The sequence below is a fragment of the Varanus komodoensis genome, unplaced genomic scaffold (assembly GCF_004798865.1).
Source record: "Varanus komodoensis strain SLA01 unplaced genomic scaffold, ASM479886v1 scaffold24, whole genome shotgun sequence".
Taxonomy (NCBI): Eukaryota; Metazoa; Chordata; class Lepidosauria; order Squamata; family Varanidae; genus Varanus; species Varanus komodoensis.
The window spans coordinates 12,327,288-12,615,645 of record NW_025335641.1 but is presented as its reverse complement, the minus strand read 5'-3'; the positions used below and the strand labels follow the sequence as shown (position 1 = coordinate 12,615,645).

Below are 288,358 nucleotides of genomic sequence, written 5' to 3'. Positions count from 1 at the left end.
GGAAGGGGCGAGATGAGATTAGACCCAGCCAAAAGCAGGGCAGTCAGCTTGGCAGAAAGACAGGACTGGAATAGCAATTCAGAGCAAGCAACGTAGTTAACAGAAACAAACATAATGGCACTGAATAAACTGATACAGATACTTTACGATGCACATGACACCTCATTCCAAACAACAATAAAGTAATAATTGCACATACACTTTACAAGTCTATAGACTTTTTAAGAAAAAATACCCAGATATATTTTTGTATTTCCCCAAGTCTGCCGATAACTCTCTTTTGAATATCCATTTTGGCTGCACACAAACCAGCACTTGAAGAATTGTGATCAGTATTAAAAGAACAAATAAAGAGACAGACAGGCATCCAGACAATACATTTTAATTTCTAACTGGAATACTAGATAAACTCTTTGCAGTGAAAAGGAGGTTTGAGAAGACAATGAACTGACTCTTTGCCATACTTAGAGTAAACCCATTGAAAACAATGGGACATAAGTTACTTATTAATTTAAATTTCAGTAATTTCAATTAGTCTTCTCTAACTAGTGGATCTAACTCTATATTCTTTGAATAACTGCAGTAAAAACACCTGAACATTGCAATACAGAATTCGTTTCCATTCTGTTTTTCAAAAGAATGTCTCTCATGTATGCACAGCCAACTTTCTTTTTTAAGGCAACCAGAGGACTATCCCTCAGTTAGAATCAACCCCAAAGAAAATACACTTTTCAGTAAAAAGAACAAGACTGAAACTTTCTTACCCATCATTAAATTCTGTAGAGGTGATGAGGAGGGGGAATCACTTTCTTGGTGAGATTCAGGAAAACTGAAACCAGGAAGGGAAGACAAGTGAAACTATTATACAGAAAAACCCTGAAACTTCCATGCACTTAATGAACTTTGTCCCTGCAGAGATCAATAAGATGGATATGGTGCAGAAGAGAAGGGATCAATAGCCTAGTGCCTGGTAAATCAGAAGAAACTTTCAAGCATGTGTAAAGAGAACATTTCCAGAGGCAGCAAAAAAAAGCAATACTGGATATATTCTCTTGAAGGAATGTGAAGTGGGAACTTGAACTGATGTTGCTTATGAACTTTAGCTTAGCCACATGGACCAACAATTCCTCACTTGCCTGAAAAGAGCTCGTGACATTTCATGCAATCACACACACAGAGATACGTACATCCATCACTGTTTGCTCAACAGCAAAGCAGTACAATGCAACAGGAGTGAGAAGCACCCTTACAAAAGGAGGAGAAATTACCAAGAATCTTGTAGCACCTTAAAGAATGGCAAATGGGATCAGAAAGACCAAAACTTATTGTAAGGTCCTCTCTGAAATGATGCCTCTTGAACACAGCAATTTTTTAGTGAATTGCATTACCACTTTGGTTGAAGTAAGACGATGCTAATTAAATTATTTCCACAAATACAATATTGTTCTTTTTTTTAGGAACAAGTTTATTTATTTATTTATTTATTTATTTATTTATTTATTTATTTATTAAAACATTTCTATGCCGCCCCTTGCCGAAGCCTCGGGGCGTCTCACAAAGTTCCCCAAACTAACACAATAGCCTTATGGAAACACCATACAGGGGTTCAGCAAAGGTTGAAAACACCTGAGTGGGGTGGGAAAAGAGTGGATGCAATTAAGAGTCTAAAGACACACATAATGGCAAAGTGGAGGTCAAAGTGTAACTGAGAAACTATGCAGTAAGCAAAGAGAGAGATTGCTGCTAGGCAGTGCAAATGATATCCCTCCAAAGGGAATGTTTTTTTTAAAACAAGTGCCACAGGGAAATATTTGTGGTAATGGTTGCCAGTTTCACCCTCAAAGCCACTTCCGAAGTTAGAAGCATCGAGAGATTATATAGCTATAATATATATATATATATATATAGACAGAAAGCAGGCTCCGATGAGTTCCTAAAGCCTAATTAGGACACTCATCTGCCGGTGCATTTCAGTACTCATATTTTCCCACCTTGGACGACTGGCCATTTCACTTACTAGATATTGCCTTAGCATGATCTCTTCCTTTCCATGCTCAACCAAGGCCTTGCACTGACATTAGCCAAAAATTGTTTGGCTCACCATTTTTATGAAGGTTTCTCATATCCAGAAGAGTAATTTCATCACTGCCAAGTAACATGGTTAGAGCGTTGGACTGGGGACCTGGGAGTTCTGGTTCTAGTCCCTACTGAGCCATAAAGCTCACTGGGTGACTTTGAGCCAGTCACTCACTCTCAGCCTAACCAACCTCACAAGATTGTTGTTGTGAAGATAAAATGGCGTGGACAAGGACTTGGTAAGCAGCCTTGAGTTTCCAGCAGGAGTAAAGAAGATCAGGTGTGAATGCAGCAGCAGCAGCAGCCACAGTGGAAGAGGAAGAGAAGACGACGACGCAAATAGACAAAGCGAGGAAGTAGGGCTTTAGATCTTCCTGCTAGGCTTAAGCCTGAACATGCCAATTTCCTGTAGCCTCTTCAGAAAAAAGATTATAAATTATCTCCATTTGCTTAAAGAACACTAGAATACACCCGAAACATGGCAGTGGGGCTGCACTGCAGATGTGTCAAGGGAGAAAAATGCTACGAGATCAATTGTATCTCCAAGCTCATAGATCATACTTTACAAGTAATTTATAAGAGGGGCATAAAGATAAACAAATCAGGCAAAGAGAAATCAAAAGTTTTTAAATGCACTTTTGCATTTTTAATAGTTATTGACAGGAGATTGCAAAGCAAGTCCAGCAAGCTTAAATGAAATTGGCTGAAAGTCTGTTCAGCTCCCCACTTCAGCTTGCCTTGCCTTCATCTCCACCCCCCCCCCCCCCGCCTTAAGAAGTGAAGGGATTGCTCATTGGAATCATATGTACAGTACAGCAGCTGCCCCCCATCTGATGTTTTCGATCCAACACATCTGGAAGGAACCAGTTTGCAGAAGGCTGGTCTATTTGCAGTCCTGGCCTGTTCATTCCAGATTCCAAAGAGTATTTTTTTCATGATGATGACTCAACCAAATAGTCATTGGTCTGATATTATGCACTGATAGAGCATTTAATAACATCTGTACATTTTTGTGCCCTAATATAAATAAACAATAATATAAATAAAAAAACAGAGAAAGGACCTTTTTCTTGACAGGAATCTTGAGACTGTTAGCTCCAGTCCCATCTCCAGGAGGAATTATCACAACTGTCACAGTGCCCATCATAAAAATACAGTATAGGGAGCTGCCGTATCATGAGTCAGAACCTTGGTCCATCTGCCAACGCTGACCAGCAGAAGCTCCCCAAGATTTCAGTAGGAATTTTCCGGGCCTTACTTGGAGAATCAGGAGGCTGAATCTAGGACCTTCCATCTGCAAAGCAGTACTCTAAAACAAGCACTGCTTTTTCTGGCCTTCCCCCTAAAGATGGAGTTCCAGGGTGCTTAGGAAGAAGGGAAGCGGATTTTTACTGACTCCGTCTATGCTTCCATCTAGTCCAATACTGTCACACTGATGCATAGCAGCTCCCCAGGATGTCAGGCAAGATGCTTTCCCAGCCCTGTCTGGGATGGTGGAAATGGACCCTTAGTTCTCAGCATGCTCTGAGCTGGGGCCCCTCTGTTCCCTTTCCCTCCCCATTTCCAAAACTTCAAAGAGGAAGGGAAGACAGTGATGTAGTGTCTTTCCAAGCGTCTTCATGCCCCTCTCTCAAATGTTCAAATGGAGCACTCTCAGAGCCTTGATTCCTTTCAGACTGAGCAATGGGATATTTGTGTGTCTTTTGATGCGCCATCATGCCCCCTTTGTCCAGAGGTTCTATTCATACATTGCAAACTTAAGGCAGTCCCATGAAAGCCCGGATAGTGTGGTTATTATCCTTTAGACAAACCATTTTGGAAGCCAGGGCTTCACATGAGATAACCATCTCATAATTATTTTGCAAAGGCAGCCTCTTTGCAGGAAACATTAACTGCAGCTGATTTTGGATTCCCATATGCCAGTTGTTTTCCCAGTGAATGACCATGGATGTTAATACAAGGTCTTTTGTCCTGCCTTAACATGGTATTTAACCCAAAAGCAATACTAAGTTGAAATGATGCTGTTAGTTATGTTGTTTTTGGTGAAGAAGGGTGTGATTGCTGTACATCATTTAACAGAGAAAGAAGAGGCTGTAAAATCAAGGCAAGGCAAAGGTTAAGTGAGCTATGGAGATCAGAGGCAAAGTGACCATCAGGCTTAAACAAGGCTCAGCAGGTTCCCCAGGACCAGTCTGCCTGCACCAGCCTTCCCCAAACTAGTACTCTGTAGACATTTGGACTTCATCTCCCAGCAGCAAGTTCCAGTATGGCTAACAGCCAGGAATGCTGGGAGCTGTTGCACAAAATACCCAGAAGGCACTAGGATGGGGAAGGTGTCCTGTAGCGTCAGGGAAGTCTTTCCCGCAATTAACTCTGGGAAATCTAGGTCTCATGTTTGGGACCAGCCACTCCCATTGCTAAATTTGCTTACTACAGCTTGGAAGAGGCATCATCTCATGACACTTATCCCATGCTTGAGGGCAGACTGCTGTGGTTGATAGCCCTGTGGGTACACTGGGATACACCCCCTGGGTTGTATCCAATGGTAACTTGACTCAAGTTCTTATTTTAGTGAGTCCACCCTAAGTAAGACTAACATTGGATACAACCCATTGTCACTGTTGCAGCAGTGTGAAGTAAACTTGACCCATCTTCCTTTCCTTTTGATGGCCTGGATTTCTGTTCCCACATACACAAGCTACTTAACTCTGACACTGACCTAACACTGTACAAATCATGGCCATCCATGCCTGGCACCCACACAGAAGGTCTTGTTCATCAACTCTTTCCTCTCCGTAAGCCCAACAACAGTTCTGTGAATGTGGAGCACAAGCTGAATTTAGGAACTGAACTATCACCAAAAGCCAGAATGGTGTAGTGGTTCGAGTACCAGTCTAGATCCAGTAAGAGCTGAACAAGGTTTTGCTCAAATCCCTGTTTAGCCAAGAATTCATTGGTGTACCTTCGGCCATTTTTTCTTAAACTACTCTATCTTACAGAGATGTTATAAAGGGGGAAAATATAGCTAACCCTGATGTCTGATTTTAAAAATGATAAAACGTTTAATTAATGGAAATGAAAACCCAACATAGAAATGGCAGACACAAAGTCTCCTCTTGCCTGCTTGGGGGTTTTTTGGGGGAAGGTTAAATACACACCCACTTCCTATTTATTCATTTCTTTTATACACAAGTTCCCAATATCTCCTCCTAACGTGGCTATTAAGTACAACAATCCCCTAAAAACTCAGCAACTTGAAAATGGCTAACTAGAGATGGAGGAGTTTCACACAGTCCTGTCTGGTGCTTGAAATGACATGGTGGGGTCACTGTTTTTATGCAAACCAGGGGTGGGCTCTGCCAGATGTTCCGCCCTCTAATACCAATAATCCCTGGCCATTCTGCAGCTGATGGGAACTGGAACATAACAACTTCTGGAGGTCCACAAGTTGCCCACCCCCATTATAAAAGCATGCAGGCAATATTATTTTTAGTGTTAACGTCAAGCCAGCATTTACAGCAGCCTGTCAAATGTGGTGGTACAACCTGCTCATTTGTTGTCTAAGACTACATAGACAGCGGACTTAATAACAAGCAACATTTCCATGAAGGTCATCTCAGAAAAGGCAGGAGAGATCAGAGCAAGAATGGCGTGCCTGCAAATCATATTATCAGTCCCAAGCAGATGAAAGACTTTTTCAAGATATTAATGACGGTTCTGTAGAGAAGAGAGATCTCACTGTGAATATTTAAAACTGCAAATCCAGGCACAGTGTTGGGGGACTTTAAAGCTATTGTCACTTAAAATACTTCCAAGACTGCTTCTAACTCATTTTTTCAAGTTGTTCCAAATGAGAGTACTACAGCCAAGCAACACTTTGTTCGTGTTATCATGACAGGTGAGTACTATCTTTCCCTCCCAATTGTGCAACAGTGAGAAAGCTTGTTAGACTCTGGGGGTGGAACTGCATATTCCGCCCATGTCGCATGCTAGGGGAAGGGGCCCTACTCCTTGGCTGTAATTCACTAAGGAGAGGAGACAAGTTGCAAGGAAGTAACAGAGGGTGTTTAATCCTTCCCACCATCGCTTTCCCCTTTGTTTCCATGCAACACTGTTTTTCCTTCAGCTGGAGTTCCAGACCTGCTTCTGTCATTAGAAATGCATGCCGATGCCTATCACTAGGAGAACAGAACTGTGAATGGCCACCCTGAGTCCTATGGACCTTGAAGAGCCACTTATGACCTCTCATAAGCGTCCCTTGGTTCCCTAAAGGTGGAGGGGAGATCTGCTTCAAGGACTGCTTGGCGAGGTACAGGTGAGGGGCTCCATATCTGAACACCAGTCAGAGCAAGTACGGGTACAGCCTGGTTGGAGGACAGGACAACAGGGAAGAGGCAGAACAGATGCTTTGCATGCAGAAGGTGCAGCTTCTCGGGATGTCCAGATAAGTCTGGGAAAGAGCCCACCTGAAATCCTAGGCACTGGCTGCACCAATCGGTGTAGACAAGGCTTCCAAGCCTTCCAAGGCTGTACTGTCTGTGGAGCACTGGAGATGGCTGGTATATCCACTCTGGATTTTCATCTGACCACTAAAGGGGAATTCCATGTTTCTGAATCCTCTCCCCAGAGTAGGAGTAGCATTATGGGTAGCTCCTTACAAGTTGATACTGCAGCTTGGAGTGGATTTACTGCCCCACGGACATTGGAGTCACCAGGCTCCACTGCTGGGGAGTGATGGAATTTGTAGCTCAACACAGCTGGAAGGCATCGGGTAAGGAAGACTGATGTGGTTAAATGAATTAATAGATTCATAGAATAGAATCATAGAATACTAGAGTTAGAAGGGACCATCAAGGCCATCAAGGCCAACCCCTTGCAATTGCAGGACACCATGTTACACCAACCCACTCAGATGGCTGTCTAGTTTCTTCTTGAATGTCTCCAGTGTGGGAGAGCCCACCACCTCTCTGGGCAGCTGGTTCCACTGTTGTATTGCTCTGTGAGGAAGCTCTTCCTGATGTCCAGCCTGAATCTGGGTTGTCACAACTTGAACTGATTATTCCATGCCCTGCACTCTGGCATCAGCAAGAAGAGAACTTGACCTTCCTCTTTGTGGCAGCCTTTGAGGTACTTATAGAGGGATACCATGGCCCCCCTCAGTCTTCTCTTCTCAAGGCTGAACAGGCCCAGTTCTCTCAGTCTCTCCTCACAGGGCAGTGTTTCCAAACCCTGGATCATTTTTGTTGCCCTCATTGAATCAATATAAATCAGCTTCATGTGTCCATTGAGAAACATCCCTGAATAGTTTTAATCATCAAATTAAGACTTCTATGTGAAAACAGAAGAAAACAAATCTCCTCAGTTTTAATTATTATTAATGGTGAGGTCAGCCTTACTTAATCCTCCAGATGTTTTGGACCAGCATTCTTGACTACTGGCCATGCTATCTGGGACCTAGAAGAGTTGAAGTCCGCATGTGGAGGGTGCCAGATCAGAAAGGGCTGAGTCAAGTTATGATTTTCAATAGATTTGCTGTCTATGCTGGTTTCATGATGTGTTTTGAGGCCAATGTGTTGGCCCTTATGTTGAGGAGATGGAGTTCCAACCTCAGTGACTTGCTCTGAGCTTTCTCATTTGTTCTGGAAAAGTGGTCCGTGAATTTTAGCTGAATCAAATAAAACTGAGAGCAGTTAAGAAAACTGCTACATTGGAGTATATGAGATGGGAATGTATTGTGATTATATCTGGAATTTAGAGTTGTTATTCTCTGCAGGTTGTTATGATATACCTTAGAGGTATTGTAGTATAGTCCTAATCAAGTCTCCATAGCAGGATATGCATTATTAAGAATGACAATCAAAGAGTACAATGGTAGATTATAGACTCTCTGTATTAAATTGGTTAGATTTTCTCCTGCGTGTTTGCATGTATCGAAGTGAGCATGACTTGGGTGGACCTGAGTTATAATTATATCTGAAAGAATGGTTTCAATCAAAATGGTATTGAAGAGTAAGCCTTTTTTAAAAAAAATCCTAGTAATATACATTTTAAAGCAACCTAATGATCAGATAGAATTACATCTGTACTTTTGCAAACAAGATGCCTTCGCATATCACTGGTAAGTAATTAGGTGATTTGCGGAAATGTGCAAGGATTACCATTTTCTCAATTATTTAATGTTGGCAGCCATAAATTACACTACAGAAAGCTTGAGGTAACCAGGAGAGGACTTTTGCATGAAAAAGTACCACATGCTGGGTGTGAGAACTGAGCAACTTTTGGTTCTAGTTCTCAGAGCTAATCCCTGGCCTCAGAATTCTTTCTTTCTAAATATATGTCTTTTGCACCAGACTCCAGTCAGTAATTCCTGCACTTCCACTAAAAAAAGCAGAAGTTGTAAGCCTAGTGTTTACCCATGACTATTTAAAAATAAGACCCATGTTCTGGTGCAAAGACATGTAGGACTGTGCATCCAAACAGATCCCTACCCTATTTAAAGCCCTTTCCTGTCCAATACAATTTTAAAGATAAAGGACTAACAGTAGAGGTCCATCCATAACTGAAACTTGGGAAGAGACTGAAAAGGCAGGCACATAATCACAGTGACTGCACCATCATGAGTTTTACTGTATTTCTTTTTAAATTATCATTATTGCTCAATTTATATATAAATTAGCATATGAAATGTTGGCTAACGTATGCGTTCTTCTTTTGGAGTAGGGGTGATACATTTTGGGACAAGGGATAAGTGGCCGCCCTACTTCTCCTTGAGAATTGTCACGCCACCGACCACGGTGCTCTTGATTTTAAGAGACAGGGCAGCTGCAGCTCCTGGACTGTAGACGTCAGCTAAGGCATCAGCAAGGGTGCCTCAGGGTGCTTTCTGCCCCTTATCTAAGCTGGCGCACCTGAAAATAATTGGATTTGGGTGTGCACTCAAGCTATGAGAGGAGATAGCCGATACAGATTTGGAACATGAGGGGTACAGGGGAGCCCCAAGCTGCGGCACATGCAAAAACTGCAGGGTCAAAGTTATGGAGAGCTCAGGGGGCATCACTAATGAGGGTGAGCTGATGGGAAGAGAAGCTGAGAGGCCTGATTCCCCCCCACCTCCCCGCCATGTACCTCTTCGGAGATCAGGCAAAATTCATCCATCATCTTCCACACCATGGTAGTCAGGTGAACTTTCCATTTTAAGAAATCCTTTTTTATCGTTGATAGGCAACACATTTCACTTAATCCACAAAGAACCTAAGCAAAGCCTTCGTTAACAACCAGAAACTTCCAAATTATCCACAGATGCTATTCAGCAGTCACCACCAGCTGCGAGAAACCTCAAAGCAAGTTTCTTTGTTTGCAAGGCACTTGGTAAACAAAGGGAAGGAAACAGCCTCAATTCATAATTTAAATATTATTTATAACAAAACCATGCAAACACTTCTGTTTTCAAGAAGCCATAAGCCACACTATGCAAATTCTGTCTATTTCTAGCACCATCCAAAAGAGCATATAGGTGTTAGTTTGGACATTAGTGAGCACTTTACTTGGTTTCTGTCATCATTTAGGCCACTCTGTTCAGTGACATAGCTGCATCACACAGGTTGATTGTAACAAATTTATGTCACTCTCTCTCAAAACCTGGTGGTCCAGCCCTGGGTTCCCTTTCTCATTTAAAGATCCTCATGTTTGCTAAGAAAAGCTAGAGCATCCAATCCAGGAATGTTACCAAATGGGTAAGGGTTTGAAAAAAAAAAATATATCCGGTAGAAATAACCCTGCATCACACAGCAGGTTTAAACCAGTGACGGCCCTGACAAACTTCCTTCCATTTTGCAATGATTCACACAGAGAAATATGCATGTCAGGCTGCAATTGGATTTTTCAGCATACAGCATCCCAGAAGGAAACTAACTCCGTGGGTGGTGGTTAGTGAGGAATTGTAACCTGGAGATCTATTGCTCAGCGTTACCTCGCACACCCGGCTGTTGGCCAAACAAGAACTTTTCCTCTTGTACTTTTAAAATGTTTGTTATAAACAGTCTTGTAATTCCAGCTTTGTTTTTAAATAATACTACACTGAAAGACTAAATTTTCTCCATGGGCTTTAGCAATAAGACTGTCACAGGATTTCTACGAAAACTTTCCTGTGGTTGCCAGAAGCAGTTGGATTTCCATTACCAGCATGTTCAAGCTTCTCACATTATTCTCCTATCTCCTTTCTGTGAATTAAGAACATCATTTCTCTCCTCTCCTTCCCTGTGGATCACCTTGCCTTCCCTCACTTGGACTGCATTTCCCCAGTTTTGCTGTTATTTTCAAGCTGAAGATGTTTGTTCAGTACCTAATTATGCAGCGCTGCTTGCTGAATATTAACCTATTCATTCATTTCATTTCATTTCCATAATACTCAGTAGCTGAGCTCTTCGGATGGTTTGTAAAAAAAATAATCAAATTAAAAAGTTACAATAAAAATAGTATAAAATTCCAATGTGTGGATTTAAAACAGCTAAAAAATCCAATATATAAAAATAGAAAACATTTTAACAGTCTAAAACATTTCCATTAAAAATAGAGCTAATTACAACAGCGGACATAACCCATCATATGCCATTAAATGCCTGGGGAAAAGGGCAGTTTTAACCTGACACTGACAAAATGACCACGTTGGCACCAGATGGGCTTCAGCAAGAAGACGATTACACAAATGGGGGGCCACTACTGAAAAGGCCCTCCTCCTTGTTGCCTCTTTCTGAAGCTGGCAGCTGGAGGAAGACTCCAGATGAAGATCATAGGGTCTGGGTAGAATGAGGTCAAGAGAGGTGTTCCACCAAGAATTGATGCCCCAAGCCATGTACAAATGCCACCTTATTCACGAAAAAGCTGTTGAGGTGGTGTACAACAATTTAAAGCAATACAGCATAAAACAAGAAAAAACTAAGAACATTAGAAAGAACTTACTACATAATTAAAAAGCTAAATTACAAAGATGTGCCTTCATGTCCCCTTTAAAAGCTATCCGAGTTTGGGCTAATTGCAGTTCTGCATGAAGCGCATTTCATAGCTTGGGACCACACTGAAGAAAGCTTTTTCCTACAAGACTCTGTGGGTACCAGCACTCTCCAAAGAGCCTCTCCTGCAGATCTCAATACTGGGACAGCTCTATGGTGAGTTCATGGCAGTGTATTCAGAAGCAATCTCCTTCCTCCAGCAGAACCACGGAATTCCTCTTGTCCCAGCATGGGCGCCCACAAAATCTGCTCCATCAGACAATACAGCATCCAGGGGACTGGAGGGGAAGGGAAATTCCTGTTGTGTGAGGATATATCTGATCCTGAGACATTGTACTTAGTATGCAGCTATTTTTGGCTCAGCTGATGCTGAACAAACTGACCATTTTGAATGTTGCCAGTCAATGACACAAAACATGGAATTGTTGAAGCTGGCCATCAGGGAGGAATTGAGCAGGGAGAGGTTGCTGCTCCTTTAAAGTGGAGCATCACTAGGTGTGTGCCCATCACAGTGCTTGTCTGTAAAGCTACAATTACATTTCAGCAGTGGAAGCAGCAAGGATGTGACCAGGAGCAGCTTTGCCCAGCTGGTCTGCACCTATGCGCCTTCCTGGAATAAACAGAACCGTCCTTGATCTATGCCATAGCATGCAGTTGTTCTGGAAAAGGGTTCTGAAACTCCAGCCAGTGCGAAATGTGGCATCCAGGTTGTTACATCGTTTACATATCATATAATGTCATTTTGAAATACCTCCATTAGTTTCCAGTTTGTTTCTGTTGCCAATTCATACTGTTGGTTCTCATCTATAAAGTCTTAAAAAGCTACAGAACTGGCATCATCATTGCATGTCCCATCTTCTAAGGGTTTATGGACACAGGGCCTTTTGGGTGGAGGCACCCTGTTTGTGGAACCTCTTTTCTAGAAATGTTAGGCCAATACAGGGGAAGGCAATATGATATCTGTGGGCACTACTGCATCCTCAGGCAGCTTTTATAATGTACTGCAATGGTTGGATCAGGTTCAGCATTAGGGCAAATTAAGCAGCAAGTCAGTAAACAGACTCACGGTCAAGCACAGGAGCCTCAGCCCAACAAAAGAAATGTTTTAGCCAACCTGGCATATGATCTGGCACTCCAGCAAAGAGGGAAAACCTGCATGCACTGCTTCAAGCAGCAGAAATCATGAGGAGTGGAAGCTTTACCTATCTCTGGGTCAGAGACTGAGTCTTCTTGGGGTGGATGCCCTTCACTTACCCTTGACAGCCCAGCCTCATCAGCAATCTTCCCTTCAGGGTGTAGTGAGTGGACCCATATCTCACTCATCACAGACTGTTCCAAAAGATTTGTCAACGCATTCTGAGAAGGTAGAGGAGGTTTAGAAGTTTCAAGGTTGCCCAGTGAAGGTTTTCAGGCAGAGTGTGAGAAGCAGCCTGCTTTGGAAGGGAGGGAAGGGTTTTCAAGATTGGAAGGGGAGCAGATGTGAAAGGTTGGGAGAAACATGCCCCGAAAACCAAAAAGCGTGCCTCCCTTTCCACTGGCTCTTTCCCTGGTGTGCCTTAGTTGGCTGATTAAGACAATAACGTTCAGCCAAGCTTCTAATAGTTAATGGCATTCTGTCCCCTGATTACATTGCACTCGCTGCTTTTTTAACTTGGTTGTTTTGTGTTCCTTAAGGCTTTTTTCTCCTAACTGAACATCCCCTTGAGCCTGGAGTCGAGCCCCTCGCTCTGCAGGCACGTGCCCTTGCGTGCATAAACAGCGGCTGTTCCTCACACTGAAGAAGGCCGGTTGCAAGGAGCTCAGTTGCAAAGGGCCCGTGAGGACAGCAGCCCTGCCAGCCCTGTGCAAGCGGCGTATCTCTTCCAGTCCCAGCTGCGGCTGACATGGAAAAAGGTTGCCAGTCGCACGATCAGAGTTCGCAACTTTCTCCCGGCTCAGCACCCTTTGGAAGACCAGGAGAAGCACGAGAAGCCCATGAATGCTTGAAGGGATGGTTTCTGCCAAGGTTCATTCCATCCTTAGACATTCTCTAGGTTTCAGTGACCCTTGATTATATTGCATCCACCGCTTTTTTGACTTTTATAGCTTTGTTTTGTTTTTTAAACAAAAGCTTTTTTTTCTAATTGTGCATCACCTTGATACCACATAGAGAGAATCTAAAAGCACCCTTCAATACTTCTAAAAGAGATTGGAAACCCCACTTTTCAGGATACAGGTTTACAATTCTTGCTGCTCAAGGAAAAGCACAGCTTGACTGTAACTCTAAATGGAAGGCTTTCGGTGGTAGAAAGGCCCAGTGTCACAGAGGTCCTTGCAAGTCACAAATAAACTTCCATACAAATGTCAAGGAGAATAAGGACATGATTTTCTATGCAATGAAACTGTCACTGTTTTGACATTGATTTATCCCATTTATTGCCTTTCCATTAAAAAAATAGTCCCAAAAGCATTGTGCATTCCTAAACAACCAGCAATAAAATGAGCCCAATAAAGAGACAAATTAAAGCCTATTATCCATATAAACACACTGATTTATCAATATTCTGGACATTTCCTAAAAACGTTTGTGCAGTTTCCCATAGATTTTACCCACACATACTCATGAGGACTAGAAAAGTTGTTCTTGTTAAAGATGTTTCCATGAATTCTGCAGCACATTCCTAAATCTTGGTCAAATATTTGTACTTATTGACGCCATCACACCAATGTGGAGAGCTAGGCCAGTCTTACATTCCCATAGTTATTGCCTTGTTTGGGTAAATAATGATGAGTTTCTATCTTTTTGTTTGTTTGTTTTCCTTTTACCATGGAAAGACTAATATGCTATTTTATTTCAGAGCACAGTCCAGGAGGCCTGCCTGGAACCCTGTGAACTCAGAGCATTATGCACATCCGATGCATGACACAAGAGGTGAAGGTGCCTCTTGCTCCTCCTGCCAAGATGGCAGATTCCAGCTGTTTCAGCAACCAGCCGCAGAGCACGAGGGGCCCGCAGGATATTCTGCATGACGGTGGACCCTGCCGTCTTCCTTCCCTGCCCTTCCACAGCCCACCACTGAGGTCATTCCTGTGGCCTTGCAGCCACCGCTTGTGCCGTCCTTCTCGTGCCAGATGCAAAGACAGAGAGAGGGCACTGAGTCAGAGTCCCAGCTCTGACCTTGGAGAAAATTTCAAGGCTGGAGCCGGAAAACCCCTATGGCCATCTAGCCTCTGTCTGAAAGCTGTAGGATTCTGCAGCCTGTTATGCCCTTTGGGAAAGAGTCGCTACTACAGAACCCCTGATGCTTTGCACCACGTGGAAACCAGTGTTTTGCACACAAGAACTGGAAACATTTCAGAGTTAGAAACTTGCTTCTCATACAAATACAGCTGAAACACCCTAGAGAACAACATACCTAACAGATTGGCATAATCTTTAAATAATCTGGACTTGAGCAACCTTTGCGGTGATGGAACATTTACTGATTTATCACTCTTGACAAGCTAAAACATTTTCCCTAATGCTGATTGACACATTGTAACTGCATCTTTGCCTTCCCAGGTTTCCTACTGAATCACCTGTTTGTCCACTTAAATCAAGGGGAAGTGGAGGATTATTCTCAACTGTTTCCTTGCTGCTCGGTGAATAACTAACAGCAATAAGGCACCGGGCGTCCCGAAGGCACTTTTGCTAGGCACTCGTTCTGGCCTCTGGATCCAGAAGCCATCAAAGCACTCATGGGTGAAGATGCTGGATGGATGTCAGTCCACACCTTGCCTTGTTCTCTTGGCAATCCAAAGAGTATTCACCTTTACCTCTTCCATCAGCATCTTCTTCTACTTCTTTGTGGCGGTAGCAAACTCTGGGAAATCAATGCACAAGCTGTTCTCTTTTCGTTCTTCATTCTCCTTTCTCTCCCCCTTGCACCAGTTTCAGGGCAGACAGAAAACCAAAATAGAAGGTTTTTAAGAACCTGCCATATTATGGCAAGAGGGCCAGGAGGAAAAAGACCCATGTCCACAAGCAACTGATGGTAGGTGATTTGAGGCTAGGCAAGACAGGGCAGGAGCTGGGACAGCTCATATGCCTGCACCTCAGGGGGTCTGCTGCTAAAGAGTTTGAGGGATAAATTAGACAGTAGTTGGGTCTGTGTGACATACTGAGCCACCCCATGCTGTTCATGGGGCTCATACACCACCCCAACAAGCCATGGCTTGTACTGGGGTTAATCAACCCCCCGTGAGGGTTGATTAACCCAGATTTCACACTAAGCCTAGGATCAAGCCAAAGGGCTACAGAGGCCCTTGGCCATGCAGTGCAGGGAATGGAGGGCAAATTCCCAGGGAGACGCAACCAGACACACCTCATCTGCATCTGTGATGGTGGGGCAACTTCTCAGCAAATGGAGATGATCCAGACACACATACTCCCTTTGTCACTCTCTGCCTTCTCAGAGTGGGGAAATGGAAGACAATAGCCAAAAGTACCAATTGGGCACTTTCGGGAGCTGTCACCCCTGCTCCCTTCAGTGCTCCAGTGGTGTCCCCTGGAATACTGGTGTGAGGGGGAAGGATTAAGGGGAAGAGGAGGGATCCACTCTGACCTTAAAGTGTCTTCTGAGCCTGCCCATTACGTCATGAAAAAACAACTTGTTGCCCTCCAAAGATCTGGCTTACAACTCCCACCAGCCCTAGGCAGCAGAGCCAACGGTCAGCCAAGACTTCGGGAGGATCACAGGTCTCCTAGCCGTGTGTTGCCTCACCCTTGAAATTAGCAGTCACCTGAATGGAGTTTTCAAAGACCACAGTGCAGTTGGGGGGAGGATGGAAGGGGTGATCTGGATTGGGACCCTGTCGTGGTCAGGCAGGTAACTTTCCACACATTGAAGATTCAGCCCAGAGCAGGGACTCCACTATATGCAGCAGAATGAAAGCTTCCATTGGGACTTTCAAAAACAGCAGAGGCAGAAAGCAAAATAAGAGCCGTTCTGCTCCTAGAGGCCAAAGGATAAAAGCCCAGCCACTTCCTTGCTCAGTCACTAATCCATATCAGGACCCCATCCCTGCAGTCAACTCTCGTGTTCATGTGTGAGAGAGCTGGAGTTCCACTGGCCATGTACAAAATGCACAGATACATGGAGTACCCAAGCCCCCTCCCATAGCTCAGACTGCGAATTTCATGACCCTGCAACGTGCTGTGTGTGCCCTCTAGGTGTCCCCTCTGGTTTTTTCTGCCAAGTTCTCACATCAGGCGCAAAGGGCTTTCAGCAATGAGAGGCCTATCAGAACCGGGTTCTCTTGCAGAGGCTGATCCCCAGTTTTCATGGGCACAGTCTGAGCTTAGTTTCTCTCCTCTTGGGGACTGCAGAGTGGTCTTCCTTAGAGCAGATTTTCAGCCACATTTGAGCATGTGGGACCCCTGAGGCTAACTAAGGGTATCTTTGGGGCCATCTTCATCCTCAGAGTGACTGTCCAAAGGATCAGGAACACAAAATATTCCTTCTCGTACAAGCCTCCCATGCTTAGTCACATCTTCCTGTCTAAACTGCTAGGCAAAAGTGGCTGGGTAGCTGAGAGAATTCATTTCAGAAGAAATGTTTCAGCAACCTTTTGCTTCTGTTCGGGCAAAGTGGTGCTAAGCAGCTTGGATAGTCCTTGGAATAATGAACACTGACTGGCTCTTATTGATTTTTGTTCTTTCAGATTGCAATGATCTGCCTTTTATTTGAGCTGTAAGCTACCTCGAATATTTATAGAAAGGCAGGGGGAGATAGATAGATAGATAGATAGATAGATAGATAGATAGATAGATAGATAGATATTAATAACAATGATTCCACCAACCCCGTGGCACCGAAGTAGTCCTTCAAGCTTATTCTTGGCTGTTGTCCTCAGGCCAGGTGTGCCCCCGCCCGCCCCACCTTTACTGAGGAAGCTTCTGCCTGATGACAAAGGAGTACTTCCATCCCATTCCAACACCACCAGTCAGCTAGACCCTGGAGGTTCAGAATGCTCTACCCATGACATGGTGTTTCCTTCTTGGTCTCTGCTAGCACACCCGCAATCTGTAAAAGTTGATCTCATTGCAACAGCAAACAAAAACAACTACAAGTTCATCCAAACTTTGCATTGCTTTTTCTTCAGCCGAGGAACACCAGCTTTAATCTTTCATGTAACAAGGTTTGATTGGCATCTAACATGATTTGGCCTTTCCAGTACACTTTTTTCAGGAATTTGCTTCCTGTTTTCTATTATTTTGTCATCACCTGCAGCACTTTAGACAGCCTAACAAGAAGCTGGGGGCATTCAAGCTCCATAAAGGTACTAGCACCACCTGAAGACTTACATCTGTTTGGCATCGATGTCATTAACAAAACCCAGTGCTTTCCTGTGCAGAATTACATGGCATAAGATGTGGGGGCATTTCTCCACGAGGAAATGGAAATGTGAAAAACAAGAAACTATGTGATTAAACCACTCATTAAAATTTACTGGTGTTTTATTGCATGGCCTGCTTCATGAACTGCTGTAAATCATCCAGGGAGCCCTGGTTATGAGGAAGCATGGAAACGATACCAAGGATAATCGTAATACCTTTTGTCGTGGTTCAAGAAGGAAAAACTAACAGTGTCCATAGACTGACAAAAATACACCCCTTATTTTTAGCGGGGGAATGAGGGCACTGTTGTTAAAGGAGAAGAAATGATCAACAAAAATGCAGGCAGGTGCCTAGATTTGCCCTTTTTGAGATAGCTGGGGTTCCTGTTTCTATACCTTACAAAACATTATGGGGGTACGAGCCAGAGCAGAGACGCTTTCTTCAGCCCAAAGGCTGAATCCCACTCCAGGAAAGATCTGAGGAGTCACATTCCAGATGTTTGAAAGACCGTAGGCACACGGGTATGGACAAAGTCATAGTGGGCAAGACCAAAATATGATTGTTCCTGCTTTTCACTGTGCTCAAAAGTGCACAGGACAAGGGTTATGTGTCTACTGAATCACATAGCAGCTCCCTCCTCCGGATCTTCTCCCTCTTCCTAGCAAGAATAGTTCTTACCTCTGATCAGCAGCTCTTTCCTGCAGAACACTGAGAAAGCAAGCTGTGCTTTTTCAGTGCTGATCAGGAAAAAGCTCTGCTGTCTAAGCAGCTACTGATCAGGGAGTAGAGCATTCCACTCTCAGGAGATGGGGCAAGCGCCTGGGAAGGCACTGGGGGTTCAGATTAAAAACTCCCACGGGCCATATCCAGCCACTGACTGGGAGCTGAATGTGCTTGGTATAAATCCTTGTGCACTACAATCTCTTCATCAAATTCATGAACTAAGTGGGCAGGTATACACAGCTGTTGGAGGTGGGGACAGGACTGTAAGTGATGACCCTTGAGGGAAATAACATGCAAAAGGGGCCGGCAATGCCATTATAGTTTAAATGTAAGAAAAAGCATTGTGGTAGCTATTGACAAAACAGTGTTGCGCATAATACAAACCTCCCGGCACTTGGTTTAGCAATCCTGTTGTGTAAGTCATCACTTCAATTCCATTCACACTGGAGTTTTAATATAATTGCCTTGGTCTCTACTTTATACATTCCATTTCCCTTCAGCTTCACTGCTTACAGCTTCTTCACTCCTAAAACCATGGAATATATACCTGTCAATTTATTATAGCCTGTATTTGATCAAGTAGACTTTTGTTCACAAAAGTTTTAGTCACAATGAATTTGTTTCGTATTTAAGGTGCCACAAAAATCTTTGTCGTTTTTGCCTCGACAGAGTAGCGCAACTCACCACAGGGTTCCAACACATATTTTTGGGAAAGGTTACTGTCAAGGATGACACAGTAAGTTCCATTTGCTCTCTCCCACATCGCACACCATTGCTGAGCCCTGTTTCCCCCAGGATGAAAGACACTTTGGCCTGACAGATGTGCTGATTTGTTGATCTGCAGTAGCCGTTTTGGGTACCCATTTGTATATTAAGTACATAGCAATTGCTCGGATACTATGCCTGGAGAAGATGCTGCTCCAGAAAGGGAAAATCTTATGAAAGTTGAAAGAAAACTGAAAAGCTATGAAAACTCAGAAGAAATGAGACCTTTGTGATTGCTTGGCAACCTGTTCACTGCTTCCTGTTCCTTGAATATCAGTCCAAAATATATAAATTGCCTAGTGACCCTCTTTCCCCACCCACTTGCGCCTTTCTTCACGGCAACCACTTTTCTGTGTGTCAGGTTGATGCTGATGTCCTTGAAGTAGTATCGGTTTTGGTTTGTGTTCATTTGGGACAGCAGAGTTGTGAAAGAGTTACTGGGAGAGATCAGTGGGGAAGTGAAAGACCAACTTTATTCACACATCCGGCCAACCCAACCTGATAATAAGTCATGGTGGGTTGGTTGTTTCAGGATCAACCACAGTGTATCTGATAGCTGGTGAGACACACTGCAGCTTGCTGTCTTCCTCCTTGCCCCTCCGCCTGCTAGCTGGCGCCCCAGGGGATTCCAAACCTAAGGTGCCCAGGCATTGGCGGGGGAGCAGGAGGGGACAGACACTGTCCGTGGTTCACCATCATTATCATTGTTATTATTACTATTATTCTATAACCCAAATGTGTGTAAATAGTTTCATTGACTCATATATTTCATTTTTATTTAGCAAGTATTATGCAATCCCAGAGGCGCTGGGGTGAGCACTCCTTCCACAGTGACCTCTGGGATTACTGGATTCCGGTAATGCACTCTATGTAGGGCTGCCTTTGAAGAGACTTCAGCTCGTCCAAAACAGGGCTCTGTGTCTGGTGTCATGTATCAGTTTGGGTGCCCACATTGCCAGTTGGAGCCTGGGCCCAATTTAAAGTGCTTCTTTTAACAGACAAAGCCCTAAATGGCTTCAGACCTGGTTATTGAAGGACCACCTTTTCCCATATATTCCTACCCACGCATTGGGATCTAGGAATGAGGTCCTTCTGAAAGAGCCCTTCCTATAGGAAGTAAAAGGGATAGCAGTTAGAAGGGCCTTCTCAGTGGATGCCCCCCACCTTCCTAAAGAGGTCCATCACTACTTTCATTTTAGCACCAGGCAAAAAATGACCTCTTTTGAAGGTATTTTGAAACCTGACCTGAACTAAAATCTCACTCTGCTACCAACAGGTCCTCCTATTCCCCCTGTACTTAGAATTGTACTATTGGCCTGTTTTTAATGGTTTTAGCCACTTCAAAAGCCCTTACTATACATTTGAAATAAATAAATAAAGAGGGAAAATGGAGAGAGAACCAAGGGAAGGAGATGGGAGGGAGGGGGCTAGAAACCTACAATGACTTCAGGCATCTGTCAGGCACATTGTGGGTTCCTTACACAACAACCAACCAACTGTGACTTATTGCCACACACAAAAGCACTCTTATCTCCCTCCAACAACAACAAGGTTTAGGAAATTCCTGATTCCACCCCCTATATCCACCTGCAGAGCAATCTAATGGTTTGTCTATTTATTGACATTTATTTACTGCTTTATCAAAAATTATCAAGGTGGTGTACACTCATTTAGACTCAATTAATACATTAAAGAGACAAAAAGAAGGAAACAGTAAATGTAAAGTAGAATATTTAAAATAAGAAACAAAAACCAGTGGCTGGTCACCCAAGGAAAGGCTCCTGAAATAACCAGGTAATCCAGTCTACCCAAATCTGGTTGGGATGATACAGTCGACAAGAAGAAGGAGATGAGCGGTTAGAACGGCAGCTTCCAACAATCACTCAGGCATAATGGGGCAGAGACAAAACTTGAGAAGAAAAAGAGGGGGTAGGCAGCATCCACAGTGTGGGGACAGCTTTCATAAAGTTTTCTATATGGCACTCTAAATGCTGTGGATTTCACATTCTATTTTCACTCAGGCCTGCTGCGATTGCACCAGTAATATTTTGGAAGATACATTTTGCATTTTAAGCAGGCAAAGGCACCTATTCAGAAGTGTGTTTCATAAGATCGGGCAAAGCTGCTTTATAATCTACTTTAACATTTTCCCTGATTTATTACCATGAAAACAAAGTGTCAGCAAGAGAAAGTAATGGAAGCTCTTTTCCCACCCCCAGCCCAGCTCAGCTCACTCATGCTCCAGTTCCAACTTGGATAGAGGACAGAAATCACAAAGAGGTTTTGATTTCATGTATTTTGAATCATGGTAAACACACAGTAATTGCTAGGGCTTCAGCACGCTCATTATTTCCGCTGTTCCCTACTCTATCATTTGCTTTTAAAAATTAAAATTGGGTAATTGCTAGATAATTTGTCTTCTGCTCTGAATCCAAGCAAGTCAGACATGTTCCAAAGGAGTGGTAGAAAATGATCTTGTCCAAAGTGCAGCTCTCAAGGGCATAGAGTGGAATAGGAGGCAGAGATGAGAATCCTAAATGCCAGCAACACTGCGATGGGAGAAATCATTCCTATGCGATATCAGTCATTGTCAGATTTGTCCATCATAATACCAAAAGAAAAAGAAAAAAACCAGAAAGAGACATGTTCAAAGTGTGGGTGCAGCTTAAGCTGCCACCATGAGAGAACTGGTGCCAATTGTAATGTTCCCAAACTTAGCAGCCATTAAAGTTACCTGGCTGCTAACCTGGCTGCTAAAGTTACCCGGCTGCTAACCATCTGAACAATAAGCAAGCAAAAAGAAAGCCAGCGAGGTGTAGAGTTTGCACTGCTGGACTGAGACCTGGGAAATCTGGGTTCTGATCCCCACTTGGCTGTGAAGCTCCCCGAGTGACTTTGGGCCGGCCATTTCTTCCAGACAACCTAACCTGAAGGGGTTGTCATGAAGGTGAAATGGAGAAGAGCAGGAAGATTAAATCAGCAGCCTTGGGCTCCATGAAAAAGGAAAACATCAGGCTATAAACATAAACATGAAGAGCATGGATACATTACAGCATCTGGGAAGCAACAATAAAAAAGGGACCCACAATGTGCTTTTTTATAGAAATCACAGCAGAACAAGAAGAAAACATCTCAGGGAACAGACCTTCCAATATTGCAGAAGGTAAAACAGTGAGCCTTGCCTGGAAAAAAATCTCTTCCCTATTTCGGGATGACCAATGCCCATGAATAAGAAGCAAATTAATTCAGGAAATGGAGGGGCACTCTATCTTCAAGGGACAAAGAGGAGGAAAATGAGGACACCATTTCCCTTGATGTGCCATGCCTTGAAGGGGTCCCAGTGGACAAGAGAGTCCATTGGCCTGGGACTCTCCCATCCTGCCTCACTCCATCACAGTAAGAGAACTTAGAAACAGCGGTACACTTCCATGCTGAAGTATAAATGGGAAACGACAGAAAATACAAAGGAGAAGGCCAGCGTGGGGGCCAAAGGGGGGCTAACAAAGGGTGCAGCTAGGGCTGGGGCTCAGGACTGAGGTCCAGGGGCCTGCAGCCCCCAAGGGGAAAAGGCAGGTGATGAAGCATTCGGAAGACAAACACCATCTTGGTCCTGGAGTCATGATACTGCTCTGAGCTGAGAGAGTTTGACATGCGAAGCTGCACATCTATTTATTTACCACATGGAGATCCCACCTTTCTTCTGGTGTGGAACTCAGTGTGGCTACATGGGATTCCCAGGCCCAGATCTGCTAAGTTTCAGCAGCACAGCTGCCTCGTGTGCCTTCAGACAATGCCCTGGGAACTTGTGCTCTGAGGATTACAGGGTTAGCACCCCATTTTGTTGTTCTAACACAAGAGTGAGCAACTTGTGGCCTTCCTTGCCCTGCAGTTTTCATGCTCCTTCACAATTGACTATGCTGGCCAAAGCCGATGGGACCTGTAGGCCAGAGTCTTTGGAGAACAAGGGCAAGACAGGAGCAGAGAGATCTCGTTGGCCAAAGAGGAGACCATCAGAGGTTCTAACCTATTTTCCTCCTTGACATGCACTGTGCAGAGAACCTAACACAAAGGAAGCCGCCCTTGGCCTGTCCAGGCCAGAACTGTTGACACTGACCGGCAGCACAATCTCAGGCTCATCACCCTTTCACTGCAGACGCCAGGGCTGAACTGGTGATCTTTGGCTAGCCAAGCATGTGCTCTGTCATGGAACCACAGCCATTTCCCCCAAGCCATGACTTGGCTTCCATGAGGCACATGCACAAAGTCAGTTCTTACAGGCACTGCCTGAAGCCACAGACAGTAAGAAATATGTCCAGCTAGACCGTGGCTTCTGCATTTTGTCTTTTTGTGCATGCACACACACAAAAGCTCTTCCTGGATGGCTTTGAGAAGAAACAAGCTAAATATTATGTATTATCATGAGAAGGACTTGATGTCCTCAACACATGAGGTGCCTAAAGACAGGGCCTTTTCTTCTAGATTTAGATTGACATCTCCAAAGACACTCACCTGGTGCCTACATTGTAGTCTTTCCAGTGCCACGTGAAGATTTTTTTTTTTTAATTTCCCAAGGCTTTGTAACTTTTTCATTTTAAAAATTGTGTGATTGTGTTTTTAGAACTTTGCACTGCCATTGGCTTTCATTTCAGTTACTACTTTGGTTTTACTCTGTTTTAAATATATGGTTTTACTTTATGTTTAATTATGTTATTGTACTTTATAGTTTTAAGCACTGTCTTTTAAAATAGTCAGAAAAGTTTGGCTAATGGATTATCCAGAAAGGGAATGGATAAATGGGTATTTTAAAATGACTATTTTTGCTATTAATAGTGCTACTGCCATTGCATAATTTTTATTTTCTAAATTGCTGGGAAGCACTTCCCAAGCCCCCTCAGCTGTATCTCAGTAAAACCAGGATCTTGGATTCCAGGTTTGTCCGTGACAAATAACTACTTTTGTTTTGATGGGAGAAAAACCTTTTCGTGCTTAGCATTTTTTTCCCTTCTAGATCAGCACTGGAGAGGGGGGGAAACTAATGCGGTAAAAAGGGAAAGGAGAGAGGCTTTAGACACATCTCTCTGCTCTTGTTCTTTCTATTTCAGTGAAAGGAGCTCTCTGCAGCGCCCTAACCAGAACAGATAAGAATTCTGAAAAGGATATGATTCTATGGCGGATTCACTTTAAGCCCAATTACAGCTTTAGTTCAGCTTGGGTCTCCAAATTCCTCCAAGTTTAATAACTTTTCCTTGATGTCCTAGAGATGTCTCATTCAATATCCTTCATCCTTTGTTTTCCTCTCCTCCACCCCTCCCTTTTTTGAGGCCCGAAGTTGTCCAAATCGTGATGGACACAGAAGTCTGAAAGTCCATTTATTTGCAATTGGTCCCTTTCAAAATCACATCTCACAATTAGTGCAAATTTGCAGCCTATGCGCTGGACAGTTTGTGGGTTCCCTATTAATTAAATTGAGATATTCCAGATTTGTTCTTAATGGGATAAGGATCTGGTTCATTTTGCCATTGGACAAAGGGGACATTGGGCCAAGATTTCCTCTGGGCCAAAAGTTCCACAGCCAGATATACTGTAACAGGTGGAGATAACCTGCACAATGTGGGAATCGACAGGAGCTGAGATGCCCACACAGAGGAGTCCCTGGGGCTTATTTGCAATGGGTGTGCATCACATTTGCTAAGGCTACAGTCCTATGCAAGTACATGTGGTGGTAAATCCAACTGAATTCAAGGGGGCTTACTTCTGAATAAACGTCTACAGGATTAGTCAGTTAGTGGACATGTATAAGTTTGCACAGCTGACATTTGGGAATCGAGGAGGAGCTTGGAGGTACCAAAACTGGGTTCTGAAGATACTGACTCTTCTAGTCCCAAAGCAAATCTGAGCTGGATTGAAGCAGCCCAAATGGAGCCACCGACAGTGGCAGTGGCAGATAAGAAAAATAACTCGGAGACACACCAGAGAACAACTACCAGGAAAAAGTGACATCACACTTAACAAGGCAGTCAGAGAGTGGGGAGTTGGAGACACGCTTGTTAAATAAGCCATTTTATTTTGCATAACTCTCGCCTGGCTCATCAGTGGAGGCAAACACCGCTTGAAACTGGGAGAGTGGGACTCCCATGCTGCAACTGTCGCAACCCCTTCCAATTTGTCTCCAGGTACTAACTAAAGTGCTGGAAATTCCTTTTCAAGCCAAAGGGGTTAGAAGCAACATATTTGGAGGACTGCCTTCACCTCTGTGAACCTGCCCTTCTTGAGATCGCTTTTGGGGGCCCTTTTGAATGTTCAGCTGCAACACCCCCTGAGATATCCCTGCCTGACTCCACAGAGCCAACCAGCTTCCCTCAGGTGAGTCTGGTGTGGCCACTGTGAGGAGACGGCGTAAGCAGTGCCCGCCTGTTGGTCCATCTGGCTCATGATGGTCAACACTGATTGCCAGAGGCTCCCCAAGAATGGAGATGGGTTTCTTCCAGCCATACCTGGAGATGCTAGGGACTGGTCCAGGGATGCTTTGTATCTATCGTTACTCCCCATGCCTACAATGAAATTCCAGGCGATTGGGCGTGGGTGACGTATTGGCATCCCCAGTATGTCCCTCAAGATGTGTTGGAGGGGGCTTACTATGTGTGCTACAGCTCCCATCACCCTCAGCCAGCATAGCCAGTGGATGATGGGGGTGGGAGGGCCAGCACACCTAGTAAGAGATTTCAGATGTTCCATTCAACATGTCAGTATTTCAGCAGACTTCACAGGGAGACTAAAATTTAAAGCAGCTCTAAGCAGGGAAGGGGAAATTAATAGTTCTAGATTGTTAGAGGTGTTGAAAGGGAAAATGACATAAAACCAAGCACTGTGAAAGCGAACAGTTCTGAGCAAACAGCTCAGAACCTGAAGTCTTTAGCTGGGAGAAGAAAAAAATCCAGAAGAATAACAAACTTTTTCCAGCCTGAAATAGGGTAACGAACAGTGCTGTGAGATGATAAGGGCTTGGCTTGATGCATACAGGGCTAGACTGGGAAAATAAATAACCCGATGGACCCTTACACTGTGGGAAGAGTCAGAGGGTTCTCTGAAGACCCACCTCTGAGGCCCTGCAGTCTTGAAGCCCCTGCTCTGCCCTGGCAGTCTGCGCAGAAAGAATTGTGCCTCCCCAGATCACAACTGGGATGCAGAGAGGTTAAAATATGGATATGCCCGGGAATGGAAAAGGCAGGAGACTAGGGCTGGCAGCTCACCCCTATTCCTATCAGCATCCCAGCCTCCTTCCCTGGTGCTTAATCCAGACAGCTGAGAGTGGCCTTGTGGAAAAAAAATATGTTAGACAAGCACAGCACTGGCAGATAACCCCCTCACCTCATTCTGTGGACGGGATGCAGATAAGCCTCTGCATTCAGCATTTCTACATGCATCTAGGCAGAGAGACTGGGTGACCCCCTAAGTTCATTTCAGAGTTATCAAGGATCCTTTCTGAAGACCACATAATCGAAGAAACCAAAGGAAACGGGTAATGAAAAACTGTATCAACTCCTAAGCAAGAGAGCACTAGAGCAGCAAAAATGCTGAAAGCTTCAATGAAACTTTTAGACAGTGATTTCTTTAAGATAAAATGTCTGTGGAAAAACTCACTCAGGAATAGAAGCACTGCACCTCAGTGGATGGACCACTTGGGCAAACTCTATTGGTGTGGAAAAGAAAAACATCCACCTTACTTTTCTTGTGAAGTTTATTTTCTGTGGTCCCTTGTCCAGGTGGAGAGTTCAGAAGAATCTCTTGTCCTGGACCATGACCTGTCCAGAAACAGCTTAACTCCAGCTCCAAGAAGATATTAAGGAGATTCTGCTGCCCAGGCACTCACACCGGCCAAGCGGCAGCCTTTGGTCTTCAACCAGGTCTTCTGCCTCAACTAGGTCTAAATCGTGGTGCCTTGGAGTACTGTGTCCAATTCTGGGCACCAAGATTTAAGAAAAAGGGTTCAAAGGAGGGCAACACAAATGATCCAGGGTTTGGAAACACTGCCCTATGAGGAGAGACTGAGAGAACTGGGCCTGTTCAGCCTTGAGAAGAGAAGAGAAGAGAAGACTGAGGTACTTGTAGATATCCTTCTACAAGTACCTCAAATGCTGTCACAAATAGGAAGGTCAAGATCTCTTCTTGCTGACACCAGAATGTAGGACACAGAATAATCAATTCAATTCAAACTGTGACAACCCCAACTCAGGCTAGATGTCAGGAAGAGCAATGCAACAGTGGAGAAGCTGCCTAGAGAGGCGGTGGGCTCTCCCACACTAGGGACATTCAAATAGAAACTGGACAGTCATCTGAGTGGGATGGTTTAACTTGGAGTCAGACCTGATGGCCTTCTTGGCCCCTTTGAACTCTACTATTCTATGATTCTGCATCAGGTGACCTGGCCTTTCACCTAAGGAGAGACCTGCAGCTGATTGCAAAGGGCAAGTTTCTGTCTCTTGGACCAGGGTGAAATGGAGTCAGTAAGCTCTGGCTGAGTGGGTCATGACAGGCCAACCATAACAAAAGTATGATACACAAGATTTGTGGTTTTCTCAGTATGCTGTTAGAAAGCTGACTGCGTAGTGCCTGAAAATAAAATGAAAATGCCATCTGTTGCCGTAGGAGCAACAGAAATGTCCATGAGGCAGTGAGCAATTACTGTTTGTTTGTTTAAAACTTTTCTATATCATCCACTATCAAATAGTCTTGGGACATTCTCACAATAAGGTGTAGTTCCTTTGTTCTGGTGAGGGTCCCATATTGTTTCAACAAAGAAATACATTAAAAGCCAATGAATCCCCACTAAATAACCAGATTAAGTGCTTCCATAAGGATTTTCAAACAGCTACCAAGTATAAAATATCAGTTCTGAAGATTATTGGGTACAGGAAAGCTGGGGGGGAGGGAATTGTGTTCCCTCCCTAACCCAAAATTGAATATACTATTCATATGTTTTAAGTCCTTGTTTTCATCCCTTATTATGCATTGATTTATGTGTTTAATCAAGTTATAAATCACACTCTCCACCTCTTGCATATTATACTCCAGGAAAATATCCAATAAAAGTGTAATTCTAAAAAATAAGTAACAACTACTGCATTGTAAATGAACAATCAAGCATGCAATCATGCAATACAGTGACATTAGAAAGTGTCAGTGAAAAGTAATATCAATTATTAACAACCTGATAGAAGAGAAGCATTTTCACTGCTTGTCTAAACCATAGTAGAAGAAGCCAGTATAGTCTCTCTAAGGAGTGAGTTCTGAAATTGAGGAGCTGCTACAAAAAAGACCCTGTCTCAGCAACCCACTGGCCTAGTTCTCTAGAAGGGGGGACATTTAATAGGACTTCCAGGGAAGGCCATGCACAAGAGCAGGCAATCCTCCAGATATCCTGGCCCCGGAATTTCTAGGGCTTTTTTCTTCAAAGCCAGTTCCCTAATTTGGGTGCAGAAATAAAACTGAAACCCAATACAGTTGGTCAGGGACTAGTTTTTACACCACACATCTTACAAAAGGCTGCAAACCACATTTTGCACTAGCAGTAGTCTCCAGGCACGTTTCAAAGGCAAGCCCATCTAGGTCATGTTACCCCAATCCAAATGAGAGTTGATTTAGTCGTGCACCTTCCCTGCTACGCACTGTGCAGTATTTGCGGAAGGGACTGGACTTTATCCTGCTCTGGAAATCATATTGTGTACTGATGATTGGAAGGGGGTGCATGTGTGTGGAATGGGTGAACGAGCAGTGTTCGGGAGATCCCCGGAATTCTCCAAACACTGTCGTGCTCTTCTCAAATCCAATTCCCATTCCCAGTTACAAAAACTGCTTGCTTTGCATGAAGTGGAAAATGCTGCAAATTGAGCAGCAATTGAACATGACATTTGTACAAGTTTTGCAAAACATTCCTCCATCAGCAGGGAGGGTTCCATGGAAGCCCTGTTCAGTCTGGAAACCTGCAGATATTGAACTGGGAAAGTTGTGTACATGAAACACTCATATATATTTGGCAGTTACTCATATTTTCAGTAGGCACCTAACTCTTATCCACAATCACATCTGGGGCTTCAAACAGGACAATTCTCATCCATCCTTAGATGGATACACACAGGCATGGAAACACTGTAAGAAAACGTGGGAGTACAACACAGTCTGTTCTGTGCCTAAAGGAATGGTTGAGAACTGAGCACAATCTTTGCTGTCTCACATGTGCGTGTGTGCATGTGTGTGGGGGGGGGGGAGAGAGAGAGAGGTGGTGGTTTCTGTTTACTTATTGCAAGGCTTATACTTAATTCTGTGGTTAGGGCCAGCACTGGGAACAGACGTCTCCACAGGAAGAAACAGCTGCCAAGTCTTACTGTGTCTGAATTAGGAGGAAGTCAAGGTGTTTAAGACTTACCCCATGATTTACGGCTGCTTTATGACTTCCATAAAATGGATTTCCATATAAATCATTATGATAACTTGAAATAGTGACCCAGATCGTATAATGATCAGATTTAATAGCTGCCATTTGCCATCAATGACTTGGTAATTCTCAAGGTTTATGTCTGGCTTGCATTTACTGCACAATATGTCCAAGTTCCACATGAGGTTGCTGATTAGATTCAAAGGAGATCACTGAAGTCCAAGAGTACACACACTGGCCCACCCACTTCTTCGCCTTCTCTGTCCAGTGCTAGATCTCTGCAACATTTTTAAGAACAGAAGAGGAGCCCTGGGAGATCAGGCCAAAGGTGTATCTAGTCCAGCATTTTGTTCACACAGTGGCCAATCAAGTGCAACAGCATCCTTCTGCCCAAGTTCCCCAGCCACTGGTGTACCTTGTCTCTGGTCCTGGAGGCTGGATGCAGCCATCTGTTGACAGCCTTCCCCTTCAGGCATTCTCCATCTAAATCAGAGGCCATCACCACATCTCATGGCAGTGAATTCCATAGTTCAGCTTTAGCTTTACATTATATGACAGGTAAAACAAAGGACTTTGTTTTATCTGTCCTGACTCTTCTACCACTCAAGCTTCACGGGACAACCCCAGGCTCTGATATTATGAGAAATAACTCCCCATCTGCTTCTCCACACCATGCATAATTTTGCACCGCCTATCATTTTTCCTCTTGTTCACCTTTTCTCTACGCTAAACAATCCCAAGTGTTGTAAACTTTTCTTACAGGAGAGCTGATAATTGCAGTTTTCTGTACTTTTTCCAAATCTACAGTACCTTTTGTATGTATGTGGGGACAGAACTGCATATTCCAAGTAAGGTTGCACAATGGCTTTGTATAAGGGAAGTGTGTTATTGGCAGTTTTGTTTTCAGTTCCATTCCTAATTATGCCTGACATGGGATTTGCCTTTTTCACAGCAGCTGCACTGAGGGTCAACCTTTCACAATAGCATGCAAGTTTTCCTTCACATTCTTAAATTAGGTAGATAATTAGGCAGATTTCTAATAATCTGGCTGTATGGAAGCAGTTGAAAGCACGTGTTCCATTCATTAAAGTTACTCCAATGCAATCTACTTATGTAGTTGTCAACACAGCTATATTAACTTTTGGATGGAGGTGGGGGTCCAACAGCTAGACCAGATTTCCAGCTTTCAAGTTAAACAGGTTTCCTCAGGCATGCACAGCGGGAGCAAAGAGAGAATCGGCTGAGCAGCGCTGCCCCTTTCCATAGCAGGACCTAGCTGATTCCTCCCCCTTGCGCCTGAGCATGGATCAGGCAAACCATTCCCATTCCAGTGGTCCCCAGAGTGGCAAGGGTGCCTATTTTATATTGTTATTTCTTGTATTTTAATGTTATGTTGTGAGCCGCCCCAAGGTGAATGGGGCGGCACAGAAATGGTCTAATAAATAAATAAATAAATAATCCACTCGGTCGTCCCCTCTGCTGCATTTCTGGGCATGAGCCCTGTCTGAGCAGCAGAGACTGCTTGCCAGCCTCGGTGAGCCGAACTTGGCTCACAAGTGTGGCTGTTAAAGAGAGGAGCCTCATTCCTCCCTGTGGTGACTGCTGGGAGACCACCTGGAGGGCTGAGAGGGAAGAAGATGCCAGGAGAGAGTCGCCACCAAAAGCCTGATCATCTGCCAAGCACACCAAGGTAAAATCTGTGAACCGCGGTGCACCATGCAGCATCGCTTGTCACGATGTGTGAACCCAGCCATTGAGTTAAATGGGCCGTAGGGTCCTGAGCCTCATTTAGCTGAGAATGCAAGTTCTTTGAGTAGAGGCAAGATCGGCCTCCTTTCTACTGTGGTTTTGTTCTCTCGGAACTGCTTGCAGCTCATCTTTGTCATTCCTTCCCAGTAAGGTGGATTGGTGAATACGTTGGTGTCTGTGCATGCACAGAAGTTAGAAAGGCCGGTGCTTTTTGCTGGTTTGGCTACTGATTGTGGCAAAGGTGTTCCCTGCCTCATGTGCCCATCAGCTACACTTCCAAAGACATACCGGCTCCCCACTGAGCACGTGCACTTAGCTTTTCAGCCCAGGTTTCAGTGACCCAAAGGAAGATAAGGGAGAAGAGAAAGAAAAGATATTTATTATTCAGTTTTCCTATTCACCATTTGATTGAATCTGGATGGTAGGAAAGGAGATGGGGGTTAACTTTAAAGTTTCCTTAGCAACAGCTCCTCTCTCCATTCTTAGAAGACTATTAATGTGCATTTTATGGGTTTTGTTATATGTTCTGCATCCTAAGCTACACTGAGCCTCTGTGAGAAAAGTGGAATATAAATGTCCTAAAATTAGCTGGGTTTTATATCTACATTCTAGGCTTGTATTCTTATTTATGGTGATTCCTCTCTGCAGGTAGAAATGGCCCCTCTTTTTATTGGACCTGAAAAATATTTTCAATACGTATACAAGAACATAGAAATGAATATGATAAAGCACCAGATTCCAGAGAGTCAAATGCACTTATTACGCCAATAAAGGCTAGCCAGGTGTGTACACATTTTTCCCTCTCATATTGCAAAGAAAATGTTCGCCCTTTGAAGGTAATCTGAAGGAACTATCCAGATGCCTATTTTGGTCATTTGCCTAGTTAAATTTGGTCATTTAACTAAGTTAAAGTCTGGGCTGTCAGATTAGAAATCTTGATGCCAGAAATCCCAGTGGTGTTGGATTTCTGACTGCTGAAGGAGAGGCATCATCCTTCCATTGGATGCATATGCAGAAATACTCAGAAGGAAACCCCACCGAGTGGGCCATACTCCATGGATATGTGCACAGGATCCCATCCTTAGCCATAGAAAGAGCTGCTTCACGGATGTTTAAATCTCATTTCTGCAGCTTAGAAAGGAAAACAGACAGCTGTCGTTTTGCCCTAAAACAGAGATAGGCTGTGGTTTTGTTGTTCCATGTAAAAACAGAATTGGCAGGAACCTAGGTAAGGCAACCGGGTACGACAAAGAACAGTGGTTCGTGCCTCTTGAAAGGCTGCTTCACAGGCAAAAGGTGAGCAGGCGAGGCTTCAGGGCTGCCGCACCATGCAGCGAAGTGATGCATGCACGCCTCAGGCGGCAGAAAGGAACGCTGTCACGCTATGCCCGGTGTCCTGTTAAATGTTGGCATGCAAGTGCTTGCCATGACAGCCGCCACAGCCCAGGAGAGTCCAAGACTCAGGTGGCTCTCTCACTCTGCATGTAATCAATTAGACACTGGGGTCAGGACAGAATTCTCGGTATTATGCTGCTGTTTAGAAAATCCATTCCACCATCCGTGTGCCTCCCACTCCTGTGGGGACTGCAGCTGAGCTCAGAGGAAACGGGTAGCCTGATGATCCCAGCCTCGCTGCTTCAACCCTGTGAACCCGCACTCTGCCACTCCACTAGGGGATGGGGGAAGGCAGGAACGGGACAGTACTGTCTGCTGTCGTGAGCCCTTGCTTGCTTGCCCAAGGCTCCAACTACACAAGGCAGTCCTTCACCATGCAGATCCTTACTGGCACTTCACAGCTAACAAGACAGTGCAACTCTAGCGGCCCTCTAGCCAGCTGGATGATAGCCTCTGCTCAGGGAAAGAGTGAGCAAGGCAACTTCTCCCCAGTCTTGTTCTTTCATTCACGCTGAAGGCTCCACTCTCACATGGCTCCCCCTGGTGGAGAGGCAGCTGGTGGACCTACACAAGCTCTCCAGCTGAGGAGCTCACCTCTCCCAACACCTCATCACAGGGTCAGGGACCGGGCTGGGCAACGGCTCTTCCTCTGCTCCAAGGTCCCCTCCAGAACATGTCTGCACTCATGGCCATACTGGGAAACTGCAGGCAACAAACTTGACAGAGCATCAAAGCCTCCTACGTCCCTTTGATACTCCTGTATCCCCATCATCGCCTCCTCAGTGTTCGCCCCTTCAGAATCCAACAACACCGGCCCTCCAGAAGCTAGCAAAGAGTGAGTTCATGGCGCACTCTCTCCAGGTACAGTGCAACTGGAAAGCTGGAGGTTTTGGCATGTGTGTACAGGCATGTGTGTGATGCCTTGTCTGATCTGGGCCATCAAGTTGATCTCAGGCCAACCTCACTTTTCTGACCCCTGCAATGTGACCCACTGCACTTTTCCGAATTCTCATCACCACATGGCATCTCAGGGCAGACTATGAAAAGCAGCTACAGCCGCACCTGAATTGGGGAAGATTAAAGCAAAGAAATGAAGATGGGTCCTTGCACGCACTCCCCTCCCACTTCTTTTGGGAGGAAGAAGTTGAGCCTAAAGGAATCCCTGACACCTGCATGCTTACGCTTCCTTGTCTAAGACTGAAAATACCAGAGAACCAACAAAGAGCAACAGGCGGCAAGAGAACAAGAGCTGCTGCCATGGTTCAATATATCAAAAGCGTAATGCATCATACACTAGCATGATGCTAAGCGAATGGCCAACGCCAGGAGTTTCGGGCTCCTCTTCAAGTGCTGTTTTTGTATGAGGAGGCTTTGCCATTTCTCTCTCCTTTAAAACAAGAAGCACTACTACTGGTAATTTATTGCTGCAATATATAATGTTTGCTGCTAGGGATTTCTTTATTTTAAACTTTGGAGTTTAGCTTTGCAGTCACCATCCAGCTCTTGGGGAAGATGTAAGAGCGCCCTCTGCTGCAGTTTGGAAATGTCATTCTGTAGATTTTCTTTTGCCATACATAGGCAATGGTCTGGGGAAAGAATTAAAATAATCTTAAGATCCTAAGTAACTTTGGATCACAAGCTTTCAGTCATAATATATCATTGAAGTCATACCCAAGAAAGAGATTTTAAGTTATAATTGTGAACTGAACGAGAGTTCGGGTGACCCCATTCAGGAAGGGTTATAATTGGAGCCAAAAGGAGAGAGATAATGGATGCACATCAAATTTTTCTTCAGAGATGCCTTGCTATATTGATTTTTTGATTAAGTAAGAATTCAGAAGCATAATTGTCACCTAGCAATTGCAGCCATCTCCTGGAGGTAAGGGACAAGAGAACTTTGGATCTAAATCTTTGCAGATGGCAACTACCTACAACTAGGCCAGAATGGTATCTGTCACCCTTTTATAGATTAAGAGAAATGCACCAGGGCAAAATACGTCAATCTGGTTACAATTCATTTGAGCTGGCAGAAAAAGCAATCCTCCTTTAGAAAGGGAATATGATGTGACATTTTAATTCTGTGACTCATTCACCAGTTATATTTGCCTTTCATGATGCTTGGAAGAGATTTAAACTAATCGGAAAGAAATCTGCATGTAAATCCAGTTAGGAAGAAAACCACAGGTGAGGGGAGGCTGGCACAAGCAGGGCTCTGCAGTTCTCAGAGACAGTTCATCGCCACGAAGAACATGCCTGCATTATTTAGCACCTCAAGCGGTCCTTAACGGGCAGGACATTTTCAGCTCCTCTTTTTCATTTGCTGATCTCCCACTACAAAGTTTCCCCAGGCAGAGTGGATTCCAGAGAGCTGGATGCTTTCCCAGGTGGTCCCATTCCTTTAAATTTTGCTGTATTATGTTATTCTATATTATGTTGTTCATGGAGTCACGATGGGTCGGACACGACTTCGCGACTAACAGCAACATATTATGTTAATCCCATGCTTCAATCCACTGGTTAGACATAATGGTATTTTTAGGGTGGTGTGAGAGCTCACATCATTGATTTCATCAGGCACAGGTTATTCTAATTTCCATGGTCTCAATTCATCATTTCTGACCCCAGCTGCAACCATTCCCATCCTTGGCACCATTCCTTGTTAGGTCGATCACTTTATCTCCTGGGAAAGGGGGGAAAAAACAGCCTTCCAGGAAAAAGAATGCAGAGAAGGTCTTTTTATCATCATACTTTCCCACAGCTCATGCCCTTTTTCTTCCTCCATGTTTCTCTTCCTGCTTTTTATCCCAAACGATCCCTTACTGAAGGTCTGTGCCTTGAAAGGAGACAATGCACTTTGCACGCAAGAAGGCTTCCAAATCAAGCACTGCTCTTTTCAGGGAGAGCAGGGAAAGATGCAGAGGAACATGCACCAAGTTTTCCTCCCTTCGCACTTTCAGGACAACAGGCCGCTTTTTTGCAAAAGGACGGCCAGTGAATGCACCCCTCACAGAATGTATCCCCATGCGTGCACAAAGCGGCTTGTACTTCCAGAAACCCTCCTTTTGAGTGCATGGGTGCCCAATCCTTTCCGAAGGGCCCAAAGGAAGTGAGCCCACCTCATTTCTGTGCCTGTCCTCTAGTTGGTGCTCCTTCCTTTCCAGACCTGGCATCATGGGGCCAGGAGTTATACCAGGTTTGCTCGACTCAGAGCTCCTCTCCCATGACCCTGCCAGAACCCTCTGCTTCTTGGCTACTCTGCGAGCCTGTCTGAGCACTTGGGGAGAGCGGCCTTGAAATAAGGGGCACTTCTCTCGTCTCGGAGTCGGAGCCCCGCATTCCCAAGACAAGGGTCTTGCTAGGGAGGAAGAGGAGGAGGAGCAGCAGCAGCAGAGGCAGAGGCAGCTTCACTCTCTTGCCCATCACACAGACAAGCGGTAGCCATGTTGTGGACAGGCATGTAGGGTTGGAAGGTAGGTCGAGGGGGAGATCCTGGGACTAGCACCAACTACATCTCCCACCATCCCTGACTGTGGGCCATGCTGACCCATGGGAATTGTTGTCCAAAAGATCTGGAGAGCATAAGATTGAGGAAGGCTGGTGCAGATGATATCACAGTAGTCTAGTCCTGGATGCAGAAAGCCTGAAAAGGGAAACCTCTGAAACAGAAGCAAGGGGACTTGTCAGCGTGGTCTAGCAGTTAGAAATGCAGGACTGGGGCTCAAGAGACCCGGGTTCTACTTCCTGCTCAGCCATGGGGATCATGGGGTGACTTTGGGCCAGTCACAGACTGCCAACCTCACCAACCTCACAGGGCTGTTGTTGTGAGGATGAGACTGAGAGGAGGAGCTTGAGTTCCTTGAAAGGAGAAAAGGTAACGTATCAATTTAATTAATAAATAAAGGGAGCACACCGCAGTTATTCAAGTTTTGAGCTTATCTATTGTGTTTGAGACATCTGTTGTGTGCACCCTATTCCTCACCCACATTTGCTGCACACAACATCTTCTTCCTCCATGGCCTCTCCCAGTCTTTTATCAGGGATTTTAATCCCCAGTCAGCCAGGTTCGTTTGTCTAACCATGAGAGACGAACAAAGCTCCTTCCAGCAAGGTCTACCAGAAAAGCTCTTTGTTGAAGCATGCACAAAGCAATACAGAACAGCCCATCCTCCCAAAAGAGATCAGCCAACCCCCTTTAACAACCCACGTCCCTCCCCACCTACAGTGATATCAGAGAAGGAAGGAGAGGTCTCCCCTCTCCCCCACCCTAAAGCCCAAGACAGTACCAGCTGCAATTTTTTGAGGACCATCAGGCAAGAGACCCCCACGGGCCACTGCGCCAGAGAATCTATCTTTTTGTGACTATTGTCACCCACTGCGATTGTTAATCTTTCCTTGCTCAACAGGTGGACTATAAGCGGACAGTGGCATCAGCTGCTCTTCCTTCTCCACACTCCAGCACGGTGTGGTCCAGAGGAACAGACAGGTGAAGAAAGAGGTCAAGAGGAGTGGCAGGTCCATGGGGATTTTTTTCAGGGAGCTCCTACTGGCGTGTTGGCCCTCGACAGGTGCCCAAGCATGCACACCCTTGGTGCCTGCCCTGGCCTTGAGATACCTTCCCAGAGACCTTGGGCTTGCAGTGTTAGTTACTCTCCTGCTGCTGCCATGATGATGGTACACTGGAGACCAAGCCCAAGATCATCCGCAGTATTGTATTCCCAGGCACTGTATGTGGGTGGGAAAGCAAGACAGTGAAGGAAGCTGACAAGGTGAAATATGGTGTTGGCGTAGAGCTTGTGAATAGCCTGGACTAACAGAAAGACAAAAAAAGTGGTCTTTTGATCAAATCAAGCCAGAACTTTCTCTAAAAGTAAAAATGACAAAACAGAGGCTGGCATACTTTGATCACATCCTGAGAAGGCAGGACTCACTTGAGAAGATAAGCATGCTGGGGAAAGTTGAAAGTAGAAGAAGAAAACTAAAACCAGATATGAGGTGGATTTAGTCCATTAAGGAAGTCACAGCCCTGAATTTAGAAGAGCTGAGGAGGACTCCCATGGATGGGACGTTTTGAAGGGCTTTCCCTCATAGGATCACCATAAGTTGGAGACGACTTGATGGCACATTATATTATATATATTATAATATATAATATTATATATAAAAGGTAACGGTTTCCCCTTGACGTTACGGCCAGTCATGCCTGACTCTAGGGGGCGGTGCTCATCTCCGTTTCCTAGCCAAGGGAGCCAGCATTTGTCCACAGACAGTCTCCATGGTCATGTGGCCAGCATGACAACACTGTTACCTGCCCACTGAAGTGGTACCTTTTTATCTACTTGCATTTGCATGCTTTCGAACGGCAAGGTTGGCAGGAGCTGGGACGGAGCTACGGGAACTCACTCCGTTGTACAGATTTGAACCAGCAACCTTTCGACCGACCAGCCCAGCAGCACAGCGGTTTAAACCACTGCACCACCTGCAGTCCCAATATTATATATATAATGACATTATAATGATGCTATATTATTTTCAGTGCCAGGCAAAAACCTTTTTATTTGCCCAATATTTTAATATTTTAACTTGGTTTTAACATCATATGCTCAGCTAAGCTTTGTTATGCTTAGTGTTGTATTTTGTTATAACTATTTATTGTTTGAATATTTATGGTTTGTAAGCCATCCTGAGACATTTTGTAAAGGACGGGGTATAAATTTTGTAATTAAAATTAATTAAATTTAATTTAAATTAATGGCACATAACAAAAAATTACGCTAGATTGGTTTTCTGTATGTTGTTTTTATTATGTGAGCTGCTTGAAGTACAATTTGTGAAGAAAAGCAAGAGCTAAGTTGTAAAATAAAATCATGCCAAGTGCTACATTGCAAGAGTCAGTATGTTCTGAAACAATGTCTGAAACAATACGAGCCACTAGATGGCCGCCTCACCTCGCCGTCTAGAGAGAAGAGCCTTGCTCTAAAAGTTCAATTAGACATCCGCCTGATCCCTTTTCCAACGAGTTCTAATTATGTTTTAATTATGCTGCAGGGCAGTTCGCACAGCTACACTAAAAGAGCTTTCTCTGGTCACGTAATTGCTAGCATACCAAGAATCTGCCTGGGACATTTTGTCTAATCTGGCGGTTCATTTCTATGTGGGATCTCCTGCAGATTTTCCAGAAAATTATGGGTTAGTTTTCCTGCCTCTGTTTCATCACAACGGCCTTCACCTAATCATTCGGTGACATGGAACAACTGACACAGATGTGCAATATTACGCAGAACCGGATTTCTTCTTACAGAGCTGAGTTATAGCTTGGTGGTAAAGCACACGGTTTAAATACAAGGAATGACATGCGTGATTGCTGATGTGCCTCCAGTTATTCTTCTTTGCATAGTTTGCTTTCCAAGTGGCATCAGTTCTCAAAGCTGAAAACAATGTCCAAAAGGCAGCTGAAAGCAGCTTAGCATGCACTTGCTGGGGGATGCTGGGAGTTGTTGCAGCTGACTCAGGTTCCTCTGGAGCCCAGAGTAGGGGTGTCTGATCAGCTCCCCGTCCTCTCCACTGAACTTCAGTGCATGAGCCCTGTTTGTCCAGCAGAGACTGTCCAGCGAGAGCAGGCCAAACTCAGCTCATGAACAGGGCTGCCAAAGCACTTCCTCCCTGCAGTGTTCCCAGGCTAGCACCAGGAGGGATGAAAGGAAAAGAGGCAGAGGGAGGGAGGATGCAAAAAGATTCCATCTAGCCTGAAGCGGCTGGTCCTGCCTCACCTTGGAAGCTAAGCAGGGTTGGGCTGGGTTGAAATCTGGATGGGTGACAAGTTCTGCACGGAGCAAGCAGCTGGACATGGTGCTCTGTATGATTCCATGATTGTCTGTTGAGGTCATCAAGATTGTCTGGCCATTAGGTGGGAACCTACGCAGTGGAAAGCACCTTCCTACATTCACAAATACAACAGCAGTCAAGGGAATAAAATGTATCTCTAATCATTTCTCATTTGCCACTGCAGCCAATGTTCAAATTAACCCTATTTCTACTGACCCTAGCAAACTTCACCCTATCATGTGATCAAAACAAAACAAAGTCTTGGAAGAATCATAGGATTTAAACATATACATGGCATCCTCAGAGCAAGCATTTCAATGTCATTTCAAGGATGCAGAAGGACCATCCTATCAGGCAGATTTCCATGTCTTGGACCACACGATCCAGTTCTAGGTGGATTCAGTTAAAAATGCATGCAACTCAGGCTGAAAAACGAAATACACTTATCAGGAAGCCAAACCGAATGCAGACTTGTTTCCAAATAAATGTGCATAGGCTGGAACTGGTAGGCCCTGTGACCAAACAGAGTAAAGCTACCTATGCCATGTGATTATGTTTGCTGATTACGTATGAGGTTTTTGGGCTTTGGCACTTCTTCCTATAGCATGACCAAATTCACACACTGATTTTGGAGATAGACATCTACACACAGTGGTCTTGCCACCTCATTTTCACATGTGTGCCTGTTCCCATGAACGCTGCTGTCGAGTCAGGTGGAAAGTTGTGTGTTAGTGTTCCTTCTCATGTGGTAATGCTGAGTTTTCACATAAAAATGCTGCCATTTCTCACACATTTTGATTTTTCCCGTGTGAAAATGAAGCCAAGAAATCTAAGCGTGTTTCCGCTTCAGAAATAAAACTGTGATCAGCTCGGATAAATAAGAGCAGAGAATTCTTCGACTGGGCCTGCAGTATCTCTGTCTACTTGATTCTTCCGATTTAAACCTGGTTACATGTGTGATTGCTGACCTCTCTGAGTTGAGAAGAGTTGGTACAATTCTACACATGTTTGGCAGAAAAAACACTCTACAATTCTCAAGAAATGCTGGGGAGTTTAGGATTTTTTTTCCCGAAACATGCATAAAATTGTGCCTTTAATATTTGTGAAATGCCCATCAATTTTCAGGGAACTAGATCTAACAACAGCCCTTGGTGCATGATGCATTAGCTATGGAGAAGCATTGTGGCCAGGTGTCCTGCTTTACTGAAGACAATCCTCTATTGTAGATTGCTAGCAAAGGACAGTCCCAAAATGTCTCCCAGCAGATGGTCTGTCACATTCAAGTCTAGTTTAAACCTCAACAAATCATAAGAAGCAAGAGCAGAACAACATTTTCAATGTTGCCCACAAAGAGGAACACATCAGGTTCAGTCTTTCCCAGTATGCCAAGCTGTGTTGCAAATTGATTGAAACTGTTGCTATTATTTCTAGATGATGCTCCTGCCATATGCTTTTGCACGTGCAACATGTGTGCTAATGAGTGTCTTCGCTGGTCCTCTTACTTGGTGATAGAATTCCTCTTCTCTGGCAATGTGTAACTAGAGGAGGCTTGATGTGCCTGGAAAAGGACAACATTTCACAATTCACCATCATAACTCAGTCTGTTTTTTTCTTGTTGTTGTTGCTAAAACATTTGTTGGAACTGAAACTACTACTGCTGTCCAATCACGCTTATCCACAACTTTGGGTGTTCTGCTATATGCAATACCAGTGCAGGATCTGGAATGCAATGATGGGTTTTATTTCTGGAAAGGAAACTCTGCTTGCTTGCTTGCTTGCTTGCTTGCTTGCTTGCTTGCTTGCTTGCTTGCTTGCTTTTTAGCTTACTATCCCTTTTAAGTTACTATCCCTTGTGATTGCCAAGAAGATATTAGAAATGAGCTGGCAGAAATCTGTGAGAACTGAACAACTAGTAGGCAGGAGTCCCATTTCTGTTCCCACTGACTCCTTTTCTATGTTCTTCTATTGGCTGGCACTCTCTGTTTGTCCGTCTCTGTGGCCTTCTCTTCCTCCACACCCACCCTGCTCATCCCAGAACTTGACCCCTAACAATTATTTAGAAGCAGACATTTGGGACCAACAGAAATTCTGCATTAATTGACACAAGCATTCTATTTTATTTCCATGGCACAATTGCCACAGGCTACAATATTTGAGCTCAGGGGAGGAGGTCGGTACATTTCAAATCACGGAGGCCTTGTGCCAGAGGTTTTCATCTTAATAGCTGCAAAAGCAGAGAAGCTATACAAGGGTTGGCACTGCACTTCACACATCCTACACCCACTGGTTTTATATTGGACAGGAGCCAGCACCTGCCTTCTACCTGAGGGACATTTACAAGAAGAACAGGTCATGAAGGGAAACCACCACAGACTCTGAATTAATATTAACATGGTCATCATCACATTACACGCACACTGCCCCATTCTTCCTTTTGCAAAGAGCCCGGAGTGACTTACAAGAGTCTCCTCCTCTCCATTTCATCCTCACAACAGCAGCCCTGTGAGGTAAGTTGGCTAGGAGGCGGTGCCTGGCCCATAGTTTCTCACTGAGTCTCATGTCTAGAACCCGGATCTCCGGAGCTCCAGCTCTTCGGCCATCTCGCCAAACTGGTTTTACTGCAGTCTGTGTCCCAGTTACAGAATCTTTCGCCACAGTCACCCCATTCCCTTATTGAACACCCTCGGTTTAGATATTGTTCAGCTGATTGGTAGCAAAACACTTCTAAACGGAAACCTGTCAGATTGTGTCCTTTGTCAGGATTTCTTTCCTAAACTCCTGTCATAAAAACTCCTAAATCACTTTCTGAAACAAGGGAGGCATTACAAAGGCAAAAAGTAATGACGTTATGATTTTGTTAGGTGGGTTCTAGACAGAAAACTCAGAGGAAGAGTGGTTAATAAGCAAACAGCATCCATCTTGCATCTGCAAGGCTCCCACGTGCTTTGTTGCTTACTCAGTTCAGAGCTGGCTCAATTGACATTTATATGGCTCCGTTCTCCCCTTGTTGTGGCATGAACGCTCAACCGTAACTGTGAGTTTCATAATGAGACTGTACCTCAACCCCACCCTGTGCTCTGGTGAAAATTGTGGTTAAACTACACCCCAGACCAGACACACCAGCCAGAACCAGCTTTGCCTGACAGCAAATGCAGATAAATAAAATACATCACTCCAATGTCATGTGCAACTCAAACAATATAGATCCATATACATTTTCAGGTGGTCCAGGGAGGGCCACCTAGATTGGAGGCCATCTCTGTCCCATTGCAATCAAGACAGAGCTTTTGATTGTATCTTCAGTTTTTCAAGGGTAGGGAAGGAAGAGGATTTTGTTGCTGGTTGGTTCCAATAACATTTTACCAACATTCATAGATTTCTTCATATTCAAGGAGTAAAGATGGAGATTTTTAAAAACAGAACGTGGGAGAAATAGACCCAGGGCTTCCTCCTCCAGACCCAGGGCTTTGAATGCTGGCTCATGAAAATTTAGGTTTGAATCCCTGTGTGTTCAGCCATGTTTTTGTCCCCTGCTCATCTTTGACAGTCATATGGATAACAAATTCAGCATGGTCCTCTCTGTAATGGGAATCACTGTGCCTATTGAACTGGGCTGGCACAGGTGCACAGAAACACTTTCGTTTCAAGTTTTGGTAAGAATGTGCCAACATTTAATGTCACCATATTTAGGACTGAAAGCATTTGAGATCGAATGTGATTAAAAGTAAAACCAAGAGATTTGGCTATTCCTACTCAAGTGCAATGGTGAGGAGCTGTAAAGAGGTATTTGCAGTAACTGATTCACCCTCCCCTGAAATTTCTGGAATTGCTTCTTTCTGGATTCAATTCCTTATAGCACAAGCTTGAGGGCCTCTTTGTGGCATGAGCCTTTTTCATTCTGGAAGCCATTTGAGCAAGAAACATGGTGAAGTTTTCTTTTAAAGATAAATATTGCCAGGTCTGCTCAAGGCGGTTTATTTATCTCACAAAGCTGGAAACAGGACTGAGCTTCTTTGGCATCTGTACATCTCCATAAGTCAATGATATGCACTGTTCCTTTAGACTACCTAAAAGCAAGTTAATGTGTTCCACCCAGAACCTACAGAGAACAACATGAGACTCAGAACTCGCTAAAGATCATAGTCTCTTCACCTTGGCCCTGGGAATGATAAAAGTAATGCTCTTCCATTGCACTGAATTACAAATCGCCATGTTCTCCAGTAATGGGAAGAGAGGCAATATGAGTGATGGGAGCCTCTCTTTTCCTTCCATATTCACTCCCGCCGGTGTGAAGACGGGCATTCCGCACATGCAGGAGATGTCCCCAACAGTTCCTTCAGCTGAGACCCTGAAGTGCGGAAGAGAGCCTCACTCACTCATGCTTCCTCTCCAGACTTCTAGATAGTATCGGAAGGGGTCCTTCTCGAAGACCGAGCTCATTCAACATGATAACTGCACCCAAGGTTGAGTATGGTTGAGTGTGGATTGTCACACATGGTTCATCTGGTGCCAGCCTTGGCCATTCCACCTTGGGTGACCTGCTAGGCAACCAGCCCAGTCTGGCCTCCTGGCACCATCGCTGGTGCTGCTCTGGCGCTCTCAAACGCTCTCACCACATTGAGAAGTGCATCCAAGAGGGGCTTCCCCAAGCGGAGATCTGTGACTCAGAGTTTTGCAATCCTAATGTGGCAATATGTAGCCAGAAGGGGATAGACCAGGACTCCCTTTCTGAGCAACACACACAGACAGAAGGACTTCTTTGTACACACCCTGAAAAAAACAAACCGGGGGAGAATTGCATGGGATATTTGCAGTTCAGGGAACCTTTCTGCTCCCTTTCCAAGCATCCTTTGGAGCTTGGATTAGACCTTGGTGGTCTTTGAGTGCTGGCATTTTTTGTTTCTCTCTTTATTTTGTTGTCCTGTTTTTGTTTTTCAGATTATTACAAAAGGGGAACTAAAACAAGCAAGAGTGCTTTAAATAGTGTGTGTGGGTGGGTGGATGGATAGCGCAAGAGTGCAGAACTAGTTTTGATGTGAGGTGGCTGTAGCCATCGCTTGCCCCTTCATCCGAGCACCAGGTGTGTCTTCCACCCAAACTTATGCTTGGACCAGGCTTTTCTGGGCACAGGGAAGCCCACGCACAGCAAAGCTAAGCTGATCTGGCCCCATTGCTCCTCCAGTAGCAAGTAACAGGGGTCTCATCCTGCCCACAGCCAGCCTCCTCCCCACAACAGAGGGGAGTGAGTTCTTTAATGGACCGCATGCTTGAACCACCCAATGGCCAGTGCTGTCTGGCAGTTCACAAAAATAAAAAGCCTAAAATGCAACATGGCAAAATTCAATCCTAAGACATCATACATTATAAAACAGAATATAAAAGCAGAGGCACGTCCCTTAGAAAGCAGCGCAGCCTGGCCCTTTGGTGCAAGGGATCATTCACTAAGCCTTTTCCCGTCTGTTCCATGTAAAAGTTGGAAAGCATTAACTAACGGGCAGTCTTTTGTAGCATTCTTTGAACTTCTCAAACAAGCCTCAGTCCCCACAAGTTTCTGAGCTTTTGTTACGGAGAGGGGGAGAAAGAAATCTGCTTTGGTAAATGCTTCTGCTCGCATGAAAAACTTCGCCATGCAAGAGACACACCAGCCGAGTCGGCCCTCCCACCTCCCAGTGGTACAAGGGCACAATTGTAATCAGTGAATTCCACTGGGTTGCCGCGAAGACGGCAAAACAAATACTTCAAAGGGACCTGCTCTCCCGATTCAGAGATCAGAATTCCAAAAGGTTCTTCTGCCAGGGCGAGAGAATAGACCTGAATGGCCCTTGGTGAGGAGGGGTCAGGGCTGGAGAGAAGGGAAGAGCGACGACGCACATGAAGCAAAGGGGCAAGTAAAATGCTTCACTGTTGGACACATTCACGAGAGAGAGAGTTATGGATGGTCTGTGGCTTTACTCCAACTTCTAGATTGCTGCATTCAGTTACTCCACCACCGTGTATTTGCCACTGAACAAAAAGCTGGGGAGAGGTTTGTTCTTGTGGCCTAAAGTATACTAGAGAAGGAATAATACTCCTAACGATTAGAGATGGCAGTTCAAAATATATCTCAGCAGCTACTCTTATGTGAATGGCAAGTTGTGTTCGCATGCGTACACTTACACACATCTGTGGACTACATCCCACAAGGGCAGGCCAACTGGAAAGATGCTGCAAAGAGAAACGGGACTCAGAGAGGGACAGCTCTGGCAAGGGGCAGTAAGCACTCTAGCTAGGCTCCTCCAGGACAGTAAAAATAAGCAGTTGCCTCCAAAAGGAGTTCTAGTTAGGTAGACCCATTGAAATGAATGTAACATGTTAGCCTAATGCTAGATGCAAAGCATAGACAAAACGGTAAATTAGAGTCAGTTATGGTATATGTAATACTAGGACACACATGTTAAATGATAAATATATAACAATAAATCAATAAATCTCCAGGCGAACACTTTTAGACCCAGCCTGATGGCAAAACCTATAATACAAATAAATAAAATGTATTTTGAAGATAGGTAAAGAATGCAGATAATCTTGCTTCTGGTCGTGTCTGTTTCACAGAGGCAAAAATTCTGACATGCAATCATGTTTTCCATCACTCTTGCCATTACACACTGCACATCTCTCTCTCTCTCTCTCTCTCTCTCTCTCTCTCTCTCTCTCTCTCTCTCTCTCTCTCTCACACACACACACACACACACACACACACCCCTACCTTGGCACCTTGTTAGCAATTCAAACAGATTGCCTGAAATTTCTTGAACCTAGTGGAAAAAGCCTCCACCCTTATAAGTTTAGTAACAAGCTAAATCTAGTTGTCTTTTGTGAATTATTTCATTTTCCACGAGACATGAGAGTTCATATCATCCCACACTGATGGAAGTTATTTATCTTCTCTGGACTTGGGCAACACCAAATCTTTTGCATAATTATTTTCCCCAGTGCGGGAGTGTTGGCACAAGAAAAAGGTATGAATACCTGATTAGATGATATGGCTACAGAATACAAAATAGCAAGACTTTCCATCAAAAACCTGCATGCATGACATACTGTAAAAAAGAACAACTATGTGCAGTCGATCAGAGTTTAAAGAGATAGAAGATGAGGCATTTGGTCAATTTATCAGAAGTGGGAATGGATTTATTATTCAAGAATTACCCTCAATCAAGATAATTCATGTCAGGTTATACAATTTAAATATATGATAATGGGAATCATTTCCATGTATGTAAATTAAGTATTAACATTATAACAGGTGGGAAAAATCCCCAGAGATATAACAGAAGGCACTAGAATCTCATTTCAAGTGTTTCGTACAAAATGTCGGTAATGGGTTTTATGAAACTGAGAACAATTGAAGATTTAACCATACTGGACAATCGCTACTGAACTTTGAAGAAATTGAGAAAGAATTGTCCAAAAGCTTAAACAATGTTGGTATTCTACAAAATCAAGAAATGTTGAATAACCAGCTGAATAAGTAAAATAGTTATAATACAATGAGTCGCCGCTCATATGGGATGTGAAAAGCAATATTGAGAACTTACATCAGTATCAGAGTTTCAAGGGGAAGTGCATGATGTAATAATTGAATTAGGGTCCAATCCTAATTTTTTGGAGTCTCAAGCCTGAGACCTTGGAGCTGGGATTCTGCAGGTCAAGGCCTAGCATGGAAAAACCTTGCTGGCTGCCCCTGCTATGGGGTCACAACCAGGTCTTGCTGGGGGAAAGAGGTCATGCCAGGAGTGGAGGGAAGAAAGCTGGGGCTGCAGACTTATGCCAATTCTCATTGGTGTTCTGGCCTCTTTTCCTCCCTGGTGCTTTATCGAGAAAGCTGAAAACTGCCCACCAGATTAAATACCCAGCATGCTGCGGCTGAGATCACCACCACACCTCACTCCAGGTATGACATGCCCATGAGCCTCTGAGTTTGGAGGTTTACATGCATCGAGGTTTTGGGAGCCATGGGATTCTTCCTATGTGAACAAGAAATATTGAATAATTGAATGAAGAAGTAAAATCTCCTATAAAGTGATGAGGGGTCACTAATATAGGAAATTAAATCAGATTCTTGTAAATGAGACTGAGAACTTGTTGACTTAAGTAGGTGAAATCATGTCAGCATCAGAGAGTCAAAAGTACAGTGAAATCATTTAATTATTTTGAGGAATCCTCTACACTGAGCCTAGGTTCATATGTAGATATGTTGTTTGTTGAAACTTGCTTGATACATTCTGTTTCCTTCTAAGTACTTGTGCTTATTCACAAGGTTCCACACGGCATTCTTGTTGGTCTCTTAATGCATCAAATTTTGTACTAGTAAAAAAAGGAGGAAATGTTACTCAGAAATGGGAGTATTTACTTAGTCGCTTGTCACCGAGCTTAGACGGTGATGGTATTTCTTTTTTGTAGGAGCTGCAGTACAACACAATCACCAACAAAATCAGTCAGCTAGGGGTTTGTTTTGATGGTTATTTGAAGTGGCTAGAAGTAAGGATATAAGTTACAGAGCTGACCATCTTATTTAAAAGGAACAGGACAACTAAGGTTTTCATGAAAGAGAGCCAGATATTTCATTGAACCAGAAAATACATCAGAAAAATTAGAAGAACTCTCTTTTAAAAACAAATTGGTTTCTTGCATCAGTATGTTGCCATCAAAAGAAGGGCAGTTGCACAATTATTTTCTTTAAAAAGAAAAAAAAAACTCTTCTTTGTTACAGAAGCAGACCCCAAAGGGGGCATATTTGCATGAAGAGGACTTTTGTGGATTTTCCTCTGGCAATTCTGCTCAACCAGCACTCCCAAATTCCGGCCAGGTTGTATTTTTAGAAATCATCATGGAGATGCTTGATAACATTGAGTTGGGCTCTTGGATTATTTCAGGGGACTTAATTTGTGTGGCAAATGCACAGACCAATGGAGTCAAGCCTTCATATTTTTGCCAAGCCTTGAATCAAGACCCTCAATTATAGAATTTCTTTTCATGCTGAAACATGATTCACATGCAGAGGAAAACAGTGCCCACAATGGAGAGCTCGTGCGTTTCTTCCCAGACATTATCAGCCTTCCCCATGTTCATCCTGGTTGGCAGTGGTTGGAGTTGCAGTCCAACACTTTTGGAGGAAAAAACTAGAACAGAACTGACTGTAACTTCTTTATTCATGGCAGATTTTTTGCCTGATTCATATCTACCTTTTCTTAAAAGTGAAACTGTCTTTTCAGTGCCATATTACATTGAAAAAATTATTTTATTTTATTTAAAACTTTTGTATGCCGTCCCTTATGCCTTGGCATCTCAGGATGGCTAACAATCCATAAAATTGAAACACAATAAAATCACAAGTATAAATAACATAATTCAGTAAAAATGTACATAAAGGACAAAATGAAAGCAACTGTTCAACACAATTAAAATATTAATTTTTTAGCAGGTGGAACTTTCCAACTGTGGGTAAAGGGAAGTTTTATCTGTTCCATTTTGTTCAGAAGAAAAGAACCCTCAGTTTACTTTTATTTGAGATGCAGAACAGAAGTAAATATAAACTGGGAAACACCATTTCTTCTTTTCCTTCAACCATTGACCTGTTCTGAACAAATAGCTGGTTTTTGGCTTCAAATGACTATTCTCACAGTCTTGCCCTGACATTACCTTGCTCCATGCAGAGAAAGTGCCACTTTAGCAACACATGAATGCTTCTCAGATAATGAAACTGACTGCCAAAGGCAGGAGTAAGTAGTCAAAACACAAAAGCCACCTAATCGGAGTCGGCCTAACTCTGGCAACTAGGAGTAAGTCTGGCAATTAACTCTGAAGTAGAATAGACATCTTAAGAACCTGCTCTTTTGGGCATGTCCTCACAAGAAGAATGTAGCTTTAGAACATACCTGAATGAATTAAAAAAGAACAACCATTCCTTTTAAGTAACTTGAGCACATCCACTGTTGCCTTTAGAAGAAAGCCAGTTAAATGAAAGGCAGTAGATCACTTATTTGATCATCATCAGCTGTTTCCTTTGCAATGCTTCCCCGATGAGTCATCCCTGAGTGTGAGTGAATAGAACCTGGGAGATGGGGAGTTAACACTTTCCATTTCACTACTTTCCCAGTCCTGCAGCAGGCAGAGATTGCTACTTTAGTTCTGCCCTCACCTGCAGCTATTTTAAAGGGGAATGGGGATCACCAGAGAAACCAGTCATGGATCTCATCTGGTTGGACCCTAAGGAAAGCCCTTTTCTTAGAGTCAATCTGTGCAAGGAGCGAGATCGGCACGGTAGGATCTGTCCCCAGCTACACATGTTCTGTCTGTGCAATCTGGAACTGCGAGATCTTTGCAGGGAACACGAAAGATGGCTGATCCGCAAGAGTAGATTAGGCACAAATCAGTCCCAGGTGGGACCTGCCTCCATGAACACTCCCTCCACAAGCTTTCAGTCTACACCAGGTCAGTGCAAGCTGTGGCCTTCCAGAAGCTGTTGAACAAACACTCCCATCATCCATGGCCCTTAGCCAGGTTGAGTGAGGGCAAAAAGGGATGGAGTCCTACCACTTCTGGAGGGCCAGCAACAGATGTATGGTTAAGCATATATCCATGACACCTTCAGATCCTGGAGATCTTACCCAGTTTCCCTTTTTGATCTTGAACAGGTATAACCTACATCTCCTCAATACGAGCTAGAAACTTGGAAAAATGCAAAAAGTCAAGATTCTGAGCAAGTGAGATTTCCTGATAAAAATTAGCATCAAACCTGTGACAGGTCTTGCTCCATCAATGCTTTCCCTGCACTGCAACTTTGCTATTCCTTTCTCTGGAACTCACATAGGGCCATTGGTAGCCAGGGTCCAAGGGATACGGTTCCCACATCTATTTCCCAGGACCCTGATCCATGAGAATATGTGACCCTCAATGCTAACAAATTGATGGTGTTTTTGGTTGGGAGGTTAAGGCAGGGAACCACGCATTGTTGCTGGAAAAATCCATTTCTTCTGCAGCTATTGTGAGGTTTGCAACTAAGCTCTGAGAAAGACGTGAACGGGTGGCAAATGTTATCAGTGTCTTGCTAATTAGAAAGTGCTGGTGCTGCATCTGCAGGGACCTTGATTCCACTACAACCCTGATTATTAAAGGATGAAATGGAGTGGGAAGAGATAGAAATGCCAGCTACATGCTTCTCCACTGAAACCTAAAGCCACACACATTGCTAAGCCCAGGTTCTAAAATGAACTGCCTCCATCTCTGGGATCATGGACTGGAGATGACAGGAAAGAGGACACTGATCAGAAACTGGGATAGCCTGTTTACCGCAGGTAACCAGGCAACCAAACCCATGCTTAAAAACAATTAACTGCTGAAGTTGGGGTGGGGAAAGTATTCCAAGGAAGCAGGTGGCAGCAAAAGCCACGTGTGCCAAAAAAGTTCACGGGGATTCCTGTACAAGTCACAGTAACCAGGAGAGATTTGGGTGTCCCTTACCCAGTACAAAGAGAAAGAACAGAGACCAGACTTTTGCAGAATTTTCTTATTCACAGTCAAGCGGCATTTTAACTGTTAACATTATTGGATTTATCTGGCCAGGGCGGCTTATTTTATACTGTATTGTTGTATTTTAATTTAATATTTATATTTTTAATTTATATTATAATTATTTTAACTTAATGATGTGAGCCGCCCCGAGGCTTCGGCGAATGGGGCGGCATAAAAATGTTTTAATAAATAAATAAATAAATAAATAAAAACTTCTCTTTTCTCCTGCTAGTTGTCCCAAATCATAGGTCATCCACGCAGAAGGTACAGGGCATCTCAGAAGCCTGCAGGAAAGGAGGGGTTTGTGGCTGTTTGCAGCCTGTGGCTGAGTCCATTGCCAGCATTCATTGCTGGCTCTCTTTATCACGGTTTTCAGCTGTTCCAGCAACCTCCCACAAAAGACCATGCTGTAAAGGGAAGTGGGCTCAGATACAGATGTGGTTTCCAGGCATGCACAGGGATGTCCAATGATTCATGTTTGGTGGGATATTTCAGTTCCCATGTCATGCACATCCCACCCTTTCTCCTGGTCTGAAGAGCAGAAACCTCAAAGCTACATGCTAAGCCTTGGACAAACCGGAGCTACTGTGGTGTTGGAAGGGTTGCAGGCAGCTTAGATGTTCAGAAAAAGAAAACAGAGGATAGGGGCTTAGCGGCCTCTGCTGGATCAGATCAAGAATGCATGTAGCCTAGCATCCCTGTCTCCGACAGTGGACAGCTAATTGCCTGAGCGTACACAAGCAGAGTATGGTGTAATAGCCATGTCCTGTTTGCCCTGGGCATTGGAAGGCTCACAGTTTCTAAAAGGAGACGGATAGTTTGGCTCAAAATGAAACAGATATGAGACAGGAAGATTCACATGCTATGCAAGCGGAGGTGTGAGGAAAACCCATTCGCCGCTGAAAACAAACCCAGAGGGAGATAAACTGGGGCAAAACTGTGTAGGAAATATTCCATACTGAAACAGGAGAAGACAATATTGTGAGAAGTTCCTCATTACTGACGTACATGTGGAACTAATGGCCTTTGCAAAAGGCATGACACAGGGAAACCCCATCAGAGAAAAATTCAAGAGGGACTTTTCAGAGACTGCTCCTCTTTTATTTTCCACAGTGTCACGAGAGAGATATGGAGGGTTCTTTGGCAGCCAGCAAGAACAGACACACTTATTATGAAAGAAACCTGTTTGTTTTAGGATAAAAACACAATGGAAACCCAGCGCCTCTAGTTGCACTCAACCATCTTAACAACAACTGGTGTTCTTCCCATACAGTTCCTGGGAAGCAGATGTGTCCCCCACACAGCTCACCACACTAATGTTTACACAGACTTTACCACACAGAGAAATTAAGTTATAGAAAATGAAACAGGAAAGAAAATGGCTACGGAATCGCAGACAAAAGCAGCTCTGTTGTTCCATGCTTCATAAAATTATCCCAAATTTCTCTTATTGTCAAGTCTAATGCAGGAGTAAAGGAGATCCCCAGGTGTTCTGGTCTTCAGCTTCCAGCATTTCTCAGCACTGGCCATGCTGGTAGGGACTTCTGGAAGTTCAAGTTTCAAACATGCAAAGATGTACCTTCCTCCCAGCCCTGCTCTAAAGAACTTACCTTGTCTTGGTTTTCCACCTTGGTTGTACAAAGAGTCCTTCACTCAGCCAGTAAGTGATTTGGCAGCATAGCTCAAACTGGAACATTGAAAATGGCTTTGCACAGCACTGATAAATTAGCAATATTGGCACCAGGTGAGCCTGACAGGGAAGTAAAGTTCACAAAAGTGTTCCCACCACTGAGGTCTTTTCTCTGCTTACCACCTACCTTGCCTCAGAGAGCAGCAGCACGAAGAACATTTCTGAATATTTTGTTTCTTTTAAAAATGATTAAGTGTCCCTCATTCACAAGGGATCCCAGAAAAAAGTATGAAAATTATAGAAAGTCAAATAAAATGTAATTGCTAAAATTGCAAGGAAAGCTAAGAAGACCCACCTGTTTTTGCTGGCCTTCGCATGAATCTGGGCTGTTGGTTTTTCTTGATAAGCTTTTAAATTTTAATAGGCAATCTCTTTTACAGTTTTGATTGCATGGGCTTTTTATTGCATGGATTTAAACCGTGCTGTATGGGTTTTATCTTGTACACCACCTTGAGAGTGTTCCATCCTTAATGGGGGTCTAGAAATAATTTTTGATGGATGATAGAGCAAACATCTACATTGTAGGCTGGGTAATTGTGCCATTTCCCTGCCTCTGTGACCAAGCATGTCTATTCTTGACAGTGGCCCTGCTTTTCTATTTCACTCGGCCTTTGTATGAAATATTAAATCCGCTCTTCTAAAAAGAGAAGATTCTCTCTGTCCTTGATCTGTCTGTCACTGTTCTAAAGCCCTTTTCACTGTGGGTCCACCTTGGGGGCCTTTTGCCAGGGAAAGGTGACTCTAATAATTTAAAAATGAATAGCATTTATTTATAATGTAGTGACCAGGTTACAAAATGGAAGTTGTCATTGCCGGTATCCTAAACTGGATTCTAGCTGCTTATATGTTTTGAGGTGTAGATCACATATGTTTTGTGAATCATTTTTTCTTCACACCAGTGAAAAACAGGAAAGTATTTCGCCCCATAGACATATACACACTCCAAAAAACACCACAGAAGCAGGACAGAAATCTAAGAAATGAAATAATAATTCATGACAAACACGAATATTCTGCAGATACTGACCTGATGCTCCCCACTTTTGGGCTTAGCTAAGGTCATCAGCCAAAAGAAAAGGAAGTGATCCCACATGAAGTCATTCCTTCCATGCAGGCAGGCAGATGGAAAGAAACCCCAGTCTGTTTCCAGTTTTTGTCTTCAGGGCATTTTTGGAATTTCCTTCAGGAAGTGAAAGGCTGTGACCTATGAAACCTCTTTCAGTCATGCATCCCTGTTTCCCACCATAAACCAGACAGAGAAATGACACAGAACTTAAGAAGGTGAGGGTTATCTTTGTAATCCAACTGCATCCTGTATGTTTCAGTAACATTTCAAGGCATCGCACCTAGAAAGAATGAGGGGAGAATAGGGAAAGGAAGAGCCAATGTATTGGGAAGCATGGCCTGGAATTATGGAAATTGACGTTCTGAGTCTCTGACTCGTACATCGGCAGCAGATGCATTTTTGATGGTTTAGTATCTGCTGAAAATTTGTGTTGGATTGCAACCATCTTGGTACTGATACTGTGGGAGCTTCAAAAAAGCATGTAGTGAAAGAACAGGAAGTGTGGTAAAATTTTCAATTGGCTTTAAGAAATTGTTAAATTGCCCAATTAATCAGAACTACAGAATACATTGGCATGAGTGTTAAATTTGCAAACAAAACAACCATCTGAATAAAATAGGGCAGGGTAGAATGAATGACACATCTTCAAATTGTGTAATGTCTGATGCTGTATGTACCTACACAGAAGTAAACCCTACTGAGTTTAATAGGTTTACTCTCAAGAAAATTGGCATGGGATCACAGTCAATTTTTATAGTAAGCAGAAAAAGGAAGCTGAACGAGGCATCCTTTGCATGAAAACACTGTGTGAAAAAATCATCATTAAGCCTTCTGAATTTATGGATAGGACATTTCCTGGAAAATCAGCATGGCACCACAAGTTATCGCCTTATGTGCCAGTACTGTTCTGCTGGCAATCTTCATTTTAGGCCAAGCTTCCCCATCTCCCTCCCCAAAAAAATTTGGGCTGGGAAAATTCAGTTGAGGTTGACAGAATCCCACAATACTTTCCCCAGACTGAATCATTAAGACTTCAAGTTGCCCACAAATATATAACCTACCTACACACAGAAGTCTACCCTATTATGGAAACGGCTCCGAACTCCTCAAAGGCAAGTCCTTTATGCACTGAGGATGTTTCCCACATGCTACAGCCCTGTGTAAAATAATCCCAGAAATGCACTGTCACATCATTCTGCTACGTGAAGAGAGCAGCTTTTAGTAAGGCCAAATATGTACTTTGAAAAGGATAGGTGTCATTTTTAACGACTCCAAATCAACTAATGCAGACTGCCCCAGCTGGCACACTCCAGTTGGACAACAACTCTCATCTCCAGCCAGCATACCCATCCTGGCTGGGCATGATGGGGGTTGCAATCCAACACACCTGAATGGCACTGGGCCTGGGGAATACTAAACTAATGAGAAATAGTTTGGTATAGGACTTTTGAAAAACGAGAACATTGTTGGCTGATGTTGTAGCTACATGTGCTTTTTATAGGGGTGTATGTGTCTCACCTCTTCCAATTTGAATGCTGCCTGGGTAAACAGGTGTTCAACATCTGATGCTCTTAATAATTTGTTCTACCCATTGTGTATGGCTGTTTATGTTGACCACATGAATGCATCTGCTTCTTTCATCATGGCAAATGTTGACCTGTCCTCTAGGCATAGAGATAATGTAACCATTTCCTAACTTCAGCCATAATAAAAATGTGGAGGAAGGAATAGTCATAATAGAACATGTACAAAAACCCCAGTTTATTAATGTTTAGAGGTCAATGAAGCTATGTGCAAATTGTAGAACCAAAGTCAGAAACATTTTAAATACTATTTAAAACAAAACATTGCACTGCAAATACTAGAAGGCCGAAAGTCTTTAGAAAAAGAGACACACGCAATTATAAATTCCATCAATATCCGCATATTAATCATTGATTTCTGCTACCCTGTACATTATTCCCACAGTAAACTTCTAAGCACTAGGGTCAGGGCCCACACATGGCTCATATCAGGGAGGGCACCACTGCTGTTCTGTGTCCATCATTTAGGGTTTGGGACCGTTCTAATACGAAGCATATCCTCATCCACTTTGTGAGGGTCCCTCCCCAAGGGAGAAGAGCGGTTCCTGCGCTTGTAATGGTTGTGTGGCAGAGGGTACACAGTCCCCCTCTTTCATGCCAAGCTGGGCCTACTAGAATAGCTACCCCTACACAGGTGCTCCAAGTACAAAGCCTTGTTGTCCCTTTTTGCATCTGGTCACCCCTGGAAGCAAGAGGGGGAAATGGGCAAATAATTTAAACTGTGGTCCATGTTGCAGTTTGGGATTAAAGGTAAGGTCCTAGATCCAAACAGACCGCAGATTACTGTTCTAGATATGGGACAGCAGCTATGCCTGTTAGCCCCTCTACACTTTGTACATGTTTAACCTGATTAATTCAGGTTAGTTATGCATACATACATATACACACAATAGAGATTGACACAGTAACAAATTACATTCAATAAACACAAAGAACACTTTCTGGGAACACTGACTGGCAGCCTATAAACACCTTTAAAATTATGAACTTTCTGGGATATGAAGGGTCTGGAGTATGGTGGAGTGGAATATAGATCCCTGGCTTCGTTGTACTCCCCACTCACATCTCTTTGTTCAATCTTCAAGGCTTGCAAATGTCCAAGTCTCATCTTTCGTCCTAAAACTATTTCTTAGGATCATGGTAAGGTTAAGCGAAACAATGGCTGTTGGATGGTATTTTGTATACTGAGGCGCTATAGAAATTCATAATAAACACACCATGTTATTGAGTAGCACATTTATCAAATCGATTCAGCTTCCAAGTTCAAACCACACTTCTGCTACTGCTCCAAACATGCCAAACCTAACTCAAGCACAGTCCCACTAAGTTCACGCAACTCTGATGACAGCAAGCAGCCTAGTCTTTGCTCCTCAGACTAACCCACTGCCCCCTTCCACGTCTAATTCCCATGGACTCTCAACCGAACATGCCCAAGTGCATTAGCACCTCAGCCAATCCTGAGCCAAAATCCTCAAGTCCTCTTTATCTCCACCCAGAATATAGTGGCACATCTGCTTCCCTGGCCTAGTTGTAGAAGGTCATCATTCAAAAACAGCAAGAACTTTGTTTCAGGGAGTTCACATTTGTTTTAGGAAGAAGAGAACATAGGAAGATGCCTTCTTTCCACCCCCAATGACACTCTCATTCAGAAATATGCTGGTTTACCAAGGTTCCAGTCTTTCAGAGTTAACGTCAGTCAGGAATGTTCCTAACAACCTGAAGCTGTCTCAGCACAAAGCCCACACACAAGCAGCTACCAGTGGGAAATATTTTCCAGTCGCACCATCCATCTGATGCTGTCAACGGCACGCTAGTAAGTGCCCACTTCCCACCTCAGAGTGATCTCTTTCCCCATAGCTCTCCTCTTTCAGGTAGGAGACAAGTGAGCAGCCTTTAAGGTTCTCATGCCTCCTCTTTGCAAGAACTCCTAAGAAGAGGAAGTGACATTACCCGAAGATACAATAGTCTCTGGAGAATCACCCTCATCTTTCTGCGGATGGGAGGAATTGTCTGACCGGCTTCGGCTAAACTCTATTCCTCCAATGATCGGCCTCTTGAATTTGGTCCCAGAATCTGTGGTGGGACACTTACAGCACCGCACAATTTTGAAAAAGGCCCTCCGCATCTCCTTGTTGGTTAGCGTATAAATGATTGGATTAGTAGCTGAGTTGAGAACTGCCAATACTAAGAAATACTCCGTTTTGAAGAGAATAGGGCAAGACTTGACTTTGCATTTCACATCTAGCAAGAAAAGGATGAACAAAGGAGACCAGCAGACAATGAAGACACTTAAAACGATGATCACCGTCTTAAGCAGAGCCAGAGATTTCTCTGAGCTCCGGGTGGCTTTGGCCGCGTTCTTCCGAAAGGTCAGCCGGCGGCTTCTTGTCCTTACCAAGATATAGATTCTGCAGTACAGAACCACAATGGACAGCAGGAGGCCAGTGAACACAGTGATGCAGAAGAGGATGTAATGCTTGTGGTAGAGGGGCAACACGGTCGAACAACTTGTTAGGAGACCAATGCAGTTCCACCCCATGATCGGGAGACCTCCTAATATCACAGAGATGACCCAGCAGGCACTGATGAGCAGGAATGAGCGGAAGCTATTGCTGCCATTGTGGAGTTTCATCTTCAGCATTGTAATGTATCTCTCGATAGCAATGGCCAGGAGGCTGAAGACTGAAGCAGACAATGCCACAAACATACTCCCTTCTCTAAGAAACCACTGGGCAGGGGTGAGCGTATAGGTCGTGGGCCCAGACAGCAAGAGGTTGGCAATGTAAGCCACCCCAGCCAGCAAATCAGAGAGTGCCAAGTTCCCAATGAAGTAATACATGGGTCTGTGGAACTTCTTGGTTTTCCAGATAGTCAGTAAGACAAATATGTTCTCCAGGATAATGAAGCAACATATGATGATAAAGACCACTGAAGTGGCTTTGATTTTAGTGTCCATGTTCTCATTCAGCTTCCCTGTGAAGTTGTAATGCCGCTTAATGATGGCGTGGTTGACATAGTCGCTGACTTCATTGAGGTTCTTCCCATGGGGGCTGCTGATAACATCCATGGTTGCAGCCTGGATTGCAGTTCTCCAGACAGCTGCCAAGCGGTGACTTAGGGCAGGAATGTCACCAGCTGTCCTTGGTGGCCGCAACGTCCCAATGTCTACAGCTCTAATGTCTATCACCTTCTGAGTGATCTCAAAAACCACAATCCTTAAAAGCAAGAGAGAGAGAGAGGCAGAACAGTTAGTTTTCAAGAATAATCACTTGAGTTTACTACAAGTCATCAACCAGCATTCTGAAACCCAAATACGAGATCCTGCAGATCAGCTGTGGTCAGAATTATGCAATTAAACACCAACAATGAAATCACTTATTTTTGCCTATTATTCAGATTTGACTGGGATCTAGCATAAGGAATAGTGGCTTATCAGAAATAACGACACTGATATTAGAGCCCAACATCATGATAGCAAAGAAGGAATAAAGGATCTTTCAAGTCACACCACTATCCGATCTAATCGCAGAAACTTTGGGCTTCTCTGCACATTGATGCATTTGAGACATGATGCTGAAGGAGAGCATTGCGATTACCCTGCACCAAGAGAAAGATGAACAAGTAGGTCCTAGATCAAATCAAGCCAGAGCTTTTCTTAGAAGCAAAAATGACAAAATTAAAACTCTCCTACTTTGGGCACATCATGGAAAGGTAAAACTTTCTGAAGAAAACAGCCATCGGAAAGTCAAAGAAAAAGAAGACCAGATATGACTCAATTAGGGAAGCCACAGACCTGAATTTGGAAGAGCTGCGCAGGGCTGTCAGAAATAGGGCATTTTGGGGGACTTTCATCCATAGGGTTGCCATAAGTTGAAGACAACATGAGAACACAGAATGTCATCAAAAGGGCACTCTAGACCTGTTTTTCTCCTTCTCCTGCATATCACCACAAAGCACTAAAAAGGCTATTGATGACAATCTGATTTACTTCAGACGAGACCCGTGGCTCACGAAGACACAGGGGGCAATCAGGAAGGTTTTTTCAGAGGGGTCACTGGTAAGTCTGAGACACCGCACGCAGGTGAACGCCTGTGCATCCTTCCTCTCACCCATCTCCTTCCCTGCTCTTTTCACCCCAAACGCCCAGCAGACCAAGGATTACCCCCCAAGAATTCCCCACCCTGTTGCTGCAGTGCAGTTGGCCATCCAGAAACAAGTGGGAGGGAAGGAAAAGCAGAGAGCCATCACAGCCTATTGCCATGGGGCAGCAGTGACAAAGGGGCACAGGGGAAAAAGTGCAAGATGAGGTACTGCCAAACCCCGGTCCCACCACTGACATCACAACCATGCCCCCAGCATCCTCCCTCCAAGAGACCAGAACTTACTGCTATGAGGGAAGTACCTGGAGGTCATAGCCGTCGTAAAAATAACACTGCATTTCCCTGTTCACAGAAAAAGCAGGAGAAGCAACTTAATGGTGTGGGACCACCACTGGATCGGGACAATGTCGTGAAAGGGCTCCACAAACCTCCTTCAGCAAAGAAGGGTCATCAGAGCACAACAACTGCCTTGTGTAGAGAAGCACCTTCACACTTTAATGCTCAGACCCCTGAGGTCCAGACACTCTCTCAGTTTTACCCAGGATGCACCGATTTCTACTCTATCAGCCTAATTGCTCAGTTTGCAATCAGATCACAGCAGAACAATTACAGCTTCTGTCTTGATTAAAATGGCTCACTTATGACAATGTGATGAATGCAATCATTAAAAAACCTGCATAAACCCATCTGCTAAAACAGAATACCCAAAGAGTGTCAGACGTATTTCAAACACACAAAATGAAAATGACTCTTTAAACAAGTAAATGAGAGGAAATTGGAATTGTGGAGAATGCTGAGATTTCATCTGCTCTGAGGATTTCCCACCTACTTCCACATAACAGTAGAAGACCTCCGTAGATGACAACCTTAAGCACAGAAGTCCCAATGAATTCAATGATTCCCCCTCTCCAAGTAAGAATGTATAGGATTGCAGCCTAAACTATATCTTAATGCTTCAAGCTGCCTTTTATAGATGGTTCAGGCTGGAGAAGAAAAACTGTTTCTTGATTCCATATCTACTAAACACTCAGGTTAGATCTGAACCACTTCGTAGGGGAAAGGAAGGTGTGCGATTAGTAAATGGGGGAAAGTTCTTCCTTAGCATCAATACAGACATGAACCAAAGTTGGGTTGGTTTAAAAAAAAACCAGAGATGTCCCTTACCATTCCCGTGTCTTTTTCCAAGCTTTCACATCTCTGGAATTGAAATCAGTACAACCAGAGAAAAAGTAAGAGTTGAAAGAAGTCCTTCCTGAGCATTTATAATTGGGCAGGAAAAAAGAGAACAAATTGGTTTTTGGCTTACAGTCCTGTGTGCAGTTTGGAGGTTGGTCTCTCATTGACAAGCAGCCTAACTTGTCTGCCTGCTGAATTCCCCATGAAAAGGTGAAGTATAAAAGCAGGTATGGAACCAAGACTGAGCACAAAGGTATTCAAGATATGGCAATGTTTGGTGTAGTCAATTACCTTGACAAGGCAAGCCAGGTTAAAAACTTCAACTTAATTATTCAGAGAAAGGAGGTGAGATAAATAATGTACCCTTCATTCAAGACTCTTAAAGCTTATTTTAGCTTCACTTATTAGGTAGGGTAGGGTCGAAAATACTGACTTTCACCCAACAATACACAATGAGCTTGATCACAGACAGCCAATTCATGCATACATATTTGCACTTAGACACAACATATTTAGCTCTTATGTGTAGTCAACCTATCCCTGACTTATGGAAACCCTATGAATGAGCACCCTCCAAAATGTCCTCTCCTTGATGACCCTGCCCAGGCTGACTTCAAGGCTGGGAGTAAGTCCATCTCAAAATCACTCCTCCTTTTCTTCTTCTGCCTTCCACTTTCCCTAGCATGACTGTCTTCTCCAGTGAGTCTTGCCTCCCCATGATATGCCCAAAGTTTAACAGCTTCAGTTTACAAGCATTTAAATGCCAAACAGTAAGTAGAAAGTAAACATTCAAATGACAGGGTTGCACTACATTAAGCATGGAATCAATTACTGCAACATATATATGTGTGTGTGTGAGCGCAAACACACACATGTGCATGCATCAGGCCTTCTCTTGTTCTATGTTTAGCAGCGCTAAACAAGCATAGGCTCATTTCAACTTGAGCACTTTTTTCCCAAACTATGGATCAGATCTGAGATGGGCTATTGAATCTGAATGGTTTCCTACCTCCACAGCCAGCACTTTAACCACTAGGCCACAAGGAATGTTCCTTTTGATTGTGAATATATCAGGAGACTGGGCTCTTGTATAGCCTGGAGCAAGAACCTCCGTAGATGTGAAAAAGCAGAGGAATGAGACTTGGATTGGGAATTGCGATTGTGTCTGTCTCCAGGTCAGCCTTCCACACATTGTGAGAAAGTTCTCAACACATGGTGTATGCACATGAGGCTATTTTGCCTTTTGCACAAAGCATCTCTGCGTGAACATGTGGGAGAACTGCAGATTTCCCCCTCCCGGCGCATACACAGAAAGTTGGCTCAGGGCTATAGATGAGAGTTTAAGCATAGATCACAGTAGGATATAACTGAAAAAGCTCCAAAGAAGTTTCGGTCTTGCTGCTCCAAATGCACTCTTCCAAAGTCAAACCCTTATGACAATTTAGTCCATATGATTAATGATGAGAGAGGAACACACACACACACACACACACACACACACACAACACTCTAATTGATTTTGTCGGGGATGTGATAGCTAGAGGATAGAGGTTGCTCCAAAATATTCCAGGAGGCAGAGAAAACCAAAGACATCAACCAAACTGCACGGATTGAAAGTTGCTTTTGTCCCATTACGTGGCAACACTTTCAACTGAGCCTGAAATCAAAACCCCCATCTCTTGGATCCTCCAATATGCCCAGCTGTAACCCTGTCCCTTCAACATCCCATCTCAAGTTTTCTTCCAAATTCCTCAGAAGAGGGAAATACGGGTTTTTAAAAAGAAACAAGACCCTCCTGTTCTGTGCAGCGCACAAGTACCACTGAAGCACCCAATCACTGCTTCCAGTCATCTCCTGCCAAGTAAATCAGGGGAGCTCTCTAGAGCTTGGAAGGGAAAAGCTTCCCACGCAAAAAAACCTCACATGTTTTTTCACCAAAGGAAACCTTTCTGCCTTGAAAAAGAAGTGTTCTGCCTCTCTCCGCATGCAGCTTAAGTATTTTGTTTAGGTCACTTCAGAAGATCCCCAACTAATAAATTACCTATTCTCCAGCAAGCTCTCCTTGGTAGATTAAGCAGAGTATTTGCATAACCAGCAAATCCCCCAGCCTGCGCTATGGGGATAAAGTTAAGGCATTGCCCTGGTCTTCAGCTCTCTTCTCACCTTATTAATTATGTTAATCCTCCGCTGTCCCGCAGCCTATGCACACATATTCAGAGATCACCCTCTCGGTCAATTCTGTGCCATCAGCCATGAGAACTGATTTCACTGGAGCCTTCGAAGTTAGCCTCCGGGGGTTGTGTTTTTATATGCAAGCTCATTTTATCAGTCGCCTGCAACATCAGAGAACGATTGGCACGGGTGAAACAGTCGTCGGAAATCAAATACCAGAGACAGTCTTTCCTATCGGCTCAGCCAGAACCCTCCCAAGCAGAGGCCGTTCACACGTTCGGTTACGAGGCGCGAAGTCCAGAGACAAGTTAGCGAACTCGCCTCCCACGCTCTGTCACAGCAGTCTTGGGGACTTTACTGCACCGGATGAATGCAGCTTACTCTCGAGCAACTGCTTCTCCGTTCCCGTCAGTTTCTGTCGGGCGGCTTAAGTTTTCCTGACTAGTAGCAACAACTGCGAAGAGGGCTGAAGGCTGCAATTTTTACGCGCACTTTGACTGAACACGGTGGGACTCATTCTCAGTCAGCATGAGCAAACTTGCACGCACATGCACGTCTAAGTCATAGCCCGTTCCAAAGACCCTCCGATTCCGTGCGGTCGGCCAGTCGGATTCCCACGTTACTAAGAAAGAAAGAAAGTCGGGCTTGCCACTAGGCGTGAACTCAAAGCGGGGAGTCGCTACAAGCGATCACACCTTTAACAAAACGGAGCTGCAGGACACCCGATCCTGCCAGGCACGCTCGCACTCCAAATGCCTCCTTCCAAAAAGAAGCCGTGTGAGACGGGGGCTTCAACCCACGCCGCAGCCGCCCCCCCCCCCAATCCTCCAGCCCGCGCCCGATCTTCCAATGGCCACCCCAACCCCGCTTCCCTTACCTCGCTCAGGCAGGACGCTGCTCCCTCTCCGGAGGCATCGCCCGGCCCGCAAGCCGGCCCAAGTCGCGTAACAAAAGCCGGGCTGCCTCCGCGGCTCATTTAAAACGCCCCCCTTGGCAAAGGCCAGCCTGGGAGTTTCCGGCGATTCTGCTCCTCCAGAGGGCCACTTCTTAACTCTTGAGCAGCCGCGGGCCGGCCGCGGAGAGCGAGGCGGGGGGCGCAGCGGGACGGGGCGCGCGGGGCCGGTGGGCTCGCCGCCCTCTCTCTGCAGCCCGCGTGGCGCTTGCCGCTTCGCAGGCGGGCGGCGGCTTCTGCCGGGCGTGGCCTCGACACCTGTCCCTTTCCCCGCCGGGCGGCAGCGGAGCGGCTCTGGCGGAAAAGTTGTGTCTGGGCTGCTCCGGCGCTGGAGGGGCTTTTATGCGCAGCGTGCCCACACCGGCGCGAGAAGGGGGACCGGATGCGTGGTGCGGCGCCAAGCCGCTGCCCGAGGGCCCTCCTTGCAGCAGTGTCTCGGCCTAGCCAAGGGAGGCTCTTCCAGGCCCCCGGGCGGCTTGCCAACTCTTTTTGTCTGGCTGTTGCTCCCGTGCGCTCCCTCCAAGCGGAGCCGCAACTGGGCCTGCCAATCGCTATGCCCTGGGCCTTTCCGTAGGTCACCTGCTGCTGCTAACAGCGTGCACCCGACCATGGAGTAACTTGCAAGCCCCATTCATTTCAGCGGGTTTTCTCAAAGTAGGACTAACACGGACACAGCTCCTAGGAGCGAGCCAAGTGTGTGCCGTTCTAATGGCTGCAAGATCAAACTGGTGTAAAAAGCTCCAGAGGGTGCAGGGGAGCTGGCAAACCCACATGAAAGGAGAGGAAAGAGAGAGGGTGCGGGTATCATTTGATTACTTAGTCCTTGTTGACTGGCAACTTAATGTGTGAACTGCCTTTTCTTGGAGAGCGCTGCTTCTGAAGGATGCCATCGGGTTCCTGGGAAGTTCTGCCAGTCATGCAACCTTCCCTACAGCTCAGCAATGGAACACGTGTGCATTGTTGACTTGGTGGCTTTGCATTTTAAAAGGAGGCACTTGAAGTGTGAGGGTGCCACAGACACAAAGTTGGTTCTGCAGGCTCATTTGTCCAAGTGAGGGTGGCTGCTTGTAGCAACTCCCTGCTTGGAGTCCACCCCTGGTAGCCAGCCAGTGTGGTGTAGCGGTAAAGAGGGTGAGGCTGGGACCCGGGAGATCTGGGTTGTAATCCCCATTCCACCTGGCCATGGAGCTAACTGAGTGGCTTTGAGCCAGCCACGGACTCTCAGGGCAACCTACTTCACAGGGTGGTTGTTGTAAGGATAAGATGGGGGAGAGGAAAATTATGCAAGCCATCTCGAGTTCCTTGCAAGGAAAAGAAGGTGGGATATAAATATAATAAAGTAGGACAGATGCAAGTTTCAATTAGGGCACTGCAGCTGAAGTCCCTGGTTCTGCCCCCATGGGAGCAGCCTGGTTGTTTGAATCCTCTAGCTATTGACATCCTCGACAAAACCCATCAGGGTCCTTTTTGCTCTCAACTTTAATCATGTAAGCTAATCAAACAAATTGGCTAAGGACAATTGTGTTTAGGGCAACTAGACTTGAAAGATCTTCAGGGATCATTGCACCCAGACCAGCCGTCTGGGCCTTTTACAGTAGTTTGATTGTGAAGACATTAGTCATACACAGCATTGCCAACTCCGAGTTTGTTTGTATGCATTGTCCAATGTCAGTCCTAGCTGGAGTAAAACCATTGCAATGATACATCCTGAAGGTTGCCCACTGTAAGTTACTGAAAGGCCAAATTTTCCGAGCATGGAGAAAGGCACCATCAGCAGTTAATCAAGCCTTGCACTTCTAGCTGCTTGTATGAGCATAAAAAAGAAATTCTGGCCACCCTAATGAAGCCAAGCCCAAGCCCCTAGAAGGACCTCAAGAGGGGCACAGTGGGGTACCCCACAGGCTGTATCAGGCCCATGGCCTGGAGGTTCTGTACCCCTACTTTACGGAATCTCTGTTAATAGCATATTTCCTGTTGCATCTTGCTTCACAGCTGCACAGTTCTGCGTATTCGTGCAGCAGATTCGAGTTCTACCTTTCAGCCACATACAGACTCACCTAGAAAAGGTGTGAAAGCAGGTGGTGAACAGCAAAGGGCATTTCTCTGAACTGCCATCTCCTTGATTTGTGAGACAAAATGGTTAACAGGGGTAACAGGGGACCCTATGCGCTGCCTCCAGGAAGCTTTCCTTAGGGGGGGGGGGGGGGGGGGAGGTGAGAAATGTCATGCTATGCACAAGTGTGCAGGACCACAGAAATAATTCAGTAGCAGTTGCACAAATAAAGGTGTGTTTTTAAAGCCCCAGCGCTGTTGCTGAAAGCCTTTTTTCAGGCAGTGTGTCTCCTGAGGGGAGTGCTAACTCTCCCCTCCACAATGCTGCAAATCTCCCCCCCCCCCGAAAAATCACCCTGGGGTGTCAGTGGAGGACTTTCAAAACCCAAGTGTGGTAGAGGAGGACTGATTTCCAGCAGGGGCAAATGTGTGGGTGGCCCTTACGCCCCGACCCGTCATAAAAGCTCAAAGGCACTGGAAGCATTCGCATCATGCAAAGCCACCCTGGCAACAAGCCACAGTGGGCTGGTTATAGTGCCAGCAACCCACAGTTTACCCGACTCAGCTGAGCTCTCTCTAGGCTGGTGTCCCTCTCCCCATTCCTTGGTGTTATTGTATGATTTATTTAAGGTCGATACCACCCAACAGCTGAAGCCTCGTGGGCAGTTTATAACAATCCATTAAAGCACAATCGAACATGCACTATGCAATATAAACACATTGCATTATTCTTTACACAGGTATTCCTGGGGGTATCCCAGGAGGCACCATGGGAAGGCAAAATTATCCTCTCACTCCCAATGGCGATCATGAGCCATTTTAGCCCCCCACCCCCACCCCACCCCCATGGATGCTGTTTCCTTTACACTTTTCCTCCTTTGAAGCCGGCCGACAAGGCCGCTTCTGTGATTCCCTGTTTGACAGCAACAAAAAGTCCCTTCAAAGTGTCCCAGTGGCCCATTGGAGGGACCGTCCATATTAGCAAGTCATTATTTTATTATTGTTGTTCCTCTTAACTTTTGAAAATGCTTGCAATTTAAACAACAAATGAAGTTGCCCCTGCCTGGGCATCTGTAGACTTTTGCAGCTGCAGAGCTGCAGGCCTCGGAGCGCCAGTGGGCCAAGCTGAAGGTGCAGCCTTCAGGCAAAGTCCTGAAGGAACCCACCCGAGGCATTGCCCCGTAGAGGCAGCAGGCAAGCCGATTTTTCCCTTTGGTTATACCTGACAGCTGTCAAAAGAACTCATTTCGCATTTTTGCATGCTCTTGAGATAGAAGAAAAGATCATGCTCCTTTGTTCAACGGGGATTTAGAAAGGGGTAAAAACATGTTTTGGCAGGAAACACCATTGCACAAGACAGGCAATTCTATTCTTAGTGGCAAGTATTTGCAAAAATTAAGAGGGACAGAAGCCATTCTTTAAAATACCCGGCAACCTCAGGCAGGCCCCCCAAGGTTCCACTGGGACCAGTCGAAAAGGGGAATGTGCAAACTGGCTGGACAAAGTGATCTCATATCTGAAGTTTTTTTAAAATACTTTAAAGGGTAGAAGATAGCCCCCCCCCCCCCAAATAGCTCACAATCACAACGAGGGGTTGCGGGGGTGGGCAGAAGCCAGTGCCAGCCATTCCCAGTGCCACTCGGGCATTTTTGGGACAGCTAGCATGGTGATCATCCAGAAGCCATTTGGCAAAGCAACACAACGGCCCATTATGGGTACAACCACCCCTGCAGCATCATGCCCATGAACAAGCCAGAGGAATCCAGCCTGGGTTCACACAACACCCCAACTCATAACGGGCAGTTGTGTCTTACACACCCGGCCAGTACCATTTCCTGTGCCTGAATATGACACAGAGGGAGGTACTGTACCCTGCCTAGTCTTTTCATCCATTGTGCACTTTGGGACAAAGACTTCTTTCCAGTGGCTGCAAAATGATCTCAGTACTATTCTGGTCCCAGCACTGTGTGCATGTATGCCAGGTATGGCTGAGCAAAGGAATGGGGCAAAGCCTACATCTCTCCTACTCCTGGCTATGCTTTTCATTTGGATCGTGGCAATTATCACTTGGCAGTAATTGCTATTCCTTTCACCGTGGCTGATAACCTCAAGTAACACACACAAAGCAGTAGCTAACAGCATGTGGAGAGAGCAAGCGAATAACCAAGCAAGCAGCCAAGCATCCAGCCTCCCCCCATAGCCTGGTACCCTTCCAATAACTGTGGACTACAACTTCTACCAGCCCCAACCCATGGGACCAACAGCCAGGCATGATGTGAATTGCAGTCCAAAACATTTGGAATTTTCCTTCCTCCTGCCTGTCATTTTTTTCCAAGGTGGGCGACTTGGAAAAGTCTCTCCAGATGTTTTGCGACAGCAATCCCTAACAGCCCTCAAAGTTGGCTATGTTGGACAGGGAAGATGGGGTTTGTAGGCCAAAACATCTGGCCAGTTGTGAGTTGCCCATTCCTCTTCTGTTACCAGCCGAGATGATGGCTTCAAAGCACAGCTTTGTTTTGCTGCACATTTTGCTAGGCTACATCCCAGCCACTGCCTTAATGTTCTTGAAAACCATTTGTATTTTAATGTGGTGTGTACCACTCCGGTTTCTTTTGGCATGGAGCACTTTATAAAGCTAATCAACAGGAGAAGCAGCCATTGCCTTCTTGCCCTCCGGTGCCAGCTCCTGGCCTGGAGGAGGACTGCCACGAGCCACGATGCCTCTGTTCCACACCAGCCCGACGCCTGGATAGAATGAACCTGCTTGGCATGTAGGAGGGCTCACATTTTACTCCACCTCCAGTTTTCAAGATGGTACAAAAGGCCAGCACCTGGAAATGTGATGATGCTACTTCCAGTTAGTTATTGGACTAAACCTGTATTTCCAGGGCACAAATTCCTTATAGTAATTGTCATAAGCTGTAAAGTCTGTGTGTCTTAAATAGCCTTATTTTTTAAAAGGGATGTATGGACAGGGGAGAGGGAAGCATTTGATTTCGGGGGGAGGGGGGATTCAGGCACAAAGATTAACAGGTAGTGAGAGACAAAGGACATGGGGGCAAAAATTCAGCTAATGCAGGGATCAGATGCAACACAGATAATCATGGCCCCTGAATCTTTACTTCAGTAGGAGTCCAGGGTCAGCAGGGTGGTGGGCTTCCCAGAGATCTAGGGCTCCAAATGAGAGATGGGGTGCTCCAGCCCTCGTGGGCCATGCCCTAACTGATGCAACTTTCCGAACGGCTGCCTGAGTTCCTCTGTCCTGTCTTTTATGGTCATTCCAAGAGCAGGGATTGCTTTATCGAGAGCTTTTGGAACAAAAACGATAGATGGGCACACAGCCCGAGCTGATAAAAAGTAGCTTCTTGTATGCCAATTCTTTGGTTCCTTCTAATAATTTGCCCAAGTGGGAGGATGTTTCAGTGCAGTATTTCAGGTTGTACCAGAGACTTGTGATTGAAGTGTTTCTTTCAGGATTCACCCCAGCGTGCAGTCTGGGTAGATCAGCCTGTTGGACTCTCAGTGACTTTTAAGGAACCCAGTGGTGCATAGAAGAAAGCACTGGGGCAGACATCCAAAGCCCCAGGCAGGAAATAAGCAGATGTGTCCCCAGACAGGACCACATACCAAAGCAAAATGAGAAACATTACCATGTAACCTTTATAGCAGACCTCTTTCAAGGGCTGGATTCCATTTTGGAGCAGTTCTTGTTCTGTTAAATGGATAGCTATGCTGGGCTCTCTTTTCGACAGCCAACATTATCAGGGACAAACAAGGAAGTCCACTGCCCTCACACCACCTGCATTGTCTTCAAATCTTTTAATTCTTCCTGAGAAGCATCACAAAACAACAGGACAAGCTAAGCCTCTGACAACTCTATGCTCCAGTGAAGGATGAAGCCAAAGATAAGCAGGGCAGGTTAAAAAGGCCTGTCATATTTTAGCTTAAAGCTCTTACTGCTAGTACCTAAGCCTTGGAGAAGCACTTTACCCTTCTATAACGGGGAAGAGAAAGCACAAAGCCAGGAGCCTGCTAAATGTTTGGGGGAAAGATGAGGTGGAGAAGGAGGTGTGGCCCTATGGGAAGCCCCAGTGGCAAGAACTTCATCTCTGGGGCTGGGATTCCACACCCCAGCTTCACACTCTAAAACACAGATGGGGAATGTGTGAGCAAGTATTGCCCAGCATTGCCTGTGGTCACAGGGCTGGTGAGAATTGCAGTCCAGCCATATCTGGAGGGCTGCTTATTCCCTGCCAGTGTTCCGAAACATTCCCCATCACCATTCCCCTGGATGGAACCATTAAGTCCAGAGTCCAAAAATATCTAACTGCACCACTGAAAAACATCATACACTGCTCCCCATTAACTAGTACAGTTTTTAAGAAGAACCTAGGATAATATCTAATGTTACATTTATGTAGAGTAGACTCACTGAAATGAACAAGGCTTAAGTTGGTCATGACTAACGTAACCCCCATTAATTCAATGGCTGTACTCTGTGTTGGACTAACATTGTTTACTGCCTCCAGAAAGGAACTGCCATCTTACTGCTTGGTGTAACTGACTACTACAAGCCATAACCACAGGACATTAATATCATGCATGAGCTTCAGGCGGAAATTCCTGTTCTGTTAAATGGATAGCTATCCTGGGGCTCTTTTCAACAGTCAACACAACAGCACAGCTAACTTGTGCATGTCTTTCTTTTTTCCACTACCAGTTTCAATAGCAGCACACCCTTTTCTGAATGACTCATGAAAGGCAACATGATCAAGTACCCTTAAGCAACAGGTATTCATATTTAGATTCGATATACATAGGAGTTAAGTTCAATTGCAACTGTCAGAGAATAATTTGAGGAAACCCCTTTGCAACTGCCTCACAATCGCAGGCTTTATATGTTTTGCTAAAGGAAGTGAGCTAAAGGACTGAAAACAAACCATTTTTTCCTTTCTTTGTGAGCCTTATAATTAGGTATCCTACCTAGGATTAATGTGAGGTGCATTCTTACAATTGAAGGGGAAAGATTGGCCAAAAGGGTTTGGTAAATAGATACAGAGATTTTATTTTTTGGTAATGCACTGAAGTTCACCCTGATGTGGTCATGACTGAAAAAGAGGGGCTATGCTGTTGGGACCAAAAGCAGTGTTAAGACGCTCCTCCAAACGAAATGGGAAGAAACAGGGATGTGTGAGCCTTAGTCTTGAACATTCAGGAAACTCTTTAAGAGTTCTTAGGAGCACGTAAAACAAAACTCTGATTCTATTCGTTCTTTGCCATACACACAAATGGCCATTCAAACATAAACATCTTGCTAACGTTTTCAACTATGCTGCTTTTAATCTGGAGATAAAACTCAGAAAAGGAGCAGAGGATGGATTCATCTTTAAAGAGCATGCACCCACTTCAAGGTTCTTCTCCACACTGTAAGAACACCTTTGACTGCTAGACTGAAAGTCTCTCAGAAGTGGCATAGAGAATGAAGCAGCACAGGCTTACCCAAAACTGGAGAAGGATGAACTCAAGACTGAGCATTTCATCCCGTACAAGAAGCCAAAATGCTTCTGCAGTCCTACACCTGCTTTCGAAAAACTATTTTATTTATTTTTTATTTTTTTTATTTATATCCTGCCTTTTTCCTACAAAGGGCTCAAGGCAGCTTACATTATCTCTCCTCCTCCATCTTATCCCCACAACAACAACCCTGTGAGGTAGGTTGGGCTGATGCTTTGGGGCAGATTGTGAGATCACTGGAAATCCTTGTCATCACTCCTATGACAGCTGCAGGAAAGGAGCAGCCATGTTCAGCTTTGAAAAGAATCAAAACTTCCCAGTGGAACATTGTCAGACTGAACATCTTGGCAATGTGGCCTATTAAAAATGGGTGGCTAAAGAAATTCCACATGTTAATCATCAGACCATGGAACTGCTTGCCAGACTGAAGGAAAGATGGACCAACATTTCTTACAAAAGATTGCCTCAGTGGAGGAAAGGGCAGGTAGAGGCCACACATCTAGTCTCCCAGTGCAAAGGTGAGGTGTACCTGCATTACCTCTTCCTAGCCTATTTCATTGCCCATTTGCATTTTCCAGGCAGTCCTCCAGAAGAGAAGCAGCTTTGCTTTGGAAAGCTCTGTGCTCAGAACAAACAAACATGGAAGTCAACTGCCCTTTCCCACAGAGCCTTTTCTCAGCTTTGGTGACGTGGCTTATAGTCCTCACACCACCTGCATTGTCTTCAAATCTTTTAATTCGTCCCAAGAAGCATCACAAAACGACTGGGCAAGCTAAGCCTCTGACATTTTCAGTGTTTTCTACAGTTCAGTAAGGTGCTCCATAGACCTTTCTCATCCTCCTCCTCTTTTCTTTTTCTCCAGTCCTTGGAGCTGGACAATAGGAGTACTGTTTGCTTTTGACCCAGCTTTTGTGCTGTGCTATTGACCATTTTTAAAGTATTTTGTTGCGGTTCCCGATCTGTAATAATTGAGATATGGATTTGCGTCTGTACTTGTATTTGCAGGCTCATGCTGGTGTGTTTGCAGCAGATAACCGACTCCAACCCCCCCACTCCCCAATCACTATATTGTATCTGTTTTTGCCTACCTCAGCCCCTGTTTTGCGCATGCCTCTGGCTGGTGGATCTATGGATTCTAGTAAAAAGAAAAAGTAGATCCCATCAACCTGATACAGTATCTGCTGACCACTACTCTTCGCAATCCAGGGCAGAAGTCAGGAAACACCAATTGGTGATGTTTCTTGGAGAAATGTGTCTCAGTATCACACATTATACCTATGCTGCAGTAAATATGAGTACTGGAATTTCTATGCTGCTACAAAAAAAGCGAGTTTGCTCTTGAAGCCAGCCTACTATACATTCAAATAAGGAAGTTTAACCCAAACCTTACACAAACTTTGTTCTGCTTGTTGTAGGGGAAAGCATGCCCTGCGCCTCCTCTCATTCCTTGGTTCTTCCTAGTAAGTAGTCTACCATTTTAAGTCAGTTCTGAACATCCCCGTTTCCTCTGATCCCCTGGAAAGAGCTAAATACTGTCCAGTTTTTGAGGAATAGCACTTAGAAACACACTGGCATGGTTCTAGAATGCGACTTTGGAAGACTTGGTGATCTCAGTGCAGCAAACCAACATGTTCTCAGCAAAACAAAGGCGTATAGAAACACACTCAACCAAGCTGATCCTGGAAGTGCCAAGGATTAGATGTGGTCTTCCCAGAGCACACTTGCAATTACTCTACAGAGGGAAAGTTCAGGGCACAGCTTGACATGATTCGGGAAAAGTGAAAGATGTGAATGACAGGACACAGCTGGGCCTACTATGCTAGTTTGTGGTCTGGTAGTGAAGTCTATTGTATATCTGAAGTAATTTTAGGGAAGAATAGATGTCCTCTGCATCGTCTCCTACAAAACAGAAGGGCTTATTTATTTATAGAAAGAATTCCAGGGCAGAGGGGCAACCTTACCTAGGTGAACCCTGTGCCTCAATTGTACAAAGAGCAGAGAATCATTGTTCAACCAGCTCAACATTGCTACTGTATATAAGCAGCAAAAACTACTTTTTTGAAAGGACTCAGACATGTGCTCCTTAAGGAGACCTGGCTTGGGGTGTGGAAGCCTCCCAGCACCTGCAGTGGCCGCAGATGACAGCCAGCTGCAAGATCCCTTTCACTTTACATCACTCTTCTTGTCCCTCATCAGACTGCTCCCTTTACCACTGCAGCAATGTAATACTTTCCTTGCGTTTTGCTAGGAGAAACAAGGAAAGTCTTTGTTTTGTTTGGAAAAAGCAAAATCAAGAAAGCCTGGCAAGGTGAAGGTGTGACTGAGTGCCTGTGGCAACAGCACTCGTGCGGCCTCAAAAAGATCTTGAAGCATATCCGACTACAGTTGCTTTCGAGGTCTGAGGTCACGACAGACACCGTAAGCTTTTTCCTACATGCTACCTTGTTAACAGGTCATTCTGTCTGCACCCAACCTGTTGCTTTATCAGAAGATTCAACAGAACTTTCATGCTTAAGGGATTTTTTATTTTTATTTTATTTTTTGAGGGGGAGGTTAATTGCCAGTAAAATTGGAATACAATGATATAATAAAGGCATCTTTATTAAACTGATTCTAAATTCTAAACTGATTTAGAATGATCAATTAACTGAAAGAAGTGTATGTGGACAACACCTTAAATGAGGCAGACCACTGAATTTTCATAGTGTCCGATGACAAACTCCATTGTGCATCCTTGGCTAGAAATCAGAGAGCTGTACTGTCTTTGGCCATGTAAGTTTTACTCAGCTGTAGCTGAGCTGCATAATGACTCACCATTTCCCGAAATATATTTAGTGTGCTTGGAAGGTGGGAACATTAGGCTGCCTAAAATAATTTTTTAATAAGTTTTGTGCAAGCAGCTTTCAACATGTGTCATTTGCATCTGCTCAGAATGCATTCAAGCAAAATGGCAAGACAGACTTGAGGCAGTCCGAAGACCATGGCTTTGAGCAACTGCCATCTGCAGCAATCTTAAGATCATCCTTTCCATAATGGGTAGGTAAGGTGGATCAGTTTTTTGTTGATGTTCATTGAGTCTAAACATTCCATGTCTTCCCTTCTGAGCCTAAAATCAAAGACCTAAAAAGAAAAAAAAGGAGAATGTTAGAACATATAACTATGCTCACTGAAGACCGGCAATAGGTCCATTCCCCCCCCCCATCCCCTCCCCACTACCCAAGATTTCACGGCAACTTTGAAGAGTGATGCCCATTTCAAAGCCCATTTGATGAGAGGTAACACAAGGATAAAAGAATTCTGTGCATATAATATGATAGGCAAGAACCAGTGATGGAAGCACATTTAACCATCCTGAATAGGATTGCTTTTTTGTTGTTGTTGTTGCCTTCCTTACACAAGAAAAAAACAGATAATGGAGGAAGAAATCAGTGTTGCTGAGACACCTGGATGATTTTATAAGCCTTCTCCTAGGCTCATTGCCTTCGGTCTACAGCTTTCTTTTCACTAGTGCTTGCCCTGATCACATTATGGGAACCATCAGCAGGAATGAAAAAATACTTCTCTACAAGCAGCAAAAATGTGTATTACTTCTAAAAGTGTGCCAACTGTGATACGCCACAATCAAGACAGGACACAGTGCATATGTGCCAGGTATTGACTGTGGAGAGCCACAGTGATATCCAGCTCCTTTCAGGCCACTGAACAGATATCTGTACAGCAATGGTAAAGCGAGCTTTACTAAGAATTTCACACAGCCATGCTACAAGGCTGTACCAACAAATTCATGTTCTCCCTCAGAGATACAGAATTTTCCAGAAGCTTCAGAAGTGTGCTAACAGATCAAATACAGGTCTTCCAAATTACATGTCTTCACTGAAACCCATAAAAGAATGAAGCTGTGTTTAACTTCCACAGGACATTTAAAGAAAACTGGTTCATACTCCCAAGATATAAACGTGCTCTCAGAAGATTTGACAACTTGCAAACCTTGTTTACATCAACAAGAAAACTTCCATCCAAAAGCAGAGCTTTGAAAGGAGTTAACATTGCTAGTTATCCTGTTATCAAAGTAATGCAACAGTACCACTTTAAAGGGAAGTAGGCTGGTGCTTATCATAGTGTACCAGGCCAGCAGAACATATATTTTAACTCTGAAGGCTTCTGAACTTATAATTACTGTAGCTTGTTTACTGCCTATATAGCAGTGACATAATTATCTTCTTGTTTAAGTTGTGGGTAGGGAAAGGAGCCGGAGCATCTTCAACTCTCTGCAATCAAATGCAGAGTTTGGTCAGAAGTATCTCATGTATGCATTTTACAACTGCCACGGGCATTTTTCAGCTGGTAGATGTGAGCTAATTTTCATCTAAATGAAAAGCCAGTTGTAGCCAAGGAAACAAATATTGCAAAAGTTGAACACAAAGTAAAACACAGAGAGACATATACAGCCCTTGGAAAATGAAGCAGGAAACTGTACGGCTGGGCAGACAACAGCAAGGGCCTCACCCTTCCTTTACTTTTATGTTTTCTTTGTTGTTTCAAAGCAGTTTCCTACTGATCAGAGTGTTCTAGTAAAAGATGCCATTCTTGTGCCCTCTGATATTTTGGACACCAGCTCTCAGAATTCCTCATTATTGACCACACTACTTGAGGCTGGTTCACACTGAAGTCCAAAATATCTGGAGGATACCAGGCTGAGAAGGGCTGTGCTGCATTACGCCTTCAACATTCACAGACTTCTACACTGGTATCATTTGTCCTGAAAGCTATTTTTTCAGCTTTCTGCATAAATAACTCTTGATTTCACTTCTCTGCTAAAAAGGGTGATGATCAGGAGTTGATTTTTTAGTTTCCGTAAGAGCAAAACTCAGGCAAACTTAGTATCATGCAGTTAGGTTAGCCTGGCTTAGTATCATGCAGGTTTTTTTTTTTGTTTGTTTGTTTCATTTTTTGAATTCATGATGCCTCATAGGATTTTCATTCAGGAATTATAGCCAACTTAAAATTAGCTGTGTGGATCCTCAGAAGTTTTAAACTGGCTGAATTCTCCAACAGCAGAGAATCCTCCTTGTTTACTACCCCATTACTACCCGTGACCATGGAATTGACCATTTAATTTTGAATGGCCTTGTTCTCCTGATAAATAAACACTTTGATTTTAGGAGATGACTTTTGCTTTTTCCCAATTTCACATTAAAGTTCTTTCATGAGAAGTTTCAGCTTGGCTCTTTGGCTCAGCTGAGATTTTTATTTGGATTTTCAGAAGACTTTTGATGAAGTCATCTATGAAGAAAGGTTTACAGTGTTTGGGACTATTTAGGTTAGAAAAAAGGTAAACACAAGGAGGCAAGACAGAGTTGTGTAAAAGTATGCTTGGTGTGGAAGCAGATGTTTTCCTCTAATACTATTAGAAGCTGAGGGTCATCAAATGAAGCTGGTTGGTGGGAGATTCAGGACAGAAGCACAAAAGGAAGTACTTCTTCACAGTACATAGTTAAACTATGGAAACCTTTACGACAAGTTGCAATGAATTCTTAAGCAGGGAACAGAATAAATTCATGGACAACAGTGGCTACTAGTCAGGATGGCTATATATTATTTCCAGTCGCAGAAGCACTATGCCTCTGAACACCAACTGGGAGGGAATATGAGGTGGAAGATGCTATTGTGTCCATGCCCCATTGGGGGTTTCCCATGGATATCTGCTTGGCTGCAGTGGAAAGAGAATGGTGGACCACATAGGCCTTTTGTCCAATCCAGCATAGCTCTTATGTTCGCAAGCTACCATTCACAGGTGGTATGTAAATAGCATGTAACATGCAGACACTGTAAACGTGTGTTCTCAAGTTCACACAACCAGATGTGCATTCATCCAACCCAGCTTAATCTGTATGTGCCCTGGATTAAATAGGATTCTAGTAACTGGGAACCGATTAGATGTGAACACATGGTAGACAATTGCCCTATGCCAGTGTCTGAACTGCTCTGCCAGCTATGGCCCTCCTCAGCAGGGAGAGCTTAGCCACAGGAATATACCAGCCTACTCCAATGCACTGAGGGTCGCCCTTAAGGCTGCTCTGGACGTTGGGGCCAGTGCAGAATGCAGCTGTTGCTGGGAGTAGCCCCTTTCAGCATTTAACTCCTTTGCTGAGAAACAGCACTGTTTGTTACTGGGCTAGGTTTACGGTTTTATTACTAGGCCAAAAGAATTGGAGAGCAGGACACCTTAGAAAGCCTTCTCCCTTGCCTGGTCGCTGAGATCATCAGAAGATGGTGGTACCACATGGACCTACAGCCCAGTTAGAATCCACCAAGGGAAGAGGCTTCTATGGAACTCACTGCCTCTGACACACAGTCAAGCAGCCTCTGACACGAAGTTCATTTCAGCTTCTAGTAGAGAAGGCCTTTGGCCCAGGAAGCCTTCCTTGCTGATCAGACATAACAGTTGAAATATTTTCCTGTTCTGAATGTATGGTTTTTAATTGTTAATGTTTTATCTGGAATATTACAGATAATCTGGAGTGGTATACAAATTCTGTAAATAAAATAGTAACATCTTAAGGGTGGAGGGGAGATGGGCTCCACCCTCAAGCTGGTGCCCACCAGATACACTGGACTACAACTCTCATCCTCCCTAACTAGCATGCATATGGGCCTTGCCCCCCGAAGACAACAGGAAATACAGTCCAAAACATCTGCCAGGTGGGTGGCTTGGGAAGGCTACCATAACAAATAAAAGCATCTTAACTGATAGATGCCACTTAGGTATTACATTAAAAGGAATGATGGTGGAACTTGTTTTTAATTTTGCAGCCTTAAATTGTCTTTTAGAAGCATGCTGTTCGTGTTTCTGCTTCTAACACAAATCTGATTTCAATACCACTCGTGCATATCCTGACAGGGGCACCCTCCGAAACTCCAGTTGAGGAACTCCTTGTTCCTCTTTTCTGTCACCCCTTTCAGATTATTTAGAACATAAAGAAATAGTTGAACTGCATTATTGGTATGATAATTGTATCTATTTATATAGGCCAGGCATGTGAATGGGTATTCTGTTGGCAGTCTGTGGTAAGAAACTTTTCCAAGTAGACAACATAGGGAAGTTTTATACAATAAATGGTAGTTACACCACGCACACACACACATACACTTGCGTTAAGGACCATCTATGTGCCACAAATTACTAATTTAGGCAAGAGTATGCAGTGAGACTTGGTGAACATTTCTGCTGGTCTATTAACTTAAAGCTGATACTGTGCTTTAAGGAATATAAACCACTGTAAACATTACCTAGCTCATGAGTTTTTCTTTTCTCACTGCCCATGTGCATAAGACATCAGAATTAGGCAGCTGAAGAATTTCTATTACCTTTTTCATACCAGGAAAAGGTTACCTTTTATTTTTGGGTCTAAACCAAGAATCAGCTCAACCAAGGAAAAACGAGTTAAGTCTAGCTGATTCCCCCTCTCAACAACCCTGTGAGATTAGCACAGATGGAGACCAGAAATATACAGTCTTACCTTCTCTAAGCATTGAATTGAGCGTAAGTATTGAGCTGAGTTTGCAATCAGACTGAAATTTTGTCAAGTCAGTTGGAAAAGACCATGCTGCCTTGGAGTGAACTAATGTCAATTTATTCTTTCCCCACCTCCTCTCTATGAAAATGTGCTGAAACAATCTTCATAGACAAAGAATTCTCTTTTCAAAACTGATTCATTTAAACATGATGATACAGAGGCCAAAGAATTTCCTGTTCAATAGAACCAAGAATAAATCGGCCTTGTTTGCAAATCCAACAACCTGATGCAAAACTTGAAGACAACTCTACAAAGGCCATGGAAAGCTACACCAGCAAGACACAGACTCCTAGGTTTACATGAAATAATAACCACCTTCTAATGCTTGAGTTCATTGTTCCTAGCGAAAACATAGCTTTTGATCAGTGTATCTCAGAATGCCTGTAAGGAAAGTGCTGTGGGGTCAATTTGGAGTTTAAACCCATGGCATGCTTTGCACAAACTCATTATGGTCACATTCCCTATGGAATTGCCAGCAAATGATAAAAGATATGCAGGAGGAGGGCAGGAAAAGGGAAAAGAGCAGTTCTGAAAGGAAAACTCTGAGGGTGGGGAAGTAGTGCCAACCTGAACGTCTGTCACCAAGGAAGTCTTTACCAGTATTAGCATTTACCAAGTGGGTATCACTTTAGTATAGAAAAATCCATGTAGTCTGTGTGTACAATTATAGATGATGCCAACATGCTTGGTTCCAGGTTTCCAGGTATGTGTGCTGTGTACATGCAGGGTACATGAAACCAAACCTGTGCAGGAAGTTAATCATATACAAAGTCATCATCCAGCATTTGTCCTGGCAGCTCCACCAACAATTCTAAATCATTTGTGAAATGCAGACTTGCCTCATGGTAGACCTTTCCTTTGTTGGGAAAAAAACCCAGTGCCAATCCACTCACCATTTCTTCTTTGTTTAGTTGGTTGCAACAGACATTTAAACTCCTACTCCAGCATTAGCGAGGTGTAACATCAAGCTCAAGGAAACACGTCACTGGCATTGCCTTTAGTATGCCCCATCCTGGTGTAGCAAGTCTCTGGATCCTACTTAAGCATCCCATGTTTTTGATTGGCACCTGTTTCAATGGATCTGCTTATCCCCTGCATTACTTTGGCTGATGGACGGAGCAAAATTAGATCAACATTCATGGTTTACATGCCCTCTTTCTAACCTCAGTGATGCAATAAATGTCACATGCTGCACAAGAATTGGGAAGGAAGTGCTTGGCAAAGGAAGCTTTTGCTAGCAGCATGGGCAATGAGGCCTTTGTAATGAGGGCACACTAGCTCATGCACAAACGTTCAAACTTTTGCACTCTTATGAGCCACTCTGTCAATCCTGCAATGGATCAAGCTGCCAGTTTACATTAGAAAAACATTTTTTTCCTCTTTTGTTTGGTAGGTTTACTCAGAGTTGTCTCCTCTGTCCTGCACTGTGAGAAAGTCAAACAAATCACTGTTGGAGGGTAATGGTGGAGAGTCAAAAGGGAGCTTAAAAAATAATCACAGAGCACAACTGTTACTTTCAGTAACTGTCCTTTGAAAGGAAGTGTGTTAGTGAAGGAGCCTCTTTCACATAATTTCCCTGTGCAATTAGCACCTGTAGCTATGCAAACATTTCAATTTGAACAGCTTCCCCATCGCCTCCAAATTGGCTTTTTAGGCCTAGGGGACACATTTCTATGGCTAGTCAGATTTAGCATCTAAGCAACTCAGGCTAACTCTATAACCACAGAGGCTGCCAAAGCTCAAGTTTTCTATTCTAGAAGCTCGGAGATGCTTCCACACTCTCTCTGCTCACTGCAGATACACTGATTGTTTCCCACAATAAACACAAAGGTCCATTTAAGTGGGTTACTTCATCCAAAATCCTGTTTCAGCCATGGATGAGTGGACAAGTTGCACCTCATGCCCCAGTCTCACAAATATAAAACAAACACTTGCTATAAAGAACTGATTTCCACAATTTCTTCCACTTTGAAACAATGGAGTGGGCGGGAGAAGGCAAATAATAGCATCTTTCCACCCTCCACACTCACATGGAACATACAGGCATCAATATATCGATACTGGACATCCACATCACATGCTACAGTATAAGACTGGCCATTTTCGTGTGGGAATGGGATTCTGACTGAGGTAAATATACTAAATATGAAGGCTAGGTACATGTTCCTAATTTTTCAGTGAATATATGATTAGAAGACAAAGTTGATGTTGAGCATTTAGGAATGTACATCCACCTTTCATACTATGCTTATTAGAGGAACAGTAATGTTGCCACAGGAAACACAGTAGCCATGAAAAAAGTGAACTAGTTGCCAGTCGCAGAACAGATTCCAAGAGCTTCTGCATAGGTTACACTTCTTTTGATGTGTGTCTAAAAATCTAAAATGTAAGTACAACAGACTTATCCTTGCAAGTACATTCATCGTGCACTTGTCAGGGTGCCAGGATTGGTTGCCGCACCCTGTCTGAGCATACACTCCAAGCGTTAAAGCTTGATATGCAGCCACACAGAAGATCAGCTGCACTGACTCACGAGGGAAAGGAGAGTTGGGCAAACTGAACACGATGGAAGTCGTCCTTAAACATCATAAAACATAGCTTAGGAAGTGAACCTTGAAGTACTCATTTGAAATGCTTGCAGAATTCCCCAGAAGTTCCCGCAGGAGTTGTAATCAAAGAAGAGGAGAAACTTTGTCTCCAAAGTGCACAGTAACAAAGCTTCAGGGACAAATAACAATACCAGCTAGCAGTGAGCTGGGACCTGATAAAAAGCTAGGGACTTTGTTTTTTATGATATGACGAAAACAACACAGCAGTGGGAAAACTGCTCCAGGAAGTCCTAAAACAATATAAATCACAGTCAGACTTTCCATACTGTTCTAGACACAGGAACTCCTAAAATGTCGGACCAGCATGACTGCATACCAAATACCAGGCTGATAATCAAGTGGACTTGCAAAGACCTCTCTAAAACTATGCTCAATATCAGCTATAATATACACTTCTAATCATAGGCTCCCCTTAGGGTGTAGAATTATCTCAGGGCATTTAACCCAAAACCTGCCTAGAACGCTTTCCTTTCCCACACAGGTCAGGCTGTTTGACACTTTACATGCCTGCAAACTAAGGTCTGATTCTGCAAGGGTATGTCCAAAAGTGCACTACAGTCGCTCCTGACTCCTTAGCATATGATGCCAACATACAGCTACTGCATTTTAGATTTTTAGGGGCAACTCAGAAAAATGTCATCTGTGCAGGAATTCTTTGCATCTCTTCCAAGCAAATTCACTCTTTGCACGATCACTTCATTCTCTGTGGCTACACTGATTTTTCCTTAATAAAGGCATACAATTTGAAGGGCAGATGCATGTTCCTAAATGCTCAGCATGAACTCTTGTCTCTTCATTGCATATTCACTGAGTTAATAGAAATATTTGAAAATCCCTTCCACTTAAATTTTGACCTGGATCAAATCATTTCCCACAGAAAAGGAGTGGATGGTCATGTCTGCCTACCACCCATTTTCCTGCAGTGTAACAGCACAAGAAATTTGTCTTGTAAGTTTAAAAGTTCAATTTAGGGGCAGAAAGGGGAATGTACAAACGGAAATATATGCACATCTACAGGTGCTAACACCACATGAAAACTATGTAAGAAAGGCTCCTTTGGTAGCCTACTTCCTTTCAAAGAACAGTTACTGAAAGCAATTGTTGTGCTCTATGATTTTCATTTCAAGCTATCTTTTGATCACTACTACTGTGCCCAAAAGTGAACCTAAAGGAATGCTAAGTTAGCTTTTTACGAAGCTGCAAAAAATCCGGGAATCATCACTACACAGAGAAAGGTTTTCCCAAATTACTGCACTAGGTGAGAAAGACTTTCTAAGTATTGTAGCTATGAACCGGGAAAAGGATTTATGAGAGGCCAAATGAACAGCAATTGCCCTAGAAGGGCAACAAATTCCTATCATGTTTTGCTTGTCAACCCCAAACATTCATGAGAACAGCTATGTTGGATCAGAATAAGGTTCCATTTAGTACAGCATTCTGTTCACACTGGCCACAGCAAACCAACCGGCAGGACGTGAGAGAAACAGAAACAGAGTGAGTCAGAGGGGATCTCCCAGGCCATCTAGACTGACCCCCAGCTCCAGCTGGCTCCGCTCATGACATGCTTACCATTGAACACCCTCACCCATGGGGCTTCAACCACCTCCCATGGAAGCCCATTCCATCCCCTAGGGGTCCTAATTGTCAGGAAGTACTTCCTGGCATCCAAATCCAACCTTGGTTGCCTGAGCTGGTTCCCTGAGCAATGGCACCCTACCATACAAGTTCCCCAACTATGCAGATGGAATAGTCATGGCCCTGCTAAAGTAGATCAAGCACTACCTTGTAGCTACCAGAGGCAAGTGAAGGTTACATCTACCTCTTGTTCCCTGACCTTCACAATTGGCTTGGAGAAGGGGATGGGAGAGGTACAGGATACATGAAGGCAAACACACTTTCAGGGCATTTGCCAGGCTAGTGTCTTAATGTCTGCTTCCAAACCAAGGAACTTTTTAAATTGGACAGTGAGGAATCTGAGTATGGCAAGGGTCTCCAAGATGCTGCTGCTTATAGGGTTCCCTAACCTGCTGCCCATGGACACCAGAATTTTACCCCATTTTTAAATATAGCATTGAATCATTTCCGTAAACATCATGTCCTGCATTTATATTCTGTGATGAGTAGAAAAAATAGTATTAATTGAAATAAATGAATGGTTCAATCCTATGGCTGCTAGATACTGTCTAGGCAGCTATAGGATAACTCATAGTCTCAGCTCTAACACTGAAGAAGCACTGTAGACCTGGGACTCTATTCGGAGAAACCTCCCTCCACCCTCACACCCAACAAGTTCCTTTTTATGCCAGCTGTAGCTCCAGGTTGCAAAACCAACCTTGGGGCTGGCATGGGAGACAGGAGCAAGGAGGGGAGAAGCAAGACAGTGCCATTGTATGAGGAAACCTGGTGTTGCCCCCACTTCCTCCCCAGACAAGCCAGTGTAAAATGCTGAGCTGAAATAGGCCATGTAAGGGTTTTGGAGGACAGAAGGCATGTCAAGACAATCTTCACCTCCATGCATCTACAACTGCATCGTCCTCCAAGTTCAGATGGATACAAGCTCACATTGCATGGGACCCTATGTCTTTCTTTGGGGAAGAAAAAGCATAAGCATTGAGGGCATTAAATCAGATATGTTTCTGGGTCTTTTTTTCAGATGGAATATATCAGTGTTTAACCCAGGAAAGAGTTAGCTGGGCTCAAAATGAAATAAAATGTTAATGCATCCATCTGAGAGAGATGATTTAATCCAAGATATTGTGTGTGGTCCAGAATGGAAGCACAGCAGGGTTCCCTAGGAGCAGTTATGTGGACCTAGACCGCTGTGTTGTTTAGGCACTACAACCCAGCAGCTAACCCATGGTTTGCTGCTGAGTTAACTGCTGGGATGTTTAGCCCCTAACAACCCAGCCACCTGAGTTTGCATGTCTCACTGGGCAACCAATGGATTGTCATTTTATATAAACAGAGGCAATGCTGTTTTACTTCTGTTGTTCTCTATTACTTGGTTAATTATTTTATAGTTTAATGCTTCCCCACCCCCATGTTCAATTTCTTCCAGTTCTCACAGTTTCCCTTTCCTGAGAATCACACTTCATAGTTTGTTCCACATTTTTCAACTGTGAGTCAGGGACCTGTCTCTTCTGTTTATGTACGGTGTCTAGCATTTATTCTTTATCTTTTCAAATAATACATGATCATGATGAAAAGCCCCTCCAACAAAGAGCTATTCAGCATGAAGCATTTCTTAAAACCGATTCTTCTTTCCCACACATGCAGTCATAGGAGGGATGCCAAACCAAGGTGGAAGGCTTCGTCCATATCAAAAGGCAATTTTGGAATCCAGTGTTCCAGCAAAACACCATTACCCATTGACCCACACTTTTTCGCCTGACTGGAAGAGTCATTCCACCTGCTCGACCTGAGTGGGAAGTAAATTTTCAGCATTTGCAGGAATCCAGTTAGAAACGACCTTAGACCAAGGACTTCTGCAAACAGTGAGGGATGGATACTTTCTAGAGTTCTCTTGTATCCCATCAGATTCATTATTCTTCTCAAGCAACTCAAGAAAAGTTTGCCCAAATCTCTGGGGCATCTTTTGAAGGTGAGAGCCAGATAAGCAGTATCAGCTGAAGAACTCTTGCTGGGGAGTTTTTTCATTTTTGTCATCCTGAAAAACCAAGAGGCATGAGAACAATTTTTCACCTGAAATGATTGAAAAATACCTTCAAGAGCAAAACCTTGTGGTACTCCCCAAGGAGCCAGATTTTCTAGCTTTGACAGAGGCTTTTCTGCACCTTCTCATTCACCCCCATCTTTTCCAGTTTCTGAGCTTCAGCTATGGGAAGTAGCAGCATCAATATCTGTCCTGCCACTCAATCTCTCCTATCTACCCAGGGTCTTCCTGAAGATTCTGGAAGTCCATTTCTGGACATTGTAGGTACATCTCTGACCTTCTGGACAATTTCTTGATTTAGACACCAATCTCAGTGCAGGCGTTTCTGAATGTGGCAGTCATAATTCAGGTGATGCAGAAATAGGGGTTCATGGTCAGCTCTCTTACAGAATTCAGTGCTGAGAAGCCTACTAGACATTCGCTCCAAGACTGGGGACAGAATTTCCTCTTTCTGGGGACAGAATTTTAGCTTTAACTTAGTACTGCAAGTCAAGTGCAGCAGCCAGATAGGGATGACAGTGGGGGCTGGCCTATCATCAAGTCAGAGCACGTCCCCTGGGGAAAGACCTCACTGAAACAGACCTCTCATGCAAATTGCTTATACCTTAAATATTACTGAGCAACCCATTTATTTATGATGACTTTTGTCCCCAGGCTCTCCAGAAGACTAGCCTGCACTAAAACAATCAGTGCAAAAACAAAGCTAAAGAGACCTGGGCGAAGTGAGGGATGGCATATCTCCTGTAGGTCTACAAGTAAACCATAGCCATCTTGCACAGGTGGAGAAGCATCTTATCACCAGAGTAGAGGCGTGGAGCTACTTTTCCACATCTAGTCTGTTCTACTAAGTCTCCTTTGGGCCTTAGATAGATAGAAACATTGTTCCCAGCAAGGAACTAGAAAAATGTGAGGTTTTCTCTGGTGGCTGTAGTGAGAGAGTAAGTATGAGTCTGTGGAGGCTAGGTAGACTGACTGTATAGTCTTATTTTGCTAATTTTATGCAATCTCTTTGTTATTTTCTAAGAATTTCTTTGATCACAACACAAATTTAAGAGGAAGGACATCCCTCCTCATGTGAGCTAGCCATTCAGTAACACGATCAGCATCTTTGGTTCTGTGTTCTAGAAGGGGCTCAAGCAGGCTCTCTGCACTAGGCATTCAGTAGAAGAGAAGACTGTCTAGGATAAAGCTCTGAAGATCAGAGTAAGGAGTTGGAATGTAAGATCCTATAAATGGTCCCAACCATTTTGAACCCATGGGACCATTTCGAAGTTGGAGAAACTTGTGGGCAACACCACCAAATCCCTCATGAGTAGAATACCACTCTGGCATCTACCTGTCACATCTGTATACTTCAGGCTCTGTCTTATTTGGCAAAAACTTTTATTTTGTGTCTGTTGGCCACGGCAATGTTTCTTTAATACGGGATTGTCTAATCCAGCTAATTCCTGGGGTTGAGGGGGTGCAATACAGTTTGAGCTTCTTTAGAACATACGTTTTGGCACAGTCTACTCATTGCTTTTTGGGGGCAGCAGGTTATTATACAGATAAACTTTGTATCTTGAATAGCCTTCAATAGTCACTGATGTATGCACTCTTTTAAATTATTTACCTGCTTCATGGAAATTAACACATGGTCAGCATAAAGATTCCTTTGTGTTGTTTGATAAACGGAAGACTGACATGGCAACACTGGAAAAATAAATGCTAGCTATGCTGCAATGGACTGAGGATCTTACAACATTTTCAATATTTGAAGAGGTGGCACATACATACCACCTTCACATGGATACATACTTCAATTTTGGACTGCATTGTTGACCCCTATGTGTAACTGCTAGAAAGTTGTATGTATTTCATACAAATACGTTTATGCACTGTTGCACAGACCACAAAGACACTGCTGAAATGGAAGACCATATTACCTCAAACAAAAGCTTTTATCCCTAAATGAAAGAACCTCTCCCAAAGATAACTACACAAACATGAAGGTTAAGAAAAATAAAATGAATAAAAAGACTAATGTTCTTTTTATTAAATAAACACAATCAACAAGAAAAAAACAACCTTTTCCCTCTTTGACAATAATTTTAAAGAAGTCAGCCGCCATTTAACCCCTAAGTAAACATTTCAATGTGCTTTTGGGGATATTCTCTAGCTTCCCAGGAAGGATAACAGTTGGGTAAGAAATACTGATGGGCAGGAATAAAATATATGCTTAGATCCAGAGGACTCTGACCACTTCCAGGATAGAGTATCTCCAGCACATTCTACTGAACAGTCCCTACAATGATGCAGACCAGGTTCCACACACACAATTTCCTACATCTGTTGAGTTTGTGGCGGCCAGGGGCCTCCTAAAATAAGAGGAGACGAAAATGATACAAACCATACTCCTTCCTTCTCAAGGCATGGTGGAAATACACCCCAATCCCAAAGAAGCCTCTGCTATTATAATATCCAAACTACCCAACTAAGCAAGGCAACCACTTGTTTGCCTCAGTTCACATGAACCCCTTTCAGGTGCTTACTCACAGTCATGATCCCAACTATGTGAGGAAGACAGCAGGGTGGCATGCATTGGCCCTGCCCCCTCCCACTGACCACACGCTGAAGAGAGAAGGTCTGAAGCAGAGAGCCTGCTGCACGTGGGTCGTTTTCCTGAGCAACTGCAGATCTTGTGCCATCTGGGGTTTTAATCATGAGGGGAGGCCACCTGGACATAGCAGGCTCCCTGTTTCAGCGCCATCCTTCCCCCACCAACTTGCAGAAGGTACTCAGCAGACAGGAACATGGAGGTGGGGAGGGTCAGCAAGTGAGGTCGTCCTTTTCCCTCCTGTGATGTTGCAGGAGGGCAAATGCCCAAGAACACAAGAATGTACCCCTTCTTATACTGCAGAACAGCACAAAATCAAACCTTGCATTTAAACCACTGAGGCTGGATCCCAGGAAACATGTCTCCCATCATGCATTCCATTTAGAATTGCAACATCATCTTCCACTAGTGAAAAATCAAAGACCTAAGGGGAAGGTATATGCAGTTAGTCGATCACATACAAAGACAATGTTACAAACTGCTTGTTTGTTCCTTAATTAAAACTCCCCAGCATTCTGGACTGTTGCTTGAGCGCAAGATTGTGCCTCTAGAGCCAGTGTGGTACATTGGCCAGAATGCCAAACCTTTATTTAACATTAAAGAAGCTTGGCTTTCTTTGTATAATGTGTCTTCGCTTGAGCCAATTGGTTTGCTTTATCAAGCTATTTCTTGCCTGGGGACCCTATTTACTCCCATGCCCTTCTTCTAACTTGTAAACTGGCCACTGCTTAATATGTAGGGTTGAAGAAAGATGTGAACAACGCTATGAATTCTCTTCCACCACAATAATAACTGGCATCCAGGAGTGCCTCTTGACCTCCCTCAAAACCTGCTGTTCATCACTGTTAATATTTCAGGGGGGATCTGGGTCAAAACACTAAGCGAAAGAGAAAGAAGCCAAGGAGAAGTCAAAAACAAAAACAATATAGGGCACAATCCTGTGCATATTCAAACAGTGAAAGGTCTTCAACTCCCAGGATCACTGGCTGGGACATGGGGGAAATTGAAGGCCTTTTTTGCCTAAACATGCATCAACACTGCACCTTTAGGGTGTAATCCTCTGGGACCTGGGAAAGTGTCTCAAGACTATAAGATTATTCACAATAACCCCTCCCAATGCTCTAAATACTGCTACAGTTTGGGAGGGAACTCTGGATTCCAGTCTACCATCCACAGCCCCTCGCAGCTGCTGCAGAAGGAAGTGGACCAGCTGCTACTCAAGGCCGCAAGTACAACCTTGGAGGGAAAGAGAAGGGGACATTCTGGTGAGTGGGGAAGAGAGAGGTGAAGCCTCTACAACTGGTCCTATAGTCGTTCAAGCCCTGGCCCAGCTCCTGCCAGCATTCCCTCAAATGCTCATTTAGGGGAAAAATATTTGAAAGGGGGACGGAGCAGCAAAAGTCAGCTCCCTTGCACCTCCTGCTTTGCTGGGAGCAGCCTGGAAGGGACTGGGCTCTTACCCTTTTCACACCAATTCACCATGAGAAGGGACATCGATGAATTAAGATACACAGAACGCTGACAAGACATGATTCTGGGCCAAGGGTATTCCCTGGATAGGAGGAGAAAAACTTTCCCTTTTCTCCTGGCCAGACAGAGTAGTCATGCCTCCTCGTAAATATGCTTTCTGAGAAGCACACGCACAGCTCCTGGAACACACCAGCTGGCACGTAGAACTGTCGAAACTGTTCCTGGGGGAGCACAGACTCAAGACGCAGGCTGTGAGGAGGCCTCTTCCCTAGAGCTTACTAAGTTTAAGCACAGGCATAGAAGGGGAAAATGCAGCAGTAAAATACATGTCACACAGTGAAAAGCCATTTCCTTCCTGCTTCCCAGCTCCCTTGCTGGGGTCCCTGAGCTAGGAGTTCCTGTAGACTGCGTGCACGGACACAGGCACAGCCAGCAACACGAGACGTGCAGCTTCTGCAACCAACATGCACCTGGCATATCCCGGAGATGTCCTTCTGCTTCCTTGATAGTTGGAGCAACAACAAAACTCTCCTCCTTCAAGACCGTATCTGGGTGACTTCAGCACAGTTCAAAAAAACCTAGGCCCATGAGCATTGACTCGATTGGTACCTTCAGATTCATCAGCTCAAGTGCCCTGGATTGTGGCACTGATGAAACCTTGGGCACCTAGGCTCAGGACTGAACTGAACAGTGCAACTAAGCTGCAGGCCTTGACCCTTCTGAGGAGGGTAACTCCATCCAGCAGAGGCTAAAACCCTGATTTGCCTTTTGAGTGCCCAGCAGCACTTTTGTCTTTTCCAGATTAAGCTGCAATTTTGCCTCATCCAATTCATTACCAATATCAGTCATTTTGCATTTAGATGGAAAGAAGAGATGAAGTTGGGTGTCATCAACACACTGCTGGCACCAAACCCCAACATTTTGAACACGCTCTCCCAATGGTTCATGCATATATTAAATACAGTTGGGACACCAAAGCCCAGCTGGCACAAAAGGTTCCCTTCAGCACCACCTCCTGAAATTGCACCTCCCAAGAAAGACCTGAGCCACTTCCTAATAGTACCTTCCATCCCATCTCAGACAGAAACCTAAGAAGGATACTATGGTCAATAGTCTGAAAAGCCACCAAGAGACCTAGCAGAACCAACAAGGACATACTCCCTGGGCATAGGTTCATCCAACAAGGTGACCAAAACACTCTGTCCCATGACTAGGTCTGACTCCAAACTGAAATGTATCTAGAGAATTCTCATCACCCAGAAATCCCTATAGCTGAAAGGCCACTACCTATTCTAGCACCTTGCCCAAGAATAGAATACTGGAAATCTGCCAGAAATTATCCACACTAGGGCTCAGGAAGGTTTTATTTTTATTTTTTTAGGCATAAAGGAACCACAACTTGCCATAAAGAGACTCTCATCACTATCTGTACCCACTCAGCCAGTTCCCTTCTGGTTTTGTAAATAAGAAAGGGCAAGACTGGCAGGTCTCATCTCCCCATGCATTCTGTCCACCTCCTCAGGCTGTACAAATGGAAAAGTATCCATTCTCACTGAACAAGCAGGGAACATCCATCAGACTTGTATCCGGACCGAACAGATTCTGGCATCTGGACAGAACAGCTTTTATCTGCAAGGTATCAGGCAAATTGCCCATGGTAGGCCACTGAGTAGTCCACCTTTACTTTTTGCAGGCCAGAGTATAATAGGCTTCTGGCCATCCTGAAATAAGCAATTGAACTTCTGTTAATAGCCATGGGACGGCACAAAAATAATGTAAAATATTGTAAAATCAAGCAAGGATTGTGTATTTGATGCTACTTCTACCTGTCTCTTACCTGACAATTTTCCTGGATCCTCTCTGGTTTTGTAGACTTTGGAATAGTGACAATGCCATTCTAAAACAAAAAACTGAATCAGTAATTTATACTAGTGAAGAACTATTTTACCAAAAAGAGCTGGGGCGGAGGGGGAGGGGAGAAGGTGAGATCTGAATTAGAATGACCTCACCAAAGTCAATTAGCGTAAGTTGTAAGTTGAATCACATCCCTATAAAGACCTCAAATGTCGACCTAGTTCTCAGAAACAGCAACTGAGGTGGCAATTTAATTTCTTATTATCATTTCTTTATTTGATTTGCACTCTGCCTTTCTACCAAGAAAATAGAGTTCAAGGTTGCTAAGAATCTTTTGCAGCAAAAAGAACAACAAAAATTTGGATAATAAAACCAAGACAAAAGCAGGTAGAAACACAACAGTACCAGAATAATGCAGCACTCAACCCAACAAACCAGCTTAAGTAATTGAATAAAAATGCTTTTGCCTGGAGGCAGAAAGACAGCAGAGACAGAGACCTGACCTAACCTTCCTTGGCAGGGAGTTCCACAGCCATAAACATGCACCTTTAGTGAACCAAATAGGGGATGACGTACTTGAATGCTCCTTTGTACAAAAACTCCTTGTACAGAGAAAATTGCACGTTTGGGAAGAAGGAGCTGAGCCTAGCTTAGCCTTCTCTCTCACATACTAGTTTTCTATGTGATGGAAGAACATTCCATTGTATGAAACCACCCCAATCCATGTCTATGATCTGAAGCACTACAGTTCAGACATAAGGATTGCCATCTTATCTGCTGCTTGAAAAAATTAGGTCCAAAGGCCCCCCATTATGGAGACCTCTTTGTTCACATTGGCGTACTGTGCATTTTCAGTAGACTGAAGTTCTGCAATGACAAGAAGAAGAGCTTGCCCAGTTCCTGGACAGCTACTAGATTCCTTGCTAGCCTCTAGAAGCAACAACCACCTGCCATGCTAATCATATTTCCAGGAACATTTCTGCAATCCCTCTGCCCAACAATCCAGATCATATTACACTAAAGGCACAAACCTGTGCTGCATTCTTTTGTTGTTAGGTATGTGCCACCAAACTGCCTTAAAGTGACCTTATGAATGGATGTTCTCCAAATGTCCCCTCCTTAACAGCCTGTATGTTGTAGGGCCCTTTTTCCAGTCTGAACATACACAGGAATGAGCTCTAAACAGTTTCAGCTACTAGACTACCTTGAAAGTTGCTGAAGATGGCAGGCCTGCACTTGCTATAATCACACCACCAGAAACAGTAAGAGTTGGATGAGGTGCACTTACTCCTTGTGTGAACGTATTTTATGTGGGTGGACAGAAACAAGGTTCCATCACAGACAAACTCTTCAACTGCTATTACTTAAGAGAGGTGGGAGCTATAATTCTGGCAACTTTAGAACTTACCTGTATACTCCAGCGGATACAGATTTGTGCAGGAGTTCTGCCATATTTCTTTGCCAACTGAACTATTGTAGGGTGATGAAGAGCTTCACCTTTAGCTAGTGGGCAGTAGCCTTCGAAAACAATATTCCTGCTCCTGCAGTAATCCACTAATTCTTGAGGCCTTTGGAAAGGGTGATATTCAACCTTTTATACAAGAAAAGAAACTCTGCAGTTAAAAATCTTGCCAGTTTATAAGTTGGAACAACTCAAAGGTTAGCCAACTGAAGTGTTGTCACTGGTTTGGCAAACAGCTAACAGTAAAGAAAGACCAAAGTTTATTTTCCTCCCTTTTTAAAAAGCCAGACAGCTGTCCCTTAGAGAGAAACATGGATTTCTGGAAAATGAGTACGGTGATTGCCTATATCCTCCACATTTCCAGAGAAGTGAAAAAAGCAAGGTAATCATAGCCATCATGTTCCTGTCTGCAAGGAGTGGAGGTTACACACTGTTTGAAAGTAGGAGCAGCACAATGGAAGGGATTGCATAATGGAGGGACACCACTCTCCAGCTACCCTCGTGTATCTCATTTGGGGCATTTCCATATGGACGGCTTCCAGTGCAGCAGTGTACAATTACCCTGTCAGCTCTTCCAGAAGAAGATTTTCCATGAAATGATAGAAGGAGCAATGGTAAAACAGAGGAATGTCACAACATCTATTTGAAATTGTTTATTTAGCCATTCAACCAACTCTTGTCTCTTTTAGACACAGTATATGCATCTCATCTCAGTTAGCAATAGTATTTTAGTTCCTAGCTACGAGTAACAACTGATTTATATATCTAGTTTTAGGATGCAATCTTCGTGACTGCACCTTTGCTGTTCAGAAGCCACCAACCCCAGAGGTTTCTGGGATACCTATGTTCTTCCAGGCTGCAGTCACAGCATAGTGGCAGAAGCAATCCTTGTTTCTTTAACTTCTTCGCCTTCTTACTGTATGCCATTTTCCTCCTGGTCTCTCAAAATCTATATTCACTCTGGGCATTAGTACAGGCCAGAGTACAAGCAAGAGTAATAAGGAATAAATTTGGAATGACTGTGAGTTTACAAAACCAGAGTCCCAGGAATTCTGCAAAAAGCAATTATATAGTAAAACCTGAGAAACCAGGTGAACTGGCCCAATACTGCCCCAACTTATAACATAAGTGCAAAAGATTAAGCAAAGCAAGGACACGACAATTTCTCGATGCAAAATACAACCCTCAGTCCATGCACAAATCAACGTAATTTCTCTAAAAAGCTGTCTTACAGATAGCAACATGCTTCCAGAGCAAAGGGCTGTCATACATTTGCCAATGACCTAACCATTTTGCATATTTTTCATAGCGGTGGTGCTGGTGAAGGAGAAAAAAATCTCTTAGTTTAGCGCAATGACGTCAACGTGGGGAATGTGGAAAATTTCTTCCACCCTGAGGAGGATGAAGGGCTGCTTCCTGTTTCTCATCTCTAGTACATGTTGTCTTTCCAGGCAACAATGGTCAGGAACAATCGGCTGGCATCTGCTCAATACTGACTCTGAAAAAACTGGACTCTCCAAGGCGAGGCTGAGTCAGCCTAAACCCACTGTGATCAAAAATTACAGGCTGGACAGGAGACAAGGTTCATGCAGCAGACACATCCATTTCTTCAACCTTTGAAGTTTCTTGACCTTTCAATGGCTTTCAGCATCACGTGTTTACAGTCACAGAGGCACTGTGGAGTCACTCATTTGCCTGTTTGCTTCTACCTGAACAGGCTGCAGGATATTTCCCCCATACACAGTAGCAGAGAACTCTTGAGGAGGAAGAGAGAGGCAATAATTCCAAGTGACCCTTTCAAAGGCAACGAACCTCCAAAGCTTGGAGAACTATCACAGAGCATTTCCCACAAGTGGAAAAAGGCTAGAAATGCTCAACCAAAACAGACCTTCACAAAGAGGAAAAAAGCGTGAATAAGGGGAAGACATGATAAAGATTCCTTAAATAGTGTATTATATGGAGAAAAGGAATACATTAACTGTTCTTCCTCTCTCACAATACTTGAGCAAAAGCATCTTGTTGGTCAAAGCCTTTGAAGGACTAATGACTATGCAGAACACTATACACTATACACTCACCTGATTTACATGTGGGATTACTTGGCAATCTTCCTTCAGCTGCTCCAAATGATCTATGAGAAAGTTGCTTACTCCAATAGATCGGCAGAAACCTAACAAAAACAAAAATGCATTACAAATACTGCCACACTGTTGTTGTCTTTAATGCTGTACAGATTTTAAGCCCTGTGGTTGAGACCAAAGACCTGGGCTCATATTCCACCTCTGTCACCTGTTCACCAAGGATGGCTTCACATGCTGTATTTTTAAATTTGCATGCAAAACAGAAGACACACGGTACCATCAACTGTGCGTGGCACATTCTTAAATGCTTGAAAATGGAAATAAGGGCACAATACTTTTCCCAGTCACCATTTCTGTGTATAGCTCAGGAAAACTGTGATATTTAAACACAGAGAACCACAAACAATCACTGTCATTGTACATTTATTTCTCCATTTAAATGGGAGCACTTTTTGTGTTTTGTGTGCAAGTAATAAACCCATCTTGGCTCTATCTGAGCAGCCCCCAGACGAAAATAACATCTCTCAGCTTTATTCTCCTTCCCATCTCCCCTTCCATATCAGATAAGGAAGGCTGCTCTCTAGCACAAGCTCTCAGGGGAGAGGGGGATCTAAAATAAATTCATTTCAAGAATGATGAATTCATCACCATCATCAGATAGAGACGTGGTGCGGGGAGAGATTATTCAAGCATCAATATCTGTGTAACCACATACTGCAGAACATCACAGGGAGGGCAGTGGTAGTGGTGAGAATGAACACTGAACATCTGGTTTGACGACATCAACTGAGGACAGCATCCAATCAAGTCTCCTTTAGGAAGCAGTTGTATAATCTAAACACACTAGGGGCTCCCTAGTGGATTCAAGCTCCAAGCTAAATTCTGGGAAAAGCTAATGTAGTGTAAGCAAAGAACAATTGGACTTCACCAGGTTGAAAAGGAGGAAATGGTGTTCTGTATAGCCTGCCAAAAGCTAAAGAAAAGTGGAACACTGGTAGAAGACTAATAGGGGCGTGAATACAAAAACACAGGGACAAACAGTCCAAACTGACTTCCCACCACTTGCAGGTTACTGTTGAAAAGAAGACGTTCTTAAAACACGGAAATTACACTTAAGATGTCAGGAATCAAGAGCATGAATTGTGCATCTCTAGAGTGGGGTTTTACATTTTGAATGCGGCCTATTCTTACAACGTCATAATTAAGCACAAGCAGGTCCTCATGCTTTTAAATCTGACCTACACTGGAAGCAAGCAAAATTATTTAATTGGTAAAATAATGTGGGGATTACAAAAATAGTTATTCTCTGCTAGACACCAAATACAAGGTTACAACTGCCTCCTTTTTCCTCAAAGCTTGTCATTCCTTTACTGGCAAGAGTAGTTGAATTTCACACTCCAAGTTAGCTTGGAAAAGTATACAGCACAATCATCAGCCAGAATGACATTTGTATATTTTAAAGTAGTGCAAGATTAATTGTTATCCTCTGTATAATGCTACAGGAGAACAACGGAAGGCCATCTTGCTCTTGGGACAGGGCAGCACCCTCCCTCTCAGTTCTGAGGAAGAGCGATCAAGCTCATGGATGGAAAAAAAATTCAGATATGGGTATAAGACATGGAAATTGTTTATAGTAAAAAGAGTTCAGGTACAGTGTAAGATACTTAAAAGGATAGATCAGGAAAGCAATGGGGGGGAGAGAAAAGAAAAGCAGTTATTTAAATGAAGGGTATTTTTTTGTTGGTTAAGAGGTAAAGATAAAGTTTTCCCCTTGACATTAAAGTCCAGTCATGCCTGACTCTGGGGGCGGTGCTCATCTCCGTTTCCTAGCCGAGGGAGCCAGTGCCGAGGGAGCCAGCGTTTGTCCGCAGACAATCTCCATGGTCATGTGGCCGGCATGACTAAACACCGAGGTGCAGGAACGCTGTTACCTTCCCACCGAAGTGGTACCTTTTTATCTACTTGCATTTGTATGCTTTTGAACTGCAAGGTTGGCAGGAGCTGGGACAGAGTACAGGAATCCATCTGCAGATTCGAACTGTTGACCTTTCAATCAACCAGACCAGCAGCTCAGCAGTTTAACCCGCTCTGCCATCACCTTGCATTAATTTTGTTTCCCACTTAAAAGGACAATGTAAATGCACACAGTATGATAAAGAAAGCAAGTCCCTACCCCTTTCCTTACTCACAAAAATGTTTTTAAAACATGACAATCTCTTAGCAACCTAAAATTGGCTTAGCCTTCCAGTGGAAACTTCATTTCCAAATGGTGTTCAAGTCTTCTGTTTTGGTGGATGTCTTTGGCCAAAAAAGAAAGTCTCAACATTGGTAAATTAATGAAAGGGAAATCTACAAATGATTAATCATGATACACAGAGAATGGCACTTTCCTGACCAAGATCTCTTTCTTCCTGAATCAGATGCTTCAGTCTAGCCTTCCCCAACCCAATATCATGCAGAGGTGTTGCACTACAACTCCCTTCATTCCCATTCAACACCTCTGGGTGACAGCAGGTTGAAGAAAACTGCTGCAGATCAACAGCAGGAGTGACTGTCTCCGTCACACCCTGGTTTTGGGCTTCATTGGTTTCTCATCATAAGCCACCAATGGAGACAGATGGTTCTTTGGCCTGATGCCACAAAACCTCTGTGAAGAAACGCTGTGAAAGAACAAATACTATTTTGCAAATGATGTAGTTTGAATTATGGGGCTAAATTCATATGCTGCATTTGCTAAAGTCAAAAGGTCTGAGGTTCAGTCAACATTTTAGCAAAGTTTGGTTCTATTAGGCCTGGAAATCAAGGTTTAGCAGGTGGTCAGAGAGGTAAGCAGCTTTGTTCAGCTATTTCATATGGAAATGTCTGCTCTGATAAAAAATACAGGTGCCAGTTTTGCAAAATACAGATATTTTGCAGAAATGTGCACCAAGAGCTCAGAAGAAGGGATTTAGGGCAAATATTAGCCGTCCTGAAGGGAAGAGGATTTTTTTTTTTTTTGGAATTGAAAAAGAAGGTTGAGAGGTTGGAAGATAAAAAATAAGATGAATGAAAAAGAAGAGCTACAAACTCTTGACAGTAAGAGACTGCGGCAGGATAAAGGAAAGGAGCCCAAGACTAACAGTGCTTGAAAGGGAAAAAACCAAGGGTTTTTTCCAAGTGCTACCAAACATGTGAAATTGTAGCTATTACGCCTTTTCTTTCTTAAAGGACTTGTGGTGGAAAGAAAAATGACAGTAGATGTGCTGGGAAATTATGAGAGGGTTACCGGCTGAAAACAACATTGCTGGAAAGCACTCAGATAAAATAGAGTCAGTCTAAGTAGGGTTAGCCGGATACATTTAACCCTGGTTATTTCCATATGCTTTGGCTCTTATGTGTTTGTATTTTGTTACAATTCAGATGTTAAAACCCTTTCTCTAATCATAACAGTTTCCAGTAAAATATATAGAATTCATGAGGCTTCCATGAATGAGACATGGTGAGAGCACAACAAAAGCATCATTTTGAAGCACCAATCCAGCACTTTAACACATGCCTGCAATGCTCCCAGAACACAGACGTCTCAGTAGACTCTCTCTGGAGAAATGGTAGAAACAGGAATGACTCAAGTTAAAGTGAGAAAAGAGCATGTGTGAAAGATAATTAACATACTAATGACTTGGCATACAGCCACTCTATGCCTGCAATCACTGTTGATTTGCCCTTGTCACAGGAACCCTATGTTAAGGGAACAGCTAAGAGAGATGGGACTCCTGGACCACCTCAAACAGCTGCCCTGTCAAGCCCAGCATGCTTGCATAATTCCAATTAATACTAATAGGATTCAGGGGTGTATAAGGGAGTAAAAACTTACCTTGATCCAGGATTTAAATATAAATTTGAATGAACATAAACAAAACATTTGTAATTCAGATATGTCATTTACTACGTATTTTGCATACTAGAGGAACAGCAGCAATGGTGGTGTCTAAATTATGTGTGGTCCCTCCCACACACACACACGCACGCACACATACACACAAGTGGCAATTTAAGGCATTCAAATGGTTCCAGTCACCACACAGCCACTGGAAGCCCCTAGATAACCTTGGCCCAATCAGCCTCAGGCTGTGACTGAAAGGATAAAATAGGAGGTGGGACGATAAACCATGCACACCAGCTTGTGCTCCTTGAGGGACAGGCAAGATGTAAATATAATAAACCAAATAAATTTATCCCAGAAAGATATTGTGAATGTTGACATTCAAGAATGCATGCCTCTGTCGCCAGATGTAAAATCTGACAATCTCATTTAGATGACTGTGTTTTCTGATAAATCTTCAGGTTTTTATTCACAAATTTCATCTCGGACTACCTTCATAATGACGTGAAAGCCCAAGTTAATTAAGATTTCAATAGTTCTGTATAGCAGAGCGATCTTAGACAAAATTGCATGCCCACTCCTACATACAATTTCATTTTAGAAACAGCTGAAGAAACTTTTGTAATGTAGGCTTTACAGTCATGTTCAAGCTATTAGGGCTGCCATGTACTTTAGATCCTTATCCAGAGGTGCTTAGTCTAAACTAGAAGTTAATTCTGCTTTTATCCATCAGAACAAAGGACTACGCTACGGTGTTTTCAGATGAGGGAGCAGGTTTAAAGAGAACTCTGTAGAGAACATATGAAGCTAAATATGAGCTTTCCCAACTCCCTGCCTCCCAAAAGCATCCAACCAAGACTGTGTTAATCTTGAGCACCAAGCTGCCTGACAGCTTTCATTTAGACTAATGATCATGTGCTCAATATGTGTCATGTTAATTGGGTTATGACCCACAGTGCAGCAGTTTGCATAATTTGCATTTAATCTGCTCGGAGAGGTCAAACTCTTAGAGTTTAGGCTATGGTTGGAGAAGGAGAAGGAGAAGGAAGCAGTAAATAAATTCACCGTAATCCATCTACTAGTAAATCAATATTCCAAAAGAAACCAAAAACAAAATGTAAAATGGAAGCGAATGAAGCAAAGATGATTCACTGGGTATTAAAAATCTTTCCCCTTAATTCATTTTTCCTTAAAGAATGAAAGGGATTAGAAAGATCGTATACCAAGAATTACGTAAGATAGAAGTGACAAAGAAAGAAGCACTTTAGATACATTTTAAAGTGGATAGCTGCCTGATCATTCCATTATAAAATCTCAGATTGATTTCCAAAAGTAGACTGTGTTGCTCACTTTAGTTTCAATTCTGCAAGGAAAGGTACTATTTAGATTTCCCCTGAAGAATTCTATTATTATCTCAGTCATTTTATTGGTTTCAAGGAGGGTCTGCAAAGCTTGGTCTTCACAAGAGAACAACTGTTCAGACCTGCATGCACACAAACCACATGGGCCTTCACTGATCAGTGTAGTTTAGGAATGGCCTACACATGTACTGTATACTTATTTTTTCCTCTCTCTTATTTTTCCTCTCAACACCGCTCCTCTGTGTGTGCATGCGTGAGCAACAACCCATGTGACCAACCACCAATGTGAAATGGATGGGAAACGCCACATGGAAGAATGTACCCACCCCAACACCTACAGTAGATGCCCAGTCCGAATTTGTCCAGGCCCCACTACAATATTGGAGCAAATTACCCAAGAGTAGTAAGAAAGCACAAGCAATGCGGAACAAGCTCAAGAAAGAACTTGCAAGAATGAGCTTATACAGAAGAATTAGGTACATATTTAAGAGACGGCCCAGATCCCCAAGGAAACCCATCTTAACCATAGTTAAAGATGATGTAGCACCAAAATTCCACAGCAAATTTGATACACTAGTTTCAGATCCTAATTAAAAGTATATCCTGGGTAGCAGTATATGGCCAGTATCTATATAATTATTCATAGTTAAGGTCAATGCCAGTATAACTTTTGACTATAATTAAAACTAACAAGAAAAATGCGTAACTAGTCAGCAGCTATTTATGTATCCTAAACAGTGGCAAGAAATAATGCAGGTAACATTTTGTACAGGAATATTAGCAAGTATAAGAGGGAGAAAATAGACCTCTTTTCATCTATACCCACACAACCAGCATCCCAAGTTGAGTCAATGTGGAGTTAATAAGTATGCAGAATAGAGGAGTAGGATCGTACCACTGGCTTGCGCAGGCTGATTTGCTCTTCTACACTGCAGACAGAAAATGGATGGATACAGAAAATTTACTGTAAACATAAGGGGAGCCCTGTAGGATTAGACCAAAGACCTATCTAGTCTACTATTCTGTTCACAGAGTGCCCAACTAGCTGCCTTTGGGAAACCCACAAGTGTGTGCATGCATCCTTCTGCTCAGGTTTCCCAGTGACTGGTACACATAGTGTACTGATACCGGAGGTAGCACACAGCCATCATAACTAGTTCTCATTGATAGCTTGCTCTCCATGTGTGTGTCCAATCCCCTGTTAAAGCCATCTAAACTGATGGCCATCACATCTTACAGCAGCAAATCCAGTTGTATAACTGCACTGTGTGAAGCATTTATTGTGCCTCTGTCCATGATTACCAGATTCTAATTCATTCAAGCTCCTTTCTTCTTTTAATGCTCAAACACACTTCTATCATCAAACCAAAGGTGGTCCTACTATAAATTGCCTACATAAAGAGAGTTCAGAGAAAGCTCACTGATACACCTTTACATGTACGCACTTATTAACAGAGATCTTAAGGAGATTTCGACTATTATTTGTGCTACACTTAGAAAAGACTGGGTTATATTGGTAATGATACATCTTTATTTTTCTTCTCAATAAGTATCCAAGGAGTTCTATGCTCCTGACATAATCTATTTTATCACCAAAGATATCTTATCATTTTGAATTGAGGATTTACTGTGGAGATGCTTTATTAAAAATATGAGAGACGGTTATCAAGATGAAGGGATTTTATGTTCGTGACAGGAAGATACTGTGTCAATGATGCTAGCATTATATACTGATGTGTCACAGAAGGATTCCGGTCAGAGTTAGAAGATACATGAGATCTGCAGGATGTTTTATATTCTCCCACTTATTTCTTATTAGATATGATGGACAATATTCAGTGGCAGGAAAAATGATTAATCTGCCTCTTTCCAAAACATGTATAAGTATGACCAGCTTCCTGTTGAGTTTCCAGGAGCAGAGATTGTAGCAATGGACCAGCTTCGCCCAGCTTTGCTCCCCAATCCGAGGAAGTGATTTATTCCAAAAATATTTCCTGTGGGATCATTGAGAGCCTGATTACGCTTTCTGCTGAAACAGTATTGTGAATTTGCTGCTCCATTATATGAACAGATTTATTTGGTAAGATTTCATCTGCAAATGTCAAAGATCTAACATAACAACATCAATGTTCTTTTAATGGGCAACTTGCCTGTAGGAATGGAGCTTGACAAATGATTGTATGAGAAACAGCCATTGTGAAGTTAGGATGGCTGGGGTGGTGAACAGAGGTTGGCTGAAGGCACCTTGGAGTTGTCGGCACTCCCATTTCCTGCTAGTGTGCTTGTAAATTAGGGTGGGGAACTGCCGGGCTGTGGACTGAATATGGCCCACTGAGCCTCACAATCCAGCCAGCTGGACTCTCTCTGGAAGGCAGCTTTCACCAGCGTTTTTCCATGGTCACAAGGAAGCCAAGCAAGTTGGTGACACAGACAGGACACTCTGCCAGCCCCAAACCACCGCCTGCGATAGTGAAGCAGAGTGCTGTGTCCCTGCTTTGCTATCCAAACAGCATCCACACCGGAGAGAGTTAAATCACCTCCTCCGCAGCCAGTACAGAAATGGATCAGGTTGGCAAAGCAAGGACAGAGCACTCTGCTTTGCCAGCCACATAAGGTCTATCACACTAACAAAGCATACAACTCTGTCCTTATTTCTATAGTGGCTGCAGAAGAACAAGATTTAGGAGGAATGGGGGAATGTTGATAGGGACAAATGAGAGTGAGTGGCTGCCTTCATGGTGGGTAAGGCAGTCAGTGACTGCCAATCCTGGTAGCTGTGTGTTCCCTTCAGCATCAGAGCCAGTATATCTCTGCATTATCAGCTGCTGGGCAAGAGAAACAGGGGGCTAGTGCACTCATGACCTACCTAGGAGTTCTCGTAGGCAGCTGGTTAGCCAGTGTGTGAACAGAATGTTGAACTAGATGGACATTCGGTCTCGTGGATATTTAACAAAGAGAAAAGGCCTACCACATTTAGAGACCTTGCATGCTGCTTCTTATATTCTCATGCCCATGGGTGGGCTCTCACTAAGCACCTGACTGGCTACCACAGGAACAGAATGGGATGAGACAGAGTTTTGGTCTGAACTAGAGCAGCTCCTATGTGTATGGGGGTGTATCAACAAGGGGAGGGAGAAGGGGAGCACAGAAAAAGAATGTGGGCTGAGAAAGAGTGTGGTCTGGCCACACCAAAGGCATACAGTCCCCCTGTGTGAGCTATGAGGAATATGGCCCTCTCTTTGAAAAAGATTTTCCACTCCTGTTAGAAATAAAGTAACTGCTTTTCTCTCTCATCCAAAGGAAGGTAAACACAACAGAATTCTGCCTGGAGATTTTTACCACTCAGAAATGTGGCTTGGGGTCACTGAAGGTTTAAGCAGCATACTAGCATTAGTACTGTTCAACTGCATGGCACAATGTGAACATTTTATTCTTGATTAGCATTTGATACTGTTGGGTGGAATTCTAAAATTGTTAATAGGGCTATTTGATGCCTGCATTCCTTCCATTTTTTAAAATACCCAAACAGCTCCTTTCTCTGCCAAAGAGAGAAACTGGAAATTCTTTTGGCATCAGAAAGCAAACGAATTGTATCGCTTGTTCCACATCACAAAACAGAGGCTTTTAGAGGAATAGCCCATGGCAAGTCTCACTATTGCAACTGTGACAAATTGGTTTCCTGGGGGATGGCCCCAAAAGCTCTTCTGAGTATTTAAAAGTCCAACAACTACAAAGGGTTAGAGGTGTATAGCTTTTTAAAATCTGTTCCATCTCTTCTGAGAACTGCCAGGTGTCTTCCATTCTGTTATCTACTCAGCAATGGAACTGGAACTGTTTTACCAGAATTTCATTCTGCTTGTACTAATCCAGATTAGCACTAACATGCATTTGCACAAAATCTTCAAGATTGCATTAGTAAATTAACTAATGTATGTACATTAACTCTGCATTCATCCCAGTGAAGATCAGCACAAGTCCTTCACCCCCTGGCAAAAGGGAAACACTGGTCCATGAGTCTGTAAATTCTGGTTGGCTTGGAAAACCCCAGTCCACAAGAGAAACCACTGGAGAGAGTGGCACAAAGCCAAATACATTTGAATCTACTGCATACTTTTCTGACAGCCCCAGACAGCTATGCAGCCATAGCTTCTTCCACCTTGGTCCTGCTTCTATCCCTTCCTTCTACCCACCTGCTGCACGGCAACAGGAGAGTTCTGTCTGCCCAAGCAAGCCAGAGAAAGGGCAGGTGTAAGGAGCCCAGAAGGAGCAGGGCAGAAGAAGCTACAACTAAATGTCTTCTAAGAAGCTGGCAAACTACTAAGGAGACAGGCTAAAAAAATAGGCTGCAATCTAGCTGACGGATCAGTGTTAATGCTGTCAATCCAACCCCAGAATTACTAGAAATAGATAAATGAAATATTGCTTATGCATGTTTAGACCAAAAAAAACACCTACAGAGTCTAATCTGCCCTAGCCAGCTATGCTATTTTTCTGCCTATACTTGCATAAGACTGTACCGTTACTTTTTAATATCTGCACCTATTATTCAAAACCCCATAGACTCATTAAAGCTCACCAGAATATCGTCAGCCTAAACCACCCCACAAGTTTGTTGTAAGGATTTATTTATTTGATTAGGTATTTGAAACCAGCCATTACATTTAAACTGCCATGCTTGGTTTTGACAGAGCAGTACAATTTTCCCTGCAAGGATTCCACTAAATGATATCACAAGTAAGAGTCCATTTAATATTGAAGACTTGAGTAGTGTCTAAATAAGGAAAGCACAGTGAAGGCTGGTACTACCACTGAATAAAATCTGACCAACCAACTAGACAATGTCCTTGGGGTTACAGGATGCCACAGCAAGAAAGTAAGAAAGGCTGCACCTAGTTGGGATACTCGGCAGGACTAGCTGAGGTTCCAAGCAAATGCCTGCCCTTAACACTAATGTGGATGCTTATTCAACCAAACACTTTGAGCACTGGCTGCTCTGCATTTTCTTGCCAGAAAAAGCTTCAAAAACAAACTCCATGCAAGGATCAAAAAGAGAAAAAGTCTATAAGAATAAGATGAACACAGAGATCCTTTATTGCATAAATAAACAGTCTCTGCACCAATGTTTTGTTTGATTACAAAAGCATGCCTTATCTTTCTTAAACACTGTGAGGGGCGTTACCAAGGTTTTTAAGCCTTCTGTACAGATAACTATACCAAGTTCATGTATGAAAACCTTTTAGAACTTTTGAGTTATGTAATATGGATTATCTATCTTCCCATAAGAAGTTCCTCAGGTCATTACAACAAAGACACAAACAAGCAAAGATACATGTACACATTCTAAGATTATAGGTTGTCACCCCCTCCACACCCCAACAGAGGCTCTGTGTCAAACTGAATAGTAAGAACATGTTCAATAAGTGTAGCCTTTTCTGAGATGCAGAACTGGTTGAATTTCTACTTGACATGCATGTATTAAAGGCACATCTCTGACGGGAATGATAGGAAAGTTACAAATTCTAATTTGCAGGACAGTGCACAGTGCAAGAAGCTTCAGTAGACCAACCAAGATCTTTTGCAGCCTAGCAAAGGAAGGGTATGGAGACTGGATGTGCGAAAACAAACTAAGCATTAAATCAGATTAGATGGAAGCACTGTTAATTATTCCACTGCCTGATCCAGGAGGAGATATATGGCTATTCTGAATGAGTGCACACAAGATGTGAGACTGTAGCTTGATGCTCCTTATCTTGCACTGCTTCCAGAGTTGCAGGAGATGGCAACAACTACAGAGTACATTTTTGTGATGGGGACACTTTCACAGTCCAGCCATTACTCCCATGGTGACATTTCTTAGAAAAGCCAGGCCTGGTCATGGTCATTTACACTCTAATACCCTTCCAAATTTGACTTCTGCAGCGACAGGCAATCCTTCAGATGTTTTGAACCACAGCTCTCATAAACACCAACCGACATAGCTAATGATCATGGATACTGGTTACTCCAAAACTTCTGGAGAGCACCAAGTTCTTTAGGCCTGGAATATCAAAATGTGCTCTATACTGAGCTGTCCCTGAAAACCAGCTGGAAACTTGCAGAATCATAGAATGGTAGAGGTGGAAGGGAGCAGTAAGGCCATCAAGTCAAACCCAATGCAGCTCAACACAGGACTCTCAGTTAAAGCATGCCTGAGAGAAAGCTGTCCCACTGTACCTTGAATCCTCCAGTGTGGGAGAGTCCACAACCTGCCTAGGTGACTGGCTCCATTGCCACATTGCTGTAACATTCTGAAAGTTTCTCCTGATGTTCAGATGGAATCTGACTTCCTATAACTTCAGCCAGTTATTTCCTGTAACTTATTCTATATGCTGTATTCTGGGATGATCAAGAGTTCCTGGCCCTCCGCTGTGCGACCAAGGGCATGAAGGGTGCTATCACATCACCGCTCAGTCTTCTCTTCCGAAGGCTAAACTTTCCCCATCATTTCAGTCTCTCCTCTCAGGGCTTTCAGCCAGTATAAAATGCCTCAGCAACGTTGCTGGCAAGAAACAGAGGGTTGGAACACATTCTTCTCTTCTTGCTATAGCTCAATCTGCACTGGTCGCCTTTTCATTTCTCTGCTCAGCTCAAAAACGCTGGTCCTTGAGCCCTAAGCAGCTTGGGACCCGCTCGGTTATAGATGGCCTTATCTTGTATGCAGACCACCTGCCCACACAGTGTATTCTGTGCAACATCTAAGGTTTCATGACTGTTTGACAAGAGCTAGGACTCCATATTGTACAGCTTCAGAAGCAAAGAAATAACCTGGCTGTTTAGGAAGTCATTCAAGGACAGCTGATACTGCTGTCCCTTTGTCTTCAGCTAACTAGTGCTGATTTTTGAAGTTCAACAGATGTTAGTTTCACTAGTCTTCTGGTTGATGCTGGAATTGTAATGAAGACAATGCCACAGGCTATCTGAGATAAAAGACAATGTAACTGCACATTGTGATGACTTCTTTCTGGTAGAATGTCATGGCACATATAAGTTTTGTTCTTGAAAAATCTGTGATAATTGAGGATGTTCGTGCGCTTGTAAATTAATTTACTGTGCCACTGGTATGAACAGAGCGCGCTTATAGTTGCAAAGACACTCATATGTCTTTGCAGTGGACTGTAGTGGTTGAGAGAGTGGGTCTGGGACTCAAGCAACCTGGGTTCTAGTCCCTGTTCAACCATGGAACCAACTGTGTGACTCGGGGTCAGTCACAGACTCTCAGCCCAATCTATTTCACAGGACTGTTGTGGGGATAAGACTGAGAATGGGAGGAAGAGAAAGATGTAAGCCACCTTCAGTTCTTAAAAAGAAAGAAAAAGGCAGAATATAACTCAAATATCAAACCTGTATATATGAAGATCTTACTGCATTTAAACATATATTTGTAAGTCATCAATTTTGCCGGGATGCGTGTTAAGGTAAATGGACTTGCTTCTGTTACTGTATATAGTTAAAATAAAAGTGCTGACCCCTTTTTTTCTTTTCTTTTAATTAAGAAACTGTGAACAATTAGTAGGAAAGAATATGCCTTTATTTCATGTCCCTTTTTTGGCTTTGGTTTTGAGATTAAATCCCTGCAATGTAGGCCCCATGGGGCTGGCTATTAGAGTAATTCAGAAATTGCAACTAGTCCAAGCAAATTCAGGCAATATTGCAGTTAAAAAATGTTCGGGGAAATAATTACATTACTTCATGTGCTCAGATTTCAAAACCCAAGTAGAGGACTGAGTGCCTTACCCAAGGTCACACAGAATTGTGTGTCAATGAATGAGCTCTGAGAAGGACATAACATTCTCAAGTTCAGTCCAGCATAGCAAAAGCAGAATTCCAGCCCAGAAAAATGATGCTTTGTTTTTATATCTAACCCAGAAAAGGCATATTAAAACCTCTTGTGGATAAGTAGTAATCTTTCTTCTGGGCTGACTAAAATATACAAGAGACTTAATACTTGGCACAAATATAACACCAATGTAGTTATACAAGCAGTGAGATGAAATAAATGAGACGGCTGCCATATAGAAAACTGTGTTTTTCCTATGGAAGATACCTGTTTGGAGACCCACTTTGAAAAGTAGGAAATCTCATTCATTCATTCATTCATTCATTCATTTAAATATGCTGCCTGTACCTTCATTACTAAAAAGCATGGATTTGTGTTGCTGCCTTTTTAAAAGAATTATTTTCTAAAGCATCTGATTAAAATTATAACCAATGTGCTACTTCATCTTATTTCTACAAATGACATTACTCAACACCAGTTATCTGATCAAATGGGGTGTGGTGCAAGCGGATATCCTTCAGAAACCACCATGAAGCACAGAAGGATGCTCTGACCTGCTGCTGGGAAACACTATACAGGCCCTGTTCAGGCATTAGCTTGGTCCAGGAAGGTACACATCTCAGCAGTCCTTGAAGTCTCCCTCAGGTGTAGAGATAAGAAAACCAGAGTGGAAAAAAAGCATATATCAAAGTTCCTCACCAGTTCCCCTCCTGCTCCTGCAGTTATACTCCCATGAGAGAACATGTTACTTAAATTACAAATCCCAAATGTCCAAGGCTATCAAAGATCATCTTCCCTGATTTCCTGAAGAGGGGGAAAATACTTTTATAAATAGACTGAGCTGTCAGATCCTTCTACAAATAACTCGTTTTTAAAGGAAACATTCACTTTTATAGCTGCTACTCGCATTTTCATTTTGTTCATCCATGGAATTTCCCATTTCCTTCAAACCAAGTCATAGCATGTTTTCTGTTTTAAAAACCTTAAAGTACAAGGGCTTGCCTCTTTTTTTCCCTTTTTCTTTTTGAGAATCAAATTATATTTCTTGAACAGCCCTGTAGGAAACCACTGTGGTAAGGTTGCAGACTTTAAAATAAGGGCCACAGAAGCTACCCTTATGAACCAAGACATTAGTTCTCTCATCCTGGTTCTGGCAGAGTAAACTGTCTTCTGTTAAGGAGACTGCTTGTTAATTAAACCTATTTTCTACCACCTTTACAGGGCCATGCATGGAGGGTTCCATTCCCTCAAACCACAAAGCTTGGCCTCAGTTGACTTTTTCTACCTGACATACCATCTAAAATTATTCTCTGGTTTTGCTAATTTAAGCATCAACATGTTTCTCTGTACTTCTGCTTTATGCATGCCTCGGACCTGTGTGTTCTGCCCAAGGCAACCAGGCTGTGTTATCAGAAATGGAGCTCAACCACAGCTACTCTGTTATAGACTACACTGCTAGTTGCAAAGCAATACCTTCTACAACATCTGCTACAGACGAATCCAGTCTGCACTTTTGAAACTGGATCTCACTGCAGACCTCATGGGTGCAGCATCTAGCCTAATTTTTAGATTTGCCTGTTCCTTTCCTCTATAGAAGCCTTGACAGAGAGACTTCTTATCTATTTCACCTGCTTGTTTTTGTTTGCAAATTGTTCAGCAGGGGTATATAATGGGACAATTCTCAAGGAGGCTGTGTTGCTATTTGGGTAAGTCAGTGGGTGGGCAGGAGAAACAGCAGCAGGGGACAGGCAGTGCAAGAATTGCTGCAAGCAGCGTGTGGTGGCAGAAAAGGAGATGGGAGAGGCATCAGAAGGAAATCCTGAGCAGGCGATGGGGGAAAAGGACAAAGAGACCAAGAAATGAGGAAATCCCCCTAGGTGCATCTGCAGGTTGCAGGGGAACAGTAAAGCACCTGCTGACTCAAACAGGTTGCATGGCCATTTAAAACCCTATTCTTTAGTAGGTCTTGACTAAGGAGAAAGGGATAAAAGCTATAAAGGGAGTGCCCTTATGATAAGGTGCCCTACAATGAGCCAGATGGGAAGATGACAGGACCAGCCTGGGTCCTTGGACATATGCAGAATGGCGGTTTGCTTCAGGAAATGGAACACACAATGCACGTAAGATTATGGTATTTATTGGGGACAAGTGATACAATTAGCAAAAGTTTAAGACTTCTCATTTTTCTTTCTTTTATCCGTAACTATTGGAGAGTATCAGAAGTGCAAAAGTTATCCATAGTCTATCCCCTCACCCTATTGCCAAGTGTGTCTCAAAACACTCAGCAATATAATCTAATGGCATCCACCAAATGGGGCACTGGAATGGTTAAGAGAGTGAGCTACAAGCCCAAACAGTTTAGTCCAAATCCTCTCTCAGCTCCTAACTCAGTAAGGGCACATCCTGTACATTTTTAGATGAAAGAACATATTACAACTCCCAGCATTTCCCAACCAGCATGGCTGGTTGGAACATGTTGCAGGCCCTTTCCCCCCTCATTGATGAATAGAATTGTTCCCTAAATGACCATAGACACATCACTGTCAGCCCCCTTTCCACACCCCACCCTGATTTACAATGTGGGGATAATACTGAAATACCTTATAACAGGAATGAACAAAAGACAGATTGGGGTATCCTGTAACCACTGAATGATTTGCAGTTGATTGGCAAGAGATTCTGATGACCACTTGATTAACCATTCATAACGACTAAAAGAAATTATTAAAAGAAGTGGGGCTGCTCAAATTAAGATTGCTTGAGGGGAAATGAGTGGTGCATTGTCCCTGAAGAGAGCTCAATTCTGATACTTAAAGCCCAATTCCTGGGCTAACTATGGGCTCAAACACACCGTATGCTAGAATTCAAAGGCTGTGGTTGCCCCTGAACTACTTTTGCACACCATGGGGTTCACATGAAAAAGCAGAGTAGTTCCCACAAGCCCACCACTACCTGAAATCACATCTACCAAGTCATGAAACACTGGTAAGAGAAGCTGACCTAAAGGAGTACAGGAAAATTCAGCAGGTGGTCAGTTTATCTCATGAACCTGAACATCACATCATATAGTCTACTGTCCTACAGAAGCATTGTGTGTGGACATCCAGTACAGTTAAGGGCTAGAGAAGGAATTTTAAGAAGGAAACAGTTCCTGTTTGAGAGTTGCCTTGTGCCAGGGTGGAGTTCCAACTTTAAGGGATAGGGTTAGGCGGCAAAGGTCAGTGAGGTAAGCTAGGGAGCCCACCAACATTAAACACTACAGTTGCCTAGAAAGAATAGGGTTGCCAGCAAGTTTCCAGGGCTTCCAGGGCAAATGTCACTAAGATTATTATAAGGAGTTCAATACATCTGAGGACTCCTTGTAATGCATATAAAGTGATATATACATTCCCATTATTGTTCTTCTTAAGGTTAAATAGATACTTGCCACATTTCAATGAAATGCTGAGAGAACTATCAGGCACACTGGTTTCACAGCAGCTGTGTATCAGTGTGCAAGCCTCAAAATCCACACTGAAGATGGACAAACCTATAGTAATTTGCACCATACCAGTGACACAGCTTCATCTGTTCTGACTAATCAGCTAACAGGGTACCCAAAGGACCATATCCTGCTTTCTCAGTTTGTAGCTCTATTGCTTAACTTAGAAGCATTCCAGAAAAGTGGAATGTATAATTCCACGAACTCCGAAACCAACATGCTCAATAAAAGGAGTATTTATTTACTGAGTGTACTGCTAGCACTGACCCATGTCAGCTGCATGAACTGGTATGGGGTCAGCTTAAATGGAAGTTTCCATTTTCTTAAAGATGAAAACACTCCTTGCTGGATGATATCAAGATACAATTAATCTAATGCAGCCTTTCCAACCTTGGGTTCCCGGTGTTCTTGGATAGCAACTCCCAATTGGACAGCAACTCCCCAGTCAACATGATCAGTGCTTAAGGGGGACAATAATTGCAGTCCAGTAATGTTGGGCATGCAAGGCTGAGAAAGGTTAGTCTAGCATTTTGCCTTAAACTATGGCTAGAGAGATGCCTCAAGGAAGCTAGCAAACAAGGCATGCACTTTATATGGTAATAGCCATTTACTTCTGTTCTTTCGTAGGATCAAGAAATATGCTAGGACCATCACCTTTGAATACAGTTTTCATTGCTGTTTATTACAATCAATAACCTCTGCAATTTTCTTTAATCCTTAAAAAAAAGAACCTATTTAGGCTAGAAGTCATCACCAAATTAGTTCTTAACAAAAGTCCTAGAAATTTAACTGCAGAGTTTGGGTATGCTGAAACAACAGAGTGGAACTTTTAATGTGGCCATTTCCAGGAGATGCAGAATTCTTCTTCTGATAATGAAGGACTCAACAGGGCCAGCATAACCACATATTATCCAACAGCTGAAATCATAGTTTAGGAATATCAGCCTCAAAGCATGGAGTTGAGCTGTTTCTACTGACCCTCAAGAAGCACAGCATTTACATCATTTAGAAGAGGAAGCTGCATGAATAAGTATAAGAAGCATATACCTGGGGGCTATGACAAAAGAAAAATGGAAGACTAGGCATTCAGTTATGAACAGAAATGGCAAGGCTGAAGGAAGGCGATAAACTGCATTTATTAAATCTGCTGTGACACAATTCTGTGCGTAGTTGAACAAAAAAAAGTTCTAAAACTCCCAGCATGGGAGTTGCAGGACATTTTTTCTGTCAACCATCCATATGATTGCGCCGTTCTTAATAAGCCAGCAAAAAGTACGCTGGAGAAAGAATAATCTCTACATCCTCACTTGCCCCACTTTACAAAACGTATCACTCAAAATATATAGTAAAAAGTTTTATTTATCACATACACTTAACAACCAACATCTTTGGTCACAAAATAAGTCCTGCCATGATCAACAGGGCTTACTGAGATGTCAGAATGTACGTTAAGGACTGCAAATATAGTTACTGCACTACACAAGCTCTCAGATAAGGAAAAGCACTGAACAACCAAAAGGAACCACTCTAATTAAAAGGCTGTTCTAGAAACCCCAGGCCAGTGTCATAAGTCAAACTGAATGATTAAGCATTATCTGAACGTCAACTGAAAATTCAGTGGTTAACCATGCAAGCAAATTATTTAATCATTTCTTCCTCATGGGCCACTGAATTTAAACCTCCACATATATTAACATTTTGCATATCACTCCAGAAACATATGGTCAGAGGTTCAAAAAGTCTGCTTTCCTTGAGACAAAAAGTGACTATTTCTAAGATGATGAAGGGGCCAATGGGGCCAGATAACAAAAATGCTCAGGACAGTGGTATTTTAATTGGCATAAGATTTGTGTGTCATTAATTTGAATAATATGAGGTGAGAGGGAGGAAATGGCAGTCAGCATATATGAAGAAATAACTTCATAATAAGCAAAAAGAAGGCTGTGGATGGTGATGATAAAGCTTAGAAAGATCCCAGCATGCAGTTTTAATACATGATGTTTACCAGATATGCATGGACAGTCAAATTGAAGCAGGTGATGAGGGAAACAGAGGAGAGTTATGGCAATAATTTGAAACAAGAAACTTGATTTAAAACTCCCCACAAAGAGGTGCTTTGAAAGTTAATTAACAGTTAATTAATTACATTTTCAATTCCTTATTGAGCTCACATCCAAAACCATGAAAGCAGAATCGCTACATCAATAAACCCCCACTGTTACCACAAACCCTCTCTGCTCCTAATTTGGATTACTTTTGAATATCAGTAGGACTCAGAGAACCTGCAACACATCCCACAAAATGGAGAAACATGCATTTGCTCATTAAGTGCCAAAACGATAGCTACTTTGGCTCAGCTCTCTTTTACTGGTAAGCATTTATCTCCATTTCTTAAATCAATGTGACTTAAAGGCATGCGGAGAGCAATTAAATTGTTAATGGGCAAGTTTCTTTCTCTTCTGGAATTCCTTCTGGAATTAGTAAAGCTGGCTGGACTAAGCAGACATATTGGTAAGGCTGACTGAAACCTGTATCAGGTGACTGACTTGTGGAACAGGGCTGAAGTCTGTTTGACAAGGCAACAGGGACATTACCTGTCAGCAGCTATTATGATGGGAAGGTCTCCTACACTGTGTGCTTCCAAATTCCAGTTGCTACCCTTTTGGGGTAGGTGGGAAGGCAGAAGGCATACAGGTATGCTGCAAAAGGGCAAATATTAGTTCTCTTCAAGAATGAGCACTCTCCATTCAAGTATGTTAAGGAACATTAAAGGAAAAGAATAATTCCTCATTCTTGCAAAGAAACTCCAAAGCAAAGCCAAACTCCAAGGGCACTCTCCTGCTTATGTATGAAAGGTCCAAAACCCATTCAGGATCTATCCTAGAGAAAAAGCAAATACACCTTCTATGGCATGCTATTCCAACAGTAAAGTATATTGCTTTTCTGAAAACTGTATGATATTTCAGCCACAGTCAAAATCCCCTTACCTTTCTCATACAGCTCCTCCATGGCTCGCCAGGTCTCTGCCCTGACCTCTCTATTGCTTCTACCAGGCACATGTGCATCAGGCCAATGCACCAAGTAAAGATCTAAAAGGGAAAAAATACAATACAATTTTTCTTTTCATGCATCAGCAGCCTCAAATATGTTTAAAGCATGCAGAACATAACCAAAAGATCTACTATAATTGGGCTTGGGAGTGGGGATGGTAACACCTTTGATTAAACAGAGTGAAAATGATGCTAGTTTGAATGAAATTAATCTCCTTCCTCATATCCAGGTAACCCATCTTTCCTAGATGCTCCCAGAAGCAGCCATTCTACAGACAGCCACATACAAAAGCAGCTTTGTGCTATGCTTGAGAAACGGCTACACCCTCAACAGAGTAGCTTAGCAGCCAGGAGAACTGCAAGACCTCTGGCCTGCTCTGACATGCAGAGGTTTTCTCCTCCCACATCCAAGTGCCGTCATGATTCTGCATGGAAGCTGCATCCCGGCATCACTTGGTTACTTAGGTTTCACCTGTATTTCTTTCAATCCATACATTCAAGATGAACTCACAGGACAATGGAGTCACATGAGGGAAAAGTATATTGGTGATAAAAATCACATGTTCAGTTGCTGCACGAAGAGCCTCTTCAGTTCCCCACAGCAAAGAGAGGGTATGGCAGCTGCCACACTTGTAGAGTTTCCTAAAAATCCTTCTTGTCCTTGGTGTACCAGAGTGAGTTAGAACCTGTGTGGTATTTCTAGAATCCTACTAAGGAGGTCACTTCCCACTGCCCATGTGTGATGTGCTTGCCGGCTCCTCCCCCTTCTTTTCTACAGCCTCAGAAAGAAAGCAAAATCAAGGGTCTTACTGAGCTTCTTGCAGGCTGCCACAGGTAACTAATGGGTTATGCTTGGCTCGAGAAGCCACTGCTTGTGCAGGCTTCTTCTGTAATGCTACTGCAGTGGCCATGAAGGGTCCTCGTCACTCTGAATGGTACTGCCACAATGTACAGAACAGGAGTGGGGGGTTGTCCCTACCAGAATACCACCCAAGTGCCCTATTTTATTCTCCTGAAGAGGAGTGAATAGCAATCATTAACATATTTGGGGAAAGTGAAGCGGCACCTCAGAGCTGAGGTAGGAATGGTATAGCTTTTGGTCCCCTTTCCTCCCAGGGCATAGCATTGCATCATGAGAAACAGATCTCATAACATGTATATGCACATAGAAGCAGGGTTATTTCTATGTGCACATGCTCATTCAAGCCCATTTGTCGCAAACCCATGCATATTGGGACAGAAAAAGTTCTATAATTCCCAGCATTCCCCAGCCAGCCATTTCTGTCTAAACGGGTACAGTAATGTGCCCTTAGTCACGGACAGAATCTTGACAGTGTCACGGAATGCTGGAATTGGCTTTAAGAACAAACAAACAAGTACAGATCACAGAGCAAACGTATGGTCACTAGATGCTGTTAAGAAAACACTCCAGTGTGTACAGACTCTGCATTCAAAATGACAGTATGGTTCTGTCTGCATCAGTTGTGGCTCTGAGGTCACAAGGCTGTGGAAGGTGCTGGGGAGGCAGAGAGAGGAAGGGAAGGCAGCACCACCCCAAGAGGAATGCTGGCAGTGCTCCTGGCTACTTTCCATATAAGCTGGTATAAAACTTTGCCTACTTGTTTCTCCTGCCCCCAGATTTTGAGGATTATGGGCACCCTGACTGGACTGTGCCCTTGTAAGTCCTACCTAGATCACCTGAACAGTTATGAAAAGTGGAATATTATTATTCTCTTTTTATAGGTGAAGATCTGAGGGTGATTTGACTTAATTTATTTACTTCACTTCCTGAACCTCAGTTGATATGTCAATTCAAATCTCTATGGTCCTATTCTGAACCATAATCCATTTGGCACAAATAAAGTCAGCACAAAGTTCCGAAGCCTTGTTTCTTATGAGCAGAACTTGTAACATGCTCTTTGCTAACAAGAGAAGGAACAGCCCTTTGCTCACATGAACACTGGTGGACAACGGATAGGTTCCATCACGCTTTCAGGAGCAATCAGACGCATGTACAAATGATGAAAGTTGAGGAGTGGATAGAATCCGGGGCTGCTGCTGACACTGCAGCAGTCAAATTCATAATGTGCAAGCAAATGCTTACTCAGCATTAGCGGCGGCTGAGTCTGCAACCTCAAGGAGAGCGTTAAAAACAAACCATGGCCTTTTTTTTTTAAGAGGGGTCTGGCTCTCATTTGAACATTGGCACTGAGATGCTGGACCTCAACTCTTAACACGACCCATGTCCAATACATGCACGGTATATGAAATACATGTATGCTCTGTGAACTACAAATGGTATTTGCATGTATTTTCTTCTCCATTCCTCTTTAAAACAGATGTAAATGTAAGCGGCACAAGGAAATGCTTCTATTTTATGTTCAACTATGCATACCCAAGTATTTATAAGCCAATGAGAACTGGCTCTGGTAACACTCACCAAAATAATAATTGAAATTCTGCAGGGTGTCATGAATGGATTTTAAAACAAACCTTGCTGCTGCTTTTATTGCCATTCTACATTCAATATGCTGTTTTGTGAGGCTTTAAACATATTTATTTAGATTTATATCCCAGTGCTTTAGCCAAAAGGCTCTCTAGATCATTTTGTTTATTGTTTTATTTATTATTGTATTGTTTTAAAGATAAACTACCTTTGGTGAATAAGCCATGGGCTATAGATATAAAAAATTCAAGAAAGCCCTGGAAAGAATAATAATTAGCCAAAGTTAAACATTTTAAGGCTACAGTCTCATGTATGCCACCACTGTAGTAGCTCCCACTGAAATCAATGGAACTTAACAAGTGCTTAACTTTGGCAGGATGGTTCCTATATTCATTAAATGTGACAGAAATGAAAACAGTTAGAAAAGCATACTAAGCATTAAGATTTAAATGTTCTCTGCCAACAGGGGAAAGACAAGGTTATTTCAATGTTCTGTACCTGTACTATACTTTTCAGACTGGGATATTCTAAATACCTTTTTATTCAAGTGTCATTTTGTTAATGATATTTTTATTTTAAAGTTTTTTTGGCCAGGGCGACTTATTTTATACAGTTACGTGTCTTTTATATTGCTATTTATGTATTTTAATTTATTTGTAAGCCGCCCCGAGGCTTCGGCGAATGGGGTGGCCTAGACATTCTCTAAATAAATAAATAATACTTGAGAATAAAGCTATCATTCTTTACACATTTTCTGTTCAATCAAATTGAAATTTGAAGTGGAACTTCAGAACTGCCCTCAAATATCTCAAAAATGTATACAATTCTTTGTATTTCAGTTCATTTCCCAAGAGTCATAAATGCTTAGGAAAAAAGTTCATCTTCATTCAAAATGCAAGGCTAACTTTACACAGCAGTGTCACTGAAATCCCCGATATAATAAAAGGGAAGTGGCTAACAAGGACCAAAAAATAAGTCAAAAAATACACAGAAGAGAATAAAAAAGTGAATACATTCAGCAAACTGCAAGGCAGACTCAGGAAAAAAGACATTATTTGCAGTGCAAACTCCAAATCAAAAAGAATGCAGCCACCAAAACTAGATATTTTGTATTTCTGCAGCTTTATGTCTATTTAATATATTCACCACTGCCAGAGTATAATTCTTACATGGAAAGAATAAAAAGCATTCTTCTCCAAAAGAAAGGAGTGTTAAAACCTTCTCCTCACATCATTCTCCTCTTCTGGCTCTCAATCTTACCCCCACAACAACAATTCTGTGAGACAGCTTGGGCTGAAAGTTTGTGACTGGCCCTAAGTCACCCAGTTAGCTCCACGGGTGAGCAGGGACTAGAACCCAGATCACCTGAGACCTAGTCCTGCACGCTTCATCACTATACTACACTGCCTCTCTCCTAGTATGACAGACTGCTATTTCAGGGCGAGTATGTCAAAATGATCTCTGTTCAAGAGCTAATGAAATAAGCAGGGCAGAGTGCAAAGAGCACAAGTAAAGCAGATAATCTGAAGAGGTGAACATTTATTTTAGAAGGGGTGGCCCAGAATTCTAATTAGGCAGAATTTGGTTTCTACCTAATTATAGTTAACAGATCAGTGAAACAGTTCTTAGGTCTTGGATTTCAAAGGAGTAGAGCATTTAAAACACAGAAAATAAGCAAAACAAAGATGGTAACTATGAACTCTGGAGGGAAGTGAGAAGAGTGCTGACAGTTTATTTTTCTGCAAATTCTTAATGTACTTGATTTTGAACTTATTACCAATATTTTTGTTGCAAAATCTAAAAAAATATTTAACTCCATATGAACTATTCATATAGCAGGGTGTAGAAGCAAGCCTCAGGCTTACACAATTTCCTTTATAGAATATATAGTTATTATTTCATTACATGTTGGGAAAAAATATCTAAATGCACACGCTTATTAGATTCTCTTTGCCAGCTGCCCCAAGAACACTTCTGCCCATTTATAAGAACTATTTTGAGATGCAGTTATGTCTGGAGCAGTAGACTCAAGGATGAAACTTCTATGAAATCATTACATTCCCCAGATGAACTGCAGCATCGGAAGGGTATTATCTATATATCCATACACACTGCAGTTGGGCCAAACTTACTTTCCCCAAGTAAAATAAAACACCACAAGCAGATGAGCTACGTAAATGAGGAAGCTTGGAAGAAACCAGTTCTTTATTCAACTAGCCAGGAGAAAGTTCTTAAATTATTTGCTCTTTGCTTATGAGAATACCCTTAATAGGGATCTACAGCTCAGAGATAACAACAGCCCAGCAATTCTTTCTTCAATTCATTCTTTTAACAGAAGCCTCTATCAAATTGTTTAGCATAGCCAAAACAGAATTTATGGGCTATTTCATTCCAGTCTAGTGTCTTCTCCCAAGGAGTGCATTGACTCACAGAAATATTACACCCTATTTCAGCTCACACAGTAATATGGCTAGCAGGAAACTAGTTCAGATGTTTAAAATGCTAGCTCAGAGCCAGTTCAGACAGTTCAAAAACAGATGCAAGAGAGTGACTGAGGGGTCCATCTGTCCTCCATTTCTGCTTCTGTATCTTGCTGGAAGGAAGCGGCTGAAGGTATGACCCCAGCTTTATAAATAAGCCATATTTTCCTGCAGCTCCTCCCAATGAAAGAATAGAACGTGCATCTTCCCAGAGGGCAACATAATGATCTATTTCCATCTCCTTAATAGGACAGGAAGTATCACAAAAATTTCCACCAGGCTTGCCCTTTTCAAGTCAGCAATAACTGTTTGCCAGGACAAGGAATGTTTTATTTGCAAATATTGATAACTGTTGCAACTTTATTGCTAAGTGTGAAACTCTTAAGATGTTTAAACATAACTTTGTTAAATACTGAAAATTAGAAGCAGTCAGTTCTGCTTCCATGAAGTTTACCGAAGAAGCATGGATGGAATATTCTATGCCCGAGCCACTGTGAGATTGTAAGACTGAGCAGATGCTATGACAAGATGGCAGCCAAATTTATTAGCACAATGGATAGGATGCAAGGCTATGGCACACACCAGCAGTTTTGTGTCTTGGAGCAATGCTGACAGCATTGCAAGAGAAGCAATGTTTAAACCACACTGAAGAAATCAGTTAATTAGCTAGTTTTTTTGCTTATATGTTGCATGTCTATAGTGCCCAGTTTATAGGCAAAACTGTAATGGTAAAGGATGTTAACAATAGTTATGAAACAGGTTCCTCCCTGATCACCTTCAAATTCTTCATTAAGTTGGAACTAGGTTAGCATTAACCATAGCTAATGTTTGCTCACATGGACTTTAACTACAGTCCAGGCAGATAGGAATAAATCATTTTAGAAAGAGATTGTGAGGAGAGAGTCTATGTTCCCACAGTCCATTGTCTTTACCATAATTAAGATATCAGCCCTGTTATGTTTTTTTTAAACTGAAAATTCATCCCAATTTGCTAAGATAATTAAAAAACCACCATACCTAGATATTCAACGCCAAGCCTTTTGCAGGACTCTACACAAGCCTGTTTAGTATTCTCGTAGCCATAGTCTGTATGCCAGAGCTTGGTAGTTATCCAGAGATCTTCCCGCTTTACCCCACTCTTCTCGATAGCCTTCTGCAGGAATGATTCGCAGCCATATCTCTTTGCAGTGTCGATATGACGAATGCCACATTTTTGAAGGGCGTACACCACAGCATCATGGGAGTAGCCACCTTGATGGGATGTTCCTTGAAAAAGAGGCAGCAAAATTTCATTTTTTTAATATGCTTTTAATGCATGTATTTTACCTAGACTTGCAACAAATGGCAAGCAGAAAAAAATGAATGAAACTGGATAGAGCAAAATGGTTGCCTAGGGCTAAAACCCTGCATTTTGTCTGTCTAAACCATAGCAGTTTGCCAGGTATAATGCTGGTACTTAACAAAAGGCATCTCTTGCTTCATTGTTAGTTCTCATCTGTCTGATCCCTGTGGGTAATGTATGAAGGCAGTCCTCTACTCAGAAAAAATTGCCCTTTGGGTGGATCAGAAAGCTTAACAAAAACTAAACTGGACCAGCACCACTGGGCAGTAACCTATCACCTGGCAGTCTTGCCCAGGGTCTTAGTGGAAAACTGTTCCCACAGATCCACCCACTTCAGTCTGGGACCCCACTGATGCATTGTGCTACACCTCACATCAGCCTCAGCTTTATGATCATTAGCTATTACGGCTGAAAATGATGGGATTTGTAGTCCAATACATTTGAAGGTCACCAGGTTGAGGAAGGCTACTCCCACAGAATATCTGAGCTACATGGTTTATTCCCTGAAGATGGTGAAGTAGTTTCCAGACATGTGTAGAGCTGCATTTCCTGAGCATCCATAATGGTTTAAAGTAGTAAACATCCAATGTACATCCTGTATTTAAGGTTTTATTCTGCATATGAAAACCTGGGTCCTGTAATCGGTTGAATACAAGCACAATATATGACTCACTTGTGAAAGTTACACAACTTTCATTAATTTAACATTTCAAAGATCTGAATTAGCAAGAAAAGGAAAAGAAGGAAGTGAAAAGCACTGAGCTTTTTTAGCCTCTCTTCTGCAACCCAAATTTGCCCTTTAAAAATATAAAAAATATTGTGAAATACATAATAATTTGAAATCACTGCTCACAAATTCAGCATCATCTGGATTCTGAATAAGGGAATGAAACTGCAGATACATGTTAATATTGCAAATACATGAGATATGTGTTGGTAAAGTTGGTAAATGTGTGTATACATACCTGGCACTCACTGGACTTTCAAATCAAGTGGATTATGTATATGTATGTCCACAAGAGAGGAAGTGGTTTAGCCAGGAAAACAATTAGCAGGAGGACTAGAAGATAAAAAAGTGTGCCCCTCTGAGTAGAGGGCTGTGGAATATGCATTCCTTGTAGCTGTTTTTTCCTGCCAACCGTCCATTTTTCTACCAGCAAAATGACTCAGCTCTTAAGGAAGTGCCTGCTCCTCTTTCAGCTATACTTTAATTTTTCAAGTTCTCCTATTTATTATATTGAGCCCTGTTTGGTGAATTTCTAGCTGTTTGAATGGGTTAAAAATGAGGTACAAAATTCTGACTTTCTCTGTGGAATCAGGTTTTACCTTAGGAAGAAGAGTTAGAAAAACATCACACTCTCTGCATGCTTTTGCAATCTTTGGTGGATGCTCAGCGCACTGTGAATCGATGGTCATAATCCTGCTTTTGCCAGTTGATTCACTCTGCGTTACTTCCTTCTTTCTTGTAATCATATACCACATACATGATCACACAGATATTTTGTCCTGCATGAACCAGACCTTAATGATGTTCATTTAGAGTATTTTCAGATGCATAACAAGAAAAGGTACAAGAAAAATCCAGTAATTTTACATTCAAAGATCTTATCTCTCTGTATAATCTACTCATTCTCAAACATGGTTTAATTTTTTAATGTGTGTTATTTTTTAGGTCAGTAACAATGATCTAAGGAGCAATGGGGAAATGCTCATAGATTTTGTGTTATAAAATTGTTTAGTCAAAATTTTAAAGTTTTATATTAAAAACTATGTTTTTGCAAAAATGTGCATTATTTATATGTTATATAACAACACATAAAATGAGAGAAATTTGGGGGGAAAGGAGTCCAGATGACAGGAAGAGTAAAGGAAGTTTTCAAGTAAACATTATATATTTTTTCTATTTGATATATCTAACATCATTATTAAAAGTCCATTTTTCCAAACTGATAAAAAGTAGCTTGTATCTCTCCCACATTATACTACATAGCTAGGTATAGCTAGTTCAGAAACAGCTTCTAATCCTTGCTCCATTTCTAGATTTCAAGTTGAGTTCTGATAAATATATATAAGCAATTACTGTTACATATTGAATCCACATTACCTCTTCCCTTATTCCATATTGTTCTTCCTGCAAAAAGACTTGGTATATTATGAAATCATATGCAAACACAGAGATTGGTAAAGTATGCAGACTTCACCATCTTGAGATCTATGTATTTTTCTTTGCAAAAATAATGAAAGGTGCAAGATACAAGCTCAGGAAGTAAGCAACCCAATAGAGGCTGTTCAGGGGTTACAAACGAGTTCTGCTGCTGAGAAAATGGAAATTCTTCTTTAAGTCGAATTTGTAAGTAAGTTGGATTGTGTACAGTCAGTCCTCCACATTCACAGGAGTTAGGGGCAAAGCCCGCCCCCACCATGAAAGTGGAATAACTGCAAATATCTCTAGATGCCCCCCTCCCAACCCACTTTGCAGCACAGAAATGCCAGAGATATTTCCCTCTCCAGATGGGCAGAGCAGGAAGGCATGCTCTGGAGGCTTCTCTCTCTCCCATTTCACTTCCTCTCTCTCTATGGTGGTGCTTTGGAGGACCTTCCTCGCTCCCTTTCTGCTTTCTCTCTCTATGGTGAGGATGATTTTCTGCAGCTTAAAAAAATAGGCTTTATGGCAGTTTGTTTATAAGTTTGTTCTTTAACTTAAATTTTCATAACTTGGTGACTACCTTTACCTGCCTGATGTTTGGACTCCAATTTCCATATTCCTTGAACACTAAGCTGGCTGGAACTAATAGGAGTTATAGTCCAAAATATCTGGAGGACAGCAAGTAGCATCTCCTGTACAGGTCATTGACCCTGCAATGGTAAAGACAGTTTTCAGTTGCCCTGCTATGCATTCCTTTTCCTTCCAATGCCTTCTTGTAAACCGTCCCAAGATGCTAGTAATGGGATGGTCTATAAAAGCTTTAAATAAATAAATAAATTCCTAACATTCCTATAATAAAATTATTACTAGCAATTTTATTCAAAAGCACCATGGTTCATTAGCTCCTTTTTCCATCAATCAAAGGATGCTATATAATGTGTTTGCCAGAATTTTACCAGTAAATTTCACAATGCAATTAACATGGACATCACTATTTCCATATAATCTCTAGGCATCTGATTTATAATTTGCCCCAAGAGTTGGAAGCAAGATTGAGCTCTAATTCAAAACTGGCAATGCCGCTCCAAACCTCACTCCAGTATTACTTGACCAGACTATCCACTTCTATGTTCCGATGCATGAAGGAATCACACCACCCAAATTTGCCAACATGTATCGGCCCTCAACACTGAAATTACCAAAAAAAGTTTTGCAATCGCAAGAGTTCTGCCACTGGATCAGAGTGGCTTCCTACCTAGGGAGCCCAACATTCATTATCTCTGATAGCAAGTCTTCTGTATCACTATCCAAACATTGTTCAAGTATTCAAGCACCTATTGGTATGTCCCATTCTAAACAAATGCATATTTGTACAAGAAATTTGGGCCTTAATAATAATTTATTACATTCTCTATTTTTACAGTGTACTTTTGTATAATTAGTTGCATATAATGCATATGAAAAGAAAGCAAACAAGTTGATAGATTCAATGCTGAAAAGGTCCATTCCATATTAAAAGCCGCATATTATATTTATATTCATTATATATGCTACAGAAAGTCCAATATTGATGTTATCTAGAAAGTATCCAGAACCAAAACACAACAAACAAATCAGGAAACAATGTGTTTACATAATTACACCATGGAGATACTGAAAGAATGCAGAATTATATAACTACAGCACATTTTTCATAACAAACTCTTCCCTTTTAATAGGCTGCTGTTGGTGCCAAGGGAATTAGGTTGTAACTATTGTGTCTGTTTTGTGGCTGAATGACCATTTCCAAACACACCAAATGAATGGGGTTCATTCAAAGGTCTTGCAAACAGGTTCAGACTCTTTTAATGCCTAAGATCATTTAGGGCACACAGAACTTCTAATTTTTTTAAAAAAAACCCAACAACTTTAATTGTATCCATTTGTTTGTTATTGTTGCTCTTTCAAAGCACAATGCTTACATGTCAACTCAGAGGTTACTCCCATTGGATTTACTATGGTTTACTCCCAGGTAACAGTTACGAGATTTCTGCCTTAGGCACAACACTATGCTTGTTAAGACAGAAAAAAAGCCCTGTAGCTCCCAGAATTCCCCAGGCAACTAGGGCATGCTGGGAGCTGCAGACTTTTTTTTTGACTAAACAAGCATAAGATCCTACCCATAACATGTTATATATGCTTAAAGGTTTCTAAACAACATATGCAAAGATAGTCACAATGTACTGTAGTGTAATTAAACAGGTGTAAAGTCCAGGTGTACTGTAGTGTACTTAAACAAAAAAACAAGTTAAAGTCAACTCTATTTCTGAAGACATACAAGAGTGACTTTTTCTACATGCAAAAGTGCTTTCCTACATGCAAAGGTGTCCAACAAGAGTGGATTTTAGCACCCTGTCTGGACAATCTGTATCATAGGGAAAGCTGGATTAGAATCAGAGAGAGAAGGAGCGAACACTGGTAGAAGACAGTGCAATAATTTAAGATGCACAGAGAATGCCATATTACTGGCAGAAAGCAGCAATGAACAGAAAGAATTCCTGATGACAGTGAAATTAACAATGCTAAAAAGGACTACAGCTGAACATTAAGATAACAAAAATCATGACTACAACCCCCCCCCCGCATAAACTTTAAGTTCAGCAACGAAGAAACTGAAATTATGAAAGATTTTGACTACCTTGGCTCAGTCATCAATTCAAAGGGAGACTGCTGCCAAGAAATAAGAAGATGATTGAAACTTGGAAGGAAAGTAATGAAGGAAAGAACAAGGGTAAGGCTATTTCACTGAACACCAAGGCCAAGATCATGTACACTAATGTATTTTCAATCATTATGTATGGGTGCAAATGCTAAAAACTGAAAAAGCCAACAGGAGGAAAATTGCTGTGTTTGAAACATGGTGCTGTAGGTGAGCTTTGCAAATAGCCTGGATTGGGTCCTAGATGAAAGCAAGCCAGAATTTTCCACGGAAGCAAAAGTGAAAAAACTTTAATGTGTCATATTTTGGACACATCACAAGAAGGCAAGATGCATTGAAGAAGACAATAATATTAGGGAGAGTTGAAAGCAGAAGAGAAGCAAGACCAAATATATCAATTCAATAAAGGAAGCCATAGCCTTGAACTGACAAGAGCCGAGCAGAGCTGTGAAGGCCAGGCCATTGTGGAGGGCATTCAGTCATGGGAATGCCTTAAGTTGGAAACAACTTAACAGCTCGTAACAATGGCAGTTGCAAAAAAGTGGCCCAGGACACAATCTCAGTTATCAGCTGTAACCTTCTGGAGGCCAGATTATGCCTTGAAGGACACCAGTTTCCAGGCCTTAGTCAGTGGAAGTACAGTTTCAGTTCTGCAGTCCTATACACTCTCATTACAAGTAAATGCAATTGAATGCAATGTGGCTTGTGCTCTATCATTCCTGGTAATGTGCAATTGTATTATGGAGCTGAAATTTAACCCCCTTTATCAAACTAAGTATAACCAAGGTGCTCTGCGCAAGAGTGCATTCACAGCTCTCACCCTTTCTACAAAATCTCACTTTTGTTCTTATGAATAGCTTTGGATGAAAACCAAATGAATTTCATGTGGGGAAAAAGCCTGTGGAACACTTTGGATGTTGAACAAAAGCTACAGTGATGATAAATAATAAAATCATATAGTATCAAATCTTATTTATAAGTAGCTATACAACAATCATATCGCCCCAGTATGTAAACCAAAGTGGCTTTTATTTGAATTCTTCAGAGCTCCATAATCTCTTATTCATGTACTTGGCCTCTACTACGAATATCCTATTACTCTGTTTTTCAACTCTTTTTAAGGCAGAATTAATTTTCTGCCTTAAAAGCTTATAATGTTAACTGTTGAGTTTCCTACAGTATAATTCAGAATCACAGCCCAAGTATTTACAAGCTTTATCTATATCCTCTGAAATTCGGTTGCTTCTATAAAAACAGGACGCATGTTAAGGAAGCTTATGGTTAGTTATGCGGGATTCATTAACCTTGGGTAAGATGATGGGATCTTGAGTTTTAACTCTAGTTTAAAGCAAATAAAGACTTCACAAGGTTTGGCCATAAAGTATAAAGCAAATCTGCAGCTTGCTGATGTATAGCATTTTACCTAGCTCCTCTGCTTAAAAAAAGAAAAGAAAAACCCTCCTGAAGTGGCTTACAGGGATATGGAATGACAGCCCCTGTTCTCAGGCTTGCATTCTATTCCAGTGATAAATCATGTGATGCAGCAGTCGCAGAATTGGACTGGGATGCATCCAAGTCCCCACTCAGCCATGAAACTCACTGGGTGACTGTGGGCCAGTCAGGGATGCTCAGCCTAATCTGCCTCACAGGGTTGTACTGAGGTTAACATGGATCATTCAACCTGCTTTGGGTTCCTAGAAAAATGAAGGGGATGTGGGGGGGGGGGGGGACAAACTAACTCAGACACTAGTTCTAACTGGTTTGTATGGCAGGAAAGAGAAGCTCCCTGCTGTTCTTTCTCAAACCAATATATGGGTCAGGCTGGCCGCCTCCTTGCCATAACGTTTTTCCAGGAAGGCAGGGAAGGATTAGCCAGTAATGGCTGCATTTCAGTTTAGCATTCCCAGGTAAACTCATGGTAATTTGAAACACAGTATCTCCTTTCCGTTAAGTTACTCAGCATTTGGACTACATATTAGGAATGTTTTAACTAAACATAATAGGCCTTTTCCTTTAGAAATCTGTCATTTCAAATGCTACAGAAAAGAACCAGACATCTTCATGTTTTGATAAACGAATCAAAGTAAACCATTTTTTCTTGCACATATTATGTTTCAATAACATGGCTATTTAACCATACACACAAAAATGGTGTTTGGCATAACAAAGCAACATGAAAAGTTCATTATGGAACAGTGTACAGCACTTCCCTATAAAGTCTGGTTTCAATTGTGATTGTATGGTATTTAGAAATTAAACACAAGTCAAGGGTCAAAGAGCATTGTCAGTTCACATCCAAATGTCTATTTGCCACAGAACCAAGATCATCTCAATATATGTAACTAGCCCTCAAAATATTTGCCTGAAGCTCTCAACCAATAGCCACTTCACTAACTGAACAAACCAGAAGAATAAAATATGCTCACTACAGTTACCAGTCACATTTGTTTTGCTCATAATAGTCATTAATAGTCATTAAATACAGCCATTAAAGTGTGCTTCTGGAAACCTTGTGGTTTCTCATATTTGTATCAGTTTTTACACCAATGAGAAGAAAAACTATCCTGAAAGTTGGCTTCCTCACTACGCTATATCTTCCCTATAATATGCCTGCCACCTTAAGGGCAAGGATAGACAATGTGGTGCTCTCCAGATGTTTTGTGCTGTAACTCACATAAGCCCTTGACAAATGGCTGGGGATTATGGAAGCTGTGGTCCAAATCATCTGGACAGCACCTGATTGCCTAGCATTCCAGGACTTGCCAAGATCCAATGTGAAGTGAAAATACACCCAAGAGCAATGCCCATAATTCATTGTGACACATATAAATGTTATGACTGATGGAACTTTCACTTTTCCCCAGAATGCTCTTGGGTATGGCCTTTGGCTATCATGCCTTTGTACTTGTGTAGGCCACATACGTAACTCACGGAGTTGAAGCTTAGCTTCATCTTGTGCTTTTGTTCTATGAAAAGGGCTCCCTTTAATGAATCCAAGTCAACAGCTTGTCAACCCACTTAGTGTTTGAATTGTATGAGAAAAGTTCCCTTCCAATATCAGTCCAGCAGGGTTCAGAACATCTTTCAAAACCTCTCATAAGAGAGTGTACATTTATGTCCAAACTATGGGTGGGGAAAACAGGGGGTTCAAAGAAATTCCCAACCCCCTCCCCTCCAATATTATCGTCTCCAATATTATCGAAATCAAGATTCCTCCCCTCTTTTTAAAGCCAATGGGTAAAGGACATTTATGAAAAACAAGCACACCAACCCAAACATGTCACGAATTCAAACACTGGATTAAAGGATAGAGGTTTAAAAAAAAAAACCTCATTGGGAAAATCAAATTTAGGAGATGTAACAGCCATATAGTAATTTTTAATCATGATTATTGCTGGTAAATGAACCCATATCATAAATTATAATTTACTGATGTATCTATCTTTCCCATATGAATCTACTCTATCTCCAAAGTACACATGATAGCTTACAAGTTATCTTCCCATTTTATTTTCACAACCAAATTACTTAGATTAAGAAATGATTAATGTTTCATTACTGTGCAGGAATTTGGATCTGGTCCAGGTTCAACATCAACATCTATTACATGCCAAACCGGCTTTCTTATACAATAGATTGCAATATCTAATTGTTAAAGGTCAGGATAGAGAAATGCACATTGATTGCTTTAATCACAGTCCAATGAGAAATATTAGGGGCTGGTACATTTTATGCCTATATTTCAGTGCAACAGAGAAAACCATTCAACCCTGGTTCAACGAACAACATAATCAAGAGCTAGGGAAAGCTTTCAGTGGCTTTGGACTTTGGAAATACCAAAGTGGGCCATAGCAAGATCCAGGAACCATGGAGAGATAAAGCACATCACACTTTACTTGAACTATGATTATTGAATAGTGAGAGACATGCACAACACCCTCCCTACTTATGCCAAACTAGCTCAAAAATAACTTGGCTATCAGGAATTTCTTGACTAAATATGAATCTCAATGAAGTAACTAACTGTATTTCCACCTATTGATGAAGGAGTACAAGGATGTGCTTTTCTATTGGTAGAAGATGATTTCAGAAACTTCATCTCAGAGATACCCTTAACTTTTAACATTTTCATTTTACCACCCCAGTTACTTTTAAGAAAGCAGGAATACCAGGAAATTAGAGAAAAATAAAAGAGGGGAAATACTGAGGCATGTGTAAGGATTCAGCAACTATAAACATTAGTGTCTACCAAAAATATGCTGAAGGTAATACCTCAGTTTTTGCTAGGGCACAATCGTGCACTTGAAAATAGGGTACATGTTTTCCACACCAAAATGAAAATACCAGAGTGCATTTTCTTTCAGGGAAAGGTTGTTTCAGTGTACACTAATCTACATATGACTTCATTTTGGTTGTATATATCATTTGTTTTCTGTCACCTAAGAAGCTTCCCAATACTCCACCATGACAATTTTAAAAGTTGTAGTTATAGGAATCATCTCCCTTCACTCCACAAGACGGCAGAAAAAAATGCTCTCACACATTAATAGCATTACCAAGAATGCTAGCCCTGGACAGGTGAGCAGGTTCGGTTCATGTCTTAGCCACTGTGAAACCAGTCTTGGAATGGAACAATGGAACAGCCAGGCAGATCCCAGGAAGCAGGCCCCACTCAGTGTAACAAGGGAGAGCCGTCTAGACAAAAGCCTGGACACTGATATAGAATGGAAAACCACTGGGACATCTACAGAGTAGAAAAAGGAAAATTGCCTCCTTGGCTCACACCAAGAGCTGCTGGGTCAAGACCTGACTGATCCTGTTCCGCAGTGCACAGCACTACTCAGTAAACTATTCAATGGCAGATTTGGTGTATGCTGCATGGTATGCACTTCATACAGGGAACGTTCAAGGCTCTAACTTATATTTAAAAGGGGGGGGGGGTTCCTCTCTGTAGGGCTCAGTCTCCTTAAACTGTTTATCTACAGGAAGGAGGAGGAGAGGTGAAACTAGAGCACAGACTCTTAAAAGGCAAGTAATGAAAGACCACTCCATGTAGGAAATTTCATAAGCTGTGCTACAGCAGCAGCACACTTTCATTTCAAGCGTCTTTACGGAGAAAGTGCCAAAATCTTGAAGCCTTTTCTTTCACTCAACACTTTCCCACCGTTGTGAGAACGATTTCTCATTAACAACCAAATTGTTTTCAGATGCTCGGCTATAAGATGTTTCCTTAGAAACCATTTGGTAAAAGGCTGTGGCTTTCTTCCATAGAAAATCTCAAGCAGTGAAAAGGCAGATTTTCTGGCATAAATCAAATCCAATTTCCAGGGTTCACTAAACCTTTTCTCCTCAGAATAATGTTTTGTGACTAGATCTGAACAGTTAATAGTGCACGAAGAATTGCTGGTGTGAACCAGTTTTAAATGATTTCCACTCTACTTTTGTTACAGCCAAATGAAATCACTTCCAGTACTTATCATACCTGGATGGAATCTTTCACCGCCCTAGTTTCCCTTTTACTGTTACCATGAGATAGAGAGAAACCTAACAAAATACTGTAAGGGCTATTATCTTTTTTATAAGGATGTTTTGCAAATGTAAGACATCAAAATAAAGTATTCCTATTTTCAACATGGGATCGCTTTTTTTCTTTCCAAGACTAACATCTCAGAATACCAGCCTGTCTTAAGACAAGCTTTAAAAAAGCCCTCATACAATTTCCATTTCAACTATAGCAATAATGATAACTTCTCCAGTAATGATGATGCATTTCATACCTGTCAAAATTCTGTAAAAGGTTTTGGAATTCTTCAAGCTAAAGATCTTGAACAGAGAATGCTCAGCTGCTGAGATGAATTCACAGCTACTAAACCAATGAGCATGTTCACACACCATACTATTAATTGCTCTGGCAATTAAGCCATAGTGGACCAGTTGTCGTACAAACAATCCACAGTGCATCCAATGGACAACTGGGCTAACTGTATGTACTTGCCCTTCTCCCTACCTCTTCAGTCCACCTGTGAGTATCCCAGGGACACCACAGAAGGACTGAATAGTCCTTCCACTTCCCACTGAAACTGAAAAACATTTTGGGTTTACCATGGAATTTTTGCTAAGGGGTTTTCCCCTGTAAGTTTATTTTCTCCTTCAGTTCCATATGAAACCTGTCAAAAGGTAAGTTGTCAGATGGAAGCAAAGGCATGAGTGCTCTTACCTAATCAAAAGGGGGTAGCAATTCTTTCACACTCTGTTTTTGGCGGTGGGGGGGGGTAGATTCTTGTGTCTTAAGGGGACCCTCACTTTCACATTTGTTCCTGAGATTCTACCAACTTCAGCAATGCACAAAAGTGCAAGACATCCCATTTATAGAAAGCCATCAAACATAAAGCTCCATCTTTCAAGTGAGATTTAGAACAGGTTACTTGGGGAGGGGACTGAAAACCATACAGCTAAATAGAATATATACTCCAGAGAAAAAATGTCTTAACCATGAGACTGGCAGTGGTGCCAAGAGCCCTCACCATATTTTGGGGTCCATTCCCGAGTTGAGGTGAGGGCTGTCGAAGACCACTTCTCCCCTCCATGCTCCTACACGGTCTCCTGGGATTCCTGCAGGAGAACTGAGAGGGAAAGAGGGTGAAGGAGATCCCTGAAGTGGAAGGTAAAGCTCCTTCTGGAAGCATTCAATTTCTGGCAGCGAGCATGTTTCTCTTCGTTCCTAGTCCCTATGAATTTTGCCAGTAGTTCTTTTATTGGAAGTCATGGTGAATCAAGCCTTCCCTGACAAATCTGGTTCCGAACAATGAAGCTGTAAACAGAAGCTCCAGACCACCATGCCTGATTGAACTCCTTTCCCGGTTGGAGCCTACCTGTGTTCTACATTGTCATCCTTTCAGCACTAGATTATGACTTTCCTTTATACGTAGATATTTGATTGCATATGATGGGGCTTATCATTATAATTAGTAACTAATATAAATATATTGTGTACTAGTGCTTTGTTGTTAATTGTTTTTAGTTGTTCCAAACTATTAAAATGTGTATATGTTACATTTGTGGACATTAATATTATGTTCATCAAGTTGTATTTTGGGATTTCATTTTCGTGAATCACCTAGAGAGCTTTGTAAGATAATGAATTCATTCATTCATCTCATTTCCATACGGCCACATAGACAAATCTCTCTGGATTGCTGACAGAGGTTTAAAAAGCATAAAAATAAAAGAAAACTGTTGAATGAATGAGCAAAATCACCCAAGACCAAATAAAATTATCAGTCTCAAGATGTTCTGTTTCTTCAGTCATGAAGGTGTGAAGGGAGGGCATGCTTCCGTCTCATACAGGTCATAGGCCATTATATCAATCCCGTACTTAGCATTTTCACATATAAAAGTGTTGTGGAATATGAACATCTAATAGATCCACTGGGGAGCATTAAGGCTGCAATCCTGTGCCCATTTACCAGTAAGCAAGCTCCACTGAATACAGTGGCATATACTTCTCAGTAGACCTACACAAGATTATACTGTAAGAGCAGAAGGTATCATTGACCAATGCATATTTAGCTTCCAGGAGCCTAATGACAAAAGAAAAAGCAGACCATGTACAAAGTTCAAAAGCTCCCATTACAGTAATACAAGGCATTATATTAAGTAGTAGTACCTTGTCCATTTCTTCCACTGAAATTGACAAAAAGCTGAGAAAGATGCTTACTCTTGCACTTTTAAAAAATGGTACATAACCAGCGAGTGCAACTTTCTTATATGCAATACTCACAGGAGAGGTGTGGGGGAGGGAACACCAGTGCTCTATGTAGTTGTCTCTGTTAACACAAACCAACAAACCTAAAGGGAGCACGAAATCAGCATTCTCCTCCTTGCTCCACTCAAGAACAATGGCTGCAATCCAAGTTGCAGTCTCACGTGATGCAGCCATTCAGCTCTTCCAGATTTTGCAAAGGGCCTCTGGCTTAGAAAGAAAAGCTCCAAGTGACAAATGTGGCATGCAAAAGGTAAAAAGAAACAGTGTGGTATTGTGGGGAGGGAAGAGAGACACCCAAAATCATCTAGTTTAAAACATTAACTGCATGTTGAAAACAGGCTGTTAAGCAACATTCGGTATCAGTAGATCCTTTAGTAGCAAAGGAACATTTCTTTTTCTACAAAGCCATTTTCAGTTCAACATAAATAACCATATACTTGGAAGCATTCACCAGTTTCAGTAATTCTTAGACTATGGATAGGGATGTACAAGAATTTTGTTCCTGTTCACAAATTATGGAAACAAGTACTATTCTCAACTCTGAACACAAACATTAGCACAGTTCTTGGAAAACTTTACCATTTTCCAATTCACATTTGAAAATGCGTACATGCACAAGAGCACTCTTCTGAAAATGTACACTTCTAAAAATATGGGCTTATGCATTTGCACACTTGCATAAACACTGCACCCCAACTGCATTTTTATGTTCATGTTTATGCCTATGGAGCAAATGCATTTTGTTTTTAAAAATGCACATTTTTCTCAATTGCAAAAAAAGAAGAAGCCACTAACATTGACATACACAAATGAGATAAAGAAACTTTATCCCATCTCAGCTGCGTAAGTTTCAGCAAAAGTCAAAGCAGCATATAACAAGCGTTAAAACACACTGAGTTGAATATGTTAGTCTAACTTAAGTCTCATGTATTTCAATGATTCATTCCTAAGAAGAATTAACACATATTTAATAATTCTTTTAATAAAAACACAAAATTAAAAAAACAGCAAAACAGAGCCAAATATGTTACTACAAACCAGTCACATTGGTTTGGAGATGTGACTGAAGACAAGTAGAAAGAAGACGTGTGTAACCAGTCTCTTAAACCCGGAAGGAAAGGACAGTCTCCTGAGGACTGGGAAGAATTCCAAACTCTGGGATAGCACAACTGAGAAAGTCCTGTCCTATGTAGTGCGGTCACTTGGTATTTAATGGGCAAGCATGACCATGTGGAAGAAAGTGATCTGTTACTTATGCTAAGCTCAGACTAATAGATTTTAATGCAGGAACTAGCACGTTGGGCTTCAGAAGCAATGAGCACTGAAGACCACCCAGCAAAGTGACAATAGCCCATTGTCTGAGAGGGACAATACGGCTTGGATTGTGCACTAACAATGATGCTATCTCATATTTAATCTTAACTAGAGGGCCCACTTACTAAAAAGGCCGGCCATTAGCACTATGGATCAACTTATGTGGCAGCAGAGCTTGCACTGTCCTGCAGGTTTATAGGTGATTTACGATCAAATTTCAAATAAGGTAGGCAAAACCAGCTCTTTCCAACAAAGTCCAATCGCTGGTCAAGTTGTACAATAGCACTTTAATGGCACAGTAATACCAAACTAAGTCTAAATAAGGGAACCACTTTGTACAACAACACCAAACCAAGACTAGTGCTGTATCATAGCTCCTGCATGAGGAAAGAAATTATGCCTTCACATGGGCCAGTCTAGGCAGCAGATCACTTCTTCCATGCATGGAGACAGAGCTGTGAGTCTGAAGAAGGAGAACTAATTATGGATTGTCCTTCAACTTCCCTCCCAGACACCTAGAAGTCAGAAAGGGAGAAAAGCAGCAGTGCTGGTAGGCAGAGAAGGGGGAAGGGGCAGTGATGCACAATATTCTATGGCTTCTCCATCCCCATCCCACCCACTGAGAGGCATGTCAGCTAGATGGGCTCAGACTTGTGTAGCTGCTTTTTACATTTTGAATGGCTGAGTGGAGGCAAAATCACCACCACTCTCTTCTCACCCTGTGGACCCTGCTGTCTGTGTTTGCAGTCTTCTGTCTATTAGGAGCACAACTACATCCTAAATGCCTCTGATAATGCAGATGCCCTATGCTAAAGCTGCTTTAAAACATTAACAGTTCTTAAAGTTATGCTCAAAACCAACATTTATCGTTTCTGTTAAATGATTACATCTCAATTAACTCTGTATAAGGGAATACTTTGATTAAAGCTTACTTTCAAAAAAGTAAAACATGGTCTTATCTCAAATACAAAAGCTACCTCCCACCTTTTATTTTCTGAGAAACACAATTTGTTTCTGAATCACACCAGAAAGTACACAAGCAAATTCTCTTTGAAACACAGAAGGAAACACATTCTTTCCCAAAGGCTCAATTCTTCTACAGAAGCGGAAGAGAAATGGAAGGGACACAGGAATGTCAGCACACACTTACCCAAAATGTGCCAGTCCCTTTCTCTTAGAAAGGAATAATGTGAATGTAGAAGAAGACAGCAGTACACTTACTCCCACCTCTCAGCACTGATGAAGTTAACTATAGATGGAAGAAACCACACATCTTCTATAGCAAATATGCAGGCCAACAGCCTCAAGATCTAGGATGGAAGATCAGCTCGCCAAGGGAATAAAACTTTCCATATTCACTCAAAATAAAAGTTATCTAAAACTGCAGCAGCAGTAGCAGCACATAGGTGTAAACAGTTGAAACTATGTGGAATGTTATCCACAAACCCCCGATGGTGAGTTCATAGCGTTTAGCTTTATTTCCAATATAAAACAAGAATACTCTCCATTTATTCCCATCAGGTTGATGACCACTACATTCACCAGCCAGCCTTTCTGACATAACAATTTAAATCAGATTTTAAAAAATCTTTAAAAGCAACCCTACTAGTAAAATGAATTTAAAAAAATTGTTTTCTTCCATAAAATGTTAATCCTGGGAGAACAGTAGTTGAAATGAATTTATGCTTGCATTTCCTTAAAATAAATTCTAATAAATATACAAACTAAGCTTAGGAATTTTATTTTCCATGATGATGATGATGATTATTATTATTATTTTAAAAGTATACACAAAACATAAGCTACAATTGAGTGAATTGCTCAGCTAACCACCAACCCTTAGTATTAGCAAGGAGCCAGGAGAAAACACTTGGCCATCTGTTTCTTATATTGGAAAATCCCTTGAATTTATTCCATCATTTCCACAACCCTATGCTAAGCCAAAAACCTCTAACAAAGCCTATCATTTGATCTACCATCATCATGACAAATGTTGGTGAGCAGAATGCATTCAACTGTTTAAGTTAATAAATTAATTTTAGATGCAAGTGTCTATTGTAAATGGAGGCATGATAGTTATATCTTCTTTCCAAGTTACTCTTCTTCCTCTCATTTCAAAATTAGGTTCAGTTTGAAAAGCTAATATCTTGACATCATTTCCAAGTTTTAACTCAATTATGGAACACACCAACCTTCCCCAACATTTTTTGGAAAGCTATGAAGGAAACTTGACTATTTCAACTAACAAAATGGGCAACATTCTTCTCCTAGAAGATACTTCCATCATGATACTTCCAACATACTTCTCCTATAAGATACCTCCATTCTTTTCCTAGAAGATACTTCCATTTTCAACAGATGTGAAGCTGGGCCATTCTGTCAGCTCTGCTGAAAGACCAGACCCACTGGACTCCTCCCTCAACTGTGATCTGACAGCAACCATTCCTTCAGGCTGTAGCAGAGGGAGATGAACATCTAAAAGCAAACCTGCAAACCAGGACTGTCTTGTCCTTCCCATTGTTTGTAAGCCATTCTGGCATTCTTTTCAGATGAAATGTAGGGTAAAAATGCTTTACATAAAATACTCAAGCAAAGGAACAACAGCAGCCAAAATGTTCTATGGCTAAGACTTTTTGTTCTACTGGCACCATTTCAGTTACTGTCAAAAGAATAAGAAAATAAAATGAAGGAAGAAGAGATACATTCTCCTGGATGTCCCAACACTAAACATGAATATTACAAGAAAGTTACATTAATTTCTAAGCTACAGAATCAAAGGATGGCAAAATGGAGAGTTAGGGTTGGGCACTTGTGCATAACTATACATAAAACATCATCACACCTGTGCCTGCAACTTAGTTTCATTATGAAGGCAAGAATGAGGCCTTCTGGGTTCTAGGATTCACAAAGCCTGGGGTGCTAGGACCATGTTCTTCCTCTGCTGCCTCTTCCTGATGGCAGGAGAGCAGTCCCTATTTCTGTTCATGGCATGACAGTGTAGAGCAATATTTTTTAAAATGAACTCTCTCCTTCACTGCTAAGTTAATGAAAGAAGATGAAGTACCTTATTTCCCTGAATCAATAACTAATTTGAATATTTTATATCTTCTATCAATCATTACTGAGTAGTACTATTATCACTGAGTGACAATGCCATTCCTATCTAGAAGGCAGTACATGCAAAAAGACCTCAGATGACAAATGCAATTTTCAGGCAGAGTCAGTGCCAGAACTCTGTCCTTCATATAGCCTGGCCAGAACCCATTTAGGACTTTATAGTTCCTAGTGTTGGTCAACAACCAAGATGCTTAGGGCTGTTTCTGCTCCATAAGTAGTTCTGAACTTATGACTGAAAAAGATCTAAATAATCATTTTCATCCAAGAGAATTCTGATGTGTGAGACCATGAGCTGCTCTAAAACCATACTCAAAATAAGGAGGATTGGTAGGAGCCAGTAAAGTTTGCTTCAATGAAGATCTTACCCTGGCCTCCTTTAGAGAAGTTGGAACATGGCCCTCTTTCAAGGAGACATTAATAATCACTGGGAACTACCACCCAGTGGCACTTCCTATATGCCAGGACACACATGGGTCTAAGGAGTATAAGGTCTGCTTCCCCCCTCCAAGCAATTTGCCCACCTCCACAAATTAAACTGAAATTCACCAAACTGAAATTCACCAATCAAAATTGGACAAGCATCTGCGGCAATCACTCAATTATCAATATCTACCCCTCATTTAAAATGTTAATCACTTCTAGTCCCTGTTATTCATGGTAACATGCACAACAATAAGATTCAGATTCAGCTTTGCAAAATAATGGTTGTTAAACTTTATGACTCAGAGCTTCATTGCTGGGAATTCCTGACTTTCCCTACCCTTATGTCACACTGACCTTCACCATTCCTTCCGGACAGTCAGTTTGCATTTGGCTTTTTGATATTAAGCAGTATCTTAAGCACTGAATCAAAGGGAATTTTACAGACATAATTCACAAGAAAGATAAAGTAACTTATGGCACAACCTTATATGCGTCTACTTAGAAATTAACCACACTAAGTTTAACAAGGAGTACTCCCATGCACGTTATTATACGACTATGGCCCTGCCAAAAAATAAACTTGTGATGATCTCAGCCGGTTGAAACTGAAACTAAGGCTAGACAGAACGCTTGATTTGAACACTGGAATGTGGGAAGAGGCTGCAGACACTGCAATTAGGCTCTGCCAGCTGTTGTGATGGTTTCAGGTTGTACCTAGGTCAGTTCTAGTATGATAGCTGCAATGAAGGAGAAAATAAATCCCCCATTTTAAAAATATAAAATGCAGTTGTTACTGTTACCTTCCCTAGGTGAAACACACAAAATTTTGCTCTCACAGAAATCAATGCAGTTTTAAGCAGTCTAAGTCTGTGAGGAGCTATAGTGTTAAATCAATCTGGCATGCATTTTCAGACATGGGAATCATTCATAGGAGTACTGTCACATTTTTACATCAAAATGGAAGAAGCTCCCATGAAAGACAAGGAGGAGATGCTTATTGGACAGGCACATGTTCATTCCCACTGACAGCTTTCAGCTGACGTTGTCACTGTCTCACATCCTCTGGCTGGATGAGGCCTGGATAAAGGGAGGTGGATATTCCAGGCCATTAAGGAAATGAAATCCATGAGTCAGCCTTCCTCAACCTGGAGCCCTTCAGATGTGTTAGCCTACACCTCCCATCACCCCCACCAACATGGGCACTGATTCCAACACATCTGTAGGGCTCCACACTTGGGAAAGGGAAAGCTGAACTAATCCATTCCCGGCATCTGGAAAATTTTAAAACTTCGAAACTATGTTGCTTAATCAGCAACAGACAGTTGTAAACTCATCAATCAGGGGGACAGGATGGAATGATGCAAGGTCAGTGGCAAAGGGCAGGCAAAATCTTAAATTCCCAGCAATGAATCTCTGATTAGCCCACTTTATATAAAGACCTCTCACTTCATTTGACGGATGTAATAAAACCTTACAATAATTTGCGTAGAATGCTTTTCAGATTATTATGCCTGCAGTGCAATACCATACATGTTTGTGAGTCCCACTGGGTTCAAATGAGATTTACCTTCAAAAGAAGTAAATATAGGATTGCAGCTTCAGCTTCTAGGTCCTGTAACATTCAGAAAATATCTTTGCCCCCAGTATGCTTTTGGACTGAGGATATCCCATGTCTTATACTGCTGTTTTTAACCAGTAAAGCCTGACACATTCAGGGACCTGATACATCAAGGACCACATCTCTCCATATGAAAGTACCAGGCTCCTGAGGTCAGTTTCAGAAGTCTTTCACTATGTGAGCCTTTTGCCCACTGAGAAAAGTGTGGGGGACAAGTCAGAAATGGGCCTTTTCTATGATAACCCATGTTATTATGCCCCTCTTGTCCTGAGCTGCTTTTGTGGAGTTCATTTTAGCCTGTGAACAGGCGAAGAAAGATTTTGCATTCTGTTATAATCTTAAAAGCTATTATACTGAAGTACGAAAAGTGTTTATGTTCTATGGTGTTTATTTTGTTTGCATTATAATGCTGATAGTTTATACAGATTCAGTTTTTTTCTTATATTGTTTCTGTATTTATGGATGTAAGGTACATTGGGGCTTCTTCTGTGATGGGAAGTGACAATTATTAATAAATAAAAATGTTATCCTTACAACAGCCTTGCAAGGTAGGTCAGGATAAATGTTTGAAGTTTGAACTGAAGAGCCAGTCATCTAAGTTCATGGCCCTATATACTTTACTACAATTTGTCTGTGGCAGCAGCTAAATTCTATTTCACTGGCTCACGCTTCTTGTAAGTATGACAATTTTGTGCATTACAGCACAGAGAAAAATCATTTTCTCTTTAAATACAAATGTGCTATCAAAATAAAAATTTCCAGTTTCACAAAATGGAAACAAGAACTATAGAAAAGTTAGCTACAGTTAACTTTAAATAGAAGAAATAAGGCATGATCTTTTACAGTCTTCTACCATGCATATAAAGGTCTAGCATTGTTACAACGGTTACAAGAGGAACAGTTTGGCTTTACTTGTCTTGTTTCCATAATCTTAATAAAAAGTGTACATAAATATCTCGCTAAGGCTACAGCTAAGCAAATTATTTTTAACCCATCAGGAGATTTCATTCATGAAATCTCTTGCTTTTCACAACAACTTTCAACAAAAAGTTCCACTGAATGCACTGTGTGGCATCGTAGGAGCCACTTCAACTGAAAAGGCCGCTCCTCTTACTGTATTATTTTCCAACAAAGTTTAGTTGTTTTGCTGCAGTGAAAGTTTTAAAAAGAACTTTTACAAGGTCATGAAGCTTTTATAAAGTCCGGGAAGGGATAGCTTCTAACTTAGTAGAATTAAGCTGAACATAGAGCAACATGTGGTCCCCTTTCAGTGGGGTTTCTGGAAAGTATTCTTTAGATTTTAATTAAACCAAGGCTTTTCAAACTGTGCTCTGGGAAAACCTGGAGTTCCTTGGAAACTTATCAGGGATCTCTTGTTGAAAAGATTAGTAATGTTGGCAGAAGACCCACAAAAGGTAGCTATGCCCACACTTAAGAAACATCCTAAGTCGGCCTTTTCCAATCTGCTGCCTTCCAGATGTTATGAACTTCAACTCCTAGCATTCCTAAACAGTGGCCATGTTAGCTTGAGTTGATGAGAGTTGAAGTCTAAAACATCTGCAAGGTATCAGGCTGGAGATGCCCCCTTATGTATCTAACACCAATTGCTTTTAAGTCTTTGCTATGCTTTGTTTAGCTTTGATAAAGCATCAACTCTACCCAGCTCCCTATTTTCCCCTTTCTTGCTATAGAAAGAAGCAGACAGTACTCTCTGGAGTTTCACTTGGGACCTCAACAAGAAGCGTCTTTCTCTCAATGGGAGTTTTTGCACTGACTTCGGTAGACACAGGGCAGAGTTCTTATTGTGTGGGCTCCAATGCACAGCCAAGCAAGATGACAGTTCTGCTTGACTTGGGGAGAGGGAGAAGCTTTTTAGAAAGGCACGGTGGGATCAGTTCCAGAGCCAGGCAAAAGAAGTGTCCCAATTCAAGGAAACACTTTTTCACAGCATCAACTACAGTTCAGTGAACAAAATAATCCTTTTCTCAGTTCTCGAAGAGCTGTAGGAAGGCAAAGAACCTTTATTTGCTCTGCTCCACTGATAAGAGGCAAAGCTTTTCCTAGCATCATAATAAAAACTCAGAAGGGGAGAGAATCTATGTAGTTCTCAACTATGCTGCTGGTGAAAACATGATCTCTGGCACATCACTGCTAGCTAATATAGCACTGTGTCTATGGACAGGTACAGGAATAATGCTTCTTTCTCTCTGAATTACAATTCAACAAGCAGTGACACACATTCCCCTTGAACATTCCCTCCCCCCATATGTGCAAATCCCCATCTACCCTTCATTTTGGAGTTAATCACTGTGTAACAAAATGCATGTGAAGCACTTTGAACACTTGAAATGTCCTATATAGAGACTAATTATCATCATCATTATCATTACATGCCTTTGAGTTGATGTTTAGATGCTATTTGACTGATGAAAGGAAAGGTTCCCTTATGTGTTAATCACTCTAATGCAAAGCTGGTTAATATGGAGACATTACATCATTACCAATATCAGCAAAAATTAAACCCTCTATTTTACCTATAAGGTTCTGCATTTAGGGTGTTCCGAGGGAATTGGTTTACAAAGAGAAATAGGATTTAATGTGAGGTTTTAGTAAGGCCATGCTAATTTTTTCTTGGTTAATGAAGGCCAGAGTTCACACATTACTAGTTACTTTTTCAGTATTTGCAAATGGAGTAAATGTACTCATATGCAGCTACAGCAATAGGGGCATGATATGAACATATTTACAAGAACATTTTATATTTCTATGGGCTTACAACATATTTGCAAACCATAATAAATTGGACACAGCAGTCTTCCCTAGCCGTTTTTCCGTGGCAGAGGAATTAACAGCTATATGGAAACCAAGAATTTAACCCATACAGTCTTCCTCATTGCTGTGTTAAAGAAAACTGAATCTATACCTGTTAAATACAAAGAGCCTCTATTTACACACACACACACGATCTTGCCCAGCCCTAGTACCTTAAGCTTGTATCCTTTGATAAACCAGTCTGAGTCAGCAAAACTGTTTATGCCCACTTGGGAATAAACGTCACTGAACTAAGTGGGGCAGACTTCTGATTTAAAAAGGCATTACAATGCTCTATCTCTAATGAACTGGAAAATGAGAACAACAAGATCCTTATCAAAACTTTACACTAAAAGGTCTACTAGGTACTTGCATTGTAAGAATCCAATTCTAACAATGTATAAGAAGCAAGCCCTAAAGGGTTCAATAGGATTTAGCAGCAAGTAAAAATGTATAAAACTGCAGCCTAAAACATTGTATTTTCAAGGATTTCTTACCCAAGCTTAAGAGATTTTTTTTTGCTTTGTTGCACCTTTCACCAGAACAGTCCAATTCTAATTTATTGATTTGGCAATGATTTGGGGTCCTTAAAGAGAAGATTCACTGAAACATGCATTCTTAGCAATGTGCTTTTAACAGTATTCTTCCGAAAAGAAATTAAAGCGAGAGTGGGCTAATTGCAACACTTGAACTAACATACCCCTCAGTCTAAGTTCAAAATCCCTCTTCAAGTGATCCCTTCAGATCTCCAGTAAGAACAATCTGTCCTTCCCTGCCCACTTGACAGGAAGGGAGAGAATGGGGTAAGGAGCTGGAGAGGGGGAGAAGGTGCTGCTCCACCCACATCTGGGTCTGGCCCCTCCCACCTGTTTTGCCCCCCATCAACACTTGGCCTGGGACAAATTGCAAATCTGACAGGAAAAAAAGTTGCCCATCCCTGAATTAGAGGCACTGGGAGTTCAGAATAATCTACCTACATAAGGCACCAACTCTCTCTGGATAAAGCACTGCTCTAAGAATATCCTCTTCCAAGCAGCACATCTGGAGCGGGATGATTTCACAGCATCTCTAAAAAGGGTGTGATTGGCTCAGACAACACCAGACGCAGCTGAATGGCTCACCCTCCCAGGAATCTGCCCATTGCCACACTGTATGAGTTTCTGCTCTGGGCTTCCATATAGAAACGTATCCTGCTCAACAACACTAGACAGGGCCCTCTGATGTGACACTTTTATTGCTACTCTTGAGCTGGAATTCTAGTACACAAATTTACTTGGGAATGTCCCATTGAAGTTAATGGGGTTTCTGAGCAGACATGCATAGGGTTGTATTACTACACACTCTGAAAATAAACATTTTTCAGTGAGGCAAGTGTGAGGGAAGTCAGATCGTACCAGCTATCAGATAATCCTCATAAAGTTATCGTATTGTGGCGATGGATTTTGTTTTCTTGCTTGCTAATGCATTTCTCAACACATCTGGTACGTTTATTATTCTCGGTTTTAAAGCTGCAGCTCCCTCTGCCATCCAGGACCAGCGGCGACCTGAGCACTTACCCAACCCCAACACGGGGATATTTAAGCCATTGGAAAGGAGAACCGTGGGCACCCCCAGCGCCTTCCCGGACTCCCAGGTGCTCATGCTGAATTGCCTCCACCTCAGCAGCAAAGGCACCATCCACCCTCCTCTTTCCTCTCCTCCCCCAACTGAAAATTCTCGGGCTGAACCTAAGCCGTGCGGTATAGCTTCTGACGTGCAAAAACGTCGCAACACGACCGGAAATACTCCTTTACGGCAAACTGCGGGCGACCTGGGAAGCCTAGGACAAAGCGTGGGAGAAAAAAGGCAGGCGCGTTCACGCACGTGCAAGTTCGCAAGGGGGAGGGAGCGTTGCGGGGGGGGGTTCTACGCTCCCTCAGCCAATAGCAGGAAGGGTGTCTCCGGGTGGACGGAAGCCGTCGTTTGCATGTGGTAGAGACGCTCGCGTTGATAGGTGAGTGGGGAGATCCTAGCCAAGGGTGCACGTGGTAGGCGCGTTTGCATGGCGGTGAACCCCATTGAGTTTTGCGGGGCGTCATCCCGAGTTCAGGTGCATAGAACACCAAGGTCCACGTGGTTCCTGTTGTTGTCCTTTTCTGCCTCCGAGGAGTCTGGGGGGAGGTATGATGCTCCTTCCTCCTGACAATCCTGCGAGGTAGGCTAGTCTGAGAAAGAACGAGTGGCCAAACCAGTATTTGGAGGGTGAGTGGGGATTGCAATCATAATTTGATGATGATGATCATATAATGGGCAGCTTGCAAATTTCCCAACAGCCGTGGAATCTAGCAGCAAAATAACAAAGCAAAAAAATGAATGCCTTTGCTAATAACAATACAATAATAGAAAGAATACAATATTAAACATTAAAAACATTTTAAAAACTTGAAAACCTCGAGTCACCACCAGTAAAATGAATAAAGCAACAGAGGAGACATCAAGTGTCTGCCTGAAGGCAAAGGCCTTACTTCAATATGACTGTGAGCCGCCCAGAGACAAAAGTTATTGGACAGGCTAGAAATACTCCAAATAAATATCTGAATGCATATAGAGAAAATATCTGGGGGATGTCCCTGGAAGGGACACTCCATAGAGAAGGGCCACTCCAGAAGCTTTTTTCCTAGTAACTCCTTATTTCATCATTGTAGGACCGGCTGCACTAAATTCAGTGACTTTTCTTCCAGGTGGGTTTACATGGAAGCAAGCCTTGTTTAATCTCTTTAACAAGCTTGCATAGGTCAGGCTAAAATGATGTGCAGCTTCTGCCACTTCTTTCCCCAGCCTGTCAAATTTCTTGTGCTTTCAAAGATACTTGTCAGATAATAAGGCAGGTTAACCAGATGCAAAGCAAATAAAGGCCCCTTTATCTTTTCCTCCAGTATAAGAGGGTTTGCAGCACTGCCTGTTGTGCCAATTGGAAGGGCAGAAACGCACTTACTGAAATCTCTTCTTTGCAACTGCTAAAATTACCTGTTTTCCTCTGTATCTAGTTAACATAATTTACATGCTGAAAAGAACTGCCTTGATTGAACAGAGAGGGATGATGCCTTGGAGGTATGGCAGGCTAGGCTGCATGAGGAATTTGTTTTTGTTGTTTTTTTTTTCATTTATAAATGTGTGATTCACCAATTAAGTGTGGTTTTAATGGCAGTTTGATCCACACATTGTGACAAATGATGATGCTTGCATTTACACTGTGGGGGAAAAACATCTGCGATTGCGTCACATCAGGCTACTGTTAGATGCATGTACAGTTAGTGTGTGGATTGTACTTGTTCAAACCTTGCAAGCACCTTGTGAATGATCATTGTGAGCTCACTTGTGGTGAGCAACGCACCTCTCTATGCTATTTTAAATTATTGTAATGGCTTTAATGACTTGTACATTCATATTCAGCCATTTTTTAAAACTCACTTTGCAAAGCAGAAAGTACTCCTATACTGCCATATAATTTTAAAAAAACCCTTTCATTTCCTTATTAAACAATGGGCAGTAACCTATACTGCCATTGCAAAATTAGTAGTTCCTGAAATAACCCTGGTAAACCTTCTTTCTGTGAGCCCACTGGCCTGTGCAATTCTAGAAACAAGCATTGTCACTTGTTTCTAGCTTTTTCAGTAACCTCTAGTTCAGATTGTGCTGGTGGTCCATTCTGCTAGTGCATGAGCAGTGTGGCATGTTGATCAATAATTATAGAGCTCATATCTGTAGGAAAAAGCTGCAGTATTCTGTCACCTAGATAAAAAGTTCCATAGCAAAATGCAGTTCAATGCCTTGAATTACGTGTGTTTAAATTCCATTTTATCATTTTGGCAGGCTTCAAAATCCTCCGTTCCAGATCTGACTTCTATTCAATTTAATTTTTTTAAACATGCTTTACCTCATTGGTCTTGGACTTGGAGATGCCAAAGATATTACAGTAAAAGGTCTGGAAGTAATAAAACGGTGCAGCCAAGTATACCTGGAATCCTACACTTCAATCCTCACTGTTGGAAAGGAAGCACTGGTAGGTTGATCCAGATGCAAAGGGCATGAAGTAGCAGTCGTAACAGAGAACTTGTTGTTTAGTGAAGTCGCGTCCTACCCATTGCAACCCCATGGACAACATTCCTCCATGCTCTCCTGTCCTCCACCATCCCCCGGAGTCCACCTAAGTTCACACCAACTGTTTCAGTGACTCCATCTAGCCACCTCATCCTCTGCTGTCCCCTTCTTCTTTTTCCATCTACAGAGAACTAGTGTTAACTAGCAATGGGGGTGCGGTGGGGAGATGCGGCCTTCTGGACTTTTTGACCTACAACTCCCATCAGCCTTATTCAGCACAGTAAAAACTGAAGAATCATGGGAGTTGTAGGTCAAAACATCTCAAGTGCTACAAGTTGCCCACCCCTGGACTATCAAGACTTGAATTCAGTGGCTTACTCTGCTATGAAATTTTCTGTGTAATGCCTGGGCCTACTTAATATCTTTCTATTTAACTCATTTCAACCCTCTATAGTAGTGGTATTTGTCAAGCCAGTAAAAAAGGATAGCTTTGCAAATAATTAGAACTCTGAATGGTAACATTTGTGAGTATATGAGCAGTTCTGATCAAATGTGTTTGGGTTTTAAAAAACCTCTTGGAATAAGACGACTGCAAACCTTATTGATTGGTTAAGATTTGGAATTGGTGCACAAGGATGGGGTTCCATTCCTGTTGCAGGAAAAAAATCCAGGTATGCTCTGAATGGTATCTCTGTGTAAGGGTATGGTACAGACTCTGTAGAGGGTTGGAAAACAGAAAAATGGGGAAGCAGTAACGTAGATGTTAACAAACAGGATTGCTTAAGAACTCAAAGATGAGCCACACCAGGATTAGGCAACCTGGAGGCTACTTGCCCCTGCACAGTTTTGTGCAGCCCACAAACCCTGAAGAACCCCGTCCTCCACTTTCCCCTGCAGCCCACCTGAGAAGGGAAAAGATGGCTGTGACTTTCCCATCCATGCTGCCCTCAAAAATCTCATCTCACTAACCAGGATCAGGAAATTTAAATCGCCCTATTCCTATACATTGAGATGTAAGAGATGGAAAATGTGCATGTATATGGATGCATGAGTCGAAGCTGCGTGTGGTCCTGAAGGCCAAAAGCGGTGCTGGTCCACAAAGAGCAGCATTCCGTGCTTCATTCCACTACAGTTCTGGCTGTTATTTCTTTCTGCTTTTGGTGGGCTGCACTTGGCCTTTGTATGGCCACCAGTGCCTTTTCTGCAGTGTCAGCACTTCAGGGCCAAAGTAGGTGTGCACACATCGAATAAATGCATCCTGTCCAACTGGGCTATACGGAGAGGGGTCTACTTTGAACGTCAAAATGTGTGTGCAGAGGTGGTTGAACATTCTCGGCTCCCTCCTCTGCACTTTTCAAGATGGCGTCCCCAGCCCGATTTCTTTCGGGATCAGAAATGGGCTGGGCCAGATATCATGAAAATGGTTTTTCCATCAGCACTACATCATTGGATTCTCTTCCTACATTACGACCCTTTGGTTAAGTCCTAGGAGCAAACTAATATATGTCATCTGAACAGGTGGGGAGTATTTTGGCATGGAGATAAGCAGGTGATTTCTTTCCCCATGGATTGTATCAGGCTGCTGTTGAAAACACAAAGGCAGGATCATTCATGAGAAGAGCAAAAGTGGCATCCTTAATTGTTGTGGATGCATGAATGAAAGTTATGTTCCTTGGCTCCACCTCTCAACACTCAGGTGGGCCTGGTGTACTTTTGTGCAAGGATGCAGAAGCCTGAGGCAGCCAGTAAATTCCCAGATACGTGTGAAGGGCAGCAAATGAACAATTACTTAGTTTTAACTATTTAGCATTGTCTCTATGCCATTTAAATATTCCTCCTTGGGCATCCTAAGGTCTTTCATCTATTTTGGAGTAGTGTGCTTGTGCATGTTCCCCACTTATTAAAACAAGTACAATCACAAGAAAATGTGTGGTACATTTGCAGAAAGTACACTAAGAGCACAGACCTGTGGAGATGGGTATAAGCCCCAAAATCAGAGGTTTACAGTCATCCAGTGGGAGGAGCGTGAAGGCAATCTTTTTGGCTTTCCAGCAGGTGCGTTTCAGAGGAGAGGGGGAGGAGGCTGAGTGGCTGGAGCTGTGATAGGTCAGCAGAGCAGGGCTGGAGCTTCAACATTGCAGCAGTGTTCCTGGGAACCCAGTCTGTCCTGTGGCCTCTCAGACAATGCCTCAGGACCCTGAGTTTGTTCCTTTAGGGTGCATTGTTCCACATGATTACTTAGAAAGTCTGTCCCTTTGAGCTCAGTGAGACTTTCTTTCTAGTAAGAGTTCTTAAGACTGTAATTTTGTTGTTGTTTCGCAATAGAAGTTAAGTCAGCTGGAAGATAACCCCACCAAATAGACATATACGTTAGTTGGTGGAGACTGTTGCACATATGCGGAACATTTGAGTTGTGTGTCCATGCATGGTATTGAAATGGTAATAATGAAGTGTGTGACCTTGGTCCAGTCTCAGTCATTTAGGATTGTGTTCAAGATATTACAGTAAGAAAAACTCATAGAGGCCACCCTAAATTTGATGGAGTAATGGTGAGATGCAGATACTATTGTAATATAAATTTATTTTTTCTAGGAGGAGTTCTATGGCAAAGAACTGATCCTTGCTGACCGAGAAACGGTAGAACAAGAAGCAGATGCAATCCTGAAGGATGCACAGATATGTGACGTGGCTTTTCTTGTTGTTGGAGATCCTTTTGGGTAAGAACACTACTAAGTCATCCTGTTACGGGTGCTGTTAAACCACAAACTCTGATTTGATTATATGGAAAGGCCTGACTTCTAAACTGTAATGTATTTGCAGTGAGCTCATCCCGGCTTCTGGGATATGGCTCTGTTTCTTTTTTTGGCAGCCAACAAGACCTCAGCCTTTCTTTATGTTTGGCGTACCTTGATCAAATGTTCCATGGCCTCTTGTATTCCCATCTGTGTTGGCACTAATCTAATTTGAAACCAGGGTGTGAATGGGTTTGCAAACCCTGTTTACGAAGGCATCCAGTTAGTGACAATCATTGTTAGTGCCAAACCATAAAGGACAGGCTAAAGCCAAGGGCAAAATGGGTAAGACCAAAAGTATAAAACATACTGGCAAGTTTTGGTTCAACATTTTTCCTGCCAGTAACTAAGCCTTCAGGGGACAATTCAGCCATTTAGAGTCACAGGGAGAGAACTGCACGAAAGCTGGGGAATTACCAAATGGTGGTGGTGGTGAAGAGGCATGACCTGGGAAAGGGGATGTGGCCACGTGGGGAACCCCCTTTCGCACAACAGTTCCACATAAACTAGCCTGCCAGAGGTGATGCACCAGTCATAACGTTCATTAGGATTGACCAAGCTCGCCAAAAAGCTAACACATTGTATTTTTCCAGCATGGCATTTCTTACTCATTGCCCAGGATGCTTGGTTACACTTTTTCAAAGTGTGCTTTGTTCACCCACATTTTGCACCTGCAAGCCATGTGGTAGCTTTGGGAAGCCAATGCCGTCATGTGAGTTGCACATTTCATGTATTTCTGGCCTTCTGGGGACATCTGGGTCATTACCACTGCCTCATCAGCTGGGCTTATTAAGCCTCTTAGTCCGATTTCCTATTCCCACTGGAAACAGCAGGCCTTTCTTCTACCAGAAGGCCGTTCTCTGCTCCAGCCAGTGAAGCATCATCAATCTGTAACGTCAGACACACAGAAGAAGGGCTTTTGTCTCCAGCTGGTGATTCAAAATTAGTATTGCCATGTTGCTGGGGAGGGGGTATGCTGGGAAAATGTAATCATGCAAGGGCCTCCTCCTCATGAGGAAGTGTATGTGTCAAAAATGAAAAGAGTAATTGAAGTAAATATACCTCCTAGGGAACATTAGCAGGCAATTTTCTTCTCTCTCTTTTTTTTTAATTGAACTGGTACTTAACTGCAGATGATGCCAGCCTTGGAGGATCAAAGTAATTATGCCATTCGAGAAAATAATGATGTTATTAAAATCTGAGCCTGTGTTAAAGGTGTCCTACTTGCACCTTTCTGCTGGCATGATACATGCAAAAATTGCAAGTAAATTATGTAAATACCATCTCCTTCCCAATATTATTTTTAAAACCTCGGTGGGGCAATCTCATACCTTTAAATGTGTGATTTAAAGGCTTTGTACCATCGCACTGCAGAAAATACAAGGCTATATACATTTCTTTGTGTTGACTTACTCCCCAGTAAGTTTGGTTATGAGAGCAACCTTAGGCATGGTCAGCAGCTGCATGTCTTGGAGGCCTCTTATTCCCCCATTCCATTAATAATTTTGGGGCTCAGGGATTTAGTCCAAAAATGACCTGCTTCCACATCCTATAGCCTGAGACATACCTCTTACTTATTCTTTATATTGCTGCCTGTATCTGGTTTGATTTTCTTTTGTTTATACTTGGAATGGATAAGGGGAACAAAGTGAGACCTGATCCAGACAGTGAAAGCCCTGTTCAGACTTTCAGGGGAGAAACTGTGAAGGTTTCACCTGGGAACCAGGATGGAGCCAGGTGCCTGTTCTCCCCACTGTGTCTCCACGAGGTTGGCCCCATTGCCTTCAGTTCAGAGCTTGCTGTGGTGGAAGTCTTTCTACAGAAGGACAGCCAGGCCTGAATGGGATTTCTCACCTCTGATTAAACCCGAGAAGAGTTCCCATGGTAATCACAGCACCTGCTCGATAGGATCCCAATGAGGGGGCCTCAGATGCGGGGAGTGGCAGGCCGGCCCCATCACATTGTCCAGTCGAGCCCTCATGTGTTCTTGTGAATGCCAGAGCCAGGCATGGGAGGCCTGCCAGTCTCAATAGAGGTTTTCATCTAATTCCGGATAGAGTTGCACCCCGCTGCTCTGAAAGGCCAGGCATGCAGCTTTGAGGTGTTGTCGTACTTGTCATTGTCTGGGGGAGCATAGATAGTAGCGCTGGCCAGGTATGACCTCAGCCAGCTTAGGCTGTAGCCCTGGGCTTCTCATTAAACAGCTTATGTCTGAACTGGACTACTGCAATGCACTTCACCTGAGGCCTCCTGTGAAGACAATTGGGAACCTTCAGCTGGTGGAAACTGTTGCTGCTCTAATATGCGTGGGGGCAGGAAGCTCTGAACACATGATACCATTTCCAGGGCCAGTTCTAAGAGCTGCAATTAACCTGGATCCAAAATTGTTTATACCCTTAAAGGTAATTTTCACCACTTGCTTGACCTTGAATGACTCTGGCCATAATCTAAGAGATGCTGGAGAGGTTCTCCCTCATTAGTTAAATGGATAGTGTGGATTATCTACATTGCATTGCAGTAGTCCAGTTTAGAGGAGTCCACTGAATTTAGTCCACTCCAGAGAAAGAGTGGAGGGGAAGGCCATTCCTCACCAACCAAGGTTGTACAAGGGAAGGAAATGCTAACTACTGGAGCACAAAACTGTGCTCCAGAGTGGAATTCAGGATCAAGTTTAAAGAACAGTTTTGCTCTAGTTGCAACCTTGGTCAGTGTCACATCACGATGCAGCAGTTTACATCTGACCAGCCTGGGAGTGCAGCCTGTGCTGAATACCCAGGGACAGTTGGTGCTTGGAAGTTTTATTTTATTTATTTATTAAATCATTTTTATGCCGCCCCATTCGCCGAAGCCTCGGGGCGGCTTACAACAATAAATAAAACCACATAAATTAAAATATACATATAAAATAGTAATAATAATTTAAAACACACAATATAAAATAAGCCGCCCTGGCCAGATAAAATGCAGTAGTATTAACATTTAAAATGTTGCTTAAATAAATGAACAGTGCCTCTTTCTGGTCACTTTCTCTGTAAGCCACCACTGAGTTGCCATGTGCCAGTGGGATCCCCGTCCCATGCCTGGCAAGCAGGCAAGATTCTCCATGCCCTTGCTCGAAGCTGCGAGTCCGAGTGGAATGATTTCCGTACAGATGTTCTGGTTCAGGGTAGCAAAAGCCAAATGCAAGTCAAATCTGAGCTTAAAACCTAGCCAAATATTAATGAAGTTGCAGAATTCAAAGAGACAGATGGGAGCGGGAGAAGCTTTTCATAGAACCAGAAATGCCTTGACAAGAAAAAGGCAAGAAAGGAAGATGAGTGGCAGAAGTGGTATAGAACAACCAGTACTCAGAGCAAAAGCAAATATTATGTACTTGTTATATAATCTCAATTATAACCATGCAAACTTAACCCTTTGCATACTTCCCATCTTTAGATCCACATGATTGTATGTTTCTCAGAAATCTCGTGCTGTAATACTTCATATGCATTGATGCATGCCCTATGATGGTTGTTACAGTCCAGTTATCTCTTTGTTTGCCTGAAGTTGAGGAATTGCAGCTTGCATGCTTTTATTTGTTTTTCTCTGAGGGCATCAGGACTGCAAACTTCTTTGCTTCTTTCAGCAGCAGCTGAGAACAAGAATATTTAGCTAGTCTCACCCTGGACAATTGCACGTGTTGCATTTCTTAGTCAATCCCTAAATCCTCTGACTAACAAAAATGTATTATTCTTATTAAATTTAATAAAAATGGTAGCACTGAGTCTAGCCAGCGAGGAACCCGAGTAGAAATTTAAGCGTTGATGCCCAAAGACGGATTGCTTCATCACATATTCCAGCTACACGCACTTTCCATTCCCTGTTCACCTCCATGGAATGAGCAGCATTGAAGCAAGATACCTTGGGGGAAAGAGGGCAGCTGAAGCCTTTGTTCAACTTCCAGTTTCTTATTTCAATGGATTTCCGCACTTGGCTACATAATGTAATAAAAATGATTGATAGATGCTTGATTATCACCCCTTACCAAGTCTGAGCTTTTAACTATTATAACTGCACAAAGATAACCTTTTCCACACTTTGTCTTTAGAGACACATGACTGTAGGATTTACACAAATCTCATATTGTCCTCCTCACTCCATATAGACTCAGATGGGTTATGCTTTTGGGCTAAACATGGATTGGCGAACAGTTTTCACAGTGGCTGCAACTCTCCAACTGCAGCGTCAATCCAAAGCTTAATTTGCATGCAGTTTGCACACCCTAATGCTGTTCCCTTGACTTCTAGCAACCTTTTGTTTCATGGATGCTCCTGCAGAGAATGTTGTTTTTGAGAGCTGGATGCTTCTCTGGCTTATGCAGGGCACTATCCACTTTCCCCAAAACCCTCTTGAATAGCAACTGTGAATGTGTGTGGAAAACAACCCCTCTGCAGACTCCTGCAAGTTCGGAGCGCGCATGCAAAGTTTCTCATTTACAATTAGGCAAAGGCCTGTTTACACAGCGATTCAGGGGAGCATTGGAATTTTGCCTAAATGGCTCTCTGCTAGACAAAGCTGAAGTTTACCAATCAACATATGTCCTGTGGTCCAGTGTAAAAGAAGAAAAGGTGGAACATCAAGATTGGAGCAATTTTGCAGGCAGGATTGGCTTTAGCAAAATTAAAATGCAAATTCTGGAGGTTTTGAAGTGGGGGTGTTTTAACCAGGCTGGGAACAGCATGATGTTTTGTCAGTTTCTTGTCAGATTTAGCTAGATGAGTACTCTTGGGCACTCAGCCTAGAGAATGAACCGCAACTGCAGCCATGGGCTTCTACATGCCTCTAGCCTGATGTGAGTATAAGTTCTGTTGTTGTTGCTGGTCGCGAAGTTGTGTCCGACCCATCGCGACCCCATGGACAACCTTCCTCCAGGTCTTTCAGTCCTCCACCAACCTCTGGAGTCCACTTAAGCTCACACCCACTGCCCCAGTGACTCCATCTAGCCACCTCATCCTCTGCCGTCCCCTTCTTCTTTTGCCGTTCTAGGTTTACACTAATACACATCACAGTTTTATATCTTTTGGGCAGACTTCATACACCTGGCAGAAGTGAATGACAGGTGCATTCCTGTGATGTGATGACTGTAGTAGGTTGTTTTGCAAGCCTTCCATGAGGAAGAATTCTTGCATATGGAAAACCAGCATGTCAGGGAGAACAAAGCCATCCAGTCTTCTCTCTGACAGGCCAGTTTTCTAACTGAGTTGATTTTTGTGGAAGGTTTCCCCCATGGTGGAATATGCAGCCTGTTAGCAAGTGCATCTGCCTGCAACTTGAAGCAGTATAGCCCAGGAAAATGTTGACTACCTGGTTCTGTCAGGTATATAAATTGGCCCCCACGCTGGAGAGCTTGTCATCTGCTCTCCATGCTGTGTCTTTTGCTGTGCTGGCTGCCTTTAGATACTTGCTTTGTTCTAGGAAATTCTTATTATTGCTTGCAGATAGTCCTCTAGTTTTCAGCAGTGTACAATCTTGCTGAAAAATCATACCTTTGGGGAATAATGGGGTCAGAGTGCTTGAGTCCTATGAAAATCTCTCACTTCACAGTCATAGAATCACAGAATAGTAGAGTTGTAAGGGGCCAGACGGCCATCAGATCCAACCCGTTGCTAGTGCAGGACACTAAGTTCCACCATCCCATTCCAGACATGACTCTCCAGATACTTTTTAAATGTTTCCAGTGAGGGAGAGCCCACAACCTCCCCAGGTAATAGGTTCCATTGCTGTACTGCTCTGACACTGAGGACATTCTTTCTGGTGTCTAGTCTAAATCTGGTTTCTTTTAACGTAAGTCTATTATTCCAAGCCCTGGACTCTGGAATGAATGAGAAGAGAGTTTGTCCTTCTTCTCTTGTAACAGCCGTTCACTTACTTATAGAGAGCGATCATATCGCCTCTCGTCTCTTCTTGAGGCTGAACATGCCCACTTCTCTCAATCTTTCCTCACAGGGCTTTGCCTCCAGGCCCTGAATCATCCTTGTTGCCCTCCTCTGTATCCTTTCTAGATTTTATTTATTTATACATGTATTTATAGGCTGCCTGTAATTGCCAAGGCCTTCCTAGGCGGTTTTTTAAACTTGGATGCTTAGAACTGGACACAGTACTCTAGGTGAGGTCTGACTCACAATGAGTCAACAGATCTTTTATGTATGCTCACCTTTCTCTGGTTAGCTACAGTGTAATTCTGTACAGGTATTGGTCTAGTACGTCCATAGAGCGCCAACCTGTCTATCCCTCAGGCGCTTTTGGGCTTCCCAGTTCCCTTAATACAGGGATGTTGAGCCTCTTTCAGCTCAGGGCCAAATTCCATTTCAGAGAAGGTCTTGGAGCCCATATTGCAGTAGAGAATGGTGCTGCGGTAAAAAGCTGCAGGGTGAAGAATACTGGCATACTTTAAAGACAGTAATTAAGCCTCAGGAGAGAGATTTCCGCCTTTTAGAACAAAAGAAAAAAAGCACAAAAGCTGGGAAACCATCAAACAATTGGTGGCTGTTTGGGAAAGGGGATGTGACCATCTAAAGGACCTGGGAGGGGCAGATTTGTCCTACAGGCTTGAGGTTCTCCACCCCTGTCTTAAAACAAGAGATGAACTGAAGTTGTTCGTGTCTGTGTGTGGATGTTCTTACAATACTGCCTCCTGTGCAAAAGAAAGTGTAGTAGGACAGGTGTGTGCTGTTGATGGCAAACTGAGTTGAAATGGCTGCATTAGAATTAAATGGTCTGTAAGTTGATTGCAGCCAATCTTCTGCCAACTCCTGATTTATGCTTGTCATGCGTGAATGAGGAAACTCTGATGTAACCCCAGTGTATAATACTCGCAGCAGTTGTCTTTGCTCTGCCAAGTGTGGCTTCTCCCACAGAGTCTTTGCTTACAGCAGAAACATGGGTGTGGATTGATTGTCAGCTGCTTTGAGCCTCCCATTTCATAGCTGTCATAATATGCTGCCTCCTGACAGCTCACCACCCCCACTTCCTTTCTGGATCATTAAGCAACCCAGAAACCCATGGTTTGTTGTTGGCTTAAAACTGGGTTGTTCCTCCTTCAACAATCCAGAGTGTCTGGCTCACAACAGTCATGACAACAGCCCACGTTCAGAGGTGTTCCTTGGTGAGTTGGAGATCCAGAAAGAAAATGGAAGTAGCAGGCATACAAGAGGCAGTGAATTCACTCACAGCCCTGGCTAACTATTGGTTATTAGGCCATAGTTAACCATTGCATGTGACCTGGGCCATGGTAAGAGAAATTGGGCAGAAAAGTTCCAAATAGATACACTTAAGTACAGACTCTATGTCCCCTAACTCACTCTCTCCTTCCTTCAGGGCTACGACACACAGTGACCTTGTTCTCCGGGCCGTGAAGCTTGGGATTCCATACAGAGTCATCCATAATGCTTCCATACTGAATGCCGTTGGCTGTTGTGGTTTGCAGGTACCTCTCTTGCCCATGGGCTATTCCATCAGTGAGAGACCACAGTTATGTTTTCTGCAGAATTTGGGTGTATAATATGCTGCCAAAACACTAAGAAGCAGCTGGGTAAATTGCACGGTCTCTAGCTTAGTTTGCAGAATCGGTTGTGATGCTTCCTTTTTTCTTTTTCTGTCTCTCAGTTCTCAAAGTGCTCTGAAGCAATCCCTACAAAGTAAAAGTTTTCTGTTTATGAAGTGCTACAATAGGAATGGGCAACACGGCTCTTCATCATCTAGTAGTTAAACATGTCGTGTCAGAGATAGATGTGAGCTGATATACAGTGACTGAGAATGTGGGCTGAGAGCAGACAATTCCGGTGTTCAGATCTCAGATATAAACATTTAAGGTAGCCAGTTAGCCTTGGCCACCCATCTGCAATATGGGAATAATTCACAATACTGGCCTACCTTATCGGGTTACTTTAAAGATAAAGATAAAGTAACCCTACAAGTTATCTTGAGTTAAAAATAACTCAAAACAAACCACAGAAAAGTACTGAGCCTATTCACTCCTCCCTCTTTGTGTGAGAGGAGAACAAAATCTTCCCCACTCACTTGAAGACACATCATATTTCCATTTTATGTGCAAAGTAAGGGATCCATCATTCTAACAAAACTAGCTAACAAGAATCTGAAGCCACAGTTTGTTTGAATGAACTTTAGTTAGATGAACTACAGTTCCTTGAGTCTGCATGTAGCACGGAACTGTAGTACTTCCTGAAGTGGAAGTGGAAGATTTGGCTCAGGAGGAGGCAAGAGTGCATCAGTACAAGTTTGGAGTGGCTTATTTGCAATCACCTAATCCATTGTTTAGGATGGAGGCCCAATTCAGTATATGTGATGCTTTGTAAATAGCACCATGTACATTTTAAATGTTGTCATGTTCAAATCCTCACCAATGAGTTTTTCTTCATGTCACATCTGCTAAGAATCTTGGAGTGGTTTCTTTCTCTGTTTTGTCTGATTCTTTCATTTTAATTATCGGCACCTCTTTGCACATTATGTAATATTGTCCTTTTTATGGTATGCTGGATTAGTTAGACCCTCTACTAGTCTCTACATGGATGACCATGCTATAGTAGAAGTAGACAAGAATTATTTTTGGTTCATTCTAACTCCATGATATGTATGTCCAAAAGGAGCTCTATTTTTTGTCATACTGCCAATGAATCAGTTCTTAAATGCAATACTAGGTAGTAAGGGAATGAGAAACTAAGAAATGTGCCTGGCCCAAAGTTACCCAGTTGGCTGCATGGATGAGTGGAGGCAAGCTCAGGTCACCTGAGTCCCAGCCTTGCTCTCTTACCCACTACAGCACCCGGGCTTTTATGAATCTTGTGCGTGTGCATGAAAATATGGGCAGTGCTTGGCATTCTTGGCTTCACCCCCTTTGGGCAGTAGCCGTGCTGGTTGCCGGCATGTCTTGGCTTGGACTTACTTTGGCACAGAGGCTGGAAATGGTTCTTCACGCCACTCTGTGTCAGCAGAGGGACAGTCAGTTGAGATAAAGTCCACAGTGCCAAGTTGGCTAAAGATGGATGGGAGATCGTAGGGAATGGTGGAACAAAGCTGGGGCCTTAGAGACCAGATGGTTGGGCTCACAGCAGGAGCTGTGCTGCCTCGATGCTAGAAATCCTTCCCAGAGGCACTCTGGCTTCCAAGTGTTTAGTGGAAACCTGTGCCTTGACGTTTATCCTCTGAAAAAAATGAGAGCTAGAAAGCTGCTAATTTCAGATAAAGTTGATATTTGAATACTTGTGAAGAAAATACTGCTGAAACACAACCATTTTGAGTAGTTTGTCTTGTGATCATAGCCACACCAGGGTTTAAGTTTCCTGCCAGTGTACATGAGCAACGCCAAGGGAAGCATGTGTTGCTTTCCGGTCAAACGAGAAAAGGTTCCAGTGCTAAGACTAGAGGAAAGGTTGTTGCTGCTCTCTATGCCAAACTCTTCGATCCAGCATGAGAAGATGCTTCCTGTATCAGAACAAGGCTTGGCTACTCTCGGTGGCCAGCTGAATGGTTCAGAGAAGTCCACAAACAGCTTGCAGGCAGCCTGTCTCTGTTGTTGCAGAACACCCTCCTCCAAACAACTGATACGCCCTATCAGGACCATGTAACCGTTGCAGCTGATCACCACTGATAGACTTTCTATTCTCTGCGTCTTTAAAGCTCTATTCTGTGAGTGATCTCTGTGGGAAGCAGATTCCATACCCAGATCATACATAGCGTCACCTTTGACCTGTTGCTGATCAATTTGAACTGGATCACCTCGAACCATGAAATACTTTTTCTTTATTGGGTTCTGATGACACCCTCAGGGCCAGCCCTGCCACTAGGCAGAGTGAAGCCACAACCTCGGGTGGCCACTGCTGGGGGGCACCAAGAGCAGTCCCCAGGCCGCTCCTCCTGAGCTCCTCTGGCATTCCCTTCTGCAGGCAGCCCCTTCTGCATCCCCTGACTAGCCAGCTGCCCTCAGGCATGGTGCTGCTTCCTGTCCCATTGCCACCACTGGGCCAAAGTTCTGCCAACAGTGCAGTCACCTCTTGTATATGTGATATCCTCCTTTGTATCACACAGCACAATGACTGGCTTACTGGCTCTGACTCCTCTATAACAAGCAGATAAGGAAGAAGGGGAGACAAATCTTTCTCCTCACTCCAGTTCATGTCTGAATCTGTTTTGCAAGCTAAAGACGCTCTGGATCTTTCCCCACAGCGGAAGTGCTGCAAGGTCCCATTCCTCATAGTTTTAGTCTTTTTTGTCCTGCCCCTTCTGCAGCTCTGCAGTCACCTTCGTGGTGTGGGATCTGCATCATTCAGGTGTCAGCTGTGCTGGTGGTCTCTGGCTTGTCCTGCTGTTCCCTCTAGACAGGCTGTCCACCAGATTGGAGAAGAGCTTGGCCTTGGAGGCTCAGGGAAAAGCTCATCCTCGCCTGTGCACAGTACTGTGGGCAGCCGTGCCATTATCTGCTGTATGAACCCAATGCTGGACTAGAGGGACCATTGGGCTGATCCAACATGGCGGTTATGTTCTGAAGGTCCTTTGCATCTTCATCAGACAGATTGATTTTAGCAAATACCCGATATGGCAGTTGGTGTACCGTATGGATTTATTCCCTGTGGAGTTAATTGTCCATCTGTTTCTGGGCCCAATTCAGGGTGCTGGTTTTAAGCCTATAGGAAGCCCTAAATGGCTGGGACCATGCTCTGTGGTGGACCACCTCTGCCTGTATGGGACTGCCTAAGCATTAAGGCCAGAGTGCAGGGCTCTGCCCTCTCACCTACAGCAAGAGCCGTTACACTGATGAGTACTAAAGACAGAACTTCCTCCATAAGGGCCTTGCACCTTTGGAATCCCCTCCCAGGGATTATCCACATGGCCTCACCATGGCTACTTCTTTCCCACCAACCCTTCTGAAGACGCATTCACTTTAGTCCCATTTGGCTGAATTGTGCTGTGCCTGAAATAATCTGTGGGGGAACTTGTGAAGGTTGGATGATAGCTTCCGTCACCCCTACACGTTGCTGGCTGCGCTGCATAGGAGGTGAGACTCCACTGACTACAAGAAGACCATAGGTTCACTGGCCGTGAGTTATATTCAGTTCACAAAATGAGGACAAGCGCTGTGTGTTTGTGTGTGAAAATTTAAATCTGATCTCGATGCACAGGCTGGTACTTGACTAGTAAAAAACAGGAAACACCTTTGTAGACTTTTTAAAAAATGTATGTAGGGCAAATTGAAGCCAGTGGTTTGTGTCTGTCAGAAGTCCACAGCTGTGTGTTATCTAAGCTACTTATGCTCCAAGTTCTAGCTAATTGCAGTGGGGCCAGCAGACACAATGGCAGGGGAAGGGAAGTTAGTTTGTTTGGTGAATTCTTAAGCCATAGAGTTTCATAGAAACAGGAGGAGAAAAAACCCACTGAGTGATTTCTGAGCATTGGAAAGAGGTGCCAACTGCACAGAAGGAACAAAGGCTTTTTCTAGCAGCTCAAAGCCAACAGATTTATTGTACAATAGCCCAACATTCCCCAGCCTGGTACTCTCCAGATGCTTTCCCGACTGACCTGACCGTTGGCCATATTGGCTGGGGGCAGGGACTGATGGGACGTGAACATACTGTATTTTCTACTGTATTGTTGTATTTTTAATTTAATATTTATATTTTAATTTATATTATAATTATTTTAACTTGGTGATGTGAGCCGCCCCGAGGCTTCGGCGAATGGGGCGGCATAAAAATGTTTTAATAAAATAAATAAAAACATCTGGAGGGCTCTGAGTTAGCATAAAAATGATGTGGGTGAAAGTGACATAGGACAATCCATTCCCAACTTATAGGGCAATCAGTTTTTATTACATTTTTATTATATTTGAGCTTTCTTTTCATCTGTAACTAACACTTAAGGAAATGTTGGTCGCCATGCAACATAGAATGCATGTTGCATGCCTAGGATGCATTTTATAGCACATAGAATGTGCACAGATTCAACTGAGAGGCACAGGGACCATGAGGATAAATGGAAGCTGTTCTGTAAAGCCAGATGGTGGGCTATACTGTACCTCTATTTCAGGGAGTAGGCAAATCTTTGGACCACCAGATGTTGGGACTACAATTCTCACCTGAACTTGCAACTAGCTAAGTGTCCTGCAAGGCCTTGAAGGATGGGCCCTGGCTGCTAAGGCTGTACGAATTTCAAAGGCCTGTCTAGAGACTGTCAAGATCAGATCTTGTTTTACTGTTTGCAGATGGCGCTGCATCCAGCTTACTTAAGGTTTTTTTGTTTGAATTTATATGATATTTTGTGCTTCTCTTTTCTAAGGACTTGGTTAGTATGACCTTTAATGTTTGTTCATCATTTATTATATATTTAGCCTATTTGCATGAGTATTTGAATTTGGTCATTCTATACAGATTCTGCAAAAATAGATAACTGTATTTTGGAATGATTACTTCTTGATTCTGACCAGGCTGTTGCATTACTGCATTTGAATGAGCTTTCATTTTCTCTGTTATTTCAAATGCAGTATATTTCTGAATATTTTTATTGAGCATTACCTCCCTTGTCATAGTGAAAACCAGAAGTTTTCAATAATTTACTAAAGAATTGACTGTTCTTTTTTCTCACAGCAAGCCTTGCTGAAGTTAGACTGAAAGGAAGACTCTAGCCTAAGCTGCTTATTTGATCAGAATTTGAACACAGATCCAAGTCTAACACCCTGAAAGAGCAATCCTGTGGTTGTAGGGCATGTTTCTCTTGGACCATAGGATGGCATGGAAAGTCCCTTCAAGGTTGGAGACAGCACTCTGACCTCAAAAGAGGCAGGGAACTCAGAGATCCACCTCTAGGCACCTCTACCTTGCAGCCAGTTCTGAAAGAAGCACCCCCAGCTGCTTCTCCTTGATTGAAAAGTAGCAGAGGGTGAGGAAGAGGGTGGTCCAGGAAGGGCTGCAAGAAGATTGAAGAGGGCGAGATAGGGGCTACCCTGAGTCGTCTTCTGTCTCCCTGTGAAGTGGCTTTGCTGCACAGGCTGAAAAGCCCATTGAGTATAATACAAGAGAGCAGAGGTGGGAAGCATAGATGACCTTTGTCATTCCTCCTGCCCTGCCAGCTTCAGCCCAGCAGGACCTAGGAATGTTAGAAACCCCCAAGTCCATCAGTTTCTGAGAGGTGAGGCGCAATGGACTGCAGTACCCAGTGACTGCACAACATTGCCGGTCTTACAGCAGTGCATCTAAGGATATGTGCCAGCTTCAGAATGGTGGTCCTCCCTATATCTTATCCAAGCAAATTCCATCCATGAACTGTGTGAAGCGATTCTGTCTTTTTCTAGGTACTCGGTTGAGTGCTGCCACCTGATGTCTAGCTTCACCCTGTTAGTCCCACTTAAGTGTTATCTGAAGATCTCTGTGCGGTGTGGTGGTAGAACCGAAATGCTTCTGAAGTTCTCGCTTCCTTCTAAAATTAAAGGGCAGTTGATGTGTATAAAATGCTCAGATCAAATCAGATCTCATAACTCACATGTCCTGAAACATTTCTCCCATGGTTGGGCTGCTGTCAACACACCATACACATAAAAGTCAAGCCCCTCATCTGAAAAGCACTCTGGGGTGGGCATGTTTACAGGGGAAGAGTTCTACATGAGCAGCCGCCAAGAATGTATTTCTGTTTCTTTGTTCTCAGAGGGCATTTGCCACGCTAACAAGAGTTCATGTCTGCTGCTGAATAAGTTGTTTAAATGTGCCCACATATAGTGAAAGCTGGGATCTAGGGGCAGCTTCCATTCATTACAGAGGCTGCAGAGATTACTAGTGTTACCCTGGTGTTCCCTAAAACAAACATGCAACACATGTGTTTTTATGTGGTATGCTCAGACACATGCATTTGGAGAACCTCACCAGGCCAGAGTTCCCAGATCTTCATGTTACATGGAGGGTTTTGCTTTCCACAGCAGTTGCTATGTATGGAGCTCCTAAGACTTCAGGAAAGCCATTTAAGACCCAGAGATGACCATATCTTGTGGAATACCAGCTTTGTCGGATGAAAATGAATTCAGAGATGTGGTGTTGATGGGACAAAAATGATTGTTTTTATTGTTTTCTGAAAGACAGGAAAAAATCTGAGGACTAGCATGGAACTCCCAGATCCCTATTTTCCAGGCCTTTCAACATTCTCTTTAAAATGGACGTGCTAAAACATCATCATCTGGTGAGAATCAGACCTGCCAGGCATTTGCAGTTAGGGCAACCAAAGCTGCAAAGGAGAACAAGATTCCTGCTTTACTTTGATTTGTAGAAAAGAGTAATTTGAACATGTGCAACTACTCCTAAAGGGATGGAATGCTCCCTGTAGTGAGTGAAGCTTCTTACTCTTAGCAGGCTTCCCAGAGCTGTCAGGATTGGGGATATGAAGAAGCAGGGATGGGAGTTCTGGGAACCCAGGGAGAGGCACAAGCCTCTGACACACCCTCCAATTTGCTGAGCATGTTCCCAGATCACCTTAGAGAGTTAGAGAGTGGAAATGTTTTGGAAGCGATGGAAGGAGTACAGCAAGGGGAGGGGAGAGAGATGCCTCACCTGGTCCCTGACCCCATGAAGTTGAGGGAGAGGAGCTGCTCAGGTAGAGGGCTTGCATAGGTCTTACCAGCTGGCCCTTCACCCATGGGAGCCACCCTGAGAGTGGGACCCACCAAGTTACTGAAAGGGAAGGTTTGGGGGAGAAGTCCCTAAGTTGGGTTCAGCTATCATTCTTGACATCTGCAGAGGTAGTTTCCAGCTTACTAGAGGGCTTTTAGTAACAGTGAAATGTCAAGAAAGATCTGCTTTGCGAAGAAACTTGTTTTAGAGACTAAGGGCAAGAAGGTAGAAAGCTAGGCTCATGACATTGTCCTTGTTTCAATTCCTTGTTGAAATCAAATCCTCTGATGGGACTGTAGAGGTCCAGGATCCCTGTGTTCCTCTGTAAACTATTGCACATATAGAAAAGTGTGTGGGAGAGATGATTTAGTTCTAATCTAACTGAATGTCAATGCAGAGTTTCACAGAGCAAGCTGTCATAGGGCCAGGGCAGAAAGGTACCCTCTGCACACTGGCTGAGTGGAAAGAGAGGTATTTGAGTAAGGTATCTGACAAGAGGGCCCAACAGGGCAGGTGTCCTTGCCTTGTACAAATCGTGGACTTGGCCATTTTCGTGCTTCTCAGCTGAGTTAGGCAAGGTAGATTTCCTGTTTTTCTTTAATGTTACATCAGTTCATTTTCCCTTTAAAAAATCCACAGCTTTTCTTCAGGTTAGAATTGAAGCATTTATTCTGCTGTGGGGGTGGCGAGAGAGAAGTGAATATTTCAAGGGTTAAACATTGCATCTTGGCTTTTCCCTTATTTTGCGCAATGTGTGTGTCAGGTTCCTGGTTTGTGAAACACACACAATCTGAATTGCTTGTTCTCTTTCTGGCTTACCCAAGTATAGCTTTTAAGAGGATGTTTTGTGTAATATTCCAAGAATCATCAGCTGAGCATATTGTTCTAGGGACAGAAACAAGAGATATTGTCTTGAACTATTGGTCCATCAAGCTAGGGACCAAAACAGAAGACCACACCACCTTCCCTGGTCTCGCCCAATCCGCAGTTGCATGGCAGTTTCCTGGCTTTTGTGCAGTATTTCCCCGTTGTAAAGTGTCGAAATGGATCTAAGGTTTAGTTACTGGCAGTGAAAGCTTTAAGATAAATTACCCTGTAGCATCAGGGTAATTTGGACTCACCCTTTTGACTTTGGCCCTGCCCACCAACTGGAATGAGACTTTTTCAAAATGGAATTCATCCCTCGGGGTTAGGGTTAGAGTTTGCAGGGGCCTTTTTGAAGTTGAGGGTGGCATTTCCTCATGGGGCAAGGGTGATTGGGAGGTGCATACCAGGAGCAGCTGACAGGACTTCAGTCCAGAGGGAAACAGAAGGTTTTACTTCTCTGTTCCCTCCTCTCTCTTGTGCCCCTAGGTTGGGCTGGCTGGGAGGCTGGTTTCCCCTAAATATTTTCCTCCCAAAATTTTCTGCAAACAAACTTTAAATATATCACAGAAATTAAAAGAATTTAAAAATTTCTTTAAGAAATTAAAGAAAAGCACTAGGAGAGTCTTTGTGTTTCATCTTAAAGGTACAGATGCCATTGTCTGGCAAGGCCACGGAATTTGCCTCGATTTCCCTAATGTGACATGCGATTGAGACTGAACCTAAGATGAAGGAATCTTTTGATTTATGCAAATATGTGTGCATATCTTTTAAACAGGGACATATTGCTCAGATTTATAAAAGCAGCTCTTTTAAAATGCCTGTTCATTCAGCAACGGACTGAACACTTGAATTGCTACAGTTACACATCCAAATGAAGAATGCATTATTTCTCTAATAAGTGCATCTTCTCTTTGTGAAAAGTGTCTCCTAAAAGCAGATTCTGCTGGATGGCTCAATGAAATTAGTAGTCTTTCTTATTTCTTCTGTACTGAAATTACGCTAATAGTGCTGGGATAGATTAAACCTCTAACATTTTAATGTATCTGATTTTATTGACTGTTTTTAATGTATCTGATTTCTATTTATTGTGAGCCATCCCAAGATGCCCTGCATAAGGGATAGCATACAAAAGTTTTAAATAAAATAAAATAAATAACATCATGCCAGCCTCAGATAGATATTGAAGCAGGATGGAAACATAGTTACTGTGTTGAGAGACAGTAGCAAAAGATGCAAAACAATATATTTTCAACAACATGCTGAAGCCACCATATGGATCTGCTCACCACAAAGCACCGCCAAAATATCTTCATAAACTCTCTTGGACTTCCAGAAAGTTGATTTGACTCAGTTCAGAGCACTGATAAGCAGGATTCCATGGCTGAGAAGCTCACCAGGAAGAAGAGTAGGGGAATGGGTATCAGATGTACAGATGACACAGTGCTTATGGGGTAATTAACACTTTAAAAGTCAGTAACAACAATTAAAATGAAATTGAGAAGTTAGAAGACTGGGCAGAAAGTAGCAGAATGAACTTGAACAGACACAAGCACAATATTCTTAATTTTGGAGAAAGAAACAAAATACACGTGTCTAAGGTAGGGGATACTGGCTTGGCAATCATTTGTGTAAAAGAATCTTGGGAGTTGTGATCAGCTACAAGCTTGAACAAGTCAGCAGTATGACATGGTGGCAAAAAAGGCAAATACAATTTTAGGTTGGCTCAAAAGAAGCATCGCTTCAAAATCACTGGACAGCTATTTATCAGGGATGATGTAAACTGTATCCCTGCACCGAGCTGGGGATTGTACCTGATGGCCTAAATGGTTCTTTCCAATTCCATGGTAGAAATGTTCATAATTTTCTACTATTATACTACTATTTTTGAATGTATATAAATTGCCATGTGGTTGCAAAATATGGGTTAAATAGAAACAATTTAGAATGTTATCTTGAAAGGGTGTGCAGGCCAGATAAACTCCCCCCCCCCCCCTTTTAGACACTCCACAACAAACATTTAGGCTGGCCACAGGTCTGCTTTCTCCGCATCTTGTGCATCCATCCTCTTTTGCATTCATTCCATTTTGTCTCAGACTCACGCGGAGAGGCTCACCTTCCATGCTCCCCCCTCTTCCCTGCAGATCGGCTAGCCAGTGTCGCTCCCTCCAGGACCACAAGCCTCCCCCTCATGTTCATCTTGCTCTGCTTTGCTTCTGTCTGCTCCTGTCACCATCCAGTTCCTGACCCTCTTCCCTTTCCCAGTAGCTTCTGTGTGGTCCACTGTACCTGCACGCTACCACCACAATGCGAAACGGCTGAGCCAGCAGAGAGGCAGCAAGGTGTGCCTGCAATCCAACCACAGAATGCATCTCCAGAGCACAAGCGATGATGCTCTGGAGCTTAGTTGTCTTTAATCGTGTAGCAATACACTTCAGGACTTATGCCTTAGTCTCAAAACCCCACAGTGTAACATGCGTATAATTATATGTTGTGTTACTTTGAAGTTCTAACTTTGATTCAAGCATTTCCTTGCCTTGCCTCCCCATTCTTGGCAGCTGTACAATTTTGGAGAAACTGTTTCTGTCGTTTGCTGGACCGATACATGGAAGCCCGAGAGTTTTTTTGACAAGATCACGAAAAACAGAAGGAATGGGATGCATACGCTCTGCCTACTCGGTAAGAACCATTTTGTACATCGTCACCTGTTACGCTGAGTTCTTGTTAATTAGTATCCACATGCATTTTTGAAGCTATAATAGTGATTGGCAAAAGATGGGCCAAACAGCTCCACCTTTCCTGACCAAACACAAAAGTAGCAACATCAACTTTTGGATGCAAGTAGCATGTAAGAAAGCAAATGCTTTTTGCTTTTACTTTGTGTGCCTTTCTACCTTCAGCTCTAACACAGGAGGTGGTATTGGAGAGAATCAAATGAAGCGCTTCTGATTCCCTTCTAATCCCTGAGCAAAACTCAGGCTGGCCAATTGATCCTCTTTGTATTTGTCTTTTAGAAGTATCAGCCATGGGGGTAGGAATGGAAATCTAGATCATGGCATGCAGGAAGAGAGGTTGAACAGGTTAGGATAGGTTTTGTCACCATGATGAGCTGGTTGCTCTTCCCCCAAACCCTCCCTTTTTCGCCGCCCAGCAGATTAAGGCTTCTAACTACAACATTTTATTACTTTAAAGCTGGCCAGCCAGAGTTGGCTCTGGGAAAGAGTAATATAAAACTTGTTATCAAGAAGCATCCATCAAGTTAACGATCCCTATAATTGTATAGTTAGTTCTGCACATTCCAGAAAGTGGATTCTGAACTGAATTCCCCTCCTTCCTTCCTCACCAAACTGAGTTAGCACCACCCTCAGGGAGCTTTGCAGTGAATGTGGGCAAAACAGCCAGAATACCAGATATTACATAGTTAGTCTGCTCATTTGATTTGACCAGACCACTGAACTGATAAAATAGCACTCCCCAGCCATCTCTATTCCACAGTGTCCTTTCCAGAACCAAAGGCAGTCTGTTTCTCAGCAAGTGTTTGGTTTATCTCACAGCTCATTGCCTTGCAGATTCAGCTGCACATTCCAGCCCCTCCTCTTCTTCCAGTTCAGATTCTGAGTCTGAGGATCCACCTTGGAATGCTGTATTTTGGGAGAATCAGGCCCAATCCCCACAATCACTAAATTGTATGGAACCTATAAATTGATCTCTGAGTTCCATAAAACTGAAGGTTATTAAATATAGAGGCAGGGGAACTGAGCCCTGCCCAAAACCACTAACTTCCTACCTATGAGCTGCAACCCTATACCCACTTACCTAGTTGGGAGCTCCCTAGTACTCAATGAAAAATACTTCTGAGTAAGCTTGCAGTGTTTAACAGTCTTAAGCTATCAAGGCAGTCCATCAAAAATTGCCCTTCAGCTAATATTGAAATAGTTTATCATACATCTAAAAATAAATTTTGATTTTTAAAAGGAATGTTTGAACAAATTTATCCCTCCACTAAGATCGCCGAGTTTTTACTGGCCCTACTCCTGTGCCTTTAACAGAAGGTGGACATAAAGTCATATAGAAATGACTTTATCATATATTTTTTTTCCTGGCACAGAAGGAAAAGCAGCTGAGAAACCCAGCCTGTGTTAAATGTTTGTGAATCAGTTTGCTCTTAAAAACACAAAGCCTGTAGAAAAGTGAGGCAATCTTATGGTCTCCATACTTAGCCAGGTTTATTTTAATTGTTCTGATCTTTTTAAGGAAAATCTGCCCTCACTTAAAGGAAGATTATGCACAGATAAAAACAACACACATATAGAATGTTGATTAGAATGGAAATCAGACCAGTGCAGTTGGATCCTTCCGCATTGTTAAGATGCTGAAAGCAGTCCATGAGAAGGGCTTTCCTCTTACTTGATGAGCTCCTTGATGAGCCGAACTGGCATTATTCTCCCCAAAAAACGGGCATTCTGTGAGTTTGCAGAATATAACCATACACATTTTACTGAACGTAGGCTGGTTTCTGTAAGCATATACCATCCCTATGATTTCTATTACTCCCTCCCCTATATTTTGGACAGAGTGGGAGTTTCAGAATTCTGTCCCAAAACCTCCAAGTCCAAAAGCAATATCCAAGCTCTCTGTGTTGGAAAGAGGTACATAATGCCAGCATATAATCAACCAGGACATGCGAACATAATCACCACTTGTAGGAACCAGGGACTGGAAGCAATTTATACATTGGGAATTTACTGCAGATATTCCCTTTTGGAATGCATTTGAGAGAGATGGATTTAAAAGCACATTAAATGTTCCTTTCCATTGCTGTTGCAATGAAAGACACATCATTATAGCTTTTACTACGGGCAGCATAATCTATCCATTTGCTGTTTTGAATCCTTTTTCCTTTTATTAAGAGCTGCAGAAAGTGACAAGCAAATATTTTTACTTAGCTTCTATTAATTAACTGTTGGATTTTTTTAGATAACGCATGCAGCAATCTTACCATATCAAATGTCGAGCTTCTGCACCCATTTCATTCTGTAGTGATGTTTAACCATGGCAATAAACTTCTCCTGGTTTATTGAAGAAGTATGAAGAGCTGCTTACAAAGTAGTTGGCTGAAGATATTTTTACTGGATACAGAGAATAACTTACAGAGAATAAAACTTGAGCTGAATAAAAGCAAATTGTATTGTATGGGATTAGAAAGATAAACATGATTAGCTCAATTCCTACAAAAACAGAACCTGAAAAGTTATCATTAACCTATTGTGTATATAAATATCAATATATCACACACTGCCTATTTTTAAAATTCTTAAAGTTTAATCTAGGAATATCAAGGTTCAATATAGTAAGTTGCCTATTTAAAAAAAATCCATTCCCTTCTCAATCAAATTATAGGAAAAGGGACAGTATAAGCTCGTTCATATGGAGAGAGGAGGTCTTCATGATCTAGTCACCACTTGCCATTGAAATTAGACGAGTCTTCCCAAAGCCAGTGCCTTCCAGCTGTATTGACTGTGACCCCCCCACCATCCCTAGTCAGCACAGCCATGGTCCATGGAGACTTGGGTAACAGGAATTGTAGCCCAGCATCCCTGGAAGGCACTGGGTTGGGGAAAGCCAGATTAGTATGGTTGGTAGATTGGCACATTTTTATTTTGCCTGATCATAAATCCCGAGGTATGATTTTTCTCATGCATATCAAGAAGTATTTTGTAGTGGCTACAGCATGTGCAGATTTGGGTAGCCACTTCAGAGGACAAATCTACTGAAAAGAGACATTGACCAGGGTTCAGAATGATCCTTTTCAATAATATGATAGGCACATTAAGGCTCTTGCCTGTGCAGATGCTTGGCTTCCAACCTAGTTCATTCATTTTGCTTTAACTGAATACTTCAGAAGCGTCAGTTAAAAGATATTAGTTCTTGCAACATTCAACATCAGTGTAGTGTCCTTAATTGTGTAAAATAAGTAGTACAACAGGGCATTCTTTGTGTAGACCTGCAGTAGCATCCATGCACAAGAGGCAGGTATGAGCAAGCATGAGGGAAGCCTTGTTTTGTGAAACAGCCAGATGGGTGTAGGGTTAAGAGAGCAGGTCTGGGACTCAGGAGATCTGGGTTCTGTCGCTGCTCGGCCATGGAACCAAGTGGGTGACTTTGGGCCAGTCACAGCCTCTCAGCCCAACCTACCTCAAAGGGTTGTTGTTGGAATAAGATTGAGAGCAGGAGGAGGAGAAATATTTTTTTAAGGCAGGATATAAATCCAATAAATAAATAAAAATATAAAACAAGTTGTGTATTTTTTTTTGAAAGCATCCTAAGGAAAGGAAATTGCAAAACACTCTTCAAGGCTGAAACAAAAGAAACAGCAAAACAGAATATGGAGTGAATGGAGGAGGGCATGGCTGGCTGGAACCCTGGACAGGAGCACTCTGTGTTGCAGCTGATAGTGATCGCAGATGCTTCACGGGAATTAAGAACAAAGGAGAGGGAATGAAGGTGCTTCCTGAAAGAAGACATAGCTAGTTGGAACACTGAACAGGACTGGGCAGTGCACATGGCAACTTATTCGCTTCGGCGATTGGGGGGGGGCGGCATAGAAGCTCGCTAAATAAATAAATAAATATCTATCTAGCGAGCTTCTGCGGGTCTGCTTTTACAAACAATACCTAGATAATAATGCATATGTGTGAACCATTTCTTTTACACCTGAACAACCCAGGTTGTTGTCTTACCCACAGTCGATCCATGATTTGTCACATACAGTGCATGTTTTTCAATGTCAGGGTTGTTTTTCTCCTGCTTCATCACTCATTCCCACCTTCCCAGTATCCTAAATGCCTTTGCAGCAAGTGCTGTAGTATTGTTCAATAGAGCATTTGGGAGGTTTGCTTTTCTGTTTTTGCCGACTGCCTCTGTAGCTTAGTCAAACAATCCATGGTTCTGGGTTCACATGTGAGCACAACCCATGGTTTAAAAAACCCAGAATTCATAACTTAACAACAAAGCATGGATTCTCTTCCTGGGCTGTTCATGATTAATTCTGGATTTGCACATGACAACTCAGGATTCAGCAACCCATAGCCATATTCTGGCTTGTTGTTACATGTAAATTAGGTTAATATGAGTGAAAGAGAAATGCGTAATATTCCTATAGTGGAAGCATCTAGTGACACAGCAAAAAAGAAAAACAAAACAAACTTTAAGGCTCGTAATAGTTGTGAATAAGAAATCAGTCTATCATCATTTTATCTTATTTGGATTACGTATATTCTTATTGTTCAGCACCCTGAAATCTTTTAACGAAGGGTATTTTACCCATATCCATATAACTAAATACACAATTAATTCCAAGTGTATTTTTTTCCCCACAGACATTAAAGTAAAGGAGCAATCCATGGAGAATCTCGTGAAGTAAGTTATCTCTTTAGATTTGTGCATTGTCAGTATGTCACAAAGAATAATGTGCATATAGATCAGGGTTTTATGTTCGTATATAAATAAAACTCTTGCAAAAGCTGCTGTTAGTTTACATGCATGCAAAGCAGAGTATGGGGAGGAATTCACTCCAAGATTGATCTGTTATACCGTAAACCAAAAACAAGGCTAATCCAGTTCTTAAAACAAGGCTAATCCAGTTAAGTAATGTGATTATTAAGCAGAGAAATTGGATATCATGATTCAGGGAGTATTTGATTCTGAAATCCATTAATTACAGTTTTGAGGCCAGGTTGCATTGCTTCACCAATCTGTGGGTATCCTGCTACTGGTTTTAAGAGCATCTTCTTTGATTTGGTCTGTGGCAGGGCAGTTCAGCAACCTGGGATTATATCCCCTCAACAGAAATAGTGTCAGATAGAACCCCTGCTGCCTTCTAATTGCTTTGGTCTGCAACTCATAGTCCCTGAAATTGGCTGTGCTAACAAGGGCTGATGGAAATCCTAGTCTAGCGGGTACCAGGTGGCTTAACCCTAGAGACTGAAGCCACCTGCACCAGGAATTCTTTTGAGAAGAAGATAAAATGTTGGCAGGAATCAACATCTGAAAGGCTGGAGGACTTTTTAAAGTGGTGGCCCGAGCTGGAGTGAGAGATGGTTTCATTCAAGGCAGCAGGCAGAAGAGTGTCTTTGCCTAGCATTTTGTGCCTCCTTTTTCAGCTGTCGTCTTCCACCAGCAGCCTGAGAAGAAGATGAGCTGCCTGTTTCATGAGTCAGTTTCATTTCTTTTGGGTTCAGTATACATTATTCAACTCCAAATAAAAATTGAATAACATTAGGTTAGTTCTGACCTCAAGGCATTTCATCTGTGGTATTATTATTTTCTCCTCTTGAGTGTTCTGTATGCCTAATCTTGCGGAGATCAGTTCAGGCAACTTAAGTCATCTCCGCTAACTCATCTCTATTGGAACTATTGATCATTTCTTGGACACGTCCTCACTTTGGTTTAGATTCGCATTCATGCAGTCTGACAATGTCCGATGGAAATTTATCTTGGAACCTCTTCAGAAGCTTTACGCAGCCAATTCCAGAGTTGGCAAACATTGCAGAAGCCAACTCTTGAGAACTGGCTTTGGGGTCTGTAATTATATAACTACAGCATAGGGTAGGAAAATACAGGCCTTCTTTCCAATTTGGCAGGGATAGCACACCCTCTGAAGTTGTGGTAGCTGGGATAGATGATCAGGGGTGTAGAAATACACGACCGTGAGCATGCTATGGAGGGTAGTGCAAACTGTGGCACCTCTTTTAGGAGTGGAGGGAGATATTTTCAGTTTAATCATGCATGCTATAATTCCTAGGTTGAAAGCATCAAAACAACCCTACAGTGGTTTTGATTTGCAGTACACGCAGACAATGTGACTTTGACATAACTCACCCATATCTGAGAGCAGGTTGGTGACGCTAAGGTCCATAGAAGAGACTGCTGCCCATAAGCTTTGCATTTGCTTAATACATACCAATTTCTTGCCGCTTCAAGCTCTGTGGTAGTTTCTAGGATTGACTGTATGGACCCTCTCTGCATTTAGGAGCCTTACTCTTGGACTAGCCCCGTCCTCCTATTATTTCAGTAGCATCAACCTTGCTGGTTAGGAATTGTGGGACTTGTTGTAGGGTTGGATGCTAGACCACTCCCATGTATGCCGTTTGTGAACTTCTAGAGTAAGGAAGGGCCTCCAGCTTTCAGGCTTTCACCTTCTGTTAATTCTAGCTAGCATAGCCAATGATAAAGGACCATGGAAACTGTAGGCCATAACAAATTGGGTGGGGGGGGGGGTACAGGCTCAGCTCTGGAGACATCAGAGTAACCCTGAACAGACAGAATGCAGAACTTTGGCCTGACCCAGTTTGTGTATCAACTTCTACTTCTTCAGAATGGCAGATAAAATTTGTATTTCCCAGATTCAGGTATTGCTACATAACTGGGACATGACAGGACAATTATGGGTCCATTACTGTAAACTTTCTTTTATTAGGGGGAAGAAGATTTATGAACCACCCTGGTACATGTCTGTGAATCAAGCAGCAGAGCAACTCCTTGCCATTGTTCAGAAGAGGCGGCTAGAGGGTGAAGAGCCAGGTATGGAAGTAATTTCCTTCCTGCAAAGCCTTTCCCTGAATAGGTGTGCTCCAGCTAGGTTGCACCACAATCTCCTGCATCCCAACTGTAGCCGGAGATGAAGGAAGTCATAGTGCAACATTATCCATGGCCTGCCTGTCCAGGGAAGGGCAGTGCTACTTTCTGAAATGAGGCATCGAATGAACACCCAATTTACTGTGGAGCTGGACCATTCGAGAATTGGCAGGCTGTAACTTGCACGGAGGCCAAGGTTCCTCTGTGGCTTATCGTCCGCACTGAACTTCATGGGGACTGGAGGCATATAGCTACAGCCGCAGAATGCTGGCCTGCACACAAACCCACCACAAAGCTCACCGAGCCAATTCTGTGTTTAAATCCCATATGGACATATTTTAAAATGAGTCATTTTGACCTTCCTCTGTGTAATAATGGAAAATACTGTCCTTCATTTGCTTCTTGAGGTGCTATTACAAAGCAGTTTGAAGTGCATTGAAACTGGGAAAGCACATTTGACTTTAGGGCTGGGATCAGGCAACCTATAGCCGTCCAGATGTTGTTGGACTGCCTGGAGCTGGCGGAGTGCTGCAGGGTGTCCCACCGCTGCATTTGCTTCCTAAACTGTTACAGCATCAGGGGTGCTGTTTTTCATCGTTAAAGTGGGAGGTACACATTACTCTTGACATGCCAAAGGGTGTGTGACAGTAGCTGTCACCAGCAGGACCAGCTCTGCAGATTCTTGGACGAGCATGCAGCCTGCTTGGAAGGAGGCAAGTCTAAAACAGTGAATTGCGTAACAAGCAGCAAAAGAGCGATTTGCCCACTCTGCAGAGGCTGCTTGAATGTGAATCAAATAGCAAGGCAGAAGTTCAGAAGGAAGAATTTGGATTACTACATTTTCACATGCTTCGGCACCACCACCTTCCATAAGCAAAGTATTAGTAATATTCATCACATTCGAGGGCTTTAGCAAAGCTTTCTGAGCTCGAGGCACTTTGCAACAGTACAGCCTGGTCTCAGTGATTCATGAACGGCCTTTCTGAATTAGATTTTTCAGCAAGTCCCCCATTACATCTCATCTGCACTATACTCAGTAAATGACTCCATAGGATTGCCAGCTTCTCACTGCTTATTATGCCTGCAATTCAGATATCTTGTGGAATAGTGACAGCCTGTTTCCTGGGTATTTCTTTTAGCAAGTTGACCACTTCCTGTTGAGCCACTGTTACAAACATTGCTCAATTAATGTGACCTCCAGAGGTCTGCCCGCTTAATGCCATGGGTTGAACATGAGCATCCTAGTGGTGTTGTAAGAGTACTACGTAACCTTTTTTAGGGAAGGAGAACCGCAGCACTTCCTATGTAAGCATGCTATACACTTAAACTTTAAGGTCTGTTTCCTTAACATTCCCTTCTCTCTTCATGTTCTTTAATTTTCCAGAAATTACAGAGCACACGGTGTGTGTAGGCTTAGCAAGAGTTGGTGCAGAGAATCAAAAGATTGCTTCAGGCACTCTGCAGGAAATGACCACAGTGGTGCTGGGTGAACCTCTACACTCTCTGGTAGTAACTGGAACTTTGCATCCTTTGGAAATAGACATGCTAAAACTCTTTGCAGCAGATAAATCTGTCTTTGAACACTGCTGAATAAAAACACTCCATACATGCTGTGCACTGAGTCTAATTAAGAAGAACACGATGGGCCAGCTTGACTCCAGCTGCTGAAGTGGACTGCCCTGTTGACACTCCCTGTGGTACCAGAAGCCAAAAGGCCTACTTGTTGAGTAAGGTGACCAGCTTGCTTAAATTAGTGCAGAAGAAACTTAGAAAAAGTGGATTTATCTAAAACTGAGTTCAGAATGAGACATATTGGACACACAGTTTTTTAATACTCTTTTGAAGAATGGGAAGTTGTCTAAGTATATGGTCAATTGTTCTTTGTCTTCCAGTGCAGTCACAGCATGTAGTATTACAGCTTTGCTTGTGAAATGCAGTTTATTAATAGCCTCAAATCTATTACATGTGATTTGTGATAGTAATTGTTGTCTCATTTTAATGCATGCATGCCAACCTGCACGAAGCCAGTTAGTACCGCCCATACTAAAGAATACTGATATTTGCAAAAGCAAAATAATAGAACCTTTCCTCCACCCACTATTCCATCTCCAGAAAACTAGTCCAATGCAGATGACACGCTGGGGGGGGACATGAAATGCTGACTACCTACTCAGGCAAAAGGGGAAAGGAATACCCAAAACTGTAACATTATAAGCAGGAAGAATTTCAGACTGTGACATTTTATTGGAGATTGGGTGATGGACTGATAGACTGTGGGAATACTTGTGGATAGGTAATACTCTGGAAGACAGAAGATTCGAGGTGATCTTGATAGGTTGGAGCCTTGGGCTGAAAACTGAATGAAATTAAGTAGGGACAAATTAAGTAGGAGACAAATGCCAAGTTTGTCTGCACCTAGAAAAAAAAAAGAAACCATATGTATTGTTACAAGATGAGAAATACTTGGTTCAGCAATACTGAACGCAAGAAGGATTTTGGAAATAGATCACAAGCTGAATATGAGTCAACAATATGATATGGTTGCAAAAAGGGCAAATGCTATTTTAAGCTGAATTAACAAGTATCACTCTCAAATCACATGAAGTACTACTTCCCCTTTACTCAGCACTGGTTAGGGTTAGGGTTAGGAATTCTGAAGAATTGTGTCCAGTTCCGGGCACCAAAGTTTAAGAAAGATGCAGACAGGCTGGAAAGGGTTCAGAGGAGGACAAGGATGATCCAAGGTCTGGAAACAAAGCCCTATGAGAAGAGATTGAAAGAACTGGGCATGTTTATCCTCGGGAAGACTGAAGGGAGATATGATAGCACTCTACATGGTCTTGAGAGGCTAAGACGAAGAGGAAGGACAGGATTTCTTCCTCATCCCAGACTGCAGGACACAGAATAACAGGGTCAAGTTATGGGAAGCCAGATTCCAGCTAGATATTGGGAAAACTTTCCTGACTGTTAGAGCAGTAGGACAATGGAGCCAATGACCTAGGGAGGTTATGGGCTCTCCCTCATGTGAGGCATTCAAGATGCAGCTGGACAGCCATCTGGGATGGATAGATTAACATGGAGTCCTGTACTGAGCAGGGGGGTTGGACCCTCTGCCCCTTCCACCTCTGTTATGATTCCATGAAGTTTTACTTGGATATCCGCTTTCACATTCTATTTAGTTAAGTATTAAAACTTTATTAGTTTTGGAGCCCAACAAAGTTGAGACTATGTGAAATTAAAAACATGCGAGATTTCTGTTGTTTTGGTACAGCAATGCAATTTCCCATGACATTTGGGGCAGGGACATTTCATAGAACGTGGACTAGTAGTACAATGCAAGGGAAGACTAGGCCTGAGCCATTCAAACAGAAATCTTTTTGCCATAACAAAATTTACTTGTTCATTTTTTTACATCCCTTTCCCAAGTGAATACATGTAGAACTCACTACATCTTCACATGCTTCAGCACCATCACATTTCCATAGGCAAAATGTTAGAAATATTTGAATGTGCATCACATCTGGGGACTTTAACAAAGCTTTCTAGGAGTTGGAAACACTTTTCCAGCAGTACAGCCCGTCTCAGTGATTCATAAATGGCCCTTCCCCAAGCAAATAAAACAAAAATCATCAAGACCCTGGTTTGGGGGGGGGGTAGCCCTACCCCGTCACATATTCCTTTGCACCATTTCCCCCCACCCCAGTCAAAAACCTCTCAAATAGTCTGTTTAGAAGCTTGATGGAAAACAAACCAAAATGATGTAAAACACTAAGCCATCATGGTTGCCCATAGATTTCAGTCATCACATCTCTCTCCAGTTGGACCTGCCTCATCAGCACTAATAGCTGTTTCAAAATTGACTACTGGGCTACTTAATACAATCTGGAGCCATCTTAAATGCAAGTATGGTAAAGGTAACCCCCATCCTCCCATAATGAGCCTTGTTTGGGAGATTAACCTGAAATAGTTTTCTATAGATCATGTCTATGAAAACTAAAGAGTTACTAGCACACTGCAAGATGCACATGATGAGGCTTACTGCTTAAAGACAAGATAAGGCAATTTTATTAGAGCTTTTTGGTGCTTGTTGCTTGAGAGTTAAAATGAATTAAATTGGGGTTAAAATTACAGTCAAAGGGAGAACTGTTGTGGCAGAATGTAAGAACATTTTTGCTGCATGTACTGTTGGCTGCAATAAAAGGTAAACAGTGAGCACTTCTACTGAGCTGACTTGTTGAAATGAGCTTTGTCTATTAGGTGATAGAGAAATGTAATAAATAAAATTTTACATTCAGGAAGCTTATACTGAAGCAGGCTTCGGTCTCCCTTAACCTGTGTCTGGGCTGCACCACATCAGACTACAGAGGGAAATTCCTGCTTCAAGTGCTACTCCTTATAATCAGTTTCCTCCAGGGTAAACTAGCACACAGTAGTCAGAAGATAGGCTACAGTTAAGGCTAGCCTACCTTGACATGTTAGTTTTCTCTGTGCAGGGATTTGTTTTATATGGAAAAAAAAAACCCTCCATCCCAGGAGTATCCACCTGCAGTATGACACAGTAGAGCAGGAATCCTTAAACTTTTTCTAAAGGGGGCCAGTTGACAGGTGCCAGCAGTGGGCACAGGCTGCCAAGGCAGTGCCAGCAGGGGGGCGCATGCACATAAGTTGAGGCGCCAGCTTGCTCAGGAGATCGTTTTCTCCGAGCTAGTCCAAAACGACGACCTCATGAGCAAGCCGCTCACCCGGCAAGTGCAAAACCTGTGGGGTGGGCCGGTTAAATGGGCATGGCAGGCCGAATCCAGCCCGCAGGCCTTCATTTGGGGACCCATGCAGTAGAGCAATGAGTCCTATTTTCTAAATAAGAGGTAGATTACAGTCCAGCAGCAATTTTTCAGCAACTGGAAAAGGTGCCACTTTAATGAACTACAAGATTTGCCAAACATACACAGTAGGTAGATCAGCAGTTAAGCCACACTTCATCAAGCAATGTAGCCCTTTGCACCTGATTTCATGATGGTTCAGGTTTTTGCAGCTGAAGCTGGTGACCTTGCTGCAAAGGTCTGCTTACCTCCTAGATGGAATTATCTAGTTATAAATCCAGAGTATTTCTTCTGTGAATGGAAGGGCCCTACTGGAGGCTTCTGCTCATAGAAGGTGAGGAAGAGAGGCAGCAGTCTTTGCATGGAACTGTGCAACCTCTCCGCACTGCTTCTGAGTCCTCCAACCCTGCAAATCAAATTTCAGGAGCCATCCCCTCTTCAGTGAGCAGAAATGAAGTCCATCTTTATGTGCCTTGCAGGAAGTAGGGTTTCCACTCAGGATTTCATAAGATCTTTGTATCCAGTGTCTAGCTCATACATTGTTTACCTATGAGATGTTTCCTTGAGGATGGACTCAAAATTAGCCCCAGGAACTAAAGGCACAAGATTTGGGCATATAAAAAAAGAGAAAAGTTTATTGATAGGAAAATTGATCCCATATACTGTCTCAAACATATTTGCTGTTTAAATATTTTATAGAGACTATTCAAGTAGAAAAAAGATGCATTAGAATGTCCAATATTGCACTTAGAGAAAGTTAATCTGGCTACCAACTTTAGCATTCCCAAGCCAATTTCAGGATACAGACATCAGTTATCTGTTGTCACTTGTCTGGATTTACCAAAACAAAGTTCTGTAGCTGCACCAAATGCATCATGCAATTAGCAATAGAATAAAAGGCTGACTGATAACATCCCACTTAATATTCAGCTTAGGAAGCAGAGTTGCCACAGTACTGTCCAACTCAGGATTTCACAGGCAAGTTACTCCAATCTAAAATTTCTAATTAAATTTTGGCAGTAACATAACCATACCCTCATAATATACCTCTGGAGTGTGAAATATGTAAGCACTATTTCTATTAAGCATTCAAGCACAGAACTGATTTCATGTAAGAAATATCAGTTGAGGTGGTCAGCAGTAAAATTATGTTAAATCATTTTAAAAACCAAGTATTTGGCATGTGCTCTACGCATTTCCACAGAGCTCCATAGCAACATTTCAGCAATCGATGCTTTTGAGTGAAAAGCAACTGTTAGAAAGTGGAAGATCAGGTAAGGGAAAGAAACAGCAGGTGGAATTGTAGGAATATGATTAGTTGAAGATTGAAGCAAATGGTCTATTTAGAAAGCTACAGAACATTCTTAGCTAAATGAAAGAACCTGATCAGAACTGGACAGGGCATCCAAAACCAACCCTACTGAAAGGAAGGAGCAACCCCACTATTTCTCTTTAAAAACATGACTACTGATTTCATTTGTGCTACATCCCAATCCAGCTCAACTGGCAACTTCTGTTTCCTTGTATCTATCCCAAAACCATTTACTTAGCAAAGTGTAGTTAGCATACATACTTCAGTTTTAATCCTTTAAAACGAGTCTAAAACTTTAGACCAGGCAATTACACCAGTGTTTTATTTTCTAATTAAGACTTCCAGTATCTCAATGTGATTGGATGTTTTTGTCTTTAAAAATGTCCTTATACTGCAAAAATTTCTGGACTGAGAGCACTACAGAGGTGGTGGTTGTAATCTGTAGCAACTCTGTACAGTGCAGTCTCTTGTACAGCAGAATATGATTCAAAAATTAGGCCCACCCTATGACTCAGTATAGCACACCAACCTTTGAACGCAAAGGATAAAAATACAGTATTCTATCACAGCATACACTAAACTCCTACTGTAATAACTTTTATTCCCTAAATTGAAGACCTTGCAATGTGACTGTAGACAAATAAGGACATTTGTTTACTGGGCAAGTTCCTTTCTGCACTAGAATCTTAGCATTGTATAAAAGCAATGCACTAATTTAACCGAGGCCTCCAAATTTAAATAAAGCAAATTTTAAAGCCACATATTTGGCAAAGTATGATTTAACATGATTTAGTACTTGATGCTTGAGAAAAATTAGCAACAGTAAAAAGACATCTTGCAAAAAGCTCTTAAATAAATTAACACTAGTAAAAAGGTTAAGCAATTTTCAGTTTTGTGTTCAACCACACACAGTGTTTCGGCATGTGTTAAGAGATGTCATTAAAACCTCCATCTCATAGTATAAGCAAAGTTCTGAGACATGAGCAATTCACATGAAAAAGGAATTCTTTTAAGTAGCAATTAAAAAACATAAAGGTCAGATATTAAGTCAATGGCACTTCACATTCATCTACTCAGAGATGAGTAGTATCTCTATATTGGAAAGATGCATTTACTATAGTGTGCAAGAAACAGCACAAGCATTTTCTGTAGGACCAGATGGTCAGTTACTATACTGTGTTTTACACATTATAAGAATCTTCCTGAAGTAAAATAGTAATGTTTTGTGGAAAGGAATGCAACTCAGATCCATTACTGTAAAAGCCATTTTTCTAATCTAAACAGCATGCAAAACAAAGCACAGACTAGAAATTAAGCAGCCAGTAATATATTATGAAAGGACAAATAAGTTAAATAAATTTATGAGAGTGCTTACTGCCATTAAAAAAGTACCACATGGGAGCTCTTCTCAGCATAAAGTTCAATTCCAGCTTAGGCTTTTTGAATGCCTCGCACAATCATTTGATCAATGAATAAATCAAGTTAACTATTATATATGTTAGGAAAATAATTTCTGACCATCACTTAGCAACAACCTTTTTTAATGCAACCTTCTTTCAATTACATCACACAGCTTTGAACAAATGGACTTGAGGTGAGTGATCTCCATTAATTTGACAGATGAGTAATCAGCTTTTCCAATTGGCAAAAACAAGACTTCCTTCTTATGACACAACCTACTTCTGGACAGCTCCAGTCCAATGTTAGAAACAGGTGGAGACGTTTTGTCTGAGGTGCCCTTTACGCATTACCTAGCAGCTCTTTAAATGTTACATGAGCATGGTAGGATAAACCCACAAAAATGTATTGGTCACAGTGCTCTTGTGAAACCTAAAGAAGACCCTCAACTAACACTAAATAAAATATGATAAATTAAAGCCTATGTTGACTGAACCAAACACAGCTCACTAAAAGATTTGCCCTGGTAATTAAGTGCTATATTTGCTGCAAAATCTGTGGCTACTTTTGCAAACCTCAAATGAGGGGCAAGACTCAACAAAACCAATTATGCTGTATAATGTGAAAATGAAATGTATTGGTTTTATTGCAGATACAGGTTGTACAGGTGGTATTTCTGGTTGAGTGTTCTTATTTGATATAAGATACCAAGACTAAGAGCATGTTAATATTATTTAAATGAAAATAGAATCTGAAACAAAATTCAGATTATCTGTTGGCTAGTATATTAAAAAAATCTTCATTCCCCAGTTAAAGCATATCTACCAGACAACACTTCCAGATTAGCTGATAAAGCTAGGATGCAAAGCATCCTTCCTTTTGAATGCTTCATAAAAATATTAACTACTAATCTTCACTGCAAAACTTGTGAAAGGTTTGCATATAAAAGAAGAAATATAGAAGGCATCAAATTGTAGCATCATATTCCTGCAGGTTTTCCTTTAGCACAATTGCCACAGAGTAATCTCTCATTACTGTCAGAATGGTGAGGTACTATCAACCTAGACTTACTTCATGGTAATAAAAAAATTTGTAAACAAGCTTTGGGTAATCATTTTACCTTTGTATTGATAAATTGAAGAGTCACCTCCAAGGAAGTTTAAAATGTAACACTAAGTGGGAGTCCAACATCTACCATTATGCAATTATACATAAATCACATCAATCACAAGCAAGAACTCTACTAGGTACAAGTAGTAGCCATAAAAATTAATAAAATCCCCAATGTTCCATATCTGTGCTGGCAGATACTGTGATATAAAGGCACTCTGAAAACCCAATATGGTTTGGTTCATTAAGTTTGCAAAGTGCAAACAGTCTTACATATAGTAACGTTGCAGAATGTCAGCCACTGTGACATTATGAACAAAATTAATTTCATTTTATCCACCCTCCCCGCAAAAACACTGGCTTCATGGGAATGAGCAGTAGCTTCAGCAGCTTCACAAAAAGCATAACCAATGATTGTAATACCACATTATTATTAAGTTTGCTGCATAAACAAACTTGGCAAATAATCCACATGGGTTCAGGGCAAACAAATGTCAATCCCAAGGAGTCCAGGTTGGTGCCCTTGTAATTTTCATTCTTAATCTAGCCAAAAAGGCAGCAGAGTCTGTTCCATTTTGGAGAACTGTAGGAAAGAAGGGTCCCTGTTCCAAAGGAAGGGCAATGTCTTAAAATCTTAACAGTACTAGAAAACTTTGGTCCACAGAAATCAAGATCTTTGCTACATAGCGGCAAAGTCAATCTGTACATATAACTGTCTCACTCCAGCCTGCAAAGAAAAGAAAAGAACCGCATTAGAAAACAGTTCTAAAGGAAGTACATACCCCAATCTCAACCACCAGAAAACTGTATATGGGTATTGGGGAAGGTATGGGTATTCATGCCTGCTACAAGTCTGAGGCTGGCACATTAACTTATTTTTAGAAGCCTGAATAAGCACTAAGAAAAATCAAGCAATTCCCCTAGATATTTGTTCTTTATGTGTTTTTAGATGCAAAACAAAAATGTTTTTGCCTTTTCCTAGTCTTCCCTTCCACTAAAGTAATACTCCCTTTACCTGTAAGAAACAGAACCATCTTTAGAGTTAAAATAATAAATACACACCTGAGTAAAGATGTTGTGAGTTTGGCTTAGGATCCACTTTGCATCAGCATCTGGAGCTACAAATAGTTTCAAAGTCCCTATGTAAACATCAGTACACAGGGTCCAGAAATGAGGATCATGTAAACTGTAAACGCCTTGCAATTGCTGAACCTAAAACAGAAGTGGCATTTGGTTTTGTTGTAATTATTTCTGATAAATGAATTTGTGGTATATAAAACAGAGACAAGTTGTGTAACTGCATTCATATGAGTTCTGCACCTGCATGGAACCTTGATTCAGGAATGATCCATACCAGATAATTTTCTGGCAGGAACGCTCATATTGTGCATGTCCCTAGCAAGTTCCGGCCTATTCCCTCAATTCCCTAGGACCACCTAATAATGGCCTCAAAAGAGAAAGAAAACTCAGCATCAGTATCAACACTGCAACCAACATCAGTGACTTCAGTATCAAGTCAAAACTTAGCACCGGCACCAAAATGGGGATGCTGCGTGGGTTGTGTGAATGCACAGATGACCACTTAATAAACCATAGTTACAGTGCCGCAACCTGTCTCCCCTCACAGTCTCTGTGCATCACACATAGGGACAAGTAGCAAGCTGGCTTATTGGTGACAGGTCAACCACTGTAGGGTGTTAACAGCACTACTGCAGAATTAAAGATAAAACTTTTTTGACAAATGTACAGTCAGGCCAGGCATGGACACCAGGTCTGTGACAAATGTAGATTGGGTTGAACATGTTTGTTGTTTGCTTTATTTGTTGGATTTTCATCCCACACCATTAGTCAGAAGGTTCCCTAGGTGGGCTACAAATAAGTATTATGCAGCAAGGTTCCTTACAAAGCAAGATTGGTTCATTCGGTGTTTTCGAAAGTTCATTTTGCAAGTGGGGACAAGTTCTCACACTTTACAGAAGCAACGAGGTTGCTACTTATACACTTGTAAATGCAGAGGTAGTGTACTGTGATGTGGGAAGAGCAGACACGAGCTTGCATACAAGTTGCAGCATGAGAGGTGGTAAGAATACTGCCAAATGCTACTGAAGTTGCAACACCTCTACTGCAGTTTGCTTTCAACTGGCCTTCCAGACTGAGTCCTACAAGGTGGGATGCTGAGCAAAACATAGTTAAGAGACCAATAAGCCCATGCTATGTTCTCCGTAACAAACAAAAAACTTTGGTTTACACAAAGAAGTTCCTCAGCTATTCAAGGTTTTTGAATTGAGGCTCTGCCCAGGGGCAGAGCCCATATGGATGATACACAGACAGCATGAAGAACAACCAGGATAAATATGAATTGAGGTATATATAAAATGTATCACACTTGTTTTATTTAAGCAGAAGTTGAACAAGTCTATACCATAATAAATAAGCAAGGACAAATTTCACTGGAGAAGAACTTAATTGTCTCCCCATCTCTGCTCCTTAAAAGACTGTATCTAGTAGACATAGTGATTTCTTCCAACTTCTGTTCCAAACATAAGTATTTAATCCATGTATTTCAAATAAGCCCATGGACTGTTAGGAACATTAAAAAGCATCTAACTTGATATTGCTTTCATATCCTATATAAGCTTGCAAACAAAACAAAACAAAACAAAACAAAACAAAACAAAACCTGAGGCGGTGGTACTTCAGACTCATTATGAGAAGACAATCATGCTAAGTAAAGTCAAAGGCATAAAGCCAGATATGAGATGGACTGACTCCATAAAGGAAGCCACAAGTATGAATTTGGGAGGGCAGCATGGAGTGCTTTAATTCATAGGGCTGCCCTAAGTCAAGACAAACTGTTAGAACAACGTCATGACATAACACAAGTTTACTTCTTAAACACAGCAGAAGCGTCAAAAAAAACCAGTTTACCTTGCAGCATTAAAAAATAAAAGCTGCACTGAGTATAAAAAACCTTTCCGGCAACTGTATTACACTCAAAACCTTTCTATAGCCACATACTTTTTCACAGCTCTGAACCACTCAGTACCATTCCTAGTCACAGTGCTATGCCCTCCATAACAGCCTTTCCGAAGTAGTGCCCTCCAGGTGCTTTGGATTGCAACTCCTGGCATTCCTGACTGCTGGCATTTTTTTCTGGGGCTGATGGAGGGTGAAGTCCAAAACACCTGCAGGACAACAGATCAGGGAAGGCTGCTCTGTAGTTTTAAGACTATCACTATAGAGACCAATCATGAAGTTACAAGTGACTCAATAAAAATACCAGACCCAATGCCCACAACAATGGTAGATTGTTATGAATATTATTTGAAGATTCAACCTTAAATGCACATTAAGAACATTAATAATCAGCTTGTATAAATACTAAAGCATAGAAATTGTACAAAGGCAAACATTTGTCTGATTTGCTATCTTAACATTTGAACATTTGCCCAGGAAACCTGTACAACATTTCCTAGAGCTAAGTATCCTCCAGATGCTGAATGTTTAGCTGCCCCATCATCTAGAGGTATGTTTTAAACAGATGGAAAAATGACAGCTTACCCTTTGATAGCACTGAGGCAGAGCACTTTCCAGCGAAGGAGGAGTTCGCTGCATCAAAATGCCAATGGACTCTCTTAGAAGTGGAACAACACTAGAAAGAATTTTTTGGACATTTAAAATGCGACATCTTTTTAAAAGCGCACTGTTCATTCATTCAATTAGAACCCATTGCCTTTCTATAAGAAAAATGTGCTCAAGGCAGCTTACAATCATAAAAACTCTATTAAAATAAATCAAATACATTAAAACAATGAGAAATAGAACAAGCACAGAGTAAAAAAACCTCCAAACCAAACTAACTGCATGCATGCCAAAAGTCTGCTTTGATAAAAAGGTCTTTGCCTGCTAATAGGAGGACAACTGAGAAGAAGCAACCCTAGCCTCTCTAGGCAGTGCTCCACTACCTGGAAGTAGTCCCCAAAATTCCCTCTTTGCCACTGCCACCAACCCCTCTGAAGTTGGTGGTCTCAAAAGAAGAGCATCTCCCAAAGACTGTAAGACCTGGGCAGGTTCGTCTGCGAGAAGGTGGCATTTCAGGTAGCCTGGTCCAAAGCTGTATAGAATTATATAGATCAAACATGGCATTTTGAATCAGAAATGGACTCGCAGGCGGTGTCGCTGCTGTAACCAGAGAGTGCCCTGCTCCCTGTAGCCAGCTCCAGTCCACAGTTTGGCTGCAGCATTTTGGGTCAAATGTGATTTCTAAAAGTTTTAGAAGGTAAGCCCCCACCCTCTCACCCCATCCCCGGTAAACAATGGTGGTCTATGTCTGATGTGACCACAGTGACTTATGCCTTAGTTACATTCTGTTTAGATTACTGTAACACTCAGATATGGGGCTGCTTCTGAAAAGTGTTTGAAAACTTCAGCTGGTTCAGAGAGCTGCTGCCAAACTGCTGACTGGGGCTGGCTACAAGGAGCATATTACTTCTTTGCTGAAACAAATACAATCCTCCTCAGCAGGTTTGCAATTTATCCTAACCCTTACTTGCAGAGACTGCATCAGATATGTACTCCACAATGTTAGCCATTTTAGACACAAATTTTAAATCTATCTGCAAGACAACTTTAACAGTTTGCAAAATTTCATGCAAAATACTACATTTATTCAGGAAATAATCTGGACCACATGCACAGATTACACATTGTGTGCTGAAGCAAAGTGTAAAGTTCAGATCAAGCTCATGAAACAATCTTTGACTAAACAGCATGATGGCCCACCAGTATTATCATATCCATGGAGCTTGAGCCTGAGCCTGGTCCAAAAGCCAGGCCACAGACACAAGGCACTTAGCTAACAGAAATGTGCCACAGATTACACATATTTATCAAAAATTGTGCAAAGTCAAATTGTTACTAGAAGCTGCATATCCAAGCATAACAGGGTAGACAATATCCCCAGAGTGTTTAGACTGTACACAATTAATGCCACCAGAATAGATAAAGGGTGTTAATTGAACCCAGTTGGAGAAATCTAACTTGCTCAGAGCCAAATAGGAAGTCTGATGCAGCCAAGGATTTCCACATGTACCTTTTGATACCAACACTGTTCTTTCAAAGGAGACTTGAGTGCTGGCAAATCTGGAATCATCAAAGCCAAAACTTGCACTGTAACTACACAGTACTTAAGGTAGAGACAGACTGACAGAGGTAGACTGGCAAACTTGATGCAATACATGAGTAATAAAAGAAATGCACATAGTACAAGCTCACCTTTCTGTGGCTCTCTATCTGCACACCCAGTAAAATTGAAGAGTTAAACTTACCTTTAGTCATTTATCATCGCAACTTAATAAATCTAGGTATGAGCAAGCTTGTGGCTACATACATGCCTGCTTTGCTTAAGTGAGCAAGCCAGTAATTTTTCCATTAAATTATAGTTTCCCAGTTCATCCAAAGTAGAAGCCACAGAGTTAACGTCTTCAGAACAAACCAGGATATTAAGCCAACTTCAGACCATGACTCAATCATTTTCTTGATCAGACAAAATAGGAAATGATAATTAAATAGAAGGCATACAGGTTTATTTGCTCATGAGAAACTGAGAACAAAGCCATAATGCTCATTGATACCTTGGCTTATTAAGTCAAGATAGGATTGTCCCTACATGGTCAGTATGTAGTGATTGAAATAAGGTATTCTAAAAGTTACATCACTCAAAATGAACAATAAGCTGTTATTCAGAACAAAATTATTAATTGGAATGGGAGGATCAATGGGAGGTCATATACCAGTAAGTAGCTCAGCTGTGACTTAGGCACTTTCTAAGGAATAGCTATAGAATTTCCAGCTACAGAATCTATAAAAAGTCTATGCTACTCCTGAAATCTATACAAAAGAGATATTGATAGAAACCCATGAGTGATTCTTTAAATCCAAGATCAATTTTAACAGTAATTATAACCACCATAAAATCATAAAAGTCATGTGAAAACATTCTTGCATTAGTGTCTGGCTTGGGAAATGTTTTGCTTATGATCCAAGATAATAGGCAGAGGGGAGAAAATACAAAGGAAGAGATCATAAAGCAAAATTACTAGGGACTAGTTCAGTCATAATAAAATGACTTGCCTAAAAGAGCCAGCTTTGCATTTCTTGGAATAAGGAAATTCAGGGACTTAACAAAGCTTAAGTAGCGAGCATTTGGAAGCAATTAGAGGCTTCTACTGCTGACTATAAAACTGACAATATCACCACACTAGTAAAGACACACAGTTCCCCTGTGGAAAGGCTTAGACTGGGGCTGCGAAATGTCTTCTGGGTAAAGGGCTACTACTGAACCTTAGGCAACAGGCAGGGGATTGGTCCAGTGTATTTTATTTCATATGCTGTGCAATTCTATATATTGCTCAAAATTAAATCCAGCTTGAGAGGTACTGAATGCATCAAAAGAAATAACCAAGAAGACTTTATGGGAGCTGGGTACAGCCAGCTCTATGGTACAGAAGAATGACAAGCTACTCCTGCAGCACTGAGCCCTGTGACCGTGTAGACTGAAGCATCTCTCAGGGATGGAAATTCCAAAAAGGAGAGGTTTTGTAGGGAGTGGGGACAAGTAAGCAGCTGTGCTTTGGTCTTTTGACTTTGAAGGACTAAAGAGACAAACATGGCAGTAACTGCCATGACTATTCTTTGGGGGGGGGGGGTTGGCAGAGAAAAAGAGAAGAGGGCACTCACTTTTCCCCCCTCCATGGTACTTTCAGCAGTAGCTGCAACTATTTCAGCTGCTGTAGCAGCAAGTTTGGTAGTGGTGGCAGCAGCAACTGCTTGCTGTAAATAGAAAACATGATAATACGCATGTTGCATAATGCAATACCAAGCTTTGAAACATGGGGAGTTAAACTCATTACTGTTTTATTGAGAGTCCAAATACCATATTTTTTGCTCTATGAGACAAACTTTTTCCCCCCTCAAAAGTAAGGGGAAATGTCTGTGCATCTTATAGAGCGAATATGTGTGTGCAGTAAGTCTGTCAGATGTGCAGCCCATGGGGAAGTGATGGGGAGTGTGCCTGTGATTATGTGCCCATTTGATTCAGAATATTTTTTTCTTGTTTTCCTCCTCTAAAAACTAGGTGCGTCTTATGGTCAGGCGCGTCTTATAGAGAGAAAAATACGGTAAGTGGTGTCAGCTTTGAGATGCAGCTGCTTATAATCATGGTGCTTTTGCAGTGATCTGGCTAGAAGGCAAGGTACAGCTCTTTCAGGCCCTGCACAACCACTGTGACTTTTGGTTTGAACAGCATTCAACTCTAAATGGAAAATCAGAAAAAGCACCTTTTTCCACCTTCACCAAAAGTCAGCAATTACAATGTGAGGGACCATAAGGGCCATAAAAACTGACATGGAGGATCACATGTGACCCATAAGCCATACTGGTAAGCTGCCTAGGAAGGCCTTTGGCAGTTATAGGCAGCATATAAATATGCAAATAAATAAATAGACACAAAATAAATGTTGCACAACCCAGCCCTGGTATTGTATTTGCTACAATACTAGAATTTTCTGGCTCCAGTGTAAGGAGTATCTTATCTAGAATGAGTAACAGAACCAAACTAATCAATATTATCCTATTCAGTTCAGTATCATGGATCTTCAAAGAACTGGGCTAGAGTTTGCCATTACATTGTAAGCATGTGTTTTACATGTCAATCAGTAATGAGCAATCATTGTTACTGTCTTTCCCTCAACTTTTAATCGTATTGCCTGTATTTTATACTTAAGTATAAGAATACTAGGAAGTTACACGTAAATGTTCTTACTCCCTAACTCTTCCACAAATATACTGAGATCACTACCTAAGTACTAACTATATACAGAGTGAAATATGCTAAGAAAAACAATCTTAAGAGATGCACAACTTAAAATAGAATGGATGGTTCTCACCTCATACATTCCCTTATTTGGATCTGGAATATAAAGATAAGAGTACCTTTCACCCTAACTGAAGTGATGAGAATATTTTTACCTTCTATGGGGGCTCACTAGGTTTGAAAAGTGAGCGTAAAGCTCATTCCTCGATCATCCCGTGGCACTTAGAGAATGACAAAGAACATGATTACAGAATCTCTCTACCTTTCTCTAGGGCACTGGATCCTCTACAATTCTGTTGTACATTGGTGATATAGAAGAGACTGTACCAAGGAGCCAAACCACACAACAGCAGACCCAGCTTCTTGGAACCAGTCCAGTATGTTCAAAGAATAATGTCCTACATGTCAGGTCATTCAATCAATAGCATGCCAAAAATGGTACAAGAGCATTCATAAACCTCCATCACTTCCCAGAGAAGAATTACTGACAGCATTGGTAGAGCTCACAAGGACATACACCCCCAAATTTGATAATGGACTGAGAATCTCTTTCAGACTTGGGTACCATAATCCAACAATCTGTACAGGGGCATTTTATTCTTAGTTTTATTCCCACTTTAAGACAACTGTAAAGTATGTGAAAGGCCTTTAAATGAGGTTCAAAGGGAACCATGGGAAGAGAATAATCAGAGGAATTATTCATTTACAGAACAGCTATAAGAATTGTGGAGTCATCAATTCAAGTAACTCAGGATACTTAAAAAATAACAACAACTCTTGCTAGATGACCTCATAAGCCTTTTTCCAAAAGGCTGCGGTGAAGTGTCACCACAGAAGGAGAAATCTATGTCAGGCTGTCCTACTCCAAATACCTTTCAGTTATTCAATCAGAACTTCCTACTGAGGATTGAAAAAGTGCTGGTCAGTGGTTAGAAATTAACCATTTGATATACCTATTCAACAAATGCTTACTACTAAGCAGAATGTGAGCCACAAACCAGGCAGATGCATATTTAACATCAAATAAAGGCCTAAGAAACATCTGGAAATTATATTCCTTAAAGAATAATTGCTTACTGTCATGTTGTATTGCCTGTCCAGATATGGTTTTAAGATATGCCAAATTCTCATTATGTAAACAAATCAGATGCTATGGTGGCTAAAACAAGTTTGTATACAGCACCCCACTATTTCTGCCAATATTGGAAAAGAATGCACATTTAAACTGTGCTCCCTTTTCTGATGGTATATTATCTGAGTATAAGAGACAGCAGGATGTATGAGATGTTAGTTAAAGAATAGTCAAGAGACAGAGGAGCCTAGAGATTTTGTAAAAGATAACTACTCATCTTCTACTGCTGTGGTGTAGTTACCTTCATTTGAAGGGGGATGTATATATTAGTAACTCTTCTAGTGAGAGTGGGAGCAGGCTGCATAAAAATCAGATGTTTATTTAAAAATAATAATAAAATACTAAATGCCTCCCTCACTTAGCATAGTTACAGTTAAATCTCATAATGAGTATGTTAAACCTATATGTAATTTTTCATATAATTAAACTTATGTACCAAACATGGGCTTTAATTCCAGATTATCATTTCATGAAAATGGCTCCGCCCAGTCTCACTACGACACTCTTGCTTTTTTAAAGTTCTGGGCTTTCCTTTTCTCTAAAGTAAAGTATAACGTGCAATGATACGCTCTTTGCTTCTGGGGTGGTGGAGTTAGGCCTAACAAGGAAGGGGAGCTAAGACAGAAAGGCAATTTAGTGGGATGGATAAAAGCCATGTATATGATTGTGTTGTTAACCTCAAACTGCCATGGGTATTCATCAAAAGGAAGGCTTCATATGGTAATATTTTAATTACATCTCTAAAAGGAAAATATGTTAAAAGGAAGTAAAAATGAAAAATATATACAGTTAGACAAAGATGTAAAGCCTGCTTGTGAGAATGAAATAATGTAAATAATACACTACTTACCTGTTTTGCTATCTCAACATACAGCACTTTTAAATTTTGGCAGTTATAAGAAATCCGGCTGCTATTTCCTAGACTTCTGAGGAATAAGCTGCTAGATATCAGAGTGAACTGAAAAGTTCTGTAATATATGTTTCTAGCTTATGTATTTTAAAAGTTGATAGCATCAAATGATTGATCTTAATGATCGATACTGTCTTTTAGTACTGAATTAAAATATTGTGCTAGTATAAATTAAATTGTACATTTGATTTTCAGTAATATTTTGAACTGAACTGCTATTATACTATTTATTCTAATAATACTTCAATAGATATTCCTGTTTTAGTATTGCCATTCTTCTGTTGTGACCCACTTTGGGCACACTTATGTGTAAAAAAAATAAAATTAAAGTAGCAACATCAACAACTGATGTCAAAGGAAAGACAAGTTTTACAAACCCCTGAATTATTCTCTGGAATGGATTAAAATCCAAGCAAAGGGAGAATTACTAATTCTCCCAACTAACTAATGTTTCACATGGCCAGGAGAGAGCTCTCAGTGCATCAAGTCTTCTGCTGTTAAAGTCCTACAAACCTTTTAGTTCAATCTTATTCAGTATCATTGATCAATATTGCTCCATCAAAATGAAGAGTAGGAGCCATTGTTTGAGGAGTATCTGTGGGGCCTTTCTCTTCCTCCTTTGAATGTTGTCTGAATGTCTTCACTCTGACCCTTTTCAGCATCATGGAACATCACTGCCTGTGTGTTCCCCTAAGAGGAAGCTTTCTTCCCCGACTTCTGGGATTTTTTCCCCTGCAATGTATCCTCTATCATATGATCCAATAGAACACTCTGCTCCATCAGATTGCAAATGGTTGGAATGGGGAAAAAAACCTGCAGGGTATCCACATCTCTTTCTTTCTATTCTTCCTTTCTTTTCAAGGAAAACATGCAACATCTTTATTTAATCCAAGGAGAATTTGAGAGCTCTCCTATCTCTACTTGACCACTTAAAAAACAGGCTGAACCAGAACATTTGTTCATTTTTTTTGTGAGTTTTTTTTATTAGTCATGGAAATACTAATGCAAAGCTTTGTCTTTTGACACAGAAAACACTTCTCCTTGCTATTCATTAGGTTTTGCTCCAGACTCAAGTAAACAACAGCTAGAGAAATCGTATATCCTACTTGAGCAGATTTAAGAATTGCATATGCTAGTTGATTAGAGATTTGTAAAGCTGAGGCAAGCATGACAAAGCAACTAATCTGGGCAAAAGCAACAAGATGGAATGTAATTCTTTATGAAAGCAGGGTTGCAGTTACATACTGGTGCTTGTGGGTCAAGTGTAAACCATCATTTGCAAATTTTGAAAAACAAACATGATGATTTCAAATTAACATAGGACACAGGGATCACCATGTACGGGAGAGTCTCCTGTTTATTTATTACATAAGACCATACATAAAGCAAGCCTAGACATTGGTTCCACTAACAGAATTTATGTTTGTTTGTTTGTTGGTTTGGCCTTTTGACTTTACAGCCAAGGGTATTTCTTACTGTTTATACTATAGTATAGCACCTGTAGTAGGAGCAACATCCCTCATGACTATTTATTTTGTCTAAAAGTTGTCCATTAGCATCATCCTCTCTGGGTGGCCATTACAATAAAAATGTCAATAATGGCATTAAATAAAATAATGCAGTTAAAATATTACAATAAATAAACAGATAAAAACAATATATACACAGACAGGATGTATTATGAATAAAATGCATAAATTAAAACCAGTGCCATCTACATAGATGGTTTAAGTAGCACCACAGGTGCATCAAGAAAAGTTTTCATCAAGTACCTACAACTCAGTAAAGTAGGCACTGGATGAATCTTCAATGGCAGGGTGTTTGACTGGGGTGCCACGACAGAAAAGGCCCTCCTCCTTGCAACTTCCCCCTTACCCTCCTTAGGGAGAGGAACTGAAGGAGGGCCTCCATTGATGATCTTAAACTATGGTCAGGAATGTATGGAGGAAGGTGCTCCCTAACTTAATGTGGTCCCAAGCCTGACTTAAAGAGGCAAGAGAAAATTCCTTGAGGAAGGAATAGGGCTGAAAAGCAGAAATGCAAGAAAGCGAGCACCTCTGGAAGGTTTCCCATAGTAACGAAATGGAGGCTCTATGATTGGCAGTTTTATAAGCCCTATTCAGATTTTCTTCTTTTAAGATTAGAAATCACTAAGCCTACAACTATGTGGGCAAGAAGGCAACAGAAGAAGGCTATGTGGCTTCACAAAAGGCTTGGAGATTACCTGAAAACAAAAAAGGACACACACAGAAACTGGAAGGAAGTCCAGGCTACAAAGGAAGAATACAGGCAAAGATGGTATCAGGAAGCCTTAAGCTAGGAATGAACAGAGGTTAGCAAGGAATACTAAACTCAATCAAAAAAGCCTTCTGTGGGTATGTTCGCTGTAAAAGACAGAGGAAAGAAATGGGGGTTCAGCTACCCAATGTGGATGACAAAATGGTAACAGATGATAAAGAAAAGGCAGAAGTTCTCAATTCCTACTTTGGCTCGGTCTTCTCCCAAATAAAGATCTATGACCTTCCTGATGAAGGGGGAGTACAAGCTGAAAGAGCAGGATGGCAGCTCAAGATTGACAGGCGAATGGTCGAGTATCATCTAATTGGGCTGAGTAAGGGGAGAGGTAACAAGTGAGGTACTGCATGGTTCAGTCCTGGGCCCAGGACTTTTCATCATTTTTTTAAATAGTATTGATGAAGAAGTGCAGGGAATGATTGGCACATTTGCAGATGACACAAACTGGGTGGAATAATATGCAAGATGATTCTGAAAGGCTGGAGAACTGGGCTGAAAACAGCAGAATGAAATTAAGTAGGGACAAATGCCAAGTTCTGCACCTAGGAAAAATGAAACTAAATATATTGTTACAAGATGGGGAGTACTTCTCTCAGCAGTACTGCAAGTGAGAAGGATCTTGGAATTGTTGTTAGATCAGAAGCTGAACCTGAATCAACAATGTGATGGAGTGGCAAAAAGGGCAACTGCTATTTTAGGCTGCATTAATGGAATTATCACTCCCAAATCACATGAAGTACTACTTCCCCTTTACTCAGCACTGGTCAGGTCTCATCTGAAGTACTGTGCCCAGTTCTGGGCACCACAGTTTAAGAAAGATATAAACAAGCTAGAAAGGGTTCAAAGGAGGGCGACAGAGATGATTCATTCCAAAGTACAGGGCACAGAGTAACAGGCTCAAATTACAGGAAGTCAGGTTTTAGCTCAAGATCAGGAAAAAATTCCTGTTAGAGCAGTACAGCAATGGAACCAATGACCTAGGGAGGTTGTGGACTCTCCCACACTAGAGGCATTCAAGATGCAGCTGGTCAGCCATTTGAGAGAGATGCTCTAACTTGGTGTCCTGAACTGTGCAGGTGGTTGGGCCCAATGGCCCCTTCCAACTCTACCATTCTATGATAGTATGTGCTGTTGCTAAGTGTTGCAACTCTCATCTGCATTTCATTGTAGTCCCTATGAAGGTGGTGTATTCCTCATGCAATCAATCACATCTCCATCACACATCTGTAACCCAATATGATTTAGAAGTTTGGGGAAGCTACACAGGTATAGCAGGCGCCCTGCTATAGACACTGGTACATCAACACATGAAGGTTTGCAGGCCACCAATCGGTGCATGATGCAGGGGGCAATGCTACTTAGCTATTAAATCAGGTGAGAGCAACTTTTGCACAAGGCCACACTGAAATACAGGTGCATATATTTAAAAGGGGTAGGATGCAGTGAGATGGAATGCAGCATAGATGGAGATTCGGTAGAGGCAGTCTGGGTGAAACTTAGGGGGTTTGACAGGGAAAGAGACCTGACAGTGGGGGTATGTTATCGCCCTCCAGGTCAACTTCAGACCCTGGATGATGTCCTGACAGGCCAGATTCTAAGGATATCTCGGGGGAGAGACACAGTAATTATGGGGGATTTCAATCTCCTGGATATTAGTGGGGAGACTCACTCGGCGGTGACAGCCAGGTCACGTCACTTCCTAGAAGCTACAGAGGGAGGGTTTTTCACACAGAGGGTCCGAGAGGTGACGAGGGGGGGAAACATCCTTGACTTGGTCTTGACCAATAGAGAGAAGCTGATAGATGAAGTACAGATTAGGGGAGCTCTGGATGTGAGTGATCACTCCAACCTTTGCTTTGAGATCAGGGGACTGCGGACGTGCAGCAGGTTGATCACTAGAAGATGGGACTTCATGAGGGCCAACTTTGGCCAACTGAAGGCCAGACTGGAGAAAGTCTTGTGGGATAGGTTACTGGAAGGTAAGCGAGTTGAGGAGGGGTGGATGGCACTCAAAAGGGAAGTTTTGGAGGTACAAGCCTCGACGATACCTCTAGTTAGTAAGGTGGGAAGGCGGAGGAGAGTGCCGCCATGGATGCAAAAGGTGGTTAGAGGGATTAGACGAAAGAGGAACCTCCGTAGGAAATGGGTACTGGGGCAAAAAGACAAAAGGGTATACCGGGAGGAGGAAGCCCATTGCAGAAGGATTCTTCGCAAGGCTAAGCCTGATTACGAACTGAGACTTGCCAAGAATATCAAGAGCAACAAAAAGGGCTTCTTTTAGCATGTAAATAAGAATAGGAAGGGGAGACAAGTGGTGGGACCACTAAATGAGGAGGAAGGAGATCCAGAGACTGATATGAGGGAACAGGCACAGATGCTAAATGACTATTTTGCCTCCGTGTTCTCCCCAAAGCAGGATGGGGGATATCCGCATAGATTAGATGAGGCTGGGGACTTAGGGGCACAGATTAGTCACCCCCCCTTGAAGTCAAGGGGCTCCTCAGGGCATTGGACATTACAAAGGCGCCAGGCCCTGACGGGTTACACCCGAGAGTACTTAGAGAGTTGGCAGGGGTTCTTTCACGCCCGCTCGTCTCCATTTTTGAGGCCTCGTGGAGAATGGGTGAAGTTCCAGAGGACTGGAGGGTGGCATCAGTGGTACCAATTTTCAAAAAGGGTAGTAGAAGGGACATGGGGAATTACAGACCTGTTAGCCTTACGTCCATTGTAGGAAAAACAATGGAAAGGCTCATAATAGAGAGAGATTTAGTGATGCTAGATAGGGAAGGGAGGCTGACAGCCACACAACATGGCTTCCGCAAAAACAGGTCCTGCCAGACAAACCTTGTGGAATTCTGTGGCAAGGTTTCGAGATGGCTAGATGGAGGGGATGCAGTGGTTGTGCTATACCTGGGTTTCAGCAAGGCCTTTACAAAGTGCCCCATGATATCCTGCTGGAGAAACTGAGGAGTTTTGGGATACACCAAAGCACTGTTCAGTGGATTAGGGCATGGTTGACTGACCGAAAGCAGAGGGTAACCATTAGTGGGGAATCGTCGGGATGGCGGCCAGTGACAAGCGGGGTCCCCCAGGGCTCTGTCCTGGGGCTGATCCTGTTTAATCTTTCCATAAATGACATGGAAGAAGGGGTGAACAGTTTGCTGATCAAATTCGCAGACGATACTAAAACTGGAGCAGTGGCCACAACTGAGGAGCAGGTACTCCAGATCCAAAAGGATCTGGACAGACTATGGAAGTAGGCAGGAGACAACAGGATGGCGTTCAATGTGGATAAGTGCAAGGTCTTGCACTTGGGGCATATGGATAAGGGTCATAAGTACAGGTTAGGTGACAAGTGTAAGCCGCCCCGAGGCTTTGCCGAATGGGGCGGCATAAAAATGTTTTAATAAATAAATAAGTGGCTGGAGAGCAGCACTTGTGAAAGGGACCTCGGGGTACTGGTTGACTGCAGGCTAAACATGAGTCAGCAGTGTGATGCCGTGGTCAAGAGGGCAAACGCCACCCTTGGTTGCATAACCAGAAGTGTGGCTTCTAGATCGAGGTATTACTACCACTCTATACGACTCTGGTGTGCCCGCAACTGGAGTATTGTGCTCAGTTTTGGGCCACTCATTACAGAAAGGACATAGCCAGGTTAGAGTCAGTGCAGCGTAGGGCCACAAGGATGGTGGCCAGTTTGCAGGGGATGGGGTATGAGATGAGACTGAGGGAACTGGGTCTCTTCAGCCTGGAGGAGACTCAGAGGGGATATGCTGGTGACATACAGGTATGTGAGGAGATGTCACATGGAGATGGGCAGAGACCTGTTCTCCCCTGCAGAGGAAGGCAGGACGCGCTCTAGTAGAGCAAAGCTCAGGGAGCCAAAGTTCCATTTGGATGCCAGGAAGCACTTCCTGACAGTTAGGACCCCGAGGGTGTGGAATGGGCTTCCACGAGAGGTCATTGAGGCCCCATCGGTGAGGGTGTTCAAAGATAGGCTGGACATGCGCATGGTGGGCATGTCGTGAGCGGAGCCAGCTGGTGCCGGAAGTCAGACTAGATGGCCCGGGAGGCCCCTGCTGACTCGCTCTGTTTCTATGCTTGTATAACATGTATGGAACACAGCAATGGGCTTAGCTTGGGCTACTATAAGCACTCACACACTGGAGCAAAATCTTTATTACACTTTATACAGCACAACAGCCAAAACTGTCTGGATGGTTCACAACATTCAGGATTTACCAACATTAATTTATTCCAGAGTAGAAAAAAGTGGAAGTTTGAGGAAAAAAACTACCATCACTGGATCCAAACCACAAACGGAAATTTAAGGCTGTCAGCAATTTATTTCACATACATTTTGTCAAAAGAAAACAGTCCATTCTGAAGACATGGAATCCAGCCCTATATTGTATTTAAAGTGGGCCTCAAGGAATATTTCATAATCCTTTCCTTTCTTAAGGTCCATCTACAACCAAATTATTCACATATTTGGACAACCACATATTCCTACAATTGTTTACTTTTAAGGGTTTGGACAAAAGAAGCCCAGTTTGCATTAAAGAGATACATTGCATTTAAGCTAATGAAATGGAATCAAATGTCATTGTTCATTGCCTTAATAATAATTTTGCTTGCCAATTCCTCTAGTGCAAAGGGGACTGGCTTTAAAGCCAAAAAAAAAGGGGGGGGTGAAGACAGAAAAAGTTTCACTGATAGCTTAGCATTTGCCCCAATATAACAAGTGAATTAACACTGAAGCTAGCACTGATAGCAACAATCCCTGCATGCTTTATAAAAACTATAGGAGAAACTACAGGTTTAGACAGTGGAATCATCAAAAGCTGGGTATCAACACAATGCAGATAAAAAGAAAAACCAATCCCAAAACTATGCCATAAAAAAATCAAACCCAAAAATACACCAATGTAGGCTTTCATTAAAAATTTCAGTTAGAAGATTTGCTAATACTTTAAATTGAATGAGATCCAATTTAGTATACCTGAATAATGTTTTTTATTCCCACTCCTCAAAGAAGTGGAACAGAGTATGCTTTACATACTTATGTATCCTAGGTACAGTCAGCTGAAAGAATGCAGTTTTGAAATTGCATCATCCACCTGATCTTTTTCCAATTCAATATGCTACAAATTAAGCTTATCAAGATGCAGTTTAGAGATTGAATTTTTCCACAGAAGGTATTAGTGGGAAGATTATGTTCCTTATTTCCAGTAAATTTTAAAAAGTTATACTTCAGATTAAAACAAAAACAGTAAGACTAAACTTAATATAGGAAACCTCTTGTCCTAAAAGTTTCCAAAGCTCCATTTTGCATGCTGCATTCTACAACAAATTATTCCCACCTCTGCTCACATGAGACTAACTTGGACATTATCAAGCTGTTGTCAGCAATTCTGGTTTTGAAACTGAACTGGTTACCTATAGTGTGCTGAAAAAAGAAGGGTGGCATGGGGTAGCGGGATAAGTGAATGCGAAAACCAAAGGCACTAAATGTATACCAAGCAACAGGCTTCTCACTGTAAAAATACAATGTGTGTTAATGAGTTCATATTATGTAGAATTGAAGAATGAAGTTCTGAACAGCACCTATGCTGTCCTAGTAAGGAAGGGATTATACAAACTTTTCTGTTTCTTCAAAGGGCAATATAAAGGGAATTTTCTACAAGGAAATAGATAGGAAACGAGAAAATATAGAAAAGGGCAGTAGAAAGGGCATCACAGAGAAATGAATCAACAGATCATCTTGTCAAAATTCAGTCACTGAAAATTTCATCTGGAAATACTTAGTGTATGCGCTTATAATAGTATATAAGAAGAAATTCAGTACAAAAAACCTCACACTCAGTGCAGATTTCAAGAATAAGACTGAAAAACATAAATGAAAATGTTTCCTGCCATCACTGGCCAGCACAGTAGCTGAAATGCTGCACTACACTTAAGTGGTAAAATTTTACTGTTTCCCCATTACCAGTGTGGCTTAAATAGTAGTTTAATTAAAAACTGCTGGTTGCAATTAATTCTGCATATTGCAACAGATCCCACATTTAGACTTTGTTTTGTGTTTGGAAGCCTAAATTCAGAAGTATTTCAACAGAAGCACATGCCTACATAATTCACTGTGCTTTTTAAAGAAGATTAAGTAGCCCTCTGGTAAGAAACTTTGCTGTTTTACAGCAAGGAGATAGAAGTAATTATGAGCTTGAAGAAGTATTCAAGTTGGATACCCAAATTTAAACCCAACCATCTTTCTGTTGGTGGTGGTGGTGGTGGTGGTGTTGTAAGCAATAGCATGGAAAGCATTCAGATTTTATCACTAGAAAATTTCTGGGGGATCTTATTCATGACAGTCACATATTTTTTGTAAATATAAAGAAATCCTCAATTTCAGCTGTTAAGTGTATTTGATTCAGCTCTACTAACTTTTTCTTACTACTTGAAGCTCTTCATTCTACTTTTTCCTCTATAGGTATTCAGCAAATTTTAAAATGGCATTTACACAAATCTGACTTTATGGACTTCTAGTTAATAATCCAATGGTGTAGATACAAGAAAAACAAATGCTACATTGTCAAAACATGGTGACTCTTGCTATTTTAAAGAGATTTTAAAAATGTCTTTAAGGCTGAACATGAAACTGTTTCAACAAGTCCTGCTATCAAAATATAGGCAATCTAAGTTGGAAGCCACTTCACATGCATGCATTTGAGCAAAATTCATGTTAACAGTTGCCTTGAAGAGAAAATGCAAAGGAAAAGTAAAAAAGAAACATCAATTTTAAACTGTATGGTAGACTGACAGCATTCCCTTAACACTTTTAAAATTGGAGGTAAGATCTAGGAAGGAGCATTTCGCTTGATTGTTTACTTGTTCAATTAATCCAATGATAAGCATAAAGGACCAGCTAGCCAGCAACAAATACATAAGTACCACAAAGAGCTGCAGACTAAAAGCTAGTCAGTAAAAGCTAGTCTGCAAACTAAACTTCTAAACCTTTACATGGAGGCAATTTGCTTCTATATATGGGATTCATCAAATGTTTGTCCCAATGTGCAGAAAAGGTAGCAAAGTATTTCCTTCAGGTAATCAGGGAAGAAGACATATACAAATTTGTTCTTTTAGACTGTACCAGCCAATAGAAATATACAGGCATTTATTAATATATGTGATCTTATTTGCAAACTGCAATGGCACCTCATGATATATAAAATCCCAAAACAACAACAACGATTTTCCCCTATGCATTTCTATATATCAGCCAACTGAAGACAGAATTCCTGTGGGCTCTAGTCCACAAAAAGATTAACACGCAATGCATGAGATCACATTTAAGATGCCACAAAACTCATTTTTATCAGCATATTAATAGGAGCCCTTAATGAAATCCACAAGACACAACCTGGACTCTTCCCAGTTCCTGACATATGCCCTCACTGTAGCTTTCTACATAGTAGTCTAAGAGAAAATAACAAAAGGGAGGGTCACTGTGCCCTCCCTGCCCCTTCTGCATTGAGAATTAGTACTCGTAAGCTGCAATTATAGTCCTTCAAACTAAGAAAAATCTGCCATTAACCTCAATAAGATACTTAAATCTGGTAGCAACTTGCATCACTAACCATAACCATTCTATACTGCCGGAATGTTGCATGACAAGGCCATGTTGCCTTATTCCGATACAGCATGATACCAACACTTTCAAGCCAAGCTACTTGACATTGTACTTCACTACATAACCGGAACTTGGTACAAAAATATAATTTGCTGACATTTATTTCTGAAGGGATCACAGAAACATGATTCACAAGTCAATGAAAACAAGTCAGACTTTGCTGTCATCAATTTTAGATTCCCAAAGTTTCTTAAAATGTGTAAAACACTGGGAAGCCCTGTAAATCATGGGTATCCAATACTATCAATGGGATTAGAATTTTACCCCATGAGTTTAAGAAGCAGAACACAGATCTTGGTTAACTATGCACAGCTCCTGAATGTCTGTAGAGGGTATGAGCGGGTAACTTGAGACCCTCCAAACATTTTAACCAACAGCTTCCATCAGCCCTAGCCAGCACGGTCAAGGCTCAAATTCAGAGGAGTTCAGCCTGCTGGCAAACAACCAAACTAAGCAAAAGGCTGATTCGTATCTTATTTATCTGCTGAGTGATGACAAAAGTTGTATGCTAACACATCTGGAGGGCCACAGATTGCCCACCTGTGAAAGAAATTTCAACAGAAATCATTATGACAATATACCATTTCACAATCTACTGTTACACTACAAGTGTGGCCATTTATGGTCATTACTTTGAGTTAAAAGTTCTCCTAAAAATGGATTTACATTTTTATAAAATAAAATTGCCCAAATATTACACTTGTGTAAAATTGTGTAGGTTTATATAATATGATCTGTTCTGCCTATTTTAACAGACATCATCATGATGTATAGTTAAACCAGTATACACATCCTGTATTGCATGAGTTTATTAACTTGTCCAGCTGAACTAGTTGAACATTAACATTTGGGGGGAGGGGCTGGGGGGAGGTATTAAGAGGCTTTCAGTATTGCAATGAGCAGAAACTCCACTTCTGCTAAATTGTACCTGTCAAATAAATCACCAGCACCAAAACTCACCAAGAAGGTACTGCTCAGAACTGCAGCATAAATGGAGAGAAGGGATCTGAAGAGCGCATTACATCACAAAGCCACTTACAAAACTTGATAGCTATGTTGATACATAACAGGATCACCATCACCTTTTAAAGAACGTTCACAATTCTGACGGCAGACTTCTGAGCTGCACAGAGCACTGTCCAAAGCTAACTGTTGCAGCTAGCCTATACTGCATTTGTCTTTGATTCTGTTGCCAAGCTCACAAGAACTCTGTGAGCACTAGGTCTAGGCTTGGGTCCTTACTGACATATTTAGAAAGGGAGAGCCTCCATCCAGTGCTCCTTTCTCGAAGCATCCTGTGTATAAATGTGGATCTTTGCTTTATGGAAAATCTAAATAACACCTTCAACAACTTTATCTATTTACTATCCTAAAACTGAAAATTTACGGGGAAGGTTTTAGAATCTTATTTTCACTCAGAAGCATGTTTTTAGATTGCTTTTTATCAATTAATCTAAGGAAGAGTCCTATGAGGCTGAGAATCTTACAGGCTTCATAAACAATTTCTATTTAATGTTTCTATTTATCTCCCAAGGTAGCAGTAACTAGAAAGTATGTTAAACTTAAAGTCTTCTCTGATTCAGATAGCCACTGCTATATGCAGTACTTTTAAATAGATTTGAGAAGTTCTTCCCTGGAAGAGCAAAAAGCCTCAGCAATAAATACAGATATGAAGCAGCATTCTTCAGGAAGTTTGGCAGCATTGCCTGGTAAAGACTACATTATGTGCCAGCAGGCTGGACTCCACTGAATTTGAGGCCATTCTGCTCCATTAAGTAGTACAGTACATTGCTTATATAAACCACACACAGAAAGAAGTTTCACAGTATGGGTCAGAAAGACCATGTTGCAAGCTTAAAATACATAAAACTACATGTACAGATAATTTTGGCTACTGCCAAGAGAAAGATTATTTTAGGTGTGAAATAAACTCGTATAAGATGGAAAAAGTAACAGGCAATGACAAAAATTGTAACTATAATTGCAGTAATTGACAGCAAAACCTGCCCCATTTCAACTCCGAAAAATAAATACCCACTGCAGCACTTACCTGATTCCTATAAGTAGGGCTATCAGCATCGAACAGATAGGATCAGCTATCATTAAACCATAGTTCTGCATAAGTAGTGCAGATATGATTACACCAATACTTCCAAGTGTGTCAGCAACTATGTGCAAAAATACACCTATAAGAAAACATATGATGTATAAAAATGTTTTTTACAGCATGAAATTTGAGCAGGTCTTTACATAAGTGACATTTAGGACGAAGCAGACAACAGTGTACTCAATGGATATTTATTATGAAACTTGCGTAACCAAATGAGATGCCAGTTATTTGTCAACCCCTTCTCATCTTACGCTTGCAGTGGAGTATCCACCTCAGCATATTGCATAGGTAGTGGTAGGGACTTTGGGCCACATAACTTGACTCTGCACTGTGACTCTTCCCACAGTTTCCAAAAGAAGATGCTGTGTCAGCTCCTCCCAAATAGCCTAAAGCTTTTCGCATTACTCAAACTTTCACATAAAAGATACTGGGTGAAACAGACTTTCAATATGACGAAAAGAAAAATCACCGCATTCCTAATCATTAGTATGGGTATGGTTATTTGTTTGTCTGCATCTTATATACTGCAGTCTTAATAAAAGGTTCTTTGGACGGTTCCCAAGATTAAAAAACAAAATGCAAGTTAGAAATACAAACAAATAAAATGTCCTATTAGACCAAACTCTCACTACATAGCTATATACAAGTTTACCAAACTTTCAAACTTTTGAGTGCCCAAGTTTTTGTCAGATGACTATTTTTCCTAATTAAACAATTTGCTACAGTGTATTCTTGGGTGCAATAAAATAATGCAATCCACATGTACAATACACCAAGCAAGATAAAAACTACAGGGCTGTGATGAACAGCTGGTACATCTTGACCAGCTGAAGAAAAAAAGAAAGCTCTGCAAAAGCTTAAAATTCCTTCTCTATTTTTCAGCTGCTGAAATCATTTTTGCAGTACCAGCTACAAATCCTTTGCCAAATAAACTACTTAAGTTCTTGTAAGTTAAAAAAAAATCTAGGTATGTGCCAAGTCAGTATGTTTCACCAACACCTCTCCAAAAGCTTGCCCTATAGATCCCTCTGCTGGTAGTTAAAAGTATACTTGCCAATCAGGCACCAAAAGGAAAAATGATATTCACAGGATTTTAAATGTTTCTGCGCACAGCCTTAAGGATCATTTGTTCAGAGAAAAATATAGATAATGAGATCCTCAGTAAGAATTATTTTACTCAACGGAACAAGCCAGAAGTCTACAACAAATAACGAAGCATTCAGTGGTGTTTGTGTAACACAGTACATAAAAGAACATTTGGCACCCTCTGCAGGCACATCATATAAAAGAAAATCAGAAAACTGTCTTGTAAACTTATACCAAGGCATTGTAGACACTCCAGAATCACACACTGGTTTATTGTTGTCAGAGTGATCATAATTACAATTTAACACATGCAGCTACAAAAAGAAAACAGCTTCTATCCATACAGATAGCCAGTTAAATTATTTAACTAATAAACATGTTTTTAAAAAAAAAAATCAGATGTTCTCATTTCTTTTATAGTTGGAATTCTATAACTTCTAGACCAACAGAAATTGACAAAACCATAAGCACACTATAAAATGGAATTTTAACTGACTCCTGGGTACCTGCCTTTCCTCTCAATAATCTGCCAATTATGTCCATTGTCATTCTCTTTGAAAATCCTGTATCCTGGCTATTGTTTTATGATGACTAGAAAAAGCCCTGCTCCATAACCCTTACAAAAGTCCAACAGATACAAGTTTTGTGCAAGGATAATAGAGAGTTAGCAGCAGTTAGCAGCATCCAGGTACCATCTGTGAAATAAAAGAGGTCAGTTTAACACAGTCACTGTTAGCTTTAAATTTCTCAAGTCGCTTTATCTTTGTCTCAAGTTACCAGCCATCTCTGTGAGTAGAACTATTTTTATCCCTGAACTAGACTGATGTCCAAACTCAGAACTCTTGATTTTTAATGGACAAACAATCCAGGATATGTAGGTTCCAATTTGAGTTATTTGTCTCCCAACTCAGAGTTCTGGTTTCAGACGAAGTTTATCACTGTCAGACTGGGTGACCTGCCAGGATTCAACATACTTTCTCACTCCTGCTCATTCATGGCTACCCAGAGATTGTTTAAGCCCTGGCAACAGCGATGTGCAAATATGAGGCAGTAGTCCCTGGCTCCTCAGAAATGCCTCAAAGTTGGTCAGCTCTTATAGAAACTGTGATCCAGTGTCAAGTTTCTTTCCTTCCCATCAGTCCCACAGTTGTATTACATATTAATAAATATTCCTTCTTGGAATGTAAATATGAGCTTATTTTTCTTATCAAATTGATGATATGTTAATGAAGTACTTTAATATATCCAAATAACTTGAATCATGAACTTGTGAATTCGAGCAAACAATTCTGTAACCAGCTGATAGAGTTCCTCAGAATAAAAAGGCAGTAAGCCCACAAGTTTTACTGGCAAATATTTTATCAGCAGAATTGTTAGTCCATTAAAACATGAGGTAGATATTTGACACACACACGCACGTGCACACGGGGGGGGGGGGGGGGGAGATCAACTTGACCATTACTAACTTATATGATAGAAGCTTCTTTAATTTTTTGCTTTGCTAGGTTTGAGCTGTGCTCCAATCGTTTCATTTTGGCAGAACCTGACATCTAATTCACTATCCTTATATCATACCTTCTAAAATCTGTTTGCTAGATGCTCCAGTCATTTCAGTGGGATGATCATCTGTAAAAAGAGCAAGGAGGTTAAAATAGTTATCTTCTCAATGTTTTGAGGTTTTATTGTATCACTGAAGTTCTTTTTAAGGAATCATATACTTTTTTCAGCAACTGCTTATAGAATATTCTGCAGTTCCTCCACTAAATGCAGCTGGGAACTCTAAATTGTTAAATCCCAATTGTAAAATTTTAAAAACCATAGAATTTTTTAAAAGCCAAAGAGCAGGAAAAATGGAAGACTGAGGAGGGGGATAGGGGGAAGACAGAGAGAGAATCCTCAAAACTGCAACCGGTTTCCAAATATTTCTATGTTCTTTTTAACACAAGTGGCCAAGCCCTCATTGTTTACCAGTTCAGGATTTCCAAACAATGAGTGGTATCTAAGTACAGATTGCTACTAGGCTGAGAATTCAGGAGCCAGTCAAACACAGCTAGAACATGTAAAGTTCAGAGCCTTGAAAATGAACATTCATGAATAGCAGCATAGATTATACCCATATTCTTATAAAGGCCCAAATTGTTCTGAGGCTGTACCACAAAAATGTCAATAACCTATCCTAAAAAATGAAAGGCTACATGGTAAATAATAACTGATCATAGCAAGCAATTGTTTTCCTTAAAGGGAAGAAGAACCTCTGCAGACCTAAGACTAACACTTTTCTTTCCAAAATAGAGGTAATGGCAAGACTTGCCAAAAACATAGTAAATAGAATTGTCAGTCAGTTCTTCCAAGGATCACAAGACAACACACATAATTCTCCCTTCCCCCTACCCTTTCATTCTCACTACAACCTTTTAAGGTTAGTCTGAAAGATGCTCAGAGAGCCAAGGTCACCCAGTAAATTCATGGGGATCTGATCCTGGGTTCCCCCAGTACTAGTCCAACACTCTTAACTACACTGACTCATTTTCATATCACTGCCACAGCACATACTTTAAAGAATCAAAGTATGCATTAGTGCTACAGAAATGGAGAGGTCTGAGGATGGACCCAGTGTCTCCTTACCATTTTTCTCATACCATTTTTCTCCTTCAGCACCATTCATATAAAAGCCCCAAGAGGCATACTGGACAGCCAAAACACAAGATTCAAACATTTTAATATAACCTTCACCATTATCCTGTCCTGAAGAGTCTAGCATTTTTAATGCATCCACACAGATGATCCACAGAAACCATGTGCAATTGTAAGTGCTAGCCTGGTGTTCCACACACACTTACCATGGCAGTAACCTGGACTCACTCCATGCCCGTGACTGTGATCATGAGAATGCTCGTGTCCATGACCATGCTTGGAATCATGACTGTGGCCATGCCCTCCATGACTGTGCCCGTGGCTCAGAGCCCCATTAAACAGCGAATGGCTATGTTCATGTCCTGTAAAAAGGACAGAAAAGATTTGTTGCCACACTCTGGAAAAGGTCTGGTTTTGTTATCAATAATGCTAACTGCTCAAGTTAAAGCTTCCATTTTATTTGCATTTGCAAGAAAAAAAGAGCAGAAATAACTGAAAGGTTTTTTTGCGTCCGAGGCAGAAAATCAGAATGGTTGCCTCTCTTCCTGCAACCCCTGAAGTTAAAATAGACAATTTCTTAACAATGAATTGAAATAAATTCTGCAAGAGAAACAGCTGCCTCTGCCTTTTTCAAACTTATATTAACAATATATGTGTTGACCTACCTATGAATTAAATGGTGATTCCAATTAATCTGATAAATAAACCAGTAAGTCATGCTGTTTCATATTCTACTTTGAAGGCAGTGATCAAACCACATTTCTGCATTCAGATATTACAAGAAGCTGTGGTTCCATAGCTACTATGGAAGCATCAACATGAGAAACACAATCAAATAGAAGAACACAGTAATATGACTTTATCTCAGACTAATGAATCATGACTCAAGGTAGTCCGCATTAGTTCCGAACAAAATCAAATTTCAAATATGGATTGCTATTGAACTATACTTGCACTGCTGCAAACTACAGGGCTTGTAACCACTACAACTATGTTACACACAAGGCATCTTCCATGTATTTCCTTATTGTAGATTATGTGCTTAACAATTTAACAAAGCTACTTGGGTATCAAATTTTAAACATTAATTTCCCATATTAACAATGCAATTCTATACCTGTCTATTCAAGAGTAAATGCAACTAGGTTCAGTGGACTTACTCCCAGGAAAACTGGTAAGAACTGTGCTGTAAGTTTGGAAAGCAGTAAAACTTAAGAGTGACAGAAACAGTTACCGCTGTAGCAGTAGAACATTACACCAAATTTAACCCGTTGGCCAATAAAAGCTAAAAGCAAGTGCCCTTTTAAAAGAGAATAGATGTCCAACCCAACGCTACTTCTGCAGCACCAATAACTTGCACTGCAACAGCCGGTGCCCCACTTGTCTTTTAGTATAGAGTTCCACTGATACTATGGAACTAGAGCCTTTATTAGCAAGTCTTTCTTTCCCCCTGAAACCCCCCTGAAGAAACAAAGCTACTGGGCTGGTTCCCACAGCACATAATACACGTTCTGGGAATTTTACCTGTGCATTGCAAGTGAAATTCCCCTCAGTCTGACAGATGATGGGACTCAAGAAAGGGGTAACATTCCCCCTCCCTCCTTGGTCCTCCTGCAGAAAACACATAGAAGCAGCGAGCAGAGCAAGATGACAGTGGTCAGAAGTTGGCACTTTCAACCACTGCCATGCATTTGCCTGCCCAGCACTACCACCAACGCCAGCAGAACAGGAACATTTCTGAACAATTCCATTCTCCTGACACATGCAGAAAAATTGTGTGGGGAAGCTTGAGGAGGGGAGGGGAGGGGAGGGGAGGGAAGCCTTCTGCTGGCTCAGACACCCAGCACACAATGAACTGAGCTGTACCACACCACATGGAGGCTGTCCACGCTCCTTGCACACTCATCGGCTGCAGTACACCATCTCTGGGCAAGGAACACGGGTGACCTCTGCACCACTCAGCTTCAGCGTGCTACAGCTGAGCAACATGAAGGCTGCCCATGCCCCTTTCATCAGGTGTAGTGCGTTATGACTGACAAGAGTCAGGGACAAGAGGTGCCTTTGCCTAGGTCTTTTGTGCTGCCCTGGCCTACAGCCCCACAGCACACCATCTAGAATGGATGGAGGGAAGCAATCCAGTGCCTGACATACACGCCTTCCCAAAACTAAGTTTAGGCTTGGGAAAGTGACACAGGGCAGCCAACTACCTCCTGTTCCATTTCCTTGCTGGAGAAAAGGATGGATGGCTGGAGCTAGGGGTGCAGAGGAAAGCTACCAGAGCATGTCACTCCCACCTGCCACCCTCAGCCTGACTGGGGCTTGGGAAGCTGGTGCAGGCAGGACCAGGGCCCTCCTGGTCCATGCACCTCCTTAGAAAATAGCTCCTTCCCATTTGCCAGCACTGCTGCAGTCTGCAGGGGTGAACCAACCCCTAAAGCAAGCAGTGGACCACTAGGAAGAGTGCTGGGTTTGATTTCACTTTACCCCACTGCAGCTTATAAGCCTGTGAAGGTTACTGTGTCATACAAGCCCAGTCACTGTGAGGCTTTCACCAAGATGGCTGAACAGAACAAATTACTGCCAACGCTACAACATAAGAGAGAGAGCTACAGCACAGCTACAAAATGGACATGCAAGATACTGTGCCAGTGGTACTTCAATACTAAATTTCATGTTGAGTCCTCTACTACAACTGGAGATAAAATAACAGATTACATAAATTATGATTTTAAAATCTTACCAGAACCATGGGAGTGGCCATGTCCGCCATGTTGAAACACAAAAATTCCTATAAGGTTTACAATGAAGCCAAGTATAGAAACAGGAAGAAGTCTCTCATGATGCACATCAGGAGGCTCAAGGGCTCGCTACAATAGTGAAGCATTGCGTTTCAGTCGAAGCCATTTACAACCACCTACCAACTTTCACAGATTCCCCTAATATCAATTCTGCATAATCCATTTTGTCATTTCTTTTAATGTGGAAAAGGACTCCTCTCATATATATTATGAACTTTTAATATCATTTCTAACAATGGAAGTGAATTATTTCACATTGAGACAGAAATCACAGCTATCCCACACCTAGAAGTATTAATTCAATTTCAATTATGTTACCATACCAAATATGTATCATGTACAGCCTAACAGCAAAGTTACCTGGACACACATTTTTTAAAGTCTGAGAAGGCCCTATTTTAACTCCATGTAGAAAACAAGGTAAATAATAAGTAGTTAAGCCTACAATCCTATTTATGCCTACTGCAGAGTAAGTCCCACTGAACTTCACAGTATTTACTTCAATGTAAATAAGCTTGGAATTACACTTAAGTCTTGGAGAACTTTGACTTTATTTCCTGCCTCAATAATTTTGCCATTGGTTTCTTCCTTTTAAAATCATTGCTCTTTCCCATCTAAATTCCCTCCCCCCCACTTCTTCGACTTGTGTCCTGTGGTCAATGTAGTCCACACTTCAGTCAGTAAACTAAAATGTTAATGATACTTAACACTTCCCATAGATAGTGCTATTTCCACTTTCACAGCAATCTATATTATCACAGCAACTAGTATATAACACATTCCATGCCCACTTCAAATGTTTTTTTCCTTCTGCTACATTAATTTTGAATTTTAATTACCTATAACTTGATTAATGGTAAGCCTATTGCATAACAAACTTCTGAGCAGATATCATTAACGCTACAATCCTGTAAACTTACCTGAGGGTAAGCCCCATTGAACACTGTGGGACTTACTTCCAAGTAAACATTATATCCTCAAGATTGTGCTGCACAAATCTCTTTATTCATCAGGAAAAATATTTACAACCATCTTCATAACATACCTCAACACCTTCAGAGAAAATGAAGAAAGCTGTGAAGATCAGAAACAGACCATTTACAAAACCAGCTAGTACTTCTGCTCGAACATATCTAGGGAGATCAAGAAAAGCAGGTCTTAGTTTCACTCTACATTATCCCAAAATGCACAACCATTTGTGTGATTTTTGTTTGCAGTTGTTGTGAAACATAATGGCAGCATGTAGCCATTCTTCAGTCAAAGTGGTATTTAACTAAACTACTTCAGTCAAAGTGGTACTTAAAACAAACAAACAAAAAACTAGTAAGTATTGAAGCTAGCACTGTGAACTATAGTTCCTGAAGTACCAATTCAATCACAAATAAGCAGTACAGGGGCCGCACCAAAAATGTATTATTCCAAAGTGCTTTGTGAGCATTTTCAGTTTTCTAATAAAATAAGCACCTTCCTGTTTATTGCATGTGGTTTTAGGCAAATCAGTGCTATTTCTTGAACAAAGAGCTCCAGGAACAGGCAAACCAGTTCAAAAGCTGCACGCAAAGCACTTTTCTCAAGTGAAAGTTAAAGGCCGGATCCACTTGAGAGCAAATTTCCCACCTCTCAGTAGGAGGAGTTTTGGTCAGGAAATCAGTGCAGAGCTTGGGTGTTACTTCTTCCCAGGCAGCACAGCTTCATATGCACCCAGAATAGCACTAGCCGGGTCAAAAGCAGCACATGAAGAACTGCTTTTCATCTGGCAGGTGTAGCTCCTAACAGATACGAGTGTTCTCCTCTTATTTCTTGCTAATAACCAAACCAGATATGCATACATTTTCTGTTTAGGGTAAGGTCTACTTTTATCATGAAATGGAGCACACATGGGACAGAAGAAAGAGCTACCCTTCTCTTACTTTTCCACATACTTGACTTTCCCTTCCCTAGTCAGCAAACTTCGGGCACTGGAGATGGGCTGGCTAGATTAAAATGGGTCAGAAGAATTCATTCCCAAGCATGCAGACATTTCATTTAGTGATAAAGGTAAAGGTTTCCCCTTGACGTTACGTCCAGTCTTGCCTGACTCTAGGGGGCGGTGCTCATCTCCGTTTCCTAGCCGAGGGAGCCAGCGTTTGTTCGCAGACAGTCTCCGTGGTCATGTGGCCGGCATGACTAAACACCCAAATGCACGGAACGCTGTTACCTGCCCACCAAAGTGGTACCTTTTTATCTACTTGCATTTGCATGCTTTCGAACTGCAAGGTCGGCAGGAGCTAGGACGGAGCAACGAGAACTCACCCCATTGTGCAGATTCAAACCGGCAACCTTTCGATCAACCAGCCTAGCAGCACAGCGGTTTAAACCACTGTGCCACCTGCAGTCCCTTCATTTAGTGATAGTAGATAGCAAACCTCTCCACATATAACCTTGCTTTAACTGATTAATGCATATTTAACATTCATCCCTAGAACCTCTCTGGTTTAATCCTCAAAATACTGTTAGTAGGGACTAGACATGGTCTACTAAATGGCCATTCTTATCTTTAAGAATCATGCTATTACAATGTGAAGCAAACCAGCCCCCTGGAAGGCTAGCACAAACAAAATGTAGACCACAATGGGCCATGAACACAGAGCTCCCTCTTAACCCAAGTTATTTATTTATTCTCATCTTTAGCAAAGTGATTTAACAGAGTGATTAAAATAGTGATTTAACAGAGTGATTAAAATAGAACCTGTGTGCCACCTAAAACTAACTTACATGTCATTCAGACATGAAAAGTGTGTGTGAAAATGAAAAGTTGTTTCAGCCTAGCACACAGTTCTGAAATTCTTATCACAGGAGAAGGCAGATTTTAGCCTTGTCAAATCTACTTTGTTACTTACTAGAACCCAGACCCAACAAAGCCAGGTGCAAAAGGAGTGCTTCTGAGAACATTCTGAGCCTAGGACTTTGTTTTCAGTACCAAAATCAAACTTAGTTCAGTCCTTTCACAGAGCACTCCATGATTTATGATTCACTCAAGCTCTCATCATTGCAGCACCTAACCTAATTTAGGTAGTAAAAATAATTTTGCTGCTATTGTTGAACAACTGGGAACCAGAAACCTTGCCAAGCTATTGTAAACCAAAGATCTACCAGTAGATGCCAATTTATCCTCTGTCTATCCCTACTCTAGCACAAAATGAACTACCCTGCACATAATTATTTCTCAGCAAATTCATTCTCATGCATCCCAATAACAAAAACTCCTGTTCACATACTTTAAGCACATAGAGTGTGTGAACAGAATCGGGATCTTTGTTTCTGATATACACAAAAAGGATATCAAGACTAGTTTATTAAAACATACAGAGACCACTATCAACTTCAAATTAGGTAACTATTAGTACAAGCACAGATAAGGTGTATGAACAAACAGCTTGCACCTAATTGTCACAGTGAATAGCAGCTATATAATATACATTGCCACCTTAACACCGGGCTAGGTTGTAGGCATCTAACATTTCAGAATGACCAAATCATGGTGCAATGCCCAGAAAAAAAAATATTAAGCAACACAGCACCACCATTGCATCTTTCAGCCAGTTTGCCCTCTTACTAAATATTCATCGCATATCCTGAAAATGATAGCTTCAGATTTCAGGAAGTTAGCAAGTGTCCCTTGGGATAGATAATTATACCCTTACCAGCATTAATAAATAGCTGAAAAGTATGAGATTGGTTTGATCACATTGTCATTGCCATCATGAAGCAAAGAGCGTTCCAGTGTCTTGAACTTGGCTTTCCTGCCAAAGAGGTCGTGCATGTACAGCAGCCTTCCCCAACCTGGTGGCCTTCAGAGGCATAGGAACCACAACTTCCAGAATTCCCGCACAGCAGAGCCACTGTCTGGGAATTCTCAGTGTTGCAGTCCAAACATGCCTGAGAGGCAAAAGCCTTCACTACAGTCTATCTTAAATTCGCATTAGCCAAGTTACAGTAGTAATATGTATAGCCTAATTCCACTAACCCACTTTAATAGAACAGCAATGCCTTGTCAGCATACTATGACAAAGCTGCAGTTTCTTTCCTCCATGATAAACAGCACTATGATGCAACAAATGTGTTCCCCGGAACATCCACTTCACTTGTTGGAATCACTTACCCATAGGAAAATGCATCATTTGACCTCCACTTTGAAATGACAGAAGCTGCAAGTCCAGCTAACAAAGCGGTGCAGTCAAAAAACATGTGGAATGAATCCGATATTAGACCTAAACTGGAAAAGCAAAGACAAACATTCAGTTAAGGGCAAAAGATACCAGAAGATCCAGTAGATTAGAAATGAAACTAGTTCTATGCGCAGGAATGACAATGTTTATTTGCAATTATATTTACTGAAGCACTACTCTTTTCTGCAAAAATCCCTTTGGATACACAAATACTGTAGCAAAAGTACAGGGTTCAGCCTACAGTGTCTAGCTCATTCAAGAACCATAAACCACTCAACTGTATTACAACCAATGAAGAAACAAGCCTAGTTATGCAGTCTGACACTACCAATGCAAAAGATTAGAAAAAATCAGAGTTGGCAAAGTTTATGGTTTACTGGTTCATGGAAAATTAAGAAATCCAGAACAGTAACAGTTCTTCAGAGGGTGGCAAAGACTAGAATATTTTGAGACCCAAGCTGAACAAGTTTATGAATTGTTTACAGTCACCTATGAGTTTATGAATTGTTTACAGTCACAGGCACAACAAACCTGTAGTGAGAAATTATACTCTCTATGCACATTCACATAGATACAATGACGATTTATAATGAAACCACTTGCCAAGAGGTGCTCAAAGTGAGCTGTGACAGTTTAAAACACAGAATTAGTGAAATATATAGTACTGATGTAGTTAAAACTACATTGAGTCTTATTTTAAGATGACTGGTTTACACATTCCAGTAATTCCTGGGTGCATCTCCAAATATAGCTTTTCTGTACCGATATCCTTAACTGCGGCTATTTGGAAAAGCTTCATTTTTCTGTTAGGCAGTCCATTTAGTTAGTTATCAGTTGGCTGGTCTGTCTTAACACTCAGACCAAGTAAGCTTAAAAAAATTCAACTTGCAAATGCAGTTTAATCCTTAGTCCCAATGAAATTATTTATTAAAAAAAAACCTTCCATTAATCAGACAACTAAGACTGTGATCAAAAGCATATTTAGACAAAAAAAAGTCCTACAACTTTCCAGCATTCTCCAGTTAGCTTATTGGAATTATAGGATTTTTTCCTAGGATTGCACCATAAAGCAACTTTATTCTTGGACTTTGGTTAATTTAAATCTTCCTTCACTGATAAAAAGTTAAATTCAAAAAGGTACTAGACTATTATGAAGTTCACCAATGTAGGTGTCTTTCATAGGACATAGGGTGATTTTGGAAGTTATGTCAGATAAGAATCATTACATCAAAGGTCTTGTCTGTCATGATTCAGAAATGTTCTCCCTTGAGAGATTTTCCTGATGATCACAGTGATTTTCCTCAGCACCTAGTAAGGACCATCCACCTGCAGTCAAACCACAGATTTGTATAAGGGCAGTATGATATTGGCAGTTTTACTTCCAATTCCTTTCCCACTTAACGTAATGTAGAATTTGCCATTCTCACACAAGCCACATTGGGTTGATGTTTTTATTGAACTTTTATTGATGTTTTTATTGTACACCAAAACCGCAAGATTTCTTCTTCAGTTAAGTTTAGATCCCATCAGCATACATGCGAAGTTAGGATTGTTTTGCCCCAACATGAATCACTTTACATTTGCTCGTACTGAACTGCAGGTACCATTTTGATGCCCATTTTTCCTATTTGGAGAGATCCTTTCAAAGCATTTTTCACTCCCTTTTTGCTTTAACCACCCTAAATAGTTTGGTGTCATCAGCAAATTCGGTCACCTCACTATTCACTCCTAATTCCAGGTTATTTACAAATTGAAAAGCATTGGTCCCAATACAGATCCCTGTGGGACCCCAGTGTTTACATCCCTCTATGAGGAGAATTTACCATTTATTCTTGCTCTTTGCTTTCTGTTATTTAGCCTGTAATTGATCAATAAGAGAACCTCTTTTTCCATACCCGCTTACTTTGCTAAGGAGATTTTGATGAAGGACTCTGTCAAAGCCTTTTGGAAGTTTAAGTAAATAATGCCAATCAGATCATTATTGAACCCAAAAAGTTTAATGGGGCAGGCCTTACCTTTGTGGAACCCATGCTGATACTTTTTCCACCAAGGATTGTCTTTCTATATGTTTGCCTAAATACTTCCAACCAATTTATCCAGAAAAGAAATTAAGCTAACTGGCTGTAATTTCAAAGAAGCCCCATGAATTCCTTTTTTAAAAAATGGCATTACGCTAGCCATTTTCCAGCCATCTGATACAATAACTGATCTAACAAAAATATTTACCATTCCTAAGACCTTAAAGAACTCAAATGTAAAATTTCAAAACTCTAGGATGGCTACCATTTTGGCCCGATTATTTATTAATTTTTAATCTTTTAGTAACATTAGGAAGGTCCTCTTTTGTCACTACTAGTTGAACTAGTTCCTTAGACTCCCCTACTGAACACAGTTCAGGCACAGGTATCTTTCCCACATATGCTGCAGTGAAGACAGATTAAAAGAATTCATTCAGCTCCTCTGCAATCTCCTTATCCTCTTTAACTCCAATGGGCCAACTGCGTCCCTACCAGGTCTCCTGCTTCAGGTATATTTACAGAATCTGAGCTGTTGTCTTTGATGTTATTAGTGACATGCATTTATCCAGTCAATCACTGAAACCACACATCACAGAGTAACTGAAGTCACACATTATTGCAACATTTGGATGCTAATTTTGTTTCTATCTCCAGATCCAGTTGAACATTCTGATCTGAGAGTGAACAGAATGCTTCTAGTACAAAATTACTTCTGCAGACTGGTATTGTCACCCACACGTCTGCTGTGGAGGACTCTAGCTCTTTAAGGTTTCTAGTTTAGTTGCCCTCTTACAAAGCAACACCTCCTCCAGGATGCCCTTCTCTGTACCTCCTGCAGAGTTTATATCCAGAGATGGTAGCATTCTATTGATTCTCTCTACTGCACTAGGTTTCTGTAATGTCTATTTCATCTAGATTCTCCTTCAAACCCAGGCAGTCCAATTCTCAATTTTATTTGGAATCTTCTTATATTTGCATAGAAACACGTATACACTGTGTGTGTACCTACCCCTTCTGCTATGGCACTTAGTCCTCTTTGACTGGTTATCACGTTTTACAATATGCTTTTGGTCTATTTCCTCATGCTCCCTGCAAGCTTAATATTGCCATGAACCCTGCAATATTTACACATTAAAAGATAAAAATCATAGTTCCTGAAGAGAATGCACCAGATCCTGCACTCAATAAAAGTAAACAGCCCTTCCAATAAAAAAAACTAATCAAGCAGGAAAGGGAGGGCAGTATTTTCCTTACTGCCTCATTCAACCTCTTCCTACCCGCAAAACACTTTTTTGACTTATTTTCCTCCTGAAGCTTAAGCTCTGCCCTTAATGTGTACCTAAAATATTGCATTTGCAAATACTTAATACAAATCCAGTGTTCCTCCAAAAGCTGATAACATCATCTCAACAAGTTCTAAAGACGATAGCTTATGGCAATTCTCTCCTCCACTCAGTTTTCTCAAAGCACTCTCAAGCCATGAGCACATCCTGAGCCCGGAGCTTCCTCTCTGACTTTCTGAGACGTGGCAGCACCAGCTGTGCTGAGCTTAGCTTCAGCTGGGAAGTACCGCCTCTCCCTCCCTCCCTCCGCCTCCTCTCCCACAGTACCTGTTGCTCCAAATGCCATACAGCAGCTCCACGAAGGCGAAGGAGAGGTTGAGGCAAAGGAAAAAGAAGAGATTTCGGGATGTCTTGTCCGATAAGATGGACCTGGAGAAACAGTGTGCAAAAAAGGAGGGTGGAGATAGAGCGAAAGAACATCAAGCAATGATGGCTGTTGTCTCGCTTCCGCAGGAGAATGAGAAGCGGCCACGGCCTGAAAGGGGAGCGGGCAGTTGTGCCCCTGCTCCACACACATTCACACGAGGCAGGTAGGGACCGCCCCTGGGATTTGGCCACCACCTCCACTCCAAACCACCTCACGAACGCGCCCGCGTGTATTCGCGGGAGCGCGTGTGGATGCCTCTGCTCCGGCCTCAAGGCAGATTCCAGATGGGGATACATACACGACAGGTGGACAGCCTCGACCTGCAGAGCCGGAGCACCACCAGGTCCTCCCCGACCAGATACACGCGGGTTCCGCCCTGAAGCGTTCTCCGCGTCCATGCATACGTTACATACAGGAAACCAAAAGGCCTCCCTCGCCCCCTCCCAGGAGTGAATGTGCTTGCCATCCAAGCCCTTTCCAAGAGGCCCTTGAGAAGACTCACGCAAACATGCCCCCTCCCCAATTCTCGACTGCCCCTGGCTCGGCTCGCCGAGTGTCCCCCCTCCCATCACGCGCTCCGATGCCCGGCGGCCTCTTCATTCAGCCCAGGTGGCCGCCAGGCCCTTCCTCCCACCCGCCGTCCCCGCATCCGACTTGAGCGGTCCTGCCCCTCCGCTCACGAAGACCCTGCCTGGCGAGACCCCACCCCACCCCGCTCTGACACCTCCCGCGCACACGGCTTCTCTACCGTACCCAACGCCTTCCTCCCGGCCAGCCTGTAGCCAAACGCGCCCGCCGCTCCTTGGAGGGCGGCTCACTCCTCCCCTGTGGGGCACAGCTGCACCGACCCCTTGCGAGGCCCCCCTCTGGAAACCCCCCCCGACGCAGCCGCGGCCCCTTCCCCGCGCCCCGGCCACCGTCCTCCTCCCCGTCCGCGCTCGCCCACCTGAACCACCCCGAGATCTTGTGGAGCAGATTAAACTTGGGCGGCTTGTACTCATCGTCCTTGATGGATAGAGGCAGCATCTTCCGCGGCGGCGCGAGGACGGCTGAGGCCTAGCCTGGCGCGGCGGAGAGGAAGAGCGGCCCCACACTCTCACTCCCTGCCCGGCAGCAGCAGCGGCCGCCGCCTGCGAGCTGAGCAGCCGGCCCTCTCCGCAAGCGGCGACTTCCGGCACAGCCGCGGCATCGCGCCGCCAGTGAGTCTGCGCGGAAGGAGGGGCGACGGTATCCTGGAGGACTCGGCGGCGCGGGGCTTTTCGTACTTTTGGCGGGGGGGGGGGCTCGGTCGCGGGAGCGGCGCTGGGGAGGCCCACGAGGGCTGGGGCCCCGACTCTCTGGGAGGCCGCCTGCCCTGCTGCCCGCGGGGCTCGCTGAAACAAAGGTACAGGGGGCCACATGATCTCTCTCCCAAGGGATCCCCCTGGCCTAGCTGGCTCTTTCCCCCATCAGTGTTTCACCTCCTGCTTCCCGTCCTAGAATCAAACACCGTCCACCTCCCTGCCCATAGATCCCTTCTTGGAAATAGGAGTGTCCTTCCAAAACATCGTTCTTTCAAGGTTTGTACAGGGACGCTGAAGCATATGTGTACGAACATGCGGAAACGTGTTCTTTTTTTTTTTCTTTTTTTTGGACCCATATCTTTTGAGGAGCAACGTCTCTGCTTGAGTGAGTGGAACTGAAAAGCGTTTTGTTCAAAGCTGGTGAACCCATGGCCCTCCAGATGTTGTTGGACCCAGCAGCACCAGACAGGGATGATGGAAGGAGCCCTTCGGTGGCCTTCCGACAATATCTGGAGGGCCACGGGTTCCTTGCTCCTGGTTTAGGCGCTACCTGAATGTGTGACTCACACATCCAAGGTTTCTCCCCAAGGTACGTAATCTTTATGACATAAAAAGTGGTGTGAAATCTACAAGTAGCACTAACCCAAGGACCCTCAGAAACCTGTGGCTAATACTGCTGGTGGCCCTCAAACGTTTATCCAGTAGGGTTTTCTAGTTGTGAAAGAGCAGACAAGTTTCCCTGAATGTCCCCTTGCTCACTATTACTTGATCTTCCTTTGCTATGTGCAGCTTCAGAGGAATACTGGCTGTATTCTGGGACACACTTTCAGTTTAAGCAGAATATTGGCAAACTGGACTTTGTACGCAGGAGTGTGACAAAGACTGTGAGAAGCCTGCAGAACCATCAGGAACAGTTGAAGGAGTTGAATATGTTTAACCTAGAGTTCAGGCAAGGAACAAGTGATATGACAGTCCTTCAATATTTAAAGATGGCTATCACATGAAGTGCACATGTTTTCTGAAGCTTACAGGGTAGCACCCAAACCACTGAGATCAAATTACAAGGAAAAAGGATTTAGGAAAAAAAATAAGAAGAATTGCTTAACAATATGATCTGAATCTAGTGTAGGCTGCAGGTAAGAGTGTATGCATAACGCTGTTTTCCCAACAGAAAAACAATAACATTGTCTGGAGTACACATCTGGCTGGCTGTCCTAGTTAAACAAGTGAATGGTTGTTTTAATCAGAAGCAAAAAAAGGTAGCCAATCACATACGTATAAATGAAAAAGCTCTAGCATTCTAAACACTGTGTACATTGGTAATGAGTTTAAAATCCATACAACTGTGCATATGATTTCAAAAATTGCATATATAACTCCATTTTGCCTGGAAGACATTGTTAGTATGTATTCTTAGTTTTTTGCCCCCTAATGTATTGTGTCAACTTTTTCTATTGCGGCAGTATCCCATATTTTGAATCATCAAATTTTAATTTCTGGCTAACATGGATTTTTCTGTTTTCAAGTAGTGCAAATATTTGCTTCCATTACCAAATTGTACATAAATCTTCCAGGAATAATTGGATGCTTCCAGGCTAGGCTTTATTCTGCAATTCCCCTGCCTCCTTCCCATAATTTTTAATAGTGTTAATGTACTGTTTTTATTTTTTGTTTGTTTCTATTGTTCATTGCTATGGAAACTGCTTGGATGTGCAATGGTATAAAAATACTGTAAGTAATAAATTGGAATCCAGATCATTACATCGTTCACCTTTGACCCTTCAGATTTCCCACTGCTGTTTATGTCTGCATTCTTTCCACAGAAAAGTCTATTTTTAAAAGTCAGAATAACTGCACAATGTCTTTTGAGGGGTAGCACAGGAGGTATTGGACTGGAAGCACCCACAATCTTTATATTATCTCATAATAAAACTTCTGGTGCACCGGAAAATTGATTACTGATTGAAGTATAAACCTTAACACTCCTGTCCAAACTTGTTTAATATGAGGACCACCAAATGGGAGTGCTATTAATAGCATAACATCTGCAAGTCTGTTGTGCCACAGGGCCCATGATTGTCAGTCTTCCTGTAGTTTTTCTTTCAAGGACCTACAAGGAGCCCTTTCTTTTCCTGTTGCAAACACCTTCTGATCCCTTTTGTGTGCTTTAGATTTGTAAAACTGAGGGAAGGTTTCCCTGAGGAGAAACCTTGCTGCAGCTTAGTTCTTGAATCCTCTCTGCCGCCCACTATTTCTTAGTCTTTTCCTACTGCTGCCCTGGCAAGATTTGGCAAAGAACAAGCTGTTGTCTCAGTACTTGTGCCACCACCAGGGAAAAAGGCCTTCCTACAGAAGGAGCAACATCATTAGTGCTTGGAGAAGAACCATTGATTTGTACCTGAATTTAAGCAGCTTCAAATTTCAACAGTGCAGTCTGCTGCCACATTTTGGTAATGAATTCTTGCTGTTTCTCTTTGCCTAACAAGCACTAAAGACATTGTGTTAGCATTGATTTGAGCTTAGTTTGTGACAGCATTAGATACTGCCCATGAACAAGCCATTGCTCAAGCTGAAACTTCCTTAGATTCTCTATTTGTATGAAGTTCAAAACATGGTATCCATTGGTTGCCACATCATTTGCACAGCATTGGATACCACCAGATTTTCTGTAAAGCACATCCTATTGATTTCGATTGCTCTCACTTCCAAGTACACATGCTCAGAATTACAGCCTGATTTTAATTCCCCAGTTACGACCAAGTTATAATTGCATGTATACAGTGAATTTCTTTCAACTACTAGAGGTTCAGGAATTGGGTAGCATATGGTGGGTGTCAGCTGCTTGAGGGAGTGTGTGTGGGCAGGAGACTTACCACCCTCCCTGCCTGGATGTCACAGATATAATATAGAAGGCTTTTTATAACACCTTTCGGACTAACAAATCTTAAAGGGCCTCTTTTGCCCCTCGGCCCCGGTACAAGCACCTAAAGCAATGACATTTAGTGTTCTAATTTCCTGATACAAACACCATGTTTCTTTGACGCTAACTATGCCAGTGATCAATCTGAATCAGCGACTGAGAAGTTTTTGCAAAGGATGAAAAATAAACGGAGACAGAGGGAGCAATAAGGAAAGCTAAATCGCACTACACAGCCGTCTGCTCTAAAGAGGAGCGCCTCCTTCCAACAGGAAGTACAAGGCAACAAAAGGGGAAGGAATCGCGGGCCTTGGTACAGCCCCCTTTGCGTTCCTCTCACGTTGCGATGGATGTTTTTAGTTGCAGTTGAATCCAGCGGTGCAGATCCGGGCAGCCGGCGGGGCGGCTTCGATCCTCCTTTTCAAGCCGCCTTTGAAATCTCCATGTTATTATTTATGCTGACGATGTGATTGCCCTTGACTGCAGGTAACGAGACAATATGAAGCCATGACGAAGGAGAAGAGGCAGTGCTAGAACACCTAATGCCATACCGGCGAGGGAAGGGGAGAGCAGCATTTTGCGCTTACATAGAGGCTCATTGCTCTGTCGGTTTCAGTTCGAAAGCGTGGGGAAGGGGCAGGGAAGAAAAGCAAATTGCAGGCTCGGATTCCTTGACTTCATTGCTTGTTGGGTTCGCGGGCGTGCGTGTGCTTCTTATGTATGCGTGGGGCATATTTTGAAGATAGGATAATGCTGGATAATGCATCGCATATTTGCCGTGGCAATGCCTTGCGCAGCTCATAGGATCAGGCACGCCGCCGCAGGAGCGTCGGTGGGTACTGCTCTGCAAACATTCCCACCGCCACCATTGGGAGGGTGGAGTTGGGCTGCCGATCTCATATCCTGAAGACCCTTGAGCAGATGTAGATCTCGCCTCTGAGCACAATTTATTGACCAAAATTTGTAATAGCAAAAAAAAAAGGGGGGGGTAAACTGTGGAGTTGCACTTTTAGAGCCTGCTCTAACTGCAGCTATACAAGCGTCTATAGACAATAAATAAATAAATAACCCTTTTTTGCTTACAGCAGCACTATAGAAGATAAGTCATTAACAGCCCAATCCTATATGTGATTACTCAAAAGTAAGACCCATTGCAGCAGCTGTACTCAACCTGGTGCTCTCCAGGCTTTTGGATTACAGTTCCCACTTTCAGGAACATTGGATGTACAGACCGGGGCTGATGAGAGCTGAAGTCCAGAGCATCTGGAGGGCACCAGGCTGGGAGAGGCTGACTTTGATCAGAAATGCATTTGAGGTGTTCTGCTGATGGTAGTCCCATTGAGACTGGGCTGCAAGACAAGGATAATAAACACAGGTTAGTCATGCTTCTAGATATACATGGAAATAAATTTAAAAGAGATTTTCTGTGAATGGGCTAGTCACAGAGTAATTTTCTTCACCAAGTGTGACTGGCCTAAGATGATACAGAAAAGTAGTGACAGGACATGGAGCCAGTCCTACTTTACTCCATACACAATTCTTTCTTGCTACTCCATACATAATTCTCCCCCCCCCACACACACGCACACACACTATTACATTGGATTTATAATTTCCCAGGTCCCCAGTCTGAGACTACTCCACACCACAGTACACTGGCTCTCAATAAAAGTTTGTGCCTGTGGGTGAGAGAGAGGCCACCATTCATATTCAGTCAGCCTGAATAAAATGAAAACCAAACAAAATCCATTGATCTCAATACATGCTTCAGCATGACATAATGCCTTCCATCAAACAAGGCAAAAGCAAGGTGTCAAAAGCAAGCCTTCCCCTACTTGGTACCTGCCTTCTGTTTTGGACTTCAACTCCCTTGAGCCCCAGCCAGCAGGCCCAGTGGTCAGGAATGGTGGGAACTATAGTCTAAACTAATGGGAGAGCACCAGGCAGGGGCAGGTTGGATGTGCTGTCTATTTACATGGCACTGTATTGGGGCTGGGAATTTGATCCTAAACATTTGACTGTGATTGTACACTTCTACATATATCTCCTTGGAATAAATCCCACTGTGTTCAATGGGGTGTACACCCATGTATGTGTGCACAGAGTGGAGGGGGGATCCAGATGTTCTGGCCTATGACTCCCCTAATTCCTCACCATGGGTTCTGCTGGCTAAACCTAATTGGAGTTATAAATCTGGAGAATCACAAATTGTCCATTTATGGACTTTATAGCATTGCAGACTAAGTTACACAGTGGGATTTGCCCACATAAGTTATGACAGGACTGTACACATTGGTGGAAGTAATATGTGGGTATTATTTTTAAAAAATAGGATAAAAGAGATTTTCTCGACAGAATCAGGATGGTTAACTAGGAAATTGTGCGGTGAACGTTTGAGCACATTTTCCTCTTATACATGGGTTGTGACAATGTGTAATTGTGAATTTCTTCGTTTTCCAACAGATCCAAAGCTAAGTGGAGTTCCCTGGTACACTGATAATAAACCATCCTGTGCAGGAATGAGGTGAGTTCTCATATAAAATGTGTTCCTCCATTGCAAAGCTTTGCATATATGCTTTTTAGAAATTCAGTTATTGCCTGGGTTTCTATTGCTTGAAAGAAAGGGATGTTGCCATGAACATTTTAATGTTAGGACATGTTACTACTATTTGGATTGCTGCACAGAGACATTTGGATTGTATTACTGAATCACCGTTTGCTTGTACATCTACCTTTGCATGTGGTACATTTGTATGGTAAGAAAGGAGCCAGAGTTACTCAGCACAAGTCAACCTTGCAGTCCAGGACTTCATTTTACATGTAAGCTGTGTCTGACTCTAATGGCCTGATCACTAAACCCCTACATTGAAAAAGTTCAATTTTTTGAAAACACAGGTGTCTATTACATTTAAGCCAGGGGTCTCAAACTCGGAGCCCGCGGGCCAATTGCCAGGCCGGGCACGGGGGAGGGGCCCTGCGGCCTTCAGAGCGCCGGCAGCGCCCAGGCTGGCCTCCAGGAGCGACGCGGGATGAGCGGCCCACCACCACCGCGGTGGTGGAATACTTGATGCGGCCCAGCCTCACCCAGACTCTACTTCCAGCGGCCCCCAGGGAAGTTGAGTTTGAGACCCCTGATTTAAGCAATGATAGGAACAAAGAATCCATGGCATTAGTGAAGCTTTAATACATACTGTGAGTGGTAAGGCAGATATGAAAATATATAAAGTTTTCTGAAGCTCCATAGCCTTTGCTGCACATATTGCTCAGCATCTTCCCTCCATTGTTCACAGAAGCCAAAGTGATGTGCCCAGAAACAAGCATCCTAACATTTGTACGTATTCAGCAGTTTCCAGTGACACTTAAAAGGGGACGTGTTAGTCAGTGCAAAGCATTCGTGCGGGTTTCCTTTCTCCCACTGTTCTTGATCCAACCCTTTTATCTCCTTGCTATGACTATTCAGAAGAAATACTCTAGTTGGGGTTCAACAGGCACCGATGAGGGCTGTGCTTAACTTTCAGTTTAGTTTAGAATCTGCCTTCGATCATAGTTTTATCATCACTGTTTGAGCTGTTCCTCACTCCTTCAATAAGTTACTGCAAATGTAAGTGTGCAGACAGCCCATAGATGGAGGGCCTTTTGTCTACAGTTACGCATGTCTGTGTTCTCCATGCTTTTCCCAAATGTCTCGTATGCATAGAACTCCTGGTTTTCAAGTACATGGCACTCTGTTGTTTTCTGAGCACACTTCCTCTCTTTTATATATGGAACTGTTGCTCTTACCTGCTCAGTGAGGACAGTGTTATAGGACCTAAACTGCAGCCATCCTCTTGGCAAGTCCCCCGTTTCTTACCTGTGTTTGTTACTGCAAACTTGAGGTTCTTAGCAGTGTCAGCATCTAGTGGGGTGAGGCAGGATACCTGCAAAGAGCCTGAGAAGATGTATTAGAAAACTAACCTTCCTTCTTTACTGGGCTTAGGCTGAACCTCTGCAGGGTTCAGACAGGTAATCTGGCAAAATGCTTCTCCATCCAAAAGAATCACATTTTAAAAAATGTCAGGGAGAGATGTGCTAGCCATACCTTCTCCCAGGCATCTTGCTTTCACTGTGAAGGGACAGAGAAAGGGGGCGGAGGGGGGGAACATTCAGTCATATGAGCTGCCCCCCTACCTGTGCTCTGAAGTGATTTGGTGCAGAGCCAGCTTTTACCACCTCAGTGAGATCTAGGCTTGTTACACCCCTTAATAAGTTTGCATGTGTGAATAGTTCATTTTCTGCTTGGTGACTGTGTCCCCTTTCAATATGTTTCCATGTAGGTTCATCCGCCCCCCTGTGCACTATACTCTTAATTCCATAGACATAGAAGCAACAAGCAATGTTTGCATGCAAATGTCATTTGATGTGTGAGGTGTGTTCCTCTACTTCAGAGATGGGCAAAAGGTAGATCAAGATTCACAGATTAGTCTTTTGGTGATCTGCAGAAGATCACCAGGGATTTCTGACTCCTGTTTTTTATCAACAAATTATCCACTCCAAATTAGGTTGCTGAAACTAAGGAAGTTTGGAGTGAGAGAACAGAAGCAGGATTAAATTGCTCTGTGAAAGGCTAGTGAGCTCAGTTCCAAGATATGTGCTCAGCAGTTCCCTGCTCCTTAATTCTAAGAGAATGGCTTCCCCCCTTTCTAAGCCAATATTTTGTGCTGGTGGATCTCAAGGTTCTTGAGGAAAGGGAGATCTCACAATCATGAATTTGCCCACTGCTTCCCTACTGAACCTTGAATGAGCCTAGGTCTATGCTAGACCACTGTCTTTCCCAACCTGGTGTCCATCAGATATACTGGACTACAACTCCCATCATGACAGAAGCTGCAGCCCAGCACATCTGGAGACCACCAGATTGGGGAAAGTCACTAGAGCTAACATGATCCTGTACGTGATCCTTTTCTCCAGCCTGTCTATTCACAGCCATGGTTGTTCTGTGGCAGGAGTGAGAAACTTGTTGCCCTCCAGATATTGTTGGACTGCAACTTCCATCAGCCAATATAGCCAACACGAGGGTTGATGGGAGCTGCAGTCCAACAACATCTGGATAGCCACATCTTGCCCAACCCTGTTTGGTGGGCTAGATGTTTCAGTGCCGCACTGTTTTGAAAGACAACATTGTTTTTGAGAGGCTGGTACGAGGGGTGTCTAAACACCATTGTTCCATGTTTCTGCCTGCTTATAACCTGCGCTGGCCTTTTGTGTTCAAACAGCAACCTCACCCTTTTGCAGTGCTCCCCTGCTATTGAGCCTGTGCAAGGGTATTTGAGCAATTCAGTCTCCTTCTTGACCACCTGCCAAGAGAACAGAAGTGCCTTTGAAAGCGTTCTATACAAATCCCAGTCCACCTAAGCCAATTAAAAGAGCCAACTTAGCAGTCCCCAGTGAATATTGATTCTCTTTTTCCCTAGCAACCTGTTCATGTTTTATCCATCACCTGAATTTCACTGCTGTGTGCATGTATTCAGCTTAGAATTTAGTAGCCAGCAGTGAGGTTGAATTGGTACTTTCAGTTGAGGGTTTGCATTGACAGATTCATATGAATGCAATTTTATGAACACCAAGTGGCATGTTTAGAATTTGATCATTTTAGATATTTCAGTTACCATCATGCAGCATTTCTCAGTCTTTATCATGGGGAGTCTTTCTGTTTCCAGGCATTGTCTTCAGTTTTACCAGATAAGGCATGAATGAAAGGCCTCTCTTCCATTCATATTTGTTTAAAGTGTTCTTATTCCACTCCACTGCCAAAGCCAAAAAGGCTCCTTGAAGCAGCTTCCAAAGCATCAGTTAAACAAGACCATAAGCGTAAAATGACATGACACCCAAGAAAAAAAAGAAGAGAAGAAAAAATGAAAGATTCTTTTAAGAGGGCTGCTGGAATGATGCTGCTGTCCCCCCTACCTCCCTGTCTTGTACTGTGCTGGAAGGTCTGCTGGGAGTTTTTTCTCCATTGCCCCTTTTTGATAGATTAAATGAGAAGCCTGAGGCCAAAGAGTTGATAAGTAACTGCAGATCACTTAGCTCTCTGGCATTGCGATTCCCAGTCACACATCTCTGTCCCTTCCAGTTTTAGTTTCCATTCTCTGGATCACTCTTTCTCCTTACTTCCATATACTAAACCTTAGAACTTCCTCAAATTCTTTTTCTATTTATGTCATTGAATGCAAGTTGCTCCAAGCAGCATGCAGGGCTCTTTTCATCACATTCCTGTTTTCTCCTTAGAACAACCCTATGAGGCAGGTTGTTCTGGCCTAAGTCATCCAGTGGGCTTCTTAACCGAGTGGGATATAGAGTTTCCTTGCTACTCATTGCACCTGATTAGTGAAGTCCTGGATTTTTAAATCCCCCCTTTTGTAGGCCCTTGTGCTTGCCTTACCGTTCTACAGGTGTTTTCAATGGAGGAGTTCAAGAGCTAACAGTCAAAGGGCAGCATACAGCAATTCCATCTTTTCTTGTTCAGTTCTTTTCTCTGGTTAAAAGAACAAATGGTTGGATGGCTAAAGAGAGAAGACAGCAGTGTCTGGGCCTGCCATAACGTTCTGTGAAGTTGTCGAGTATATTTTTAATCAATTAGCTTTCCTATGCAAGCAAGCAAGCAAGCATTACCTCAGACCACAGACAGTATCCATATGCAGCCAAAGAGACAGAAGTTCCCAGTAGACTTTGCATAACATAGTACTCACAATCTTCGGTTAGTTCCCTGGGTTAGAGCACCATGAAAGAGTTGCCCCAAAGTGATGCAAACTGCTATGGCCTCCCCTTTTCATACTAAAAAGACTACCAAGTCCCTCCCTCATATCCCTTTGAGCACTGCCTCTCTACTCCCTTTTCAGCCAATGCTTAACCTTTGGATCTCATATTATCATCCCCTCCTCCTCTTGATTAGGAGCCTGTATTCCCATGGGCTCAGGGGGGCCAGCTTGACTGCCCTTCAGAAAGTTAGATAACAGGTGGATTTCTTCCTCTGTGCCCTGGCTCCTTGCCAGTCTTCTGCTCCCACACCCTTGAGACCCCATACCTGCCCCCTCCGCCTCCCTGTTTGACTCAGAGTAAGTTCCCGTGTCTCCTTAGAGCACCTCTACAGAGATGTTAGGCCACATCCCTGCACTATATGGAAAAGGCATACGCACATGCCTTTACTGTTCCATAGCTGTGCCAGGAACCTACTGATGGAATTCTGATGCCGTAGCCCTTGCACCATCAGCAGGTGGCTCCCTTTCATCATCATGGAATCTGGGCTGTTCTTGACTTGCTGGTTGCTTCTGCTTAGAACATGCCAATCATCAGACTAGGTTGCTGAGGAGGCCATTGTCAGGGACTTCTCAGGGTTGGACTCCAGCAAATTACCTGGGCCTCAGGGTCACCTGCAGAAGGGAATGGGGTAGATACCATCACTCTCTGTAATTGGTAGGAGGTCTGCAGCTTTTGATTGACTTGTCCTAACATAAAGCTTGGCCTTTTCAACCTTCTTGGCCAAGCAGTATTTTCTGCCTGCTGTACTGAAGGTTCCCACAACCCAAATAGACAAGATTTGGGAACAGCCACCCAAAGGCCTATAGCCTTTTCTAGAGATTTTGGAGCTACTAGGTAGGCACTGAACCTTTTGCCTTGCCTAACCTGGTGCCTTCCAGGTGTTTTGGACTGCAACTTTCAGCATTTCTGATCATTGGCTATGCTGGCTGGGGCTGATGGGAGTTCAAGTCCAAACCATCTGGAAGACACCTGGTTAGGAAAGGCTGCACTAAATTCAGAGATTGAAGAAGAGGTGGCATTTGCCTTCCTCGCCAAACATTCAGTGGCATCTGTTCACATTTTAAGACCGTTAGCAGTATCTGCTCTGACTCTGCAAAATTCATTTCACTTTAATTAGCTTTTTGTTGGCTGATGCCATTTTTTAATTTTGCAAAGTATGATTGTGGCTGATTTTCCTCCCTGCATTTTTAAATATATATCGAAGGTTCTATCACACGTGCAAGCTACCTGGAAGAATCATGGGGATCCGGCTCCTTCACTTCTCTTCTGTTGTGATCCTTTTGTTGCTCCTGGTGGCAGGTGCATTAACTGCTTTGCTGCCTAATATTAAGGAAGATAAAATGCTTACTTTGAGAAGAGAAAGGAAATCCCAGAGCCAGTCTGCTTCGGATTCCTTTACTCTCATTATGCAGACATATAACCGAACCGACTTGCTCTTGAAGCTACTGAATCACTATCAAGCCATCCCTCATTTGCATAAAGTGATTGTTGTATGGAATAACATTGGGGAGAAAACACCCGAGGAAATCTGGAACTCCCTGGGACCACATCCTGTCCCGGTTATCTTCAAAGTGCAAACAGTCAATCGCATGAGGAACAGGCTTCAAGTTTTCCCTGAGCTAGAAACAAAAGGTAAGGACTTCCTCACCTCTTCCCACCTGTCCATTAGCAGGTCACCCTTACTGCTTTATAGCATTATTGCCTTTGGAGAGGCAGGTTATAAATTGGATGCTGTCTTACATAACACACATTCATCAAGTGGGAACTGTTATGGGCAAATAAACCATCACAGATCAAAGACCATGGAGCAAATGTTCAAATTTGTTTGTTTGCTTGCTTTAAATTTTTTGTATCTCGCCCTTTACAATGGCCTCACCTAAAGTGAGAGATGTTGCCAAACGTTGTAACATGTAGCTTACAGAGCCAGTGTGGTGTAGTGCTTAAGAGCCCAGGACTGGGACTCGGGCGATCTTGGTTCTAGTTCCCACTCATCCATGGAGCTCAGTGGGTGACTTTGGGCCAGGCACAGACTCTCAGCCCAGCCTATCACACAGGTTTGCTCTTGTGAGGTTAAGATTGAGAGGAAACAAATTATGTAAGCTGTCCTGAGTTCCTTCAAAAGAGAAAATAGGCAGGATATAAATATAATAAATTGAATAAATGATATAGCTGGACTAATCCAGCTTGTCAGGCTTAGTTTCATTATGTAGTGACAGGCATACCCACAAAACTCTGTCTCAGATTTTAAACTGCAGCCACTGCTCCTCCTTGATAGCACAAAGGCTTCTCAAGGGCCTGTGCAGGGAGAGAGCTTGCAGTTCCAGCTGTAGCGAGCTAAAGCTGAAATTTTAAGCAGAGCTCTCAGGGAGTTAATTCCCACTAAACACAGTATGAAACCCTGGGATCCTGCCACATTAAACAGAGTGGGGAGCTTCCTCTGTGCCTCTTAGTGCAGGGCTGCAGAGCTCCAAGCCCAAAGGTCGAATCCTGTTGAACACTGGATTTTCTGGATGACCACACCCCCTTTCCCCCCACATCACTTGGCGACTTCCCAGCTGTTGTGAAGTTCTTCCCTCTTTCTAAAAGCCTCCCCTAAGGTCTAGTTACCAGCGGTAAGAACTGCTCTATGGGGGTATATTTGGTCCTGGCCCTTTTGTCGTCAGCCATGTCCGCTGTGGAATGCAGCCCTTGAGAACTTATCTGAAATGGATTTCAGCCCTCAGACTAAAAGCAGTTCAACACTTTGGTCTTAGTGCAAATGTGCAAAGAGGCTAATCCACTGACTCGTATTCCCTTTTAGGAATACCCAAAGAGCTGCACATCAGCTGCTTGTAACCCATTTTGGGTTCCCCTGCTATATACAGTATTTTTGTTTGCAGGACCTTGAATGGCCGGGGGGGGGGGCATTCAATAAAATTCATTAAAATAAAAAAAGCTTTATTTTAAAAGAGTAAAAAACATGGCTGAATAAGTTGAATAAGGCATCCTTTGATTTTTCCCCAAATCATGATTCATCACTTGCTCCAAAGATCAGCTGGACCCTTCCAGTGTTTTCCCCAGGAAGAATAATTGCAGTGAATATTGTTCCAATTTGTCATATAGTCTTTTGCTTAGTAATGTCTTTTTCATGTGTACACTCATCAAAATGCATTTTTCTCTGTGCAGCTGTTCTGATGATGGATGATGATACCCTGATTAGTGCCTATGACCTAGTTTTTGCTTTCTCCATTTGGCAGGTAATGTCCACCTTCCACTTCATATACCCTATTTTATTAAATAGAATCTGCATTTGAGAAATGCTTAGGAGTTTAATTCCATGCACACTTCCTCAGGAGTAAGCCCCAGTGAGCTTTGCATGAACATGACAAAGATTGCGCTGCCTGTGTCCCTGGAACACAGGGATCCCCAGAGCCGCATCAGGATCTGTCAGCGCGTTGCGGGGTCTTCCAGTCAGGGACACGCACGGTGATGCTGCATGCAATAGCATGTCCCCATACACCTTTCCTGGTGCTTATTCCTCCCCCTTAAAAAATTACCCGTTTTCTCACTGGCATGTAGGATTGCTGTACAGTAGGATTCTGTGTGTAATGACAACTGTGAGTTGAAAAGGGTTGTTTAATGTGTGGGGCTCAGACCCCAACTTGACCTTATACTCAATATTCTGGGCAGGTTATTTGTCCTTTGCCACACCTCCCATGGAAGCTGTTTTCTGATAGTGGCCAATACCTTCTGAGCTGCCACTGAGTACATAAAGTTACATATTCAAAGAGATAACTTAATCCTATGGGAGCCAGTGTGGTATAGTGGTTAGAATGTTGAACTGGGTCACAGGAGATCTGGCTTCTGCTCCCCACTCAGCCATGTAGTTTGCTGGGTGACTTTGGGCCAGGCATGTACTCTCAGCCTAACCTTCCTCACCGCACAGGGTGGTTGTTGTGAGGATAAAATAGAGAGGAGAACCACCAGCAAAGAGGAGCTTACACCAAATCCTAGAACCACTTTCTATAATATATGGAAATGTATTTGCGTTTTTGCTAGTTACTACTGCAGTAATAGCCCTCTTTTCTCATTTTCAAGGAACCTAAAGTAACTTCCATAGTCTTCCTCTTGCCCATTGCATCTTCACAACAACCCTGTGGGACAGGCTAAGCTGAGTTAATGACTAGCCGAAAATCACCCAATAAGATTCATGGTTAGAGCCTGGATCTCCCAAATCCCAATCCAACACTATCATACCACACCACCCAAGCTCTTCATAGTAGTATTTTCTTGTTTACATTTTTACCAGCATACTTGTTTTGCCAAGCATGTTTTTTTTAAAAAAAAATGACTGCAACTATTGCAGAACAATTTAAAAGTACCAAATGAAATTGCACTAATTATGCCTCTAGAATGCATTGACATGGTTGTAATTTTTTGGTTTCTGTATTTCTGTGTATGTGTGCATTTATGTACATACACGTGTATGAAGGGGAATAAATTATAGCTTATGCTACCATAGAGCAAGGAAAACTCCTGTCCCATGCAAGTTGGTCACAATAAATGTATCATTTTTCTTGAGATGAAGCGGGAGTCCTGCCAAACCATATGGCTCCCCTTTCAGGGAAATGGTAGTGGAAATGAATTATGTTGCATTCATCTTGATGGAAGGGTTTGCAATCTGTTACATTTGGGAGGTTTGTAATAATTCATATATAACAAGCTTTCCGTAAAATATTTTGTAGTCAGCCAAAGTAAATAGAGAACTAATGTGGTGCAGTTGTTAGAGGGTTGGCCTGGGACTAGAGATCTAGATTCTAATACCCTCTTGGCCATGAAACTCAATGGGCAACTGTAGGCCAGTCACTGGCCAATGTAACATACAGCCAAGACTTCATAAGGATAAAGGAAGAGGACCGTGTAAGCTGTTTTGAGTCCCTTGCAAGAGGAAAAAAAAGATGGAATAAGTATTAAATAAATATTTCTCTTCTTCATTTCTCTCTGTTCAAGAGCTGGTATAGCATAGCAGCTAAGGGACTGAGCTACAAACCATGATGTCCCTGGTTTGAATCTTACAAGAGCATTAAGCAAACAACTCTCTGTTTTGGCCTATCCCTCCTCATTTTAATATGGAGGGCGATAAAACTGGCATGTGACAGCATTGTTGTACTCCTTACAGTCATCCGGTCAGGTAACTTGGCATTATTTCCAATGAGTAAATGAAATTCTTTGAACGCTTGGAAGTGCTAGCAATTTGTTAAATAGGATTGTATGCCTAAGCAGATATAACATGCCATGGAGCTCAGTAGGGCTTCCTTCCAGAGAAGTGTGCAGAGAATTGCAATCTTCATTATGTCCACTTAACCACTGGTGGTAAATTCATACAGCAGAGAGGAATTTGCCCTCTTCTACATCTGTCCATCAATCTCAATGAGCGACTGAATGCAAATTCTGCAGGATTTTAGAAGTTACCCTCATAGTAGCAAGGTGCTAGAATGGTACTTCATGCAATCTAAGCATCTGTATTCTACCCTCAACCAAGACCACACTCAAATTGCTGTAGCATCAATATTCTTGATAAAGTTTGGAATTGTAGATTTTTATGAGCATCATGTATAAATCAAAATCCCCTTTGTCCCATTTTAAATCACTGCTGTTATGAATATTTGATTGGTGCCTAATTAGGAAGTTCCTCAGGTACTTTTGTGTAAATGCATTTCTTTCGGATTCCATCCATAGAGGGTACAATTTAGCATTAATGTCTCAGCTGATTTATGTATAATGCATTATAGAATTGTGATCAGTTTTGAATTAGCCAGTTGTTAAGATCTTTTCTTCCCTTTCCTACAGCAATTTTCAGATCAGATAGTGGGATTTGTTCCTAGAAAGCACGTGCCTAGTCCTTCAGGGATATACAGCTATGGAAGCTTTGAACTGCAAACTCCCACCATTGGAAATGGGGACCAATATTCTATGGTTCTCATAGGAGCAGCCTTCTTCAGCAGTGAATACCTAGAACTATTTCAAAAACTACCTGAAGCTGTGCGCAATATGATAGATGAGACTCAAAATTGTGATGATATTGCCATGAATTTCTTAGTGGCCAAACATACCGGAAAACCTTCAGGGATATTCGTGAAGCCAGTAGACATCAGGAATTTAGAAAAAGAGAGTAACAGTGGCTATTCTGGAATGTGGCATCGGGCTGAACACTTGCTCCAGAGGTCCTACTGCCTAAATAAATTGGTCAGTATCTATGGCAACATGCCCTTAAAATACTCTAACATTATGATTTCTCAGTTTGGTTTCCCAAACTATGCCAATCACAAGACTAAAATGTAAGAAGGTGCTGCAAGGAAATGCTTCAACATGCTTCCAAGCCATTGAAATGGTAACCTAAGTAGAGAAGTAAATATGTACGGCTGTACACTATTTGGAGATTGTTTCTGCAAAAGCTTTTTGGGGATGTGAAGTCTGGTTGAAGTGTTGCATCTCTGTGGCTCAGCATGCAAAAAGCTTCTTCAGTTGGCTCTGTCATTTATCCCAGTTTCAGTCAAACCCATCCACTTACTTGCATGACGTTGGAGCATCCCAGAAATGCAGAAGCATTTACCTGATCAGTATCTCCAATACATTGTCAGCAAAAGCTGTTCAGCCCACAAGAATGTTTAGTACAGGCCTGTCCGCCCACATTTATTGATGTTTGTTATTTGTGGCCTAAAATAAGAACAGGTTTTTGTAACATTTTCCCCAGCAGTTTTGCTTACCATGGATAAACAGGCCGGCGATTGTTTGCAAATTTGCACATAACATTTAACAGTCATTGCAGTATCAGTCCTTTCACCCATGGAAATGCAGAATCAAAAATGTTCCAAGAAGAGTACTTTTCCATTTCAGGTACATTTAAAATCATTCTCCTTTGCTCTGAATGCTGATGATGATGATGATGATGATGATGATGATGATGATGATGATTAGTAGGGCCAAATATTCAAGCAAGTGCACACATATGTTGGCTTGTGTTCATGTGCGGAATTTCTCACCCACCTTGTAAATGTGTTTGCCATCCACTTCGTTGACTCTGTTTATCTTAGCAATGGTCGTTTGCATTATGAGAGAGCTTCATTACATTTCTCAGGCCAAGGGCTACTGTCAAACGCTTGCAGAGTTTCCTGGTCCTGACATAACTACGAAGCAATTCCAAGCTTGTACATCGTGTACTTTGACTTGCTGCTCTTTGGTCTGAAATGTTCCTGATCTCCAACATGAGGGACCAGCTTCATCCTCTGTCAAAAAAGCCTATAAAGGCTGGCTCCTAAGGATGGGTGTTCATGGAGATACAAAAGCAAGACTTTCTGAAGGCAATGTGGCTGGGCAGACTTAGTAGAAGCAGTCAGGGCCATTGGCTGCGTTCTGGGGGTCTGTCTTCTCCATTGTCTGTTCTTCCTTCTGCTGGAGAGCCTGGAATCCAGATTGCCCATATAGTGCATGTTCCATGTATGTACAGCCATGGGTTTTTCTTATCACAGTGGCAGCCTCTCCCTCTATATGTACAAGCCTCCACCAGAGAAGTTACTGGATCCTGTCTCCGAATCTATTTTCCCACGGCCCAATCTATTCCCCAAAGGCCCAAGTGTCTGTCAAAATGGAAAGGCTTTTTCCTAAGTTTAATTGCCATGCAGGAGGTGATTTTTGAGGCGAATCGCAGCCAAGAAATGAATAGCTCCCTTTGTTGCCCAGGATTTGCCCTCCACATGGCAGTCCTTCCCAGGACTGGGGAGGAATGTCTCCCCAATTCCTCCCTTAACCCTAAGCCAATTAAGCCTGTGGGCTCAGGACTCTAATCTTTGAAGTGCCTAGCAGTATCCCTAATCTCCACCATGTTTAAACACAGCTTTGCTGTTCAGAGGGGACCTACTGGAACAAACCATTTAAATAGAAGCGTGCAAGGTGTGTGCTGTTCTTTACCTGATCAGCACAAGCAAAGCATGCTTAACTGTGGAGGATTACGGATTCCACCTGGGGTGCATCAGCTACAGTAGTGATGTGCAGCTCACCGTGTTTTGTCTTGGCACCTGTCCTGTACACCTGCAGGCCATAGGGGCTCATCAACCATGCAGGCTACAAAAGGGGGACTTGTCTCTTCTATCTGGCAGACTATGGTCATCCTGGAGCTCAACTCTGTTTCTTTGTCTGGTGTCACAATGCGTGTGCATTATTTTGGCATCCTATAGATATCTGTCTGTAACTGGTGGCTGATTACTGCCTTCAGAGAAATAAATATTACTTTATGCCTGGCTCTAGAATCGGAGCTAAACTACCATATTAAGGTGCTGCATTTCCTACTTACATTCATTCAGCTAAGCTTACTTTTATATCTTACGTTTTGTATTTTAATTCTTGCATTCTGTTCAAGAAATAAGCTAGAAAGACACTGTGATGTTTAAAATATTTATGTTGTAGAATTCAGTGGCACCTGCTGGTATGGCTGCCCTACATCAGTTGTATTTGGTTCAGAATGTATTTTACCTCCCAAATCTGGTACATTTTGCTTTTTTATATTAATATGCTGTTGGGGTTTTTGTTTTGTTTTCTTCATCTTTACTTTCTAACAGAATGCCTAATAAAAATGCATAAAGATGACAAATGTCATGTGATTATTGGATCAAGAGAGCTGTATTGACCAAACCAGGCTAACCTCCTCCCTTGTGCATATTTCCCTATCTCACCTTTTTTTTAGTGGGACTTTCACTCAAAAAAGTGTGTAACCTGGTCAGAAATCAATAAGACCTTATTTGAAATCAAGTCACAGTTTTATGCATAATAACTTGAAGTTAAAGACCCACTTGCTCCCAAATAGTTCCTTGCCCCCAACCCACGCACATATATACCCTTGAACATTCAGTGATCTCCACTATTGAAATATGTATCCCTCAAGTATATGGTGAGGCAATTTAGGCTTTTCGAAATAAAAATAAATTGTCTGGAGCTGTAACCAATTATCTGTGATCTAATGTCACTCTAGATCAGGGATAGATGACATGATGCTCTCCAGTTGTTTTGGATGACAAATTCCATCATCCCCGGTCAACTTGGCCAAAGATCAAGGGTTATGAGAGTTGTCGTTCTGGAGAAGGCAAGGTTCCTGGTCCCTGCTTTAAGTGGAAAATATGCTGATAAGTTCAAACATGAGACCAGAGACCTGTTAATGCATTTGCCAGGTCATCTCCTGATCAATTCAATAATGCATTCACTGATAGATTTTTTCCAGCTAATACTTTAACATTAATTTCCATCTTGGAAAGAGAACAAATCTACCTCAATTCAGATTAACCACCATTAGTATAGACATTCAAAATGTATAATTTCATCCAGGGTACATGTTAAACTGCTGGAGAAGACTTCTGCAAGTCCCTTGGACTACAAGGACATCAAACCAGTCAGTCTTTGAGGAGATCAACCCTGACTGCTCTTTAGAAGGCCAGATACTGAAGATGAAACTCAAATACTTTGGCCACCTAATGAGAAGGAAGGTCTCACTGCAGAAGAGCCTAATGCTGGGAACAATAGATGGCAAAAGAAGAAGGGGACAGCAGAGGATGAGGTGGCTAGATGGAGTCACTGAAACAGTCGGCGTGAGCTTAAGTGGACTCCGGGAGATGGTGGAGGACAGGAAGGCCTGGAGGAATGTTGTCCATGGGGTAGTGATGGGTTGGACATGACTTCACAACTAACAACAACATGTTAAACAGCCTTCCTTGACCTCCAGATGTTTTGGCCTATACATACCATTAGTCCCATCCAGCATAGCCAACAGGTACAGGGTGAGAGTTGGTGTCCAAAGCAGCTAGAGGCTTCCTGGTTTGGGGAGACTATCCTAGAACCTGTTTCAACAGCTGCTGCTGGTTTCTGGAACATTCAACTGCTGTCCTTTGCCCATGCAGTCTGACTAGAAAAGAAAGAGGCTTTCAATATGCAAGGAATGCATTTCCTTTAGCCCTGAACAGCTACACAGCCAATGTGACACAGTTGCTAAAAGCATCAGATCAGGCTTGAACGTGGAAAATCCAGATCCAAAGCTGAGCTTAATTATGGGTTAGTCACTGGGTAGCTTAGGGCAACTCACCATCTTTCAGCCTAACCTACCTCACAAAGTTGTCACATTAAAGCTGCAATCCTACCACCACTTACCAAAGAGTAAGCCACACTGAATTTTGTGAGACTTACTTCTGAGTAGACATGTATAGATTTGTACTGTATGGTTCTGCAGAGGACACATAAGATGCACATTCATCTTGTAAATAATAATTGCAGCTAGTGCCATTCACCTGAGACTCAGGATCAAAGCTTGTTGGCCTTGCAGGATTTAGAAGCTTGATCCTGGACACCAATCTTTTATACAAATGAAATGCTATGTAGTGGATTAAGCTGGTGAATCTTGGCATGCATGTATTGAGTTTAAGACATCTGGCGTAATCCTAAAAAGGGACATGAGGATGTTGGATAGCTTCTTTCCAGGGAAATGTTTTTCTGGGTAATCCTGTTGACCCATATTTAGGTATAGAAATAATGAATGGAAGTAGAATTATTTCCGGAGACCCACAACAGAAACAGCTGCCGTTATTTTTGATCTGCTGGTGCAAATCTGGTTTCCTGTTCTTCACATCACTACAGTCTTGTGGCTGAATTGTCTCAATATGGCCAGCAGGTGTCACTCTTAAGGGATCCTTTGCAAGCCACGGATGCAGGGTCATATTTGCTGAAAACCTCATGTTGTAGTGTATTAGAAATATATTAACTGGTATATTTAATAGTACAGCATGTATGTATTCACAAAGGTCACAAATGCAATATTGTTGTCTGGTGAGATAGACAGCCGATAAATAATAACAAACAACGGATAAACCATAACAAACCAACTTCTCACAAGTATCAAACAGACAACATAACTAATGTGGTGTAGTGGTTAAGAGTGCAGGACTGGGAGTCAGGTGATCTGGGTCCTAAGTCCCTACTCAGCCATGGAGCCAACTGGGTGACTTTGGGCCAGCCATAGACTCTCACCCCACCTAATTTACAGGGTTATTGTGGGGATAAGACTGAGAACAGCAGGAGGGGAATGATATGACAGAGTTCTTTAAAGAGAAGGAAAGTGGGATATAAATGTAAGCAATAAAGGAGAAATATTTCCAAAGGGGAGCATGATGCTGTATGGACAAATGTGAAATGGTGTTTGCAGTCGTCATAAAACAGAAGTTAATGGGAAGAATTTCTTCATTCTTCTATCCAGAATGTTAAATCATTGACATTGACAAGATTAGAATAGCCACTGAATGATGTCTTTGAATTTTTCATACTACAGAATTGTAAAAATTTGAGCCAGAGTCATAGACCAATCAGATGCAGGGGAAGCAGGTGTTTGTGTATGATAGGCTGCTGTTAGCTTAGGGGTGGTCTTAAGGAATCCATTGGCTCCTCCCAGTTTATAACTGCCATTGTGGGCAGAAGAGTTTGGAGACCCCAAGAAGGTGAGAGCTTTGATATTTTGCTACCATTTTAATACCCTAAACTCTTATCTGGAACTAGCTCTCCACCACAAAGTACCTTTCTGTACCGGTGGCTGGGATCTTGTCCAGCATTTGCGTTGGACTAATTCATCAAAGTTATTATTTTATTTCTTCTGAAAAAGATAAAGGTGTGTGTGTGTGTGTGTGTGTGTGTGTGTGTACATGCATGGGGGATGGTGGTAAGGAATATATAGGAAGAAAGATATGAGAATATCCACATCATATTATTCTGTTTATGTATTCAGGATAACTACTGCAGCTTTGGTTTTAATCTCTTAGTAATTTTAGAAATGCTTTCTTATCCTATAAACCCTGTTTGTAAAACTGGGAATTTTAATAGGATAGCCAACTTTGCAATATGCTACTGTAGGAATACTCTTCAACAGCTGTTGTGCCTGCAGAAGTGAGCAGGTGGGTGCTAGTAATCATTTTCATCCCGCAAAAAGTTTCACCAATTTACATGTACACATCAAACTGTTGAACACAGGAAGCATCCATGAGGCTGAGTGGGATCGGTTGGCTATATTTTTAATCAGTTTTAACTATGATAGTTATGATCAAAAGTGAGATTACCTTGGGACCAGCCCCAGGGCAAGTACAGGAAATCTTACCTTGGTAGAAACCTGCAAGCCCAAATGTATATACATGCATGGGCACAGGATCTATTGAACTCCCAGCTGCTTTTTTCTGAACCATCATGGTACACTGTGCCATGATGAATTGCCTAATATTCTTTATTTAACCTGTGGTATTCAGAATCAGAAATTATTTTTCCATTTTTTTATTATATGTATGTTTATGAATGAAGTAATGATGCCAGTCTACAATTGTGAATATGAAGCAGAGCAACTTGTCAGTACAAAATGGAAACAGAAAGTTATGACTGTGAGGCAGAGCATAAATCGTAATCAAAGAACAATGGGAATGCATGGTATCAAGCCAAAACAACAATCCAGTCTCTTACTGGCCTCTCAAAAGCATTATATCTTGAGGGGCTTATATGGTGGATTTGCATGTACAGATATCAATTTTTACTGTATTTACTACAGATACCTCCTGTCACTAGCAAATAACAGAAGCTGATGGTACACACAAAGCACAGCTTCGTGTACAAGAAGTCATCAATATTGCCATGGATTAGCAACTCTGTGGAAGATGTCTTCACATCTGTGCATTTACAAGACTTATTTCAGATACGTTATTTTCATTACTATGTCAGAGCTTACATTTTCATATCAGATAAAAAGAAACAAGCAGACAGCTAAACAGAAACCAAAAACCTATTAGCATGGCCAATGTTATTACACGACAGCCTTCTGGTACCCCAGCAGGACTCATAATTGAGGCCTACTCTTTAAACTGTTTCTTTCTGACTGGGCACTGGGCACTGGGCACCTGGCTGTAACTGCCTTTTAAATAACCATGGTTCTGAGGGATTGTGGGAAATTAAAATGGCACTCTTCCCTGTCTCCCCATTTGGCACTGCTTCGAGTGCTGCTGCTGTTTCTACTGGTAACCATAACCAGTTAAATCTAAATTAACCCAGAAGAGACTCCACCAAGGAGTCCTTTGCCTGGAGTTCCCTCAGATCTGGAGCCAGCCCTGTTTGTCTACAATTGCTGATATAAAGTATGAGTTTTGCATTGTCTCAAAATGACCACCGTATATACTATCAGTTGTGGTTGCTGGAGTAACGAATGTGTGCATTCAGCTAAAAAGGAATCCAGTGCTACATGTGGAGTCCACACTATTAGAACATGTCCAGCTTCTCTTTACCTAAACACATTGGCAAGCATTTGATCCTTTGGCACTGCAGTTCTTCTTGAACAGTTCCTTGCTGCTTAACATTTCCTGGTCCATTTTCAGTTTTAGCAGCCAGTGGCCAGGTTCACACATCATGCCAAGCAACACCACACGGTTTCTACCATGCATGGGTTTTTTGTGTGGATGTGCCTGAAAATGCTTCCCAATCCACCATTTTCTTCCCATTCAATCCCTCACCTGGTGTCCCAGGAGCCATCTTGGGGAGGAATGAGGCTCTTTGCATTGACAGTTGGCTTTGTGGCTGTCAAGCAGCGTCTGCTGCACAACCAGGGCTCATGCTCCAGATCACAGCAGAAAGAATGAGGAGCTGGTCTGGCACCTTCTCCTCCTGCTCCAGAGGAAACTTGTTCCAGGAGGACAGGGTGGCCAATCCATGCGCAGGCAAAGGGGGCTGGGGACTCCACCAGGCGGTGCTCCAGAAACAATTATCCCTCTGCCCAGCTGTGTGCCAGAGAGAAGCACTTTGTGTATGCAAGTGAGCCAGAGGCAGGGCAAGAAGCAGCAGGGCAGGGGTGCCTGGTTGGGGGCCGTGCACTGTAGTGGATTCCCCTACTGCTTTGCAGGCACAAGATTAGGATTGCCTGTTTGGCAAGCCAGAGCAAGAAAGAGGGGGACCAGTGCCACCTCCCCACATCCCCGCCAGCCCAGCTGCTTCTCACCCCTGCTGCTGGCTCGCTCACGCATGTGAGGTGCTTTGCTCTGGCCCATGCAAAGGGGCGGGGGGAACCGTTAAGTGGTGCTGCTCCTTTCTGCAGTGTAGCCCAGCAGCTTCTCACCCCCACCACCAGCTCATGAGGGAAATCTGTCACAACACCACTGCAACTGCCCAGCTGCTTCTTGCCATGATGCTCATGTGAGGAGACAGTGGCACAGAGGTTACAAAGTGGTGTGCAGCCGCCAACCAGCCACCCCTGTGTAGCAGATTCTCTCTACTCCTGCTCTTGTGGGAGCAGCAGTGGGGCAATCAACTGAGCAGGGCTGCTTTTCTCCCAGAGCCCCCCAGCTTTTCATCCAATCCTGCCCCAAAGATCTTTAGGGCAGGAGGTGCTGGGAAGCAGTGGAACTCTCTGGTTAGCTGCCTGGGAAGAGTGGAAATGGGCTGTCTTGCCAAGTGGCCCTATAGGTCTGGCTCAGAACAATGAGTTGTGCTTTCTGGTTTGAGCAACCAACAAGCAATTGTACATAGAGACCCTAAAAGAAGACCCTCATCTCAGCGTGTGGTCCTAAAAACCAAATGCATCATGCTGAAGAACCACTACTGGTTTTGGATGACACAACGAACCAAAAAAGGTCAAAAACCACCTTAGCTTGTTTTGTTGTGCAAACCCACCCATTGTCTGAATATCTTTCTTCAGCTTTCCTAGTATTGCAATGAAATTGTACACGAAATTGATAGTAATGAGGAGAAAAAGCTGGAGGGGCATCACAGTCTTGTCACAGCCAGTGCAATTTTAAATCAATGTGGGAAATAGGTTTTATGGTGCATTAAGTTACTATGTACATTGATTTGAGTAGCTTCCTTACTTCGCTGTTTGGCTTGTTTCTAGTTGAATGTACAAACAGAAATGTGTGGTTTATTATTCAATATCCTGAGCAGGTTTATGTGTAGCAAGAAACCAGAACCATTGAAAGGAATTCTAGTTTGACTGTGAATAGTTAGGAGTTCTCATGACCTTATGCAAAGTTATGTAGGGCTGTAACTGTGAATTACTAACTTATCCCACCAGGGAGCGGATAAAGCCATGCACCTTCACCTTGAAGTAAAGCTCGTTGAATTGTAGGGTTGTTTTGCTTTGCTGCCAAGATAACTTGGCCGGCTTTCGTGCCATACGCCCGCCGGGTACTTGTGTGTTCGCATCCTGACAGCGTAGGGAACTCCAGGCTTGCGTTCTCGCGCCGTATTAACACAGCCGTGGGGTGCGGGCTTTCCAAGCAAACGCGCACGGGACCGGGACGTTGTGAAGGGATCGCCCCACGCCAGCTGGGGGCTCTTCCCTGAGGCCTCGCACTAGGCAGCAGCTGAACACGCCGAGCGGCCGCGCTCCTTTCTTCGGAGGCGCAGAGCAGGCCCGAGGCGCGGAACAAGGGCGAGCCCTGCGGCGGCTGCCCCGCTCCTCGGCCCGAGGCAAAGTGCGTGCGTGTAACAAAGCCCTGGCAACGTGGTTGCTACCGCAGCGCCGGGTGCTTGGTAACCGGGCGCTGCCCCTTTAAGCTGCCGGAGGGCGGGACGGGGGCGAAGAAATCCTCCCCACCCCGCCCCACCCTCCGGCCGGCTCTCTGCGCCTTTCCGCCACTCGGGCTGGTTGCTGGGTCCCGGAGCCCTCGCCTTCTCCGTTTCCTCCTTCGCGCGCTCACTTCCATCCCATGCGGACGGCGGGGAAGGAGTTCTCTGGCGGCGGCGGCGGGAGCAGCAGCAGTCCAGACCCAGGCGGGCGGCGGCTCCCCCTTCCCTGGGCATGTCCCGCTGCGGGCGCTTCTTACGCTGAATCCGGCTGAGTTGCGGGGCGAGCGCCGCCGCCGCCGCCACTTCTGCCGCCGCCGCCCGAGAATAAGTGGCCCCCATGAGTGCGGAGACGTCTTCCCGCGCGTCCACGCACCTCCGCGCCCTCTTTAGGATGGAGCCGCCTCCGTCCGCCGCCTCGGAGCAGCTGCTGGGAGCCTCGGAGTTCCTTAAAGGTGAGCGAGGGGGCGGGCGCCCCGCTGGGACCCTGGCGGGAGAAGGAGGATTGGCGGCGCCCGGCCAGGACGCAGGAGCTTTGCTCCCCCGCCGGCCCGGAACTTGCGTCCTGCCCGGGTTTGGAGGCACCTGCCCTGGGAGAGGGGAAGGGGGGGCAGGTCACGGACTTTGGCAACGACAACTTGTCCTTAGCTGGAACAAAGCTACAAATGTGGGTTTAGGTCTTGAAAGTGTAGCTCCCCCCACTCAAGGCTTCGGGGAAGTGGAATTGGAGGATTACTTTTCTTCGCAGGAGGGCAGTAATGCGCCCTCTCCCAGCCTGGGTGGAGAGAAGAGTTAGGTAAGGTGGTGCTGTTGTCGTTCACTTTGGCAGCCCGGAAGAAAGTGTATTTGCTCGCGAGCAAATTTGAATAGATTTACCCAAAAGAGAAAGTTTGGGAATTGTAACCCTGAAGCCATGACTTCAAGCTGTAATCAAAATGTTGTGCAATAGGAGGGACCGATTAACTTGTGCTGAAATCTAGGATACTGCAAGAGTACTTAGTTTCCTCCTAATTTCCCCCCTCCCTCTCTGCAGACCGACTATATTTTGCTACTTTACGGAATAGACCTAAAAGCACAGTGAACACCCACTATTTCTGCACGGATGAGGAATTTGTTTATGAAAAGTAAGTTTGTTTTTCTCTTTTTCTTAAGGTTTGTTGTTGCTTCCCTCTTCCAGCACTCTTATTCGCCTTCGGTTTCTCTTTTTTTTTTTTTTTTAAGTCTGTCGCCAAGTGACCGAAGTAGGTTTGTTCTTTATTTCTTTCACTCAGTGCCTTCGGTAGTAAAATACGTTGTCATCTAGGCTGGGTTACTGATGATGTGTTGATACGTGGGTTACTTTTTTAAAGCTTCAGAGCCTATCTTGAAGACTAATTGCATCTTACTGGAGTCTTAAATAGAAAATGGATATTTCCCCCCCTTTTGTTCTTTCCCCCATTTCTTGCTTTTTGTAAAATGAATCTTACTCTTAACAAGGCAACTGTGGCCTGTTTTTAAAGTATGTTGTTGAATTACATTGATCTTTAATCTTTTTAAAGGAATAGTGAGTTTATCTTTCCCACAATTATAACTTAGAAATCTGTTTTTCTACAATTTGATGAGAAAGCAAAGAAGTCATGGCTTCACTGCTATTCTGTAAATCCGTGAAGTGTGTTAGATTAACCATTAAAGATGTGGATTGAACTTAAAGGAGTAAATATGCTATACAATGGCTAAGAGAACTTCACTAAAATCATGATTTCATTCAAAGGATCTTGTGGATATGAGTTTTTCTCATTTTAGAAAAACAAGTTTTTTTAAAAAGAAAAAACAATCTCACTGCAACTGGGATTGTCCAGAAACTTCCTGTGGCAAAACTAAAAATGCAAATATCCACAGAGTGTAACAAGTAAAGTTTCTAATGAACGGTTTTTCTCACAGTACCCACTTAGATTGCGGCATTGCATGTCCTTTACCTACATTTCCTTTCCCCAAACACAGCATAATCATGGAGTTTTGGCAGGGAAAGGTTTCCCTAAATATGCAAGATTTAGGACAGATGGAGCAAGGGGAAGGAAAGGATGTGCAGTAAGTTGTTAGTAATAATTATAATAATGCCTTCTTTCTCTAAGCAGCACTGTAATGAAATGTAAGTAAGACTTTGGAAGAGAAATATTAGGGAAAGGAAGACTCCATTATGTCCCTTTAAAATTTTACAGTGCCCATGTATTTTTGCACGCTTAAATGCAAAATCTATTAAATTGGTTTGAACTAAGTAATAGTGCCTTTCTTTCAATGGTACATACAATGCAAATCTATACAATCCTTCTGAGAAGACAGCCTCAGCATATTCAGTTGTGCTTACTTCCAGGTTAAGTGTATATAGACTAGCAGCATTAGTCATGACTGATCCTTTGTTGGAGTATATCCTAAACACACTCCTCAGATGTTTATCAGTTTAAAAAGAGTTTATATTTAAGATACTAATTTACAGTAGTAATCTGTGCTGAAGTATACAATTGTAACTCTTCTCATCCTTGGATTTTTTTAAACTGCTCAATGAAAGGACTTGCCTTAGCTTACGGATGATTGATGGTGTAACTATCTTTGCACTGTCTGTAATATATAACGTTTTCAGATTGTGTGTAATAATAGTTTTAAATACTTTGTTTTAGTTATGGACTATCCAATATAAGCACTGACCGTAACTGAAATCAAAATAGCTTAGTATGGTTATTATGTTTGTGCTGAACACCTGTTCTTTAGTGGCTTATGGTCCATGGGGACAAGTTACAAACAAGTTATCACACTTATTAAAAGAAATATCTGAGGAATTCCACACTGTTCTCTGATACTTGGGTGTGATCCTGTGCAAGTTCAGAAAGGAAAGAAAGGCCAACAGCTCACAGTGTGCCTCAGCTAGGTGTGCTGACTGGGGCATACTGGGAGTTGAAGACCCCTTTTTCTGTCCTAACTTGCATAGAATTGTACTCTTAGGTCCTTTCCAGCTGCTGTAATAAAATGCAGTAGGTTACCAGGACTTTTTAATTGCCAGACAGAGTAGGTTTGTACTGAGTCTTAAGGTGAGTGTCAATGACTGGATGGAAAGATGTGTAGCAGCGTATCTCCTGAAATGGGAGGTGAAGGAATCACATGTAAGGAATGTAGGGAGCTAAGGGACCACCTTCGCCCATATGAGCCTGCCCAACCCCTTAGATCAGAACAGGGGGCTTCTACAGGAGCCACCCCTCAAAGAGGTGAGGGGGTGGCCAATTGGAAAAGAGCCTTCTCAGTGGCTGCCTCCCACCTCTGAAATTCACCTGGCGCTGTCACTATTTTCATTTCAGTGCCAGGCAAAAACGTACCTTTTAAAATATTTTTATCTATCCTGACTCCCTTCGAACTATTTTATGTTACTGTATTATTATTATATTTGATTTTTAAAAAATTTAAGGCTCTTAAAATTTTATATTTAAAAATGTTTATTAATTTGTAAGTTGCCTAGGGACTTTTTAAAGTAATTAGTGGCATATAAATGGAAATAGAAATAAATAAAAAAAATGTAAACAAGCGTGAGAGTGTCTTCTTCCTTACCAACCTGCTGGGTCACTGTGGTCATCAGATGGCATGATCCTGGTAATTCCAGTTGACTTGTGGCTTGACTGGAGTCCACTCAGAGAAGACCCTTCAGCATGACAGCCTCTGGGAGTCAGGCTGATAACCAACATGTTGTTTCTGGCATATCCTGAAAACACCTTTATTTCAGGAGGCCTTCCTTGGTTTCTCAGTCAACTTTTCTGTTGACATTCTGTTTTAATAGTGGGAGAGGAGGTTGGATGGTGTTGCAATTTTTTGTTTTTACCCCTTTGATGGCTTTTTAGCAGGTAGCTATATTAAGGTTAATAATAAGAGAGAAAGTAATAATCATAAAAGCAGACATGAAATCTTAGTTGCTCTTCAGGGTATTCAATCTTAAAGTGTTAGTATTAGGTCAGGCATTGTTTACCAAGTTTGTATACTAAGGCTTTCTGCTGAAATTCTGAGATTGTTTGGTTCTATGTAAGCTTTCTTACACTTAAAAAAATAAAACCTGTCCAAAAATGGAAGAATAACTATAATACAGCTAAAATACTGTTAGGTATGTACAGAGATGGTGAAGGGGTATGTGGAATGGAAAGGATACCATGATCTGTGCTTCCTTGTTTACTGTTAGAAGCTTATTGCATGCAAAGCTTGTGAAACAATCTCTACATATTTGAACATTTGTAGATAGAGGTGGCAATAAAGCACTGAGCAAGGTATATTGCTGTCACTCCTCCTAAGGCAATTCGACTCTGAAAGGTACAGTCCTTTCCATCAAGTCTTTATTTCTTGGAAGTCCTCATGCTGAGAGACTTCTAAGTTTCCCAAAGCCTGCTGTACTGAAGATAGTGGAGGAAATAGTGGCGGTGATCTTAGTTTTCCTGTCTCCCAGTCTTCTGTGTTTTGCTAGACGGGCTTTTCAGCCTGTCCAGTAAGCCCTCAAAGGAGAAGGCATGGTCCTCTCCATGCGGGTTACCTGTGCCTTCCTCTCGTTACTGAGATGCTGCTTCATGAGTTATAGGATTGCCCTCTTGGGGCTCAATTATATACATCTTTAGACAGGAAAAAGTACCATTATTCCCAGAGTTTACCCGTCAGCCATGCTGGGTAGGGAATGCTGTGCTTTTGTAGTTGTAGGACTTTTGTATCTAAACATGTATAAGGCTATGTCCTGAAATCATTGTTAAAACTTAATTAGGTAACTTGGATATTGCATGTTAAAATGATACAATACTCTACACTGCCCAAAACTATCTATGTTGCTAGGTCCATTAGCTAAACTTTCCAGCAGTTTAAAAACTTGAGTAATACATAATCGGTTCTAATCTTGACAATCCACAATATTAGATACTTTTTGCATAGCAATAATTATACTACTTGTTAGTAGGTACTTGAATTTCTTGTATCTTCCTGATGATTTATTTTAGTCATACAAAATTAGGGGCTTTTGGAATTTGGCTGGAGAATGTCATCTTAAATCTGTACCTCTTAAGAATAATTGTATTGTAATCATAATAATTTAAGTGATCAAAACTTAAGGTGTATTCTAGGTAGCTCAAAGTACTCTGTATTACATAATTACCTGCTTCTGGTACAACAAAAGAAACTTTTCTTTGAAGTAGTCTATTGTAGAGGCATAGCCTCAAGAAGGATTTCAATGGTAATGAGTATCAAAATCCTAGAATCTCATAGTTCTTCCTTGTCTCTGCACTCTGTTAGGGATTTGACAATATGTTTGCTTGGAATGAAGTTTCTTGCCTCAGATAAATTCTTCATAGGAAGGAATGATTCCTTTAATAAATTGATCTTCATTTTTAGCATCAAAATTTATATCAAAAGGATAATTTCATGCATTCTACTTTTTCTGTTAGTTGATCTCATACTACTCAAAGGTTTGGAATCTTCTTTAGTTACAGTGGATTCTGTTTTAACTATTTCCCACCACTTGCAATGGAGTTCAGGTGGATGTTTTTCTATGGGGTAGCCTACCAGACCTGAGAAAAGTGCCTGATCCTGCCTAATCTTGGAAGCTAAGCAGGCTTAGGCCTGGTTGAAATCTGGATAGGTGGCCTTAAAATGTTGTGTATCACCCAGAGAGCTTCAGGTATGGATGGTATAGAAATGTAGTGTTGTTTTAGTATTATAAATCTGTTTAGTTTTAATATATATGACTCTCAGTGTGACTACTTTAGTCATCATTTTTTAAACCAAACTCCTCACCTCTTAAACCTTTTCTCAGGGTGTTTTGATCCCTTCTTGTACCTTTTCAAACTTTAATCTTTAAATACGGGAACTAGAACTACTGCAGTATTCTAGATGGGACATACAGGCTAATATAACGGCATATCTTTCTTGTCTTTTCCTCTTGTTGCACTTGCACATCACCACCCTCGCTACCACGTAATACTCTTCATGATTTGTTGCAATATAAATTAATTGTGACGATACAGAAAAACATTTAGATCAATTCTTGAGGTTTTAGGAGAGTTTACTATAGTTGTGTAAACCAACTGGCATTTTTTGCACCCCGTTAAAAATTTGTAGAGATGCTTTTGTAATCTCCCTTTGGTCACTTCAATAACTTTGGAATTTAACTATTCTGAAAGGTCTGATGTCATATACGTACATGAGTTTCTTGTCATTCATCTGCAAATCCATATAAAGTTGATAAAAGTTAAGCGGCCCTAATCCTAAATACATACATTTATTTGTCTGTGTGATGGTAACGAGAAGGAAAGAATAATCTATAGAGAATACTTTTTGTTACCCTAGTTTCCTGAACGTCTGTTGTAAATTTTCTTTTCCAGAGGTGCAAATAGATAAAATCCTGTTTAAAAATAACAAAATCCTGTTGTTACATTGACTGTTCTCTACTTCTTTGAGAAGGGAGCTGTCTTCATTGTTGTTAGCTACCTTGAAGATCACTTTTGACAGAAGGCTGGATATAAATTTAATAAATGAATGTCTAGCTCTAATAGTTAAACTTTTTGTTGAATAAATAGTCATTGCCTCTGTGTAACTTACTGTTTTAGATATACTTAAATGAATGCTTATTTTTCCAGTTTAAGAATTGTGTTCTTCAAATTCTTTCTTACTTTGTCCTGTGTGTGCACTTTTAAAATATTTACTGTAGACCTAGGGTTGCTATATTTTTAGTATTATAAATGGTATTGATCCCTCATTTTGGTTGTATGAATTTATATTCTTCCTGAAGAACTTTGCTATCTTAATTTTCAAGTTTTAGATAATTTCATTTTTAGAGCTTTTCTATTTTAAAATTAAAATACTGTGCTGGAGGGCAATTCTTTGTTCATACATCATATTGTTATGGCTCCTCTTTCCAATAAGTGTTGGTGTTTCCATCTTGCCCAGATGCTAGACCTAGGTTAGTTTTAAATTAAGTGTTTCCTCTGTTCATAGATGCTACTCAAAATTTATTTCACAGCAGATCTTCAATGTGGATCACAGCAGATGGTTGCAGAATGGTCTGAAAGATGGTCTTAGCATAAATCCAGCAGATTTTTCTGCGTACCTGAAAGGCTTTTCTGACATCACGGGCTGTGTATCTTGAGATGACATATGTAGAAGCCTCAGCCAGCTACCATGCTGAAAACAGGTTCTTCAGTGCTGGAGAGAATGTCAGAATTTGCCAAGTTTAGTGACCAGAATTAATTTATCTGGGATTGAGAAAGAAAGCTCAGACAGAATTAGATACTTTGTATTTTCACTTCTTTGTGGTTTCATAACTGTGAAAAGGTTAATCTATATGTAGCAACTTTCTCTTTTAAGCCTGAATTTGGACAAATTTACAATGGCCAAATCAACTTGAAGATAGTTGAAGCAACCTGTTCACATATAGTATTTTAGCTGTTTTCCTACGTTTTGATTTGGTTTTCTGTTATTTTCTCTCTTCTGTTTCTTTTATGCTCTTTTGGAGCAGAGTATGACTATGTGAGACTGTGTTTCTCTTCCTGGGTTAGAATCACTACCTCTTGCCTGTGCATCATCCATGAGATGTTTCATTGACCCATGAAAGCAGGCTCAGCTGTGCAGTTTAAGTGGTTGTTCATCTGATGGTTATCAAAGGTGGATATGCCTAGCATAGTCTTATCTGCCATAATAGCTATCTATAAGTTTTGGACCCTGATAAGGATTGTACATAGAGAGAAAGTATTTCGTTTTGGAGTTGCTCTTCAAGACTGTTTGGAAACTTCCACTAGGAGCTAGTTGTTTTTTTCAGGGATCGTCTATATAAGCAGTCATACCAAACTCATAAAAGTTTCTTATGAGTTCTGCTTCAGATTACATTTTACTGGAAGAGTAGAATAGACTACAAAGGAGTAGGAATTCAAGAAAGATACAGATAGCCTCCTCTCTACTGACTATTTGAAGGTAGGTTAAGGCTGCAGTCCTTTGAGTAAGTTTACGTCTGATTCAGCACACATACAATTTGATTCTAAAACTTACTTTTCTAGAAATCCCTGATTTGTTTCTCTTTGCTTTGCTGTTTTCTGTACTTTGCTTTTGTTTTTACTGTTAATTTACATTTTATTGTGTTTTATTTTGCTGCTGTGTTAAATTCTTGTACATTGCTGTGAAATTTAGACCAAAGGCAATTTTGAATGTGTTTTAAGTAAACTTCTGTCTTCCACATACCTGTTTTCAAAAGACCCAGTCTCAGTCTCTTCTTGATGCAACACTTTTATTTATTATCTGACATTTTTTCACATTAAGATATTCACAGACCAAAATCTGAGGACTGAAATTTTACTGATGTACATGCAAGTTCCCATATTTCCTCTTGTAAGAATATATGGCAGTTGGCTTGTTATATAGGAGCATTTCTTTGATAACTTTGGTTCAGATTTGTAGTGTAACAGCCATGTCTCATGCTATTTTAACTCTACAGTAGCTGTGCCAAGTCCAATTAAATATTTTATGATTAAACATTAAAATCTGGCATGCCAAAGAAAATGAATGAGAGTGTATATTGCCAAAAGCAAATCAAAAGCTAGGGGCTCCAATTATGTTTTAAGCGTAGTGTATTTAAAATTGTTTTTCACGTTGGCAGATGTCTTTTATATACCTTACCCCTGCTGAAGGGTACTAATTTTGTAATATTTACCTTATAATAAGATGGTGAAAAATAGTGGGAAAAAATGATTGGCAGACACAAGACTGCCTTAGACTTGTAATTAATTAATGAGTTGGGAACTGGCAAATGGTTTATTCTTCTAGAAGAATGTTGGCCCTTGTTTTGTTCTTTGCAAGCGGATCTAGGCTAGGCTTGGCATATCACACTTGACTGATTAGTGTACAATAGGTTTTCATTTGGCCAACAGATTCACCAGAAGCTGGTCTGTATCTGTTTCAGTTTGAGGTAGTTCATGAAGGCCTTGGCTCCTGCTAAAATGTAGTCTTTGTGTGCCCTCTAAAATCTTTCACAAATGTTAGTTACTGGATTTTGTGTGTTAATGTAAGTTGAGGCATACTGAACAGATGTAAAAGTAAGCATGCATGACCTTGGGCTCTCTCATGTATTCCTACCTGGGGTAAGATTTGGGTGAGTTCAAAGGTTATGTTGCCATAGAGAAAGTATCTGCCTTTCCAATAGATCTTTTCAAACTTTTTTTTTCTTTTGACACTTGTCAGTTCACAACTACTGGTATTTACAAGGCACAGTTATGTTACTGTTGAATGTGCCTCTCTGTTTGAACTGAAAATGAAAAATGAAGTTCAACCACCTCTTCAGCACCACAGAACTGCTAATTCTTCATATATGACAGTAAATGTATTGTTTTGGGAAATAGCTCATAGAATTATTAAAGTGAATGTTAGTATGAATAATGCATTACACAAAGAGCACCAAAATTGCAAAAGGAAGGCTTAAAATCATTCTCTTGAAAATGGTTGTGTGTGTTCACATAATGTTTATCCCAAACCACTTGGGTGTTTGTGCCAAGAGAAAACTTCTTAACTTGATAAACTGCACATATCCTCAGCATTTTTGTTCAGAAATAAATCCAAGATTTTGTCCGAGCAGATTCATTGAAATCTGTGGTAGTAAATATAAGGTGGGCATGGTCCCATTTTTCAGTGGGTCTATGCAGTACTTTTTAATTTTGTTTTTGGCATCTCTACCTGACCACCAAATACTGTCCATTTAATAGCTTGACTTCTACATCTCATCTCTTATTAACACACTGTGCTTGCTTAATTTGCAGTAGCTTGAACTTATGGTCAGCCAAGATGACTATCATAGGAACAACTGCTTGGTTTTGAAGAAATTAGTCAGTGCCTTGTATTCCTCCAATGCTGTAATGCTAATATAGTAACAAATTAAAATATTCAAAGGCAGAGACTGTGCCATGCACACCAGAAACATATCACCTGTTGCTAATTCCATCCAAACAAAGTGAAGGCACATGAGACAAGCAGGACTGCTCCAGCAACAGTTCCTTGGACAATTAGGAAACAATGAAACATAAATCCCAAGAAGGTTGTAATTATAGGAAACATTTTAGAACTTGAACCCAATCTTTTTATGTTGTTTGCCATGATAGGACTCTGCCTTGGCATGCTGGCCCAATCACACATGATGGGAGTAAGAATAAAAATGATTTATTTAGCAAAATAAAGGTTCCCTGCTGAAGGTTCCCAGTTGCACCTTATGGTTCCATCACTTATATACTTTCCACATCACTTACATACTTTTCCACACAAAGGATGTCAGAAGTTCTCCTTTGGTTGGCTATAATTTGCCGCAGCAGAGGTCGTCTTAATAAGCCTGCTCACAACTATTTCCACCAATTAAAATTTGCTGAAGCTCCTACCTTTATCAGTTAAAACTATGCTTGTTACTTGGAATCTCTCATTACCTCAGCCTGCCTTATCACTTTGTATGTGTCCCGCATGCCTTAAGGTTACAGCTGCCTAGGCCCATCCAGAAAACATCCTGTGTCTCCTTCCGTGTGATTAGTGCTACAGTGTGGAACGAAAGGGTTGCGTTCATCTTCACTAGAGTGGTGAAATTCTTGGAAATGTTGAAGCCATTGAGAAAATCGGCTTTTGGGGGTGGCTTCGGGAAAAACAAGAAACTTGATGCAAAGCAGAAAAATACTTTAAAAAAAGGTCATCTTTACAATTCTAAAGTTAATTGAATTCACTTGGGAATCTAAAATATATTGTGTCTAACTCACTTCGAACACAAATGTATTAAAATTAAGAGCATTTAAAAGTCATAAACTCTACCTTCAAGTGTAATATCAAACATATTTTGAGCAAACTGAGTTAGATGTGATACATATTAGTTTTCTATTTTATGCCTGACCAGAAGGGACATGAGTAAGTAGCCACTGAAATATCTGAATCATCTTAGAAGGCAGTTGAAGCAGGAAAAGCTAAAAGCAGAAGAATCTTATTCCTATGTGTGCGCTGGCTCTCTGCTCAGTTTCAAAGAACGCCTGTGCCAGCTCAGAGCTTTTGGACTCGCTGGGAGATCGTTTTCTCCTAGTGAATCCAAAAGCTCAGAGGCAGACCGGATAAATGAGCCACAGTTTGAGGACCCTTGATCTAGGGCAATGACCAACCAGCTGCACCCAAGAAGGCACAAACATAATGTAACAGCTTCCTGCCCAGCAACTAGTATACATAACCAGATTGCCTCTGATACTGGATATAGCTGTACAGAAGGTCCAGGGATAGACACAGTCCTGGTGGGGTGGGATCTAGGAAAGCTGGATAACTTACACCCAGATCTTGCCAAAGGAAGGGAGCTAGTTTTGTACCAAGGATAACTCCCCAGGCTTTATTACTTTGCCATTTACTTTTTATTAGATAATTATCCTGCCCCATTAGCCATGGCTCATTGGTGCTTGATTACTTGCAGCAAGGATAGAGTCCTGGTGAGAGATGCCTCAGAAGAAGATGGGCCATGCTCTGTGTCACTCTGTTATGATGGTGTGAGATTAAAAACTGAGCATCAGAGATGGCATTTTGCCTGTCTTAGAACTGGGAACTGAACCAAGGTGTTCTGCTGACCATTTTTGTTGGACCTGTACTCTTGAAAGACCCATAATGTAGGCTATGAAGAGTAAGGTTGGTATTTTTTATTTTCTCTTAAGGTTGTATAGTAAAGAGTCTGTGTACTCTTGGGGACTGGAGTCGTACTTTGTCCTTGTGTTCTGTTCTTTTTCCCTTACCTATTCCTCTTTCATTTTAATTCTTTAGCCCTCAAGTTTCTTTCAGGAAGTCACAGCCTTGAGCTAATGATAGTGGAGCAGGGCTACCCAGGACAGGACAGTTTGAAGGGTATTCATTCATAGGGTTTCCATTAGTTAGAAATAACAGCATTAACAACAGTTTCTCTTTCAAATAACCTCTTTTTTTTACCCCATTGGTTTGGCTGTGTTGAGTGGATTTGGTTATAAATCCAGTGCCTCGACCAAGGGACAGCTTAGAGAGTCCTCTGGCAGGGTAATGCATCCCAATCATTCTCTACAGTAATATGTAGCCATGGATAGGCTTATCCTCTGTGAATTTATCAAATCCCTTTTTAAAGCTAGTCAGATCACTCCATATTGTGGAAGTGAATGCCAAAGTTCAGCTATGTACTAGGTAAAGCACATCTTTGCATCTGTTTCTCTGTTCACTTTTTCTACACCATGCATAATTTTATCCAATTCAGTCAGGTCTCCCCTTATTTGCCTCTTTAAAAAGTTCCAGAGGTTGTAAGCTTTCTTCTTAGGGGAGTTGCTCCAGCCCCTTAACCATTTCAGTTGCTTGCTTCTGAAATGTTCCAACCCTACAGTATCCTTTTTAAGGTGTAGAGACCAGAAATATTCACAGTATTCTAAGTGTGGTTGCACAGTAGACTTGTATAAGGGCAGTTTGCTTTTTTCAGATCAGCCAAGCCATGGCTTGACATGTTCATTGATTTGTCCTTCACAGCCCCAAGATCATAGCTAGCTGAAATCCCATCACCTTATATGTAAAGTTAGGATTATTATTATTTTTTTGTCACTGTGTGCATCACTTTATGTTTACATTGAATTGCACTTACCATTTTAATGTCCATTTAGAGAGATTCTTTTGAAGTCTTTTTTTGTTTAAGCTACCCTAAGCTAATTTGGTATCATCAGCAAAATTGGTCAAGTCAATGCTTACTCCTGATTCCAGATTTATTATGAACAAGTTGAAAAGATCCCAGTGGGAGCCCACAGTTTACACTCCTCCATTGGTAGAGTTTGCCTTTTATTCCTACTCCCGCCTTTCACTTTTTAACTTCTACTGATCATAAGAGGACCTTTCCTTTTATTCCATGACTGCTAAATTTGCTCAGGAGATTTTGGTGGGGGAGTTGTCCAGAAGCCTTTTTTAAGTCCAAGTACACAATGTCTACCAGTTCATCCCTGTCCACATGTTTCTTGACATTTGCGAAGAATTCTGAATGGTTTGTTGAGACAATTCTTATGTTTGCAAAAGCCATGTTGACTCTTTCAGCAAGGGTTCTTCTTCTGTATGCTTACTAATTATATCTCAATGATTTTTACCTTTTAATCTGGAACACTAAGCTAATCTGCATGTCATTTCTTGAATCCCTTCTGGATTGCTTTATAAAAATTGGCATTACATTGATCATTCTCCAGTGTTCTGGTACAGAGGCTAATTTTAGGGATATATTAGTTTTGTTAAAAGATTTGAAATTTCTCTTCTGGGTTCTAGGCTAGATTCTTTCTGGGTTTGGTGATTTTTTAAGTTAAAACTTGTCAATAAAGCTGAGAAGGTCATTTCTGGCACCACTGTTTACCTAAATTCCTCAAACTCCCTCCCTGAAACCACCAGTTTAGGCGCAGATATCTGTTCGGTATCTCTTTCAGTAAAGACAGATGAAAAGAATTCATTCAGCTTTTCTGTAATCTGCTTACACCCCTTTAGTACTCCTTTAACTCTATTATCATCCAGCTGTTCAACTGCCTCCCGGCTGGCTCCCTGCTTCCCATATATTTAACAAATTCTTTATTGTTGTTGAATTTAGCTTTCCATTGAGCACAACATACAGTATTTCTCTCATGCATTTTTTAGCTGCATTCATAGAGATTTTTCCTAAATCTTACATTGAATTTTAGTAGCAGTTCAACATTAATTAGTGCTGTGATTGCCTGGAGTCCTATGTGAAGTCTAAAACCCTGTTTTAAAATTCAGATTTCTCCAGCAGAGCAAAAATGCTCTTCCATTGGATAAGGTGATTATGACATCAGTACTTTTCAACCATACTGTTTTCTGCTGCAGTGCGCAGATAGGATTGAAAGCATGTATGGCTTATTTCGCACTGACTCATGATACCAGCTGAAACAAACAAGATTTCTTAAATGAAATTCAGGACACCTGAAATTTGAAAATGGTTGCAGGATAGCATTTTTCTGTGTTGGCAATGAGGAATATGTAGGAGTGAATGAATAGGGAAATGAAGGCTACAATGTTAGTATTAGTATACCTCATATTCATTCTCTTGCTCTCTGTCTCAATTTGTCCTATTATATGGAGCACCACTATAGGGAAGAGGCTCTCTCTCTCTCTCTCTCTCTTTTTTTTTTTAAAGAAAAGCATACTGTGTGGCCTGTGATTGTGTCCCCTCTTCATCTGTAGTTCTGAAAGTAGCTTTTGGGGTGGTAAAATATGCCCCCTGACCTTGCCGGGAGTGAGAAATGTCTTGAAAATTCAGAGCACTCTGTACTTAAGTGCCGGTAGAGTAGGCCTGTTCCTCTCCTAGGCCTCACCTTTTAGTCGCGGTGTGACTTTGTCTACCCTGAATGCAGCCGCCTTCATTTTGTTTCACTTTTAACACAAAACTGCTAGGTCTCGGTGCTGCTGTTTGGCTTTTACCATTCTCCGATGTTACATCTCAAAATGGGAAGGGGCTGCCAAGCTCCTTAAAAGGGACAAGGGGTACAGGACCCTCAACTGTGTGCATGAGAGGAAGACATTAGGCGCAGCTTTATGTACCACCATATGCCAATGGAAACAGCACTTGTGGATATTGTACTTACAACTGAAGATCAGCCAGAAAGCAGCTCCCAACCCCCATACGCCAAGGCCGGTTCCACCTGGTGAGTTTCTGCCTGTGACTTGGCTGCAAGAGACAGAGCTGCTCACAGTCGGATGACAGGCAGAAACTCAGTTGGTGAAGTAACAGAAGCAGTCACATGATTACTGCTGAGAGACCAGGCCTTTGTGGGGAAGAAGCATAATCTACATCAGACGCATAGATTGCACTTTTTCAAATATAATGGTTGCCCTGTATTTACAAGGCCATCTCCTCTGGAGGTGAGGAGGCGGATTTAACAGCCCTAACAGAAGCCTCTCTGAGCAATTTCTAGGCCTAAAGATGAAAAAGGGAGGGACACTGACAGCTGCTGTCTGCACCTTTTTCACAATTGCACGTTTTTAAATAAAAGTATGACTAAAATAACAATACTGAAGGATAATGGACATTTTATTATGTGACATAGAAATCACAAATTTCTCACTGATCAAGATTTGTCACAACTTATTTTTCCCATCTTTTTCCTTTAGGAACATTTCTAGCACAAATATAGTCTGATGAGCTCTTGTGCAATGACATTATATGCCATTTAGACCTTTTGGTTTTTACAAATTCATAGCGTTTTCTATCATAATATTACAGAAAATGGCATTCTCTGTGCTCCCCAATACAAGAAGAAAAGGTAGCTGTGATGTCAAAGTACAGACACCCTAATTGTTACCTGTTTGTGGAATGAAATCAAACTGGAAGATGAACATTTTCAGAGATTTCATATCTTCAGTCTTACATAAGTCTTCAGTTTGTATAGTTTCAAGAAATCATCTTGTGGGAGTAAGGGCCAGGTAACAATATATGAATACCTGGTCGTAAAATTTTTATTAATTTTGAAATAAAATAATAATCCAAAATTGCTCATTTTAGGGTTGGGAAAAAGTGAAAGTCTTTTTTCAACAGTTCACATGTTTTACTCTTAGTTCTAATCTATTTGCATATAGTAGAGGTAAATACACACACATTCCCATCTGTATTGTGGCATCTTTATTGGAGTTTCCCAGCATGGCTTATAATAAATTGCAAAGTTCATTTGGTTTACTCTTAAGTGGACGTGGGTGGCACAGTGGTTGAAACCGCTGAGCTACTGGGCTTGCTAATTGAAAGGTCTGTGAGATGGGCAGAGCTCCCGTTGCTTTGTCCTAGCTGCTGCCAACCTAGCAGTTCAAAAGCATGCAGATGCAAGTAGATAAATGGGTACCACTGTGGCAGGAAAATAACAGCGTTCCGTGCGCTTCGGCATTGCCAGCCACATGACCATGGAAACTCTGGACAAATGCTGGCTCCCTAGGCTAAGAAACAGAGATTAGCACCACCCCTAGAGTTGGACATGACTGGACTTAAATGTCAAGGGGAAACCTTTACCGTTACTCTAAGTAGAACTAATATTGAATAGAAGCCCCCGCCCCCACAAATCTTTGAAATTTTAGCAGCTATACTCAAAAACAAAACTTGAGAACTCAAGTCTGAACAGCAACTTAAGCTTTATTAAACTTTGTTTTACATAAATTTTGTTTTTAAGGAGGTACTGTGACTTGGCTTAAGACCTGTACTGGAAGGGGGTAATTTGATTTGATAGACAGAATGTTTAGAACAAGCAATGCAGAATACTTTCTGATAGGATCGTCATTTGCTTATCTGTCAAAGCATACTACAAAAGCATTTTTATGATTGGTGCAGGATAAAATATGCCAGTATATTCAGACTTCTTTTGATAACTGATGCACCATTGCTGGTGCACCTGCATGGTTCTTTCTTTATTCATACATATTGAACAATGGCTACATGACTGCATATAATATTTGATACGTTAACTTGAGGACATTGTATTCATTTGTACAGTCCTTAAGGGTGTGAGTATTTTTGTAGTCCAGTGGTTGCTAGGAAATCAGGAATTGGATCATTTAATAGTAGCACTGTTTCTTTTACCTATCATATATAAGTTAAAAACAACAGACCATACTAGAAAGCACAATGTAGAGGCTTCGGTGAATGGGGCGGCATAAAAATGTTTTAATAAATAAATGAATAAATAAAATAATAGAAGTGTCAGTGTTCTCAGGGTCTCCTGTCTGCATTTTATACTGATAATTTTAATTTTGTATTTGTAAATCAATGTATTTTTTGTATTGTTATATTTAATGGTAATTTATTATGTACTATTGTATTTCAATGTATTTTATCATGTTGTAAGCCGCCCCGAGGTTTCGGCAAGGGGCGGCATAGAAATGTTATAATAATAATAATAATAATAATAATAATAATAATAATTTGTTGTCTTCCGGTATCCTTTTGAGACTAATAGCAATGTCTTGTAAAGTTTATCATAGCAATATGTTGCTTGCTCAGACAGGGCCAATGAATGTAGTCAAAGATAGTACTACAGCTTGTTCATATGGAGCAGAATGCAGTTACCTAGTGAGAAATGGCTTTTGTATACAATAAATAAAATATTGACCAGATTCAAAAGAGCTAGAGTGCAAGTATGTTGACTATTGATATATATATATACACATATATTTTTTACAGTTTTTATGCTGATTTTGGACCTTTAAACTTGGCTCAGGTATATCGTTTCTGCTGCAAACTAAACAAGAAATTGAAGGTAAGAACTTCATATTTTCTCTCAAGTACAGTTTTTTTGCAAACATTTGATCAGTAAACTGCAAAAGATGACAACCAGTTATATGATAATTAGGAGAATTTTTAATTTTGTGCCAGTATTTTGGTCTGACTAGAAAAACTGAAAATTGATTCTCCATGTTAGTAACTTGACTAGAAATCAAATGTTCATCTAATTCATGAGTGATGAGGGTAAATTGTAAAAATGTAGGAAAAATGAGTATGGTGTCCTTACTGCAATATCTGGTTACTGTTGCAGCATCTTGTGGATCTTAAATTCTGTATATTCAGTGGATTGTATTCAAAGGTGACTGTGTGTGAGCAATAAGCTATTCAGTTCTTGCAAAGAAGGCTCTCTTTGATTTTTACTGATCGCTTCTATCTGCTGCAGTTCATTTACCCACCTCCTACAATCTTTTTGAGAGTTGGGCAAACCTCTGGGACAAAATAGTTTGGTGGAAAATTAACAGTAGCTATCTGTTTAAAGGAAAGGGAAATGGAGTGCTAGAAATATATTCAAAACCATTGTGTTGCTATTTAAAGGTTTCTTTTTGACCCAAGTAAGTTTTGTACCTGAGGCTTTGTGCAGTTTATATATAGAGAAAACAAACATAGACCTATCTAGCTAATGCAGAAGAAGCCATGGAAATTTTGATTGCTTCCTCTGCAATTGATATACCTACTAAACACCCATGTTTCTTTTAAAATTTCTCAAAATTGAGAAGTGTTTATTTTTGAATACTGGCAGTGAATGTTCTTTGGGAAGAATAGCAAGTCATATTTGCAGGTGTACGCTAACTTAAACTTGAACTTCTTTTTGCAAGTATTATTGTCTGCATGATTATATTATTTCTTATGGAGATATGCTGGAGCAGATATAATGCTGTATTGGGGGGGTGTGTGTGTGTGTGTATTCTAAATGAAACAGCAGAATTTTGTTTTGCACAGCTGAACAAACTTTCCAGACATTCTCATTTGCTGAAAATGTTAAAGGTGAAAAAGTTTTGTTGTGTCTTAAGCTGCAATCCTATGCAAACTATTTTGAAGTAAGCCACTATGAATTTAATGACATTAATTCTGAGTAAACATGCAGAGGATTGGGTTACATATCTGCTGTTTAAATCCTTTATTTCCTGCTGAAATTAGATCCTATTGATGAGGGCTTGATTAGCACAAGTTCTGCGGAGGCAAGAGCTTATGTATACTGCCTTAATTTTTGCTTCTTAAACTTTAGCCTGGGCAGATAGCTTACCTTGCTGTTTCATCAAGTGTAACACTGAGGTTTTGCTTGGTTAGGGAACTGCTATTTTCCTCTTCCCCACAGCCCAGCAGCTAAACACTAAAAAAGTGATCTGATAATACATTTTGTTCTGTTGCTTTGGTTGTTTTAAGCAGCCTATTTAATTCTTTACATAAATGCAATTGCAGATTTTGAATTTAAAATGGTACAAAACATTAGGGAAAGGTGGCATGTGCTAAACCACATATATCTCCTCCTTGTACCAACCCAAATTCCTGCAGTACAACCAGCAGTGACACAGATACTTAATGATGTGATGTGCAGGTGATATCAGGAAGTGTGTACTGAACACTTCGTTCTTCCTCCCCGGCGCTGGGGAGAGGAAGGAAGGAAAGCAGTCATCACCCCTCCCGTAGCTGAGATGTAGAGGCTTTTTAGCAACCTGTACTGGTTTGGGCATTGGTTTTTTTGCCGGGGGTGGGGGTTACAGTTGTATTTTATTGTTGCTTTATATTATGCATTTTATTATTGTGTTAAGTATTTCCACACCAGTTGTGGGTCCAAGGTCAAAAAACCTACCTTTGAAACAGTCTTGGAGAGAGGGGTGTTTGTGCTGTTACACAATAATGCACACTATCCTGGAAGGGCCTCAGTCTTCCTCCTTCCAGGCAGGAGCAAAACATTTAACCTGGTCACAATCAGCTGTCTAAGCCTTTTTCCTGTAGGGAGTAATATAGAGGTAACTTTCAGCTTTGCACACCTTCTGCCCTTGATAGGATGTCTGTAATCCTCTTAAGTTCAGAGGGTACAGGCAGCCGAGGAGGATCAACCTGTTAATTTAAAAAAATAAAATCAGACTGCTAGTTCAAATGGACACCTACTTGGATGTTTTCTACCTTTGACCAAGTTTTTGTTTTGTTTTGTTTTGTTTTTTGCATATGAGTAAAGCCAGAGTTCATCCTATCAAGTGAGAATTCTTGAAAATATAGCACTCCTTAGGAACTTAGACAATCTCTCAAAACAACTACACAAATAATTTTGATGAGGTGTTGGCAAAGATTTACATGTGTTGGTAATTTAGTGATGTGGGTTTTCTGGAGAAACTTGAATTGGACAATTTTCCAGAAGAAAAATCTTATGCAAGCCAAGCTATTTTGTATTGGATAATGTCCAGCTTGCGTTGAAAGATGATCTGATTCTCTAGAGAGTGCTCTTAGTAAACAAAGCTTTAAAATTACTCTATGTTAATTTTTTTGCTCCAGTTTACCAATACTTGAGGGAAAAATAAAAGCATAAAAATTAATGTGCTTCAAATGACAGATTATGTATAAATTTTAGTTGGAAAATTACTTGTAAATAGTATATTTGTAAATATGTAATATGGTACAGCAGTCCCCCAGCTTTTTGGCCTTATGGGCACATTTGGATTTTTGGAAAACTGTTGTGGACACTACCACAAAATGGCACCTACAGAGGATGTGGCTTGTCACATAAGAAATGCTGTGGGGCCTTGACTAGTCAAAAGTGATTTGAAGAAGAGCAGGAGAGAGAAATAGTGATTCTAGAGGATGGGAGTGCAAAATAAAAGGCTAAGAGGTAGAGGAAGAAGAGCAAAGCTGGAGGCTTGGAAAGGAAAAGAAAAAAGTCTGCCCAAACATTTTCCCAAGTTTGCATAAAACAAATTTTTGAAGGAGCAGATAGGAGAGCGTTAATATAATATTAGGTCCTTCTCTAAAAGCCTGCTGGTAGTGATAGATGCTGAAATGGAATAAATTTGTAGCAACAATTTTCAGAAAAGCAGTCACATTTGTCTATTTAGAGCAAAAACAATGGGTCTTGTGATAGCTTAAAAGTTAAGCTTTCATGAACTAGAGAGCGCTTCATCACATCCTTGAAAAGTTTTCCTAAATTGTCAGGTATCTATACATGGCTGTAGAAGTTAGGGGGAAGATGTCTGTCAATTTATTGCTGAGCAAAATCTTATTGGCCTCATTTTGATATGCAGCTTAGTGTGGGTTGGTGTTTTGAGAAGGAATTGCACTGAATCTTGAGCTTGCCACTTCCCTCTTTGACTCAGTTATGCAGAGGAATTCATAGCCTACTACACTGTTTCCAGCTCTGGTCAACTATAAGCTGTGGAAAGTGTGACATTCTGGACAGTTTTTCTGGCTATCTCCCTTTTTTCTAATCCTGGTGAGAAGTAGGGTGGTTGTGACTGGTGATGGCTGCCAGTGATGTCATACATGGGCCCTCCAACTCTGAGCGCAAGGACCATCACTGATGAGTCTGCTGCCTTAGCATAGCATGCCTCTTGGATCCAACTGTATTCTGAAATGGTACCTTCCCCCCCGCCCCCCAAGCTAGCCTGTAAGACACTCCTCAGGTACCCACTCATTGGCAACATCATCCATAGCAAAAGGGAGAGCCTGAGAAAGTGAACCAAGCAGGGCTAGGTTAATCTAAGAAAGCCATTTAAAAGGAGCTCTGACTGATGTCCTGATGCATAGCCATAAAAGGCGATTATACCCCATCATCTTGCATCAGATGTGCTGGTTGTTGGTGTGCTCCTGGGGTCCATTCAAAATGCTAGCCATTACCTGATGGTTTGGTTGCTGGTATGTTATACTACTTCTGTTTTTAGGTGGTATTTTTGCTTTCCCCCCCTTGCTTTATTATGATTTTAGTGTGTAAACCACTGTGAGATGGCTTTATAGGCCCTTCTCTAAAAATGATTTTAAACTGGCAGATAATGCTAGATGCTGAAATGGCATAAATCTGTAGCAACAGTTTTTAGAAGAGCAGTCATTTTAGTCTTTTTAGAGCACTGCGAGATGGCTTTATAGCCCCAAATAGATGGTACCATAAACTGAACATGTATTGTGAACTTAACCTGAGATGGGCTTAGTAACATAACTAGTTAACCTAATCAATAACTTAACATTACTAACCTGTGCCTATCATTTTGTTATGGGTGTGGAAGATGGCGGGTTTGGAAGATGGAAGCTTTGACTAGGCTTGGGACAAACCCTAGCAGAATCCATCCCTCTAGCATTTGTGGGCTTCCTCTTGTGCTTGGCCTGGCCTCATGTGAGCTGAGCCATGAGGAAGTCCACAACATTTATGCACAACCATGAGTTTCCTTCTGCTTCAGGTGCAGCTGTGCAAACAGTGCCAACACATGGCACAGAAGAGGGATGCTGCTAACAGTCATATGGGATTCCATTCCTGGCGAGCCCCACCCAACCGACTTTCTTCTGTGTCAAGCGCAGCAGCCCGAATGGCTCCTACAGGTGCCACAGAAGAGGAGCGCTGCTGGCACAGGCTGTGGGGCTTGATTTCTGGCAAGAGCCCTGTGAACGCTTGGCACACTCACCAGGAACTTGCTGCAAAGTGGACTGGAACCCGGAGAGCCAAGTCCAGGAAATCAGACAGATTCCCCCTCTTAGATAGATTTTTCACACATTCCAAGCTTTGAAATTCCTATGGAAAGTACAACAGAAGGTCACTGGCACCTTTGCTGCAGCAATCCCTACAAGTTCAATTATTTGACTAATCCTGGTGTTTCTTGTCGTCTTGTGAGTAGCATGGTTATCTTAGACAGGGATTTGAACACAAAGCAATCTGTATATTTGGGGTAATGTGTGAAGCTCTAAAGGGGACTTGAGAGCATTGAACACCATCCCTCGTGTTTCAGCTTTGGAAGGCAGGCAGCCATGAAGCTAAGAGATGGCTGTGACAATAGCCATTGACGTTTGCTTTATGCCATTCTGCTCATTCTCACCTAAAGGATGAGTTGGGGCATTTCTGCTCCTTGTTTCATTATTTAACTCTATAAATTGTTAAAAGTTGCTGTTTAGACTTCCAATTCAGAGCACAAGTCTATAATATGGATCACTTTTTCTTCATCCTAATTGTATTCATGTGAGGGATTCCACTCCCCTTTTCTATGCAGTAAACAAAAGGAATGGAGCTAAGTGATTGATCTGCCTGTTCAGAATTTTCTAATGTACAATTGTCTTGTAAGCATTTCCTCTGTTTCTTTTGTGGTGGCTGAATGAACAAGGAGGCTTTTTGTGCCAGATGCCCATTGTGTGACACTTTGAGAGCCGTCTTTGGCATTCTGTACCAAATGATAGCCCCTGCCACCCAATTCCCCAGGATATTGCATGGAGTTTATTAGACAGTACATGCAAGTGGTGGGAAGTAAGCCACAGGAATGAGAAACCCTCTGTATCTGACATCATATCTGGACAGTCACTCAGCAAAAGGTGGAAGGGCTGGAGAATACATGTGAAAAGGAGAAGCAGCCTTGTTAATTGAGATATCTTGCTAAGCAGGGGTTAGGGAGCACTTGCTTTATGCTTTCTGTGATGTCGTAAGCTTGATTTTAAGGAACTCTCAAGGCAGATTTGGCTAAACAGGCATAGGTCAACTGCTAGGATTAAATTTACTGAATTTGATAGTTCTTTGTTAACACTGTTCTCATCATTTTTCTCTTTAAATAGTCATTCAGTCTGTCAAGAAAGAAAATAGTGTATTATACCAGCTTTGACCAGCGGAAACGAGCAAATGCAGCATTTTTGATAGGAGCATATGCGGTAAGTATCACTTGATGTGCATGTCTCTAGCAGGAACTTGCTGACATTTCATTCTCTGGCTATGTATAGATGCTAGAATCATTGTCCTTTTGAAGATTCCTATCCTGCAGAAACTCGCCTTCTTCATTTTCATTTCTGTTCTGGCCTTATGTGAGTACAAAGTGAGACGAGCCAGGAGAAATGGCTAAATTTAGTGGTACACTGTCTTCGTACTGTATTACACTAGCTATCTTTGTGACCAACTTCCTGTCATTGTCTTCCCCGGGTGGAAATCCAAACAATGTGGTTTGCAGCAGGGAATTGCTCCCTGACAGAGAATGTCACTTCGGTTGCAGGGGCTTACTCACAATGTCATTATTCTTGGAACTAAGGGAACCAGAAATTTCTGCATCAAGCCATGCATACGTTTCTGAATTTTCCTTTTCTTAAAGGGCAGCATATGTGTTAATTTGGGTTTGTTATATGCATATTACATAGTTAAACTTTCAGAACATTCTGAAATATTTGCATTTTCAAACTTGAAGAATATGTCAATGTTAGAGACATGAATATTTACTTTGTTTGTTTATCTACAATATTTGTATACTGCCCCATATCCAGGAAAATTCTAGAGTGATGAACAGTTAAAAACTAAAACAGATCCGAGAATTTACCTTACTAAACTGCGGCTATTCAGGAAGCACAGCTTCCCAGAGCAAAGATATCGGCCATAAGCACAGAAAATAGCATAGCATGGGTGCCTGCCTGACTTCCAGAGACAAGGGATTACATAGAAATGGAATTGTCACACTGAAGCATCTCCTAGTGGACTCCAGTTGGGCCATGGGTTTGTGTGGAACAGTAAGGAGAATGTCCTCTGATGACCTCAGGGACAGGGCAGGTTAATAAGTAAGAAGGTGTTCTTTAAGGTAACCTTGTACCAAGTTCAGGCTTTGCACATATGTGGATGTTTGGAGGTTGTTGTTCATCTTTATGTTAAGATAACGTAAGCGTTTTAAAGGTTTCTGGTGGTACCTATTAAATAATTCCCTGTTGGCTTTGTGATGACAATTAATGATGTTGAACTGCTTTGGAAGGCACAGCAACCCGCAATGCATTGCTTTTCATGTCATGCAAGCAGGGACTGCTTCACCAAGAGTGACTACTTTTTTTTTTCCAAGCAAGCCACCCTGTGGTGCCCTTGTGGTGGACTGTCATGTTGTTTGAACGCAGACAGCATGATCAATCATAGGTAAGACCCCACAGACAGGGAGCCTCTTGGCAAGCATAGCAAAAAGCCTTTGGTGCTATGTCCAGGTGACTGCCACAGTCAGCCACCCCAGAAGTGCTCAGTAGACACTTAAGGTCCGGCTGATACTGCCTCTTCCCTCCGCTGTGCATGCTAGCTGATCTTAGCTGGTCATGGTGGCTGAACCCTTTAAATTTTGCTCTTGGAGAACACTTGGAGAGCCTACAATCCCTGTAATGGGCAGCTACAAAGTGCCCTTTCCAAGTGTTTCGTGGCACCCTGGAGGGGCTTGCTGAGGCTGTCTGGGTCTTCTTTATATTATTACATTTTTGGCACCCGCAAATGAGTGAAAGAAAAAGGATTTTAAGGGGTCCAGTTGCACAAATAGGGCTTATTCCCTGAAGTGTAGCAGAGCCAAGTTCTTCATCTGAAGGCTTCCTGTTGCCCACTTGCCACATGCAGCCTCTGCACATTGTTCCAAACAAGGCTGGCAGTCCCTCCCTGCCCATCTTGTTTTCAGTGACAGGCTAATGAAAAGTGAGCTGCCTGTTGAAAGCCAAGGCGTGAGGAACAGTTTTCTGAGAAGGAGATGGGTTTTTTTTGAGGGGGGGGTTGGTTTGGGTTTTGGTTTTGCAAACAGTACCTTCTTCCTGGTAGGATTAGTTTTGTCTGTTCTCCGTGAGGGAGCAAGTTTTCACCTTTGTCCCTGTCCCCCTGTGAGCTCAGGGAAAGGAGCAAGCTTGTCGCCACAACACACACCGTTTTGCAGGTACAAAAAAATAAGGCAAAAATAGTGGGCAGGCATGGACAGCCCCTCCAGGGTAGCACAGAGCATGTCAGAGTCATGCCTCCCCTTAGGGAATAGCGAAAGCCAGTTCCACCGCTTCTGCCACCTTGGAAGGGGAAAACATCAAAGTAACAAGCATGGGGAGCCAACATTGACTCATGGTCGCAGCTGTCGAAGAGGGGAGGCTTGTTCCTCTGTGGTGTCCCCTGGAGTACTGCCTGGAGGAAAGAAGGGATAGGACGGGGAGGGAGCAACATGCCTATGGTAGGCCCATACACCTCTCCTGGTTTATTGCCAGGGTGGATTGTTGTTCATGCACGTGGCTCCATTGAATGCTGCTTTTGTGGGTCACAGTTAATACTTCTTCTGTGTATGGAAGCTTTACAGAAACTTTTCCACAAAAAATTACTCTGTAGAGAGATACAAAGAAACTATTGTACCTCTTTACAGAGCAAGCTGAGATGGTCATCAACATTATTTTTGGAAATAGAATCACTGCCCATATAATTAGCTCATACATCTTAACCTTTCCATGTGTAGCAGTGGAAACAAATTGGCCCCTCTGGAGTGACAGAACAAGATACAAACAGATGAAATAATGGAGACCTTTCTGGACGAACACGGAGTGCACTTTATCTGTGCACAAGGAGTAATAACAATACTAACTTGGGAATCGATCAACAGTGATAAGATGGTTTCGTCCTTCACTGTTGAGACAGATACACGATTGGACTATCCTCATCTAGGACTATCAGTCCTTAGTGGCAGCAGGTCTTGAACCCAGTTCTTCATGATCTCTGTGCATCACACACATGGGCTTGTGTGGAGCCTGTTGTTGGCTACTTACCTGAAATTTCATTGCGGAAAACAAGGACAGGCTAAGATTTCCAAATGTAACATCTTGTTTGGTCATAGCGTTCTGCTATGTGATTTTAACACGCTTTGCAAAATTGTATTGGGATTGCAGTTTGTCTGTCTCATCCTAAACACTTGTGCAGAAAGTTTTAAACATGGACACTGTGAGCAATTTGTTGGATTCCCTTCCTTCTTCGTGAGTCACCCTTCAGTGAAAGGCTGTCAGGATGTCATATAACTTAAGATATAGCAAATAGAATTACAATTTCATATATAACTTTAAAAGACCAGAAACTTTAGGCATAAAACCAATAAAATCCAGAGTGGCATAGTGGCATAAATATTAAATATCCTACTGTAATGAAACTGGAGGATGTTATAGTTACTAATCAATTCCGGATTGGCACTTTGCACTTGAGTCTCACTTGACACTTCTTGCAAGGAGTGTAATGACGTTAAGGTCTGCTACAGAATCTCCTAGGAGAGTAAAACACTCCCCACTGTTTAATTTTTTGTAATAGCTGATATTTATTGGCTAGTATTGAGCCTGAGTTGTTGGGCTGTGTAAATATCAAAAGGGCATGGCTGACAAATGATGCCATGGGGGAATACATGGATCTCACAGGGGAAAAGCAACCAGTAGGGAGAAAAAAGCAAACAGTAGAGCAGAACTATATCTCCATATAGCACGTTTCCTTCAGATACTCCTTCCCTAACGGATGGATGAGACCAGATTGGCCTTTCCTTTGCCATGATCTTCTTCCTGAAAAACTGGGAAGTTTAGCCCCTGAGTGGCCTTTCATAATCTGATCAATGGTAGTGGCCTGAGTATACTTAGCCTTGCAGCACCAGAGAATCCCTTAGTTTACCAAGATTAAACTCAAGACCTTTTCAGAGGCACCTCAGCAAGACATACGGTATTTTTCCATCTATAGGACTCCCCCATGTATAGGATGCCCCCCACTTTTCCTACCCATCTCCAGTGAACAAGCAGCTGCCATGCGTGTGCTGCTTTGCCCCCCCCCCCCGCAGCGCCTCCCAGCCCGTGCAACCTCTTCACCAGGCCCCCGCAGCACCTCGCCGCCCCCGCCTGCCTGCCTGCGGCGCCACATTGCCCCCTGCGCATGCGCACTGTTTTGCTGCCCCCCCCCGCCCACGCCAGTCTCCCTCCCCCAGTCCCCCATGTATAAGACACACCTTCATTTTTAAGTAAATGTTTTTAAGAAAAAGTAGCATCTTATACACGGACAAATACGATAACTTTTGATTCTGATTCAATTGAGGAGGTGGCTGAGTTGGTAGAAGTTTCAAGGCCACAGCAGAGAGAATTAGGTAGGAATGTTTTATGTGTTACTAAAAGCTATTATGCAGTTGAGAGTGAAGATACCAGCAGAGGAGGAGGAGGAGGAGGGCTGAAAATGACAGACTCCAGAGATAGGCATCAAATGAAAAGAAAGGAGCAGTATGAGCAACTACTGTCAGGCAAGGAGATTCAGTGCCCAAGGGACTGCACTGTAAAGGACCTATCATAATAGCAACGAATGGTTAGCACAGCTAGCCTGAATGAAAGGACGGTAGCCTTTCCCCATTATTCTGATCATCAGCTTCCTCTCCATGGGCTATTTTATTTACAGTAGGTAAGTAGTGCCATTGCTGTTTTACTTATTCACATCCATTATTGGTAACCCAATCTATTGTATAACCTTGAAGCAAAACAGTCTTGCATAAATAAAGTTAGCTATTTGAATTCAGGACTCAGACTTGTCTGCAATGAAAAGAAGAAAAAAAAGCAGTGACCCTTGACCGTGCAGAGGATAGCAGAAATAAACCTCCAGATCAATGCAGAACACTGGTACTTGTATGTGGTAGAGTAGAAGGATAGACTTTACTGCTGACTCAAGCAGATTAACAATATTGTTGGTTGAGCAAAGGATTTGGTGCCCCTTCCAGCATCTACCATAGATGAATTCTAATAGTATAGTATCCTCCTTGTGGAGAAACCAGGTGCATGCTCTTGATAGCATTTAAATAGGGCTTAGGCTTCTGGACCCAGTCTCCAATAACTTACCTTTTGAGGGTAAATGTTCTTCAGGGGACTAGAACTACACATGTAGCTCCATTTAGATGCCGTATCGCATGGCAAGGCAAACTCGGAGTTAGGACAGCTTTCCCCAAGAGCCAAGCACATTGCTGCTTCCCACAGTATGTGGAATCTGTACATTTTTGTAAGGCTTAAAGAACTATTGGGCAACAAAATTATGTCTTAACATAGCAAACTCTACTTTGAGGAAAACAGAATTGCAGCCTGTTCCCTTTTGAAGCAGTAACTTCCATTGAACTGTGCACACAACCTTAAAAATAGTGCACTTATCTTTCACTCACTTTACTCTTCACAGGCTAGGTTTCCTATGCACAATCCTATTTTTCCTGATATTCATGTAGTGCATGACATTCTGAGCTTTGTTAGTTCAGAGGGTTTTTTTACTGTTCTTATACTAAAATATTAATGTGTAAAGTGAGACTAGACAAACGCTAGATTAAATTCTACAGATACAATTTTCACTAGTAGCTATGTACCTTAAACAGGCACGCACAGTGACCTGCATATTTTTGCACCAAACCCAATTTTTCGCCTCTCATGTTACATTATCTGTACTACTGTCGTGTGCTATACAGAATGTAACATGAAAATCCCAGCCTTTTCTTCTTAAACTGTCTTCCCCTTTGTTAGCAAACAACAGTCCTCGTCCCTCTAACTTTTTAGCTGGGGATGTACTAGATGGCTCAGGGAATTTTTGGCATGTCCAGTGTATACTGTCGTCTGGTTTAATCAATGAATTGCTTCCTATAGAAATTGAAAAAAGCACTAGAATAGCAATCTTATTTCATTTGTGCAGTATCATTGCGCAATCTATTCCAGCTTGCAAGTTTCTTGGGATACTTTTGCTACTTTCACCAAATTCTTAGCATGCATCTGTCATTTCAGCAGCAGTTCAACTACTGCTGAACTGAAAATAATGAAAAAGACAGTTACATTAACTTGTAATTTACTAATTTACTTAGTTATTGCCGAATAGCCAAAACTCTCTGGTGATTTACGTAAATGTGAGTCAGTGCAGTGTAATCATTAAAGAAGGCAGGACTGGGTTCTAGTCCCTATTCAGCCATGGACTCACTGTGGGCCAGTAACAGACTCCCAACCCAACCTACTCACAGGATTCATAAAATAGTAGAGTTGGAAGGGGCCATGAAGGCCATCAGGTCCAACACCCTGCCATTGCAGGACACTATGTTACACCATCCCACTCAGATGGCTGTCCAGTTTCTTTTTGAAAGTCCCTAGTCTGGGAGAACTCACCACCTCTCTAGGCAGCTGGTTCCACTGTCATGTTGCTCTGCCAGTGAGGAAGCTATTTCTGACATCTAGCCTGAGTCTGGGTTGTTGCAGCTTGAGCTGATTATTCTGTGTCCTACACTCTGGTATCAGCAAGAAGAGATCTTGAACTTTCTCTTTGTGACAGCCTTTGAGGGATTGTTGTTGAGAAGATAAGATTGAGAGGAGGAGAATTATGTAAACTGCCTTGAGTTCCTCAAAAAAAGGAGGAGAGAAGGGCTATAAATAAATAAATATTCTATAGCATGGTGAAAATTAACTCTATAGCCTATAATGAAGTACCCTTTTTAGACTTAGGCAAAATGTGTAGAATTCAGTTGCAAATTTAGTTTATCATGTTCTTCATGTGTCTTCAGCATGGAAAACGACTTATCAAGAATGAACTAAGGAAATAAAAGAAAGTCAGCATAACATTTCAAGAAATGTGTATCATGTATATATCACCTATCTGTTAACAATTTTTTTTAAAAAAACCTTATGGTAGAACTTTTTAAAGTGATAAAGCATACAATGAACTATACTGCTCATAATGCATCTTCGTTGTGCACTTCTTCAGAAATTCCTTAGCTTTAGTTTTGCTTGTTTGTTTTGATACCACGAAATGCTGTCAGTATGTCATACTACATAACTACAAAAGAAGAAAAGATAGAAGGAAGTAATTTGATTTCAAGAAGACCAGTACTGAATGGGGAAAGGGAGCATTCTTACAGAGAATACAGAGTAGAACATATGCGATGAACTCGAGAGAGTTTCTATGCAAGCATTTGTAGAGCTGACATGGTATTGAAACAAACTGGGTTTGAAGTACAGTTTCCTCAAATGAAATCCCACCTTTTTATACCAGTTCAGGGTTCTGTGTAAGTTATAGCCACAGGAAAGCAATCTCTATTCTTTGGGAAGTAATTCTAAAACCTTTCTGAAATTCATTTAAAAAGAAATGGTGTTGACTGCATTAAAGATAGGGTGGTAAAGATACAGGATGATCACTGTATAGGCAATATTGCTTAATTTTTATACTTTTAGGCTTTAGACTTTGGTGTCTGTTTGAGTCTATAAAATCCTGTATGTCCTGGCACTTCCTGTTCTTCCCTGTGAGAAATGGAACACCTGCTTTCATAGTGGGGCATGTGCCTACATGCACTGAGTTGCCCTTCTTATGGAAGAGAATTGAAATCCCTGTGCCCACAGGAGTCTATGGATGCCTTTATGTGACTAACACAGGATTTATGGGATGAGGAGAAAATAGAATTCTCCGTAACCAGAGAGGCAGTAAGTGGCTTGGTAGGGGAGCCAGCTAAGAACTGTAGTATCAGAATGTACAGCAGGTGAAATAATATTGATCAATGTTTACAATTTTGGGGCAGTAATACCAAAAATGTATGAAGAGCAGCAGTTACTGCTTAATTACTCATGCTCAGTGAACTCTTCTAATATAACAAGAACATTTTTGTTTGTTAGAAAACCCTGACTCACAAATAGCTGCCTTAATTCCAGACAATAGAATTAGGTGGTAGAGAAAAAATCATAATGAATTTTTATGACAACGTGCAGTGAAACATAATTTACTTGAAAGCAATTTTCTGGGGTACTTCTATTAAATATGGTATAACTGTTAGTTACTAAAGCATGTAAATATTTTAAGGCTGCATAGCAAATGGTAAAGGGCTGAATTGCCACATATCCTAGTTATATCCAGTTTACATTAAATCATTAACTCAAGAGAAATATATTAGACAGCTATCCATATCATTTCAGCTTAAGATGAAGTGTTGCTTTAAATTGGTTTTCATTATAGGTGATCTACCTGAAGAAAACGCCAGAAGAAGCTTACCGTATACTTTTATCAGGATCTAATCCTCCATATCTTCCATTTAGGTATGACTGAAAATAATACTTTAACCCTAATCTTTACAACAGCCATGTAAACTAAGTTAGTATTATTATCTTCCTGAGTGAGGGTAGCTTGAGTTCATGAAAGACATATAATTCAAACCAGGGTCTTCCTGATCGATAGCTTAGTCTCTTAACCAGCTCTTGTTGCAAACTTAACCACTATGTAACACCAGCTCTTGTTAAAGTTCCAGAAAGTCCCCCACATGTGTTTAGACCAGTTTTCTGGCTGCTTGTTCCTTCCTCCTGCCACCCACTAGTAATTAAGATCGAAAGAAGGATTGTAGTTTCCTGCTTCAGCCCCCTATCCTGCCCTGCAGTGCACCCAAAAGTATCTTCCAATCATACACAGGATTATTTTGATCTTTCCTTGGGTCTCCTTTTCCCTTCTTCACTTGGCATTGCTGAATTATCCAAACCTTTAGCTCAAGTGATCTTTAGTGGGTAATTGATACATTTACTCAGTATACAGGAATGTATATAACTTGAGCAATTAGGATTAAGAGGAGATATGTTATTCTTTGCTTACATTGATAACTTGAAACTACCACATGCTGCCTGTTCATTCGTTCTGCTAAAATAATACTGAGTAGGGTACTTATAACTATATATTAAAAGCAGTGCAGTAACTCTTATGTGACTTTTCCTTCACTCTCAATGGCCTTTGGCTCATACTGAAATCCTGATTTAATCTGTTTTTGGTGCATCATTCAATAACAAAATGCTTTTATTAACTTTTATTTTATCGGGGCGGCTCACAAATTAGTTGAAAACAAATTGCCTTAAAATAATAAGCAAAATAAGATCAAAATTAAAGCAAGACACCACAGGTGGCAATAAAAAAATATCCATTCCCCAAAACAGTAGCAAATATTGAAAGCTAAAGCCATCATTAGAAAAGACATGCTCAAAGAACACCATCTGCACCACTGCCTGAACATGCAAAATTAAGCAGATTGGTAAATTTTTCAGGTTAATGAATGTCACCGTCTAGATGCTGCTATGGAGAAAGTGTAGTCTTGTGCCCCATGCCTCCATATTGCGGCAGGACCGAATCACTGTATGAACAACAGATTCATAAAGTACCTACATTACTATTTGTTTATGTTTCCATTTCGTTCAATGACCTGAAAAATCTTAATCTGCTTAAAAGTTAACCAACCTTTAAGCAATGCAGGAGCAAAATACAGGTGAAATTTAATTAAATGGCTTGAACAGATATTCCATCCTACCAGTTTCAAACCTTCGTGTATACTGGAAATATGGGAGGGGAGAAAGTTAATGCTGGCTGAAGAGGGTTATTTGAAATGTCTCAGTACTTGGTGTACCCAAAATAAAGTGGACTGGAATTAGGTATTTTGGACAGACAGTGTTTACTCTGGAAATGACAAACTCAGAAGAAATGGGGTAGCTTTAACACTGAAGCAAGATGTAGCATAAGCAGTAGGAGGATGTTCTTTGATATGAGAACTTTATATTTGTAAGAACAACCTATATTGATATTTGTTGCTGTGGAAAAGAGATGGTGTAGCCATAGTTTTATTAACAATGTATTGTAAAGGCTTTCTGGGCTTGCCTGAACTTGTTCACTTAGAGAAAGGAAAGCTTGATTTCAAGGCCATAATACCAAGTCCATTTTTGTCAAATTACTGGTGTGATCATTTCTGCGTTAGAAAATGACATTGAGAGCAATTTGGTTCACATCAGATTTGATAAAATTTCTTGCATTGTGTTTCCTCCCACAATACAGAGGTGGCCTTGTCTGCTCTAAAGCTTAATCACACTTATCCTTTATAGAAATTAGGAGTATGCATTAGATTTGGAGAAATCCCACATGGAATCAAGCTGATCTGGACAGATTTGGGATTCCTTCTAAGTAAAGCAACCCAAATCACCCAGAGGTGAGTCTGAGTCTTCCCAAGTGAGGAGTACATGCCCCACCAAGGGCATGTACACTATGACCTGATTCGTGTATTAATGGCATGAGTTAAACACTCTTGCAGCTTCCTGACAGCTCCCTATTTTTACTTTGTCTTGAGATTACAATACAAGTTCCTGGGTTGTGCTCTGCAACATGCAGACTCAGGGCCCTCGGCTGTTGAGGGAAGAGTTGTGCTTGCTTACAACTAGTTTGTTTTGTAATCTAGAAACAAAGCAGATGCAGGATAGTTGGGAGGCAGTGTACTTGTTTACTCCACATAGTCCTAGCAATCCATGGGTTGCCTTTGTATATGGACCAAGCTTGTGGTTGAAACATTAAATTATTTTTCCCCAAGCTTACTGTATAAGGAAAATGTCACAGTGGGAAGAAAGGAAGGAAGAAGAGATATAACTGGTTAGCTCTAGCTTCTACCCTTAAAATAAATTGATGAATGGCTCTCCTTTTTACTTGCTTTTTAACAAGAAACACAGAAGGATGGTATCAAATGCTGCACCTTTTATTTCACCAAAATTTGTACAAATGTACACTTCTGCATGACTCTGCTTCTTCATAGCCAGGAAGAGGCAAGGTACCCAGGATAGGTACCGAACACCACACATTCTCTGCTAAGCAACCTCTTCAGCTTCTGAGGTTTATCTAACCATTGCCTTTGCAGTCAACAACACTGAAAATGTGCTTTTAAAAATGAAAACTGCTTCCCTCAGGCTGCCTGATTAAGAGGCTGCACAGTTCCACAGAAGAGCAAAATATGGCACTAAACAAATAGCCCTGACTAATGGCATAAAATAAAACTTGCACGAGGCATATGCTTTTCTTTTTGTTCAGGTAGCAGTTATAATGTTCTATGTACTGAAAATACAGAAGTGTATCTTTCTCTGCATATATGGAAATAGAAGGGGCATGTTAAATTGACTGCCAACATTGAACATTTGAGAGAGGCGATCACGCTTGAGGCCTGAAACCTGGGAAAGGTTAACTCCTCCTCCTTTTTTTACAGATCAATTCAAATCTTAGTTATTTAAAAAAAAAGATGCTCCTGATTGGACAGCCTATTTTTAAAAAATTGTTTTAGTAGAATCATTTAAAATAGCATATCTTAGAGCCCCCCCCCCACTTCACACAAAAAGGGGTGTTTCTTCTAAGATAATAGCTGGCTGTGATTTTGGTGCCATTGTCAAACATTGATTTTTTTAAAAGCTAGTAATTTGTAGACAGACTTAATTGATCAAAACGTATGATTATTCAAGCTATTTTGTTACCTTGTCAACCTCATCACATGCAGTACCATAGAATATAGAAACAGCAAGTCAGGAGGGGCCTCCCAGGCTATTTAGTCTGTCCTTCAGCCGGCTCCGCTCACGACATGCCCACCATGTGCATGTCCAGCCTATCCTTAAACACCCACACTGATGGGGCTTCAACCATCTCAGCCCATTCCATACACTAGGATCCTAACTGTCAGGAAGTACTTCCTGGCATCCACCTTGAAACTTGGTCCCCTGAACTTTGCCACTCTAGCTACCTTGAAACCCTGTCATAGAATTCCACAAGGTTCGTCTGCGGGACCTGTTCTTGTGGAAGCCTTGTTGCATGGCTGCCAACCTCCCTTCCATATCTAGGATTACTAGATCTCTCACTGTTACGAACTTTCCATTGTCTTTCCTAGAATGGACATAAGGCTAACCAGCCTGCAATTCCTCATGCCCCCTCTACTATCCTTTTTGAAGATTGGGACCACTGATGCCACCCTCCAGTCCTCTGGAACCTCACTCATTTTCCACGAGGCTTCAGAAATGGAGGCTAGTGGGCGTGAGTACCCCGAGTACCCTTGGGTGTAAGCTGTTAGGGCCTGGCACTTTTGTAACATCCACTACCCTGAGCTCCTCAACTTCTGTGGGGGTGACTCTAATCTGTACCCCTAAATCCCCAGTCCCCCATGCAGATCTCCCTCGGCCAACTTTGAGGAGAACACAGAGGCAAAATAGCCATTTGGCAGCTCTGCAGTTCCTTCACATCAGTCACCAAATCTCCTTCCTCCTTATTAAGCCATCCCAAAGTAGCAGTAGAAGAGTGCATCTCTGTATACCCTTGTATATTTGGGATTCTGTTTGGTAGAATGCATTTAGAATTTGCGTTAAGCATCAAGTCAGTGTTTAACACAAATTCATATTTATTCTTAGCCCCTTTAAGAATGTCATATAATTGTCAGTATGTTTGAAATGTACCTTAAGTTTTCTAGTTTTTGTTGTTGTTGCTTTAGTCCTCTTAAAATTTCATGCCTAACATTTGTTCTTAGCTCATGTTTAGTTTTCTTTAATGCTAATCCTGTATAAAACATGGTAAAGCGCCACTGAATTGTGAATTATTAAACAGAAATCTATATTTGGGCTTCAGTTCTCAAAGTGCAGGAGCTCATGTCAGTCTAACTGCTTCCATTCAGGCATTTCAAACAAGCATTCTCTGAAGCATGCACTAATAAATTAAGGTAGCCAACATGTTATGAATTACAGAAGTCTGGCTTTTGCTTCCTCTCTGGGTAAACTTTCCCATAAATGCCATACGTATTCATTCAAACACTGAACTGTTCTGAACATTTATTTCAGACATTCATTAAATAGAAAACACTTGCCAATGGATCCAAGAACATACCACAATGTACAGCCATGGTATCTTTTAAACTTTGTTTCTAATACTACTGTTTTGTAGTAGCACTATATTGCCATAGTACTATTACGTTCAGTGTGCCAAAGAAAATGTGCAACTCTCTTCCAGTGGGTAAAATTACTCACCGCGAGGAATCCCTTTCTACTTATCCATGTTCCCAAAATGGCAGCATCTCAGGAACTGTTGGAAAATATGGGAGACCTTTGAGAGACATGAGCTTCTGCCAAAAAAACCCCAAAGATCTTGCTACAAAAGTGGGATTTGAGACCCCCTCCCCCTTTGCAAGTGATAATCTCGCTAGACTTTTGAATCACGTGACTGGTCAGGGTGGGATTGACTCTTCGGCACCCTGTGGAAGTACTGTATAGGATGGGGGTCTGCTGTACTTTGTGGGTAGGCATCCCCTGCCTGTTACCCTCTCCTTGCCACTCCTGTGCAACTGTGGTCTTTCACAGTTGAACTAAATGAGCAATACAAAAATAATTTCAATTATTTTTTTTAAAAGTGTTAACAGTAAAATGGGCCATTGAAAAAGGGCCTCTCCAGAGTACTGCTGGGGCACCTTGGAGGAACAGCTCATGGCTGCACAAGGGGGGGATCACAGAAGCCAACTTGGCAGCCAGTTCCAGCAATTTGAAGATTAAGAAGAAGAAGAAGAAGAAGAAGAAAGCCATAGTGGGCCCAAAAGGGCTCATATTTATTTATTTATTTATTTATTAAAACATTTTTATGCCGCCCCATTCGCCGAAGCCTCGGGGCGGCTTACAACATAGATAAAACAAGTTAAAATCCATATAAAATAATCTTAATTAAAACTCACATTATAAAATAAGCCGCCCTGGCCAGATAAAATTCAATTGTATTTAGCATTTAAAATGTTGCTTAAATAAAAAGGTCTTAGCCTGGCGCCGAAAAACAAATAACAACGGCGCCAGGCGGACCTCTCTGGGGAGCGCATTCCATAACTTAGGCGCCACCGCTGAGAAAGCCCTTCTCCGAGTAACCACCCTCCTAATTTCTCTCACGGAGGGCTCCCGGAGAAGGGCCTCTCCCGCCGATCTCATATGGGAGAGAGGGGGCCCTTGGTCCTTCTACAGTGTCTCAAGGAACACCCGAGTGGGAAGGAAGGGGTGCTTTAGCCACAATGTACCCAGTCATCTATCAGCCACATCTGGTGTAGGATAGCTTACCTTGGCATACAAACCCAGCCATTACTTTTGCATTAAGAAAATTGTAAAAAATATTGAACATGAAGCCTCGAGCTATATATCTTAACGTCTTATCACACCAAAGTGTGTCAGATATAGGTAGTATAGTGATATGGTCATTATACTGTATAGTGAAATATGTATTCTGCAAACCTTGATAATGAAGGAAGAATGTACATGTGCATCAGCTTCTCACCCCCAGTCATATTACCTGGAATTCTTCCTCGTTGATAAGAATAAGTAATACAGCAATTGATGTCCAGTGACTGTGGAGGACTACAGCCGCACTGCTTATAAACCACAGTTCATACAAGAACAGAAGGCTAGAATATATATTATGGTCTGCAAGTTTTGTTGACTGTGATTTGGCAAGGTGTAGGTGATTGTCTTTTGTAATTTCTCTGATGCTGAGACTTTTTTGGTTGTTGGATGTAATTGTTACCATTCATTTGTTCTAGAAACACACAGTAAAACTTGCATGTGTTATCTGTAGCAGCTTCAGCAGCTGGAGGGAGACATACGGTGTTAAGTCCTCTGTACAGAATTCCCCAATTCCCTCTGCAGAGACTTCCTTAACTCCCAATGTACTAAACTTTAGACTGAGTGATCCACAATATATCGGGTTTGTTGGCTTTTCATCATTCACCCTCCACCGTCCCCATGTATCAACTCTCCTTATGTTTTTGATGACTTTATAAGGTTTTATTCTATGAACATAACTGTTAGTGTACTGATCCATATACTGTAGTATATGAAATTACTTTCCTGGAATGCTTTATCTGTTCTATTTCCTTGTCTTCACGTTCTGTCATTTGTTGGACACGTAGAATACACGTTTGCAGTAAATACTGTATCCAGCAGTTAAATATGAAAGCATTTGTTTAGTATTCTACAAATGTGATTTCCAGTTTCCCACCATATTTGCCCCAGTTCCACACATGTATTTACAATGCAGAGGACTAATGAGTACTTTTTGACCAGAAAAATTGAGAAGCTATTCTTAATTCACCAAATTTTGGAAATATATCCAGTTTTGCTAATTATAATTCAATTTTGAGAGAACTTGTTCCAATTTGTTAATTGTATTGAATTCTATAAAGTAAACAAAAACCTAAAAATATTAATCCAGGCAAATATAGTGAAGTTTAATAGTCTGAAAAGTAACTAAGCTTGAGTTTCACCTTCCTTCTCTTCTTGCTGTCTTCTGTTTTCTTTTCTACCACTTTCCTTTTAAGTTAGTGCAGACTGCTATCACTAAGCATAACAACAAAAATGTACTTGAAAAGGTGGTTTTCAGAATAATTCCATGAACTTGAATCAAATCAAGATATTGAGACCAGGGGCACAAACATAAGAAAAACCGTGCTGGAGCAGTCCAGTGGTCTATTCAGTCCCACACTCGGTTCACACAGTGGCAAACCAGTTGCCCTAGAATCAAGCAAGATGGCTACAAGCATTCCACCGGCCCAAGCTCCTCAGCAGCTGACATGCAGGCATGTCACCTCGATAGTGAAAGTGGGCCATAGCCACCAAGGCTAGTAGCCTTTGATAGCATTCTCCTCCATGGATTTATTGTTCCCTGTTAAAACCATCCAGATTGATTGTCATTGTTGCTCCTTGTGGCAGTGAATTCCATAGTTGAACTATGAACTGTGTGAATAAGTGCTTCCATTTATCTGTCTTGAATCTCCCAACAAATGGTTTCATAGGATCACGCCAGGTTCTAATATTATGGGGGAGAGAGAAAAATATCTCCGTCTCCACTTTATCCACACCATAATTTTAAGCACCTCTGTCTTATTTCCCTTCACATGCTTTTTTCTAAGCTAAACAATCCCAGTTGTTGTGATGGTACTGCATTGGGGTATTGCTCCAACCTCCTCATCATTTCAGTTGCTCTTCTCTGCACTTCTTCAGTGCAATAAGCTCCTTTTTCAGTGCAACCAGAACTGTGCACAATATTATAAGTGTAGTCACATCAAAGATTTGTATAAGGGGATTGTAATCTTGGCAACTTAACTTTGCTTTTGCTTTTCCTTCCCTCTCCTCCTTTTTCCTTCTGCTGGTCATGCTAAACATACAGTTTGACTTTTTCACAGCAGTTATACACTGGGTTGATATTTTCATTTATCTTTTTCCCATAGCTTGCAGATCCCTTTCTTGATCAGCCACTGCTGGTTTAGATCCTATCTATCTATTCATGAAGTTGGGATGTCTTGTCCCAACTCACATTACTTTACACTCGCTTACACTGAACTGCATTTACCATTTTGATGTCCATCCTCCCAGCCTGGAGAGATCCCTTTGTCAGTTTCTAAAAAATAAATTATGCATTTGAAAAGTTATCCTGTTAACATTTTAATGAGCATATGTATCTTCAGTTATTTGAGAAGAGCTGTGTCTACAGTGCATACATAGTCTTCCTCTTGAACTTAAGATTTCACAAGATTGGAAACCTGAAAGATTATCTGTCACCTTTTCATCTGGTTTACAGGGTTTGTTTTTGTGTTTGTTTTTGTATTCATCATATGTTAATATCTATTTTAATAGGGATGCTTCATTTGGAAATTCTACATATAACCTATCTATTTTGGACTGCCTACAAGGAATAAAAAAGGTAACGCGTAGATAGGAAACAAAAATTAATATCCTTAAGGCACATGCAAACAAAGAAGCTCACTGGGCTATTACTTGAAAATATGTCCTTCACCAAAGCTGATGAACTGTTGATTAACTCACTGCTCAATGTTAGTATGTTTTTGTGCTGACCTGCAATTATGCCTTTGCTTGCTTGATCAATGCTGACAAGTTTACTAATATACTTGGTCCTTATAATTCTGTTATATAATGCATGGCATTCTTGTATATGGCATGCTTAAAATCATGTTATATTCTGAAAGCAGGTGTAAACCTCATTACTTCCTTCCTATGCGCACTTTGCACAGGCAGTTTCTCGATAGTGCTTGGGGTAGAGGGCATCAGAAATGTTACCTTTCATCCTGTCTTAGAACTAGGTCATGGATTGTGGGAAGCCAGTGATTCTTCATAAAGGAGAATTTGGAGTGAGGGAGAATGGATTAAAGCAGTGCAGGGTGGAGGGACAACAAATTTTAAAGGTTCTTAACTGCTACATATAATGTTGAAAGCTGAAGCTTGGAGAAGTATTTATGAAAATACTTATGATAGCATGTTTCTTACCAGCTGCACCCATTTTTTGTCTGCTTCTAAATACATCTGAACATTCTAAATCTTCAAAGGGCAAGTGCTCATTCAAATCGAAATGTTCATTGTTCTCTTCTTCAGATCTGAAAGAAAAAAATGGTCATTTGTTTCTTTCCAGGCCTTTCAGCATGGATTTGTTGACTTCAAGACATTTGATGCAGATGAGTATGAGCACTATGAGGTTTGTACATATTTTAAATTAACAATTTTGCCCATGCTTAAACACAATCAACTAGATATGTCTTGATGAAAAGCTTAGGATTGTCCTGGATTGGAGTTTCTCCATAATTAATGCATTGCTGATCTGCTAAATTGTCTTACAGTTGTTTGGTTTAGTCAATAATAAAAGGACAAAGACAAGGAAATGTAAGATTGCTTAGAGCCTTGGCATCATCTGAATGCTACCTAATGTCACCAGAGGATATATATCACATTTAACAGTGCAAACGTCATTCTTTAAAAATTACTGATTAGGACTATGTGGACAAGAGAAATACAGGAAGAAAAATGTTCTTTCAGTAACTGGCCATTTAGTTCTGTTCCATATTTAGCTTGTAGAGCCTGTCCTATTTCATTTGTTGCATTAAATGAAGTTTTGCTGCTGAGTTGCTATTTGCTTGGCACAGTATTTTATATATACTAAATCTGAAATAACATTTAAAGTAGGTGCTTGAGAATGCGTATGTAGTATGTCCTCAGTCACATTTTTTCTGGCAGGAAGCGCTGGTAAGTGGGTTAAGTAATAATTACTATAGGAAATACTTGCACTAGTTGTTAAATATTAACTTTTCTTTTGAGGTTGAGCTCCATTGTGGTTGGCATACAAAGGGCCGTTTAACCATCCTTCACTATTAAGTATGTGGGGCTAGGTGAGTGCACCTTCCCTTGCCATTTCCTCCTCCTCCTGCATCATGATGGCGGCAGTCGCCCTTCCCCCTGCCAGCACCACACACACTCCACCTATTACCACTGCTGACCTTTTCCTTCTGCCCTGCCGCACTTACTTCCCTCCGTCATCCCTCCACATACCACACCGTGTTCCTCTTCCCTGCCAATGGCCTCATCTCCTGCAAGCTCACAGCAACAGCACTAATGAGGAAGCAGGAAGTCATCGAAGCGCATTTCCTGCTTGCTCATTAGGACTGTGGCAGCAAAGCGTAGATGGCAGGGAAGAGGTAGGCAAGCAGGATCTGGTGAACAGTCAGGAGGGTCCTGGCAAGCACCATGCAGAGATAGTGCTTTGGGGTCTAACAGAAGGACTAGCTGAAAATAGAGATTCAATTAGATTACTCAACACATAGATTTAAAAACATGAAATTCCTAGAGTTTAACATAAAAACTGTTGGGCAACATTGGGCCCCTCGTTACTAACATAATTGTTTAAACAAAAGAAAACTTGCACAGAGCAGCAAATGCATTTGTTAGAGGCAAACAACCCTGTGCAATATGACTGGGAAAAAGATACAAGCTACCAGTTTAGGCAATTTTCATTGAGCTGTTAAAAAGCCCTGGAGAAGAAAACCAAAAATAATGACAGAAGCTCCCCTCTTTCCATACACAAAAGCCTAGGTAAAATACTGGGGATCATAGTAAATAATGGAATATTTCATTGTATCTCGGTAGCCTAATAGGAGTTTGGGTTCTCTCCCCCCCCCCCAAAAAAAAGTATAAATAAGTAATCAATGCTGTTAAAATTGCACTGTTAGAGTTTTAAGCCCTGTATTAAGGCTAACTGTGTATAAAACACACAATAGTGAACCTGGGTTTTCCTCAATAGAGCACTAACCTACTGGCTCTATAATGAATGTATTTGTATGATGCATTTGTTTTCCAAAAACATGTTGCATTTGTACTTTTTTTTAGGTACACACTTCTGTTTTAATTAACTGTGCACTTCAACATCTCTAGTACATGATTGGATGTACACTCCAACATCCTGACATAGAAAGATAAATGAAACAATTTGGATTTGTGTAGGAAAGACCAGTTGCTTACTCGTAACTATTATTTTCCAAGTGTTCATCTGTGTGTACATACAGATGGGCTCTGTATTTGCGGAGAACCCTGTTCAATTCTGCCTGTTCCACCAACAGGACTGTGAATGGAACTTTGG

General features: G+C 42.0%; 6 protein-coding genes across 25 annotated transcripts in view; 3 read left to right on the top strand and 3 right to left on the bottom strand.

Annotated features, from left to right (window-relative positions):
* Positions 1-55,376: 55,376 nt before the first annotated feature.
* Positions 55,377-63,805, bottom strand: S1PR1 (sphingosine-1-phosphate receptor 1). Of its 4 annotated transcripts, none has more exons than XM_044432520.1 (3): positions 63,546-63,805; positions 62,660-63,290; positions 55,377-58,435 (listed from the first exon to the last, which is right to left on the bottom strand). In XM_044432520.1, exon 3 carries the CDS (start codon positions 58,285-58,287, stop codon positions 57,148-57,150), a length of 1,140 nt encoding a protein of 379 aa, XP_044288455.1. In that variant the 5' UTR covers positions 58,288-58,435; positions 62,660-63,290; positions 63,546-63,805; the 3' UTR covers positions 55,377-57,147. The 4 variants fall into 4 exon arrangements, with proteins under 4 accessions (XP_044288455.1, XP_044288456.1, XP_044288457.1 ...); XM_044432521.1 differs by having other exon boundaries at positions 62,660-62,829; XM_044432522.1 differs by lacking the exon at positions 62,660-63,290.
* Positions 63,806-73,689: 9,884 nt separating this feature from the next.
* LOC123024528 (uncharacterized oxidoreductase ZK1290.5-like) lies at positions 73,690-144,024 on the bottom strand. Of its 4 annotated transcripts, none has more exons than XM_044432341.1 (8): positions 143,795-144,024; positions 120,022-120,270; positions 114,016-114,117; positions 94,506-94,597; positions 92,374-92,556; positions 90,949-91,008; positions 87,963-88,065; positions 73,690-74,306 (listed from the first exon to the last, which is right to left on the bottom strand). In XM_044432341.1, the coding sequence occupies exons 1-7, from the start codon at positions 143,913-143,915 to the stop codon at positions 87,970-87,972; spliced, it is 903 nt and encodes a 300-aa protein (XP_044288276.1). In that variant the 5' UTR covers positions 143,916-144,024; the 3' UTR covers positions 73,690-74,306; positions 87,963-87,969. The 4 variants fall into 4 exon arrangements, with proteins under 4 accessions (XP_044288276.1, XP_044288278.1, XP_044288275.1 ...); XM_044432343.1 differs by lacking the exons at positions 87,963-88,065; positions 143,795-144,024 and adding exons at positions 123,079-123,202; positions 143,633-143,768; XM_044432342.1 differs by lacking the exon at positions 73,690-74,306 and adding an exon at positions 82,995-85,039.
* A 96-nt stretch (positions 144,025-144,120) lies between these two features.
* On the top strand, positions 144,121-175,863 carry DPH5 (diphthamide biosynthesis 5). 4 transcript variants are annotated; one of them, XM_044432345.1, is made up of 9 exons: positions 144,132-144,231; positions 145,265-145,328; positions 146,091-146,280; positions 148,911-149,035; positions 156,467-156,575; positions 167,175-167,295; positions 171,996-172,035; positions 174,095-174,198; positions 175,637-175,863. In XM_044432345.1, the coding sequence occupies exons 3-9, from the start codon at positions 146,146-146,148 to the stop codon at positions 175,840-175,842; spliced, it is 840 nt and encodes a 279-aa protein (XP_044288280.1). In that variant the 5' UTR covers positions 144,132-144,231; positions 145,265-145,328; positions 146,091-146,145; the 3' UTR covers positions 175,843-175,863. The 4 variants fall into 4 exon arrangements, with proteins under 4 accessions (XP_044288279.1, XP_044288280.1, XP_044288281.1 ...); XM_044432344.1 differs by lacking the exon at positions 145,265-145,328 and having other exon boundaries at positions 144,121-144,231; XM_044432346.1 differs by lacking the exons at positions 144,132-144,231; positions 145,265-145,328 and adding an exon at positions 144,272-144,432.
* Positions 175,864-179,689: 3,826 nt separating this feature from the next.
* On the bottom strand, positions 179,690-220,491 carry SLC30A7 (solute carrier family 30 member 7). 2 transcript variants are annotated; one of them, XM_044432290.1, is made up of 11 exons: positions 220,300-220,491; positions 219,254-219,355; positions 215,559-215,667; positions 212,463-212,550; positions 211,360-211,486; positions 208,826-208,981; positions 207,561-207,611; positions 204,840-204,975; positions 186,454-186,544; positions 183,955-184,104; positions 179,690-183,619 (listed from the first exon to the last, which is right to left on the bottom strand). In XM_044432290.1, the coding sequence occupies exons 1-11, from the start codon at positions 220,352-220,354 to the stop codon at positions 183,572-183,574; spliced, it is 1,113 nt and encodes a 370-aa protein (XP_044288225.1). In that variant the 5' UTR covers positions 220,355-220,491; the 3' UTR covers positions 179,690-183,571. The 2 variants fall into 2 exon arrangements, with proteins under 2 accessions (XP_044288225.1, XP_044288224.1); XM_044432289.1 differs by having other exon boundaries at positions 215,559-215,672; positions 220,300-220,490.
* Positions 220,492-220,700: 209 nt separating this feature from the next.
* EXTL2 (exostosin like glycosyltransferase 2) lies at positions 220,701-238,970 on the top strand. Of its 3 annotated transcripts, none has more exons than XM_044432533.1 (5): positions 220,701-220,912; positions 226,017-226,077; positions 231,553-231,980; positions 233,514-233,584; positions 236,178-238,970. In XM_044432533.1, exons 2-5 carry the CDS (start codon positions 226,073-226,075, stop codon positions 236,667-236,669), a joined length of 996 nt encoding a protein of 331 aa, XP_044288468.1. In that variant the 5' UTR covers positions 220,701-220,912; positions 226,017-226,072; the 3' UTR covers positions 236,670-238,970. The 3 variants fall into 3 exon arrangements, with proteins under 3 accessions (XP_044288468.1, XP_044288467.1, XP_044288466.1); XM_044432532.1 differs by having other exon boundaries at positions 220,701-221,225; XM_044432531.1 differs by lacking the exon at positions 220,701-220,912 and adding an exon at positions 222,780-224,039.
* A 7,051-nt stretch (positions 238,971-246,021) lies between these two features.
* The window catches only part of CDC14A (cell division cycle 14A), a 108,379-nt gene continuing 66,042 nt past the window's right edge, over positions 246,022-288,358 (top strand). For 5 of the 8 annotated variants that reach the window (XR_006414936.1, XM_044432220.1, XM_044432221.1 and 2 more), the window contains exons 1-7: positions 246,022-246,394; positions 246,973-247,063; positions 263,125-263,200; positions 268,963-269,055; positions 277,115-277,194; positions 285,574-285,640; positions 286,364-286,426. Coding sequence is in view for 7 of the 8 variants with exons in the window: in XM_044432220.1 (XP_044288155.1) it covers positions 246,280-246,394; positions 246,973-247,063; positions 263,125-263,200; positions 268,963-269,055; positions 277,115-277,194; positions 285,574-285,640; positions 286,364-286,426 (585 nt within the window). In the remaining variant the exon portion in view is untranslated. Of the gene's footprint in view, positions 246,395-246,651; positions 246,736-246,972; positions 247,064-263,124; positions 263,201-268,962; positions 269,056-277,114; positions 277,195-285,573; positions 285,641-286,363; positions 286,427-288,358 lie in introns of those variants that run through there. The other 3 variants (XM_044432222.1, XM_044432219.1, XM_044432223.1) reach the window with 3 other exon arrangements.

Bases quoted from the DNA above. Each gene is read 5' to 3' on its own strand.
- S1PR1 (XM_044432519.1), bottom strand. From the start codon at position 59,087: ATGGCAACCCTATGGATGAAAGTCCCCCAAAATGCCCTATTTCTGACA. The intron at 58,436-59,013 runs GTCTGTGGCTTC...CTTGCTTTTAAG, and splicing joins CGCAGCTCTTCCAAATTCAG to GATTGTGGTTTTTGAGATCA.
- LOC123024528 (XM_044432340.1), bottom strand. From the start codon at position 143,915: ATGGTGCCTTTGCTGCTGAGGTGGAGGCAATTCAGCATGAGCACCTGG. The intron at 120,271-143,794 runs GTAAGTGCTCAG...CTCTTTTTCAAG, and splicing joins TATCCCCGTGTTGGGGTTGG to GAACATCCCATCAAGGTGGC. The intron at 92,557-94,505 runs GTGAGTGTATAG...CTTGTATAAAAG, and splicing joins TAATCCCACATGTAAATCAG to GTTGAATATCACCCTTTCCA.
- DPH5 (XM_044432344.1), top strand. From the start codon at position 146,146: ATGCTTTACCTCATTGGTCTTGGACTTGGAGATGCCAAAGATATTACA. The intron at 149,036-156,466 runs GTAAGAACACTA...TCCTTCCTTCAG, and splicing joins GTTGTTGGAGATCCTTTTGG to GGCTACGACACACAGTGACC. The intron at 174,199-175,636 runs GTATGGAAGTAA...TTAATTTTCCAG, and splicing joins GCTAGAGGGTGAAGAGCCAG to AAATTACAGAGCACACGGTG.
- SLC30A7 (XM_044432289.1), bottom strand. From the start codon at position 220,379: ATGCTGCCTCTATCCATCAAGGACGATGAGTACAAGCCGCCCAAGTTT. The intron at 219,356-220,299 runs GTGGGCGAGCGC...CTGTTTCTCCAG, and splicing joins AAGATCTCGGGGTGGTTCAG to GTCCATCTTATCGGACAAGA. The intron at 184,105-186,453 runs GTAAGCTGTCAT...CTTCTGTTTTAG, and splicing joins TGCCTCAGTGCTATCAAAGG to GTTCAGCAATTGCAAGGCGT.
- EXTL2 (XM_044432533.1), top strand. The intron at 231,981-233,513 runs GTAAGGACTTCC...TTCTCTGTGCAG, and splicing joins CCCTGAGCTAGAAACAAAAG to CTGTTCTGATGATGGATGAT. The intron at 233,585-236,177 runs GTAATGTCCACC...CCTTTCCTACAG, and splicing joins TTGCTTTCTCCATTTGGCAG to CAATTTTCAGATCAGATAGT.